At 50.6% G+C, this 286,222-nt stretch overlaps 2 protein-coding genes, 1 long non-coding RNA gene and 1 other non-coding gene across 17 annotated transcripts in view; 2 read left to right on the forward strand and 2 right to left on the reverse strand.

Moving 5' to 3' along the window:
* Window positions 1-22,832, forward strand: part of LOC138803173 (tubulin polyglutamylase TTLL11-like) — a 236,386-nt gene extending 213,554 nt beyond the window's left edge. For all 3 annotated transcript variants that reach the window (XM_069987004.1, XM_069987001.1, XM_069987003.1), the window contains one exon: window positions 19,807-22,832. In XM_069987004.1, coding sequence (XP_069843105.1) covers window positions 19,807-20,081 — 275 coding nt within the window. In that variant the 3' untranslated portion in view covers window positions 20,082-22,832. The remainder of the gene's footprint in view (window positions 1-19,806) is intronic.
* An 18,517-nt stretch (window positions 22,833-41,349) lies between these two features.
* On the reverse strand, window positions 41,350-221,445 carry LOC138803175 (disabled homolog 2-interacting protein). Of its 12 annotated transcripts, XM_069987008.1 has the most exons (17): window positions 157,357-157,534; window positions 133,157-133,260; window positions 114,578-114,726; window positions 65,706-65,859; window positions 64,012-64,110; window positions 62,618-63,172; window positions 60,070-60,214; window positions 59,839-59,983; window positions 57,197-57,433; window positions 55,487-55,688; window positions 53,442-53,620; window positions 50,764-51,652; window positions 49,957-50,109; window positions 48,362-48,555; window positions 45,045-45,132; window positions 44,276-44,346; window positions 41,350-43,201 (listed from the first exon to the last, which is right to left on the reverse strand). In XM_069987008.1, the coding sequence occupies exons 1-17, from the start codon at window positions 157,478-157,480 to the stop codon at window positions 43,192-43,194; spliced, it is 3,498 nt and encodes a 1,165-aa protein (XP_069843109.1). In that variant the 5' UTR covers window positions 157,481-157,534; the 3' UTR covers window positions 41,350-43,191. The 12 variants fall into 12 exon arrangements, with proteins under 12 accessions (XP_069843109.1, XP_069843108.1, XP_069843117.1 ...); XM_069987007.1 differs by lacking the exon at window positions 157,357-157,534 and adding an exon at window positions 221,177-221,445 and having other exon boundaries at window positions 41,350-44,346; XM_069987016.1 differs by lacking the exon at window positions 157,357-157,534 and adding an exon at window positions 199,135-199,352 and having other exon boundaries at window positions 41,350-44,346.
* Window positions 138,161-138,240, forward strand: Trnaa-ugc (transfer RNA alanine (anticodon UGC)). Its single transcript has one exon. It is a non-coding gene; the product is annotated as a tRNA-Ala (tRNA).
* A 47,497-nt stretch (window positions 221,446-268,942) lies between the features above and the next one.
* Window positions 268,943-283,592, reverse strand: LOC138803177 (uncharacterized). The gene is made up of 3 exons (XR_011364889.1): window positions 283,538-283,592; window positions 271,303-271,558; window positions 268,943-269,109 (listed from the first exon to the last, which is right to left on the reverse strand). It is a non-coding gene; the product is annotated as an uncharacterized lncRNA (long non-coding RNA).
* Between the last annotated feature and the right edge of the window lie 2,630 nt (window positions 283,593-286,222).

Raw genomic sequence — 286,222 nt, forward strand, 5'->3', positions numbered from 1 at the left:
GAGACTCCATCCCCACCAAGTGGCTGGGTGTGGAGGTGTGCACCTGTTACCTCAGCTACAGGGAAAACATGACAGCTTGGTCATTCCAGTGCCCATCAACCCTATGACACAAGGAAACATGAATAGGAGGATCCCAGTCCAGGCCAGCCCAGGCATGAAACATGACCCTAGTGAAAAAATAATCACCTTCAAAAAAGACTAGAGGCATGGCTCAAGTGATAGGGTGCCTGCCTACAGGCCTGAGGCCCTGAGTGCATCCCCTGTACCACCAGTAAACAAAAAAGAAAGAAGGGAGGATGAGAAAGCTGAGGGGGAATGGGGCACCACCCATGACAGGTTTTGGATCAGAACCAAGTATCCTAACTTCTCAAACACACCCTTGAACATGACTGCCAGTGATCAACACAAACTCAAACCACACTTTCAGACCAGGAGCTGTACACACACTTATTGAAATGAATAGGCTTTATTTGTTCAAGAACATAAAGCAGACAGTATAGAGAATTCTCACATATTCCCCCACCCCCATACACTAGTTCCCCTACAATGCCATCTTGTGTTTGGCAGTGTACATTGGTTCCAGTTAACGAACAAATTATTGCTATGTTATTATTGACTGAAATGTGGTTTTCATTACAACTTGTGTTGTACAAGTCAAGTTGTGTTGTTCTATGGGTTTTGACAAATGTATAATGATATTTATATCCACCGTGACCGCATCAAACAGAACAGTTCCACTCCACTCCCCCCTTCCCCCCAAAAAATCTCTGCTCAAGCTCAAAGACAGCACCCGGACCTCAAGTTCAAGCCCTAGGATACACACACACACACACCACACACACACACACACACACACACACATACCACACACACACACACCCCACACACACACACCCCCACACACACACATACACACACACCCCTCTCTGCTCTACATATTCAGCTCCTTGAGCCCAGGGCAACTTGTGATCTTTTTATTCTCTCTCATTTGTCTTTTCCAAAATGTCATGTTATTTCAAACTGACTTCTTTCACTTAGCTGTATACATTTAAGTTCCTCAATATTTTTTTGTGAGTTGATAGTTAAATTACAGCTGCTTGTTTTCTTGAAAGTACCTTGGGTTGAAGCTGGAGCCTTACCCTTTTTGTTTGCTTTGTTTATTTGGAGGTACTGGCGTTTGAACTCAAGACCTTGTACTTGCTAGGCAGGTGCTCTACCACTTGATCCACACCTCCACACTTGTTTTTGAATCTCTGAATGATCGTCTGTTGAATGGGGTGGGCCCAATTGTTAGTCTAGTCATTTATCCAAGGATATCTTGGTTGCTTCCAGGTTTGACGATCATGAATAAAACTGCTATAATTATCCATGTGCAGGTTTTATGTGGGCATAAGTTGTTAGCACGGTTAGGCACACACCCAGGAATATGATTATTGGATGGCATGCTGTTGTTACTAAAACCGGTGACACTCCAGCAGAGGATGTCTCCACAAAGAAGGAGGCCTCCCCTGGCCCTGGCGCGCCAAGTTCATGATGGTACAAAAAAAATGAATGTTAGCATATACCAAGGTAGACACCAAAAATGTTTATTATGAAAGCGAAAAAAAGAGAGAAAATCAGTCCTCAGCCCAGACATGGATGCGGGCACATCTGGTAGCGGGGACAATGTATGCTTTCACATCTGGAATTATGGTGAAAAAGTGGGCTGTGTTTGGGCCCCAAGTTCACTGACGAGGAGGGCTCCCCTCGGTTCTGCACCTGGGCAGCTTAGTCATTCTCGCCTTATGAATGGGGCCCAGAGCTTTTCAAGGCTGGCCAGCTCACTACATTTGGGGACATCATGTCATGGGTGTCCAAGCATCTCTCTACATCCCATGGGCCGAATCACTTGGTACATAAGGGGCCAGACACGAATGCTTCTCAGTGCTTCTTCTCAGCTGCCCATGGCCCCTCTACACCATTGTGTATGATGTTATTATTATGTTATTCATATGATGTTATTTGTGTTGGCAGGAAAAAAATCCCCACTCCTGAATGGGGAGCTCAGATGTTCCCTTCAGGACAAATAGGTGTTTTTGTTTTGTTTTTTACAATTTTTATGCCCATAGGAGTCGTCTTCCCAAAGGCTTTTTTTATTGCCTTCCTATTTCTTTTTCCAGCCTGTGCCATTCTCTTAGATACTCTTGCTCAGTTCTAGAAAATGCTAGTCATTTGGGCAAGCAGACAAGATCAAAGGGAGCTTGTCCCTCCCCCTAGTCTTTTTAAGAATAAATGTTAGCAAGTTACGGTGCTGGGGTTCAGGGGGTCTGGCTGTGAAAGCAATGAAATAATACCTACGAGCTTTTAATCAAGCTGTTCATTACTATAGTATTTGTCTCAGAATTCCTAGCTCCTGTTTCCCATGTGGCATTTTCCCAGATCTATCCTACCCCAGGAAGATGGTTAATTTCAGATGTCATCTGACTGGACAAAGGAATACTTAGTCTTTAGAACTGACGATGCATTGTCTCTGGGGCTGGCATGTAGTCAGTAGACTGAGTGGGAATAAAGGTGATATTCTCTCTCTCTCTCTCTCTCTCTCTCTCTCTCTCTCTCTCTCTCTCTCTCTCTCTCTCTCTCTCTCTCTCTCTCCCCTCCTGCCCTGAGTCCTCAGAATAACAATGCTTCCCTCAAAGAAGGTTATCAGGCCTTTGGCCTTGAACTGAGAGCTACATCACCATTGCCGTGGTTCTGAGGCTTTGAGATATAGACTTGTCCTGATGTGGGACTTCCCATTCTCTATAATTGCACAACCCATAGCCCTAATAAATCACCTCTCATCTATCTATCTATTTATCTGTCTATGTATCTATCTATATATCTATGTATGTATGTATGTATCTATCTATCTATCTATCTCCTAGTGATTCTGAAGAATCCTGACTAATGCATATGGTAATGTTATGGTTCGCTTTACAAGAGAATGTCAAACTGCCAAACTGTCCAAACTGTCCAAGCTGTCGGTGTCACTTGCATTCCCACAAGGAATGAATGAGTCTCTGATGCGCCACATCCTTGTCGTCACTTGGTCTAGGCAGTTATTTTTTTATGTAACCATTCTAATAGGAACATAGTGGTGCTTTTCATTTTAATTTGAATTCCCTAAAGCCATCCAACATTGAGCATCTTTCCATAGCTCCTTTACTACTTCTCTGGTGAGAAATCTGTTTAGCTCTTTGATCCATTTCTTAATTGGACTGTTTTCTTATTGTTCAGTTTTAAGAGTTTTGGTGTATATTTTGGAAATAAGTTCTCCATCAAGATTATTTTTTCAAATACTTTCCTCATCTATGGCTCATCCCTTCATTTTTCATTCCCCACCCCCATGGTACTGGGTTCAAAGCCAGGGCCTGTGCATGCTAGCCAAGTACTCTGCATTGAACTATACTTCAACCCCATTTTCTTAGTCATATCTTTCTCAGAGCAGAAGCTTTAAATTTTAATAAAGTACAACTTACCAGTTTTTTTCTTCACATACCTTGCTTTTGGTGATATATCTAAAATTTAATACTCAAACCCAAGGTCACCTAGATTAGATTTTCTTCATTCCTCTGGTGCAATGTTATTTGACAGTGGACTTATTAGCTAGATATGTATGTTCCAAACTAGAATACTAACTAATTTTAAAAAGAGGAAAAAGAAGTATGGGGGGCTGGGCATGCTGCATACACTTGTAGTCCCAGGACCTCAGGAGGAGTTCTTGAAAGCTCAGGAGTTTACTGCCAGCCTGGGCAACAGTTGTGAGGCCCCATCTCTTAAAAAGTGAGGTGAAGGTCGGAGGAGGAGGAATGGAGGAGGAGGAAAAGTATAATTGGTACACTGAAAAAGGAGAGAAAAATATAATTGTATGAAACGTCTATTGAATTGGATGCTGGTGGCTCATGGCTGTAATATTAGCTGCTCAGGGAGCTGAAATCCAGAGGATTTCAAGTCCAAGCTGGGCAGAAAAATCTTTGGGATTCCATCTCCAACATAACCACCAAAAAGCTTCCTGGCAGTGTGGTTCAAATGGAAGAGCACCAGCAGAGCAAGTGTAAGGCCCTGAGTTCAAACTCTGGTCCTGGCAAAAACAAAACAAAACAAAAAAAGTGTTCTATTAAAACCAGAGAAGGCAGAACAAGAGAACATTTTTAAAAAGAGAAAAAAAAGAACACATGTAATGAATAGAAACAAGTTGTAATCATGGTAGATATTAATCCAATTACATAAGCAATTACTTTAAATGTTAATGGTTTACATAAATCAGTTGAAATACAGAGCCTGTGGAGAGAATGAAAAACAAAGCCCAACTGTATGTTGTTTGCACAAAAGCCATTTTAAACATAAAAACATAGATAAAATGTAAACATCAATAGATATAAGCATAGATAAAGCAATGAAGAAAGAGACCATTTCCACACTAACCAAAACAAAGTAGGAGTAGCTGTATGTATTTCAGACAAAGCAGAATAAGGAAACACAGAATAAGGAAAATTACTGGAGATAGAGGTGGGTAGCAATGATAATGAGGTCAGTTCTTCAAGAAGACATAACAATCCTTAACATACATGCACCTAAGAACAGAGTGTCAAAATACATGTAGCAAAACAGTAGAACCACAAAGAGAAGTAGATACAGCTATCACTGTGGTTAAAGACTTCAACACCCCCATCAGTAATTGACAGATCCTGCAGGCAAAAAAAAAAAAAAAAATAGTAAGGATACTGAATGGTACCATCAATCAACTGGATCTAATTGACATGTTTAAAATATATTATCCAACAAGAAAAGAATATCCATTCTTCTCTGTTCATATGGAATGTTCACCAAGATGGAGTTTGTTCTAGGGCATAAAATATATTTTGACAGTTTTACAAGAGTAGAAATGATACAGAGCATGCTCTCAGACCACAATAGACTAAAGCTAAAAATAAATTACAGAAAGAAAGATATTTGGGAAATCCCAAAGTATTTGGAGATTAAGTAGCCCATTTCCAAACAATCTGTATTCCCTCTGCTGCTATATTCTGGAAGTGATTAAAGAGAATCAGTATTCTTTCTTTCTTGAAATGTTCGGTAGAATTCACCAGTAAAACTGTCTGGGCTTTTTGTTTATTTGGGGGGGGTGGGATAGTAACTCTTCATTCAATTTCTCTAATAAATAATGAACTTATTCAGGTTATCTGTTTATCCTGTTTTGGTAAATTGTGTCTTTCAAAAATTTGGTCTATTACATCTAAGTTACCAAATTCATGGACATAGTTTGTTCAGAATTTTTCTCTATTATCCTTTTAATGTCCCTGAGAAGAAGAGGGTTGATTCCTCTTTTATTTCTGATATTAGGGATTTGTTATTACTAACTAGTATAACAATAATCTTCTCTCTCTTTTTTTCCTTGATTAGCCTGGTAGAGGTTTCTCAATGTTATTGATTTTTACAAAGCATCAGCATTTGGTTTCATTGATTTTGCTCTATTGATTTCCTGTTTTTAATTTCATTTCCTTGTTTTCTAATTTTCATTACTTCTTTTACTTCTTTTGGATTTAATTTTCTCTTTTTTCCCTAGTTTTCCTAAAATGAGGCTTAGATTGTTGTCAATCTTGCTTCTTGTCTACTATATGCACCCAATTATGTACACTTCCCTCTAAGCATGGCTTTTTTATGTCCCACCCATTTCTTTCTTTTTGGGGGGGGGGTCCAGTTGTGGGGCCTGAACTCTGGGTCTGGGCGCTGTCCCTCAGCTCTTCAGCTCAAGGCTAGCGCTCTACCACTTGAGCCACAGCGCCACTTCCAGCTTTTTCTTTTTGCTTATGTGGTGCTGAGGAATCGAACCCAGGGCCTCATGCAGGCAAGGCAAGCGCTCTACCACTGAGCCACCTTCCCAGCCCTATGTTCCACCCATTTCTGTAAAATTATATTTTTATTTTCACTTAGTTCAAAGCATGTTTCACTTTCTCTTGAGACTCCTTTTTTGAGAACATTGTGTCTGTCTCACTATGAGCGGGAGTGCACTGGACAATTGCTGCAGCTGTAGGAGCCAGGGGCTTGGGTCGCCTCTAATTTTCTGTTTTCTTCATTCCTCTTCTTGCCTTCAGGTTTCCATAAAAACTCCTTCTTAGAGGGAGTCTCTATCTTGAATCTCAGTTCTAGTCCTCAGTGACTCAGGTGGAGCCTGGGGATGTGGTGTTCAGATGCTGAGGACAGAAAGCATTCTATAACCTCAAAGTGAAATCTCAGCTCCTCAGTGGGTTTGCACCGGTGCCCCAAGACTTTCCAAAATATTTCTTGCCTGATTTTCCTCCAGGAGGGACAGGAAGCCTGAGTGGAGATTCTGGACTTGTCTAATTGTCCTTCTCCCAGGCCAGTTGAGCCTCTGGCCAATTAGCCTCCTTTGAAGACAAGCCTTTGTTGTGGAGTAAAATTCTAGGAATTTTTAGGTTCTAGAATATTCCTAAATGGTCAGTCCCTACCCTCTTCCCTTTACCAACCACCACCCCTGCCAGAAGCCCTTCCAGAGACTTCCATGGAATCCTGGATAAAGCCTAGACTTTGTCCCATATCCAAGAATGCAGTGAGAAGAATCTCCATATTCAGTTCTCTATATTTAGGAAATGGCCTGAGCTAGCCAAGACAGAGCTTGTCCAGCCTAGAGCTCACCATCTTTGGTGGGGGGAGGGGGGAAGGCTGACCTCAGGGGCAGACACCAATGGGGGCACCTTCAGATCCTACCAGGCACATTCTACAAGGCGCCTGTCCTTTACTACAAAACCCCAGCAGTCAATACCAGTGCCCAGATCCCTGAGTGGTCATTTGGCCATGTCTGCAGTCCGGAATGGAGGTCGCTGCATAGTTATCTGGCCTCAAGCGTGATTATAAGCATGTTTTCTCTTGTGTTTCCCTCAAGAATGCTGCCAGCCAACTGAGGGCCAGCAGCAGTGGCCTGGGCCTGGGGCGCCCGGGTGGCATCCTGGGGGAGGTGCACGCATCTCCTTGGGGAGGCCTGATTACCGCTGAGGCGCTGTCTTCTCGCTCGTGGTGGGTGTCTCTGCCCACGCGTCCCATCGTGTCTGTAAGGGGAGGCGGAGGCCTTATGTAAGCGCATCCTCATACAACCTGTCGTGTTGGCACTCGGGGCTGGGGGACCCCCTCCCTCCAGAATCCCCATGGGGACCGTGATTCTGTGCTGAGCAGGCTCCCTCCAAGCTCCACGGCTTTTGAGATCAGCCTTGTGGGCCTCATTGACACTCGCTGCAGCCATGGGCCCTGCCCAGCACCTGTTCTTCTAGTTCAGTCTCCAAAGGGAATCTCTGGGCCAGACCCCTGGGCCTCCCTCTGGGCCTCTGCTGGGGTGTTCCTCCTTCCTAGAATGCCCTTGCCCACCTGGATGCCTGGAGCAAGCCCACCCTGGGCTCCTCCCTTGAAAGGCCTCCCAGACCCTTGCCCTGTCCCTCCTGCAAAACAGTCCTGCATTCTGCAGTGCTCTGTTGCTTCTTGGCATACTCTCCATCAGACCTTACTCTGTTATCTGTTTCCCGGCTCTACCTACCTCAGTGGGTACAGAGCACCTTTTTGCTGGTGCCTGGTTCCAATTTGGCACCCCAGGCCTAGAACAGTAGAAACTTATGATTAGTGAATGAACAAGTACATGGCATCTCCCTGGGCTCCTGATTCTTAGAGAAACTCCTGCAAGGAGACACAGGCAGGGCACCTCAGCTCTACCAGGCTGAAGAGAACTGATCTTGAGCAAGTCACGTGCCCGCTCCCCACTGTGTCCCCTTCAGCAGCCAACTAGAACAGTGCCAGGGTGAATACCACGAGCCCAAGGCGACATGGGTTCCACTAGCCGAGGTGACAGAATCCTAACCAAGTTAGGTTCCCCTAATTCTCCCCTCACAGAGGCCCAAACTCAGCCCAGCTCCCAAGCAGGAGTACAGTAAAAGAAACACTTTCGCACACTAATAAAATTACCTTCTCTAAAGAAGGCAATTTGCATGTTAATGTTTTAGGTAATTCTGTGCAGCTCCAATGCCCTCAGGGCTGCAATTTCTCTCTGACAAAGTGACGAAAATAAACTCCCCGCCTAAAGAGCATTACTCTTCTTTCTCATTTGGGCTTGAACATGACATTCTTAATGTGAATCAAATTGAAACCCACTGCTCTTCTTTTTGACACTGATCTGCCTCCTGTCACCTCTCTAAGTGACAGGCAGGCTGGCTCTGATTGGCACCTGAGGTGGTGTCTCCTTGAGGCCAGGGCTGGGGCCCTTGGTCAGTGGCCACCACGAACCACCTCCTGACCCCCTGTAAGGCTGAGGCCACAGTCTTCTGAAAATTCCAGAAGGCCCAGCCAGATGACTAGAGGATATGTCAAGGGGAGCAGAGTGGCCTTTGAGGGTGACTTCAACTTCCCCTAGACGGCCAGTTTACTGGAAAGGATGCAGAATTGCTGGTCTGCAGGATGAAGGGCGTTTATCCCACCAGGCGTGGCCCCACTAGTGACTTGAAGACAGGAAAGATCTCACAGCGCCCACACACGCTCCCCAAGAGCGTGGGGGAGGTGGGGACGAAGCTAGAGCTGCAGCTCAGAAGAGGCAGATTGCATTTGAACTTAGGCATGTCTGCTCTGCACCCTGATTCTTCAACCCCAAGTGAACCCACTAATGTTCCTTGGCTCTGCCACACACCAGGCCCTGGCAGCAAGGAGCAGGCGCAGGATGCACACAGTCGGGCCCTGCTGTCCCTAGTGTCTGGAGCAGAGGCAGAGCGTGAGCGTGGGACACACCTTGTCATTGGCGGTTATGAGTTCTGTGAACTAAAATACAGTGGTTTTGTTGTTATTATTATTGTTTTGGGTTTTGCCAGTACTAGGATTTGAACTCAGGGCCTAGAGTGCTGTCCCTTAGCTTTTATACTCAAGGCTGACGCTCCACCACTTGAGCCACAGCTCTACTGGCTTTTTGGTGGTTAGTAAGAGATAAGAGTCTCACAGACTGTCCTGCCTGGGCTGGCTTTAAGCCTCCATCTACAAAGCTCAGCTTCCTACGTAACTAGGCCTGAGCCCCTGGCTCCTGGTAAAATGAGTTTCAATGCAAACCACAGAAAGACACATTTATCTTGGGATAGAGATAGAGAGATGTGCCAGAAAAAGTAGCATTTGAGCTGAGATGCCAGGGTCACCCAAGGTAGGACCTAGGGAAGACTCCCCAGTAGCCAAGACCAGAAGCTGGGAAGATGCGCAACGGGTTCTGGGAGACAAGAGGTGGGGGAGCATCATAGAGGGACTGTAGCGTGCCATACAGGAGAAGCCGGAGGGGGCTGGTGCTTGCAGAATAAAAGAGTGCGGGTTCTTTTCTGAGTTTCAAGCATGGACACCCTGGCTGACCCGGGTCTGTTGGAGGAAGGAGGCTGGGGCAGGGCTGCTGGGGCAGGGCTGGCAGCGGACAGCTTGGGTTGAGCGTGGGGTGTGCAGAGGCCCTGAGGAGGCCTGTGGGAGAAGCTTCAGAAAATGACCAGGCTTCTGGCTCCAGCATGTAGAAGAAGGGTGGCAAAAAAGATGCCATTTCTGGGAATGGGTAGGACTCCAGGAAAGGCAGGATTGGAAAGCCAGGACCAAGACACTCATTTTTTAACAGACTCTTTGAGATGATAATGAGGTGTCCCAGTGGCCACAAGCCGTCTGGCCTGGAGATAAGACTTCAGATGATTCTCCCTGGCATTGATTCATTGTAGATATTTAAAGCCCAGGCAATGAGAGACTAGAAGAGGGCAGAGAAGCCAGGCGGGGGCCCTGCAGGACTCAACTCAAGGTAAAGCACATCAGAGACAGCAGAAGAGACCAGAGCTGGAGGCAGGAGGCAGGCAGAGGGAAGGGAAGGAGGAAGGGGGGGCGGGGAGGACAGAGGGGAAGAGGGGGAGAGGAGGAGGGGAGCATTTCTTGGAGGGAAATGCTGAGAGGGGAGAAGACAGAGGGGGTGCCCAATCATTTGGTGAGACAGGCTTGGGTAGAGACAAGAAGGGAAGTCCTCTGAGCTGGAGGGGCTCCCGTGTGTGTGTGTGTGTGTGTGTGTGTGTGTGTGTGTGTGTGTGTGTGTGTGTGTGTGTGTGTGTGTGTGTGTGTGTGTGTGTGTGTGTGTGTGTGTGTGTGTGTGTGTGTGTGGCCGAGCAGTGTGGCCGAGCATCTCCCAGGGGGAGTTTGGCTGAGCAGGGAGCAGAGAGGAAGAGGATGGTAGAAATACAACATCATGCCACCTCTTCCCTAATACAAGGGCCCAGACTGGGCAGTAGCCAGCAAGCTTACCTTCAGGAGCAGCAGAGAAACCATCCAGTGAGAACACTCAAGAGACAGGGCTTCAAACGATTCGTCTTTCTTTCCAACCCCCATGCTAGGCCAGCTCTCATCCTTTCATAGTACCAAGATTTTGCTCAGAGAGATCTTCCTTCCACCTCTGATCAGAAAACTCCTGCTAATCCTTAAGATACCAGCCCCTAGACAGTTTGACAGGAATGATCAAAACACACACGATGACCAGTGTGTTAATATACACCTGTAATCTCAGCCCTGAAGTAGGAGACTCTCAGAGTTAAAAAAAAGCCTGAGCTACATACTGAGACCCTGACTGGAAAAACAAATAGCTGGGTATCGGTGGCTCAAGCCTGTTAGTCTAGCTGACAGAATCTGGGATCTGAGGATTGAGATTCAAAGCCAGGCCAGGCAGACAAGTGGGAGAGACTCTTATCTCCAATTAAGCAGCAAAAGATAGGAAGTGGAGTTGTGGCTCAAATGGTGGAGCACCAGCTTTGAGTAAAAAGCTTGAGAGCACAAGGCCCTGAGTTCAAGCTCCAGTACTGATACAAAAATCATGGTCCAGGGCTGGGAAGGTGGCTCAGTGGTAGGGTGCTTGCCTTGCATGCCTGAGGCCCTGGGTTCGATTCCTCAGCACCACATAAGCAAAAAGAAAAAAGCCGGAAGTGGCGCTGTGGCTCAAGTGGTAGAGCGCTAGCCTTGAGCTGAAGAGCTGAGGGACAGAGCCCAGGCCCAGAGTTCAGGCCCCACGACCGGACCCAAAAAAAAAAAAAAAAAAAAATCATGGTCCATTCACACTATGAAATTCTATACAACCTACACAAACTGGAGTGGTTTTACATGCTGATAGAGAGAGGTGTCAAGACATATGACTTAAAAGCATGGTACAATATATATGATATGAGCCCAGAGATATATGTGTACAGATATTGACACACTGAGATGTGTGTGAGAGAATTGGAGCTCTCATACTGTACTGTGCACACACATCCTTGTTGTAGATTTTCACCTTTCATGCCTCTCCCAGGCAAGGCTTGGCTTCACCCTTGGTGTTGACCCCTGTCCACAACACCCCTCCCTCCTCCCTCCACTGTCTTACATTCGTCCATCCCCTGCACTAGGCCCAGAAGGCTGGCATCTCTGCTTCCACTTGGTGGCTGCCCTGTAAATGCGCTGCAGAGCAAGGCTGCTGTAGGAGGAGTGGGCTTTGCCATTAGAGTGGGATCATTGCAGCACAGCTTCCCGAGTCTCAGTGCACGAGCTGAGCCCAGAGAGAGGGGCAATACCCAGAGTGGACTGATGCTGTGCCAGAACCATCATTGGAGAAAACCAAGGGACTGGATGAATGCTGGGAGCAAGGTCAGGGAGTGCGACCCAGGCCAGGAATCTCCACCACCAAGCCCACTCTGCCGAACTCTGGCAAATGGCTTTGCTTCTGAGCCCAATAGTGAAAAACCCCAGACAACACCAAAACATTGCCATGTCATGAAACATAAGTGAGAGACCAAAGGGAAAGTGACCAAACACACCTCCCACTCTGATTCTGTCCTGTGTCCATCAAGTACTTAGCCACAGTACCCAACATACACCAGACACTTTGTTGTGTCCTCACATATCCTTAGTGATCCTTCTTAGTTTGACTTTGAAGGTGGTTTTACTGTGTAAGGCTGGAGATTTGTTTTGATCACTTGCTGAGGAATGAGCATTGGTTCTCAGAAGGTTCCACTGAAGCCATAAATCTCAAGAGAACCATGACAGGCTGCGGTCTCAGGAAGACATGATCAGTACTGTGGCCCTATCTTTCGGAACAGTGACTCAGGCCCTCGTGTCTATGTGGGGGATAATCGGGGGGTGACATTGGATGGGACTGGTCTGAGACCTCGCACCCCTCTCCACTGGCCAGTGGGTGACTTGTGATTCATGAAAGATGAGATTGTTGCTTTTGCCTTTGATTGTGTTTATTTTCTGGATGCTTCGGGCTTCTAGGGTAATGATTTTTCTGCAGGATCTATTTATGATTCCATCCTGACACTTATTCATTTCTCCATCCAGACAAGGACAAGGGTGATGGTGGCTTGCTGCTGGTATGGTGCTGATGTACAGTGCCCGTGTGTGCTACACGGACGTAGCAGGAATATAACTAGGCCTTGAAGGACTCCCTGTGGTTTAGTAGAGAACAGATACCAGTCACAGGTTGGGAATCTCTGCATCGACACTCTCTAAAGTGTGACCTTGGGCAAAAGGAATGTGACCTTGAACAACTGCTTTGGCCTCTTGCCATTCAGCACTTGTCACCTGCACAAGGCAAAGATGATCAGTACCAGCTTCTCGGGGCCGCCACAGGACATGAAGAGCGCCCGGGGAAAGTCATAGTGAGCTTATCACATGCCGCTCATGATTGTAGTTATTACCTTAAAAATTCAGAAGTAATAATCACTCCCAATACTGCCAGGATTCTGAGATGACCCTGTTAGCCCCTCATTTTCCAAAAGGGGGAGAGAGGAGGGGGAACTGAAGCCCATGGAGAAGACGTGACCAGCTCCAAGGCACAGACTGCATAGGGAAGACCAGAGACTAACAGCCATAAATGAAGAAACCAGAACCAGTACTTTGGTAGCACTCCAGGCAAGAGAAGTGAGTGCAGAAATGGAGAGCTGTCGGGTGCTAGTTTTTAAGTACTGTATTGGGCTTTTTTGTGGATGGTACCTTGTAAAAGCCACTCAGGGCCAATATTACTGTCTCTATAGATTAAAAACAAAACAAAACAAAAACACTTAAGAGCCAGAGCCATGAAATCCCTTACTAGCTAGTAGGTGGAAGAGCTGAGTTCTGGATCCCCATTCACGGGGCCCAATGCCACCGCATGGCAACTACTCTGGTCTGATCTACCGACCATATGTGGCCCAGGCCTGGAGAGCCAGTGGTCATGGCAGGGGTGGGGCTCATGCAGCAGCAGACCCGAAGGAATGGGGAGAAGTCAGAAGTGGCGATGAGCCACCTATGCGCCTGTGCAGCCTTCAACGATCGCTCTTCAGGGTGTTGTTTGCTGCACTGAGAGGAATCACAAAGCTAATTCCAGTGCAGATCAATCTGCCTCCCCACCCCCACCCCCAGCAATGATTCCAAACAGAAAACGTGAACATATATAAACATTTGGGATTTCATGGTGAGACAGAAGCATTTATTCTAGGTGAGTAATAAGAAAGAGATTTGAAGGTTGAGGAGAGGAAAGGAATTCACCCGGACTGCCCTCACTCACTGATGCCTTGGGTTAGAACAACTAGCAGGGAAGCTGAGACACTTGTGAAAGGGAGGGTGGGGGGAATCTTATATTCAGTCCTGGATAATATCCCTGGCTGTCAACAATGATTTGGATTTAATTATATCATATATGCAAATGTGCTCTGTAAACTGTAAAATCATATATAACTGTCAGATGTTAAGAAAGCCTAATAATGTTGGAAAAAGAGCATTGGGTTGGGATGCAAGATTAGCACGGGTTGAAACGCTACTCCTTCCACTTAGGGAGCGACCTCAACAAGCGACCTGTGTCCCCCGACTGTAAATGAGGAATATTTGTAATAATGTCTGCAAACTAGCCGAGAAGACAGATATTCCTTGTAAATTGGAAAGCACTAGGCACACGTAAGTTATTAATCTTGTCTCCATCCTTAAGCTCCAGAATAGATGATGGGATTAGTGAGAACAGCTACCATGCTCGCATTTGTGTGTGGGGTGTGTGTGTGTGTGTGTGTGTGTGTGTGTGTGTGTGGTGTGTGTGTGTGGTGTGTGTGTGTGTGTATGTGTGTGTGTGTGTGTGAACCAGGATGCCTCCCTGGGAGTGAGCTGAGGTAGCTGTGCACCAGGAGGAGCCAGTGGGCCCGCCCTCATCCTGTTGATTGACAGAATAAGGCTGGGGCTGTCAGGGGCCTCATCTCACGATCTCCAGTGAGAGGCATGTGTCTGGCTGCAACTGGAACAATTCTAAGGCTGCTTTCTCCAGCGACATCCGTCAACCCAAATGAAGCTGAACGAAAGAAAGAGGAAGGAAAGAAGGAAGGAAGGAAGGAAGGAAGGAAGGAAGGAAGGAAGGAAGGAAGGAAGGAAGGAAGGAAGGAAGGCAGGCAGGCAGACTCAACATCTTATCTTCGCATGTGGGAGCCAGGTGGGGAAAGCCCACTTGCAAACCTGTGGATCTGACTGCCTTCATAGGAGCATCCAGCAGACAGGGATGCGGCCCATCCCCTTTAACGCTGCAAGGCTGCCATTATTCCTAGAATTTTCTTTTCTTTTGGCAGTGTGGGGAAAACTCTGACATGGTCAGCTCTTTGAAGACTTAAAGCCCACAGTAAAGAAGTTAAGAGATTAGCAGGGCACCTGTGACTTAGTGCCTCCCATTCTACCTACTGAGGAGGCCGAGACCAGGAGGACTGTGGTTCAGGGCCAGCTGGAGAAGAAAATTCCATGAGAATCCATCTCCAAATAGCCAGTCAAAAAAAGCCAAGCTGGAGCCATGCCTCAAGTGGTAGAGTGACAGCCAAGAAAGCACCATATTCAGAATCTAACCAGCTCTCTCTCACCGTCTCCATCTTGAGTTCTTAAGAGAACAGGGCCCAGACCTCCCTTGTGCTTCGTGGTCCAGCAATGCTGCTGCAAGAAGACCCTGGTCTACAATGTGTGGTTTCTCAGAAATGAAGAGGGAGATTAATGCACAGTGAGAGAAACTTCGTGGTTTCTCCATCATTAGTCTTTTAAAAATAACCATCTGGGTTTTCTCTCAATCAATGTCTTAAAATAAATGTAGACGTTTTTAGACAAAAGTCAAGACTCTTTCCGTTGAGGGCAGGTCTTTTTGTAAACAAGAATCTTGGTTGCAGCTGGGGTTTTGAGAGTGAAGGACAGGCAGACTGGACCCTGCGGGCTGGGCAGTGGTCTCAAAGTGGGGTCCCTGGCCTGGGGCCTCACATCCCCTGGGAACCATCTCAGCTCTGGGGAGGGGCTGAATGGCCATTTCAACATCTGAGCATATGGTCTGGATCATCCTGCTTTCATTAGTCTGCAAATCTTCCTGGAGAAGAGTTTTCAGAGTTGCCTCTCAGCTTAGTTCAGCTATAAAGTGGAAATAACAACTGAGACGCACGTGTGATAAAGGTTCGTGTCAGCTCAAGTCTTCACTGGGTGCACAGGTGCCCAGATGTCCCCAGGTGCCCAAGGTTTTCCTGGGAACACAGCCATGGACCCCTAGATTTATCCCAGCAGATGGCTAGAAACAAGGAAGCACTCAGACAATTAACTCTATATGGGATGGCCAAAGGCAGGGTTGGAGGTATTTTTTAAATAATATGGTTGCTTTTTTCCCCCCTCTAATCTTTGTCAACCAGTGTGCATTATCTAGTTTGGAAAATACATTAAAGATAGAAGGATTTGTTTCAGTGCCTTTGAAATCTTAGCTCTGCTGTCTACCCACTTGTACTACAGATAAGTCAACAGTGAATATGACATTCACGTTGTTTATTTTTCAATTGCATATTCTGTTAGGGAACATTTTGAGGACTATGACCATGTGTTCAATAATATGAATACTTGAAAGACTCTCAGACTTTTGCAGAATTATTTTTTCCAAAGTTTACAGCAATTATGTGCTCACCTGACCACTGCCTTTATTCTGTACTTGGGTTGGCTTGGTGAGCAAGCAATCACCCCTGTAACTTGGAGGGTGCAATGGTTTTATCTCTCATTCCCTTGTTCCTGTGCTTTGCCCATGGGGGAACTCTAAAGATTGAAATATTTTGGGGATAAACTTGGGGGTTTGCCCTTTGATTTTTCTCTCACAGTTAGTACTCTTACCACTTGAGCCACATCTTCACTTTGGTTTTTTGCTGGTTAATTGGAAAAAAGAGTCTTTCAGTTTTGTTTACCTGGGCTGGCTTCAAACTGTAATTCTCAGCTCTCAGCCTCCTGAGTAGCTAGGATTACAGGTGTGCTCCATAGGTGCCTGGCTATTGAAGGATTTTTTTAACATGGAATTAATTTCCAAACCAATATAATGCTTTAAAAACAAAAGAAAACAACCCAGAATCATAGGGTTTCACTGTTAGAAAATAAATGAATCAAAAATAAAAACAGTGACATTCGCTATTGATTATACTATTCTCAAAAAAAGCGAGCAAATCTTAATATTTGGTGTTCAGACAGGGCAGAGGTAATGAAATGGTATCCAAGGCAAAAGTTTGATGGACTAATTTTGTTTGTTTAAGGTGGAGGAGAGTGTGGCTATGTTGCAAAGCTTGATCTCAAACTTCTATGCTCAACAGACCCTCAAACCTCATCCTCCAAGTGCTGAGACTATAGGTATCTACCAGGCAACCCAGTTGACGGAATATTGTGCAGCCTTTAAAATAATGGTTATAAGGACTACTTAGCTGTTAAGGATCTGCAGGAGTTGTTGGTACAACTGAGTGGGAAAATGCCTTTCTGCAGACAGGATGGGGGAAGATCAGTCGGCACACAGTTCTCAGAGAGGATAAGGCCTGAGCCTGGCCAACACCCTCTGTCAATATTCTCATTGCATTTTATAGTAAATAGTAATAAGGAAGGAGAAAGAGCCAGGTCCCCCGATCATACACATAGACTATTCAGGAAGTGTCTGGAAAAGGCTTCAACTTCCACTCTGGTAGGAGCTGCCCCTTTCCTATCTTGCGGTCTCGCCTTTCCACTGGAAATCCCAGCACCCTGATCCTGAATCTAAACCGATTTTAGCAGGCTGACTCTCTCCTCTTCTTCTCCTTCTCCTCCTCCTGCCCTTTCGAATTCTTAAAATGGTTTAGTTCTCACCAAATAATGGCATAGGTCAGTCCCCTTTGATAAGAAAAAAAGAAGATCAAAAGTAATCCCTTGTTAAATTCAGATGCTCAGTGGCCTTAGAATGGGCTGTTTGGGGCCAGAGAACCCTATGTTCAGGGTGTAGGTTAGGCTGTGCCTTCTCCAATCTATTGCCTCTGTGTTGGCTGGCTGAGCAAAGTCCACTTACCAGGCTGTGGTTAGAAGAGGTGGCCCTCTTTCCCAGGCCTTAATCTTGACATGTGTTTGGCCTTGATTGTCCTTTTCTTTCAGAGTTTGTCTGTGGGGAGGGTGTCATGCAGTTAGAAGGTGTTGTGAGCTCATCAGGAGCCCCGGAATCTGGTCCAGTTTTCATGGCTTCCTGTGACAGGATCTCATGTGCCACCTAGTCCCTTGGTAACATGAAGATGCTAAGCAAATTTTCTCAAAAAATGATTGTGGTCTCCCTGGTTGTAAAGATCTGAGGGTCCTAAGCTATAGGACTCTGAGTCCCACATGACTTAGCCTGTTAAATTGGGGTGGCTTATTCATAAGACTTGTATCTAAGAAATCAAACAAACCAAGGGCAGGGGGAACAAAAGTTTCCCTGACTATAAAAGAAATCATTTGGGAATCACTGGACTAGAAAACGTGGTGAAGGTGTTTCAGATGTGGGAATCCACAGCCCCAGAGTGGAGTGGGGTTGACACCAGGGGCTCTTGTGCCCCGCCCCCAGCCTCTGGCCAGCTGGCCCCTCCCTTAGCCCTGAGTAATCCACCAGTTGCCAGGGCCCCTTTTGCTTGCCTTGCTCCTCCCTGCTCCCAGCCCCACCCACCACCCCTGGCCTGTCAATCAAGGCCTTCTCCTTCTCTAGGGCCCAACTCTAAGTGTCCCTTCCCTTCCCCACAAGCCTCCTCTGACCCCTACCCCAGACCCTCCAAGTCTGGACTAGGAGGTGCCCTGCAAGTTCCATACATTTCCATCTCAGCCCTTGTGCCCTCTACAACTGTGTTCTCACCCCCAGACACGGGGGAAGGAGGTGCAGAATCATCAGTGCAGGAGGCCATGGGCAAATCCCATCACTGCTCCCTACAAATGTGGGCCCATCCCCTGGGCCTCAGTTTTCTCATCTGCACAATAGGAGTTCTAGTATGTCTGGCACATGTGAAAACTGATTCTCTTCCCCTCTTCACTGAATCCCTGTTATCTGAAATCTTGCTTTCTTTAGTTTCATAGCCCAATGTCAATCTGAATATATTCTATGGAAAATTCCAGAAATATCTAATCTGAATAACATCACAGAATCTCAGACTGCCCATCCTCTTCCCACTTGGACCATGAATCATTTCTCTGTCCAGCATATCTACTCTGTATAGGCTACCAACCATTCTTCACTTAGCAACTGTCCACTTACCAGATTGACTGTAATAGTAGCTCAGTGCTGATGTTTAAGTAACTCTGGTTTACTTAATAACGGCCCCAATGTGCATGATCAGTGATTTAAATTAGGTGCCAAGGCTTAAAACATGGAGAGAGAAATTAATTCTGTGCTATGTGCGAACACTGAGGGACAGATAAGAAAACACATGGCATACATACTTACATATAATGTATACTATTATAGATAACTAGATAACAGAATTCAATACTACCTGCGCTTTCAGACGGTTGTTGGTTGGGGAGGTCTTAAAATACATCCCTAGAATATAAGGCAAGACTGGGTTTTTTTCTTTTTGGATGCCAGTAGTGGGGCTTGAACTCAAGACCACGTTCTGTCACTCGGCTCTTTCACTCAAGGCTGGTGCTCTACCAATCAAGCCACATTCTCATTTCCAAAAGGTTGCTGAGTCGTGTAGATGAGAGCTACTCAAAGTTCCAACCCATGAATGGTTGGTTCCAGTCCAGGACACGAGGCCTGAGCCGAAGCATAAGCAGCACCTGCTTCCTTTAGAGCTGTGCCACAGTCAGTGCGAAGGATGAGGAGGGTGATTTGTGTTCTGGTGCAAGCTCCTCATCTGGTCTGGAGCAGGGATGCACACTGTTCATGGAGTTGCTACTGTCGGGGCCTCAGTCAGAGCAGCATTCTTTAGGAAGTAGGGAACTGGGTTTTGGTGGTGGTGTTTGTTTTTTGTTTGTTGCTGGTCCTGGGGCTTGAACTCAGCCCTGGCGCTGTCCTTGAGCTTCTTTTGCTCAAGGCTAGCGCTCTACCACTTGAGCTACAGCACCACCTCCCGCCTTTTCTGAGTAGTTTATTAGAGAGAAGAGTCTCACAGACTTTCCTGCCTGGGCTGGCTTCAAACCTGATCCTAGATCTCAGCCTCCTAAGTGTTAGCATTCCAGACATGAGCCATCAGCGCCCAGCTGGGAGCTAGGTTTTCAGGAAGACATTTCCGTGTGGTGTCCAAGAGCAAGTCTTTGTGTGCAGTTAAAATCCGAGCCCCATCACTTTCTACCCAGGTCTCCCCCGCTTCTCTGAGACTCAGCTTCGCTAGCTGTGAAAAGTACTGCACATGCTATTTAAGTTCCTGGTGCCCAGGCCTGGTGAGCCTCTGTGACTCGGCCTAGGCCCAGCTTTCAGAATGAAGCCCGGTAGGGAGAGGGGCTGGGTCTTGCCAGTCAGCCTTTCTCGCACATGGCAGCGCCCTGATGCCATCTCTCTGTCCACAGGGATGTGTCTGCAGGCATTTGTAGAAGCTTTCTTCTTCCTGGCCCAGAGGAAGTTCAAGATGATGCCGCTCCACGAGCAAGTGGCCTCGCTGATCGACCTGTGCGAGTACCACCTGTCCCTGCTGGACGAGAAGCGCCTGCTGTGCAGCGGGGTGGGACGGCGGGGGACAGTGCCTGACCACAGCCTTCCACAGGAGACAGTCCCCACTGCCCAGTCCACGGGCACCATCGTGGGGGCCAGTAAGCTCTCCTACTCCAAGCCTGCTCTGTCCTGAAAGCCACTCTGTCCCAGAAGTGTGAGCCCTTCGGGGCCAGAGACAGTCTAGGGCCCCTGCCTTGGAGAATCCTTAGCCACAGATGCTAAGGATTCTCTGCCCAGGACCCCCACCTGGCTGAGAGCCCTGTAAATTATTTTCGTATTCTGCAGCACCCCGATTTCTAATGCCAATTCTCACCCATCCCCCCACTTCCTCTCAGTTCCTCTTGCTGACCTGCCCTGTTTGCCAGTCATCAGCGGACATATGACATCTAAAACATGACAGGTGGCACCTGCTATTCTGGGCTCGCAGGAAGCACCCACTGGGAGAAACCTGCTGTGCTCAAACAGGGCGGGAGCGGGAGGGACAGCAGCCATCCCCAAGCCAAAGCTGCGACTTGGACCTCTGAGAGCCTGCTGGTCCAAGCCCCAGGACTCCATGTTTCCTTCCTTCCACCCATCCCCTCTGCAAATCAAGAAGGCAGCCTTGACCCTCCCACCTCAATCATGTGCTATGTGGATGTAGTTAACAAATTAGCCTCATTTATTTCCTTAATTTGCCTGTTGCCACAATGTTTGCTTTGTCACTAATTAAGACGTAATTAAGACGTAAGTTGGGTTCCTACAGCCTCAGTGGTAACCAGAGCCTCCGAGTTGGTTCAGTTTGGTTTAGTTTGGCCTTGATCTCAAAACAGTCTCCTTATCCAGGGGGCGTTGTGGCCTCAGAATGGACCCTTGAAGGGCTGGGGTGCTGACAAAATGGCCAAGGCCCCATGCTGGGAGTCCTGGGAGAAGAAAGGGGAGGGGAGAGGGTTCTGGGAGGAAGACACAAGACTCCGATAAGAGCCAGGCCACAGGAGCATGCACTTGAGCAGTGTGAGCAGGGATCCACCGTGTGAAACAGAGGTTGAAACCCTCAGGGCTGCTCTTCTGAGACCCCAAGGCCGCACAAACGGATGTCCCAGTACGGGCAGTTGCATCTGGACACACTTGTTTTCATCCAGGAGCTGCCAAGAGTCTGGTAATAGAAGTTCTAACCTGACACCATTTCCCAAAGTGGATCTGCAGCTAGTTCTCCCATGCCGGGCATTTCACCAAGCCCGCTGGACATGGGCAGGTGAAGAGCCAAGAAGTTGCGCTCTAGCCGTGTCCGGGGTGGTGGAGGAAGTTGGAATTCATGGTGATTAATGTCAGCTAGAGGCAGGTCTGAGACCAGCCCTGTCCTGATGGAGCCCAACGTCCAGAAGCAGCCTCTGCCCTGACGTGACTGGGAAAGGAGGTGGCCAGCTCACCAGAGGCCCCCAGGTGACTGACAGGGCTCTTTCCCCCTAATACTATTGGGCAGAAAGCATGCAGAGGTGCTCCATTGTAAGAGGGAGCGCTAGGAGCCTTTGGGAAGTCCCACTGTGTTTCCCGCCTTGGGTGACTCACCCCTCCTTTTTCAGGCTATTATGGTTCACATAAAAGCAAAAGCAGGTGGTTTCTTCTTCCTAGCAAGAAGACAATAGCTAGGGACCCCTCCGCATGCCTGTGCTTGGCTGTGGCATCACCCCGTTCCTTAGGCCTAGCCTGGGGGCTGGGGGACAGCTCAGCTTTTCTGCTATTAGAGGCAGGAAGAGCTCTGAGCCACCACCTAGCCACAAGAGAGCCTGCCATGGTGTCTGCCAAGCTGCTCCAGTCAGCAGGTGCCGCTCCTTGGGAACCGATTGAGGCCTCCCAGAGTCCAGAACCTCCATCCCCAAGACAAGCCGCCTCATGTTCCCCCTGTAGAACCGTGACCACTTTTTTTAACCCAGATCTCATCTTTTCCCTCTCCCAGCCTGGCCTGTGTCCTCACCTCCCCACCCCCAGCTGTGACTCCAGGCCTGAGCTGTTCCCTCGGGGCCCCTCCCAGGAGCCTGTCCATAGCCTTAAAAACCCTGGCTTTCTCACCCGTACTACACCAATTGGCTCAATATCTCCAGATGGTTCCTTGGCTGGTGCCTTCTCTTTCCGAAGGATAGTAGCCATCTCATGACACTGAAACCCCGAATAGATCATAATTATGTCCCCCATACTGGCCTTGATCTCAGAGCCTTGCACTTACTCTGCAGGTGCTCTACCATTTGAACCATACCCCTAGCCCTTTTTGCTTTAGTCCTGTTTGATAGGATCTCACAGTTATGCCTAGACAGTGATTCTCCTACCTACATCATCTGTATAGCTGGGATCATAGGTACATAGCACTAGGCCCAGCCATAATAGCTTTTCTAATTCAAGTCCAGTTCAGGTCATCTTCCCCAAGGACACCCCCCCCCACACTTGGCATCCAGCCTGACCTGTCCTCAGAAAAGAAGTCATCTTGCTATGAATGTAGACGTGTGTGGAATACGGACAGGCCTGGGGAGGAGTCCACCTTTCCTGTATGAATTTAACAACAACAACAAAAATAGTGCTTCTCAATGTACAACGTGGTTTTAAATCTTTTTCCGCATCTAATCCTCTCAGTGACCCAGCACTGAGATGAGGATTATCATCACTCTAATGATAGCCAGGAGGTCCTATGGCTTGTCTGAGGCCCTGGGTCTGCAAGCATCTGAGAACGCACGTGTCAGAAAAGTCATGTATATGCTCAGCGCATGCGTGGAAGCTCTGGGTCCCTGGGTCATTTCCCCTGCTCTTCTTTCATCGAGCACCCTGGGAAATTCTGCAGGCCACATAGACTGTTGGGCCTCCAGGCCTCTAGCCACCCCTGTGGGGGTCATATATTGCAACCTTCAGGTGCAGTCACAGAAAGCATAATAAATGTGCAAGTGTTTCATAAACCAAAGTGCTGTGGAGATGTCATGTTACTTCAGGCCGCTTTCTGGTTTCTTACGCAGTGTGGCGGGTCCACAAAGTGAGACGCTTTCTTGAATCATGTCCGTCAAGACAGATGATGCCAAACCGGTCAGCTCCACTCCCTCCACACTCCCCCTCATCCTCACCTCCTTGAAGACACTGGGGCTTGAAAAATGGCCCTTGCCACTCCTCGGACATATGGAATCTGCTTTGTGATTGGCAGACTGCTCCTCCAAAATAACTGCATCTCCCCCCTCCAGCCCCCTTTCCTCTCTTGATTAATATCCTAGACTCCCTTTCCTATGAGAGCCACACTTGCAGTGCTCTGCCTGTGTTGGAAGCTCAGGAATGATGATGATGCTCCCAGTGGCTGGGAGAGCTGTCCCCCCAGCGCAGCGAGAGAAATTCACCAGCGTGCAGTCCCCGAAAATCCTCCCACAGGCTCCTAGTTGATGGACATGACAGAAATTTCCCCACGTGGCACCATGAATTTCTCCCTCACAAAATAAGTCCAATTTTTTTTTCCTGTTCCCAGAGACAAAGGATTACTACAGACTATTCAATTGCTTTCATTGCTTGTAACCCAAAGTCTAGCTTTTCTACAGCTAAGAAAATCATGCTTATATAGACACACACACACACACACACACACACACACACACACACACACACACACACACACACACACACACGGGTAGGGGGAGCACATATTCTGATTAGTATTGAGCCTTGATATAAAATAGGTCACTGCTGTTCTCATTTCTAGTTATTTGCTCCTGAGTTTGATTTAGCAAGCAGAGGGAAATGAGTTTGTGTATGTGCGCATGTGCACATGTGTATGCATGCCAGTAAGAAGACAGAACTCAGCTGGGTGCCAGTGGCTTATGCCTGTAATCCTAGCTACTAAGGAGAGATCTGAGGATCACGGTTCAAAGCCAGCCCAGTCAGGAAAGTCTGTAAGACTTTTTTCTCCAATAAACCACCAGAAAACCAGAAGTGGTGCTGTGGCCCAAGTGGTAGAGCACTTGCCTTGAGCTGAGGAGTTCAGAGACAGCACCCAAGCCCAGAGTTCAAGCCCCACGACCGACAACAAAAGAAGAAGGAGGAGAAGGAGAAGGAAGAGGAAGAGGAGGAGGAGGAGGAGGAGGAGGAAGATGATGATGATGACGACAGAACTCAGGACCTCATGCTCTTTCTTATTTTGTTTTTTGGGTTTTTTGTTTGTTTGTTTGTTTGTTTTTGCTTAAGGCTGGTACTCTGCCACTTGAGCCACACCTCCACTTCTGGCTCTTCTTTTCTTTCTTTCTTTTTTTCTTTTCTTTCTTTCTTTCTTTCTTTCTTTCTTTCTTTCTTTCTTTCTTTCTATTTAATTGAAGGTAAGTCTCATGGATTTATCTGCCTGGACTAGCTTTGGACCATGATCTTTAGAGTTCAGCCCCCAGTAGCTAGGATTACAGCCATGGCACCTAACTAAAAGTGGGTTATTGAAAGCCCTAGCACAGCCTGACCTGCCTACCAGGATGCTCCTGGGGAACATTATCTTCCACACAAAGCGGGGAGGTGGGGGGTGAAGGGTTTGCTATGACTCCAATCAGGGCTGTAGTCCCGGGCCTCCATGGCCCCCAGGGCACCAATCAGCTGCAGGCATCAGAATGGGGAACCCCAAAGGGGGCCAGAATTTTCCTGGAAAGGCGGAGAGCTTTGGGTTTTGCCTTACCTGATATACTCTACGTGGCCACAGACCTCTCCTTGACTCTTGCTTTCTGTGTGTTGGGGCGGGGGAGGGGAGAGTGCTTGAACTCAAGGCCTAGGTGCTGTCCTTGAGGGGTTTTTTTTCCCTCAAGGCTAGTGCTCTACCATTTGAGCCACAACTCCACTTCTGGCTTTTTGCTGGTTAAGAGTCTCATGGACTTTTCTGTCCAGGCTGGCTTTGAGCCTCCATCTCATATCTCAGCCTTCTGAGGAGCTAGCGTTACAGGTGTGAGCCACCGGTGCCTGACTTGACTCTTGTTCTTTGTACAGTAGAGATCTTGTCATAATAGATGCGCAGAACCAGGCAGGCGCTTGGGAAGTGTCTGTGCCAATGTCTGCGGACACAACTCATGGTCTCCATATGCTCTGCCTGGAGCCCAGCTGCCAGCCCGTCAGCCCTGGTAGGTCGGGCTCCTCTAGATCTGGTGAAACCCCCATGGGCTCAACTCTCCCCTCTTCCGGGCCCAGCTCTGTCTTTAAGAAGCTGCAGTGCCTGCCTCTTAAAAGCCTTTAAAAACTCTTTATTAAACTTTCATGGCACATAAAGTTGAGGTTCTGTTACGTGGCCTCAGTTGTCTTGGTAACTTTGTAGAAGGCAATAAAACCGAGCTAAGTGTCACTAACCACAGGCTTGTTGTATAAACGGCTACTGAATATTGACAGTCTCTTCTACGTGATCATTTTTGACAGCAAACCTACCGAGGTAAACAATGCTTGTTCATTTGGAGTCCATTGGTGAGGCAGGGCACTTTAATTTCATCCTTTCTCCGTGGATAATGCCTGCCTCGAGAGCTAACTACTGAGTTCAAATGAGGAGTTTGGGGACCCCCGCCCTCCATCTGCTGGGGCCAGTCGGGGGGTGGGGGGGGGATGGAGGACATAGGCTGTCCCTTGGTCCCTGGTCAGATACTCTGTGGGAGTGTCACCTGCCCGGGAGAAGGGATGGGCCTTGGGTCCATGCTGTAGTCCCTGCCAGCAGCTCGGCTACGCAGGTGCACGCACGACACGATTCAGCCTCATGGGTCCGCCCAAAGGCAGGGCATCTCCCAGAGAACTAGACTTTGGGAATTGCACCCACAAAACCACTTCTGGTATCCCTGGAAACAGAGGCCCTCACCTCCTCCCCCTGCGCCTCCCCCGCCCTCGGCCCTCTGAGTGCGGCATATGTTCACTCTGAATATTTCCCAGACTCCGGACCACCCGGTGGAAAGTGGAAAGCAGATGGCCTTGAGTTAAAAATAAAGTGAGACCCCCCAGCTCCCTGGAAATCTTCACCCTCTGGTGGCATCGAAGAAGCATTTGATTTTTTTTTCTTCTTTACACAGCCACTGCCACTTAGGTAGGCTGTGCCTGCTGGCGGCTCCTTGGGTCCTTTGCCAGTTCGTGAAACATTCCGATCCCTTCCCTGGCTCACGCGTCTGCTCCGTGCCGGCCTTGATCCTAGCGCTGTGTGTCAGCCACACTCACGCAGTGCCGTAGTGGCTGTCACCACTGTCTGCTGGGGAAGGCCACAGGCATGTGAGCTTTCTGTATCTGGGCTGGATATATCTTTGGGGTGTTGAATGGGGACTGTTGAGGACAGTAGGACCCCCAGCTGCTTCCCCCAGGACCCTCGGGCAATGGATGGTGGCCCCTTAGGGATCAGGCCCCATCTCTGTCTTTAACCCAAGCAGCTCCAGTTTTACCTCCCCGGGGTAAAGACTATGCTGGAAATTCCCCCCACGGCTACTCCGGTCTAACCTTTCACGTTTATGAATGAGGCGAGGGAAACACGGAGCTGGAGACTCGCACCCTATGTCCAGCAAGCTAGGACACAGGGCAATCTGTTTTGTTCCGTTTCATCAGCAGAGTGGGACAGGAACCAGCGCCGGCTGAAGGTCTAACGCCTCGTCAGATGCGCACCACAGAGGGGCCCAGAGGGCTCTAGTGCAGGAGTTTTAATGCTGGTTCCATACAGAGCTTACAACTGCTTGGTAATGTCTGCATCAGATTGTGTTTTAGGGTCACATGCTCAAAAGCTATCATCATTCTTCCAACTCGTGTGTGTGTGTGTGTGTGTGTGTGTGTGTGTGTGTGTGTGTGTGTGTGTGTGTGTGTGTGTGTGGTGTGTGTGTTACTATGGCTTGACCTGGGGGGCCTGGATAGTGTCGCTGAGCTTTTTTACTCACAGCTGGAGTTCTACTACTTGAGCAACATCTCCACTTCTACCTTTTTGGAGATAGCCTCACAGACTTTCCTGTCCAGGCTGGCTTCAAACCCTGGTCCTCACATCACAAGTAGCTAGTATTAAAGGCATGCTCAAGCCACTGGCACCCAACCTCTGCGAATATTTTTATATACATGGACCATGTGTCCTGGGAATTAAATTATAAGGTCAAGGGGTATGCATATATTTTTTTTGGGGGGGGGTCCAGTCGTGGGGCCTGAACTCTGGGCCTGGGTGCTGTCCCTCAGTTCTTCAGCTCAAGGCTAGCGCTCTATCACTTGAGCCACAGCGCCACTTCTGGCTTTTTTTCTTTTTGCTTATGTGGTGCTGAGGAATCGAACCCAGGGCCTCTTGCATGCAAGGCAAGCGCTCTACCACTGAACCACCTTCCCAGCCCCGGTACATGTATTTTTTGGAATATTTTTGTTATCTTTAAGTAGTTGTACAGAAGAGTTGCCCAATTCACTGAAGCTGTTTATGAACATTGTATATCTTGATTAATGTCTCACCCGCCCCTCCCAACCCACCCCTTCCCTTATTTATCTTAATTTGAGGTTATGTATTGGAAATTTTTTTGCCACTTGGCACATGTATTTTAAATTGTAATTAATGTAGTTCAATTGCTCTCCAAGGAGGTTGGACTAGGGCTCAGCCCCACCAACAATTTGTGAGAGGGCCAGGCTCCTCTCCTCCATCCTCCCCAACACAGCCAGTTGTCAGAACACTAACTTTTTGCCAGATGATGGATGAAAAAAAAAAATCTTGCATCATCTCATTACATGCGGCCGGGATCTTGTGTGTATTTGAAAGCTATTAATGTTTCCTTTTCTATGCACTGGCTGCATGCACTTTGCTTGTTTTGCTACTGATCTTCTTGCTGATTGGCTACATCTCTTTGCAGTTGAAAAGAATCGACCTTCTTTCAGGCTTCTGAAAACTCTGTGTTCTATAATAGGCCATTTTCCCAACCAACTCTGTGGCCCACCCATTCTCTTCCAAAGCCTTCCTGACCTGCCTAGCCAATCAGGTGACAATCCGGATCCACAATGCCAGGGGCCAACCTAACTCTTTCGCACTGGGAGCCCAGCTCTCCCCAGCCCCCAGCACGAGTCCTCCCCCAGGGAACAGTGACCACCAGGGAGAGCCCAGCTCAGCTCCTGTAATTCCCACCTCTGACTCCCCCAACTCTCTGCTATCCTACGTGTCCCTCCCTCTAGCACTGGGCCCATGTGCTGCTTCCTTCAGGTCCCAGATGCCCCACGCCCCTCAGTTCAGTCTCTTTCTCTGCAAGCCAATCCTGATCTTCTAGGCCGGCTCCACCCACCCTGGGGCGCCCACCGCTCTGTGAGTCCCTGTACAACCCACTTCAGTACTGGTGATTTTCCCTACAACATGCGGTCCCTCCTCGGTGCTCCGCACCCTCGTGTCTAGTCCCTAGCCAAGAGGAGATGCTAGGAACTGTGTGTAGAATGAGTTAATGGATGAACGAATGACTGTACCTTCTGACTACAAAACCCAAAAAAGCTCTTCTTTCATATAAACATCCATTAAACACTAAGCAATTTTTTTTTTAGTGCAGCAGATTCGTGTTGGCGAGGTAATGGCATTGTGCCCTGCTGGGCCACAGTGTTCAGATGCAGTAAGGCTCATGCACTTGGCAGACTGCACACCAAGCCCTTGTCTCAGAGAAGCTTCCCTGCCCTCCCTGCCCCCGGGCATCATCGAAGGACACAGGTCCCTGGAGGGGACCCTGGAGATCTTTTCCTGTGTGCAGACCAGCTCCTTCTCCCCAAATACAGGCCTGCCACCCCCAATCCACCTCTCCAAACAGAGGATGTGTCTGTGCTCTTTCTTTCTGGCCCCAGCAGCCTCTGGGCACCTTCAGAGCCTCCTGCTGCTCCTCCCGGCTCTGCAGCAGGGTCCCACCGTCAATCCCCTCCCTGCAGTCTGGTCGTAAGTCATGCTGGGTGCTGGTGGTTCATGCCAGTAATCTTAGCTACTCAGGAGGCTAAGATAAGAGGATCGCGGTTCAAAGCTAGCCCTAACAGCAAAGTTCATGAGACTCTTTATTTCCATTTGACCACCAGAAAAGCAGAAGTGTAGCTGTGGTGCCTTAAAGTGGTAGAGTACTAGTCCTGAGAAAAAAAGAGCTCAGGGACAGAGTCCAGGCCCTGAGTTCAAGCCCCATGATCAACAACAACAAACAAGTATAGCTCAGATGAGTATCTTCTAGGCTTCCTGTGGGAAGACCTTTCAAAAGGAGGACTGTAGCTTCCCCTTGGGAGCAAGACCAGGTCCCCTCCTGGCCCCTGCTGGCCCCTCCAGCCTCACTCTGTGGTAGAGTCTGTGCCCCTGCCTAAGTCTAGGCCAGCACCTCCCCCAGGCGCTACAGCGCCCCCTCCTGGCTCTCCCCTGCTCTGCCACTGGGGGTCTTTTGCTCGCCAGCCCACTTTCCATTCAGTAACTGCTGAGAGCAGCACCTCTGCAGCACCTCCGTGTGCCGCGTGCCCACAGCCAGGCCCTGGTGAGACCTTTGTGCATTCAGGAAAATTGGTGCATGCGTGGACTGGGGCAGGCTGCAGGGGAAAGAAAGGCCAGGCCTCCCAATCCTGAGGGCAGATTTCCTCCTTGGCACAGGGAAGGTTCGGGGGGGAACAGAACTTAACATTTTGGGTGGCGTAAGAGTGGGCACAGGTGTGGCATACAGGGTCCAGGCTGGCTTCGATGCAGCTCTAACCTGGCTGTAGCCCCAGAGCTGAAGGGCAGAGACAGACTCTACAGGTATTTTCTTCTGGGGCTTGAACTCAGGGCCTGAGTATGCTGCCCTTTCACTTTTTTTCTTATGGCTGGTGCTCTACCACTTGAGCCACAGCTTTACTTTGTGGCTTTTGGGTGGTTTAATAAAAGTCTCACTGACTTTCCCACCCTGACTGAATTCAAACCACGATCCTCAGAATCTCAGTCTCCTGAGTAGCTAGGATTACAGGCAAGACTCCATAGGTTTTAAAAGGAAAACGGAGGCACTTTTGGCAGTTGCCTACCCTCTGGCCTGAAGCTCTGTGACTCAAAGGCTAGTCTGTTCCAGAACTTTTGACATCAACAGCAGGCCACAGCCCATCATAAGTGGAGGGTTCCGGGAGTGAATGAAAGCCGGTGAGACAGGGAACAATGAACACATGAATGGATTCTACAGATGAAGTTCATGGTGGGACAGGATGGTGGGGGGAGGGGAGGGAGGCCAGAGGCTTCAAACAGCCGCCCCCCTGCCCGGGGCAGCGTGAAATCCTGGTCTCTTCCCACCTGACTCACAAATACCTGTTTTCATAACTTGTCACCCCCACCCCGCCCCCACCCCCACAGGCAGGAACACACGCTGTCCCAATAAATAAATCAGGGCCACTTTTCAGCCTCGTTTCACGTCCCCAGGAAGGCTGGGTCACGTGGTATCCAGCAGCAGCCCATTAGGCTGAAGCATATCATATTGAATTCCACGGCCCGCGGAGCCCGCGAGACCCCGTGCTGCTCTGGAATCTGCGCTGATTTATTGGAATGCAATTGTGCTGTTTATTTCCTGTCATGGGCACATGGCCCCTCCTCTTGCCAGGACCATTTTGGCAGACATCCACCAGGGGAAACAGGAGTTCTATGGACTGTCCTCACGCCCTGCTTCAGGCTCTAAACAGAGAGATGAGGGCCCACGGTGAGATGGGAAGGGACTGGGACCAGGGGCTGAGCCGCAGTGTGATTGGCACAGATGGTCTCCAGGCCATTGCATTATCCTTCTGTCTCTGCTCCTGTCCCTTGCCCCCCACCTACTGCTGTCCATTCTGTCTTCTTGTCCCTACCTTGGGTTCCACACTGGTGTATATACCACACCTGGTCAGAAACACACGCAAAACACCCAGGGATGCTCACTTGCAGACCCAAATTTCAGCACATGATGTGTGTCTGTCAAAACTACAACTGTCATGTCCTGCAGATTCCCAAATCCAAGAACATGCAAGCGCCTTATAGAACAATTTGTATCTGCTTGTCACTCAGGTGATTCTCCTGTAAGCCTGAAATCTCTAGATGCTTAAAGTCACCGATACAACATAAATTCTCTGGAAATCCTTGTTACTCTGTTGGGGAATGATAACAAGAGAGGAAAAGTGTATATGTTTCATGTGGATGCAAGTTTTTCAGATATTTTTGATGGTTGATGATTGAATCTATGAACAAAGGATCTGAAAACACAGAGGATTAACTCAATATTCGATCCTTACACAAGCACACATACTCTTCCTCTTCCAACACACACACACACACACACACACACACACACACACACACACACACACACACACACACATACCACCTACTTCTACGTAAATGATGGGTGAGCTTTAGTTATCAATTCCTAATTGCACAGCTCTGTGGTTATTAAATATGCCTTTTCTATTGAACCTACCTTGAGCCTGAAGCATCATATGAGGTGCTATGTGCACCATGCTGAATAAACTTGGGTCCCTCTGCCTCATAATAGAGAAGAGAAATAAATCAACACTCGTGATCTGCTGTGACTTTGTTAGCAAGGGAAACCAGCACCTATATATTTCCCTTAATGGATCACATATGTTTTGCTCTAGGTAGGTTAATTTCTTTTTTGTTCCTATTGAGCAAACACTGCTGGCCAAAAAGAGAAAAGAAAGAAAGAAAGAAACTAAAAGAAAGAAAGAAACTAAAAGAAAGAAAGAAAGAAAGAAAGAAAGAAAGAAAGAAAGAAAGAAAGAAAGAAAGAAAGAGAAAGAAAGAAAGAGAGAGAGAGAAAGGAAGGAAGGAAGGAAGGAAGGAATTTGTTACATTTGCTTTTCTTGAATCATTAGCATAATCTTATTTATTGTTTTTGTCTTTCTTCTTCTTCACCATTTTTACATCTTTTTCTGCTGAGATAATTGCCTAGGTTTTTTTTTAATGCTCTGTAGTTTGCTTTATTCTTGGGTAATTCTTGAAGCTGCTGTTCTAGAATGGGCCCACAACTTTGCTTTTGCCCGTGTGGCTCTTCACCACCAGTGATGTGAGATGTTTGCACATGGCCGCTGTCCCTGTCAGGGCTTTCTGCATGGAAGGCTAGTCAAACCATGCCAACATTCATTCAAGACCCATGAGGAGGGCTGGGAAGCTGACTCAGTGGTAGAGTGCTTTTGCCTTGCATGCATGAGGCCCTGGGTTCGATTCCTCAGCACCACATAAGCAGAAAAACCTGGAAATGGAACTATGGCTCAAGTGGTAGAGCGCTAGCCTTGAGCTGAAGAGCTGAGGGACAGCGCCCAGGCCCAGAGTTCAGCCTTACGACCGACCAAAGGAAAAAAAAACCCATGCGGGGACCCACAGCCCCACCCGCTGTGACTGCACGCACAATGGAAGCAAAGGAAGACTCATCCCTGCGTTTTGTGAGGTGGAGGCGCTGGGATTTCTCTGGAAATTTTCATTTGCAGGCTGATGGATTCATGTCTTCCCATGGGGGACATTGAGGCAGGGAGCAGACTACTCTTTGTCTTCTACATTGCTGTCCTCCTGAGCCTGAGGGAGTCTGGGGGTGTCTGTTAGATCTCCAGCATATGGGGACAGAGGCAACGCCATAGGTGCTCACCACCCTAGCATGTGTGCATCCGTGCTGACCTGTCTTTTCTTTTTGATCTTTTCAGCACACAGGGCTAAGGGAATAAATGCCATCTATATCCCATATGTATGTACATACACACATACTATAGAGTGTGTATGCACATGTGCACGTATATACGTGCTGAAAAGATCAAAAAGAAAAGACATTCTAGATGCTCTCCGAGCTTTAAACCCAGGTAATGATCCTCAGGATGCTTCAGGAAAATAACCTAATTCTGCAGCTGGGGCAGGAAGGCTCAAGGTGAGTCTGGGATAAGGCACTGCCCCCAAATAATGTTAGGAGCTGTCAGTGGGACTCAGGTAGCCAAAAGGGCTCCCAGAGCCCAACAGAACAGGGACTGTTGGGTACCAAAATTGATCAAGTAATGAGCTAAGCCTTTGCCAATGGTGATTTTAGTTTATTTTATTATCAATTGTGGGGCGTGAGCTCAGGACCTGGACCACTTTGAGCCACAGCTTCACTTCCGCTTCTCTGGTGGTTAATTGGAGGTAAGAGTCTCACTGACTTTCCTGCCTGGGCTGGCATTAAACCACGGTCCTCAGATCTCAGCCTCCCGAGTACCTAGGATCACAGGCAGGAGCCACCAACACACCTGGCTGCCAAATAGGAAAATCAGCCCACGGGAGGAGGTCTGCGCTGACAGTAGTTACGTCAGAGGGGAAGTGGAGGGAGGTGAAGGCTGGGCAGTGGTACTTGGGTGCCGTTGTAGTAAAGATGAGACCAATTAAGAATCCGCGCTGGTGTCAGATGGGGGAGGGGGCGGATTTTGCTGAGGAACCCATGGAATTCACGGTCTCAAAGGGTCTCCCACAGACAGCAAGGAAAACAAAATAATTACGCAACGGATGAGCAAAATGACCGTCAGCAAGAAATGACAGGCGGGCGCCATACGCCTTTAAACGCGTTCCTGGGTGGAGACTTGATGTGCAGTGCTTTTGGCCAAGAACAGATAGCCAGAAACAAGTCCCTAGGAAATACCAGATAAATGGAAGGTTCTATTTTGGAAAAGGAGCTGGGGTAGGGAGGGGTGTCGTTGGTTGTCTCCTTCCCAAATGTCAATGCCAAAAAGGGACCAGAAAGGCTGTGGAAATTTCCCGAGCCAAGAAGCCCTACATGCAAACCTGACCCTCGATGGAATTTTCTACTCGTAAGAGAAGAAAATACTGTGGAAGGACAGCACTGGGTCAACTGAGAAAAGTGAGATATGAATGTTGGGTAGATAAAAGTGGCAACATTAAGTCGATGAATCATCCCGAGTCTCAAACATGACTGAAGTATGTAGGGGGAGAGAGCAATAATGTACATAACTGGTCTCCAAGAATTGTGTGCATGTGTATGTGTGTGTACGTGTGTAAGGAGGGAGGGAGGTGGGAAAGGAAATGGGATAAAAAACAATTTAAAAATGGGGTAAGAGGTCTCAGTAAAAGACATATTTATGGTGTTTCTTCTATTGTTACTTTTAGTGAATTAGCCGTAAGTTTGAAATCATTTCTAAAAGTTGGTTTTCTTTTCATCTCATTCAGATCCCAGGACTTAGAATTTTATATGTGCAAGTATAATCATTAAAAGGAAAAGTAACAAATGAACAGTGAAAAGAATGACCCCTGCAGTGACTCATGCCCACAATTACTGCCAAGGAGAAAAGCAAACTGTTTGCTGGCCCTGGTGGAGCAAACTTGTAAACATCAACTACTTGGGAGACTGAGGAAGGAGGTTCTTCAGTTCAACACTGGCCTGGGCAATGCAGTGAGACCTCATTTCATAAAACATAAAACAAGCTGGGCACTAGTAGCTTACATCTATAATCTTATTCAGGAGACTGAATCCAGAGGATCAGGGTTCAAAGCCATCCTGGACAAAAAAAGTCTGTGAGACAGCCATCTCCAAAAAACAAGCAGCAAAAAGCTAGGTTGAAGGTGTGGCTCAAGAGTACTGGCCAGGGGCTGGGAAGGTCGCTCAGTGGTAGAGCACTTGCCTTGCATGCATGAGGCCCTGGGTTCGATTCTCCAGCACCACATACACAAAAAGAAAAGCCAGAAGTGGCGCTGTGGCTTAAGTGGTAGAGAGCTAGCCTTGAGCTGAAGAGCTGAGGGACAGCACTCAGGGCCAGAGTTCAGGCCCCATGACCGGATCCAAAAAAAATAAAATAAAATAAATAAAAGTAACATTATCATTAGAAAAAAAAAAAAAGAGTACTAGCCAAAGGTGCCATTACAGGCTTATGCCTGTAATCCTAGCTACTCAGGAGGCTGAGATCAGAGGATCACAGTTCAAAGCAGCCCTTGCAGGAAAATCTGTGAAACTCTTATGTCCAATTAACCACCAGAAAACCGGAAGTGGCATTGTGGCTTAAGTGGTAGAACATGTGCCTTGAGCTGAAGAGCTTGAACACACACACACACACACACACACACACACACACACACACACACACACACACACACAGAGTACTGGTCAAGCAAGCCAAGCAAGCCAAACGTGAATAAGGCTCTGAGTTCAAATCCTAGTATTAACAAACAAGAACAAGAAAACATAACTTATTGATGTAGCACGGTTATATTTCTGTCTTAAAAATATAGGCTATTATGTTGAAATTTTAGTTTGTATGTGCAAGAATAAAGTCTGTCAGAGCCTTGATAAACTATGACCACAGGCATCTATAGAGAAGGGATTTGTTGGTAATAAAACCTATTAATAACCTTCCGCATTTCTGGTTTTTCTAATGAAAGATTTCAAAATAAGCAAGAAGGATTTCTGGGTCTGCTAAATTCATCATTTTCCTTTCCTTGGCCTTGAACTAGTTTAGAACTGAAGGAAAGCTGATCTTAGTGTTGGATGAAATGCACTTGATTATTGTTCTATAGAGAGTCTAATTTTACATCCATTTGTAATATTTTCCCCCAGTGTTTCTGATTTCTTCTTTGTGTGGCTCTTTGAGGTCTCTTTTGAATTGGTTGTGACAACTGACTGGTTTCCTCATTAATTTGTGAGTTAAAAAAATGCTAAACATATGTTCATTTTATACTTCTGTGTGAGTCTTGGTAGTACCATTTGTCAAAAAAAAAAATCTATCTTTCACAGGATCATCTGTTACTTTTTGTCATTAAAGATAAAACCTATAAACGTGTCTTTAGAGAAAAAAACATTTCTGAGACTGTATGGCGGCTTTCTGGATGAGCTTTCCACGGTGGCCCCCCTTCTTCCAGGATGTATCGTTTACATCCTTCCTCTGCCACGTCCCCATGAGCAACCCTGCCCCCGCCTGCTACGGGAACCTCGCCCCTTAGGTGAGAGGGGACACAGGCTCCTTGTAGCTACTGTACTGACGTTGAACGCATGCATGTCTTCATACAAAGTCAGTGAGAGGGTGGCAGAGGTGTGCTGGATCCTGGTGTATCGAAGACAGGCCATCTGTCCTGGCCGGTCTGGGTGACCATCCAGACAGTGTACCTTACCAGGTTGTCCAAGATCTCAGGTCCCTTTTACCAGCCTCTCCCAGTAGCAGCACACCCCTCCAATAATTACCTCACTAACTGATGTCCAGACCATTGATTGCTGTGTGGAAAGCAACCTCAATTGTGTGCCTGTGTGTGCACATGCACATGCATGCACACACGTGCCAGTACTGGGACTTGAACTCAGGACCTCACATTGTTGCTTAGCTTTTTTGCTCCAGGCCAGTGTGCTTGAGCCACACCTCTGCTTCTGAATTTTTGCTGGTTAGGAGATAAGGCTTCTTCCACCTAGACTGGCTTTGAGCCACTATCCTTAGCTCTCAGCCTCCCAAGGGGAATTACAGGAGCGAGTTTCTGGCACTTGGCCTAGCAACCTACAGTTTTTATATTTATTGTGTATTCAGCCACTTTACCAAACCAGGATCATGTTTTCAATGGGAAATTCCAAGCAAATAATCCTTTTTTTTTTTTTTTTTGGTTGGTCATGAGGCTTGAACTCTGTCCCTCAGCTCTTCAGCTCAAGGTAAGTGCTCTACCACTTGAGCCACAGCACCCCTCCGGGTTTTCTGTTGGTTTATTGGGGATTAGAGTCTTACAGACTTTCCTGCCCGGGCTGGCTTTGAACAGCGATCCTCAGATCTCAACCTCATGAGTAGCTAGGATTATAGGCACGAGCCACTGGCACCCAGCAAATAATCCTATCTTTTGTCTTTCTTTTCCTAGTAAGTGTAATTAATCTCCTGCCCAATTGCATTGAAACAGGACAGATTCTTGCAACTAAATCTTGCTTCTCGCCCATTGGGAAGGTTTCTTACATTTCACTCTTAAAAATATTTTTATTGTTATTATAAAGGTGTTGCATAAAGGGGTGACAGCTACATAGTCAGTAAGGAGTACATGTCTTTTTGGACAATGTCACCCCTTCCCTTGCTCTCTCCCAATTTTTCACTCTTAAGGGCAATGCTGGCTATTGGCCGGAGATCTGTTGTTGCTAGCTCTGCCACTTTCCCAGCTCTACATATTCTGTTGGATTTTCAAAGACTTTTTGATTATAAAGTACATTTTAAAAAATAGAAAATACAATCAAAGAGAGCAATCAACCCTTACCTCATTACTTCTAAAGGCAATGTTTTATTAACCCCCATATATGTTCTATATAACGCAAGTGATTACTGAAGATTTTCTTGGGAAATTATTAGTAGGTAACATTTATTTGCTTGCTAGTAGCTGTGGTAAGAAGAGTAGTGATAAGTACTATGTCAGGAAACCTATGCATAGAGATTTCTCTATAGTACAAATACTGTTTTCCTCAATTTCTAGTTGAGGAAATTGATACATGAGGGCTTTCCCATAATTCTCAGATCATACTGCTAATCAACAGAGACAGAATCAACCCTGAGTCTTTCTTGGACCTGAACTCCAAGCTCCTACCTAATCCTTTACCATCATAATCCACCTGTTTCTACAGAGTTTTAAAACTGAACTGGAACTCTCCTTGGACATATAATTCAGTTATCAACTTTTACATTTATTATTTACATCTTTTTTGAATGCCATTTATTATTATTATTCTACAATTTTAATGGTTGTACCGCATTTCATTATGTGGCTATGTTTTATTTATTCTTAAATGGCTCTGTCTCAGCACAAGAAATAAAAACTTGGTTGTAAAATATTCAGGCAACTCCTAAGAATGTAAAGAGAAAGTGAAAGCTGGCCTCCCCCATCCTGTGAGCCCTCCCCCCCAAGGGGAAATTGCCATTCACAGTAGGATGTGTTTGATTCAATGTCTGTTCTGTGTAATTTATTGTGTGCCATGGAATTTATTCATTCTTCTTCAAAGGAATGGGGGCACCCTGACTGACTGCTGGCTTTTGCTCATAATGTATCAAGAACATCATTCTAAATCTGTACATCCCTTTTAAAGCACAAGGATCCAGAAGTCACATTTAGCACTTGGCTTGAGCAACTGGGGGCGGGGAATGGTAGAACTGTTTGAGGGGGGGGGAGTTTTTGGAATTGCAAATGAGGAGAGAGACAAGTTTGGGGGATCGGAAATGTTAAGTCTGTTTCAGACACTCAGTTTGATGCCTGGGAAATACACAGGTGACAAAGGCCAGTGGCCACTTGGCTCTGAATGTGGAACGTGGGAGCAATGGCGCTGGGTATAGAACTACGGCATCAACCAGTGCCAGTGGTGCCTGTAATCCTAGCTACTCTAGAGGTTGACACCTGAAGATCACGGTTCAAAGCCAGTCCAGGCTAGAAAGTCGAGATCCTTATCTCCAATTATCCAGCTGAAAGTGGAGCTGTGATTCAAGAGGTAGAGTGTCAGCATTGAGCAAAAAAGCTAAGCAATAGTATGCAGAACCTAAGTTCAAGGCCCAAGACTGGAACAAAGAAAGAAGGAAGGAAGGAAGGAAGGAAGGAAGGAAGGAAGGAAGGAAGGAAGGAAGGGAGGGAGGGAGGGAGGGAGGGAGGGAGGGAGGGAGGGAGGGAGGGAAGGAAAGGAAAGAAGGAAGGAAGGGAGAAAGAGGAAGCAGGCAGACAGGCACAGGCCTGGACTGCATGGTCTGACAGGATGGTGCTGCTGTCATGAGGAGGGCATCTGTTCACCTGCTCACCTGTCTCTGCTCCTCCCTGTGTCCAGCACTGGGGTGCAGGCATCAGCAGTGTGTCTGAGGAAGTCACCCCTTTCCTGCCCTCTCCAAGGCTTTGGGCTTTATGATGGTGGAGAACTGTCACAATATAGGCAGAAAAATTACCCATGACCAAGGCAAAAGGTCAGCACCTTTCTCAAATAGTGTTTAGAGGACTGTCCAGGTGCATTGTCATGTGACCTGCCATTGGTAGTTACACGCCACACCCTGGAAAAGATGCCCAGCCATGACTGACGGCTTCTCCTGCCCTGCAGGGCTTTAACTGCTGTTGACTGGCCAGAGATGAGCACCTGAGTGTGCTCAGTGGACCTTTGAAATTTCTTACCAGGATGGCTTTGTGTGTGTGTGTGTGTGTGTGTGTGTGTGTGTGTGTGTGTGTGTGTGTGTGTGTGTGTGTGTGTGTGTGTGTGTGTGTGTGTGTGTAAGCATACACACACGCATACATACTGGAACCTGAACTCCAGGGCTCACCATCTTGCTTGGCTTTTTCTCTCTTGGCTGGCACTCTACCAGTTGAATCGTGTCTCCAACTTCTGATTTCTTTTTGCTGGCTAATTGAAGATAAGGGTCTCTCTTGAGGATGGCTTCCAACAGCCATCTTCAGGTCTCAGCCTCTTGAGTAGCTAGGATTACAGGCGTGAGCCACCTGTCCACCCCTTGGGTCACTGTTCTACAACCTCCCCAGTATTACCCCACCTGCCCGTCTGTTGTTCTTTCCACTCCCCTCCCTGTTTCTCCCTCTGTCCTTCCCCTTCCTCTCCCCTCTTCTCCCCTTACAGTCTCACTTCAGGTTTGCTAGGCAGGCACTCTATTACTTACTCAAGCCACACCTGTAGCCAGATTTGGGTTTTTTTTTTAAAGAAATTTGTACACGCACACGCCTGTACAAGGCCCCAAGTTCCACTTTTCTTTCTTGAAGCTGATTGACTGGGATAAATCATTTCACACAGCAGTATTTCTTGTCAGTCCTGGAGCTTGAACTCAGGGCCTGGGTGCTGTCCCTGACCTCTTTCCCTCAAGGTTAGTGCTCTTCCACTTCAAGCCACAAGGCCACTTTAGTTTTCTGGTGGTTAATTGGAGATGAGTCTCCTGGATTTTCCTGCCTGGGTTGGCTTTGAATGGGGATCCTCAGATCTCAGCCTCATGAGTTGCTACAATTACCATGAGCCACCAGCACCCAGCCATACAGTATTATTACTTTAGCCATCGAAGGTCTTTTCTTGAGAGGAAAGGGAGCACCACCGAGGGCAGGGACTTGCTTACCCCTCTCCAGCCTGCTTCCTGCCCAGTGCCACCCAGAGCCCCCTGCCCCATCTAGTGTGCCCTCATCTTAGTCTCCAGGTTGTGCAGAGCGGAGGAGGGGGTGTGCCCCGGAACTGCCTTACTAAGTACATGAGGGAGGGGAGGGGTCTCTCCCACCCTCATCCAGTCACCCCAGTTGCTGTCTCTTAATTTCTTCTACATCCCCTCATCGATTCCCAGCCGACAATGTTCCCAATGCTCTTACCTCCTCCCACATTAATTCTGTCCTTATTCACGATGACCCTTTTATTCCTTTCCTGTCAGTACAGTGTCTCTGAGAGAGGAAAGGAGATAATGCATGTGATCAATATTCCCTGCTCAATTCAAAGACTAATTTCTTTTAAAAATCTAATTTTAGCACCAGCAGTGATGGTACAGGCCTGTCAAACCAGCACTTGGGAGATTGAGGGAAGAAGGTCCTGAGTTCCAGGAATTACATAGTGAGATACTGTCTTACACGAACAAACAAAACCCAGGCCAGGAATTGGTGTCTCACTCCTGTAATCCTAGCTACATGTAGGAGGCTGAGATTTAGTGGATAAAGTTATTCAGCCAACCCAGATAGCAAAGCCTATGAGATTGTATTTCTAATCAGCAAGAAGCTAGACTAGAAGCATAGCTCAAGTGGTAGAGTGCCAGCCATGAGCAAGAGAGGCATGAGATCATGAATTTAAGCCGACACACACACACACACACACACACACACACACACACACACACACACACACACACACACACACACACGCTTGGAGAAGCAGCTACACTTGCATAATGCTTTTCAAGGCTGGAGGTGACAGCAGCCCACAGTGGATTCCGGGCTGGCTGTCATGGAGAGAGGGTCCTCACTGGAGCGCCCAGGGTGGCACAAGTAGCTGTAGTCACCCTAGCACAGAAGCAATCTGCCAGACACAGTCCAGCCTGTGGTTGTGCTCCCTTGCGTCCTTGGTTGGAGGGTGAAACGCTGAGAGATGCGGGCAGGGCCGGGCTGCCATCCCTTCCCGTACACACCCATGGACAGCACCAGTGGTCTCGGGGCTGGCTTCTTCCAGCTAGGCCTCTGGGTTCCATCTCCAGGGAGTTTCAACTCTTCCAGGTGTTGAAAGCTTGAGAACACTGTGGAGCTGAGACATGACCGGTGATGCTAGGCCAGCCCCATGTCCTGCCTGCACCGCCCCCCCCCCGGGACCAGGCCCCTTCACCCAGAGCCTGGCACAAGCTGGCATCTGCATGTGTGCAGGGGCCATTTTATCTCACTTGGTGGGCCAGGACCTCATGTGTAAGCTCCTGGGAGCCAGGGGTGGCAGCTCAGAGCCCACACTGCCCGTGAATCTACCAGGGGGAGCCAAGTGTGGGGCTCCACAGGAACGAGGACTGAGAGTCACCCCTAAAATGACCTTGGCACAGCTGAACGGAGAGGCGAACCAGACTTAAAATAGCTAAATAAATCTTTAATATTTCTAATTGCAAATGTACAGAAATTGCACAGCCACACAGTCTTAGAACACCAACACTTCTCTGTACATTATTACATGGTTAAAAGTCATGGCTGGAGTGAGGAGCTCCAGCCAAACTCCAACATTTGTATTTTTTTCCTTTTCACATACTTACAAAAAGAGGGGGCTGGGACGCGGTGGGATTGGGGGCAGCCTGTGGCCGAGTGTGTAGAAAAGAGGGGCTGGTTCCCTGGACAGTCGGGCTCCCGGACGGATGGGTGTGAGGGAGTAGCGCCTCCCCCCGCCCAGAGGTGCTGGGGGGCCCTGACCCTGGCCCCACTCCCTCCTGGGCAGTCAGGGAGTCTTCATTCGTGGGAAGTTTGGCAGTTTCTTCACCCTGAACACAGGATCTGAGCTTAAAGGTCAAGGTTCTGTGCTGGGGGTGGAGATTGGGGTCTTTTGGCCAGCAGACCTGAGGCTCAGTGGCCCGGAGGCCCATCCTGGATCAGAGACTGCCCTTCCCTGGGGGACCTCTGGCACCCACAGGCCTGGGTGAAACCCAGGACATGGGTTTTTCTGTGGCCTTGGGCAGGAGACCCCTTTACCAGCCCCACCAGGCCGTGGTCCCCAGCAGCCTCCACCCAGGTGGCACGGGGCAAAGCCAGCCAATGGATGCGGTGGGTGGGGCGGACAGCCAGACCCCAGGGCTCTTCGTCTTGCCCAGCGCTGTCCACCAGGTGCCAAGGTACAAGAGGAGCGGTGGTCCCGGCCAGCCACCACAGCACCAGGACTAGAGGACTATGTACAACCCGTGGGTGAAATAGTTACATTACAGTCAAACACCAAGCACATTTACAAAAATTGTCAGACTTGCAATAAGATAAAAATCTGTGAGGAGTCTGTACACTTTTACAGTTTTTGCACTAGGTAAATAAGGCTCTCGGCCTGAGAGCCCTCGACCCCTGCAAGGGCAGCCACAGCGCCCATGGCGGCTGGCCCTGGCGCCCTCCTGTCCAGCCCTGGGGACCCCCGTATTGCTAGGAGGTGCTGAGTCCGAGGCCACGTTAGGAGGCACGGGTGAGGGCCTGGTGGGGAGGGGAGCAGGGCCCGTGGACGGAGGAAGAGGACCGTACTGGGACCTGGCTCTGCCCGAGGCCACTCTGGCTGACACACGAGCGCAGGGGTCTGGGCAGGAGGGGCAGGACAGAGGGTGCAGCACGACCTCAGCCCCCATCTCCTTCCTTCCTGAGGTCTCTGACTTGAGGCCCGGCACGTCTCTAGCTAATGGCGCTGGAGTGCCATCTAAAAGCCCTGCCTGGAGCAGACAGATACCTGTCCACAGGCCTGAAGGCCGTGCTGTGTGGCTCTGGCTAGACTTCCACCCTTCCTGGTGGGGACTCTGGCACACTGCTGCCCCGCAGACAGCTTGCCCGGCCCTGGCTCTGCTGCCTGGGCAGAGGTCCACACTCCTGCCTAAGGGCCAGAGCTTGGACTCCACAGGGCGTGGGAACAAATGGGCAGAGGCAGAGTGGAGCGCCTGCCCGTGTCTGTCCCGCACAGTGGGGAGAGGCAGATATGCCACAGAACAGCCTAGAGCTGAGGAAAACCAGCCCCAGCAGTGGGTGTGCCCTCCCCTGGCTGCAGTGCCAGGGTCCGTGGCTGGGGCGGGAAGGGTGAGGAAGAGGCGGCCGCACACACGGGGCCTGGTGCAGGCGGCTGCTGTCTTGGTGAGGGAGCAAGGCTAACATCCTCCGGGGCCGCTATTTCCCATGCAGTGCGCACGCTCAATTTAAAAGGCCCCTGTGTTCCAGCAAGCGAGCAAGCGGGCTTTTGTTTCTAATGCATACTGTGAAAGGAAAAAGAATCACAGTTATCCACCTTCTCAGGGCCTGCGGGCCTCAGACTTTTTCTTTTCAGCCATCAGAGGAAAGATCACCTTTTCTGGGAGAGCACCAACTGGCTACATTCCAGGGGGCCACTGTACCCCAGGTGCCCCAGGCCTCTGGAGAAGGCGGCTACAGTGCGCTGTGCCCTGCGGCCAGCTCTGCCCAGCTCTCTGGCTTCCGGGAGCCCCAGAGCATCAGCCCAGCCCCACACAGTAGGTATGGCGGGCTCTGTAGACGCCCCACTAGTATGAGGGCCCAGAAGAAAAAGCCAGGATTCTCACTGATCTATTTGGCGATGCGTCTAAGGAAGGGAGGAGGTAGGGGAAGTGACTATGGGATGGGTGGGGGCAGGGCAAACCCTGGGTTCCTCACGGCAACCCGTGGGCTGCATGCAGTGCCACTTGCTCGGGGGGGGGGGGGGGGCCGCAGGATCCCTCCTCTGTCCAACCACCATCTCCCCGTCTGCACCCACCCGTGAGGTCCCAGCCCCCAAGGGCAGAGGTCTGGCGGCCAGGCCTGCAGCGGGAAGCTGCAGGGGGGTGGTCCCTAGCCCTTAACTTGGCCCTTCTCCAGGCAGTTCCCTACCTGAGGAGGGTGTGGGGTACATGCACTTGGCTAGTCATGGAGGAAAAGGTGACACACACCGAATTCGACAAGCAACCGACATGTGTTTGGCAGGCCCCTGCCCCTGCCCCCTCCGGGCTGTCCCCTCCCCAGCGTGCAGTCTCTCGTGCCCGCGCCCAGACCCACTTCCTCGTCACGCTGCGTCAGTCTCTGGCTCCCTCCGCGCCGCCTCCTGGACAGTGGGCGAGGGGAGGGGGCGCCTCAGCCTCCGCCAACCACGAGGGACTGTGACTGTGGGTGCTCCTGGCCGAGACCCTGCCCTGGGCCACCACAGTCCCCTCTCCTTGGGGAGGGTCCTCCCTCCTCGGGCTGGTTAACAATTGCTGCTGTTTCTGAACTCGCCGTTCTCGGTAATCTGCAATTTGGTGGGATTGGTGGGGGAGACGCCGTTACGGGCTTGCATGCTGTACCTCTCTTTCAGCTGCGTCAGGGCGCTCATGAGACGGGCGTTGGCAGCGTCCAGGGAGGCGATGCGCTTCTCCTGTGGGCAAGCAGGACGTTAGTGGGGCGCAGAACGGTCTCTGGGCTGCAGGACAGATCACGCTGGGCGAGGGGCCTCCTGGGTGTCTATGAAAGCGCTGCAGAGCAGGAAGACCCAGGGGCATGCGCGAAAACCGTGTGGGAAAGGCCCAAGACTTGGACAGCTGGCACCGTGGGAGAGGCTCTGTGCCGTCTCATCCCAGACAGAGCAGCTCTCATAGCTGCTGCTGGCGGCTGCCTTAGAGCGCGAGGGCGCGCATCCCCGGACCCATGTACACACGGGACACTGCTAATTCCTGAGCCTGCAAGAAGGGACGGGGCTGAGTCCCCTGCTCCTGCACCTCTCCAAGTCTGGAAGCCACAGCTCTGAACACCAGCCCCAATGCTCCCTCTGCCCAACGGGTTGTCCATCTCCAGCTCCGCCCATTTCCCTCCCCTCACGGTAGCTTCTACGCCCCGCCCGGCATCCATGTGACAAACACCCACCAAGCGCCCCACAGCAGGGCGGCCACCCTTCCCCCTCACAGCCCGCCCTGGTCAGATGTGGCCTGTGGAGACCACGAGACTGACATCCCCGAGCAGAGCTCCTCGTCTCCTGTCCCTCAGCTTCTGCCCCATGAGGTATGACTGAGAAGCCAGCGTCATCCCCGCCTCAGCTCCGGTCCTTCACACAGCCGGCCAAAGCCCCAGAGCCCCCACCTGGGCATCAATGATCTTCTGTTTGGAATCGACAGCTGCTTGCATCTCAGCATGGTCCTTCTTCAGCTCCTCCTCCACGGACATTAACCTGCAAGCGGAGACATGGACAGTCAGCACATCGCTGGACAGTGAGCTGAGGAGGGGGAGAGGCCTTTAGGAAAGCCCATCATGTGGGCAGAGGGGCACACGCGGACAGCCCCTCCTTGGGCCTTCCTCCCACACCTGTCGGGGAGGCTGTCCCCCAGCAGCTGACCAGTCTGGGCCTGGCCCATGATCCCCTCCCTTCTCTGCCCAGCACTTCCCAGAAGCCCCTGGGGCTGTGCCTTTCCTCCATTCCTCCAGGAATGAAGGTGGGATCTTCACAGACCCCAGCACAGGGCAGAAGCTGAACACGCTCCATGTTCACCAAGGCAGTAGCCCTGTGCCAGCTCTAGGGGAGGAAAATCCAGGCCTTTTCCTCCTGGAACTCAAGGCAGCAGGGCCGCCGTGAGCAGGTGAGCTGAGCGACTGCACTGCAGGGCTGCAGGGCTGCAGGGCTAGGGGAGTACAGGTCCAGAGAGGAGCATGAGGAGGCCATGTCTTCAGGTCAGCCCCCGAGAGACAGACACACAGACAGGGACACTGATGTGGCACTACTTGCTCTTTCCTCTTTCCATGGAGCTCTCTGGTCTCATCTTCCTCTCTGAGGTGCCTTCAGTACCAGGCCCTGCTGCCCTGGCCCCCAGGCATACAGTCACAGGGCTCCCTGTCTCCCAGGCCACTGCTCTGGAGATGTCTAGTTCCACCTGCCCCAGGCACCAGGGCTCCGTGGGCTCTGGGGTCAGCCTCCATCTGCCTGCTGGACACACGCCTTTCTCCATGCGCAGTGCTGAGCAGGCCCTGGAGCAGAGCGCTGACTAGAAGGAGTAGGGGAGTACTCCAAGGTGAGCTCCTTGCTTCCAGAAAAATGACACACTGAGGAAAGCCTGTCAAGGGTGGGCAAGGCTTACACAGTACCAAGTAAGGGAAACTACATTAAAAAGGAGGCTGGATATACACTCTAGCCTTAAAAACAAAGCTGAAGCTGGATCGTGTGTAAAACAAAGGTCATGAGACACAGAACAGGCCCTGTGGGAACAGAAACCCAACACACCAGCCCAGAGCCCAACTCGTGGCCTTCAAGTAGAGGGAGTGGAGAAAGTGGAGGGTGCGGGCGCCTTCCCTGAGCTGAGGAGACACGGGGGATTCTGGAAGGTCAAAGTGTAGGCTGTACAGGGCACAGTGGCAGGCAGAGATAAACTCCACTCATTTCCCTGGAGTCTGTGCACGAATCCTGAATACTGATCTGCATGCATGGAGCAAATCAGCAGGCAGCCAGGAGGCACTGAAAGGGACCCAGAATAATCCTAGGAGCCGTTTGCATTTCCAGCAGCTAGAATGGAAAGATGTACTCACACGGAGCCCCAAGGACCCCAGAAAACTACCTGGTCAGCGTGGCTAGATGAGGCCTTATGGCCCTGCAGCCCCATCCTAGAGAACCCAAAGTGAACCTCGAAGGACTGAGCTGACTCCAAGCAGCCTCAGCGAGTCCTAAGCACATCCCCGAGGCATTTCAACAACATGAGGACTCTGGACACCTAACTCTAAGAGTCAGTGTTGGCTAGCCAGCCAGAAGTACCAAGTGTGCTGAGAAGAAGGATAATAAAACCTACACCTGCGAGAATAATGAACAAGAACTCTGTTATGGTTTGCTTAGAATGTCCCCAGCTGCCTTAGGTGTTGAACTTGGTCCCCAGCTGGAGCCACTATTCCAGGAGACAAAACCAAGAAGGAGGGGGCTGGTCACTGGGACAAGTCCTTGGGAGTAAACTGTCCCTGGCTCCTTTCCGTGGTTCTCTCTCCTTCCTGTCAAAACAAGAGTTCTAATCTCCCCTGACACGTGCTCCCACAGCCATGGCTGCCCAAGCCCATGGCCAAGAAACATGGACCGAAAAGTCTGGGATTGTGGGACAAATAAATCCTCTCTTTCTTTCCTTGTTTCACTCAGGTAACTTGCTCAGACCAGAAGAGTAAGTAATGCAGACCAAAAAGTTGCAGATAGAATAGTAGGTACATTCGAGCAACTATTACTAAAATGAAATTCTAGAGGAAAGAAGGAAGGGAAGGGAAGTTAGTATAATTAGTTGGGGTGGCTACAGTTACAATAGACAGGGCATATTTCAAAGCAAAAAATATTATCAGGTAATAATGACTTTATAAAGAGATCAATTCTACTGACACAATATATAATAACCCTCAACACAGACACACTTAAGAAGAGATGTCAAGCTACTCAGGAGGCTGAGCATCTGAGAATCATAGTTCAAAGCCAACCCATGCAAGATAAATCCATGAGACTCTTCTATACAGAAGACCTGACTGTTCACCAGACTGACCAGCTCCTATTAGGGGAGAAAAGTGCCAGGATTGGTTAGCAGACACGTGAGGCCTGTCTCTGAATGCACAAGAGCAGGTGCCTCAGAGGACACGTGGGGAAGATGAGGTGGTCAGGCTGAAAATGTTTCCATCCCTAGACTCACAAATGCTTGCTAGTCACCTCTGCTCTGCTTCTAGTCATCATTTATAATGAATAAAATGGAAGGTAAATGACAAACCAGTGGAGGACAAGGCATGAGCAGGGGAGGATTCCCTGGGCTCTGCACATCTGCTCCGTCTGTCCAGAGCCAGATGACACAAAACAAACAAGCCCACCCCTTTCTCCAGCTATGCCTGCTGTTCCTGCTGTAAGGGGCTGGTGGAGACACTGCACCTAGACGGTACCTCCTATGGCAAACACTAAGGGACGTATGCCCACCCAACCCCTGGGTCGACATGGGACCCGACGGTCTTTAGCCACATAAAACAATCAAAACCACCTAACTCCAAAACCCTCTCCAGATAACCAAGGCACCTTGAAACTCGAGCACTGTCACCCTCGCTCCCTGCTCAAACAGCTCCTCATGGGCAGCAGGGGCCCTGACAGCCAGACACTCTTCCAAGAAATCTGAGGTTATCCTGTCTCCCCTCCCTCTCACTTCCCACCTGAGCAGAACTGACTGCCCCCCCATCCCAATGAATGGGGCCCTCAGTGGCACCTCAAATTCAGCTTCCAAACTCCCCTGAGAGCTCTGCCTTCTGCTTGGCCCTCTGGAGGCTGGTCTTGGCTGGTCCAGCCTCCCTCTGATTCTGTGCTTCAACTTCTCTTGTCTCTGCAGACCAGCAACTCCCCTGGGTGAGGCCAAGGCTTGTCACAGGCCCACGGCCTCGCCTCCTGAGGGCAATGGACCAGCTGCCCTCACCTGCTGATGATGCCCTTCATCTGGATGTCCTTGTCCTCCTGCTGCCGCCGAAGCCGCTCCTCGCCCTCCTCCAACCGTGCCTGGTACTCTAGCACCAGCTTCTGAGTCGTCTCTTCCTGGCATTTGAACAGGGTCTCATACTCCTCCAGCTTCTTGGTGGAGATCCGCAGCTTGTCCTGAAGTACTGCCAGGTCCTGCCAGTAGGGCAGCGTGCCACGAGCACAGCACCCGGGACAAGAGAATATAACTTGGTCAGCCTGGGCAGGGGTGAGGCAGGGAGGGACCCCGGCAGGGAATGGCCCATGGCTGTGATGAGACTCAAGCTTGCACAGCACTTAGGGATCTCTCCCAGCCTGACCTGGACAGTTGTAAAGAGTTAATTTGAACTCAAGGCTGCACCCTTGCAAGGCAGGCACTCTACCACCTGAGTCACATCCCCAGCCCACCTCAAGCTTTCCTTAAACAAAGGTTTAAAAACCCTAGGATATATAAAGGACACTGGGCGGTGCTTCGAGAGGCAGGGGCTCTGAGGGAGGAAAACGAAGGCCCAGACAGGTAACCAAGTCCCATGGACAGTGGCTGACAAGCAGGCGAGGTGCGAGTCTCCCAGCCTGACCCTAATGTTATGGAAGCAGGTGTGTGGGACAGAGGAGAGGACAGGAAGGAGACAAAGGCAGGGTGCTTCAAGCTCTCAGGTTCTACTAAGCCCTTGGGAGGAGAAGGGAGGTTGAGGGGACAAGAGGAGGCAGTGGCCTCCTCACAGGAGGGGCGGGGGCAGCCCTGGAAGTCAGAGGGGCCAGACTCAAGGATGCAGGACTAATGGAAGCAGAGTCGTCCCCTGCCTTCCCCCCAACCCCTGGGCTCTTGGAGCGTTGTGTCGAGTTCTGTGAAAGCAAGCAGAAGCAGTGGACTGAGGGCATGGCAGAGGGCAGCAAATGCAGCATGGTGATGGACCTCTCCTAAGGTGATGGAGTGGGGAACACAGCCACCCTAACCCCAGATTCTCTCAGGAGGAGAGATCAGGATTTGGGGGCACGAGACTGAGAGGAGGCTGCTTTCCTGGGGGCCTGGTCCCAATTCACCCACCTACTTGGGCTCTGACCATCCCGGGAAGGAGTAGCCACAGATCCAGGGCAACTGTCCCAACAACGGGGCAACCTGCGAGTGGGTAGGGATGAAGCCCCCCATGGCCCCACCAATGCTAGAGGTGAGGAAGGGGCAGACCTGGACTTTTCACAATCATCGCATCCCCCTAGTCCTCGTAACTGGGAAGGGCCAGGCCTCGGTGAGGCACAGAGCTCAAGGTGGCTGGCACTCACGGGCTTTCCCACCATCTCAGGGAGCCCCGTCTGCTTCCTTGTGCATGAGACTCCCTACAAGGGTATGAAGGTGCCGCTCTGGCACTGTCCTGGTCCCAGGTGTCCACTGTGCAGGCTGTCTAGAGACCTTAGGTCTACGCTAGGCCCCGCTGGCTGCTTTCCTTCAAGTTTCTCGAGGGGACTGCATGGCAGGAGCAGGCAGAGCCGCCTCACCGAGGGCTCTCAGGAGAGACTCCTGCAGCCCGCCCTGCCCGCCCAGCCCGGGTCCGGCGTTACCTTTTCTGCTTGGCTGAGCTCCTCCTTACTCCTGAGCCTATCCCTGTGGGGGGGATCTGGGCCCAGGCCCTCGTCTTCTAACAACTGCGCGTTCATGGTCAAGAGCCAAGCAGCCGTGCGGTCCAGGGCATTGGGGCTCACGGGTGAAGGGCCCTACAATGAAACACAGCTGTGAAGGGCTGCGGGGAGGTGCAGGGAGGGGGTGGGGCAGGGACCGACACTGAGTGAGCTACTGGACAAGTGCTTCAGAGGCCGGAAGTGGTCTCCAGGGCATGAGTGGCTCAGCAAGGGCTGTCTGTCTTCTAGCTGGCAGCCTGAGCCAGACCCCAGCACCACACGGCTGCCATAGGGGTGCCTACACCAGGGTTGGTCAGCACCGGGCTGGGTGTGCCACCTGCAGCCCGTCTATCCGTGTCCTGCCAAAGCCCTTGGGTGATGGAGACTGTCCAAGCTCCTGGCAGCTGTGGCCAGGGGCCAGCTCAGCCTATGGGAATGCTTTGGGGAGGAAGGAAGTGTGAGAGCCCGCGCAGGGCAGGGAGACCTGGGCTTAGGGCCAGGGCTGTCACAGGCATGGGCCTGGAGATGAACAGGTCCCTCTTTCTTGTTCCCAGACCCCAGCCTGACCTGGTGAGAACTGGTACAGAAACCTGGAGCTCCTAAGGCTGTGGCAGCCCCGGTTCCCAGGCTGGTGGATGGGCAAGCCATGGCACCGCTCCGCATGGGATGGTAGCTGGGTGCGGTGAGGTGGAATGACTGAGGAAGGTGCCATGTGGGACGGCTGAGAGCCCCCCGCCCCCCAGTGCTGACCTGCTTGTGCATGGCGCGTGGCTTCAGCTCCGGGCTGTCTCCTTTGGAGGAGGAGGACTGCTGCCGCAGCCGAGCACCAGGGCCAGCCCAGTCAGGCGAGGCGGACGCCAGGGTTCCACTCGAGGGCCGTGGGTACTGCAGGGTGCTTAAGAGGTTGGGGGGTGTCCGGCCTCGGGGGGCAGGAGGTGGTGGTGGTGGAGGGGGTGGCGGCTGGTCGATCCTTCGCTGGGGACCGGCGCTATTCTGTCTTGGCACCGCAGGCTGCCCACCCTTCTCAGTTAGTGACATCTGCCGCCGGGCCAGCTCGCCAGGCCGCCGGGCCAGCTCCTCTGTGGCAGCGCTGAAACTTCCCAACTTGGCTGCGGCCGCTAGCTCTTCACTGTTGCTGTGGGAGCTCAGCGAGCTGTGGCCCTCAGAGCCCGAGTCACCAAGGCCGCGAGGGGACAGTGGCAGGCCGGCTGCCATCTGGTACACAGGGTTCTGGAAGGAGAGTGGTGCCAACAGCTGGGGCCGGCCTGGCGCACCCTCAGAGGTGCCTGGTGTTGTGGGTGTCTGGCCCGCCCTCCGCACTGTGGCTAGCCCTGCCAGGCTCACGGGGGCTGCCCGGGCTGGCCACCCGGCGACCAACTGAGTTGCACAAGCCTGCCCGTCAGCAGGAAGGACGTCAGGGCCCGCTGGGGAGCCCGCCTCCCCATCCAGCGTGCGGGCATCTTGGAGATCCACCATAGACAGGCTCTTGCCACCATTGGCCATCTGGAGGTCGGGCTCGTTGGCTTCTGAGTAGCTTGAGCTACGGGCAGGTGAGGGCTGGACCCCGGAGGACCTTGTGACAAAAAACAAGTCCTTGTTTTCGGGGGTTGGAGACGGTAACCGGGTGAAATCTATCAGACTGCAGGGAGACAAGCACACACAGGGAAAGAAGGGGAAGAGAAGAACTGTAAGTGCAGCCACATGGGTCCAAAACAACAGCACTGCCAACCTGCCAGGGTCCGGAAGCCAAGCCAGGGCCGTGGAAGGGGATAGTTGGGTGGCAGAGGGGTGAGTCCCAGGACTGGTGGCAAGAGCTCCCCACACAGAACCTCTGCTCTAGGGACCGGCCCTACTGGCTGCCCTAAAGGCCGTTTCCCTGCTGCGCTGCATCCTGGGACATCAGGCACTGGTACCTGGTGTGCTCTGGGAAACCCCAAGACAACCCAGGTCCTCGGCTCCATGGCTCTCTCTCGGCCACTCCTGGGCCCTGCATTTCATAGTGGTTTCCAAGTCCCCGAGTCTCCTTCTGCCTTTCCTCTCTTGTTCCTCATCAGCTTGGTGAAACCTCCCTCTACCCAGCCTCCTACTGCCACTCTGTGAGTGGCAAGCGGAGGCTGGCATTTCTGATAAAAACAGAATCAGGGTGCAGGAGCGAGGCGGGGAGGGGGTCTGAACCTGTGCTGCAGGCTCTGCCCCACCTTGGCTGGCCACACCCTTGGCCTCCTTCTTATTCAACACCTGGCTGAAACCTCTCTCTGGACCTCCCTGGAGGCCAGTACTGCTGTGGTGGACCCAGGTTGGCCATGGGGAAGAATGTGGGGTGGCAAGGCTTTGAGTGGATAAGCAGCAGCAAAGACCTCAGCATCTTGACACAGGCTTATGATGGGGGGCTGATCAACAGGACCTCCAAGGGAACAGACAACTAAGCCCCAAGACAGGCAGCTAGCCACTTGGGGTCACCACGCTTAATGAACAAGGGCAAGAGACAGAGTGGGAATTAAACCACGACCAGCTGGAGGCCTGGGGTGCCATGCTGTAACACACAGATCAGGTCTCAGCACACATAGGCCTGGCTGCCTCACAGCCCCTCAGGTGACCCCACCTGAACTCTTGCTGGGATTGCTCTGCGCCCCCTTAGCAAGTTAAGTGAACAGACCCCCAAGCCAATGCTCAGAGGAACTGGGGACTGGCATGGCGGCCTCCTCCGGGTATTCTCCCTCCCAGACCTGGCTCAACACCCCCACCTGCTTCAAGGCCTGTGCTCCTGCCACTTTGTGGAGTGAGCACACACTGCCCACTCTGCTACTCTGGTCTCACCCTCACAAGTGGGCCCAAGAAGGCCCCTGGAGATGAGGGACTGGGAAAAGGAATAGAGTACACCAGAGAAGCCTGAACACTAGGCTTCTCAGGAAGGGCCCCATTTTGATGCAAATACCCAAAGCACCTGTCCCAACTCCTCCAGGGTTGACAGGCTGTGACCTGTGCTGCAGGCTCAGTGACGCTGGGCTCAGGACCTCTGTGTTCTCTGAGCTCCCAGCCTCAACTTGACAGGTCACCCCTGACTACTGAAGGCCTGGAAAATACTGAGGGGCGTGTTGAAGTGCAGGAAATCTCAAAGTCTAGAGATATTTGGGACCAATAATGGTTCCTGAGCACAGGTTGTCTTTCTCTAGGTCTTTGATCTAAAATGCCATGTCCACCAGTGGAAATATTACTTTTCCCAAAAGGCTCGGCCTCCTCCAGGAAAACTTCCCTGATTTTTCTCTAAACCGGCTTGTAACTTAGGTCTGCCAAATATACTGAGTCTCTTCAGGCTTGTTTCAAAGGTACTTGTGTGGGGGTCCTCTCCCCACATCTGAGACCACTGAGGGTCTATAACTAGTCTGCGCGCATGCTCCACTTCACTCAGCACACCTGGCAGCTCTTACCCAGAGAGGTCATTTTCAATCACCATCTTCTGCAGCCCCGCTGAGATGCTGCTGCTGCCCGAGCCTGGCGTGGAGGCCAGGTCATTGGTCCCAGGGAGCTGCCCGCTGCCTGGGGTGCTCAGTGCTGTGTGGACATCCCTCAGAATCCGAGGCAAGGGGCCCAGTTTGGACACAATGCTCTACAGAGATATAGCAAAAGACAGATGTCATCTACTGGGGACACTGGGGAGCTATGAATCCTGTACAGCTGCAGGAATTACTCAGTTGTTCAAAGCCCCCGGGGAATCCATCAAAAATGCTGATCCCCACCCCCACTGGTCAGTGGGTCTGGGAAGGAACAAGTCCAACAATTTCTAAGTCTTCCTTTGTGGACAGATATTCCTGGGACAGGAAACCCACTAATATGATAGTTCTCCCTGCCCTGATGCCCCGGCCAGAGAGGAAAGTCCATAGGGAAGCCACAATTCCCCACGTCTACATTTCCTCATCCAAGGACTTCTGTGGCAGCCCCTTCCTGCTCCCTAAACCACAAGGCGGGCAAGGTCATACTATTCTGACCCCTGAGCTCAAGGAAATGGTTCATGCACAGAGGAGGCATCATAGGATGCTGGCCAGACAAAGGGCAGAACTTGAGTCCATCTGACCCTCACTGCCACAGCTTAGACACAGTAGAGAGGGTTCTGGACAGAGGACTGAACTTACAGATGGCAACACTGCTTTGGTACAGTGGAAGTCCATGAGTTAGTGGGTGAAAGTGAAATGTAAAAACCTGTACCATTAACACAGATGTGTGGAAGCAAACAGCTTCAGTCTGAATCCTTGTTACACCCTATCTGTCATGCCAATCACGTGAAATCTGTGGGACAGTGCCTAGCAGTGCAGGCTCAGGACTAGAGTGAGGGGCCTGGCCTTCCTTTCCACACCTGACTCCTGGGTCTCTCACAGCCAAAGGTTAAGTAGATAACCACGAGCAAAATGACTTCGCTGCAAGGGCAACAGCAGCAGTTTCAGCAAAAAGCTGCGACTAACCCAAGTGCCCATCACTAGAGGATGGGTGAAATAAACCACATTCTCGTGACGCGATGGTGAGCGGCCGCTAAGAAACCTCAGCAGCAGCACAGGGCGCAGTGATATAGGAAGACGCCTGGAAAGACGGCAAAAACACACATGGCAGTGCACATGGAAAGTTCTCACTTGAAAACAAACTACGAAAGGGAACTTTTTGTGCTTGTGCCTGTGTGCAGACCGTATAAAAGTCTGAATTTTGGAATGCTTGGAGGGGTCACCTCTAGGGACAGGACCAATGGCAGCGGGATTTGTCTTTATGCAGGGGACCTCCAGAACCCTGGAAAGCGAGGTATTCAAGACATGGTTCTTGGCAGGTCTGGACATCAACAGCCTGTGGCGGCTTAGGTGGGTGAGGGAGTCTGTGGAACCCCAGGCTGGGGACAGCTCCGTGGAAGTCACTGAGGCAGTCAATGTTTAAGGAATCACCTTGTCAACTGATGGCTGAAGGCAATGATAGAAAGAGGCTTTTTTTTGTTTTGTTTTGAATGTTGCTTTGTGGTTCTGAGGACCAAATGTGGAACCATGTGCACACTAGGTAAGAGTGACACACCTCTAGCATCATCAATCTTTCCATGCTAAGTGGCCCCAAAACCCAGAGCCAGGACACCTACTTTGGTGAAGTTCTTAAGGCAAATCTCATTTTTCACATCACTTAGGAAGGAGGTGAGCCTTCCTATATGGAACTCGGCCACCACGTGTGCAGGGCCTGAGGCACAGCCCCCGGCCCCAGGACTCCAAGCTGCTGTGACTGGTGCTGGATGGTGAACACTGTACTCATCATCCACAAAGAAAATGGAGCCCAGAGACCCCTGGTGTGTTCTACAGGAGCTGAGCTACGAGCCAGAGCTGCAGGCACCTGGGGGCTGACCCAGGCTACACAGGCAGACCCTCTGACCTCAAGGCTACCCTGGAAGGAAGAACACAAGAAGCTTTGTAGTGGCCGCTGGCCCCACCCTCTGAGCCACAGCCACAGGCACCTGCTCCAACTGGCTGACGGCCTCCCAGAGCAGTGAGTGCAGACTGGAGAGCTCACGGCCTAGGTCGATGTAACCCTCGAAGCCTGCTGTGTTGGAGATGGTCTCAGGATTGGAGATCTCCAGCAGAAAGCGCTGCATGTTGGTCCACTCATGCTCCAGGAACTGGTTCATGAATGACATGTACTCTTCCTTGCTACCAAACCTGGAAAGAGGCAGCAGCGGGAGTGAGCAAACCTTCCCTGAGCCATCACTGTCCCTAAGTCCTCATCCCCTTACCAGCTTCCACCACAGCATCCCAAGCCAATGGAATTTACTGTGACCCACAACACCATGGCCTCCCTTCCTCAAACCCAAGCCTAACAGCCCATTTAGGGACCTTTAATCCCACAACTCCCACAGGACTTTGTTATGGTCTCTTCCTCCAAGTGTCAGTGCCCAGCGCAGATGACTCTCAGGTCCATACTGGGCCCAGGTCTCCCTGCTTAGTTTTCTCACCTCCCCTGGGAGCAACTCCTACTCAGCCTGAAGTCATCACACGCAAATCATGCCTCCTCTCAAGCTCCCTCTCCTAAGTGAAGAGAACAACATCCATCTAGATGCCCGAGCCAGAAGCTTGGCAGTAGCCTAGTCTTCCCTCTTCTACATCTCCAAATGGCAAGGCCTGCTGATTTCATCACCTGACCACATCCTATACCGCTCTTCCTCTCCAGGCTTTTTGACCTTTTGGCTAGACACATAGAGCTATGCTCTCCTCTTGGGTCTCTTGGCTGCCATTCACACTGCACTGCTAACTGGGTGATCTTTTCAGGATCCGAAGAGAGAAGGGCCAGCCTCCCACTTCTTTAAACCTCTCGGTGACTCCCCACGCCTCATGTGGCCTTCTGGTCCCTGCTGTGCCTTTGGCCTTATCTCTGGCTTCTCCTGGCCTAGCACTTGATGCTCCAGACTTTTTTTTTTAGCAGTACTACTGCCCTCCTCCGTGGCACACCAGCCTCTAAGCCTGATATCCTTCCAGGCATCAGATGAATGGGCTCTTAGTTTTCTCTTCCTGCAACCTCAGGTCCTCCAGAGACTCTGATGTGTGCCTTGGTCACTGCTCTGCTACACTGTTTACTGTGTATCACCCTGTCAGTGAGCTAAGCTTTTGAGGGCCCAGAGCTGACCCGATGTCAGGGCCCAGCACAGAGATAGTCCTGGTACAGGCCACAATTCACACTTTGTGAATGAACAAGAGGACCCAGCCTTGCAACTTATACCTACATGCTTTAAGAATTCAGTGAAAACACTTAGAAGTGTTTTTTATAAGCAAAGTTATCTTGACAACATTAACCCAGGGCAGTCTGAACCCACACAGGGAATGGTTAAGGAAACACAGCATATTAGTCATTTTGGTTTCAAAATAGAGCTTAGGAATGTTAAGGGACAGGGGTGTCCTTCTGATAATGTTAATTCAAAAAGGCAAAAGGGAAAAAAAAATCTTGTCTTCTTGACTTTGGAAATAAAGGAAACATACCAATGGCAAGTACTTTACTAGGAGAATGGGGTGTGGAGGAGGTTCTATTTGGAAATAGAGGCAGGGAGAAACTAAGAATGACAGGGATGAAAGCAGGGGCTCTGGCCTCGCCCAACTCAGGGTCAAAGCACCCCAGGGGCCTATCCCTGTGCACTCCAGCTTGTAGTTCTCTGTCTGTCAGGGAATGTGACACTTACTTGGCAAAGTTGGCCAGGTTCTGAGTAACCTTGGCTATGAGGGTGAGGGTGCGGGCGGTGCGGTCATCGGGGTACTCCTGCAGCAGGTTGAAGAGCGAGGGGGACATGATGGCTGGGCAGAGGAAGCGCAGGAAGAGGGAGGCACTGATGAGCCGCTCGCTGATGTCTGGCCGGCCACGGCTGCTGCACTCCTGCCGCCACGAGGCAAACACCTCTTTCAGCTCCCTTGGGAAGACGCTGTGTAGAGACAGACGAGGATAGCCCTGGTGGTCAGCAGGGGCCCAAGACAGGGGGGTTCAGGGCAGAATCTGGTGTGAAGACTGAGCTCCTTGTATCCATGACTCAGCCTGTTAGCCATCCATTGGTGAGGGCTGCCCACTGGGTGGGTAGTGCTGCTGGAGAGCTCAGACAATACAGTGGGAGAGTGCCCAGCACAGGCCTGGCAGACAGAGTGCTCAGCCAGCAGGAGACTGAAGCTCAAATCAGAGCATGGAAATGAGTAGGCCAGGAGACAAGGCCTGGAGAGCTGGCTCAGCATCCTAATGGAACAACAACCAAAGTAGTCCTGAACCTCCTTTCTACCTGCCCAGGGACAACACATCTTTCTACCCAACAGCAGGCACCTGGGTCTGGGGAAGAAAGAGAAGAAAATGCAGGCACAGATCACCTGTCCCTGGGCTGCCATCACTGCCTGTACACTCACTTATTTTGCCTGAAATATCTCATGGGGGTTTGAGGTTTTCAGACTAACTGAGTGATCAAGAAGAGGGAAGTAACCTTATTCACTGACTAAAAACACAGCTCCTTGTGCTCTACACGAGGAAGAAGACACTAGGAGCCAGGGTTCAAGGCTCCACTGGCCATCCTGACCTGCTCCTTAGGCCTTACCCGGCCCACTTTGAAGTGGCTCTGTTGTCTTACACCTTAGTATGCATACCCATCCTGGGCAAACCAGGTCCCGGTGCTCCCAGTTCATGCCTGGCTAATCCTTTAATCTGAGAGCAAGGTCTGCCCTGCCAGGCTCACAGAGCCAACTTCAGGCTGAGGTGACAAGGCCCTAAGAGGTCTTGATCTGTATAAACTCCACAGCCAGCCCAACAGGCTCTACCGAAGTGACTGTGGCTGGACCAATGGTGCTGCCAAAAGAGGAAGGAAGGGAGGGAAGTAGCCCTCAGCCCTGGACCTCATGGCGCCCAGCACAAAACTGGGCAGGGATAGGCACTGAGTGGTGATTATCTACCAATGGTATAAGCTAAAAACTTCTGATATATGCCAGAAAAAGGAAATGGAAAATTCTTGTCCAGTGTTTTCCCTGTGTCCCACACCCATCCGTCTTGGAACGGGGGCAGAGTTGGTGAAAGCCCAGCCTAGTGGGGGTGGGAAGGGAGAGCACTTACACAGAGTTCAAGGTTTTCTGACTGCTCCCCTAGGGCCTAAGAAAGTGGGAAGTTGTGCATATCTGGCTCAGCTCAAGGTGAGCTGCCCTAGGAGAGCACCTGTGTAACAACCTAAGGGACCTGGGCAGGTGGGCACACTCTCCCACACCTGGACCTTCTGTCTATCAAGACTGCCTCTGCTTGTCCCTTGAGAGCAACAAACACTTCCTGGGCTCTCCTGCATGCCCAGCCAAGAGCTGGCGGAGTTGAGAGCTGCCAGCCCCTAGGGCGCTGCAGTATATGTAGAGGAAAGAAACTTTCAGATGTAGATGCCATCCCACTCACACCCAATCCCACTCTAATGGAACACAACTCTAGATGGCTGCACAAAGCACATTTGGAAAGATGAAGGGCCAGAGGAGCAGATGGCAGACTGAGGATAGGAACACATGGGGGTCAAGGAGGGTGAATGAAAGAAATAATCAAAGTCAGGACATATGGCTATGAAGATGCTTGAGCACCCGAGTGGAGCAGACACACGGGCTGAAGTCTGGCTAGTTCCCCCAGTGTGAAAATAAACCCACTTGGGGCACCAACAAGGCCCTCTTAATCACAAAGCCCTTCCTCAAAGAGGGCAGATCAACTAGGCACCAAGTTGGCTGGCCATCACACACATACTTCGGGAGTTAATAAGCAGGTGCCTGGAGGCAAGCCTTACTGGAACTTCTCCAGGGAATGAGTCCTGCCCTGCTCATGGTCCATATGAGCATCCCACTCCTACAGGTCTTGCTCTGTTTAAAGGCACTCTTTTCTTCCTTGTTCTCATGGCTTATCAGGAGTCCCGTTTAAGCATTCACACATGCTGGGCCTGTGCTGGGAGTACCATGAGTCCCAGGAACTGACAGTGAAGAATCTTGGGAGTAAGAGCCCTTGAGGGCCCCATCCGTCCCACTCAGTGCTGCACCAGCCTCCTTCCACATGCACACAGCACTCACCAGTCACATGCAGACACACTGCCATGTCTGCTTCTTTCTAAGTAACACCATTAAAACTGCCCTGAAAACATTCTAGGGCAGTCTCCAATATTCAAGAGCCCCCAAAGGACCAGAACAGAAGCCTGGCAATCCATTCACTCAGCAGGGCCTGGCAGTGGGTAGATTCTGAGCCCAGTGCGTGGCATGCTGTTACACACTGATAGAGAACAGATGGACAGGTAAGTCAACAGTGCAGGACCGCCTGACTCCCAAGCCCGGGGCTTGCACTGACCAGTAGGAGTTGATGATCTTGCAGAAGGCCAGTTCACAGCACATCTTGAGGTTGCCCTGGTGCTCAGGGAGGTCAGCAGCAGAGCACTTGCTTGGGTCCACCTCACAGTTCTCGTCCGACTCATATAGCGCCTTGATGAACTCCCCTGTGGTCAGGTGAGCAGGGCAGGGAGTGAGCAGCAGGCGGGCACCACTCAGCCCTCTGCCCACCGCCAGCCTACACTTCCCCTACCTAGGGCATCCTGCAGGTACTTCTGGCCCACCAGCTTGAGGTACTCCTCGATGGCCTTGGTGGCCAGCGTGTTCTCCCGGAAGATGAGGTGCTCGTTGTCCCCGCAGCGGTCCACCTCTGACATCATCAGGTCTGTGAGAAAGTCCTGTGGAAGCAGGAGGTGAGCAGAGTGGGATCCGAGCTGGCCTGCTGGCAGGACCAGAGGACTCCAGAGGAGATGCCCCAGCTTCTCAAGGAGGCTCCCTCACCATACTGCTGAGGACCCTCTCTGGCCACTAGTGGGGAGCACAGCAAGACTGATGATGGAGGAGCCTCGAGGTGGTGACATCAGTGGTGGGTGTGAGGATGGGGAGGTAGGACTAGACATGAGTGTGTTACAGGGGGCCACCGCCTCATACCATCATGCTCAGACTGGCTGAACTCAACCCTTGTTCAGTCCTACTGGGTCTGATAGGCGGCCACAGAGAAGCGTGATCCTCTGAAGAGGACAGACAGGTCCACTCTGTGTCAGGGTACGGCCACCAGGACCACCTTAAGTCTGCTGGGGGCTTTCCACCTAACAGACTTATTCTCTGCAGCCCCACAGAGAAGGAGGGGAGGTCAGAGGTGACAGAGCTGCCAGCAAGCCTCAAGCTCATGCAAACAAGACTGATGTCTACCTTGCAGGGCTCTGGCTGGGGCCCCGCAGGGTTGTGGGCCCTAGACTGTCTCAAAAGTAAATTGGTGAATCGCTTACACAAAGGTCCTACCCAGTATTGTGGGAAGAGGCAAGTAGAGGAGCTCAGCTATGCTGTCCTTAACTATGGCACTGCCCAGAGAGCAGCTGCCTCACCCGGTGACCTGATGCTTCAAGTCCCCCAGACTACCTGTGTCCTGGAGCAGGGAGAAGAGGCAGGCAGGTAGGCAGTCTCGGGGCGGGGGGAGGGGAGTGGAAGAGGGCTAACCAACACAGAGCCTGCAACATGTCCAGCCTGAGCCAGCGTTTCTCATTCTAACGTGCCAACTTAGGGGCTCTTGGAAATACAGAATCAAGACCCAAACTCAGGAGAGCAGACTGCACAACACAACGATGGACCTAGGGAAAACTGTGGTTGGCTTCACTGGGTTTGTGCAACCCCAGGATCTCTTCCTGACTTTTACAAGACCTCGAAGGTCATCCTTGAAATCTTCTAAGCAAAGGTAAGAGCTCCACTGAGGCTTCTATCCAGTATCGGAGCAGGCTCAAGCCTCTGCTACTTCCCCACACCCTTTCTAGGTCACAGCTTTTCCCATTTGCTGTTTGTCAGGACCCTGGCCCATCACTGACAGTACCTCAGCAATGTGGCCAGAGGGGTCCCAGGTGGCCACCTGCAGCCAGCACATCTGAAGGCAGGGACCAGTAACCCAAGTACAGAGGAAGGCATATCCCTCCCCCTCCCCGCCCCCCCGCAATGATCATGTGAGGGAGTCCCTCTCCCAAGGGCTGTCCTGTGGCACAGTGCCACACAGCAGAGGTGCTGGGGGCTGCAGAGGCCAAGTGGTTTGCAACCCAGCCTCCCTGATAGGACCTCTGGGAAGAACGCAAGGGGCATCCATGGAGTCCTGCACCACTGCACTCTGCCTGCCTCATTCCCTCACCTGGGCTTCCTTGAATCTAGCTGAGGACTCAGGACCTTGACACCAACCATCCCCCAGCTCTTATCACATAAGCCACTGGTTCTCAAACCATTGGGCCAAGGCCAAGCTCCTCAGATAGACCATACCTTGGGGCCTATCCATGTTGCAAAAGGCCAGCCTAGCCCAGGCCAGGCCTTCTTCCTTCCGCCTGCTTTGGGCAGCTCCTCCAAGAGGGGAGGTATGGTAAAGAGGAGGTTCCAAAGCCATGTTCCCCTGAGCTGGACAGGTAGGATATGGTCTACTTCCTAGGGCTACCCCAGACCAAAAGTCTAGTCACCTCCAAAGCCAGGGAATGAAGCTGAGTCTTGGAGTAACTTGCTAGGCCCCCAGGATGTAAAAGGTAGGATAGCTGGATCTATCCAACATGGGACCTACCTACATGGCTTTCTAATCTCCATTTCTCTCGGGTTTTGATGCTGGGGCCAGCTGGCTGTGCATGCATGCATGTGTCTTTGTGTGTGCAGGTGAAATCTCTGTGTCTGGTGTGAGGATATAGGTGAGGCTAGGGCTGTGATGGTGGTTCACCTGTTGGAAATATTGGTTGAACCCAACATGCCAGCAGCAATGTGAGTTTAGGTGGCTGTGGTGGGTAGGTTGGGGGCCCATGTACATTAGGAGGGCTCAGCTATGTGTCTGCTGCTCAGACAAGTCTGAGGACAGTAGGGGAGGCACTTGAAGGCAACCCAACCCCACCCCCACTACTAGGGCTTCACATGTGTCTTGAGAATCAGCCCTAGTAGGAAGCCCTTCTCCTCGGGACAGCCCCTGCTTAGTGAGAGCATCTGTCTCTGATCCATGCCACCTCCACCAGCACTATGTGAGAGGCACCCAGCCAGGGCTGGGAGCCCAGTCCCTGTTACCAGGCCTTCCACTAGTGGCGGGCTACACGTACCTTAACTTTGCCTGTGCTCTGCAGGATGTGCACCAGGGCAGATGCCATCTCCTCCTTGGTCTTGGCACTGAGGATGGGCTCGAGGGCTGCACACAGCCCCAGGTAGTGGTTGGTAATATGCTCGGCAAACTCCTTGTACATCTCCATGGGCAGGATGGTGATAGTCTGGTAGCGTGCCTTGATGCGGATCATAGGCCCAGGGCCTTTGCCACCCTTGGGGTTGGGCGTCACCACTGGGTACCATTTCTCCACAAACTGCCGGCCAGCCACTGAAGCGGCAGGCAGGCTCACCAGGCCCAGGTAGCTGTTGCGCTCCTTCTTCTTCTTTTTGTCAGTCTCCCGGTATAGGTGGACAGTGACTGTGCGCAGAGGAGGCAGGTTGTGGAACTCAAAGTGCTCACCCCAGAAGACATTGTCCGTCTTGAGCTTGCCTGTGGTGCGGGCATAGAGCACATCATCCAGGCACAGCTCACACAGGTACTTCTTCTTGGCTGGTAGGTCCTTGGCCTCGATCACCCAAAGCTTCAGGATATGTTCCACACGCCGGCTGTTGTCCTGTATAAGCACAGGGGCCCAGGATGGTCAGCTATGACTGGTACCCACTCCCTAGCCATTACAGGAATCCACAGCATCTGAAAGGGACGCCTTGAGCCCCAGGGAAGGCTCAGGTCCTGACATGGGACGAGTCTGGTGAACATAGCTGGATATAGGGTACTTTGCTGAGTATGAGCTAGCTCACTGAACTTGGCAAGTGTCCTAACCTGGATCTCACTTTGCTTTTCTATACACTGCTTCAGAGAGGGAAACTGAGGAAGAAGGTCAGCACAATGCCTGCCCCATCACAAGGTATTGATGTCTTGTGCCTCAGTTTGCTGGTCTATATGGCAACTTAAAAGATCACTACTGCTAAGGTCCTTTCCTTAGTGATGTCATGGTAACCAAGACTCTCCCTAGCCCATACCCACAAGTCACCTAGGGAGACAGACACAGGAGCAGGGATTACAGTCAGGGTCCTAACCAGATAGGAGAGCCAGGGACAGTAGAAACTCAACTGGGCACCAAGCTGGGCAAGAGGTTGCCTACCTGGAGGAAGGGGCAGACGCCTAAGTTAGAACACGATAGATGAGCCAGTAAACTATGATTAATGTGGGTTACAGGAGTTCCAGACAAAAGGACACAGGGGCCCAAAGGCCCAATTAATACCCATCTCTGTGGCCCAGCCTAAATACATAGCTTTGGGAACAGGTTCGAGGTAGCTCAGGCATCTCAGCATGACCAATTCAAACTTTTACAGAGTTTGTTTGGGCCCTGCCTACACCCAGGGGTCATTCTTCCCATTTCCTCATGTCCCACCTCCATCTCTCATGCTCCAGTGGGAGAGGGTGCAGGCCTACCTTATTGGGGTGCACAGCTCGCCGCAGGTTCTCCATCCACTTATCACGCTCAGCTGCGGACCGGCAGGAAAAGCACTTACTTCCGGAAGATGTTGTCACCTGTCGGGGCATGCAGGACAGTGCTACAGTAGCAGGGACCACAGGGTGGACAGCAATGGAAGACCTCTGAGGACTAGGTCTGCCCACTGCAAGGAGGCGGACAAGGCTCACAATCACCCTGACATCTCCTGTGTCAGGTGGCATTCGCTGTCCCAGAGCAGGTCAGCAGCAGGAACAAGTCCTCCCTTCCCCCCACCTGCCCCATGGCACTCTTGTCCTAGTAGGAGAAAATCTTTCTGACTCTGACCTGAAACTGGAGGAGAAACAGAATAGGATGCCAAAGGAGAATAAGAACCTCGGTCCTTAGCTGATTACTTCCTGAGGATTCTTTTGCCCAACAACAGTGATGATGATAGTTATAGAAGCCTAACGGTGTGCCAGGCCTTAGGGTCCTCTGGCTATAATCTTTACCCTCCTGTTTTGCCTGATTCCTGCTCACCCTCTGGTTGCCACTTGGACATCTCCTCCAGAAAGAAACCTGGCCCAAGCTGCTCCCACTCTGTCCATGCTGCCCCTGACACCCAAGGCTTTATAGGGAAGCCGGACCCCATACCGCAGCCCGCACACTGAACACTGCCCCTGCTGTGAAAAAGCCATCAGGCACTGACTGTCTCAGCCCATCCCAGGACATCCCAAACATGTCCCCGTTCAAATCCAGCCCACTCAGCCAGGAGTCTTTTTTTTTTGGGGGGGGGGGGGAGCATCCGATCGTGGGGCCTGAACTCTGGGCCTGGGCGCTGTCCCTCAGCTCTTCAGATCAAGGCTAGCGCTCTACCACTTGAGCCACAGCGCCACTTCTGGCTTTTTTCTTATGTGGTGCTGAGGAATCGAACCCAGGGCCTCAGGCATGCAAGGCAAGGGCTCTACCACTGAGCCACCTTCCCAGCCCAGCCAGGAGTCTTGACCAGAGACAGCACAGACCGGGCACAGGGTATGGAAGATGTCAGAAGACCCCAAATGGTGGCTCATTCTTCTGATTATGATTACTGTTTGGGTAAGGTAGGAAGTTCCCCAGAAGCAAAGGTACAAAGACATATGAACAACAGAAAAGCAAGCAGCACCTCTCAGGACCATCTGCAGCACTTGTGACCCCGGGGCTGGCTTGTCTCAGCCTAGTTGTCATGACCTCTGACACCTTGCCTTCTCTGGGCCACAGATTCTCCATCATCTTCCATGAGGGACTGCACAGGTAATACCAGGTAATAACCCCCTAGGCTGGGCCGTTGGCCCTGTGCTCTCAAACCTGGGCTCACAGAATGCAGGGCAGGAAGGTTTAGACTCTCTGCAGACAGAGAAATAGGCCCAAAAAAGGGGAACTTTCTCCAGTTCCCTAGCTTACACTAGAGGTGAGCCGGCCCAGAGCACAGGCTCTGGAGTTTAAACCATTTTGTCCACTGGAGGCCCAGCAACTTCACATACTAGCACAGAGAACAGGTATGAAGGCTATCCCTACTCCCACCTCCACCTTGCCTCCCATCAAAGCCAGAAGCTATGAGCAGATTCTGGCCACTGTTCCTTGATCCCGGCTGAGGTCACCAAGCACTCCCAGGGGTCTGGAGTAGATCCGCCTGGCCAGAGACTGTGGTAGAACCTACCTCGAAGCAGTAGTCCTGGCCCAGGATGCTGCTGTGCACAGGCTTGATGACCACCTCCTCCTCCATGCTGAGGTCCAGCGCCTCCACTGCGCTGCTGGGGCTGAGCAGGGACTCGTGGGAGCGAGACTCCTTCAGTCTTGGCATCAGATGGGACCTGGGGAGGCAGGCAGAGTGTCAGGAGGGCCTTCCAGCGTCTGGACCAAGCTGGTACCAGTTGGCCAACTCCCCGCCTCCCTACCCCACACTCCTTTGTGTTTGTCTTTGGAAAAGTTTGGGGAAGGGTATCAGATCCATTAAAGTTTGTGAGCCAGGGTCTGCCTTGATTCTCCGACAGCCCCAAAGACCCCTGTCCCAAGGAGTCTTCTGGATCTTTCTAACCTTCCCTGGCCTCTGCCTTGGTCCCTATCTAAGACTAGTGTTAGTCACCCTCTCCTAACAATTGTCCAGACTGCTACAGCTAGCAGAGCCCTTAATTATGACTGTTCCACTCCACAGTCCCACACAAGGCAGAAGAGTCCCTCTACTTGACAAACAAGAACAAGGAGACTCAGAGTAGAAGGAGTGTGGCAATTTTTGCACAGTACTCCAAACACCAACACTGTGAGGGTCCACCACCTGGAACTCCTCCTGGGTCAGTGGATCAGACCCAGGCCTGGGCTGAAGCATTAAGCTGCCACTTGTTAACCAAATAAGAGCCCAGACATGCACTGGCTCTTAATAACTCAACCTTGGACCTGGGCCTGCTGCTCACCTGCTGTACAGTGTTAGGCACATTATACCCATCTGCACCTCAGTTCCTCTGTGCATCACACGGACATCTCACACTGCTCACCCCCAACACCCAGGAGACCAGTCAGCCTTTTCTTTGGCCTTGGCATGCCCAGTCTGAAGCTGGTCTCTGAGAACTCTGAGGAAACAGGTTCAACCAGAAGAGGCCTGTGGCGTAGGCCCAGCTTGGAGCCACATGACTCCACTATGGCTCCCCCAACGTTTGCCGGTATAGTCTGAACTCACTGGCACACATACACAGCTGTGTCTCTACTCCTCCAGGATCATTCTAGATGCCTAGATCCCACAGGTGCACTGTGGCCTACCTCATACAGCATACCATCCCTAGGGTGTTCAGACAGGTTTTTTTTCCCCACTCGACATTAATCCCTGCTCCAGTAGCCTGGCCCCCTCCCTGCCTTGGTACTAACACTATGGATTGGGGGTGGGGTGGGAGGGGGAATCTTCCTTTCCCTTGGCTAGGATCCAACCTGAGGCTGGGGCAAGGCAGCCTACCTTCCTGCCAGCTGGAGTAGCATACAGCAATGGAAAAGAAGTGACCTCCTCTAGGCAAAGCAGAGACCTCAGCCCCCTACACCTGGCAGTCAGATTTAAAAACAGTCTGTTGCCAGCCAGAATCAGCTACTTTCTGGCTCAGCCTGGAAAACTACCATTTGGATCCTAGGAGTTAGGGCAGGTACAGGCCCAGAAGTGAAAGGGGTAGGGCTGGCGAACAGGGGCCAACTCCGGCTTCAAGATCCAGGAGAGGATTGGCAGCAGCTTCAGTGCCCTGGCCATGTCTAAAAAGACCCAAAGACACAAATGGGTCCTAGCCCTGAAGTCCCAGGAGCCCAGTAGGTGCAAGCCTAACCCCAAACCCACAGGCCCAAAGCCTGTGGTGGTAGAAAGCTCCCCTTCCGTCTTTACCATGCTGTCCCACAAAGAAGTGGGGGAGGTCCCAGGCAATAGGGAGGGCCAAGGGAAGCTCAGGGCCCTTAAGATATCCTGGACTCACCCAGCCCAACTGGCTACAAGAGCTGGGCAGCCTTAACTCTCCTTCCTCCCCAGGGTTACTGGAGGAAGGGACTGGAGCAGAGAGAAGGTGGGGCGAAGGTGCATCAGTCTAACAGCCTGAGCTCATTGGAAGGAAGATGGGAATTCCAGGCACAGAGCACTAGCTGGTAGCAGGGCTTGTGTATCTGTAGCTCCTTCCTGCTCAACCTGGATTCTCTGCCAGCCACCCCCTCTTCTGGCCCTGACACACACACACACACACACACACACACACACACACACACACACACACACACACACACACACACACACACACACACACACACACACACACACACACACACCCAAGCTCCCATGTTGGCCTTGAGCAGGAAGTGCCCTGATAACACACACACACACACACACACACCCCAAGCTTCCATGTTGGCCTTGGGCAGGAAGTGCCCTGATAACACACACACACACACACACACACACACACACACACACACACCCCAAGCTCCCATGTTGGCCTACACACACACACACACACACACACACACACACACACCCCAAGCTCCCATGTTGGCAGGAAGTGCCCTGATAACACACACACACACACACACACACACCCCAAGCTCCCATGTTGGCCCACACACACACACACACACACACACACACACACACACACACACACACACACACACACACACACACACACACACACACACACACACACACACACACACACACACACACACACACACACACACACACACACCCCAAGCTCCCATGTTGGCCTTGAGCAGGAAGTGCCCTGATAACCCACCCTCGCATCTGCTCTGTCCTTTCTCCCAGGAAACAACTACACCAACAGAGTCTGGGCTCAGGGAGGCAGTCTGCACCCAGCACCAGTGCCCTGTCTTTCATGAAGCCTTCCTGGACCCCTGGGGCAGCCAACAATGCTCATTTACCAGCCTGTGCCAGGGAAGTCTTGTTAGTTGCCCCCCTTCCCAAGCAGGGGACTCCTCCCTGTAAGGCTGGGCCTGACTTAGCTTTGAGTTTTAGAGCCTCAAAGTTTGGGAATCAAATCCCCACTACTCTTACAGCCCAAGTTAGCTGGCTGGCTCCCTGGAGAGGAGGTAGGCTGGGACAGGACAGAACTCCCTGAGCCCAGGCTCTGTAAATGTAGCTGTTTCCTGGGACAAAGGAGAAAGAAGGCATGGGGGTGGTTATCAGGGCATTTCCTGCTCCGGTTGCTCCAAAAGCAACCCCTCAATGTTCATCCCAGAATCTCTGTGAAAAAGTCTTGAGGGTCTTCGCTTCTGTGGTAATACCATGTTCCCCCAAGCTCCAGCCCTCTCCAAGATCTTCCCCCATGTGGTAGGTCTTCTAGGCCCAACGACAGTCCACCCTCCAGAGATCTGAGGCCCTGTCTCTATCTCTTCCTCTGCATGGAAGCTTGTGCCTCCTGGGGAGGGGTAGCATGAGGATTCCCAGGTCACTCTCAGGCTAGTCAATAGAGGAGTGTTCTGCTGGCTTCCCAGTCTAGACTACACAACCACAGCAGCATCTTCCCCAACAGATGTGTCCCTCTATGCCCTGTACCTCACTCCTCTCCTCCTCTGTCCCCTCCCAACTTGTAAGAAAACTGAGTCCTAGAGTCTTCAAGCCCAGTACCCTGCTAGGATCTAGACACAAACTGCCCTCTGGGGGATTTGGCCCATGCTTTTTCTTCAGCCTCCTCCCTTTCTCTCCATCTCTGTAACTAATCAAACCTTTCCCATCTCAAGGTCCAACCTGGGGCCACCATGATGCTGTCCCTGTTCTTTCCCAACAACTTATGCCCATGCCACCTGCACTACCTCATACCACACAGCCTGCCTGTCCCCTCACTTTAATTCCCATCATGTCCAGACTGGCATACTGCAACCCAGAAAGGCGAAGTGAACTTGCTCAGGATCTCATGGGAGCAATTGACCATGTGGGATTTGACTCGGTGGGGGCCAAGGCTGGCTATAACAGCACCAGCCACGGCCTGAATCTTTCCATCACCACGCAGTGGCCCCAGGCAGTGTGGGGGGAAGGGGAGTCAGGCTGCCTGCTGGCTAGGCCAGGAAATGTGGGCACAAGCAAGGGGGAGCTGCTGCTAGGAGTTGGAGCCAGCCAACAGCAGTTTATTGTGAGGGTGGGGCAGCAGGAACAACAGGACATTGTCCCCAGGAGCACAGACTTATCTGATAGCCTTCCAGCCAGCCCACAAGCTGGTTTTCAATGCTGAACCTTTTTTTTTCTCCTAAAAGGTTAGAGACAGCTCAGCAAACTCTCCATTCTTTCAAGGAAAAGGGGAATAAAAACTCCAAACTCCTTAAATTAAAAAGCTCTTCTTAAAGTAAGAGTGCCCAGGAATAGGAGCCAGGGCTCAGATGGGAGAGCACCAGCCAATGAGTGAAAGCATCAGGTACCCAGCTCAAGTCTCAGTGTCGATCAAAAGAGAGGGGAAAAAAAAAAAAGGGCAGAGAGAAAAGTAAGCATGCTTTAAGCTATAGGTGAGAAGAATTGAGGGTAAGATTGCCTCCTCTGGAAATAAGAGGCCCAAGAATCTCAAAGGGAGAAAGGAGCTGCCTGAAGGCAGAGCAGAGACCAGTATAGGCCAATTCCAGCTCAGAGTCCTTCCCCCTCTCTGAAGGGCCAGGCTCATTATGTTTTAGAGGGAGTGGGTGTCCTGTTCCTTGAAGTACACAAGCAGAAGCCGGGAGAGCCTGTTAAGATACTTGCCTTGCTGGGGGTAGCAATGACAACAGGGCAGGCAGAACAGGCAGCAGAGGTGAGACTCGGAGCACATGTACTGTGTACACACATACTCACAAGCACGCACGTGTGCATACACAAACACACACACATACACCTGCATGCAAGAAAGAGCACATTGCAAAAATGCAAGGGTCTAGGACCCAGGGCTAAGAAGTGGTAGAAGCAAACCCAATCTCTTCCTGATAAAACATACAACTCTGATTCTTGTAAGTGGGGTAATGACACAATCTTTACAGAGTTGTTATACAGAGGCCCAGAAGGCAGTGAGCTCTGGAGGACAAGGGTCAGAGCCAGAGACTGCCACTGGTCACTCGTAACTGTGGCCCCTCTTTTCCCTCTCCTCATGGCCATACACTGGTGGCTCAGGAGCTCAGACAGCTGTGAGAAACAATGAGCAATGAACACATGGTTCATCAAGTTCCTAGGAGAGGTTATGTCTGACACTAGAGAAACAGGAAAAGGACTTCCTAACCTATTCTTGTTCCTTCCCCATGCACTTAAATTCCTTATTTCTACCACCTGCAAAATAAGAACCAACCTCAAATACCTTCCTTAAAAAAAAAAAAAAAAAAAAAAAAAAGCACCCTGTAGTGAAATACAAGGGAAAGAGAGTATGACTGGGAGTGGCCCCTCAGCCTGCATGACGCTCCCATGCCATTACCTTGTTCTGAACAGAGACCTGGACAAGTGGTGAGTCCACAGTCAGTGTCCACCCCAAGGTTGGTGAACTTGCTGATTTTGGAGTCAGAAACCAGCAAACTCTCTAAGCCCCATCAGGCCCAGACACGCTCACCAGGCTCCTCCCTGTGCACAGGCAGGCCCACGCAGCAGTGCTGGAATTCTCTGCCCACGGTGGAAGGAGAGCTCATCTGGTTGCAGTCCTGGAACATGTCAGGATTAGGGCAATCCAGCCCAAAATGTAAAAAGGGCCAGGCCCCACTGGGATCATCCAGCACAGCCATCTCCCCAGTGCATACTTGTCACACAGGCCTGGGAACTGGCTAAGACGGCTGATGCTGACTCCTGACCCAGCTGGGGGGGGGGGGGGGGGTAGCGGGAAGGGGGAGCGGAATGCAGTCACTAGAGCCTTAGGAAGACAGAGCCTGTCCTAAAAAGGCAGGGAGGCTGGATGCTTAGCTTGGGAAGCTTCCTGGTATGTCAGGCCTGGAGGCTCGGTCCTGGCAGAATCACTGGGAACCCATGTGATGGTGTGCACATTCGGACCAATGGTGAGGGACAGCCACACCCTGGCAACCAAAACAGAATAGGGAGACTCAGGGCCTGACATAAAATGCAGCCTGAGGCCTGGTACCAGTTGTGTCAGAAATGAATGACACTGTGGCAGCCTAGACCTAACAGCTGTTTACTGAGCACCTACTACATGGCCAGCTGTGTGACAAGTGTTCTTACCTCAAGTACAAAAAGGTGGCATCACACTAGTAAACAAAAGAGCAAAACCTCAAACTAGGCTTAGTGAGTCTGACTCAGGGGCAACTGTCACCCCTAACCCCCTCCCAAGTGAATCCAAAGGGTTCCATAAAGAAGATTTAGGACATGCCTACTTTGCTGAAGAGGAAACTTGAGGCTCAGAGGGAGGGAGTGGCCTGATGGATCAGAGACGACCCGACCTCCAGGCTTAGTGTCCCAGCAAGACCCTGTCTAGCCTTCTCACCTACGGGGAAGTGGGGAGAAGCTGGCCAGGAGGTCCTGGGCTCCTGTTCCTTTGGCCTCCCTTTCCCTTGGCCTCATAAACTCTGAACAAGTTCCCCACTGTCTCTAGGCTGCTGTTTCCTCACCTGCTGAAGCCCTTCAGAGAACCACCAAGCCCGAGTCAATCCCTGTAACAAGCATACTGTGCTGTTGCCACCTGCAACAATGCAAAAGCAATGCCTCACTGCTACCTGGTGGTGACCGGGGCTGCAGGCGTGGGGCAGGCGTGTGAGGGATGCTTGTCATTTAGTGCCTGAACAGGAGAGGCAGCAGTCAGCACCCCGGCCAAACCCCATCCCACCAGTGCAGTATAATCAGGCAGGCCTAATGGAGTTTGCAAACGACATCTGGGACCACATTTACCTTTCCACATCTCATTTCCTTTTTAGGGGGGCAAAGAGAGAAGAAACAAAAAAAAACTTTCCATCTAATCCCCCAAGTCACCCTGCAGCCTGAATAATTTCGGTTTTTAATCAATAGCTGTCAGACTTGTCAAATTACTTTGGGGACCGCAAAGCAGTTTTTAAACATTCATAAACCTCAGTAGAACAGTGAAGTGTCCTGAATTTTAAGAGAAGAGAAACCAAGAACACTCGTAGAATGGGATGAGGTTTGGGCAAATGGAAAGTAAGCTATTGGCCAAAGGCCCCTCCTATTGACAGCTCTCACCCCAATTCCAGGGAATGAGACATCCCTAGGCACTGTCTCAGCGCCCGGGGGAAGGAGCTCACCTACCCGGAAAAGCACTCAGAGTTCTGACCCCAGTCCCACTTGCCACACTGCTCAGCCTTCCCCACGTGGGTTGTCTAGATATTCCGATGCTTCCTCCTTGCAGGCAAGTTCAGTCGGTCAGGGTCCAGAACACACCCAGGAACTTGCCTGGTCTGACAGATCATACCATTGAGCATGGGGCTGGTTTCAGTCTCCCCAACCCCACCTGGGACCATAATCACCTCCAAGAGCACTCTTGGGGCCTTGAAGAAGAACCCATGTGGGGAATGATGATAAAATAAGAAATGAGCTAAAATGCAAATGCCTCCAACCCACAGGAGGCAGTTTCCCCTCTGCCTCCTCTAATCCCTCCCAGCTCTCCACCTCCTGGAGCCTTCCTTGGCCTATGCTGGCCCTCTAGACATAGGCACAGCATCTTCTCCCATCTCATCTCCACAAGAGCCAGACACATGCAGGCTGTTCACATTAGAGTGATGGGTAGCCCAAGGACGAGCCTCTTCCCCCACCCCAGAGAGCCAGGTTTCTGCTCAACCAAGGATGAGCTACTTGCCAACCAGTTTTGACACTATACTCTTTGATCACTGGTTCTACATGGAGAGACTTCCTTTTAAAAATACACAAAAACTAGGCTGTGGGACTTTGGTTAAATTAATTCTCAGTTTTCTCATCTGTAGAATGGAAATGACAGCTCCATAACTGTTGTGGGGGAGTTGCGTGACATGGACTGATTTCTTGATAAACGAACCCCTTGCTGGCTCCCACGCCCTACGCAGGCTGGGCTGGGCATTCTCTTCCCCCCAGCATCACATCTCTGATGATCCTGGCTTCTTCCCCATCTGTAGCAGCTTCAGGATGCCTCTCTCGCTCTCCCCAGCCAGCAGATCCTCCTGCCTGTCCTATCCCCACACCTGGGCTCTCAAAAAGCTTCTTGGCCAATTCACACCAGACATCCTCACCTGCTCCACTCCCCAGCCAAGAGCAGGTGCCAAAGGCCAGGCCATTTGGGGAAGGACCCATTTAAGGAGGGGCACATCTGAAAATAAGCTCTGACACAAAGCATATCCTCAGGTGGGGTGAATATCTCTTCAACCTCAGCCACCACTGGGCATGGAGGCACTTGGTGGCCGCAGGGCCCCCTCCTCCTTAGCAGCCTACCTCAGAGGCATCAAAAACACAAGCAGTTACAATGGAGAGCTCAAACACCATAATTCTTTAGAAAGACTAAGTCAAAGCCCAACAAAATAAGTACCAGGAAGTGAGTACTTGCCAGAAGGGGGTGGGGGCCTAGGGGAGAGGCGTAGATAAATGGAAGGGGGAGGAGGAGAGTGCAGTTAATAATTCATTGTATAGACCACAAAATTTAAAAAATAAGGGAAAGGATGGGGGGAATGAAAAGGCAAAAGGTGACACAGATCAAGATGCACTGTGTACATAAACTGCTAAATGGCCAACAAAGATGAATACATATCCTACAAAATTTAAAAAGTGAGGGAAAGGGTAGGTCGGGAGGGATAAGTGAGATGTTGGAAGGGGTGACATTGATCAAGACGCACCAAGTTCACCAAGTGTTTTGTTGAATGACAACTACTGTATACAACTACTTAAAGATAATGAAAATATTTCCACACACACCCCAAAAAACAAAAAACACAAGGGGAAAGTGTGAGCCAAGGAAGCAGAGATAGCTAAAGATTCACTGTGTTAACACCTGCACCCCTCCTGGGCAGGGCTAACCCAGCCATCAGTCTATGAAGTAACTGAGGATTGTCAGGCAAGAGAATGTCTGTCTCTCATACTGTGACCCTGGAGGCAGCAGTGCAGAGAGAGGGCAGTTATTGGTAGGCCAGAGCCTTCTAGGCCACCAGTAAGGGCAAAAACTCAGAAAAAAAAAACAAAACAAAACAAAACAACAATGGCCAATAAGCAAAAACAAAACAAAAACCCTAAAAACCAAGGGAGGGGAAGGGTGTTCTTACATACTTCTGCCAGCCAACATGCCTAGTGGCTCCATGTTTTTGTGAGCCCCAAACCTCTAGCTCTGATGCAGCTATAACTACTGTTAAGGGACCTGAGGCTTGGAGACAGCCTTCAGTCCTCTCTGGTTTCTCACGGTCCCCTATGGCTGACTCCACACTAAGATAGTATTATCTGCCATTTGTCACAAGGCCCAAGAGATTGTAGGCAATCCTTTAATATTGTAAAGTATAGCTTCTAAGGTATGTCCCGAAGTCTGCTCTGCAGGCCCTGCAGGCTGCCTTTGCTCACCAACCAACCCCCCTCTCCATCTGTGCCTGATGTGCAGAGCACCACCCATCAGGCATAATGGGACCCCAGTAATCCCAGCACTTAGGGACTGGAGGATGGCAGATTTCAGGCCCAGCCTGGGTTTTTATAGTGCTGTCTTATCTCAAAACAAAACAAAAAACCACCACAAGGAAGTGAGGCTCAGAGTCCCCAGGCGCGTTCACCAGGGCAGGGCAAGAGACCCGGACCTAGGCTCCACTCTAAATTCCTCTCTATGAATGCTTCCACTACACTCCAACTACACTCAAATGATAAAATGTGCCAACTTTCAACTCACCAGGAACTCTGGGTTGGAGGTTCTGCTTTGTCACTTCTTGGTGGAAAATGGTGAGAAGAACATCTCTGTGGATAGTCTACTAGCCCCCAGCATGGTAATGAGTGAGGGTAGTTAGACACTTGGCTGAAATAAGCCAAACTTCTCTGACTTTCCACAAGTGAGGTACTTCCCAATGAAGGCTCCCTTACCACAGCCACCTGACTCTGTCAACTGTTCCAATCACCTAAGCTGGAGTCACAACACATGTCAGGCCTACATACAACCTTCTCAGCCTGCCACCTGTGCCAGCCCATCTAGCAGGCCTGGGCTGGATGGATCGGGGAGCAGACATAGAAGGGAGACAGTGGGACGGAGTCCACTGGGACTGTTGAGTAGAGATGACAGCACCCCCAAGGCCCAGTGCAGCCCCACCCAGCAGAGGCTAGAGGGCGCCGAGCAAAAGGCCAAGCTCCTCAGCTTAGAAGACTCCACGCAGTTGCTGGCATTTCTCAGCATTTTTCCTAGGGCCCCCCGCTGGCGGAACAGCGGTGATTCTAGAATGGGAATCAGCGGCAGCATGCTTTTTGGATTCCCATTTCCAGACAAACCCATGTTCTGTGCTGACCGTGGCTATCTGGGCAGACACCATCACTGGCAACTTCAGAGTGTCTCCTCAGATTGGACACCTGTGACAACTACTCAGGTACCCATGGCCCATTCAGCAGCTTGAGGCTGGCAGCCTCGCTCCTTCCCAGCCTTCCTGATTGCCACCTCCACTCAGACAACTTACCATCCCTCAGCGCGGCCATCAGGCTGGGGACAGTGAGGCCAGGCCAGCGGCCTAACAGCTGGCTCTTTCTCACCGGCCCCAGCCAGTCCAACCCCGCTCTGGTCCCAAACACAAGCATTCCAGCCCTGTCCAGCTTGGTCCACTGGGACCAATCATGATTAGTTAAACAAAGGCCATGGTCCAACTCTGTAATGTGCTTTTAAAGGGCCAGTGTCCCACTTGGGCCTGCAGAGAACTTAAAGGTACAGATCACCCTTTTCTTTACAGGAAACAGGAAAACGAAACAACACCTCCAGAGTCATGATTATGATCAGGTTACATGTCTTGGACTCCAAAGGGAGCTTTCAAGTACAAGGAACAAAAGTAAAAATCCAACTTTTACTCAAAGGTCCCAAAGAACCCCAGAACAAAAACAAACAAAAGTCAAGACTAACTCAAGAGTAACGGTGGGAATCCAGTGCCAGTAGCTCACGCTTGCAATCCTAGCCACTCAGACCGGATCACAGCTTGATGTCAGAGGGGCAGGAAAAGTCCAGGAGACTACATCTCCAATTAATCAACAAAACACAGGGTTGGAGGTATGGCTCAAGTGGTAAGCGTGCCAGCTGAACAAGCAGAAGGCCCTAAGTTCAAACCTCAGTGGCCCCCAAAATAGAGAGTAGAACTGGCCATTTCTAAACACACTGCAGACTGGGCGCAGTGTTCAGCAGCTCTAGCACTATCTCTTTTATTCCTCACAACTCCCCAGTCAAGCAGCAACGTCCCCCCAATCTTCCAGAGGGGCAAGTTGAAATCAGTGGAAGGCTTTGCCTAGATTCCACCCTGAAAGTCAGCCAAAAGTGCGCTCTTCCTCCCTGTTCTTCCCAAAAGATCATGCTTACCCCTCTCGAACAGATCTGGCCTACGTCCCACCTGCCCCCATCCTTCAGCATCTTTCTCCAAGGAGAAAAGAGATCATTTGTTACACTTCCCAACTGCTGGGCTTTCGGGCTGAGCCTCCAAACCCTGTGAGTCCATTCTGCCATTTTCTCCATCTTCCAGATGAGAAAACTGGGAAACACGATCTGTGACAGCAGGAAATGAGACATAAATGTCATAAGAAGGTGAAGGCAGGAGGAGAAGAGGAAAAAAAATACAGATTTTCCAGCTTGCAGGAGTAGGGGCACTTAACATCCAGGCCCCCATGGGCAGCAGGTAAAGGAAAATGTCCTTCCAAACCCATGGCTGACACCTAAGGAGCCTGTTCACAGGAATGGAGGGGCAGGCATTGGAGAATGGAGGCTCTCCTAGCAGAGGGTGGACAAGGGAGAGGGAACTGCAGAGATTTGACTGGCTGGGCCTTACTATGAGGACCAAGAAGCAGGACAGGAAGAGGACTCTCTGGCGCTGGAGTGGGTGGACTCAGTGGGTGTTAGTGAGTGTAGAAGAGTTCCAGGTCAGGGGCTGGGAAGGTGGCTCAGTGGTAGAGCGCTTGTCTTGCATGACTGAGGCCCTGGGTTCCATTCCTCAGCACCACATAAGCAAACAGAAAAAACCCGGAAGTGGCGCTGTGGCTCAAGTTGTAGAGCGCTAGCCTTGAGCTGAAGAGCTGAGGGACAGTGCCCAGGCCCAGAGTTCAGGCCCCATGACCGGACCCAAAAAAATAAAAAAAGAAGAGTTCCAGGTCAGATGGCAGTTCAGATCCAACCAGTCAAGGATTGGGCACCTTCACTGTGTTTTCACAGAGCCTGGAAGTCAAATGAGCTTGAGGAGATATAGTCCTGAAGCCAGACTATCTGAGCTTGAATCTGGGCTCTGCTGCATCCCACCAGTGTGGTCAGATGAGCTACCTCTTAGGGCTTCCCTGTTTTCAGCTCTGTACTTGTGTCATGGTATTGCTGGGAAGCTACAGAACAAAGCCTGGATCTCAGGGAGCACTCAGCAAAGGTTAGTTTCCAGGCTAGACTGAGGGAGGTGGCCCAGGATGTTCTGGGAGGGAGGGAGGGAGGGAGGGAGGGAGGGATGCCAAGGAAGGTCACATTTTCTCTGGGCAAGAACCCTCACAGATTTTCTGGCAGGACCACTCTCTGCCACTTCCCAGATGGCTACCCTTTCCCAGGAGACAGGAAGACTAAGGCTGACCTGTGGACAAATCCTTTGAAGCTGCAAAGAGCCTGCCTCTGTGTCCTGCCTTGACTAATGAAGGTCTATGGGGTAAGTGGGAAGAAGGAGATCCAAAGCCCTATGAGCTTGCTAGAAGGCAGTAGAAGGTTTTTTCCTCCCAGGGTAGAGGCCCCTACCCTGGGCATTCTTTGGGTCTGTCTCCTACTCTGAGGGTCTTCCGTGGCACATGTCCCAAGGCAACTAGCTCTGCCCAGAAGTGCTACCTCAGCCGTAAAAATACAAGCCCCCACAGCTGTAGCACAAACAGCAACCCCGAAGCTGGGGCCCCCTTTGCCATAAGCACCCCAAGGCTGGACAAGGTTCAAGGCCTACCCTGGCTCATCCTCTCTGAACCAGATGCATGTGGTGCCTATGTACAGAAGGGGTGTTAAACATCAGGGTGGTCAGGGACAGGGGGGACTGCCAGGTAAGCCCTGGCAGATATGACTGCAATCCCTAAAATGTGGTAGGAGTCTGGGTATCTTAAAGCCCATCTTGATTTATGTGGTTAAGCAGGAAGGAGAGGTCTGGTTTGGGGAATGTGCATGCTTTGATTGTGGTACCTAGCAACTGCAGCAAATTGGACAAGTCCTTTCACTTTCCTGAACCTCAGTTTCCTCATGTATAAAATGAAGTCACATAATGTCCTCTGCAGATAACACATGTAAAAATACTGGTTAACCAGATGCAGAAAAAGCACTTTATAAACAAACCAAGAACCCTGAAGACTCAAAATCTCCAGTCACTCAACAATCAGTGGGAACACACCAGAGATCCATCAGACTTTAGGTCATCCCCAGCTCCTCACAGCAAATTAAATGTACTCTCAACTCTCACAAGAACCATCCAAGCCTGGGGGGAGGTAATGGTCCTGGCCACCACTAAAATATTCTATGAAAGTCTCCAAACATCTCCTGAAGCACACAAAAAAACCTTCCAGTGTAAAAAAAGTCTACCTGTACTCTAAGAAAGATCCTTGGCATAGATAAAGGGCCTAGGACCCGAGAGAGAGAGAGAGAGAGAGAGAGAGAGAGAGAGAGAGAGAGAGAGAGAGAGAGAGAGAGAGAGAGAGAGAGAGAGAGAGAGAGAGAGAGAAAGACTGGGCAAGGAAAGGAGATAGAAGGGACAAGACAGTCAGCAGTCTCAGCATGAGTACAAGAGTGAGATAAACACAAAGCAATTAGTGGGCCCACTACTGGGGGGGAGGGGTAGAAACATGTGTCCTTGAATTAGCATCTATGGGAATTCTGATAAGAGAATTTTAATGTAGGTCCAAGGTTAATATCCACAGGGTAAACCATGGTCACCAAAGATCACTGACCAGGAACACTTGAGACCCTCGCTTGGCCTCCCCCTCCCAGCTTCCCACTGCCCTTCCCTCCCTCCCACTGCTGCCCCCAACTCCTCTTGTTTGTTACGACCCACTCCTGCCTTCGTACTGCACAGGCCAGCTTGCTCCTTTGAGGCTGGCCTCACCGGCTTTCCTTCCTCCAAGTATGGGGGATTCTCAGGGCTCCAGTTCTGAAGGCATCTTTTTCAGCCACACACTTCCCTCTGGTGATCTCATCCTACAGCTTTAAATACCTCCCCCCTCCCTGAGTTCCCACAACTCCTCAATTTATATCACTAGCCTCCCGGCCTCTCAGTTTCAGACTCCTAACTGCCGACCCACAGCTCGTGGATCCTCAGGCCTGAAAAGTCTTACATGGAGCCTGTCTCATAAGCGGGCCAGGAGTCTCAGGACAAGAACACGCCCTCTTTGCCCTCACCTTCAGAGTCCCATCCATTATTAGCACATCCTACTGCTAGTGCTCTAAAACTACCAGGCCCTGGCAGCTCCTGCCCCTGGACACTGTACTCTACCAGGAAGTCAGGGGGACCCTTGAGAAACACAAAGCACACTGTTCGGCTCCTAGGGTAAACCTTCAGTGACGCCCCCTGCTTGGCAGGAGTGGCCTGCTTTCCCTCTGACTTTATCCAGCAAAACCTACTGAGGTCCCCACCTGCCCCTCCTCAGGGAGGTCACACTTGCTTCCAGGGCTAGTTCTACTCTACTCCCTTCTCTGAATAGCCGGGCAGCTATCTCCTGGAACTCCTCCTTCCCCCACAGCCAGCTCCACAACAGGCCCTGCCCCACCCCCATTACTCCTGGGGAAACATGTGGCTTGTTACCTTCATAGCATGGAGCTCATTCAGCCAGCAAACATTAAGTGCAAACGATGTGCCAGGCACTATTTTAGGCAGGGGAACTTCACCCAATGGGAATCACTCTGTTTCCCCCACCACAAGGTAAGATCTGTGTGGCTGTTGTGTATGTCTTTAGAGAGAGTACAGCATGGCATAACCTTAATATTTACAAACTGTATAAGCAACAACAAGGACCACAGCCTTCACTTGGTTCCCAGCCAAGGTACCAACATCAGAAAGACACAAAAAAATCAAGAATCACGGCTCCCCGGCTCCCACGAGGGCCTCGGGTGAGAAGGAAGTGACATGCCCCGATGGCAGCCTCGTCCCTCTAGGAGACAGATACACGACACAGGTCTGAGCAGTAGAGACAGCGCTTTCTGAAAGAGGTGAGGTCTCAGCAAGGCCAACCCTTGTCCCCTCCCCACATCTACAGAGGAGGAGGAAAACAAACGTATTTTAGAGCTCGGATGTTCTTTGCTCAAGCAGGAAAGAAAGATCTGCTCCAAAAACCCTTTACTTTTTATTAGTGTCTGGATCAATAAAAGTTTTAAGAGTAAAGCTTCTCTTCTTCAATACTAACTACAAGAGACAGACTCAGATTATTAAATCTGTCTGGGAGAGGCAGTGGCGGGCAAAGACAGAGGGCGCCAGGGCAGCCGGCGGCTTTACCTCTGTCCTTTCCTGGGCAAGGTGCCCCAGGATAAGAGTGCAGGACTTGGGGTAACCTTAGCTCAGCAAGCGTGCCCACCTTCCCAGCCCAGAAGTAAGTAAAGTTAACAGCGAATCCTAGGAGACCCACTTTATAGGGATCCCCGCTTCCTCTGTGCTGTGTTCTAGGGCTGCTCCCTAGTCCCTCAGAGGACAGGAAGGGGAATGTTTAGCTCTGTGGGTCAGGACACAGGCCAGCAACCCCCCTCCGCCCCCCCCCACAACTTCACTCTTCCTCACAAACCTGGGGGGGAGGGGGTCTGAGGAGGGATCTGGGTGAGCAGATGGCCGATGGAGGCAGGCACTGGCCACCCCTGCCCTCTAGAGCTGGCCAGCTCCTCACTGTCCAGTCCACCCCACTCCAATCAGAGGCCTGGGCCACTACACCCCAGGTTGAAGACTCAGGAGGCAGGGAGGGGAGGAAGTCTCCCCTGCCCCTTGTCTCCATCCCACAGAGCCCTCCACAGACCTGGGCAGTGGCTGGAGCACAGGCCCCTCTGCTGACCTGCGTGCGGGCAGCTGAGGCCCGGCAGCCAGGTCAGGCTTCCGAGGCTGGCCAGGTTTCCACAGAGCAGCCCCTCCAGCCCGGCCGAGGATCTTGCCAAGGCTGTCACCGAGAAGTCCCAGTCCACAAAGGCCCATTCCCAAGGGTGGCACACGTCCAGCTGACTCTCCAGGCCAGATGAGGGGACCGCTCAGCCAGGGCCTTCATGGACGAGGTGTGCCCCGAAGGCCTCCCGGTACCACAAAGCACGCAGAGTCTGTCTCCAAGTTGAAATTCCCCAAAGAACTTGAAAAAAACACAGTGGTGACAACATCCAGAGATTTCCGGGTACTTCAGGGAACAAGTGGAAAATTACAGTCTTCTGTACAGGTAACCAACCACAAATCAGAACCTCCAGGTCTAAAAAGCACAGACCAGCTCTGGAAAGTAAAAAAACTGCTCCTAGCCATGGGCAAGTTTCACTCGCAGGGCCTCTCGGCTTGGCAGAGTGCAGGCACAGCAGGAGCAACTCCAGGAAGCTGCAGGAGCGCAGTCCCACATAAGGCTGGCTCCGCCCAGGGCCAGCTCCTGCCCCCTGAGGTTCTGCCTCTGGGCCTTTGCACTTGCTATTCCCCAACCAGGCCTCTAATTAACGCAAAGCAAAGCTGGCTTCTTCTCATTCTGGTGTTGGATCAAAAGACCTAGCTTAGAAAAGCCGCTCCTGTGCTAACACAGCTAAAGACCTACCCATGCTTATCAGCCTGCTGCATTTTCTTCATAGCACCGACCTGAGGTCATCTGACTTGTCTGTCCCTTGTTCCCCACCAACAGAATCATGCTGGTTCACCCTGTCACACCCAGCGTACCTTGAACCAGTTCCCACACAAAGTGGATACAAACAGATGTATAGAAAGAATAAATGTATTTTCCTAGCTGGTCTGAGCCAGGTCAGCCAGAGTCATGTTAAAAAGGAGCTGACAGGGGACACAGCTCAGCAGCAGAGTGCTAACATGAGCAAAGGCCTGGGTTCAATCCCAGAACCACAAGAAAGTAAAAAGAAACTAAAGGGAGCTGGGGTAACCAAAGACCACGCACCCCAGCACACTCACCAGACATTCCAGACTTCCTTTGGCTTGCCACACCCTGAACCTAAGCAGAACTGTCCTCCAGCTCCGCCCCTGTCCTACTAGGCCCTCCTGACCCATTCAAGTCCCGCCCATCCTGCAGCAATGGGCCCTTCCCTTCCCAGGCTTGGTGGCCAGTGACATTCCAGGGCCAGCTGTCTCCAGCTGCAACCACTTCCCACTCAAGACCTGTCCCAGCTCCAGGGCATTCTGGGTATGGGGTGGGGTGGGAGGGTGGGACACGGTAATAAGGAGAGAAAATGCCTGGTATGACACTGATAAAGGGACTTGGGTCTGACCTTGCAACCCCCCTTTCCTACCCCAAAAGCTGCTCCCATAGCTCTCTGGCTGGGCTCCTGGATCTCCAGGATCAAAGGAGCACATCCAGAAGACCTGCCAGAGCTAAAGCCCCCGCCCCCAGTTCCATTCAAACACTTAAAATGCAACAGGAGCAAGGGGGTAAAGGAGGGTGGTAGATGGAGAAGGGGGGTCTGACCAGAATCTGTTGTATACATGTGTGTAAATGTCAGTGAAATCCCGCTTTGTACTTCCTTAACTCTGTATTCTAATAGCAATTAAAAAAAAAAAAGCAACACAAATCAAAATCCAGATAAGGCCTGGGTTTGCCTATCAGTCACAGGCAGAAGGGTGGAGGGGATGCTAGGCTGGACTTGGGCCTAGACAGAAGCTCCATAGATGGACATTACATTCCAAAGTACATGTGCTTCACCCCAGATAAGTCTACCCAGTGTCTGGGCCTCTTGTCTCATTCCCCAGTTCAAATACTCCTTCCTTCTGGAAGCCTTCCTAGGTTTCCTCTAGGCAGGAAACCATCTTGCAAGTTGATTTTGTTTGAGAAAGAGGAGAGGGGGGAGGGAGAGAGAGGGGAGAGAGAGAGAGAGAGAGAGGGAGAGGGAGAGGGAGAGAGAGAGAGAGAGAGAGAGAGAGAGAGAGAGAGAGAGAGAGAGAGAGAGAGAGAGAGGGAAGGAGATTTTCCTGCCTCGGGTGCTGGGTCACAGGCATGCACTATCACAACTGGCTCCCACCAGTTCTAATACCTTATTATAACAAAATGACAGGACTTCTTGCCCTGCCATTTGCTGTTAACTTTCGTGTGGCTTTATCACTACTAACCAACAACAAACTCATCCTGGTGCCTGCTCTGTACCAGGCTCCATGTGAGGTACTTTACATGCACTGTCTCCTTAAGCCCCCAGCAACAGCAAGGGTAGTCACACTACATCAGGCTGAAAATCAAGTGGAGCAGAGGGTGGGAAAGCCGCCCACCGTCACACAGCTAGTTCCTGGTCCCAGGGCCCTCCACAACCTGGTCCAGCCTGCCTCTCTCATCCAAGAGCCCCTGCTATCGGATCCTGCCTTTGCACCCCCACCACCTGGTGGAACTTGGTGGGGATGTATGTCCTCCCCCCCCTTCCTCCCCCCTCCTTCTGATAGGCCAGCCAGGCTCCCAGCCCTCTGGCTTCCTCTGTCCCATGCCCCGCTACCAGCTTGGCTGTGGCACCCGATCCACCAGGCCTCCAGCCAGTGTCTGGTGATGACCTCAGCTGACAGAAGAGCCTGGAACCTTTTCCCTATAGTGATATTGACACATGTTGGCTTCCAAAATGTCATGTTTCCATCAAAGCATCTAGCGGGAGTCAATTCCCACCACATGATGTTGCTTCTGAAGAAAACACTCCTGACGGGGTCAGCATCTTCATTGGGTATTACTGGGCAGCAATGTACAAGGTGGCAGGGCCTGGTATTATCAAGAGGCAAGGGGGGGGGGTGAGAGTGGCCACCCACCTCTGTGACTGCTGGCCCGAGTGTACTCCACACTGGGGTCCACCTGTGCCCAGTGCCCCCTCCCTGAAGTCTGCCCTCCAGAGACAGCCTTGTTTCTCTGTCTTGAGCTAGACCACTGCCCAGTCTCCAAGTCCTGTCCCCACGCCACCACTGTGTGGCCTATGTGTACATCAGCCCCATGCCAGAGTTCACACACAGGCTTCCTCAAAGGCCCAGGAAGTTCAAACCTCTCCAAACTGTGCTCTTACCTCCAACCCTGGCAATATCATGGGGGTGGCATGGGAGGTCTCGCTCTACTCCCAGAGGCCCTACCACAAGAAGTGAGCTAATACCAGACACTATTACCTAGATGCCCGGAGGTCAGCAGGTGCTAGTGAGTGCCCACATCGGCCCGGCCTCAGTTCTGGACAGTCACATAGCCAAGGCCAAAGCAGTCCCTGCTCCAACCTCACAGGGCACATGGCCAGGGAGGAACTGCGGACAAGGATGTCATATCATGCACAGCCCCTCCCCGACTCGCCAGTGTCTCACCTCCCTTGGACATTCCTGCTTCAGGAGGTGGAGAGGCAGCCTCTGACTTGATCTCTCTTCATGTTTCCCCAATCCATTCCACGCAGGCATGTTACACTAGGCTGCCACAGAAGACGCGCCTGGCCTCCCTGCCTAGTAGGTCAGAGGGAAGGAATGGGTAACTGCCCCTCCCTCCCAGATGAGGACCAGCCAGTACAAGGCTACCCATCAGGAAGGCAGAGCCACCAGGCTCCAAATAGCAGAGCCTGACACTGGTCTTTGCCCTCCCTCAGGAAGCTGACAGTTTAGTGGAGAGGGAAGAGCACCCCAGCATCAGGACTAAATGAAAATATATGCAACTGTGGGCCCGTAAGAAGCTGCTCGAGTGTCTGGTGCCGGGGAGGCCTGGAGGCACAACATGGTTTCACAGAGGAGAGCATCCTTTTTTTCTGAGACCTGCATCCCCCACCAAACTCTGTGCTTGACAGTCAAGGTCCTGGTCACCATCACGGAGTTAGCCCGAGGCTAGCCACTGAGATCCCGTATCTCGTTTACACCAGGCAGCCTAGCATGGCTAGCTATGTGCCCTTTACAGATGTGCAGCCAGATGTGCAGAACAGTGAGACTCTCTACTGCAAGCCACATGGCTAGTAAAGACGCTGTGCCTGACTCCAAACCTCGAACTCCAGCAAGCACTCAATTTCTCTGAGCCTTCGTCCATCTGCAGAGATTGCCAGAAGCACCATGTCTGCAGACTGCTGCCTCAAACCTAAAGCCTGGCCTGGGAAGTGGTGACCAAGGGTGCCCAAACCCCAGAGGCCAGGTCCTACAGCTTGTTGGAAGTGACAGGTTTCACTCCTAGCTCCTCTCTCCCATAATAGGGATGAGAAAAGGCCACAGATAAGGAGTTGTAATTGGTGAGCTTGGTGGCACAGAGCCAGAAACAGACCCGGTGGGTGATGGTGTAGCAGAGAAAACAGCTGAGCACAGCAAATATAGCCGCTGACCCAATTCAGTTCCATTCTGTCTTCAAGAAAATAATTGAGTTTAAATGAATAGGCTTCCCATGTCCCCTCCGGCCTCGGGAGGGGTGGAAGGGAGAAGAGAGGCTGGGATGATTCTTCTGGTTTATTTTTGAGTCATTAGGCCTAGGAAAGGTTTCTTTGCATGGCAAGCCAGAGGAGGTGGGACATGGTTGGGAGGCAGTGGCGCCGGGCACCATGGATGATAAGGATGGAAGTTTAGGCCAGCTTGGCGGAGTGGCCCAGCCCATTCCCTCAGGGCCCCAGGCTCCTTATCTGTAGAATGGGAACACTACAAACTCCACACCTCCTAGGTTCCAGCAGCAGCAGCTAAGAAAAGGTTTCTACACCACCTTCCCCCAGAGGAATCTAGAGTGAACTGGAGGCAGCACAGGAATAGAGTCCCAAAGTTACTGAGAGAATACAGCCCTTTCCATACTTTAGGTATATGTTCAGGGATGGTTAAGTGGTGACCAGTGTAAAAACAAAAACAAAAAACAAAAACAAAAAAACACAAGATAAATTAAAAACAAAAATCTTTCCACCCTGTCAGATAAACGCAACCTGTCCGTGGGCTACATCTGGCCACCAGCCACTGTGGGCAACCCCCGATTTAATGGTACAATATGTAGATTAATTATTATGGTGTGCTAGTGTCCTCCCACTTGTTTATTGCCTTACAATTTTCTTTGGCTGAGAGGCCAGGCCTGGTGTGTTTGGAGAAGAGGCAACCACTCATGCCTCTCAAGGTGGATTCCTGTAAGACTTCAGGGGAGCTGCTGCCCCAGCCACTACTGCAGGAAAGATTGGGGTATGACAAGCCAGAAGGGCGGGAATCTGGGCTCACCTCCTATCCAGATCTTAACTCCTTCATGGGGTCTTAGCTTCTTCTTCAGCAAATGGGGAGGTCTTGTGAGACTTGTCAAATGAGAATATGAGAATATGCACCAAGTGTCCCCAAGAAATAGTGCACGAAGCAGAAGGTGCCAGCGAACCTGTGGACCCTTAGCTGTGTGAGCCCAGAGGAGCCACCTAACCTAACCTCTGAGCCTCCAGCCTCATCCGGGAGACCCTGGGACCCACAGCTGTTGTGAAGGGACATGGATAGTGACTGCTAGGTATCAGGGAGGATGCCTGGCACACAGTGTGGGTCACATAGGATAGGTATTATTACCATTGTTATCTTTGGTGGAAAGCATGCCAGAGAATTCTGAGTGGGTGACTACAATAACGCAGCACAACCAGGCAAACTTGTTAACAGATGAGGCCACCTATAATTAGCAAAGTTATTACATATGCAAATCATGCTGCTTAGATGCTGCAGAAGGATGTGCTTTGAAGTGTTTAAATAACCCCTTTCCCCTGGCTACCCACCCTTTTCAGATCCTGTTTACACTATTAATTTCAACTATTAGCAAACGTTTTCTTTATAAAGCAAGGCAGTACTCCACACCGGTGCATTTGAAATCACATAGGTTTGAAGTGCTGGGGTGTGGTTCTGTGGTAGAGTGCTTCCCTAGCAAGTTCAAGCAAGGCCCTGGGTTCTATGCCCTACACAGCAGAAAATAAGTCCCCTCCCACAAGACCTGGAGTTGTTAATGAAGCTGGTTTGGGGGTTCTTTGGCCAGCCCCAGTTTGGCTAGCGGTTACTGCCACCCAACCCCTCCCTCACAGCAGGTATGCAGGTGACCTCTGCCAACTGTGCTCCTCCTTTACAAGGAAACACAGTCTTAAGGGGCTTAAGAATGTAACAGAGCCAGGGGCCGGTGGCTCACGCCTGTAATCCTAGCTACTCAGGAGGCTGAGATCTGAGGATCGTGGTTCAAAGCCAGCCCAGGCAGGAAAGTCTGTAAGACTCTTATCTCCAATAAACCACTAGAAAACTAGAAGTGGCGCTGTGGCTCAAGCGGTAGAACGCTCGCCTTGAGCTGAAGAGCGCAGAGACAGCAAACCAAGTCCAGAGTTCAAGCCCCACAACCAACCAAAAAAAAAAAAAAGGTAACAGACCCAAAGTCATACAACTATTAAGCTGCAATGGGGCCAGTTTCAAACTTGGGCCACCATGTCCTGTTTCTGGAATCTGCTCTCCTGGCTTATCAAGTTGATGGCCAGACAAGAATTAGAATTGGTTGGAATCAGACTGACTTGTCTTTAGAGCTGAAGAAATTGAGGCTGGGAGAACCCTACAATTTGCCACAGTTCCACAGGCAGATGGAGAAAAACGGCAACCTACAACCCCAGAGCTCGCACCCTGAGACCCTGCCTTCACATTTAGATCTTTAAAACAATTCAGATCTTCCTCTCCCTAGACAGCTGGACAGGTCTTCCCCTGGCCCTGTGTCCCCTGGTGTCTAGCACAGACCCAGGCAAGAAGGAATATTTGCTGATCTCATCTGTTCTCTTACCACTGCAGACAATGCTGAACAGTGCAAGTATGAAGGCATGAATACCAGGACAGGTGGTGTGGCTTAGGGAGAGGGGACAAGGGTGACAGAAAGTGAGGGAGCCTGGTTTGGGGAGAGCCTGTCAAAGCACTTCTCTGCTAGAGAGCTGCCCAAGAGGAGGTAGGTCACTGATTCTCAGCCTCAAGTCCAAAACTGAGGCTCCAAAGGATAAGAAACTCATCCAGACTAGAAGAATAAAGACTAGAACCCAGACATCTGTGCTCCCCACCCTACTTGGCAGCCTGGATAATTCGCCAGCACTCTTGCCCACCCCTACCATGACAGTCACTCTGCCAGATACCCCTTTTAAAAAAAAAATATCCCCACAAATATCCTAGACAGCAGGTACAATCACTGTACTCATTCCAGAGAGGGATACAAACCCAGACGGACACCTGAACTACCCATGGCCAGGCACTGAAAGGTGGTGGTGCTGGGACTCAGGCAATGCAACTCAAGGTGAACTGTCCAACTGGCTACACTCCAGTGGGTCCAGGGAATCCCTGACAGGGCTGGGTGGGGAAATGAAGTGTCTGGCCAAGATCAAGACACACTAACGACCATCTCTGGGCCAAAGTCGTAGATAAATGGGGAGAAGAGGATGTGTATTCTGGGATGGAGGCTCCCTGGCCTTCAGAGCTGCCAAGCCTCACAAAGTATTTTTAGAAACCCTAAATCCCCACCACCTCCTATCACCAGTCCACCAGCTTCTCAGGTACAGAGACTGGAGCTCCAGCAATTGACTAAGCTGAGATGGACATATTATCTGCTCCTGAAGTTCAGTTACAAGAGAAGTTATAAGGTCAGTTACAAGAGTTACAAGAGCTGGGTGCCTGTGGCTCATGCCTGTAATTCTAGCTACTCAGGAGGCTAAAATCTGTGGATCCTGGTTTGAAGCCAGCCAGGGCTGGAAAGTTCGTAAGACTCCTATCTTCAATCAACTACAAAAAGCCAGAAGACAAGCTGGGCTCAAGGGGTAGACCACTAACCCTGAGTAAAAAAGCTAGGAGATAGCACCCAGGCCTGGAACTCAAGCCCCAGTATTGCATCAAATAAGAGGGAGAGAGAAGGTGGGGGAAAGGGAAGGTGAGAGAGAGGGAGAAGGGGAGAAAAAGGGACAAAAGGAGAGAGAAGGGAGAGGGAGGGGGAGAAGTTGTTACCTCTTCATCTTTACCCTGGGCCCATCTCCAATCTCTACAACCTTCCTAAGCTCTGAGCTCTGAGCTCTGAGAGAGCATGTGACAGACCATCTCATTTAGGGCCGGAGGACCACCTGCCTTCTCCAGACAGTAGAAGCTCTTGACAACAGAGTAGAGGCGGCCTGACTTCCTGCTTCCCCTGGCAGACTGCACACCACAGGCCCACCGGAAACCCTGGCTGAACCTGCTGGCTGCACTGGGCTCCTCGGGCCAAGGAGGCCAGATCTAAGGGTGCCTCTACCTTGTGAAGGGAGAGTTTATTGTAAGCCCAAGACGGGTCAGACTGAGGCAGCCAACTGGCTGTCTCAGCCTGGCTCATTAGGGGAATGTGGATGGAGCCAGGCTCCACCTATCCACAGATGTATGACAAGGGCTGTGTTGAGAATCACAGGAGATGAAGTCATCGCTCCCAGAAATAGGCTGAGTAAGAAGATGTTCAGACAAGGCAAACAGCAAGGCTACACACACACACACACACTCACACACACACACACACACACACACTCACTCACTCACTTACCATGTGCTTCCCAAGCCTGGGAAACAGAGATGATGCCAGGAACCAGAGATGGCAAAAGCAGCCTGGAGGCAAGAGATATAACTGAAGGTACCCAGGTACCTTCAGAGACCACTGTACAGAACCGCCTCACTCTAATCCTCGAGTCCCCAACCTACGCCCCGGCCCTCTGACCTACAGGCTTCTGTTCTTACTTCCGCCTTGGCCCTACACTTCATCTCTCGTTGGTGAAACCTCACCTATCCCATGAGCCACCCTCACGCTCCTATTCTTTCTGCGAGGCAGGCCTGACTAGCGTGGGAAAGGAGACGGGCAGAAACCAGGTTCAAATCCTTTTCTGTCCTGTTGAAACGGTGTGACCCTGCGCTAGTCAATCCACTTCTCTGAGACTGGTTTCTGATTAGTGTCTTCACCTGTAAAATGCAGGAAACAATGTGCCTACCTCATAAGGAAAAATTAGTGAACTATGGCCATGTACTCATTCTCCGATCTGTGCCAGGCCCTATTCTAGGTAATGGAGACCCACGAGGGGATCAGGACCTAAAAGTTCTACTCTCACAAAGCTCAAGATGCAGGGTACAGGTAGGAAATGCAGAACACAGGGCTCTGACACAGTGCCGGGTACAATGTGAATCCTCCATAAAGCTTCCTTCCCACTGTCCCTGTGGCCGTCCTGTTGCCATCCCCACCCTGTCACCCCCACACTGGCCCTGGCTCCTCTAGTCCCAAAGCTGAGTCTGTCAGGCCTATCCCGGCAGAGATCCACTTTACCGAAGACACAAGGCACCTTGCTCAAGCTGTGCCATTGACAAGAGTCACAGTGCCTGGCTAGCACTCTGCCCGACCCAGGCCACTGAGCCCAAGCAAACAGGTCTTCCTAAGGACACCACCCCCACCAGTCCAAGGCTTGCCTCTATCCCCTCCACTGAGAGTCCTACTGTCCTCAGAGTGCCAGCATCTCACAGGTTTCAGAGTTGCTAGCCAGGCACTTTCTTTTCTGTTGAGAAGAAGGTGAAATGGGGAAGGGGAGCTGTGGGAATCTCAATTTAGGACCTTCTTCCTCCAAGGGCCACCATGCCCAGCACTGGCCAGGGCTAGGTCTCCCCAGGGCAGCAGGCACCGCCTCTCACCCCAGACTGCAGGCTGCTGCCATGCAGGCAAGGGACCACAGCTGACCCCTGTCCCTGGGGCAGGCACAGGTGAGCAAGAACAGAAATAACTCGGCCCCAAGAGTCCCATGGGGGAGCTCTGTCTATGCCAGAAACTGAGACAGCCAGCTTAACCCCTCCTCTGGAGACAGGCTGGGGTACTTTGGTGCTTCTGTGGCGGTGTGAAGCTGCCAGGTAACACAGTTGCTCCCCTCTACCTCCCCCACCCCCCGCAGGCATGACCATCTCGCCAAGCACCCCAGCCCTAGGCTGCAGGCAGGAGCAGAAGCCAGAAGGTATGAAACCCCCACCCCAGGTGGAGGAGAAAGCCCCACCCAGAGCCACAGTCCCCCTAATTGGGATGGTGGCAGTAGTAGGGTTATGAAAGTTGATTCTCCTTTTGCTTCACACAGACTAGAATCTGGCATTCTGAACTTGTATTTACTCTGAAAGAAGACTTATGTGAAAGATAAACAGTGAGAAGGTAGTGACGAAGAATGTGGTTAAGCGTTGCCTGCTGTCACTCCCATGATCCTGGGCCAGTGCTGCCAGACTTGGGCCAGCGTCCACTAGCCACCCTGTCTATACACAAGGACACAACAAAGGTGGAGAGAGAGCAGAGCTGGAAGGCTGCCATCAGGAGCCCCCACAGCCCAGTCAGAGGCCACTCACACCCCCTCTGTCTCACTCTCTGATGCAGACACTGAGGCTGGATCCCCTGGTTGTCTACTCCATCAGTGTGTGGGTGCCTTGGGCTTCAGTCACCTCTCTTAAGTCTGGACTCAAGGCTCTGCCTACAGCAGGGACACAAGGAAAATTTCTTAGACAAACCTCCAGGACAGTATGAAAGACCAGGTGTCAAATGATCATATAGAGAGAAAGTCAAATACAGATTATGGAGGGAGTGGCAGCTGGGAAAGAGAACTGAGAGAAAAGGGAAATTTTATGGCTGCAGGCCTGAACATGAAGACATCAGACAGGCTAAGGCCCAGACTGAAGCCATCCAAACCCTCTGAGAACACCGGACCCTGAAGGACAAGACCAAGGAGAGGGAGGTGTAGAGCCCTGTAATGCTGTCCCCAGCAGCTCTAGCCTGGCTGGCAGGGGAGGGCATGGGCAAGTGTGGACATAAACAAGGACGGACAGTCCCACCCCATAGCTGCGCTGTCTCCCCTGACAAAAGACCAGGATCAAGGTGCCACCGGGGATGCTACTACGCATTTAAACACTTGCCACCTTTCCTTCCTGAGATCTGGGCTGGCTAAAGTCTCCTGTTTGTATGCCAATGTGAAAGTAAAGCACTGGGCATGGAGACAGCCTAAGACTCTCAGAGTAGCTCGCAGGGTAGCTGCAGCTCAGCTGCTTGCCCAAGACAGCACACCAATTTAGACCAGGCCACCAGCGCTCAGCCAGGTAAGCAGGATGTTCACAAATGGGCATAGTACCCATGGGTCCTGCCCCGCTCTTCCCTCTACTCCTAGCCTCTGTGGTCCTAACAGTGCTCCCACAGATGCCTACCATCACACCTCTGCCCTGGGTGCCCTTCCCACAAAGGCCCTGCTTCCTCCTCTCTGGACAGCTGGGCTTTCTCTAACATTACTTTGGGAATATGGTCTGTGTTTGGTCAACATTCATGTTTTGTTTAGCCAACACAGCATTTGACATTTTTAAATTTTGAATCAATTGCCAACATTTAAAGATGTGAAATTTTCAAATGTCACAAAAACAACTCTACAGTTCTGCTTCTCTTCGAAAGCCGAAGGCCTGCCACCAAGCCCACTGGCTGTCCTGCCCCTTGCAGGACAAACTCCTCCAGATAACCACAGTTGTCACCATAGCTGTGAAGTGCCACAGCCAGGGTTCCTGTGACAAAGAGTATTGGCGGGACTCACGACACATCAAACCTCCTCCCAGGTCATGCCCGGCTCCTGGCATGCATTAGAGATTGCTTCATGTTTGTGTATATACACAACACTTCATTGTGCCAATCACTTCCTGATTGCTATACCGTTTCCTTGCAAGACTAATCTCACTCAGGGTCAGACTAATCCTCTTCCCTCTTGGGGTGCTCCTCCCGTGGCTAGGCACCCTCACAGCAGGACACATAGAGAAGTAAGCCTTCAGGCTGTGTCCAGATCTCTCCAAATGCTGTTTCATCTTTGCTTCAAAGGTAGGTCTTTTAGTGCCCCAAGTAAGAATAGTGATCCTGGCATTTCCATGCCTCCTAAAAGAGGTGGCAGGATTCCTGGTCAGCCCAGACAGAGATTCCCTGGGACTTTTGTTCAACTGAAAAGGAGAAATTGAGCAGCAAGAACTCACAAAGCCAAGGCTTCCTTGATGCGTGCGGGAGACCTGCCCTTCTTTGAAGCTGGTAACCAACTCTTCCCTCCTTCTTTCCAGTAAATGAAACCCCACAGGGTTTTCAAGGTCAGAGTCACACAGGCAGGAAGGGTTCTCTTTGTTCTTCAGCCTCGGACTTAGCCCAAACACAGACAATTGTCCCAACAGACAACCTGGTTCGGCTAGGGTGGAGCAGAGTGCCAGCCAGGTGCTTCCTGTGCCCACCCCCCACCTACCCCAGGAGACCAGTTTCCCTGGATACAATTCTCTGTTGGCCTGGCTTCCCTGTGGCCTTGGAGCCTCCGTGTCAGTGAGAGGTTTGGGTTAGAAATGGCCATCAGCCCCCCACCACCACCGTGTGTGCACACAGCCAGGGTACAGGCACTGCTCTAAGGACCAGCTTGCTCCTCTGCTGGCTGAGGAGCCACTTGACCTCAGGCCAGTCATCTCCTCTGTGTTTCCATTTCCTCATTTGGAAAATGGGGAAATAAATACCTGATCCTAGAAAATCATTCTCCTAATGAGACTCAGAGGAGCTGTGAGAATCAGAAAGTGCCATGCCAACGTTAATTATTCCATGCCTGGCAAGGCACATGGCATGCGGTAGGTGCTCGGTGTATCACTCACATTGTGAACATTTATGGGGTACCTGCACCGTATGAGGTTGTATGCTTGGTACCAGAGGCCAGCAGAGGCCGGAGGGCACACAGACAACTCTTATACCAAAAGCATGGCAAGAAAGTTAGGACCAAAATGCTGTGAGACTCAGAGGAGGGGCCTTCTGGCTGTTTCCAACTGGCCTGGTTAGGGAGTAGCCAGGTGTGATGAGGGAATGAGCTCACCATGTGCACATGAATGTCTATGCTATGTGTACCTGGGCATGTGTGCAAGGACCCAACAATACCATGACACTTGTGCACACCAGATACTGTACCACGCCTTTTATGGACGATCTCTTAGGGACCTCATGCTGTCTGGAGAATGGATGACAGGGCCCTCCTCCAAGAGAAAGTGTCCACCTGTTCTCAACAGGCTACAGCCACAGGCAGGCTAGAGAGCTGTGCTTTCTATAGCTCATCTGACTCTTCCCCTTAGTTCCCTCAGAGGCCTTGTCACAGTCACCAAACCTCTTTACCCACTTTACCTACTTTCCCCAGCTCTGCCTCAAGCCCAGCCCTTAGGTAACTGTGAGACCTATAAGACAACACCCCTGGCAGAGGGTACTTCATCCCTGGACCCATCCTCTGCTGCTGCCAACCTCTGTCTCTCTTTACTCCTGCTGATTCTGTTGTTTGGAATGCCTTCCTGTTCTCCCAAGGCTCTACACCTTCTCACTTCCCACAACTGGCAGGAAGGTTCTCAAACTGAGTCCTCAGTACCCAGCCATGGGTCTCCCTCTGCCTACTAGCTTTCTCCTCCTTTGGGTCCTGGTAAGCTCAACCTCCTTCAAGTCTGGACTATGGACCTTTCTTCTGTATAGCCTCTGTCCTTGAGAGCTGGCCAGTTCCTGCCCCAGCTGAGAGGTGCAGAAAGCAGCAGGCCAGGCTTGCAACCCATCTGTGCCTTGGCTACAATCTCTCCTCACTCAGCCCCAGTTTGCCTCTCCGCAGGATCTCTATGAATGAACTTGGCCATGCGCTCTGCTTGGGGGAAGGGAGACTATAACCAGGTTTCGGTAGACAGCTGTTTGCAGAGCTGGGAAGGAGCTGGACTCTGGTTTAAGATACCCCGGATAGTGTTCTAGAAAGCCCTGCTATTGAGGAGAGCAGACCTCTAATGAAGCCCAAAAAACAGGCAGAGAAAGCAGCAAAATGAAGAGCTGTGCTCTGGGACTGGACAGGGGGGTATGGATAGCTTCAGAAGCAACTGGGAGGAAGGGCAGGGGAGGAGCAGGAAGCACCCCAGGCGGGGAAGCACAGAGCAGGGAACACACGACTGCACAGGCTTCATGTGTCTGTATGGACCAGGCACTCTGTCTGCTTTGTTGTAATCTCACTTATTCCTTTCCACGCATGATTTCGCAGGTAAGCACCCCAGTCACACCCCAGCCACAGGGCTGAAGTTTGACACCAGGCACAGGTCTGCAGTGACTGTGAGTAAACAAAGGAGAGAGACACAGCATGGGACTCAGGGGAGTGGGACACAGGGCTCCAGGGAGCAGGGACACAGCAGGAAGAGAGCTGGAGGCTCCTCGGAGACTTGTTAAGACCTAGTAAGTGGGCTCTGTGTCCCCACAGACAGATGTGGAAAAGCACCGACCCAGCTAGTGCATGCAGATGAAACCTAGATGAAACTCATCCCTGAGGGTCGCTCATCACAGCTGGGGGCGTGCAGGCAGACACAGAGTCTGAGGACCCCAGCCCTGCCCCTGCTTCCATCCTCTGCTGGAAGAATGCAGGAGCCGCTGCTAAGGAGCAAGTGGGAAGCACTCTCCACGCAGCCGGAATGCAGCCAGTCAGGAGCTGCGCTGTCAGCGGCCACACCACAGGCTGACGCGGAGCTGTTGCCAGGGCGGCTGGAGTCTGCCTTCACAGCGAAGTGCTTTCTCGGGGCCCCCAGGACGGCTGCCTTGCTTGCCCACTGAGTGCCTCTCCCTTAGAAACCCGGAACACACACTGCCAGGGGCTGCACAGGGGAGTCGGCGGCAACAAAGCCTTGAAGACAGAAGGTCCTGGCACTGACCCAACCCACTGGAAGCAGCCCCGTGTCACAACAGATCCCAAATAGAGACCCCAAGGGAGGGCTTGAGACTTCTGGGCTAGGAGTTCCAATAACCCAGGCTCATCTCACCAGATGCCCACCACTCTCTGCCAAGGGAGGGACTGGGGAAGCCAGCAGCAGTTCAGGGATGAGGGGAGATGGAACTGAGAGTCTCAAGAATGGGAGGAGGAAGGCAGGTCCCAACTCTCCACCCTGCCAGGTCAGACTGGCCCTGGCCACCCCTGCAAGAGGCAGGGGTGCTTCTGGTGTAAATGCACAGGGTGCTGCTAAGGAGTACAAAGTCCAAACTGACACAGGAAGGTGATTCAAAACTGTGTCAAAACGTGCATGAGCCCAAAAGGAACCTACCCAAGGGGCAGTAAATCCACAGACTCCTAGTCAGAACCCAGGGCCAGAGGCAGCTACAAGAGGCCCATGGTTTTCTCTAAAACTATACCAGACAGGATGCAGTGCTTCATTTCACGTTGAGAGGAGTGTTTCCAAGAATGAATGCTGTCCAAACCCTAAGGTTCAGGCTAGCTCAGCAGGCCAACTCTTTGGATGCTGCTCAGGGTCCAGAATGCTGTTTGACCCAGAATCCCATCACTTATCAGAAGCTCCTTGGGCCCCTGAGGCTGAGAGGAAGCTCAAAGGTCCTGTCATTAAAACACTGTGGCATGCCAGAAGTGACCTGGCACAAGGTGCTTCTCAAAGGGCAAGAGAACAAAGCGGAGAGCTTCCTGCCTCCCGCAGACCCCTAAGCCTGTTAAAGAGTGCGCACTACAACATATGTGCTGCGTGAGATGCCTTCACTGAAACAGTCATCATGGAAGTCACTGGAGGCAGAGCAGGGTGAGTTACTACCCACTGTTTGTCATTACAGATTTAGTAAAGAATAGCTAAGTGGCCATCTTGACTTAGGACTGAGATTGTAGGGATGATAAGTCATCACACCTGTTCTTGAGTGGTTCAGGAGTGAGTGGTGGAGGAACCTGTTACCCAAATGGGCACCATGAACATAAGCTTCCACAGGCCACTGACAAGTCAGGCACCTGTGGCTTATGTCTGTAATCCCAGCTACCCAGGAGGCTGAGGTGTGAGGATAACTATTGGCAGCCAGTCCAAGAAGCAAAGTCCTCCATGAAACTTTTATCCGACTAATCAGCCAAAGGCTGGAAGGAAGGTATGGTTCAAGTGGTAGAGTACCACCCTTGAGGAAATAAAGCTAGGATAACACCCAGGTCCTGTGTTCAAGCACCAGTACTGGCACACATACCAAAAAAAAAAAGGAAGGGGGAGGTGGGAAGGACAGCCTACTATCTGTTTGGAAAGAACTAGGCCCCTGTACAAATAAGCACAGTCTCTCCATAGGCTCTGGAGAAGAAAAGCATGTGGGCAGGCCTTGATGCAGCCTTCCACTTCACAACTGCCTGGGCTCAGGCTGTCCCAAGTTTGTTACCAGAGAGGGCCAGGAGCCTCAAGGAAATTCAGGACTGGGTACCCAGAGGCCTAACAGCTACCACGGTGACCCTGAAATACCACCATAAGGGGCCAGCCTGAAATTCTCTCTGATGAAGAGGTTTGGCTCAAACTCGGCAGTAGCATGAGCAGTCGCCACTGCGTCTTCCTCTGGTAGCACACTAGGGTGCTGGGCCAGGGCTGGGTCACATCTGTGTCCTCAGGGGCAGGCCCAGGCTTGCCTAGAAGCCCACAGGAAATGCCCTGCTGAGTATTTACAGAACTAAGTATTCTATTCTTTTGGAAACAGAATCTGAACAGGACAAAAAGAAGCTGGCAAGGTTCTTCAGCCAGACCCTGTAGTAAACACTTAACCTCTACTGAGGGAGGCTGTAGTTTACGTTTGGCAAAGGGCAGAAGAGAGCCAATCAGACCTAAGTTTGGGCTTAAACTCAGCTTTCAGCCAGCAGCAGCAGCAGCAAAGACACCAGGCAGAGGTCCTGCCTCATTTGGGGCCCTGTAGTCCAGCTGGTACTGCTCTACCAGTGTCCACAGGGGATCACAGTGGGGCTTGGCTCCCAAGCCACAAGTAGGTACTGGTACATCCAGCCCCAAGGTTACTCTGCAGCCTGTCACCCAGCAGCCCAGGGAGATTAGACTACAGCCCTCCACCATCACCACTTCCTGGGAGGGAAGAATGCAGAGTACCAGCTGGGGTATCAATGTTTGAGGATGTCAAGATCCTCCAGGGCTTGTCAGGACTATAGATTCAAGGGCCAACCTTAGACTTTCAAATCTGTCACTTCTGGTGAAGCTCCAATCTTTTCAACTGGTTCCCCAGGACCTAACATACTTAGCTATCTCCAGAAAGCAAGGTGGGGTGACATCTGATGCCCCCATGTTTCCCTTCTAGTGCCCACAGAAAACATGTGGACTGACTCCACCCCATGGCAGTCTCTGACAAGTGATGGATTCCCCTGGACACCAGGCCATCGAGCTCCTGTCACAACCCTGGCACCTCATGTGACAACCTAGTAACTCATGGTTCCAGCCCCTGTAAAGAGTCAAATCAGTACCCTGCCCTAATAGACGCTCAGACCTGCTGGCACTTCCAGACCCTCACCACCCAATAACTTCCTGGGACTCAGCCTTGCATGACTCTCCAGATTTCTCATAGTAACACCTTTTCAGAGTTTCGGAAGCAAACCAAAGTCATTTGCCAACTATTTTCTCCCATTAATCTCACAATGCTTTTGCTATTTTCCTTCCATAGTGACTCATTTAGCAGCAACACAGCAATTAGGCAGACCACAGAATATTGATTTTCTAAGTGGGAGAAGTGTCAGCACAAACATCACTTCATGTTTGTCGTGAGCCACCTCTTGCTACAGTATGGTGTGGACTTTGTGAAGACTGGACTGGATTTGCTGTCAGGATTCTGAAGTTTCAAACAGAAGCTCAGAGCATAATGTATGTGAATTTGTGATGTAACGATGATAGAATTATCACATCACACACACACACACACACACACACACACACACACACACACACACACACACACACAATCCCATACACACACACAATCCCATGTTGACCTTAAGTGATGATAGGCTCCAAGATCATGAAGCAGGTTCAGAGATCAGATGACTTGTCTCAAACCTCTTGGGGCATCAGGTACAGATGCAGGTCCATGTCTCAGCAGAGTGGAGTTCTGCTCAAAAGGGAGCCTGGTGTGGCTTGCTCTAGATGGGACCAGGATGGAAATGCAATCCCATTGGCCAATGAAGTCCCTTTCGTGGCATATAGCTAGCCCGAGTCCTACAGTCAAATTTTATCAGCCTCAATACAGCTCTCAAGCCAAGCTAAGAATATGCTCATGTCAGGCTGACCCACCAACCCCTCCTTACAGCTGAGTCTTAGAAGGGCCTGGAGAAAGACAAGCCAGCTAGATATCCTATCATCCATTACTCTCTGCCCCTCCCCACATGACCACCACCACCCACCAAGATCAGTGCCAGCTAACTCCTGGATTCTTCAAACATCTGCACCCTACAAAAAGAAATGACAAAGAAGGAAAAGGGTATGAGAGTTTGGAATGATTTGATAGCAGGACACCTGGTTGTTTTATGTCCAGAAGGATGTGCAGTACCAAAGGACTTACAGCACCAAAGCCAACCCTATAGGGAAAACTAGTCAACAGGCCTTCTGCTTATCTCCCCTGGCCCCCCAGACACAGGGGAAGGGAGCTGCAGTAACAGGTCCCCAGAACTCCATGCTAGCAACACACTGACATTTTCCAAGGACAAATAGTTTCTTGGTGGCCAAGAGGAACTGTGCCTTTCAGTGAGCTTTAGTGAGTTCATCTGTAAAATAGGATAATCCATGTCCTGTCATGGCTCTGGCTGATGTGCGAGCAGAGTGGAGTGCATGCTACAGAAGCTAAGCAAGCCGGGCACTGGTGGCTCACACCTGTAATCCTAGCTACTCAGGAGGCTGAGATCTGAGGATCGCGGTTCAAAGCCAGCCCGGCAGGAAAGACTGTGAGACTCCTACCTCCAATAAACCATCAGAAAACCAGAAGTGGCACTCAAGTGGTAGAACCCTCGCCTTGAGTTGAAGAGCTGAGGGACAGCACCCAGGCCCAGAGTTCAAGCCCCATGACCGACCGAAGAAGAAGAAGAAGAAGAAAGAAGAAGAAAGAAGAAGAAAGAAGAAGAAGAAGAAAGAAGAAGAAGAAGAAGAAGAAGAAGAAGAAGAAGAAGAAGAAGAAGAAGCAGAAGCAGAAGCAGAAGCAGAAGCAGAAGCAGAAGAAGAAGAAGAAGAAGAAGAAGAAGAAGAAGAAGAAGAAGAAGAAGAAGAAGAAGAAGAAGAAGAAGAAGAAGAAGCAGCAGCAGCTAAGCGAGAGCTGGCACATCCAGTGTCAGAATAGGCCGGGTCCATATGGACTGCTCCAGGAAAGCGAGTTCCCCTCCCCTGGAGATGTGCAGACTGTGTACACCGTTAGGGTGGGCAGGAAGCAGAGCATCCTGCATCCCCTCTTTCTCAGACTCAGACATTTGCATACCAAAAGCCTCCAAGGAAGAAACTTTCTTTGATTCATAAGATGCCCTGACCTGTCAGGAGGACAGAATTCCTTCATTCCAAGCACCCATTTAACATCTGCAAGAATGTAGTGAGAATGTAGTGAGTTCATAGAACCCAGATTGAAAGAAACTCCTATGGGAGTTTTGCACAGCATGGAGGGTGTAAGGAAGAGCAAGAACTTTCAAAGGCAGCCTCCCTTACTCCAGCTTGGAGAAACCAAAGGACTTTCTACAAAATCAACTGAATGTCAGGGGAAGACCCATTCCTCAACCTCCCTTTCTAGCAAGAGAGGGGCAACACCATGTACCAGAGAAAATATTCACTTCAACAAAACACCATAAAGAGGAATGTGGGAATCTCCAACAGGAGTCACTCCCAAGCTACCTGAGCTTCAAAGCCCAGAAACCTGGAGGGACTGGATACAAACAAGGGCTCAAAGCAATACACCTCCCCTCCTCTGCTTTGCCTGAAATTCACCTTCGCTGCTTCTATTCCCAAGTAAGCATGGTCCTTTGCTTTGGGCTACCAGAGAAGGAGGCTAATTCCCCACAGCATTTGACCACACATCAGAGAAGAGTTTGTCAGAGCACAAAAAGCAGGGAGGACACAGAATCCCAACCCATCTATGAACTAAAGACCCCATCTGTGGATCCTGGAAGAAAGGAACATGACCACCAGTCCTGACCATCATCACATACCAGAGCCACGGGGACATACTAGTCCCTCCCACTTCATGTCCCAGTGTCCTTGCCTCTCCTCTACCCTCTGGGAGCTACTGGCTCCCACAAAAGGCTCTGGTAAGCCCATCTACGTATGGCAGAGCCATCCATAATGGTGCAGACGTTGCTCCCAGCAAGGACAGAGCTTTATTAATTATTCAGAGGATGGTGCAATTATGTAAATCTGTGGGTAGCCTCTGCCTTCTGCAGAGGGAGCCTAGGGGGGATGGGAAGGCCCAGAGCCCAAGCTGTTGGGTGTAAGAGACATCCAGCCTGCAAAAGGGGCAGTAAAGCCCCTATTCAATGGTCGGTCCCCACAAGACTACCTCCCCACGGAGGGCTCTCACCAGAGCCTGAGTCCTTCCATACACAGGACAACTGAAAGCAGCTCTGAGGAATGATTCTTGAAGTCCTGGGATACCTCTTTCCAAAAAAGCATACCCTTGCTACCTAAGCCAGCAATGCCATTATTCAAGGCTTCATCCCAAAGTTCTCTCTTGAAAACCTGCTTCTGGGAAGAACAACTCACTCTAATGCTTATCAAGTGATGCTCTGCACAATATTCCTGCTCCTGGCTCAGGGACAGGAAACCCTGGGTTAGACAGCAAAGCTGGCTGCTTTACCACAGGGCCTCTCAGGCTGTCCCCCTCCCTCCTGGAGCCAGGCTGCACAATGTTAACTGAGCACACAACCCCTTTGGAGTGTCCCTCTAGTCTCACCTCTAGGAAGCTTTGGATTCTCATTTTGAGAATCTCTGGATAGAATGCTTCCCTGGCCTATCTGGGCCATGGAAATCCCTCGTTCACATCTGTAAGAACATAGTACTCCGTGGAACTCAAGTTTGGGAGTCTCTGTAAAAGTACTGGAGGTAGAGCAAGGCAGCCCTAGATTAGGCAGACTCTACGTGACACCAACTTCTCTGCTGGCAGTTAGCCCTCGACTCTGAAATTCCTTGGAGTAAGTTTTGGCTACCCTCCTAAACAAGCATCATTAAAACCACTTCAGGAGCCTAGGGCAAGTGGACAAGACCACCTCAGGCAGGCAGGCTGTATTGGGCTTTGTCAAGACACCTGGCTGTGGTACTGTCATTGTCCAGACCATATCTAGTCATCTCATAAGCATGACCCATGGCCCAGCTAACTACCTCCTCAGCCCTGGATGACTAGATGTCTCAATGCCAGACTTACATACCTTCTCCTAGACTCGGCGTAAAGCTGCCAAGTAGCAATAAGTGAACCGTGATATAACAAGGGATGACTTTATAACTATATAATGCTACTTGGTGGATTTCTACCTATCACGGGGATCTCTGGAGTATAACTCCCGCTATAGGTGAGGGATCACTGTAACGGGGCAAGCACTATACAGAGGCTGAAGCACAGGCATGGGAGCTGAACTTCTGGAGTTCAGCTGCTCCTCCAGCAGCACTCGCATGCACAGCATGGGCTGTCATGGGAGTGAAATGAGGTCATGTGAGCCAAGTGCTCCGGGAGGAGCCAGCCATAGGATGTGCCCAACTGTGTGAGCTATTACACTAGAGGGCCCTGGCTTTGAATCCAAAGAGAACTAAATTCTAAATCTCCTCACCTGTCACATCTGTCACACAGGGGAAGATAAAGCAAAGGCAGGGCAGGGGATCAGAATAATGTGTGTGTATCACATAATGCCTGGTACACAGGTGCTTCACAGTGGTAGGCAGTTTATGGACGTTATTATTGGCAAAACATGGGACCTGTGGAACAGCAATGAGCAAAGACCACAGAGAAGAGTGGCTGATGGCAGGGACCTCACAGACAAAGCTAGACAGCCAGTGTTTCCATCTTAGCTCTACCACTTAGGAGCTGCCAGACTCCATTTGCTCCTCTGTAAAGTGGGGATACTCACCGCACCTGCCCACAGTACTTCATAAACGAGGAAATGCACATCTGGCACAGAGCCTTACCCGTTCTCTGTGGCCACTAGAGGGCAGTGGGTGGTGTCACTGCAGCACCAAGAGAAGCTTGCCATGAAGACAGCAAGATGGAAGACATCTTTGTCCCACTCCGCTACAATGGTCCACTTTACAACAGCTGGGGTGTTGGGGAGAGCTTCATGGTCAGAATGCACTGAACCACACCCCAGGTAAGACTTCACATGCCACCCTGTGCCAGCCTGCTTTCCTGTCAGGAAAAGCAGAAAATCTGAGGCTCAGGGAGATGCAGTTGGTAACAGGTCCATACAGCTAGGTCCCCCCATCCCTCCTATCCTCTGCCCACCCCAGCAGGTGTCTGGCCTCCTCATTGAGAACACAGCCATCTCATCTAGCCTGCCCTCTCCACAGAGAGCCACCCTCCTCCACGATATGGGCCATCCAGGCTATGCTAAAAATCTCCACCAGGTAAGAGCCAACGACACCTGCTCCAATCCTGAAACACTGGCTTGTTCTATCCTAGAGGCTTTGACTCATGGACCTGTGCTTGAATCACATTTTTTCCACTTAGTTGATCCTGGGTAAGTGACCTTGCCTCTTTCAAAGTCTACCCACCTATAACCAAGAGTCAGCAAGAGGAGTAGGCCGTGGTCCTGGAGCTAAAAGACAAGATCCAAATTCATCTCTGCCTCTAAGTCACACCCATCTGGGCAGAAGAGTCTTAATGCTCTGCCAGCCTCAAACACCCTCAGAATACTTTACAATATGGTGTGCAAAGCCTTGTGCAAGCACCTGAGAGGCTCTAGACTCTCACCTGCAAAAGGGGCAGTGCAACCTTAAAGCCAAGGGCATAAGCGGTGAATGACAGGACCTCAGACTCCAGCTGGGGAACAGGAGGCCAGACAAGAGATCTCCAAAAGGGCAACTTGGGGCCATTTACATATTAGATTTTAATTATTACATATGTGAGATGGGAAACAAACAAAAAAAATTGCTCATGCTGCCGGACACCAATGGCTCACACCTATCATCCTAGCTACTCAGGAGGCTGAGATTTGAGGATCACAGTTCAAAGCCAGCCTAGCAGGAAAGTCTCTGAGACTCTTATCTCCAATGAACCACTAGGAAACCAGAAATGGCACTGTAGCTCAAGTGGTAGAGCACTCGCCTTGAGCTGAAGAACTGAGGGACAATGCCCAGGCCCAGAGTTCAAGCCACAATACCGGGGTGTGGGGGGGGGAGAAAGTTCCTGATGTTATGTCCACAGAATCACAAATGCAGCATGGGAGGTACTTAGTGAAGTTACTGGCACACATCTACAACACAAGTTCTGCCCCTGTGATGGTTCTCAAACTCTGGGGAAATGCAGTGTTAATTTGGAAGATCTGGGATGGGGCCCAAGAATTTATTTTGGGTTTTTTGTTGTTGCTGTATTTGGTGTTTATGTAAATAATGTTCTAAAATTGCCTAAATATACCATTCTGAGCCATTTCATTCCACCAGGAAAAGAGTTTTCTTCCATCTCTTAAAAAAAATTAAGATCCAAAATAACTACATTTAAATAAATAATGTTATGATGATGACATTAAGGAACAAGAAAGCTCTCTGCTCTTCCTGGCCCACCTAGACCATCATCGCCTGTCTCCGTCCCTCTGGACTTCATGTCTTGTAGGAGGGAAGTGAGCCTCTGTGGGAGGCTGGTTCCGAGGCCAGGGGTGCCTCCTTCTGAACCAGCATACAGCCTAGAGGGCTCGAACAGGTATTGTAGGACACAAGTTTCTGGGACTCTCTTTCCCTGACAGCTTCTCCCCCACAGCTTGGTCCCTTGACAGGGGAAGCAATAGCACAACTGAGCAGACAAGGTGGAGAGATCTACAACCACTTCACTTCTACTCTGGAAACGCGTGGGTGTGTTCAGCCATGTGCACATGCATACACACACCCATGCTGGTCCTGGAACTTGAATACAGGGCATGGATGCTATTCCTAAGCTTTCTGGCTCAAGGCTAGCACTCTACCACTTGAGCCACAGCTCCACTTTGAGCTTTTCTTTGGCTGATTAATTTGGAGATGTCTCACAAAGTTTACTGCCCAGGCTAGCTTTGAACTGCAATCCTCAGATCTCAGCCTCCTGAGTAGCTAGAATTACAGGCGTGAGCCACCAGTGCCCAGCAGAACTTACATTTTATTATGTATCTTGGGAAACACCTCCTATGAAGGTCATCCTGTACCCTGGGCTTCTAAGACAAGAATAGTTGTCTGCCACAGACAATTCTTGGGCTGTTTCCCCTATGCATTCTGAGAAGTTTGGAAAGAAGGCAAAAAGCAAATCAACAGCAGGAGGCAGGGCTGCAAATAATCTATTAATCAATCTCCTCCCCAACCAGAAACAATAATTGTTGAGGTTCATACATTCTTCATGTGCTAACCATCTAGAGCTGCAATATAGTGCTCAAAAAGACAAGGCATGAAATTAACTTCCCTTTAGTCAGTGGACACAAGGAGATGTTACACTAATTCATTGTCCTCTGTATGAAAACTCCCCATGACGATGTCATATCAAATTAAAGCCAATGCTACCCTGATGTCATCTATATCTGCCCAATATGTCCTCTTATAATCAGGCTCATCTTAGGAACAAGGGTTTTGCTTGTTCAAGAAAGGTCAGGGCAATAGACAGAAGTGCATCCGGGGCCAATGGGGCTGTAAGGGGGAGGCCAGAGCCATCGGGGACAGGGGTGGCTGCCCACTGGAAAGGAGAAGTAGGAGATTACTGTGCTCAACCTGCAGAGTCTGGGATGCAGGTATATGCCCATTCCTGCCATTTCTGGCCCTGAGAGATGGGAAAGATGAACACGGCTATGGTGACTTTTCTAATACTCAGCTGGCTGTGGAGCCAGGCCTGTAATTCCTGCACCCTCCCCTGTCCCAGGCTAGCCTTGGCATTCAAAGTGCTTAGGAGGGGCAACAGAAGGAGTGGCAAAGGCCTACTCTGGCTACCTTTGGAGGAATGTGGAAGAACAGGACCTTGAGGCTGCCCATTGGCCCATCCCTCTCAGGAAACATAGATGCATCCAGTTATTCAGTCGCAAACCCTGACAACCTCTCTTCTGTGCAATGAGCACACCAAGTATTGTATGTATATTGTATATATATATATATATATATATATATATATATATATATATTACATACATGATCCTTTATGTGTGTATCTATGTATTTATCTTGTAGATCTAGCTTCCACATGAGAGAAAACATGCAACCTCTGTCTTTCTGAACCTGGCTTAGTTTAAGATGATGAATTACAGATCTAGTCATTTCTCTGCAAATGAAATAATTTCTTCTTATTCTTTTTTATGGCTGAATTATATGCATGCGTGGTGTGTGTGTGTGCACACGCGCGTGTGGTATGACATTTTCTTGATTTATTTCTCAGTTCTAGGGCATCTTGGCTGTGTACATAGCTTGATCAAAAGGCCCAATTCTTGCCATGCCCCCAGGATCAGACCTAGCCTCCATTTAGGTCCTAGCATTCCCCTCTAACATGTCCAGAAGTCTCAGGCACAGGGCCAGGAACCCTCTCGGCATGTCTGGACCCTGTCTCCTCACTCACCTCTTCCTGGCACAGACGGAATATCTGGTGCACAAGTGGTAGCTTCCACAAAGACTTGTTTTCCAAATGCCAGGAAACCATGTCCTGTGAGCATGCACAGTGGCATGTGGTGTGGACTGTGCAAACAAGGTGGACATGAATGACAGACACCTCTGATTCAGGAGAGGATGGTAAGGCAGGCCCACTAGCAGGGAGAGGAATCAGCATCAGCATCCCAACAGTCTCCTCTGAGCCTTTAGCAAATGTCCGAGGTAGGTGGCAGGCAGAACAGTGATGGGAAGGAAGGGGTGCAGAGATAAAGTATGACTTGCCTGGTCACACAGAATGGGAGAGCATGATCAGAGTCTCTGAGCACTGACAGGATAGGAGAGCAGAGAGCTAGACCTTGGTGAAGGTTTGGCACTGGCAGCTTCCTAAACTCTGCTCATGGGGAAAAGAGAGTATTCCCAAAACTGGAAGGGTAGGAGAGGACTTAATTTCAAAGCCAAGTGGCCAGAGAGAGAGTTAAGGACCAGCCTCAGCTCAGTCCCGGACAGCTGTCCAAATCTACTCCACACATACACCCCACCCTAGCCTGAGTTGTCCTGGCCCTCCTCCTAGAGACAGACAGACTAGACTACCAGAGCTTCTCTGCACAGAGGCTACCCCTTTACCCACAGCTAAACCCACAAGGGAGTGGGCTGACAGCTCAGAGCAGGGACAAGCTAAGCACATGCCGCACTTTAAGAAGGAGGCACCAAGCCAGCTGGGGGAGCTGTGTATCTTTCCTTCTTGTCTTTTTGGTATCCCTATGATCTCTAGTTTTCTTCTGTGGCCTTCTAAAATAGCCGTTAATTAAAGTCTGGTAATTAACTTTCTGGTTCAAATAATATTTTGCAAAGGAATTCCATTACAGAGCTGATTTGCATATCCTCAGATATGGGACCAGGAAATAGGCAGGGCCACCAAGGGAGAGAAGGAAGGTCTGAAATGAGGGGTTGGGTCAGAGAGTTGCTACCTGGGAAAGTCTCTCCAAATGGGATGCTTATTCACAAGACCAGCCAGCTCAGTATTCCACATACCCAGACAGAAAGTGCACATGTACACTCAGATATGCATGTGAGCACCCAAGTATAGAACACACTATACACCCAGCACCACAGGCCACATGTAAACACACACATATGTACACAAAGAAAACAGAAGAATAGTAATGGTATTCAACTTCTGAGTATTTAAATTTACTCATTTGCTTATATTTGACCTTACAGAAATAACTACTTCATATGGTCCAATCAACCCAACATGAGGTCCTATTGGTTTATTCCAAATGTTTTTCATATACTAACATCTAAAATGGACAGACAAACCAAGTACTAGTGGTTCATGCCTATAATCCTAGCTAATCAGGAGACTGAGATCTGAGGATCAAGGTTTGAAGCCAGCCCAGGCAGGAAAAGTCCATGAGACTTTTATCTCCAATTAACCATCACAGAGCCAGAAGTGGAGCTGTGGTTTACATGACAGAGTGCCAGCCTTGAGAAAAAAAAGGCAAGGGGCAGTGTCCAGTCTCTGAGTTCAAGCCCCAGTACTGGCAATCAATCAATCAATTGACAAACATATATACAAGGACATTTACATGCCACATACACCCACAAAGGCAGGCCTACTTGTAAAACATACAAAAGCATGTATACAGATGCACATATGCTTGTTCAAAGAAAGGCTTCTCCAGCCTTTGAAACCCCAGCTTAGAGATGATCACATTCTCACTAGCTAATTTCCACCGTTCCTAAAAATATTGCCCAGCTCAGATCTCTGGAAGGTACACGAGGGAGCCGCAGATATAAAAGGAGGGCAATAAAAATGAGAAAGCAAAAATAAATTGGCTCTTCAGTGCGCCCAGGTCATGTTCTGTGGCTTCCCCCCCCCCTTCAGAGATGAGGCTCAGAATCATGGTCAGCCCTGCTACCCCCAACCAAGGATACTCATGAGGCTTCTAGGAAAAAAGGCTGTAATTGAGAGGTGAGAGGATACCTTCATGCCTACAACCCCATGCCTCAGTTTCCCTGGATCTCACAGCCATACAACTGCCTACCTATTTTATAAGGTGAAAGGAAGGTCTTTGAAAATGCTATGTGAATATAGGCTCTCCTTATAATAATTGTTGCATTAAGAATTAAATTTGATTTCCTTACAGAGGGGAGGAAAAGAGATGGAAGAGCCAGGTGAGCCTTCCCTGCCAATAATTAAATTCCCTGAGATATTTCATGAAGACAGAGGCCTAAGTTAACATATAGGATCCACCTACATGGCAGCCTCCTGATGCTGTAGAAGGCCAGACAGCGCAACCAAGGGTCCTGCAAAGCATTTGTCAGAAAATTTAGGAGGCAAAGGACAGGACAAGTCTAAAAAGAAACACCACCAGCAGCCACTAAATTAAAGAAAGCAGTATATAGTCACTAACAAGCAAATAACAAAGAAATACCAAGTAACAGAGAAAGAAAGAAAGAGAGAGAGAGAGAGAGAGAGAGAGAGAGAGAGAGAGAGAGAGACTCTGTGTGAGAGAGAGCCTTTCTGCTCAAGGCTGGTGCACTACCATTTGAGCCATACCTCCACTTCTGGCTTTTTGATGGCTAACTGGAGATAGGAGTCTCATGAACATTCCTGCCCAGGCTGTTTGAACCATGATCCTCAGATCTCAGCTTCCTGACTAGTTAGGATTATAGGTGTGAGCCACCAACACCTGGCCAGAGACAGTTTTAATAATGACATCCATGTTTTCAAGGATGCAAGGAAGCAAGCAGGCACTCCCAATACTCCCTTCAATGATTATTGAGGCTTTAGGTAATGGATATTTTTGTCAAGAATCTCAAACACTTCACATTCTCTGAATTAATAATTCCATTCCTAACACATTATCTATCCTATGGGAAAATCAGAGATGTAGATAGAGATGAATATTCAAGGATTTAAATCCCTATATTATTTCTAATAAAAAGTAGACATAACCTAAATGCTTAAATGAGCAAAACTAAGGCTGGCCCAAACATAAGCTGGAACAATGAATCATATATATATATATATTTTTTTTTTAATGTAGAAGTGAGGTTGGCTTTCCCAAGTGTAGACAGGAACAAGGATCATTTGGTGCAGCTATTTCTTGTGTTCAAGGTTAATAATGATCTTCTTTATGATTTGATTTTCCTTACCAGGAGTAGCAATATCTATAATCTCTCCTGAGCTATAGAATGATGTCACAGGATTCATTGTTGTGATGTCCATACTGCAGATGGGAAAACTGAGGCTTGCAAAGATGAAGAACTGACTTGTTCCTACCAATACCAACATTTACTGAAATCTCATCTATTCGTCTAGTCTAAAATTAATCTTGGAAACATTGAAGAAACGTGTACAACTCAGGGTTAAATATGAATGCATTAGCAGGAATATCTCCAACCACATCATTATCACCACGCCCATTGTGCAGATTACAAACTAAGGCTCAGGAAGCTAAAGTGACTTGCTCCAGGAACGACTTCAAAGTCAAAGATCACATACTCCCATTATTCCTGGTGATTGTCTAAACTGTACTGCCATCTTGCCATCACCACACTTCACAGGCCTTTCTCCAAGGAAGGCAAGGAAGAGGTCTTTCTATAGTAAGCAAGGAAAGAGAGCAGAAACCCTAGCCTGGATGCCTATGTCTCCTTCACCCACCAAAGCAACCCAAACAGGACAAGAGCTCTACCTTCTATTTCCCCTGTTCTTCACCAAGCTTCCTCTCTTTCCTTCCTCCAAAGACTGCCTCACCCCAAGGGAAAGAATTAACTCCCACCTAGTAGGAATACAGATACTGGAATCCTCCACAGCCAGCTTCTAAGTATTTCCCCATGTTAGCCCCCATTCCTTCCCTAGATTGCTTCCATTACTAACTTTCAACAATACACACATTCTCTCAAAGGGGTGATGCATCTCATACTCCACACATACCAGACTTGCCTACACGTTCCTGGTAGCCTGCATGTACAAGCTAAGCTTTATAACCAGGCCAGTGGGAAGGAGGTACTGCACTAGAGCAGCAGAGACCAGGAGACATACTCTTACCACGTTGTGACACCCACAATCAGGATCTGGTGGGGGAAAAAAAAGGCAAGGGGAGATGAGGAAAGCATAACATTGCCAGCTGACCTCCTAGCTCATCAGTAACATCAATAAATAAGTGACTTGGAAATTATCTTCTGGGAAGAAGGCAGAAACACCGCATCCTGTATTGCTCTTACCAACGTTAAAACAGCCCTGCACATAAAGCGGCAGCATTTCCAGCCTTTGCCAGCACACCTTTCACCTGGACTACGCTGTGGGCAGCATTCACTTCTGCTACCCAGGAGAAATGATTACCTGTCCTTGGTGCTTATTGACAAAGATGCTAAAGGAGAAACGAGGGGCCCAGAGATTGTGGAGACCAGCTGGGAACCTCCCCCAAAGCCATTTCCAGAATAAGTACAAAGGCTCAAACCTGTCCTGGAGCCCTGGAGCCCACCAGACCCAGGCTGGATTGACCCCAGCCCCACAACTAGTCAGCAGACAGCCTTCTTTCCCAGGGAGCTGAAGGATCCCAGCATATAATCAACCTGTTTCCAATTTCCCGATGAAAGAATTCCAACCCCCCAAAAAAAGAAAGGCAAAGATCCTCCTCAACACAGCAGTTTGCAGAGCACACAGACAGCATGCAACAAAGCCCCACCAGCAGCCATGTAAGCCAGACAAACTCACCCAAAGCCACACTCAAGTGGGCTAATCGTCTACACGGAAGAGCCAATGGAGCCAGGGCTCACACTTAATACCCTAGAAAGGTCCTAGCCCTTATCCTATCTATCAGTTTCAATCTGCTCATTGAGGCTTGTGTCTCTGCACTTAAGCTCCAGAAAGTCATGGCAATCAGTGGGGCAGGGGAGAGGGCAGGGGAGAAAAGCCAAGTCAACAACCAACCCCTCCTTGTTCCGAAGCAAAGCCGGAGGCAGCTCATTCCCTCCACCAGGACCATCAGCAGCACAACCACCCACAAGATTAGAAGGCACGTCTCCCACTCACCCAGGTCTGACCATGATCTTGACGTAGGGGTCAACATAATTGATGTCACTCACTTAGCTCCAAACATGATGCCCCCAAGGGCTGCCCCAGAGAAATACCTGCCCATCCATTCAACAGCAGCCGGTGAATCTATTCCTGAGCCTTGCAACGAATCAGGAGACCTCCGATCCTGGCAAAGCCTATTTCAACTTCAAGCCTGGGTAGAAGGATTTCAAACCCAGTCTCACTGCCTATCCATGGGAAATCTGGCCTCCCTTCTGGTGCCAGAGAAGCCATCAATCCAGATTTTGTTTACAGAAAATTAACAAGACAATTCCACACCGTTGCCAGTGACATTCGACTCTGACTGCTACACCGTTTACCACGTTTCCAAAAACAGTCTTGCAGTTTCACTCCCAACCCCCATGCTGCACCCCCCTCTGCCGCCCCCCCCCTCAGGATGTAGCAAGGCTGACCTGAGGCCAGGCTGGAGAGGACCTGTTAAGAGGTCCCCTTGGCCATGCCTGGACCTCCGGCAAGGATCGCCAGCCTAGCCCTTGCTGGCTTCCCGGTGCCCGGCTTCCCATGCCGGAGGGAGGTAAACATGACATGCATGCTGCCTGCTTCCCGGGAGGGCAGACACACTCAGAGGCCAGACCTCCTGCTGTCTCTCTTGACCCCGGACAACCACCACATGCACACAAAATGGGGTACGTACACAAGCCCCCGCATGCGGGTGCAGAGGGACCGGACCCCCACCAAGGAAAGCGCGGAGAAGGGCATGTTCCTGGGGGAGAGAGCCGGAGGTGGGGGCCGGGCGGAGGGAAGAAGGCAGCAAAGCGGGTGGCCTGCCGCCCAGACAATAACAAAGATGGGAAGAGAGATTTTTCAAAGACGCAGTTGGCTGCACCCAGCACTGAGCTCTGGCCTGGCTGCATCTTCCTGCCAGGGCACGCCTGGTCTCCTGGGGCACCGTGGCCATCAGAGAAAGGGTCCTGCCTAGGGCTGGGCTTAGCAGCTGGGGCAGGAAGCCAGCTGCAGCCAGTGGTGAGGATGGGCTGGGGAGAGCATGGCTGGGCTGAGGAGAATGAAGGTCTAGCAATTGCACGGGGATGTGGGAGGGGCACTCTGGGGGAAGATGCTAGGGGTCAGTTAAACAGTCACTCCACCTTGGGCAGGAGTTAGGCTTAGAACTTGTACGCCTTTCCTGAGGGAGGAGGGAGGGGCATTGTGGTTCTACCTTATGCCACCTCTCCAGGGAGTACCAAACCCACCAATCCAACTTGGGGACACAGCCCTGGGAAGAAAGGCAAGCAGATGCCAGTGGCCTGAGGTACTGGGATTGAATTCTGAAAAAAGGTTCTTTAGTGCCTGCCCGTTCTTTCACCTCCACGACACGTTCTGACTGGCACAGGCATACATCACTGTGCCTCTGCCTAAGTAGGAAGGTGCTTATGGCTGGCACCAGTCAGGGAGAGAGAACCTGGGCCCCCAGAGGCTGCGCCCGCCCCGTGCCCCCGCACGGACAGGATGGCTTGCCCTTGCGAGCTGAAGCCTGCTCGCTCTTTGCCGGTGACTCCCTGGCAGGCTGAACCACCTCCTCCCTCTCCTCTCCGGCTCCACAAGCCGCCTCCCCCTGGAATTTCCACACCTGCTCCCGGCTGGCCCAGGAGAGGGAACGGAGGGCACGGGACACCCCTGGGAAGCCAGAGATGAGGGAAGGGCAGCAGCTGCCCAGGCCCTTCCGCTGGGGGGTGGGGGGTGGGCACGGGGGGCACTCGGCGGGGCCCCGGCCCCTCCGCGGAGCACGTGCCCTACTTAGAGCAGATGTGCCCCCGAGGCGGCCCGGCCCCCTGCTCCTCCCCTCCAGATGTCCACCCCCGTCCTCCCCGCGGGGGCACTGCTGGCAATGCCCGACCGAGAACGCCTTTTGTATGGGACATCCCAGGGACTCCCGAGGCCCCGGATCCTGGGGGGGTGGGGGGGTGGAGGCGCCACTTCCCGTCCCCACCTCCGGGCACGGCACAGCCCGGGAAACAATGCCCACCTCGGCCAGGCCAGGCAGGACTCTTGGACGAGGGGAGGGACGGAGGGAGGGAGGGAGGGACGGAGGGAGGGAGGGAGGACTTCCTGCCCGGCCACGCGCGGCCCGGGCACCCTCCTCCCCGCACCCCAGGGGGCGTGGGGGGGCGGCGCGGTCCTCCCCTCGGGACCGTGGCCCCGGGCGGCCCCGCGTGCAGCCCCGAGGGCGCGGGGGCCCCTCCCGGGGAAGGGCGCGCCCGGGCCGGCTTTGTCCCGCGCCCTCGGGGCGGCGGCGGCGGCGGGCTCACCTCTCATTGTCCGCGGCGGAGGCGGCGGCGGTGGCGGCGGCTGCGTTCCGGAACCCCGGCAGGATGTGGCGGAAGCTGTGGTTGCGGTCCAGCTTGGGCTGGCTCTTGGTGCGCTTGATGGAGCCCTTGAGGCGGCGGCTGAGGAAGCCCTGCGCGCGGGGCGACAAGAGGGGGAAGGGGAGGCGGGGTTAGCGCGGCGGCGGCGGCGGCGGCCCGGGACCCGCGCCGGACCCGCACCCTCGCTGGGCGGCCGCGCGGCCGAGGGCGGGCCGGGCTCGGGCTCCGGCTCGGCCCCAGCAGCTCGCAGCCCGCCCGCCCGCCGACCGAGCGCCGACGGCCCGGCCCACCCCGCGCCGCCCGCCCGCCCGCCGGCCGGCCCGGCCCGGCCCACTCCCCCCCCTCCCACGTCGCCCCCGCCCCCTAAGCCGCTGTTGCCAGGGCAACACCGAGCCGGGCCGACCGCGGCCGAGGCCGCCCGAGCGCCTGGAGGGCGGGGCTGGGGGCGTGGCCTCGAGGCGAGGGCTTAAAGGGGCGGGGACCCGGGAGGCCGGTCCGCCCTCTGCCCTAACCTCCCGGCCAGTTCTTTCCACCCCCCTCCCCTCCCCTCCCCCGCCACACACACACACACACACACACACACACACACACACACACACACACACACACACACACACACACACACACACACACACACACACACACACACACACACACACACACACACACACACACACACACACACACACACACACACACGTATCGGAGGAATCAACGCCCCGGCCCCGTCCGGGGTGGATGGGGCACCTCCCTCCGCTCAGCCTGCCAATGCACAGATTGGGGGAACTAAAGCTTGGAGAGCGGAGAGCAGGCGCGTGTTCCTCACACCTGCCCAGGCGGCCGGCGCCGAGTGGTACACGCTGACCACCCGCGAGGTGGACTTTGAAACTGCTGCACGCCAGCATAGACCATGATGATTCTCATCACCTAAGGCACTAACGTGCCCACCACCCTGAGGGGGAGGGGTTGGAGCTGAAGGGTTTGCTGAGCGTCCTCATTGGAAATTTGAGGCACCCCCACTCTGGCCATTCATAGATTCACAAGCTGCACTGGACTGTGAGGCTCAGGCCTAAAAACCCCACCCCACCCCCACCATGAGAGCTGCAGGTGGAACTGGAGGAGATGGGGTCAATGCCTACAGCACCAGACATAGAGGCCCAAGGGATCACAACTGGGTCCTGCTGGGTTTAGAACCTTACAGGCAGGCTGAGGAGGAAAATGGACGAAGGAGGACGACTCTGGGAGGGATTCCCTAGCCTCAAGTCCAAGTGGCCCAAGAACAGAAGAAAAGGGGACATTAACTAATTTTGAAGTTAGTGTTGGACATAATGTAAAGATCACATTTCATCCATCACACAATAGAAGATGGGCTTGGTATTCCTCTTTGTGTTCATGGGAAGGGGTGGACACTTGCTGCATGTATCCCCTATGCTGGACATATCTATCCCCTATGCTGGACATGTCCACCCCTGTGGCCCCAGTGCCCTAGACATGACAAGGTCAAACAATGGCCATAGGAGGAATTACTTATCATCCACACAAACAGAAAATAACAGAAAAACTTTATTTGCAAATGAAGAAGCCTTGCTCAGAGGTAGTAAGACTTGTTAGAGGATACCCAGTTTCCAGGATGGCCTAATGCCAGAGATTTTCCCACTGGACAGTCTCTTTCTTCAAAACCACCTCCTCCCTCACCCCCCACTTTCTCTTTCGGCAGTACTGGAGTTTGAGTCTTGTCTTCAACCCTCCTCTCTTTTTCTCTGTACCTTTCCTCCTCCTCCACTTGACACCTCCATAGAGGGTCTACTCTGTGGTTACTTGTCAGCATTCTGCATGGTGTCCAAGGCCCACCTGAAATGCCATCTCATCCATACCCAAAGGCTTTCCGAATGTCCAAATGCGTTTCACCTCCACGGCCCATAGGACCGGTCAAGAGCAAATCCAAGTTTTCTGCAGTTCAACAATTATCTCAGGGCATTAGAAGGTGACAGGTGCGAGCCTCCTCAGAGGGCTGACCCAGTGACGTTGCTATGCAGACTGAGGGAATCCCAAGCTTTCAGGATACAGAGTGCAAGCAGGGCCTTCATCCTCCATGTAAACTCTGGGCTCCCCTCAGATATGTGGGAGATCCACACAGTGCTAAATAAGCAAGTACACAACCCCTGCCCCCCCCACCAAACATAATTTGTCTTGATTTTCCATTTCTTTACTGATGACAATTCACCATTTTTACACTCAGAGAACAAAGAACTACAAAGTTCACAAAGCTCACTGGGTAGCAACCATGACAGCCTGATCCCATTTATAAGGTTTAAACCAAAGTCAACAAGGCTCAGGTGGCTCATACCTGTAATCCTAGCTACTCAAGAGGCTGAGATCAGAGGGTCCTAGTTCAAAGCCAGTCTGGGCAGGAAAGTCCATGAGATTCTTATCTCAGATAAACTACCAAAAAATAAATAAATAAAAGCTAGAAGTGGTGCTCTGGTTCAAGTGGTAGAGTGCTAGGCTTGAGCAGAAGCCCAAGGACAGCACCCAGGCCTGAATTCAAGCCCTAGGACACACACACACACACACACACACACACACACACACACACACACACACACACACACACACACACACACACACACACACACACACACACACACACCTTATTGAGGTATTGAGGGTGACTCAGGCTCAGAGAAGGGAGGGGACACACACACACACACACACACACACACCTACCTTATTGAGGTATTGAGGGTGACTCAGAGAAGGGAGGGGACACACACACACACACACACACACACACACACACACACCCCTACCTTATTGAGGTATTGAGGGTGACTCAGGCTCAGAGAAGGGAGGGGTCTTCCCTAAGGTCACACAGCCAACTTCATCAAAGATCCTGAACTGCCCAACATCACCATTATTTTCCTTTAATGAGCAGGAAAGCCTGGGCCGGGGGGGAGGGGTCCTAACCCAGCACAGGATGAAGGAAGACAAGCTTTTTCTCTTGTCCCTTTGCAGTCAGCAGCTATGGCCCTGACCTTGGAAAAAAAGTAAGCAGTAAATCTTATTCTAGACCCAAGTCTTGGGCTAGGGGTGCGGGCTTAGTGATAGAGTGCTTTCTTAGCACACGTGAGGTCCTGGGTCGATCTCCGGCTAGGGATTGGGGGGAGGGGGCTGTAAATGAGTGGCATCCGTTCTTTCAGGACAGCCTCTTTCTGGAGGTGCTGAGCCTGGGGTGCAGAGTCAGGCTTGCAGGGCTCTCACCCAGCTGCCTGGACCAACTGCATGGTCTCCTCAATCCCCTATGAAATGGTTGAGGATTAGGCCGAACAGATAAAGCAGCTCTAGCTCTAAGCTTAGGGTATATCACATAGTAACTGCTCAACAAAAATTAGTTCTCACTCCCAGTTTCTACACCAATACCCAGGCTTGTTGAAAAATAAACATTCAGGTTGCTGAGTGTCAGTGCTTTTCACCTTCCATCCTAGCCTACCTAGGAGGCTGAGATCTGAGGATCACAGTTCAAATCAGCCCAGGCAGAAAACCCTTGAGACTTTTAACTCCAATTAACCACCAAAAGGCCAGAAGTGGAGCTGTGGCTCAAGTGGGAGGGAGACCACCAGCCTTGTGCAAAAAAGCTCAGAGACAGCACCCAGGCCCTGAGTTCAAGTTCCAGTACAGGCACAGAAAACCATTGAGTTTACAATTACATATCTTGGGGCTAGCTCACATGTGAGGGTTAAGACAACAGACTTTCTACAATTATTCCCCTGCCTACCCCAGGCTCTGATAGCCCTCCCTTGGCCACACCCCCTCCCACTGGCTTTCTCCCACCCCATCCACTAGTGCAGAAGCTAGCCTCAAAACCAACCCCTGGAGAAGCTCAAGCTCTCTCACAGCTCCTGGGTTCAATTCCTTCGTTTTTTGTTTTTTTCAACACTTATTATATAGCAGTCTGGCCCCAAAAGTCAAGATCTTCCTCCCTCAGCCTTATAAGTGCTGGAATTACAGGTGTACACCACTCAGCCCAACTTCCTGGGTTCACATTTTAATTCAATCTGTGGGCAAAATTGTAAGACCTAAGCCTCCATAACCCCATCTATAAAACAGGCTCCAGATTGGGCTGGGAAGGTGGCTCAGTGGTAGAGCTCTTGCCTTCCATGCATGAGACCCTGGGTTCGATTCCTCAGTAGCATATAAGCAAAAAGAAAAAAGCCGGAAGTGGCACTGTGGCTCAAGTGGTAGAGCGCTAGCCTTGAGCTGAAGAGCTGAGGGACAGCGCCCAGGCCCAGAGTTCAGGCCCCATGCCCGGACCCCCCCCCAAAAAAAAAGAGTGAGAAAACAGGCTACAGATGACACCTACTTTTTGAGAAGAACTAAACAAGGTCAGGGATCATGGGTAACCCATAAATATTTCAGCACTCACACACAGTACTTGCTAGTCACCCTGTCACGGTGACAAGCTGGCTCTCGGACAGTCACCTCTTTTTGGTCCCAAGGGATGCGTGAGCACCACAGGCAGGAGTCCATCTCTCTGGCGGGCTCTCCAAGGTGCCTGAAGGTGGCCTGGGAGTGAGGCCAAGACATGAATGAGCATGCGTGCCAAATGACCCCTTAGAGGCGCAGTGTGACATCCAGATGGGAAGTTCTGAACTCTTTCTAACAAGCACTTTCTTCTAAAGCAAGCTCACAGAGACTCCCTGTGTGCACCGAGCAGGGGCGGGCAGGGCTGGTCAGGTGAGGCCTCCGCTTTCATTTCATCCATGGAAGCAGGGACTGAAGTCTAAAGCACAGCTAGCTGCCTCGGAGTCCCCAGGACCCAGCCTGCTCCCCCCCCAGAGAGGCACTCAGCCTCCAGCTGGGCTCACCAAAGGCCTCAGGGCTTTCCTGACAGCTGGGTGTGGCAGCTGTGTAGCTGTATAGACCCTGCCCCTCCCAGATGGGCTACAGACCCTCTGAGCGTGTCTATCACTGACCAGAGCACAGGGCAGACCCCATGGGAGGACAGAGGCCTGTGGGGTCTGGATTAAGTCCTCAAGCAGCCCCTTGGTCATTCCCCACCTCCCCACTCTGAGTTCCAGCCACATCTGCCATCCTTCCCTCCAGCTCCTTCTCCAGAGGGGTTCTCTCAGATACAGATACACTCAGAGGCCTCTCAGAATTCCAGACATGCTATTCCTTCACTCACCCATTCCGATCAATTCCAAGCCGTGATGATGATGATAAATGACCAGCTATTGAGCTCCTGTTCTACCAAGTCACTAGATCTGTGCATGCTCACTGTATACCTCCCACCCCAGGAAGGAAGCTGGGCCAGGAGGTCTGGTGAGTCCTTGTTGGAAGGACAAGAGCTTCAGCTTCAGAATATTTCAGGCTTTCAGGGCAGGAAGTAGAGGCTCAGAGAAATTAAGGCACTGGGACTCAGTGCCTGGTACTCAGGAGGCTGCCTGGGCAGGCTAGGGACCCCCCCACCCAAGCCATATATCAAACTGACAGCTCTTTCCCACACAGAACCCAGGCTGAAGAGAAGACACACTCTCTCCTTCAGTGGAAGACCTGTCCCCATGAGCAGCTAGCTGTGGACCCAGGGAACTAAGGGGAATCACTACAGAGCCCCAAGCTTGCATTCGGGCATCACAGTGGGAGACCTTTGTCACCCAAGTCCTCAGAGCTCCTGTTTCTCCCTCAGGGTGAAGCATGGAAGCCACGCCTGGCACATAGCAGGGCCTCCGTCAAAGGCAAGTTCCTTCCTCAACAGCTCCCACCTGTACAGCTGTGTGCTTTCCTTCCAGCCCTATCCTTATGGTATTCTGTCCTCCTACCACTGTACCTGCGGCACTCGGGGTGGGGGGTAGGTGGGCGTGGCATCCTTCTATCTCTCCTTAGGTCCCCAGTTCCCCACCCTGGGATCCCCAAGAAGTGCTGAGGATGAAGGCAGAACCCCAAGAGCCCTCCTCCAGCCCAGGACGGGCTCCTCCCATGGCAGTTTCCAAAGTCTAAACCCAAACAGAGAACCTGCGAAAAAGGAGGCTGTTTTGACAGACGTCTTTCTTAATATCTTTCTGGGGCTTTGTCCAAATGCCAAGAGAGCAGCTAAATAAACAGGAAAGCCAAGGGGGATGATCCCAGTAGCTAGATATTGCCACCTCTCAGTCTCCTAGAGGAGATGCTGGGCACACAGGCCGCCAGGCTGGCAGGGATAGGGGAAGGGGGCAGGAAGCAGGAGTTGTTCTGTCTCCTGGGTCCCCGAGTGAGGGTTACAAGGGCTCACAGAGAAGCTAGGCCAGTGCCTACATGGTACAAATGAGGCCTGGAAAACAGGCTGGGCAGCTGGACTTTCCTAGAGCAACCAAACAGAGCAGAGATAGGAGTGAGCACCCCTGTGCCTTGCAGCTCCAGCACCCATGCTTCTGGAATCTCTCAGGTTCACCACACCAGTGGGCTCATGCCTGTAATTCTAATGACTTAGGAGGTTGAGGTCTAAGGAAGGCAGGAAAGTCTGTGACACTCTTATCTCCAATTAAAGCCCAGAGTGGAACTGTGGCTCAAGTGGTAGAGCACAAGCCCAGAGCAAAAAAGCTAAAGGATAACCCAGATTCTCCCAGGCTCTCCACATGTCTTATCAGTCTATGATGGGAGGAGCTGAGCTGGGGAGAGAGGCAAGCTTTTTGCACACTGCTCCTTGATGAATCCATAATGTTGGAGCAGTTGCCTGGCCCAGGCTGCCTGGCACTCCGGCTTTACACATCCTTCATATGTGCCATTCCTTTTGCCTTCCTTCTCAGTTCCCGGGGCTCCACCTTCAGCAAGCTGCCTGTCTTTCCTGCCTGTCCGTCTGCCCTGGGCGGTAGGAACCATCAAAGGCAGCAGCTGAAGTTTATGCACTCCTGGTGGGATGCAGGCACTATGCCAGGGGAGGGGCGGGGAAGCACTCAAAGCCAGGATACCATTGGTGCCTTTCTGGTAAGCACCCACTCACAAGCCACTCTAAGTCCACAGATTCCCTTGCCAGTTTCTGTTGAACTTAGAAGACCTCAACATCCCTCTGGGCCAGGAAGAGGTAGCTAGCATTTGAGTCACATAGAGACCCAGTTCCTAAGCCATGAGGATCCAGGAAGGGGCTGGGACACTCAAAGTTGGCCCTGCCCTAAAATACTACCCAGAATCCCACATCTATACAAGGAAAAACCCACAGGACCAGAAACAGGGGAGATCAAGGACTGGCATGCATACAAATTAAAGGGTATGCCCATGGGCTGGGAAGGTGGCTCAGTGGTAGAGTGCTTGCTTTGCATGCATGAGGCCCTGGGTTCGATTCCTCAGCACCACATAAGCAGAAAAAGCCAGAAATAGCGCAAGCTGGAAGTGGCGCTGTGGCTCAAGTGGTAGAGTGCTTATCTTGAGCTGAAGAGCTGAGGGACAGCATCCAGGCCCAGAGTTCAGGTCCACAGTGACAAAAAAAAGGGTATGCCCACAAATAAAGACCCACAAGCAAGGCATACACATCTCCCCAACACCACCACTCCCACAGCGGGTGTGCACCCCCACATACCTATCAGTACATGCATGTACCACACATGCAAACATGTCCATTGATACGTATGTACATACGTGCACATTGATACACAATACCCAGTATGTATATGTAACATGCATACACACACCAATATGCACGTGACGCATGTGTATACAAAAGCACACATGTGCATTGATACTTGCATAATGTATGCATACACTGCACACCAATAGATGTGTAACACATGCACATGTACACATTGATACACACACATACACACTAATTAACCAATTACATTGAAATAAGCACACAGCTGTCTCTCAGCAGGCACCCATGAATCACTCAGGCCAGCCACACCAGAGCAGGAAGGGAAAATGGCCCAGAAGCTGAAAGAGAAAGCCAGGGCCCTAGAGCTAGAGGTCCAAGTAGAGCAAATCTTTCAATGCTGCTGCCAACACATAAGGGGCTCACTTTGGGGTGCCTCTGAGGACACCCTGTTTGCTTTGCTCACACACTGAAAGCTTTAGGGGTCCGTGAATGCGTGGCTTTCAGGTGGGAGACCTCTGTTCCCAACACACTACTCCCACCTCGAAAGTCAGCAGCCTCAGCAGACACCCCAGGAGAGTATGAATCTCTCTTCTCTACAAGAGAAGAGCAGAGCGGCCGCCACCACCATGCCAGTGATCAAATGTCTATGATAGTTTCTTCTCCTATCAAATGAGATGGGTGTTTGCAATGGCAGTATAATCAGTGCCCTTCCTTGCACACAGTGAATAATCACCTGCTATCGTTACATTTGTCAATATTTTCTCCCTCCCCACCCTCCGCCTCTCCGTCTTACCAATACCAGTGCCTGAACTCAGGACCTTGACATTCTCCCTTAGCTTTTTCACTCAGGGTTGGTGCTCTACCAACTTGAGTCTCTACCACTTGAGCCACACCTCTACACCCAGCTTTTTGCTGTTAATTGGGGATAAGATTCTCTTTGGGTTTGTCTTCCCTGGATGGCTTTGAACCTTGAACTTCAGATCTCAACCTTCTAAGTAGCCGAGATTACAGTCATGAGCCACACTAGTGCCTGATTTGTCAATGTTTGCCTTGCTCCCTTTGATCACCCGAGACTGGCCTGGCCATTATTAGTCAGAAGGGAAGTCCCCTGTGGCCCAGGAACCCTGCTCATCCTCCAGGTCCTCCCCTCATAGGCAGAGCCTCCACGATGCTCTCAGATAAAGCTAGACATAACAAATTTGTTTACACCTCCTACCTACAGTAGACTGTAATGCTCCAGGAAAGGGGAAATGGCAGCCTGGAATGTTTTCTGTAAATATTTCCTCTAAGAATTCATAAATATTGGTGATATAAAAGAAAAAGAAAATGTTTGGGGTGGCTTATTTGGCTTGTTTTTTGTTTGGTACTGGTCCTAGGGCTCTAACTCAGGGCCCAGATATTGTGTCCCTGAGCTTCTTTTGCTCAAGGCTAGTGCTCTATCACTTGAGCCACAGGTCCATTTTCAGCTTTTTTTGGTAGTTTAGTGGAGATAAGAATGTTACATCCAGGCACCAGTGGTTCACACCTGTAATCCTAGCTACTCGGGAGGATCTGAGGATCACCGTTCAAAGCCAGCCTGGGCGGGAAGGTCTGGAGACTCTTATCTCCAATTAATCATCCAAAAACCAGAAGTGACCAGAGTTCAAGCCCCATGACCGACCAAGAAAAAAAAAAAGTTGCAAACTTCCCTACCTGGGCTGATTTTAAACCACGATCCTCAGATCTCAGCCTTCTGAGTAGCTAGCGTGAACCACCAGTGTCCAGCTTCGGTGTGGCTTTCTAAAGGGCTACACGTGGCACACAGTCTGGGTGGGCTTGCTGGGGGAAATGGTCATCGAGGGCATCTTTCAGAAACAATGACCAGTGAACCAGAAAGAAGATGAGCTTGCTGAGATGAGCAGGGCAGAGCAATCGCAAAGAACAATCCAAGATCACTCACAGCCCAGACAAAGGTTTGGCATAGGGTGATGGTGAACCCTCCAATCTGGGAGTTATGGGAGGACCTTTGGGTTCCCCATGACCCCTCTCTCCAGAATGAGGGCATATAGGCAAGGGGCCCTCCGGGAGCCCTGTGACTCTACAGAAGGAAGGCAAGAGGAGGAGTAAAGGGAAAAGGGTGAGAATATCAAGGGCCTCTCGTACTTGTCAATGTCCAGGACTGAGCAGGGATCCACAGAGAATCCACTGTGCATGCTTTTTTGCTTTTTTCTTTTCTGTTTTTGCCAGTCCTGGGGCTTGAACCCTTGGCTTGCACTGTCCCTGAGCTTCTTTTGCTCAAGGCTAACACTCTACCACTTGAGCCACAGCACTACGTCCAGCTTTTACTGAGGAATTGAACCCAGGGCTTTATGCATGCTAGGCAAGCACCCTACCACTGAGCCACATCCCCAGCCCAGGATGTGCACTCTTAAGGCCTTAGCCTGGATATGACAACCCAGAGCAGGCAGGGTGTGACTCAATGCAGGCTAGCAACACTGGCCCAGAGGCTTGGAGACCACAAACAGCACCCTGGCTCTTCTAGTTCCAGGCTGGCTGAGGGCTGGGGGTGGTGTAACTTTAGGGAAACTATTCCATCAGGCTTCCTGGTGGAAGGAATCTCCTCTTCCTCCCTCTGCAGCCCTCCAGGCCCTGAGATGAGGTCCAACTATCTGGCCAGTCTCCCTGGGTGACTCTGACCTGAAATTTCCCCATCTTGTGCTCCAAGCATCTTGCTGCAGCTGCACAGCCCACACCATATTAGAGATTTCCAGAGCTTATTCATTGTATAACCAGGGACAGAAGAGGTTCAGACAGGGAAAACAACTTCCATGGGGCCACACAGCCCAGAAGTAGCCTAGCAGACTTCAACCCAGGGAGGCTGAAGCTATAGCTCTTACCTAATTCTACCACTGGGTAAGGAAGCACTGAGCAAGCACTTCGGCCTCTCTTGACTCAGTTTCCTCATCTGCACAATGAGGAAATGATCTACCTGGCTCATCTCCAAATCCTTCCCAGCTTGGGCATGCCTTCCCAATGATTCATTAGCAGGTGACAAGAATGCAGAGGGACCTTCCAGGCAGCCCAGCAGACAGGACCAGCCCCGGAAGACCAAGGCAGGAAAGAGGTATTATCCTGTTTTCTCTGGATCAAGAACCACCAGGGAACACCAGAATGCCAGGGAGCCCCCACCTGAGGATGAGTAAATCTGTATAGGAAGAGGGGTGGTGGCACTCTATAAATCCCTGAGTGAGCAGCGTTGTTAAACACAGTCTTCACTACGCAAAAACACAGTTAGGGAAGAGTTTATACACTACACTACGCTCCTCCCAGGCCATTGAGTGTGTGCAGGCCAGATTCACCCAGGAGTCCTGGAGTCAGGTTCTGACAGCCCATGGAGCAGAGTCAAAGTTAACATCCCTGACTCTGGTGTCATTGCTGGGGGGCTTTAGGAGGGGGTGGGGATCAGAGGCTCTTTGAGGGTATGGGTAGAGTGGGGGAGAGATGGAGGAGAATGCTGAAGATGCATTCATAAACCAGCCTGTTACATTGGAAACCCCTTGCTATAACTAGATAGATAGATAGATAGATAGATAGATAGATAGATAGATAGATAGATAGATAGATAGATAGATAGAGTCTTCCACTGAAGGCAAAAACAAACAAATAGCTCTTGCCCCTGGATAGGTCACCATAGGCTGGTGAGAGCATTAAGGGCAGTGTCTTTGGGAAAGGACATGCACACAGGCATTCTGTGCCCTGGGGAGGGGACACCTGCCAGGGGGCTTCCTGAGAGAGGGAGGAATCCCAGGATGACAGCAAAAAAGTTGCAGAGGCATACACACGGGGAATTCTGTGCAGAAGGACCAACCTCTCCCAAAGCTTTGGGGCTGGGTTACCCAGTCCCCAGCCCAGTAGGGCCATCTAAGGCCCTGGGAGGTAGGAGAATAACAATCCTAGTTCACTGGAGACGCCGTTGAAGTCCTTCCACAGGGAAAGTTACTCTCAGGAAAAGTTACTCATGGGCAATGTAGAGACTTGTGTGAGAAGCAGGTGGCACTGCCTCTCCCTCCACAGAGGACCTCCCACCCTGGAAACAATTCTCATCCCAGAACTCCCATATCAAGTCTGCAAGCCAACCCCAAGGCCACCCAATCACATGGTTTCCACAGCATAAGAAAGTGGGGCCTGGGGTTGGTAGTGCATGCCTATAGCCTAGCTACTCAGGAGGCTGAGATCTGAGGATCACGGTTCAAAGCCAGCCCAGGCAGCACCCTGAGACTCTTATCTCCAATTAATCACCAGAAAACCACAAGTAGAGCTGTAGCTCAAAGTGGCACAGCACTATCCTTGAGCAGAAGAGCTCAAGGATAGCACCCAGGCCCTGAGATCAAGCCCCACAACTGACATTAAATTTTAGAATGAATGAAAGAAAGAAAAAAGAAAGAAAGAAAGGAAGGAAGGAAAGAAGGAAGGAAGGAAGGAAGGAAGGAAGAAAGAAAGAAAGAAAGAAAGAAAGAAAGAAAGAAAGAAAGAAAGAAAGAAAGGAAGGAAGGAAGGAAGGAAGGAAGGAAGGAAGGAAGGAAGAAAGAAAGAAAGAAAGAAAGAAAGAAAGAAGAAAAGCAAAAGAAAGAGGGAAAAGAAAGGCATGTGCACCTTGCTCACCACATCCAGGATCCTGGTCCCCCTAAAGAGGGGAGGGACTACACTGGCCACAGGCCAGGATGCAAAGTGGGAAGAGGGAGGAGTCGTCTCCTAGTCTGGATGTCCTGCAGACACTTGACACTTGGGACTAGAAAGAAGGGGCTACAGAAGATAAGGCAGGGAGAGGGAAGCCCAGGGGCACGTGGCAGCCGTGGCCTCTATTGGCTGTGTGACCCATCCAAGCTCTCTACCTCCTTTTTCTAGGGGCTCAACACTCTTCTTTTTAAGGAAAAAACAATGCTGTCTAGGTGAGACTGGCTGCGTGCAAAGGGCCAGACTCTGTGGGGACTTCCTCAGCCACTTGGGGGCTAGAACAAGGGACCTGTAGGCCATCAAAGATGACAGTGATCGAGTGTGTGTTGGCCCCAGTTTGATGACCCCAGTGCAGCAACTCTGCCTGGTAGCTCACTTGCCAACCCCCACCCTTTGCCCCTCCTCCTGATGGAGTCTGTCCTGGCCCCAGACCTCTAATTCCTCCTATAAGTGTCCCCTTTAAGAGGTATAGCTCTCTGGTCAAGCCCAGCCCAGCCAGCTCAGCCATCCATGCTGGGCCCAGCTGTCACCAGCTTCCAGATGCTCGCTGATCTGGGTTGTTGTCATTGCCCAGTGGCAGGCTCCGGGCTTGTTTAGTTCAGCAGGTTTCCTATGGCACACAAACCCCTGGACCTCCCTCCCCCCAGGAGTAGCCACCGGGAGTCCACTCGCTGCCCTCTGCTGCCCCCAACTGGTGGGAAGCCATGCTGCACAGACACCTCAATCTCTGTTCATCTGTACGGTGTAACCAAGTCCCTCTCTACCTCCTGGAGCCAGAGCTGAGCCTCGTCCAGGGGTGATACTGCTCTGGGTGTGGAGTGCAGAGAAGAGGGGTTTATTCCCATTACCTAGGGCTTGAGACAAAGTGTGGGTAGGGAGTGCCCCCAATACAAGAATGAAGGGAAGGGGGCAGGGGTGTGGCGGGTATTGAGCCCCCCACCGCTGTCCTGGGCCATTTACAGATGGAGAAAAGGAGGTTCACGGCAAAGAAACTTGAGTGAGAAGGAAGCAGTGGCCAAGACTCAAGTCTGGCTCCTTCCCAAGTAGATTTCTGGGAAGAGCCAGCATGGTCCCCCCCTCCCCAGGACCCAGAACAGATAGGATGTAGTAAGAAGGTCGGGCAAGCCATCTGTGCTCATGTACCTGTGTTTGGGTTGGTGTGGAAGAAAGACAGCTTAAACATGGGAGGAGGCAGGAGTCAAGAGAGGGCTGAGCAGCTGGAAATTCCCAGTCTATACCCCAAAAGGCCTCCTTACCTGTCACCCCTTGGGGCTTCTACATCCCACAGGGGAAAATTCAAGGCTTTAGAGTCCCATACCCTCCCCCCCACCCCCGCGACTACCCACCCCCTGCAAAAAAAAATGTTATCAATTTTTTTCTCCTGCATGCCCCCAATCCATCTAAACTCCATTCACACTGGATCATTAGTTGATTCCTATTCATTGGGGTTTTCCTATCATTAAAATATTTTTCTCCTTTTGTTCCTGGAAAAAAAAAACACCCCGATGCATTCCTCGAAACTTGGCCACCTCCTAGCTACTCAGTTCAAAGCCAGCCTGGGCAGGAAAATCCATGAGACTCTTATCTCCAATTAGCTACCAGAAAACCAGAAGGGGCACTGTGACTCAATGTGGTAGAGTGCTAGCCTTGAGCAAAAGAGCTCAGGGACAGCGCTCAGACCCTGAGTTCAAGCCCCATGACCAAAAAAAAAAAAAAAAAAAAAAAAAGCCTGAGCCTGGTCCCAAAGGTCTCATCTGTAGAAGAAGTTCTCCTCCATCCTCCTAAACTAGTGATCTCGGTTTAGGGTTGTCAGTGGACCCAGGGCCTGTGTACTGGCTCAGGAGAACCACATAGGATGTGCCCAACCAAGCACCCAGAACTGAGCTGTCAGAAAGAAGCCAAGACCCACTTCTAGAAGTATCTGCAATCAACCTGGTGCTGAGTTTATCCACAGCTTTTGCCAGCCCCCTGAGCCTTCCCCTTTGACACCTCTCCTTCTCCATCTTGCAAAAAATAGCCCTGAGACCTAATTTCAGCTAAACCTTCAAACACCACTTTCCCCTTTCAGCTTTCTGAGGAAGAATCAATCGGCTGCCAAGTTTCACAGCGCCTTTGCCCATCTCCTGAACCCCTGGCCCTGCCAGCATTCTGCCAGGGCTCTTCAAGGTCAATGAGGGCAAAGGAAGGGAAGCAGACAGACTGAGCCCATCCCAGAGAGGCTGGACAAGGAGGCCTGGTAGAGCGAACATCTTCCCACAGACTAACTGCCTGGAGAGGGGTGGGCGTGGTCTAGCAAATAGTCTGAAGCCCCACCTGCTGCCCCCTCCTCCTAGGAGACACCAGGTCTGAGAACACAGACCTGGATGTGAATCCTCAAGTCTAAAAGCTGAGAAAGTAAGCTCCCAGCCCCTCATCCCAGGAACCCCTACTGCCTTTAGGGGTACATGCCAGTCTCTGGCACTGTTGTTGGTCCTAGGGAAACCAAGGCCTCCCTCCCACCCTGGTATGAAACCCTGCAAGGCTTCAATGCTTTTGCTTGACCTGGAAACTCTTTCTCTTAGCTTCCAAAGCAGACATTTAATCACCTGCTGAATACCCAAACCATATGTTGCCTTACAAGGCCCATTCCCTTGATTTTCTTGTTTTCTTTTTTCTCTTTTTGGTCAGTCATGGGGCTTGAACTTAGGGATGAGTTCTTTTGCTCAAGGCTAGCACTCTACCACTTGGAATCACAGCTTCACTTCCAGGTTTTCCGGTGGTTAACTGGAGACAAGAGTCTCAGACTTTCCTGCCCAGGCTGGCTTTGAAGTGGGATCCTTAGATCTCAGACTCTTGAGTAGCTAGGACTTTTCCAAAAAGATAAACTGAGGCCTATCTCATGGGCTTCAAAAGGCAGCATGGGGCCAGCCCTAAGTCACAGCTGCCCTATGGTCTGGCCTAGGTTGAAACCAACACAGCAGAGCTGAGGGCCCTGGGGTGCAGACAACACAGGCCCGGTAATTACCTCCAGCTGGATGTGGCCTCTGCCCACCCAGTCCCTCTCCCCGCTCCAGCCTCAGTTTCCATGGAGCTGGAAAACAGAAGGAGACCTCAAGGCAATGACATACAGTTGCCTGTGGGGCGTCTGTGTGAGCAGTGGTGACATCCCTGTTACCTGGGAACGCAATGGCGGAAACAGTGGTAAGTATTCTCAATTTCCTGTGCTGTCTTCTCTGCCTCCTCCAGGCAAAACCAAGTTCCCCGGGCCCCCTCCAGGTCTACACGGAGGAAGCAGCCATCAGCGGAGAACAAGGATGTGAGCACAAGCATAGGGCTGCCACAGCTCAGAGTCGGCTGTGGGCTGGGCAGGGCCCGGCGTGGGGAGAGAGGCTTTGAGCCCTGTACAGGGTCTGTGCGCCGAACCAGGCACGCTTGACTTTCCCCAAAAACATTGTCCTCTGATCTACACTCATCTCTCCTCAGATCTTTACTGGTCTGGAACCAGAAAATAGAACCCAAAGCCAGGCATTGGTGGCTCATGCCTATGATCCTAGCTACTCAGGAGGCTGAGATCTGAGGATCGTGGTTCCAAGCCAGCACAGGCAGGAAAATCCACGAGGCTCTTCTCTCCAATTAACCAGCAAAAAAGCCAGAAGTGGAACACTGCCTCAAGTAGTAGAGTGCCAGCCTTGTGAGAAAAAGGATCAGCACCTAGGTCCTGAGTTCAAGCCCCAGTACTGGCACCAAAATATCAACATAAAGCACCCCCCCACACCCCAAAACCAGGACACAGACAATTGTAGTGAATTTTATCTGTTAAGTACCTACTCTGGGACACGAGACCCAGAGAGGCTGAGTGACTAACACAGCCACGCAGCTCATGAAAGAACCAGGAGTTGAACCCAGATCCCACGACTGAGTGAAGGCCGGGACAGACTCTCTACTCATTTCCTTAACAACTACACACAGAGAAAGGACCAAAGTTCCCAGAGAAAGACAAAAAACTGATCATAGCTGAATGTCCTGTCTATGTGACACCAGGAAAATGGCTTTCCTTCTCTGGTCTGAACCTCGGTTTCCTCAGCTATAAAATGGAAGCACCTCAAGGTGGCCATGAAGAGTGGGGAGACTCCCTCTTCATCGTCATAGTTCCCCCCCCCATCCCCCAGCAGCAGTACCCCCTGTGAACAGGCTCGCTTCCCTACAGATTCTATCCAGACAGGTAGGCCTGAGTTGGACCTCAGGTGCGGAGGCTGGAGGATGACTCTGATCCACAGGTGGCTTCCGCCCCAGGAAAACAGAACGAAGACAGCCTGACAGGAAAGATGCCAAGCCCCGCTGACAATTACCAAGCTGCGAATTACAGAAGTTTTCGAGGTGTGATGGCACTCGCCTTAGAGCGGCATGGAAAGAAGCCAGTAGAGGAAGGGACGCTGCTGGAGACGCCCCTCTCCCCAAGCCCTCAGGAAGCTGCGATTCTGCCCTGGGGTCTAAGATACACCCTGCCACCCCCGGCACCTTCAGGTCCCAAGGATAGCCCCACCACACAGTGCAGCGTGGGTGAACGCATCCCCCGCCCTGCTACACGATTTATCTTGTCATCCTTCCCTGGGGCCCGGAACGCTGACCCTGCTTGAAGTAGTCCTGGAGCCCAGAGAAGACAAGAAGTAGCTTCTGCTCCATGAGACAGGAATGGGTTAACCCTGATGGCACATACAGAGGCAAGCAGGTTCACGCCTGCAATCCTAGCTTCTCAGGATGCTGAGATGGGAAGATCATGGTTCAAAGCCAACCTAGGCAGGAAAGTCCAGGGGACTCTAATCTCCGACTGACCACTAAAAAGCTAGAAGCATCACCATGGCTCAAGTGGTAGAGCACTAGCCTTGAGCACAAAAGTGTAGAGACAACACATGGGCCTTGAGTTCAAGCCCCAAGACTGCACAAAAAAGAAAAGAAAAATGCAGAGGTTCAGGCTCTGCCTGACAGAGCTCCAGACCTCATTTATGCCAAAGAGGACAATGCGCATCCCTGGTAGGGGAAGCCCTGGCCCCTTAGCCTGATGCCTGAGGCCCCACCCAGCCTCACCACCTACCCTGGCGCCAGGTTCAGACTGCACCTGCACAGCTCATACACCCCAATGCCAAGTGTGTAGCCACACCTGCGCAACCATAGCTCCCCTACCTGCACCCCCCCCACCCCTGCCTACTTCCACTGGCCCCTCTCTCACTCATTGGGGAAGTCACTCCCAGCTCCCCAGAAACCCTTGAGCCGCAGCACCCAGACCTAAGCTCTCCATCTCCTCTACCCTGTAGATGGCCTCTGCTAGCCCACCACAGGGCTGGCTCCTGTTCTCACTCTACATACATCGCTGCCAGGCCACACCACCTCGGAGAAGCCCTCCTGGATTTTTCCATCATAGCAGCCCTTTGCACCAACATAAAGGGAGCTCATAGGGGTTTCCTTGAACTTGTAAGGGCCTTGTCCACGCTGGGCTCTCTCTGCCAGCTCCTTCCGCTCAGCCCATGCCTAGAATGGTGCCAGGCATGCAGTAGGCTTGCGGTGAACTTCCTGAGTGAATGAAAGCCCTGGATGGAGGAAGACACAGTATTATTTGCCGAAGGAGAGAGAGGGAGAGAAAGAGAGGCAGACATTCTTGGTTACTAGGTTCTGTTTCCATAAAGTATGTAGATCTGTAATAAAATTTTTAAAAATAATATGTGCATGAGTTGCCCAAATTTAATAGCTACAACATATATGCTGTTTTGTCAATTCGAAGGCGTTGTTCAGTCGGAGAATACAGAATTATTTTCCTTTTCCAATTTCCCAACCAAGACAGAATTAAATTAGGACACGCCGGGGGCTGTTCAAGATGTGGATATACAGAAACAAAAGCTGAGTAGAAGGGTGGATAAAGCTCAGGGTGTGTGCGCATGTGTGCACACACACACACACACACACACACACACACACACACAGGGAAGTGCACCACACTGACCTAGCCTCTTTTCTTCCCAGGCCTGGCAGCTCTCAGGGCTGTCCTCCATCTGTTCCCCACCCCCTCCCTCAAAGGATGGGCCCCTCATGTGGACCCGGGGGTGGGGCTGAGCCCCAGAGAACAGTGGGCACAGCTAAGGGGTCTGATACCTAGAGTAAGAGAAGCTGGCTGGGCGCTCTCCCGGTCGGTGAGGCTCCAGGAAGGGGGGCCGCGGGGTCACAGAGCAGCACCCCGGGCCGAGTGATGGTGGCGATGGTGACGCAGAGATAGTTACCGTGACCCGGAACGGGGTAGCAGCCGAGGGCTCCATGCTGGGGCTCTTCTCTGAGAGGCTGCCGGGCAGGCTGCGCCGGGAGCCTGGCCTTTCTTGGGGTGACTCTGTTAAAAGAAGGACAAAGAGAGGGTGAACAAATTCAATCGCTCTGATAGAGGAACCCTTATCTTCCTGCCACCCCTCATCCACACTTGTAAGCCTAACTATTCAGAAGCTGATCAAGAGGATCGAGCCAGTTAGCAAGACTCCGTCTCTACAGAAAAAGCTGCATGTGGTGGCACGTGCCTGACATCCCAGAGACTACAGGAAGCAATAAACAGCAAGGTTGAGGTACAGGTGTACACGTGGGAGAAAAAAAAGTAAAGCCTTGCTGGGTGCCAGTAGCTCACACCTGTAATTCCAGCTATTCAGGAGTCAGAGATCTGAGGATCGGGGTTCAAAGCCAGGCAGGAAAGTCCATGAAACTCTTTTTTTTCTTCTATATTCATTCATTCATCCATCCATCCATTCATTGAGCGCCAGTCCTGAGTACTGTCCCTCAGTTTTTGTGCTCAAGACTATTGTTTTGCCACTTGGAGCTACAGCTCCACTTCCAGCTTTTTTTTGGAGATAAGTCTCACAAACTTTCCTGCCCAGGATGGCTTGAAACCACAATCCTCAGATCTCAGCCCCCTGAGTATCTAGGATTACAGGCATGAGCCATAGATAAGTGGCCAGTACATGAGACACTTATCTCCAATTTACCACAAAAAAAGCTGGAAGTAGAGCTATAGGTCAAGTGGTAGAGTGCTAGTCTTGACCAAAAAAACCTCAATGACAGCACCCATGCCCTGGGTTCAAATCCCCAGGACTAGCACCAAAAAAAAAAAAAAAAAAAAGTGAGGCTCAATCTCAATAAAGTGACATAAACTCAATACAGAAGGGGAACTATTCTAACAGTCCACCTATAAGAAATATCTAGAACAAGCCAAGCGCTGGTGGCTCATGCCTGTAATTCTAGCTACTCAAAAGGCTGAGATCTGAGGATCATAATGGTTCAAAGCCAGCCCAGGGAAGGAAAGTCAGTGAGATTCTCATCTCCCATAAACTACTCAGAAAAGGCTGGAAGAGGTGCTGTGGCTCAAGTGGGTAGAGTGCTAGCCTTGAGCAGAAGCAGCTCAAAGATAGCACTCAGGCCCTGAGTTCAAGCCCCAGGACCAGCAAAAAAGAAGTGTCTCAATGGATTTTTTCCCCAGGCTGAATTTGAACTGTGCTCCTCCATCTCAGTTGCCTAAGTAGCTAGGAATAAGTAGCTAGGAATAAGTAGCTAGGCGTGAGTCACCAGCACTGGACCACTGACTTTTAATCCATACCAAGTTGTCCAAAGGCTTTGAAGCCTGGGAAGCAAACAGACATAGCTCTGGTTGGTAACAAAGGTGGGGGAGGGGAGAGCAGCCATAGCTTCCCAGGAGTTTTCTTTTTATTTGTTTGTTTGTTTTTTGTTAGTCATGAGGCTTGAACTCAGGGCCTGGGCACTAGCCCTGACCTCTTTTGCTCAAGGCTAGCACTCTACCACTTTGAGCCACAGTTCTACTTCCAGTTTTTGAGTGGTTGGTTGGAGATGAGAGTCTCATGGAGACTTTTCTGCCCAGACTGGATGGAAGGGAGATCGTCAGATCTCAGCCTCCTGAATAGCTAGGATTATGGGTGTGAGCCACTGGGCCCTGGCTTCCCACAAGTGTTTAAAATAGGAAATATCCAGATTCATAAATGATGACAGCTTCTATGAAACAGCCAGGTCTGTGGATACCTACTTAAGAACTTGAGTCAGTCCAGCTCAGCCCAGCTCAGCCTCTGTGCTGGTCACCCTAGGCCACTCTGCTGCCTCTTTTCCTGCTCTGGGGGGGGGGGGGGGGGAGGAGGTAGTCCTTCTTCAAGGACACCCACTAACCTGACCACCAACATGCCCTGAAGGAGACACTTACTGGCTGCCCCCTCCCCCAAACTCTCAGAGAGGGGGGGGGGGAGAGGAAGACTGCAGAACTCCTGACGCCCACACCAGAGCGGAGTGGGCACTGCACACATTCACCTCCAGGCAGATGCTACAGTGTGCATGCAGCATGGAAATATAAGCATAACCACAGGAAAACAGACATGGCTGCTCACAGGAGCAGATTCGCAGAAGGCAGGACAGGCTCCTAGGGCCATATGGCCAGTTGGACGGGAGGGGAGAGAGGGTTCCCAGAAACATGAAAGAGCAGAGCTGAGCCCCTCTCCCAACCAGGACAGGCTCCATTCCTGAGCCTTGGCTGAGGCCCAGGCAGGCAAAGTCACCTATTCAATTCTAGCCCCCCTCCTCCACAAAAACCTCTAACTAGACACTCCCCACCCAGTAACAACTACCAATTGCGTGTGTGTGCGTGTATGTGTGCGTGCATGCCCCAGTACTGGGGCTTGAACCCAAGGGCTCATCCCTTTGTTTTTTTGTAGGTGTTGTTGGGTTTTTGGGGGCTTGGGGTTTTTTTTTTTGTTGGTCATGGGGCTTGAACTCGGCTTGGGCGCTGTCCCCGTGCTCTTCAGCTCAAGGCCAGCGCTCTACCACTTGAGCCACAGCGCCACTTCCAGTTTTCTAGTGGTTTATTGGAGATAAGAGCCTCATGGACTTTCCTGCCTGGGCTGGCTTTGAACCACGATCCTCAGATCTCAGCCTCCTAAGCAGTTAGGATTACAGGCATGAGCTACCAGTGCCCAACTATCCCTTAGCTTTGATGGCTCAAGGCTAGTGCTCTGTGACTTTAGCCAGAGCTCCATTTCCAGATTCATGGTCTTTGCTTTCCCAGGGCTGACTTTGAACTGCGATTCTCAGATCCCAGCTTCCGGAGGAGCTAGGATTACAGGCATGAGCCACTGGTACCCATCAGTCACCTGGCTTGCTTCCTTGCCAGATTTCTGCTTGGAACTTTCCCTCCCCTCCCCCACCATCTCTGCAGACGCCCACTGTGTGGGGAGGTTTCCCTAGGAAATCTCTTCCCACGCTTCCCTAGCTGCTGTCATCTCTTTCCCACACCCCCCAGCATCTACTGCGCACCTCCACCTGCTCTGTGACAGCACACATCATGCCCACCTCTGGGTCCTGCCTGTGTGCACAGCCCTGTACCCAGCCAAGTGGGTATTGGTAAATCTATTTTACCAGGTAGAAACTGAAGCTGGGGTAGCAGTCACTAGCTCAAAGACACACAGAGAGTGAGTGGTGGCAAAGGATTGGAGGACCAGATTGTGTTGGGACCCAGAATCCTTGGCTCCCCTGGGTCCTGATGCCCACCAAGTATTCAAGTATTCTCTCAGGTATATAGTAGGGTTGGGGAAGGGGACAAAGGGGGAGCCACATAGCATCAGGCATAGTCACAAGCTAGCCCACCTCTAAGCCCACTGGGACCCTTAGATGCAGGCCTCCCAATGGCACCCAGTCTAGGACTGCTTCCCTCAGTCTGCTTCCCTAGCCAATCAATTCCACGGTGCCCGCCACAAGGCAGGATGCCCCATCTTATTGTGTGTCTGTGTGCATGCACACCAGTACTGTGACTTGAACTCAGGACCTCTCAGTCTTGTTTCACTTTTTTTATTCCAGGCTGTCATTTTACCACTTGGGCCAGAGCTCTATTTCTGGCTTTTTGCTGATTAACTTGAGATAAGAGCCTCATGGATTTTTCTGCCCAGGCTGGCTTTAAACCTTAATCCTCAGATTTCAGCCTTCTGAGTACCTAGGTTTACAGCCAAGAGCCACCAGCTCCCAGCTCCCCCACCACCACCCCTCAGCAGACCACTCTTCCTAGCCCCGGGGCACTGTGGGCTCCTGCCTCATGACAGGAAGGTGAGTGTCTGCTCCACATCCCCATCCTGAGCCAAGCACCCAACAGGGCCGGGTCAAGGTTTGATACACTGAGCATCCAATTCCACTAACGCTGCAGCTGTGGAAGCTGATCAGCAGAATCAGGCCTCCAATGGAGCTCCTGGGATTTCCAGGACAACAGGGGCTGCTGACAAACTCCAAGGCACCATCCCCTCATCTCAAGATGTGCATGAGCACACCTGCACGCACGCACGTGCGCGCGTGCGCGCGCGCACACACACACACACACACACACACACACAGAGCCACAGTTTTACCTCCCCTACTGCACAGGTGGCTTCTCACAGCTCCAGGCAACAGACATGTGGGGTGACACGGCTGGACACAGGTCCCCGGGGAGGCTGCATGACACCCTCCCCCCAAAGACTGACAATCTCCAGGAACTGCTCCTGCCTCCTAGGTCTCAGCCAGGAGGTCCATCTACTATTTTACAGATGATAAAACTGAGGCCAAACAACTGACATGATCTGACACTGATCAAGAAGCATTGTGGGCGACATGCCTCTGATCATACAAAATAATAGTGATCAAAATGAACTCTGGGACATGGGAATAAGTTTTTTTCTTTATTATTGTGTTTGTTTTCTTTATGTCTTCTTTGTTCATTTATTGATCATGTGGGGGTGGGGGCAAGAAGGGACACAGAAATGGAGGGACAAAGGGTGAACATATGGCGTAATGGTGCTCACTAGGCACAATGTTGAAAAATGAACTATACACCTTGTGGGTAGGGATGGGAGGGAAAAACTGGGAGAGAAGGAGGGAAGCAGTGACACTGTCAAAAAAGAAGAAATACAGGCCAGGTACAGTGGCTCACACCTGTAATCCTAGCTACTCAGGAGGCTGAGATCTGAGGATCATGGGTAAAAGCCAGCCTGGGCAGGAAACTCCTTGAGACTCTTACCTCCAATAAACCACTAGAAAACCAGATGTGGCGCTGTGGCTCAAGTGGTAGAGCACTCACCTTGAACTGAAGAGCTTTCAAGCCCAGAGTTCAAGCCCCATGACTGACAAAACAAAAAGAGAGAGAGAGAGAGAGAGAGAGAGAGAGAGAGAGAGAGAGAGAGAGAGAGAGAGAGAGAGAGAGAGAGAGAGAGAGAGAGAGAGAGAGAGAAGCTGGAAAGGTAGCTCAGTGGTAGAGCACTTGCCTTGCATGCATGAGGCCCTGGGTTCAATTCCCAGCCTCACACAAGCAGAAAAAGCTGGATGTGGCACTGTGGTTCAAGTGGTAGAACACTAGCCTTGATCTGAAGAGCTGAGGGACAGCACCCAGGCCCCGAGTTCAGGCCCTACGACCAACAACAACAAAATAATAATAATAATAATAATAATAATAACATTCTAAAAAGAGAGAAATATACTCTTTACCTGACTTATGTAACTGTAACCCCTTTGTACATCACCTTTATAACAATTAAAAAAAGAAAAAAGTCACATTGTATGAATCAACTGGTTTGTTGGATTAAAACCCTTTTGTACCATTTCTTAAAGATAATTTATATATATATATATATATAAAACTGAGGCCAGAGAAAAAGGGAGCTTATCCAATCCTCCCCCAAGCCAACAGGTCAGCAGCCAAGTGTTTCTTGGGGCTTCCAGATCGTGTTCAACTTGTATTCAGAAGCTAAAATTGGCTGTGGTCCAATTTCAGGAGTCTGAGCTAGGAAGAGCTCAGGAGTTCTGAGCCAGCCTCAGCCAACAGTCTAAGACCTGCCTCACAAAGAAAGAAGCCTCTGGAATATGGGCAGCCAGCAAGGAAGCTGCAGGACAGGTGGGATCATAGACACTCTGCTGTGAAACACAGCCTCACAGCTCAGGCCCAGGTCAAAGCCCATTGCCTTTGTGGACCAGTACCAACCAAGCTTCTGGATTCTGTGCTTTCCTGGGGCTTAGCCATGGATAGGCCCTGGCAGGAGAGGAAGGAGAGGTGCTGGGGCTGACTGTCTTTCTCCATGGAAGGGGCCAGCCTCCGGGGCCCTCTCCTTGGCAGTACCACAGTCCTTTGCTCTTACCTCTTCCTCCCCTGCCCTCCCTCCCTCCCTCCCTCCCTCTCTCTCTCTCTCTCTCTCTCTCTCTCTCTCTCTCTTCTTGGTCTCTCTCTTTTTCTTGCGTGCTGTATCTGAGCTCTTTTGCTCAAGGCTAGCACTCTACCACTTGGAGCCACAGGGCCACTTCTGATTTTCTGGTGATTAGCTGGAGAAGAGTCTCATAGACTTTTCTGCCCAGGCTGGCTTTGACCCATGATCTTCACATCTCAGCCTCCTGAGTAGATAGGGTTAGAGACATGAGCCACCAGTGCCTGGCTTCTTTGCTCCTCTTAAGGGCCTCTACAGAAGAGCCCTGACTGTGCCCACTGCCTGTGCTGCCCAGCACCTTCCATAACTTTGTCCATAGTCCTTCTGTGACTCAAATCAGCCTGTTCTGGGCAATGTCTGCTCCCAGAGGGACCCCAGTATGTTCCAGCAAGACAGATCTCTGCTCCTGGTGACACCACTAACAGGGGTAACATGAATGGTCACATTAAAGCTATTGGGTCTCCTGACCCAATAGCTCAAAAGGCTCCCCAAGGAATTGATGGCTTGCTACAAGCTCTATCCATACTAATAACTGATTTTTGGGTTCTGGACTAATGTCTCCGATCTTCTTTTTTTTGCCGGTCATGGGGCCTGAACTCTGGGTCTGGGCGCTGTTCCTCAGCTCTTTAGCTCAAGGCTAGAGCTCTACCACTGGAGCCACAGCGCCATTTCCGCTTTTTCTGTTCATGTGGTGCTGAGGAATCGAACCCAGGGCCTCATGCATGCAAGGCAAGCGCTCTACCACTGAGCCACCTTCCCAGCCCAATCTTCTTTTTTTTTAAAGCACATATTAGCTATACAATGGGGAGAATCTCATTTATCAATCTTTTTTCCTGACAGGAATCTTCTTAGATTCTTTTTTGTCCTGGAACTCCTCATAAAATTTCAATACACACAATCTTTTATAGACTACTCATAAATTGGGTGTTATGCAAAAAATAAAGTAATAGTTTTTTTGTTTTTTGTTTTTTGTTTTTTTTTGTCAGTCGTGGGGCTTGAACTCTGGGCCTGAGCGCTGTCCCTCAGCTCTTCAGCTCAAGGCTAGCACTCTACCACTTGAGCTACAGCGCCACTTCCGGTTTTCTGGTGATTTATTGGAGATAGGAGTCTCACAGTCTCTCCTGCCCGGGCTGGCTTTGAACCGCAATCCTCAGATCTCAGCCTCCTGAGTAGCTAGGATTACAGGCGTGAGCCACCAGCGCCCAGCTTAAAGTAATAGTTTTTTCCAAGCCCTATTCCTGAAATCAAACTTTTGGCCAACTAGGGGCAATATAGCCCCCACTGAGAATGAAGAGCATGAAGATGGAGACTAGATTTAAACCTGACTCTGCTATGTAACTCCAGGGCAACGCCTGTCAGTCTCTGGTCTCCCGACTGATCAATCATCAAACCAGTGAGTCAGGGAATATGATGTCTCCGCACTTGACTCCTCCCTCAAAAAATATAATAAGTATGTAAATAAAAATAAACATCTATATTTTTCCCAGTAAAAAGAAGCAGGGAGCTACTGCCTCAATCTCCTACCCAGCCATCCTAACCCTTCCTCTGACTCTGGGGACTAACTCAGTGCCCTGAACCCAAGCCTCGGACCTAACAGAATAGCTTTCGCCCAGTCAGACAGGGAGACCCTGAGAGGTTTGAGCCACACAGATGTCACCAGCAGAGGTACCAGAGAGGTTGAGTGAATCTACCAAGATCGCACAGAGTGAAAATGGCACCTCTAGAAAATTCCAGGGGAAGGGAGACTCAATGACCCTATATGAGTCTCCCCTAGACCTATAAGTAAGGTTCAGGCTCACCCCCATTATGTGATATTTCCCCAATGCTAACAAAACCAGACCCTGGGGTCAGTTCTTTCCACCAGGAGATGGGAAGAATCTCCATTGTACCAGTAAGACCAGCCTGTCTTCCTTATTCTCAGAAGCCACCACCAGAGAAATGCATTTGAACCTTCATACGTCTGCAAAATAAATAAATAAAATAAAATAAAATCTGTTTCATTCAAATGCTGCTGGCTTGGTTGCCAGGGATACCACCTAATCATGAAGGATGACTGTTTCTTGTTCCCATGGAAACACGGTGGGCCTGAGGAACATCCTGTAATTTCAGACAAGACACCAAATTTCAGTTGTCAGGTTGCACTGCCCAGTTCTTCCTGTTTGAAGGAGGAGGGAGGGCAGTGATCTCACATGCAGACCGGCAAGGATGCAGAAGGAGCAAGTGCTGGGCCGGGAAAGGGGAAGGGACGTCACAGCAACCGGGAAAACCCAAACCCAAACTACCAGAGGCCATCACACACCTTTTGGATAGGTTTAAGACCAATCTGAAATTTAAAAATAAAATTTTAGCCGGGCGCTGGTGGCTCACGCCTGTAATCCTAGCTACTCAGGAGGCTGAGATATGAGGATCTCGGTTCAAAGCCAGCCCGGGCAGGAGAGACCGTGAGACTCCTATCTCCAATAAACCACCAGAAAACCGGAAGTGGCGCTGTAGCTCAAGTGGTAGAGCGCTCGCCTTGAGCTGAAGAGCTGAGGGACAGCGCCCAGGCCCAGAGTTCAAGCCCCACGACCGACAAAAAAATTAAAATAAAATAAAAATTTTAATAATTAAAAAGCTAGTGGTTCATTCCTATAAATCTAGCTACTCAGGAGGCTGAGATCTAAGGATCACAGTTCAAAAGCCAGCCCAGGCAGAAAAAGTCCATGATTCTAATCTCCAATTAACCACCAAAAAGTCCAAAGTGGAGCTGTGGCTCAAGTGGCAGAGTATTCACCTTGAATGAAAAAGCTCAGGGCCAGTGCCCAGACCTTGAGTTCAAGTTCTAGTATGGACGGACATACACACACACACACACACACACAGACACACACACACACACACACACACACACACACACACACACACACACACACACACACACACACGAAAAAAAACCAGTAACAACAAAAAGCAGAATGCATACCACTTGGAAAGATCCTAGCAGCAGCATCTTGAATGAAAAAAAAAAAAAGAAAAGCCCTTCACAACATTCTTATAGTGTATGACCCTGCTTGTGTGGCATTCTCAAAGTGGTAAGGCAACAGAGAAAGAGAGGGTTAGACAGAGAATACAGAAAGTAGGGGCAGGCAGGAGAGAGTAGCCATCAGGGGAAGCATAAGATACAAAGAATGTCTCAGCAGCTACAGGAGCATCGTTTGTGTGTGTGTGTGTGTGTGTGTGTGTGTGTGTGTGTGTGTGTGTACGTGTGTGTGTACGTGTGTGTGTGTCCGTGTACGTGTGTGTACGTGTGTGTGTACGTGTGTGTGTACGTGTGTGTACGTACGTACTGGTACTTGTAAGGTCCGCTCCTGGATGGCGAGCAGACTCCACCCTCCTTGCAGCAAAGTCTCTGCCCAGTACCTGCGTTACCTAGGCAACTGGCACACCTGGAAGAGGTTACATCTGCCTCCGCTGAGGTCACATCTGAATTTGATGTGGCCACACCTTTCTCCGCCCATACCCTAGATAAGGCCTAGCCCAGGCTCAGAGGCCCTCTTTTCTAGCTCTTTCTCAGCTCTCTCTCTCTTTCCCAGTTCTCCCAGCAATCTTTTCCAGGCTTTTCCCCACCGCGTGGAGGGCCAAGATGGCCTGGTGCCAGCCAGGTCTACTGAATAAACCTACCCCTTACCTGCATACCACATGCGTGGTGCTGTTCTTACACGGCTACCTCTTTTTAAAAACCTAACAGGCCGGGCGCTGGTGGCTCACGCCTGTAATCTCAGCTGGGAGATCTGAGGATCGCGGTTCAAAGCCAGCCTGGGCAGGAGAGACCGTGAGACTCCTATCTCCAATAAAACCACCAGAAAACCAGAAGTGGTGCTGTAGCTCAAGTGGTAGAGCACTAGCCTTGAGCTGAAGAGCTGAGGGACAGCGCCCAGGCCCAGAGTTCAAGTCCCACGACCGACCAAAAAAAAAAAAAAACCTAGCAGTACTGGAGTTTAAACTCAAAGCCTGTGTTCCTGCTTGGCTTTTTCACTCAAGACTGGTGTTCTACCGTTTAAGCCACACCTCCACTTCTGGATTTTTTTTCTTAGTATAATTTTATTGTTATCATTGAAGTATTGTACAGAGGAGTTGGTCGCCATTTCACAAACCACATCATAAGCACACACTTATTTTTCGGACACCATCACCCCTTTCTTTGCTTTCCCTGTTTCTTCCCCCCATCCCCACCTACAAATTGCATAGTTCAGTTTCCACATAGTGTCCACTGAGTACCATGGCTGCATTTGTTCATCCTCCCTCCCTCCATTTCTACACATCCCTATCCCCCCTCAAAAGACAAAAAGCAATGCCAATAACAAAGAAAATCCCAAGAGCAAAAATAAACAACAACAACAAAAAACATATTAAAGGTCTCTTAGATCTGTCTTCCTAGGCTGGTTTCTAACTATGATCCTCCACTCTCAGCCTTCTGAATAGCTGGGATTATAGGCATGTGCCTGACTGGCTAGCTCCATTTTGCAGAGGCTCCTGTGGGAATCTATATAGGTGATGAATCAAGAGGCAGAGACCACTGTCCCCTCAAGCAGAAAAGATGAGGACCAGAGAGGGTACCCCTGACATTTGGAGCCAGCACAGCCTTTACCACTGCATTCATGTTATTCTCCTTTTGGATATAAACCATCTCACAGGCCATCATCAACCTCAGACAAGGTGACTCAGAGACAGTGATAAACAAGACCAAATAAGGCCATTTCCTAACTCTGTCTGAACAACCCACAAATACAAGGTCACCGTGCCATCCACAAACACCAATCCTTCTCTCAGGAGCAGTTGCTGTCAACTTTAGTGACTGCATTAAGCAGTGGCAGCCTCCTCTCCCTAGAGACAAGATCCAGTATGTGATGATCGGACTCCCACTTTCTCATGGGGGCTGCCTCAGATCTCCCCCAAAACATCCTACCAGATCTTACACACACCCGTGCTATTACTAAGAAGCTCATCAGGCTCCTTGGGTGCACTCTCCCTCGCTGTCATGAGTCATAAATGCAACTTTAGAGCAGGACTTCCTTGCCCAGGCTGGTCTCAAACCATAATCTTCAGATGCTCAGCCTCCTGAGACGCTAGGATTACAGGTGGTTCCACCACAGCCCAGCCTCAGTAATAATTTTTTTTCCAGTTGGTCATAGGACTTGAACTCAGGGCTTAGGGACTGTCCCTGAGCTTCTATGCTCAAGGCTAACACTCTGAGCCACAACTCCACTTCCAGTTGTTTGGTGGTTAATTGGGAATAAGAATCTCACTGACCCTTCTGCCCAGACTGGATTTGAATCACAGTCCTCAGATCTCAGCCACAGGAGAAACTAGGATTACAGGTGTGAGCCGCCAGCGCCTGGCTTTCAGTAATACTTCTTGAGGGCATGGAAATTCTATTACAGCACTCCAGGATGAGCCCAGGTTATAAAAATAACCCTGAATATTCAGACTCATTACTATATTCGTTTTCCTGTTCATTTCCATTCATTATAAACTCCTTCTCTCCCCCACTCCCCCCCAAAAAATTCTTCCTCAACACTTTAAATGTTCTATGCTTTTGTTTTAAAATTGTCTTATTAAATTAGAACCATGTGGTTGGTTATATGATACAGGCAGCTTATCTTTTCTAACAAACTTAGGCATAGTTTTAAGCTTCTATTTATCTTGAGATATAATTTTTCAACTTTCTTTATTTTCTATAAATGACAACTTGGAATTTAATTTTAAATGACTCCCCAAACTCCTGACTCAGTGATGTAACTAACACTGAAGCAAAGCTGAGGTTCAGTTCTGTGGGTAATTTTTAGCCTAAGGACCAGTTGACTCGTGGATTGGGTTTCGTAAGGTACCTGAAGTTGTATTGGGAAAGAGCCAAGCATGTGAGTTTATTCTGTAATATATCACCATTTTATGTTCTAGAAGACAACATTTTATGCTCTAGAATAGCCCTAGGTACCGGGGAAGGGAGATCAAAGCAAAGGCGAAACTCAAACAGCCCGTCAGGACATAAGTCATTGGTCCCTTGTCTCTGACCCATAAGTCCTGTGCCTTCTGCCAACTCCCATTAATCTCTCAGGCCAACTTGTTAGTCTGGAAGCATGGTAAAGCCCCAGGCTCTTCATCATGATTTGCAAAGACAATGACAAAACTCTTAACACACGTGTAACACATACAAGATGAGCACCTCTCTCAAATGGACGTACACATGCAACACAATACCAATCAAAACCCTTGCAAACTTTTCAAAGACACTAAACAAGCTGAATTTTACAACAGCAAAGCAAAGAGCTTAGAAAAACCAGTCAAGCTTGAGGAGGAAGAAAAAGGTTGGGGTATTCATTATGTTAACTAATTTCAAGAAATTAGTTAATTCCAACAAATATAAACAAATTCCAACAAATATAAACAAGCAAATGTAGTATTCGCATAAGATGCACAGATCAATCAAGCAGAATAAAGTCCAGAAACAGGCCCACACTCATATGGCAGTTTTAGAAAGAAAAAAAAAAGGCCAAAGCACATTAATGGGGAACAAGTTATATTTGTTGTTGTTTTATTCAACAAATAGTACTAAAACAACTGGCTATCTGTGTGTAATAAATGTGCAGATCTAAGGCAAGTCTAAGTGATGAGTATCCATAATCCCAGCTACTCAGGTAGCAAAGAAAGGTTATGAGTTGAGGCCAGATGAGAAGGAAAGCTGGCAAGTCTGCATCTCAAGCAAAGGCTAAGCATGAGGACACATGTCTGTCATCCCAGTTATGCAGAAAGCATAAACAGGAGGATCAAGGTTGGGGACAGCCTGGGTATAAATATCCCCTAAGTAACTAAAGAAAACAGGGCTAAGGGAATTGCTCAAGTGATAAAGTGCTTAGAAAAGGCCCTGAGTTCATCCCTCAGTATTGGAGGGGAGAGGAGGGGTGGAAGGAGGGAGAAAGAAAAACAGATCTAAAGATAGTGCTATATAGTTCTATCTAAAAACGTACTCAGGAGTAGGAAATTTTAGCTCCAACTTTAATAGGAAGAAACTGAAGCTTTGCTCAAGTCCATATGGCTACAGGAGACAGAGGACAGGGTTCAAAGCCCAGGGGTCCCTGAATCTGAGGGATGTCTCAATTGAAGAAAGAAGCTACAGTGCAGAGATGGACGAGAGGGCAGATCCGGAGTTCCTCGGGATGCCAAGTCCCCTCCCTGCCCCAAGCTCCTCCCCACATTCCCAGGCTGTCCCAGCCCCAAGTGAAGACAAGGGATATCTCCTTGGAGGTCACATTTTTGTTTTTACACCATGGGTTGGGGGTCAGCAGGGACTATGAGGCCACAGAACTGTGATTTGTCTCTGGAACGGGTATGAGGTCATAGTTCAAGCTGCCATCAAGTTCAGAAGGGCGTTCAGGGTCAGAGGATATTGTCCAGGACTGCTGGGGGTGGGCAGTGAAGGGGGTAGGCATAGAGTCTGCTGGGCGAGCAACATGAGGATGAGGTGCTTAGGGTTCAAAGCAGCCCCAGGACCTTCAACACAGAACACTTGGTGAAGGGAGGGCACAGCAGCTCTTCCAAGAGAACAGAGGAGTCAGGCCCAGGGCTGATACTAAAGAGGAGCTAAACAGACTTTGTCTTCCCATTGCCAGCTCAGAATCCTGTGTAGGGCTGCTCCTAAAAGGTAGAGCAAGCCAGATGCTGGTGGCTCCTGCCTGTAATCCTAACTACTCAGGAGGCTGAGATCTGAGGATCAAGGTTCAAAGCCAGCCCGGGCAGGAAAAGTCTGTGAGACTCTTATCTCCTATGAACCACCAGGAAATCGGAAGTGGCGCTATGGTTCAAAGTGGTAGAGCACTAGCCTTGAGTGAAACAGCTCAGGGACAGCACCCAGGTCCAGTTCTTTCCCCACAACCAACCTCCTCTCTGCCCTCCCCAAAAAAGGCAGGGCAAGGGTCCATGCCATCCCTGACATCTGGTTGGCATCACAGATAACCCAGTATCAGTCCTACAAACATCTCAGCCTCCATATACTTTATCACCAGCCAGCTGTGTACATCCCTCCTCGCAAGCAACTTGACAACAGCTTTCTGACAACCCCAGGATTCCTACTCCTTATCCTGAGACACATCTGACTTCCAGAGAATTCCCAGTCTTCCAGAAAACCCAGGACGTCCTAGCCACTGGAGGATTAACTTACTTCCTCTCTGTCAGAAGACTTCTAGGCGTTCCTGCACAGCCACCCTCTCTTATTTCATTCCTGAATTTTCTCCAACACTTTTCTTTATAGCTTCAGGGTGTATCTGAGGCCAGAAGAGAGCTGTCATTCACTCTGTGTTGCTGGGACTGCGGACATAAGGGGTCCTTTAAATACACATTTGCGTCTCTCTGTTGTGTTTGGTTTTTTCAAAGCCCATTTTTAAAACACATAATGCACATATTTTAAAGCATATGCATATGTAGGAAAAGCATAAAGTGCAATCTGCAGGATATACATCACCTTATGTGGCCAGTTTTCCCTAAAGAGAATAAGCAAGCATGGCTGTATCTTGGGAGTTAGTAATTTTTTTTTCCCATAAAGGGCCAGCACCAAATATTTGAGGCTTATCAGACCATATGGCCTGGCTAAACCATCCAAGTCTGCTTTGCAACAGGAAAAGCTGTTATGGACAATTCGTAAAGGAATCAGCCTGGTTCTAATCAAGCTTTAATTGTAGACACTGGAATTCAAGTTGTATATCATTTTTACATGCTAAAAATATTTTGATCCAGACCTAGTGGTGTACAACTCTAATCCCAGCATTTGGAAGGCTGAGGCAAGAGGATTATGAGTTTGAGGCTAGCTTGAGCAGAAGAAGGAGGAGGAAAAGGAGGAAGAGGTGGAAAAGGAGAAGAAGGAGAAGGAGAAGAGGAGGAGGAGGAAGAAGAAGAAGAGGAGGAGGAGGAGGAAGAGGAGGAGGAGGAAGAGGAGGAAGAAGAAAAGGAGGAGGAAGAAGAGGAGGAGGAGGAAGAAGAAGAAGAAGAAGAAGAGGAGGAGGAGGAGGAAGAGGAGGAGGAGGAAGAGGAGGAAGAGGAGGAAGAAGAAAAGGAGGAGGAAGAAGAGGAGGAGGAGGAAGAAGAAGAAGAAGAAGAAGAGGAGGAGGAAGAGGAGGAGGAGGAGGAAGAGGAAGAGGAGGAAGAAGAAAAGGAGGAGGAAGAAGAGGAGGAGGAAGAAGAAGAAGAGGAAAAAGAAGAAGAGGAGGAGGAGGAGGAGGAGGAGGAGGAAGAGGAGGAGGAGGAGGAAGAGGAAGAGGAGGAAGAAGAAAAGGAGGAGGAGGAGGAGGAAGAGGAGGAAGAGGAGGAGGAGGAAGAGGAGGAGGAGGAAGAAGTCAGCCACCATTGGCTCACGCCTATAATTCTAGCTATTTACAAAGCTGAGCTCTGAGAATTGTGGTTTAGAACCAGCTAAGGTGGAAAGACCAAGAAATTCTTATCTCTGATTAACGAGTAAATACGCGCGCGCACACACACACACGCACACACAGGCACATGGGCAAGCAGGCACATATGGTGGTCTGTCTCCTGGGGAAGGTCCCCTAAATGTGGTCCCTCCCCCTGCCTCCCCCACCAACCACAGAGTAATGCTTCCCCCCTTCTCCTTTCAGGCATCACTGCCTGTGGGGGTGGGGCAGGTGGCAGTGATTGGCAGCTTGGACTCTCTAGGTCTGGATCCCAGAAGAGCTAGGAAGCACAGGGACCCTGCCCAGCATGCTCTGAACCCACGGCTCTGAGAGCAGGATCTCCGTTCCACGTGGAACCCTGACTCGGCTCACAGACAGCTTTGGGGAGACCCAAGCTTCTCCCTGTCTCCATCCCTGCCAAGCTTGTCTAGGACTGCCCAGTTTTGCATGTCACTGCTCCCCTGAGGACTGAAGCCCCTGCAGGCCCCAGCACCTGCGCATTCTCTCCTGTCCCCAAGGAACACCTTGCACATGCCACCCCTTGCAGCATCCATACCCAGCCTACAACTGCCACTAGGCCCCCCAACCCAACCCTCACTGCCCCTGCCGCCCACAGCCCTGTACCTTCCAAGGACCTGGTCCCTCTGTTAGGGCAAATCCAGGGCCCATTCTGAGTGGCAGGCTCCTAACCTTTGAGAAGTTTAGGAATCTTGTTCAACATTTCTAAATTAAAAAAAACAAAAAACAAAAAACTAAGGGGTAGCAAAACACGGGGGTGGGCAACATTGGGCCCTGATATCTTGTCTTGCCAAATTCCAGAGCTAAAATAACAGATCACCATCTCCTAGTTCATAAATGTGCTAACCCCCCCCAAAAAAGGAGCCTAAGACACCAGCACAGAATAAAAGAGAGGACTTTGAAAAGCATTAAGAGGCATGGTATGGCAGTATGGTGCATGAGACCCTGAGTTCAAACCTCACTACTGCCAAAAGAATGAAAGAAAGGAAGAAAGGGAGAAAGGAAGGAAGGAAGGAAGGAAGGAAGGAAGGAAGGAAGGAAGGAAGGAAGGAAGGAAGGAAGGAAGGCAGGCAGACAGGGAGAAAGAGAGGGAGAAAGAAAGGGAGGAAAGAAAGAAAGAAAGAAAGAAAGAAAGAAAGAAAGAAAGAAAGAAAGAAAGAAAGAAAGAAAGAAAGAAAGAAAAGAAAGAAAGAAAAGAAAGAAAGAAAGAAAGAAAGAAAGAAAGAAAGAAAGAAAGAAAGAAAGAAAGAAAGAAAGAAAAAGCAAGCATTATTGAAGTTAAAGGGATGTCATGGGAAACTTGCAACAGTTCCCTAACACTCCCTCTCAATGCACGCAGGCCCCAGGCAGGGGACTAAACAAACATTCCGGGACACAGACAGCAGAAAGCCAGCCTTGGTGAGCTGAGGTTCAGATGGCCTCTTCTCTGTGTCCCTTCTCCCACTGTGCCCACTGCCTCCCCACCCCCGCCTCCCAGAATCCTTGAGGACTCCTGCTTAGCCTCCAAGCCCACCTCCACAATCCCCCTGCAGAGGCCAGCGGCTGCCCTACTCCCCAAACTGCTCCCATCCTTCTCCCCCTGCATCCACTCAAACCCAGGGCCTCTGACACCTAAGACAAGCCCTCGGGGTGCCTGTGATCACTGAAAGGCAAACTCCCACCCTTCCCTCTGCTGCACAACAGTCTAGCTTGTGGCTGCCAAGTCATTGTTCTAAGTCACAGCTTTGGTTAGCACAGGGAAAGTTTGTCCATTCTGGTCTATCACTGGGCAGTGGGGAGGCGAGCCTGTTGGATTGGCCTGAATCTCAGCTGCTTCATTGGAGATAAGAGTCTCACAGACTTTATGTTCTCAAATAAAATAAAATAATATTAAAAAAAAAAAAAGAGTCTCACAGACTTCCTGCCCTGCCCCAAGATCCCCAGATCTCAGCCTTCTGCATAGCTAGGATTACAGGTGTGAGCCATCAGTACCTGGCTGAATCTGTTTTCTCATCTACAAACTGAGACTGATCATCATCCGTGAGAATAAGTGTTTGGTGCAGGAATGTAGGTGAAAGCCCCAGTACACCTGGCACTGTGTAAGTGCTCAGGAAATTGGGGTCACCATCAAAATTCTACCTCTGATTCCATATTCTACTAGGCGAAGAGAGTAGGAACATACTTACGGGCTTACCCTTCAAAGTCCTGCCCACCTGTCCAGCCAGAGCATCCACTAAGCTGCTCATCGGGCCTTCCTTCCCACTCAGCCCTCTCTCCCCTGCCCCCCACTTCCCGCAGAGGGCAGATCCTGGGCCTAGGGCTTGTACATTGCTCTAAACAGTACCATTTATACTTGTAGCCACTTCTGGATGGTTCTAGACCTCACAGAGATCTACAACTCCTCCATTAGCCTTCACAGATAGTGGATTAAGCCCCTCACACTTGGGATGGGTCAGTGACAGTTCACCCTGCTCAGTATATCCTACTTGGCATCCAATCTATTTGTTAAGCCTACCAGAGATCAGCAGTGACTTTTCTAAGGTCACATAGCATTTATGGCCCAGACAGGAATTGCCATTTTGGATACAGTATCCCCCAAATAGTACTCTATACCAAGCTGGACAGAAGGCATCGGACTGCCAGGGTGCCTGTGCCCTGTGTGTTCCTCCTCTCAAGCCAGAGGCTTCAGGGAGGGGCACAGAGCCTCACACCCCCATCTGCTAGTCTGTGCTCTGCCTTTCTCATTTCACATCTGTGTCTCTGTCCCCTCCAACAGCCCCGTCCCATCTGTCAGGAGCACAGAAGAGGGAAATACAAGCTAACAAGACTTCCGAAAGCCAAATTCCCAAACCACTGCTCAATACCCAGCAGCTTGTCAAAGCCAACACAGGACCTGGGAGAAGCAGGAGTGGAGAGGGGAGATGCAGGGTGGGGCGACCCCATCCTCAACGAAAGGCCCAGAAGCTGTGAAGTGGGAAGAGCACAGACGGAGGCCGGCTGCAGGGAGCCACGGCGTCTTTGTTTGCACTTGTCTAGACCTAGGAACCAAGCCTGCCAGTTCCAAGTACCAAGCCTACTTATTCTATTTCCATTATTATTATTCAGAGAGCTATTGAGATTCCTTATTTATGCAATCAGAGGAAATCACAGCACAGAGAACCGCTTCCAAACTCAAGGCCACGTGGGCCAATTTCAGATGGATAATTAAATATTGAACAAATGCTCAAATGCCTCTACTGGATGGGGCTGGCTAAAAATAACCACCAACACAGGGGCATCGGCTGCTCATTCTCAAAGCACCCCCTCACACTCCACACTGCTTCACAGGAAGGGGGGGCGGGGTGGCAGTTCCCCTCCCCACACACACACACACAAATACCTACCTCACGGAAAACAAAACTTCAGCTCCCAGCAAGCTCTGAATGTTCCTGACCAGGAAATACTCTCCCTTTCCTGACATTTAACCAAGTGGCCCCTAGAGGAAGGTGCTGGGGGAAATATCACAGTTACTTTTCTTTTAAAAATAGTCAAAAGGCTTCATGTCATGTCTAAAGCAAAATATGTATACAGTCCAGGATGTGAGCATTTGTGTGTGTGTGTGAGAAAGAGAAAGAGAGAGACAGGGAGACAGAGAGACAGAGAGACAGAGAGACAGAGAGAGAGGAGGAACTAGAGCTTGAACTCAGGGCCTCTGTGTTGTTCCTTCGCTTTTTTTGGTCAGTCATGGGGCTTGAACTCTGGGCCTGGGCACTGTCCCTGCACTCTTCAGCTCACGGCGAGCACTCTACCTCATGAGCCATAGCGCCATTTCCAGTTCTTCTAGTGGTTTTTATTGGAGATAAGAGCCTCACGGACTTTCCTGCCCGGACTGGCTTTAAACCACGATCCTCAGATCTCATCCTCCTGAGTAGCTAGGATTACAGGCGTGAGCCACTGGCGGCCGGCTTGTTCCTTCACTTTTTTGCTCAAGATTGCTGCTCTACTGAGCCACTGCTCCACTTTTGGCTTTTCTCTTAGATATAAGAGCCTCATAGACTTTCCTGCCTGACTAGCTTTGAACCACGATCCTCAGATCTCAGTCTCCTGAGTAGCTAGGATTACAGGCATGATCCACAAATGCCTGGTTTCAGGGCTAATGTTCTGAAAAGCAATAAACAAAACCAACTTGGAAATGGGGTAGATAAGATTCTGGGTTCTAGACTGTATCTCTTATTAGCAACTTTTGGTAACCTTAGGCAAGAGGCCTTGGCTCTGTGGCCTCAGTTTCCCCATCTGTCAATGGAAACAGTTGCCTCCTAGCCTTGGAGCTGTAAGAGTCCCCAAGTAGGAGACGCTCCCTCCTCCCAGCAGTGGCTGAACAAACCAAGATCTCCTTCCAGCTCTGAGCCACCAGGCATCAGAAGTCTAAACCTGACCCTCTGAGGTCAAGGGTGGAGGCATCCAGTGCTCTGAATTTCACAATCAAAGGAAGGCAACTTCCAAGCACTGTGGCCTCAACTCTAACTTTGCACTGTTCAGCTCACTGTTCAGCTCAGTTTCCCCAGCTACCAAGGTACATGCTGCTGCTGATGATGATGATGAAGATGACAATGGTCTTTATCTTCAGGGATAACTGGAATTAGAGCTGAAATATTCAGGTGAGGACCTCAACATAGGCCCACATGAAAGAAGCAATTATCTTATTAGTAAAGGTGACCAGGACCAGTCAGGAAAGCAAAGGAGGCTGAGGGACTGGCATGCAGCCGATTCATTAGCACCTCTGGCCTCAAGAACCCAGAGAGTGCAGGCTGGAGACTGTGGGCTGGAGAGTGGAGCATCAGAACCCTCTACACCAAAGGACCTGGAGGAAAAACAGAGGCTAAAGCCTTGAGTCCTGTGACCTGCCCAGGAGAAGGGTATGGTTGGCAGAATACAAGACAGCAAGGCCCAGGAGGAAGAGGTGGGAAATGGGGCCATACTTGGGACAGGGAGTCTCATCTGAGCTAATCCAGGCAGGCAGAGGAGCCAACCAGAAAGAACCATTTCCTACAGATGCCAGGACATTACTCTGCTTCCTTCCCCATTTTAGCCAGTACTGTTGGTGAGGATGTCCACGAACTCTTCATGGGGTCACTGTACAAATCAGATTGAAGGAAGCCTTATTAAAAACAAAGCCAGCTGGGCTCTAGTGGCCCATACCTGTAATCCTAGTTACTTGGAGGCTGAGATCTGAGGATCATGGTTCAAAGCCAGCCCAGGCAGAAAAGTCCATGAGACTCTTATCTCCAATTAATCTCCCCCCCCAAGAAAACAGAAATGGAGGTGTGGTTCAAGTAGTAAAGCACCAGCCCTGAGTTAAAAAAAAAAGCTAAGGGAGAGCATGAGGCCTTGAGTTCAATCACCAATAGCAGAAAAGAAAAAAAAAAAAAAAAGGAAAGAAAAAGGCCAAGTTTAGCATCAGTGATTCACACCTATAATCTGGGAGACTGATTGTTCAAGGATAGCCCGGGCAGAAAAAAAAGGTTCCTCAAGACTAGAAGAGCTGGATTCAAAGGCATGCACCTGTTATCCTAGCTACCATGAAGCCTAATATAGGAGGATCCCATCACCCCTGGGCAGAAAGTAAGAACTTATCTGAAAATTAACTAGTAAACATCAGGACAAGTGGTATGGCTCAGTAGTAAGAGCACTACTTAGGAAATATGAGGTCCATGGGCTGGGAAGGTGGCTCAGTGGTAGAGCGCTTGCCTTGCATGCCAGAGGCCCTGGGTTCGATTCCTCAGCACCACATAAGCAAAAAAGAATAAGGAAAAAAGAAAAAAAAGCAGGAAGTATGAGGTCCTAGTACTACCAAAAAGAAAAACAAGACACAACAAAACAAAACCAACCAAATCCAGGCGCTACCATTTCTGAGCTGTGTGAACTTGGGGGTGAGACTCTCCCATTGGGGCTACAGTTTTCACACCTGTAACATGAGATGAATCACAGAACCCACCTCACAGCACTGGCCTGAACATTAAATGAGATAAGGCAAGTTCAGAGTTAAAAGCCATGGTTCAGAGCCAAGCAGCCACTCAACAAACAGAAGCCAAAATAAACAGGTACCATTTTTACCCTTACTACACCTGATAAAAAGAGTGAGTGTCTACAGTATGGAAGAATCAGGAAGGTCAGAAGATACAGGGGGCAATCATAGCTCAGCAGGAACAGTGGAAAAGAGAGAGGTAACCTCAGGAGCCTTCTATGAGGCCCAGGGAGGGGAGTGATTCGAGCCCTTGGCAACCATTACTCCTAGATAAGAGACAATGTGTCAACCCAACCATGCCTGGCACCAGTGGCTCATGCCTGTAATCCTAGCTACTCAGGAGGCTGAGATCTCAGATTGTGGTTCAAAGCGCCAGGCTGGGCTGAGACGCTTATCTCCACTTCACTACCAAAATGCCAAACGTAGAGCTGTGGCTCGGGTGGTAAACTACCAACCCTGAGTGAAAAAACTAAGGGTCAGAGCTCAGGCTCCGAGTTCAAGCCCTGGTACTGATACACACAAACCAAGGACTCAGCTAACCCTCATCGGCACTTTCTCATCTCTGAATACACACAAAGCCGCCAGCTCATTTTTGCCTTCCTTGCTAGTGGCAGTGGCCAGAAATCCTCGAGGGTCTGCTGCCTCCACCAGGGGAACCAGCCCCTCTGATCATGGGGAAAATGACCCCCAACTGCTAGAAGGAAATGGCTGAAGACCAGAAAGTGGCTTTCCCCCCCCCCCCCCCCCCCCCCCCGAGCTGGAGGGGGCAGGGAAGGGGCGGAGTCAAGCTTCAGGGATAGGGGATATCTATAACTAAGCCAGCCACCTCCCACCAAGGGAGGGAATCTCCACCTCCTCAGCCCTAAGGCTCTGAGCCCACCTGACTTCATCCATGAGGGGGCTACCCCCATGGTCAGGCCTCAATGGCTGTTCCCTGCCCTCCCCTCCTCAGATGAACTCGTGGAATTTCCTGCTCCAGTTGGCTTGGAGCTTCAGTCCTCAGATCTCAGCCTCCTATGTGTAGCTAGGGTTATAGGCTCTGGCCACCAGCACCTGGTCCTAGATAAAAATTCTTCTACTGAGCTATTCTTTCCCCCCCCCCCACACACACACACAACACCCCACGCCATCTCCCCTTCCCTCCCCTCCCCCAGTGAGTTCTTTCAAGACTCCTCACAGCCTCACAAGGTGGGAGTTGCAAGTTCAAACTCAGTGTCCGCCTGACACATTGATGGTGCCCGGCCAGTCAGCTGAGCAGGAGGGCGAGTTCCTGTCCTCCCTGGGCCTCTACACTTGGGACTGGATTTGCAAGAGGCAGAAAGAGAAGAAGGTCATACAGGGTTTGGGGGCGGGGAGATGATCAAGAGAGGCCCCCCGAGGGCTAGAACATGATTGGGCATTTGTCCAACTCCCTCCCATTTCTCACCCAGCAATCTGTCTCTTCAATGAACCCTCATTTTCAGCAATTACTATTTGACAACTAAGAAAACAAGAGGTTCAGAGGGGAGGGGGGATGATTTGTTCAAAGTCACAAGACTTGTACTCCGATCTCTGATCTGGTAGGCCAAACGTGTAAAATGCTAGAGAGGCCATTTCAGGAAAGGCAGAGGAATAGGGAAATCACAGACCCTCCGGGACTCAGCTACACACACACACACACACACACACACACACACACACACACACACACACACCTGTGCACACACATGTCCTGAGTCTACTTGAACTCCTGTGCCTACATTTCTGCACACCAGGAACTCTGAACTTCCTGAGGAAGCCCTGGACATTGAGGCTCAGCCTCTGGATTGTGGGAAAAAGTCTTCCTCATTCTGGGGGAATGCTAGCCAAAATGGCCTGCCTCCCTTGTTGGCCCTTGCTGACAAGAGCAGTGACATTTAGGGGTAATACACACCAGCACCCTGAAGGGTGAGAATTTGACCCCTTGGGACCTGCTTGGATTCCATTCATGGCATTTGCTCAAATCTCTCTGTGGTCAGTCTTAGCACAGAGCCAGCCTTTGAGCTTCCAAGATAACCTGATCCTGTAACAGGGGGGTGGGAGCCCCTGGTTCCCCACGGAGCCCTACAGCACCCTCTTTCCTCCCACCCTACCAGGTATCCTCAGTGGGTGACACAAGCTTCCCCAGGGCCCTGGCCCAACCTAAGGCAGGCTTCCTGGGATGCCTGCCTTCCACCAGCCAGGGAAGGAAGTCCTGGCCCTCATCCTCACCCCCCACCCCCACCCCCAAGGCAATCCCCAGCATCAAGGAGTTCCCAGATGAGGGTTCTTTTACTGGAGGGTTGTTACTCCCTTCAATGAGCCCAGTCTCCTGCTCTGGAAGGGCAGAAACTCTTTCCCCAAAACCACTAGAGCTGTGGGCCTGGATATCTATCCCGGGCTGCAAACCCTGCTCGCCTCTTGCAAGTCCACCCATCTATCCCCTCTACCCAAGAGGTTGGGGGGGGGGGGGCGGGGGAGAGGAGGTGATGTCCCTGAAAGGGGAAAATGTGTTGGGGAGGCAGCCAAACAGTAGTAGCCAGGACAGAGAAAGACAAGGTTAAGACAAACCCAGGTTCCACTTAGACTATTTTATAACCAGGACACTGGGTAAACTGAGGCACGAGGATCGAAATCAGAGAACCCGGATTCCCTCTTGCCTGGCAGGAGGAAAGGGGTCTGAGGGAGCATCTGGGGCAATTGGGGGGGGGGGGGTGTCCAACGGACGGAGGCTCCTGGACCCCTGGTACCCAGGGTGGGCCCAGGGTGCGGGGGGGGGGGGGTCAGGAGGTGGTGCCTACCCCTGGCGGGCCGGGTCCGGCTGCGGGAGCGGCTCCTCTGGCGCTGCAGCCGGGGTCGCCTCAGCAGTCGGTAGTAGTAGGAGGACCTCCCGATGCTCTTCCTGGCGCTGCCGCCCGCGGACATGCTGCCGCCCGCCGGGCACCGGGGCCGGGCCTGGGCGCTCACTCGGGCCCCATCGGCCGCTCCGGACGACCCGGCGGGGGGCACCCCGACTCTGTCCCCGCGCTCCGGGGCAGCCGCCGCCGAGATGCACACTGCCCCACAAAGTCGCTCAAACTCCGCCTCCCCGCCCCGTCCCCGCCCCCGAGCGGAGCAGCCGGCTCCTCGGCTGGGGCCCTGGACCGGGAGGGCCAGGCTGGCACCGGCCCCCGGAAAGTCAGCGCGGGAGAAATCCCGGCCTGGAGTCCGCGAGGAGAGGTGGCCCGGACCCCCCATCTCCTTTCCCCGACGGGACCCCAAGAGGGTCGCAGCCCATGGCTCCCGGTGCCTGGCTGGAGGCTGCCAGGGACCCCCATCTCGCCTGCAGGTGGTGGATGGTGCGCCCTGGGCGCACGCCCTGAAGCCAGGTGGACACCAAGCCAGGAAACAGTTACTTCCAAACAGGGTCAGGAAAGAGGCTGCTACCCTGGACCTTTCTACCTTTCTCAAGCTGACAGCGCAAACACCCGGCCGGCCAGGCAAGCATTCTCTCGCGCCAGGATACTTGCTTAAAGTTGCCCTTTTACAGATTGTCCCATCTGATACAAATTGGATTTTTTTTAAATCTTTATTGAAAAGATGGTGAGAGGGGTTGGTGACAGGGGTTACTGTTATACCTAAGGTGATGAATACATTTTAATTTAGTTTTATTTTCAAAGTGATGTACAGAAGGGTTACAGTTACATTGCTAGAGTAGTGAATATATTGTCAAACATTGTTACCCTCCCTCATTTTTCTCCCACTTTCCCTCTGCCCCAATCCTCAACCCCCCCAAGTTGTAAAGTTCATTTCCAACATATGGTCTTGTGAGTGTCACTGCTGCATTGGTTCAACCTTTGTCCTTTGTCTCACCATTTTATTAGCTTTTATTTATTGGGGTTGGGGGGGGATTCTTTTGAATTTTTTATTATCTTTAAGTTGTACAAAGAAGTTCCCATTCTACAAAACTGTATATGCATACAAAGTGTCTGATAACATTGTCACCCATCCCTCCTGACCCACTCCTTCTCTCTTTTCTTTTCTTCTTTTTTAAATTGAGATTAGGTGATTACATAAATTTCACATATTTCACAGTATTGTGGAATAGTGATACTTAAAGTCACAAACACATTTTAACTTTCACAAGGCAAATTGTTTTTAAACTCACTTGATACTCACTATGTTGGAAATGAACTGGACAAGTTGTATTTTTATAGTGAAGATTATGGTACTTCTTTCAAGGGGGGAAAAAAACCAAAAATATAATTCACACCTGCGTATCCAACCCAACCATTTTGCCCCCTTTGGATGGGGACCTACTCCCTCCGAAAAAAACCACTGCAGATGTGGGAATGGTGCAGCCACTCTGGGAGACAAAAACAATGCCTAAGCCTAGAATCTGGGACTGCAAATGGAGGCAAGAAACAGGCTGGAGGGAAAGGAACTTGCCTCTGATGCATTCACAGAAAATGTTTCTCCAAGTCACTTACTCCCCTACTTCAGGAACCCTACTTCATGGCCCCCCCAGGGCAAAAGGGAAGCAAACCCAACCATTCTTTGGTGACTGAAGCTTCCATAATCTAACCCCAGCCAACCCATCCATCCCCCCTGCATCTCCCCTGCTCCTCTGATTTCTCACTGTTCTCAACTCAGGGACAATCTGCCTTCCCTTTTCTCCCTTGTCCTGGCCCTCACCATCCACCACCCACAATACTGAAATTGTTAAGACAATCCCTTATCTGACCTCAAGTACAGAAGGGGAAACTGAGGCCCTGAAGGAGATCTGACTTGCCTCCACCGCAAGATAGTGGCAGAGACCAGTGGTTGAGTCTGGGACTATCCACAAGCAACTTGGGATAATGGAGGTAGTAAGGGAGGCAGTCTTTGTCTTCTTTCAGAGCAATTGGGAAGGTGGGGCCTGGCGGGGGGGGGGGGGGGGGGGGTGGAGAGTCTGGGCAGGAATCCAGGCCATGTTTTACTCTTCACAGGGGCAGCCCCCTCCTGAGCTCTCAGTCAGGAGGGAGGGCCTCTTGGTCAGGAGGAGCCAGGATCACAGCTGGAAGCCAGGCACCATCCCAGGACCAAGCTGGGGGGGGGGGGGGGAGGCAGGATGGCTCGGGAGGGTATTGCTCTCCCAAACCCAGCTGTGGAGTCCAAAGCCACCCACTGCCCTTGCCCCTCTTTCCAGAACATGGCCAATCCCACAGGAAGATGGAAAACCACTATCCCCACCAGGATATCACAAACCTCCTGTGGATTAAGTCCTCCCTTCCCACTGCAGAAGTGACCCAGGAGCCTATTGGGAGATGCTGCGGGGAAGAGCTTGCACAAACCAGCGGTGAACCCACTCAGAGCTGGCCTGTTCTTCCAGCCAAGGCACTAGAACCTACCAGAGCAACACCGGCCAATGTGGAGCTCAGAGCCACCCAGCTACAACTTATTCGTCCAGGCCTGCCAATTAAGAGAGTACCTCACAGAGTGAGAACAAAAAATCCAACTCCAAGGAGGCTATTAGACTTCATATGATCCAGTTTGCTTCCCAAAGAAGGTACTCCCTGCTCAGCCAAGGAAGGAAGGCAAGCTCCCAGCTAGCTAACTTGGGGGAAGAGGTGGGGGTACCATGTTCTGGCCAGGTCCCCCAACAGCTTTAAGTTTATGTGGAGAAACAGCTGAGAACTCAGGACCTCATCTGTAAACAGCCGGACTCCAAAGATCTGGCCTGGTCTCTGCTTCAACTTTTCAAGTCCTCCTCCGTGCCTCAGTATCCCAACCTCCAAGGGGAGAGTCTGGGTGCCTGATCTACCTGCCGTACCAAAGGGCGATCAGTCTTCATTCCTGGCCTTAGGATGGCAGTAGCACTAAAGACCCCACTACCACCACCTCTCCCCCAAACACAGCATTTCTGCAAGCCTGGTGGGATACCAGGTAGATTTGGGGATTGGGGTGCTGAGAACAAAGGAGGCCAGACATTCCCTAAGAGAGAAGAGAAAGCAGGGGAGCTAGCCCCCACCTTCCCCCAGACCCCTGGGCAGGCAGGCAGGCAGGCAGGCAGGCAGCAGACAAAGGCTGTTCCCAGAGCCACAGCAGAGCATCTGGAATCAATCCTGCCTTGGAACTGGCGCCACCCCCACCTCCTCCCTGTGAAGAGGGACCCTTGAGGCCTCCCCTTCCTCTGAGCTGAAGAGGCCTTCATCCTCCAGAGCCTAGGCCGAGGTGGGAGGGGCCCTGAAAATGTCTCCAGCACCCACACTGTTACCACTGCTTTCTGGGGCTGACCCCAAAAATAATCCACTGAGGATGCCTCCTCACACACCAGGCAGCCCTCCATGATGGACTCCTACAAGAGAGGCTTTCCCAGGCCCTGCTGATCTGATCCAGGAGCCTTCCTTCAGGCGTAAGGGGCTGGAAGTCTGGTGTTAGCCTCCTACCCTGTCTCTTTTCCAGAGGGCTCCTGTGAAGGCCAGATCACCACCTCCCACGTACAACTCTGCACAGATGCCAACACGCAGCCCCCAGAAGCTACCCAGCTCCTCCAGTTGACATATTTCTGGGGTTTCCTCCCTATGCGTGATTCAATTGGGTTAGGAAGGGGCCTGGAAAGGTGTAACTTTAGGAAGTGGCAGGCAGAGAAGGGGGCTTGCCCAACTCACCATCATCTTCACCCCCTCCTTCAAAAGCCTCCAGAGGACCAAACTCTATCACCAAGCAGTACCCCCCTCCACACCCCCTTGTTAAGCCTCCCTCCCCCACTGGCTCCCCCTGAATCTGACCTTCTGAGGCTCTTTTTCATTTTGGTCTTTGCCCTGCTGGTAGAATGGCAACCACCAAGCTCTTGGAAATACCAAGGACTCACGGACCCAAAGAATTTCCTTATGGACAGAAAACAACAGAAAGTAGAGTTCTACACCAATGGGACGGAGGTGGTGGGTGGCATTAGAGCTGGGGTAATGTCCAGGGACAGGTCAGGAGGGGCCTTAGTCCTGGGCAGTCCAGAAACCTACAGTTTCTGTGGAAGAGAAAAGGAGGAAGAGGAGGAAGAGGAGGAGGAAAAGGAGGAAGAGGGAGAAGAAGCAGAGGAAGGAAGGAAGGAAGGAAGGAAGGAAGGAAGGAAGGAAGGAAGGGATAGAGGGAGGGAGGGAGGAAAAGCAGAGGAGGAGAAGGAGAAGCCTACAGCCACGCCCTGTGGCTCAAACCTGTTATCCTAGCTACTCTGGATGCTGAGATCTGAGGATCCCAGTTCAAAGCTAGCCTACACAGGAAATTCGGTGACTTTTTTTTTTTTTTTTGGTGGGTCGTGGGGCTTGAACTCAGGGCCTGAGCGCTGACCCTCAGCTCTTCAGCTCAAGGCTAGCATTCTACCACTTGAGCTACAGCACCACTTCCAGTTTTCTGGTGGTTTATTGGACATAAGAGTTTCATGGACTTTCTTGCCCGGGCTAGCTTTGAACCTCGATCCTCAGATCTCAGCCTCCTGGGTAGCTAGGATAACAGGCATGAGCCACCTGTGCCCATCCTGTGAGACTCTTTATCTCCAAAGTCTATGAGCTATGGCTCACGTGGTAGAGCTCTAGTCTTGAGCAGCGAGAGTGAAAGGACAGCGCCCAGGCCCCAAGTTTGAGCCCCAGCACACAGAGCCAAAATTGCCTTTGAAAAGCCTGCAATGGTCCATGTAGCACAGTTTTTGCGGGTGTTAAGATAGATCACCTTCTTCTTCCCCTGAGCGCAAGGCAGAAGGACCTGGCCTCCAGGAAAGGGAAGAGAAGTGCTCAAGAGTGAAGGGAACCCAGAAACCAGGACTTCCCAACAGAGCAGGGGCATTAACTTGACGTCAAAGGACCATGGGGAGGGGGAGTTGGATCTGATGCCAATAGCAGTAACAGAACTGCATTTCACCCACACCATATGCCAGCCCTGTCCCCAGAATTCCATGTACATTATCTCATCTAACTTCATGATGACCCTCAAAAGAACAGAGAATGGGGGAGAGGGAGGGAGGGATGGAGACAGGACAGGTTTCTAAGGTCACAGGGCTTGCACTAGGAGTCAGCATTTGAACCCAGGGCACTGGAAAGAACAAAAGTCTTAAAGTTGAGTAAGACTTAATGTCCAGATTTAGGGGGGGGAGGGGAGGGAACAAAAGAGTCTAGAACTTTCCCTAAGAGCCAGCTTTGTAAAGGGACAGAAGAAGACTATGAGGGTGGGGGGACTCCTGGCAAAGCAAACAGAGCCCATGAAGGGCCTACACAATGGATGTCTGGAGGGGAGGATTAAGACCTGTCAGGTTTCCTGTCTGGACCAGGGTGGGCCACAGTGTCCAGGGGAAGTTCCAGGCCCACAGCCCTGTACACATCCGCCTCCCAGGCTGGGCCTACACCTCAAGTCTGCAGAGCCCTGGGTTGATGGGGGCTGGGAAGCACACTCATGGTTGAGGTCACGGCCTCTGCCCTAGGAAGCAGCCTGTCTGGCAGGCAATGGCAACTTCCTGAATCCACCGCAGGTCATCCGGGAATGAAGCTGGACCAGGAGCTGAATCTTCACAGTGGGGGGGGGGGGGGGGGGAGAGGCTGGAGGCTGGAGCCTGGCTTACCCCACAAAGCATAGTGGGAAACCCAGACAAGCCTTCTCAGGTCACACCCAAGGACCAGAGGTCAGCTAGGCAACCGCTGCCTCTATCTCCATCCTGCCAAAGCCTCTGACAAATTGCATGACATCTCAGGCAGGGCCAGGGTAACCTTGGACTTGCCTGGCTCTGACCCTTTCATCACAGCCAAGAGCTGGAGGACCAGTCAAGCCTGGGCTGGAACACACGCAGAGAGCCTCGGGGAATGTGGATGCCGTTTGTTTAGAGTTTGTTGTTTTTTTTAAACAAATCAATGAATGGCACTGGGCTGGGGTGGAGCCTGGAGAAGAGCCAGGGGTCTTGCAAGGGTAGAAGGTGAAATCAGTGGCTGGGATGCCATGGAGACATTTTGTGATATCTCTGGGCCTCAGACTGAAGGGAATCCTTCACAATCATCCCAGGGGACCATGCGGAGGCAAACAGGCACAGAAGAAAGATTATTACAAAGTTTACTAAAGGAGCCATATTCCCCCCCCCTCCACCCCCCAGAGGGAACACATGACACTTGTCCCTATCCAGGTAGCAGGATGATCTGGGGGCAGGAAGTGAGGTAGGTGGGAGCTCAGGTGGGTCTGGGGGGAGAGAGGGAGGGGCCAGCTAGATGTCAGGAACTCCAGGGCTGGGAGGAGCTCAGGTCTAGGTAGCGCTGAGGACCAAAGGTGTGCATAATGCTTCCACAGACTTCCACATGCCAAATGGAAGTGAGACAGCACTGCCTGGCCCCCCTCCCCTCCCTGACTGCCCATCTGCAACGGGAACTTTCCTGTACGCCCCCAAACCATCACCCACATGTCCCCTAATACCCTCTAGGAGCCCAGAAGAGGATACAACTCCCTCGAAGGTACGTGCAGACTTTCACAAAACCCAGGAGCATCCAAGGGAGAAGGACCCTTGAAAGGAGCTGGGCAGATAGGCCAATGTCTTGCAGCAAGCAGCAGTCAGGGATCCTGTAGCAATTCTGGTCTTCAAGGAGCTCCAGGGCCCTTTGGCCAGGCACTGAATGGCCCCATCCCCTGAAGATGATGAAGCTAAGGCCAAGAGAGGCCATGGCCCACTACTCAAGGTCGCGCATGGGGTTGAAGGCTAGGCTGGGGCTCCACCTGAGGACCCTAGAACTACCCAGGCTGCCTCTCCTCTCCATGGCTTGCACCTGCCCTCTCCACATACCTGAAGATGCGCACCACAGTGCTCACTCCACACTGCCCCACTCTCCCCCTCCCACCCCCTTTCGCAAAGCTCAAGGCTCCAATCCTGTGGCCCAGGGGAGACTAGGATCCATTCTCCAGGCCCTGGCCCTGCCTCCTTGCTCCCTACTCCCCTCCCCTAGCAGTCTGCCTGTCAGCCCAGATGGCCAGGCCTGGAGCTACTCTCAGCCTGTACTTCCTCCCCCTGTCCTGACCCAGAAACACTGCCAAGCTCCAGGTGGGCCAGGGCCCCCAGCCAGGATGCCAGCCCCTCCCTTCTCCCCACAGCCTGGCCTGGAGTTGAAGCTCAAGGTCTCAGCTTCTTCCTCTCTGTCCAGGGATGGGCACAGATGGTGGCACACCCACTGGGCAGCCAGAGGGAGTGGCATATGGTCCTAGTATGAGGTCAGAGAGACCCCTTCCCTTCCGTGGGAGGCTCGCCTGGTTATCTGAGAGCCAGGTCGTGACTGGCTTTGGCCAGGGGTTCCGTGGGGGAGGGGCTCTGCTCCATCCCTGTGCGGCCCACAGGGAACATGGCTGGACAGGCCCGGTGGTCAGGCCCTAGGAAGCTGCATTAAGGTAGGGAGATGAAAGGAGGAGGGATTTGTAGGGAGAAGCCAATACTTAGTTGTGTGATCCCAGTCAGCAGAAGAAGAGGCCAGAGGAGGATATTCTTAGACAGGGGTGGGTGCCATGATGCATGTTTGGGACAATGGATAGTGCTGAGACCAGACCAAGGGATGAGGGGGGACTTGGAGGGGCGACAGTCTGCAAGGGGTATATGAGGGATGGGAGAAGAAATGGGGAGATACACCTAAATGAAAGTGAGGCCCAGGCCGCCCCTCCTAGGACTGAGGTGTCCGATCTGGGTTTGCAGCTTAGCTCTATCACTGTGTAGCTGGGTAACTTTGACTAGGCCACAATTCCTCTTGGACTTTTATTCGGCAACTTAGAAAAGACAGGTTCTATGAGATCCACCTACAGGTGGGGCGTTGAGTTGGGTGCAGGTGAACTGTGCAGAGTTTCAGAAGGAGATTCCAGGGTCCCACTCGCTACTCCCTGAATCCCAGATCTCGGGAGGTAGGTCCAAGAAATAAAGTTTTTTAAATGACCTAGCTAGCAGGATTTTTTTTATTGTTTCTTTGTTTTGGTTTTGGTTGGGGGGGGGGGGAATGAGCTAAAATAGCTCTAGACTCAGCTAAATACCTTTTCAATCTCTGACCACCCCAGAGCCTTTGCACCTCCTTCACACTAACCTTACAGGTGCAGCTGGTCAACAGATTCCTGTCACTCAAATGTCATGTACTCATAGGCCTTTTCTGACCACCTCTCAGCTACCTCTGACTGATTCCCCTTCCCCCTCCCATCACTTGTTTTCATTCTTTAACTTATCATGCTTCCTGAAATGATCTTAACCGTATATTCTGATATTCCCTGATTCTCTTCCTCCAGTGTTAAGGAAGATGGGGAGCTTTTAGGACTTTGGCAGCCCAATCTCCACAGCATAGATAATAATGTCTCTATAAATGTCTGCTATGTGTGATGAGAGAAATCCCCGTGCTTTTTGCCAGGCACAGTGACTAAATAGTATAATGAAATCCACCAAAAACTTACAAAGGAGAAGGAGAAGGAAGAGGAGAAGGAGGGGGAAGAGGAGAGAGAGAATTAATAAAGAGTAATAAAGAGAGGTTGAATTTGATCAAAGGACATTAAATGGAAGTTGTAAATAGCACAATGAGATCCTTTTGTACAATTCATTCATGCTAATATACAATCTTTTCAGTGAAGGAGAAATGCTGAAAGGAAAATGTTTATATTTTAAAAGGCTAACGAGGCAAATTACCAAATCACAACAAAAACTTATGGGGTAGAAATTGAGGGGGTTAGAAATTTCTGTAGAGCCAAAAGCAGGTGACTTTACATCTTTACATCTGTGGACCTGGGTTTCCTTCCATTTCACAGATGAGTGGGAGGTAGGTGGGCATGGCTTAACAGCAGAGCATCTGCCAAGCAAGCCTGAGTACCTGAGTTCAAACCCCAGTACACCCAAACAACAACCACCTCATGTGGGTGGTGGGTCAAGGGTTTGAGTGCCAGCCTGGGCTGGTCAGGATGCCAAAGGGTGCATGCCTGACTCTATGCAGGAACTAGGCCACATTGGCACTCCGTGAATAAATGAGTGAATGAATGAATGTCTTCTACATTGCGGCTTGCCCTGAAACAAAATCACCTCCCCTTTGTAGCCCTGACTTCCTCCTCCTCCATGGGAAGGTGGCTCAGTGGTAGAGCGCTTGCCTTGCATGCATGAGGCCCTGGGTTCGATTCCTCAGCACCACATAAGCAGGAAAAAAGCTGGAAGTGGCGCTGTGGCTCAAGTGGTAGAGTGCTAGCCTTGAGCTGAGGAGCTGAGGGACAGCGCCCAGGCCCAGAGTTCAGACCCCACAACTGACAAAGAAAAAAAAAAGAAAGAAAGAAAGAAAGAAAAATGAGGTTGGTGTGGGTAACTCTTCCAGAGTCCTAAACTCTGACATTCAGAACTTCTGGGCTAAGTCCAAAATGTAAGCAGAAGCCACTGAAGGTGTTAGGGCCACAATTGGTGGATATCCCGGGTCATCCCACCTAATGCACTGAGGATGGAAATTAAATGTAGCTTCTGCCTCCTCCTCCTCTGGGAAAAGAGAAGAACCCAGCCCTGCCCACCCCCCAACTCTCTCTCTCTCTCTCTCTCTCTCTCTCTCTCTCTCTCTCTCTCTCTCTCTCTCTCTCTCTCTCTCTCGACATTTTGTCTGGAAATTCAACCAGAGGGAGGAAGAAGGGCTGGGCCCCAAGAGTTGCTGTGCCTGCTCAAACAGGAAGTAGCCTGAACATTTGGGGCCAAGGAAAACAAGTTCAAGGTCATCCTGGAAATCTGCAGTCCCATGGCTACAGACTTACTCACTATCTGAAGGGGAGCAGAGGAGGTCCAAACCACTGATAAAGACATACCAGGAAGCCCTCCCCTGACATACCTTTGATGCTAGGGACCTCACTACACCACCAACTAGCCCCTGGCCCTGGCCCTTGGAAAAGTCTGAAAGTGGAGTTTGGTTTCATACCTAGAAATTGCAGTAGGCCTTGAGCCATCTAGGGGTCTGCCCCGAGACCTTGAACCAGGGTCTCAGGGCGCTTGGAACTTGCCCATAGTTCAGAAGACATAGACAAAGGTTCTGACAGGCAAGGCTGTGGTGCCCCTACAAACCCAGGAGAGGCAGCCTGGGGTCCGGCCTCCTGGACCCCACAACTTTCTCTTGCTTCCCATCCCAGGAAGCTGGAAGATACTTTGAGAACTTTCTAGACTTGCCCTCTTCCATAGGCTTCCATGCAAAAGCAAGCCTGTCTTCCCACTCAGACCCATACTGCCACTTCCCAATGGTGGGTTTGTTCCATACCCAGCCTGGAACTCTCAGCAGGTGTGCACCCCTGCCAGGCACTGAGTCCCTGCCCCAGCCATCGCCCATCAGGCCAGAGCCCCAACCCAGAACTCACAGGTGGGTAGCATGGCACAGTGTCCCAGTCTGCTAAGTGACTTGGATAAACACCCACCCAATCTGGGCCCCTGCTCCACTGATCCAAAGATGACAGCACAGAACCTCTGTCCTCAGACTCCAGACACTTCACGAGTGGGTTAAAATTAGATGCTCAGCCAGCTGCCAGGGGCTCACAATTGTAATCCTAGTTACTCAGGGGGCTGAGATCCGAAGATCACAGTTCAAAGCCAGCTTAGACAAGAAAGCCTATGAGGTTCTTATCTCCAATCATCAAAGAGCCAAAAGCAAGCCTAGCACTGGTGGCTCATGCCTACAATCCTAGCTACTCAGGAGGCTGCGATCTGAGGATGGTTTGAGGCGCACCCACACAGGAAAGTCTGTGAGACTCTAATCAACAATCACAGAAAAAGCTGGAAGTAGTGTGTAGCTCAAGTGTCAGAGTGCTAGCCTTGAGCAAAAAAGGAGCTTAGGGACAGCACCCAGGCGCTGAGTTCAAGCCTTTGTGCCTTTGTACGTATGCATGCACATGCATGCACGCACACGCGCGCACACACACACACACACACACACACACACACACACACACACACACACACGCTCATGCTTGCCAGAGCCCAAGAATCTGCATTTTTATACAGCAAGATATGGACCCACAATTGATTCTGACCCAAGCCATCTATGTGCCACACCAGCCTTCCTGGCCTACCTGTTGCTCTCTGAAGCGCTGTCCTAAATCCTGTGTGCCTCAGACAGGCAGGGTGGAAAATAATCCTACAGCACAAAAAGGCAAACTGAGGCCCACGATGCAGTTTGCCCAGTTCCTAAACCACAGAGAAGCCCTCACTTTCCCTACATGTGGTCTAGAGTCTGGGACCCAGCGGGTCAGCCCAGGCCAGGCCAGTCCTTGGGCAGCTTTTGTTCTGATCTCTGTGCCCTCTGACTTTGCCAGCTGATTAAAATATCCCCTTACAGCTCTGATAGGAATGGTGTCCCCTTACAGGACTGAGAGGGACACAGTAGGATCTGAAGCGGCACTGCCGGCTCAGCCACCCTCAGGAGCGGAATGCCGCTGGCACAAGGGAGGTTAGACAATCTTCACTTGCAGGGTTCAGACACAGAAACCAAAGCCTTGAGAAAGCAAAGCCCAGAAGGTCACCCAGTCAGTCACTCAAGGTCATCCACAATCCCAATATTTTTAACCCAATATGATGCTCAGACTGTGCCAGGCAGTATTAATTCAGTGTGTCCTTATAACGACCTCAGACTAGACACCAGGACTCTCCCTGTTTATGATAGGCCCAAGGGATTGCTGAGTGGCAGAGACTCAGATCCCACTGGCTCCCGCTGGTACCTGTGCTGCCCCAAATGGAGGCGCAGAACACAGAACCACTGGTAGGAAGGCATCCTGTATACGCAAGGCTAGGGCCCTGGCTTCTGTTTCTAGTGGTCAGTGGGGGTTGCCCAGTCCTACCTCACCCCCCTCTCCACTCCCTACCCACCCCTTTCCAGCCCTCCCCCTCCCCATGTCTCTCCACAGGCCTCTCTCCCAGTATAAGACCTGGGGCAGACATCCTGGACTTCCAGGTCTCTTTACAGATATCCCCAATCTCTTAGCTTTGGGGACTCCCAATGCTATGTACTTCATGTTCTCTCCCCCATCTACTCCATTCTTCATTCATGTCGACCAGAGTGGACATGGGAAAATGTCCCAACCCTCTCCACAATCCTGGGGGCTTGCCCGCTTTTCTGGCTCACCTCTCTCCTTCAGACTCCCTTCTTCCTTTCTAAAACAGCGGAACCTTCCCTTTAACAAACTCCCCCCCACTCACCCACCCACCTCCCGCCTCCCGCATCTTTTTTTTCTCCAGGTTCCCTGCGCTGCTATTTCTCTGGAGAGCTCATTGCAATGCTATGCAGTCTGTCTCTTGAGCACTCTCCTCTCCCTGGCAGGTCAGTCCCTGTCCTCCCTGGGGGCTCATCCCTGTAGCCCCGCCCCAGTCACATGGCATTGGCCAATCAGAGGAGGGGGGGTGTCTGGGTTGAGTAACCAGGAGTGTGCAGTTTGTAGGCTCATGAACGTTGAGATTCTCAGCCTTTCAGTACCAGGCAGCACACAAGTCCTGCAGTATCAGCATAAGGGGGAAGGGAGGGGGCAGACAGAGGCTCTCCTCTTCCTCCCAGCTAGTCATTGCTGGGGACCCCCTCATGCCCTTCTCACAGGCTCTACTGCTTCTCAATGAGTTATAAGCCCAATAAATACATTTTCCTCATTATCTTTCTCAGGCAGCATGCTGTCTTTCTGCCATTTAATAAAGCATTTGGCTCACGAGGCCTTTGCCCAGGAGAAATCTCAGGTTTGGCTCGGATGCCAAGCAGGCCACAAGCCGATGGGGAAGTGAGGAGCTCCTTTCAGCCCAAACCTTGAGCCAGGCCGGAGCCTCAGGCTGCTCCTGCGGCAGAGGACACAGGCTGAGGTGCGGAGGTGCCCAGGTACCCTTGTGGCCAATTTCAGATCAGGGGTGGAGACTCTACTAGTTCTTCTTCCCATTGGGGTACCACCCAGCCTTGTGTACGCCAGGGGTGCTTGCTAATTTCAGCTACAGTCATCCGGAGCCAGGCCTTATGCCCAGTGCTGGATTTGGCTTGTCTCAGTGTATCTTTACGACAACCTTAGAGGCCAAAGGTACTGTTTGCACCTGTTTTGCGGATGGGAAAATCAAGTCCGGGAGAAGGAGCTTGCTAGAGTTTGTATAGGAAGGAAATGGCAGTCCCTTAGGGGAAGTCATACTGGGGAACAAGGCCTTGAAGGGGAGAGGTCAGAGAGCAAGGGTTGGTTGGACCCTTGGTTGGTTGGGAGATAGGGCAAGTCTCCCAACTCACTAAGCCTGAACCAACGGTGAATCCCTTCTCCCCAGGACTATCATGTGACTTGAATGAGGCTGTGAGAAGCTGCCTTGTAAACTCTCCAGTCCAGGGATGCATCATTTTTGCAGGTTACAGCTGTGTAATCAAGACAGCAACGTGCAAAGACCTGCAGAGAAGTCCTGGCTGCTCCCGTAGAGGTGGAACAAGAGACCCCAGGGTCAGAGCCATGCAGGGACACCGGGCAGAAGATGAGGCCCCTCCTCAAATCACAAATGACTATGGAGAAGTCAGATGCCACCTCCCCTACCACCACTCCCGCCCACCCTACCCCCCTACCCCCTCCCCCCCATCCCCAGAGCCTAAAGATACTTGAGGTGTCCTGAGCCAGGTCTCCCCTTGTCTTCCAAGTCCACTCTCCTCCCCCATCCTGCTCCTGAAAGTTTCTGCTTCCACTTTCTCGTTTCCATAGCAACCACCTCTCCTCCTTCCCTTGTTTTCTTCTCAGTCACTTTGCCATCTTAAGCTACCGGAAGGATAAGAGTGGGTGAAGAGGGACATCTGGTCTGGAGAAAGAGAAGAGTGGGGAACAAGGCTCGGGGTGCAGTCAGGACATTGGTGCAGCTCCAGTCAGCACCCTTCAAAGATCAGGACCAGGGACCGTCTTTGAGAGGGCTGCAGGGATGAGCACGGCTGGGCAGGCCTGGCTTTGCAACCTGGCTGGGCTATAACAGCTTCCCACTAACTTGTCCTCGCCCATAGGACACGTGGCACTCTACATCCTTCTCTACATCCCAAGGCATGGCTCCAAAGTCCCCCCCCCCCAGCAAGTCCCCGCTGCCATCCCCATCCTCTCCTCTGAGACTGCAACCAGTATTTCTGCCTCTCCTGGTCCTGACTGCTCTTAGCAGCCCTCTTCCTCCCGATAGGCAAAGCCCCCTATATTCATTTCTATATGCCTACGGCTGGAACACAGTAGGTCCACAAGAGGGGGTCCCAAGATGGCCAGTCTAGGGCTCCAGTCTAGGTTCTACCACTAGCTAACCTCCAAGGTTTCCCACATTCACTGATTTACTCTGTTTGTGTCTGTGTGTGTGCACGCGCGCACATGTGCATGCACACGCATACCAGTTCTGGGGCTTAAACTCAGGGCCTGGGCACTATCCCTGAGCTTTTCCACTCAAGGCTGGCACTCTACCACTTGAGCCACACCTCCACTTCTGGCATTTTTTTGCTGGCTAATTGGAGTTAAGAGCCATATAGATTTTCCTGCCCAGGCTGGCTTTTAACTAAGATCCTCAGATCTCAGCCTCCTAAGTAGCTAGGATTAAAGGTATGAGCCACTGGTACCAACTCCACATTCACTCTAGAACTCGAGTTTCTGGTGGTGACATATCGACAGAAATCACTTCCTCAGAGACCACTGTAGACAAAAGTGAGTCTGAGAGAGCTTAGAAACTTCTAAGGTGTTGTACCCAGCCAAGGATTATTTTTAGGCCTTGAATTAGCATCATCCAGTGACCAGCCCAAGGGCCGCCGTGACCCACAGGTCTAGAGACTCTCCACCTGCTGACTGCCTGCATCCTCCAGCTCCACAGCCAGGCTTGCCTCTCAACCCCTCCCACACCAATCACCACCCTCTGCTTCCCCTTGCATGCACATGCATGCATGCATGCATGCACGCACACACATGCATGTGCAGGCTCACATACACAGCCACAGACATGCAAGGTCCCATGGCTCTGCTGGCACCTGACATGGCCAGTCTTGAAGGAAGGAGCAAGGACACCTCAAAGGCTCCACAGAGAACAAGCCAGGCCTGGGGTGAGGTCGCAGCAGAGGAGCTGTGTCTGCCCAGCCTCGCCGGGGCTGGGCAGACAGAACCTGGGGCTAGAAGCATCATCCACTTCCCCGGAGGCCTGCCTGGACCCTGCTCTTGGGCTCTGGGTGGTCTCAGAAGGTCAGGGCTTTCCTCCTTTCCTCATCAGTGCTGACCAGGAGCCAGGAGCTTCCTGCCCGCAGGCCCCACGCAGGCCCACGGCAGGCCCAGGCCAGACCTTGCAAATGGCTCACCCAGGCTCTGCTTGCCCAGGCCTGTGCTAGGATTCGGCGGGTCTCCACACCTAGGGAATGCCTGAAGGCCACCCCCCCCCCCATGCATACACAAGGACCATCTCTCTCTCCCCCTTCCATAGACTGGTAGAATCAAACAGCGTTGGCAGGTCCAGAGTGAAGATGTGAACTATTAGAACAGAGACAGGATGCTTCTGCCTGGAGACTTCTTCCATCCCTGCTCCGCTCCTGTTTCAAGAACCCAGGATTCCAGCTGTCACCCCAGAAGCAAGGCCCACTCTGGGCCCACTCTGGGAGACATGGGGAACCCTTACAGGAAACCCCACACGAGTCCTGGTCTGGATATGTGCACCTGAGAACGCCAACATGGTCCCTGTCCCCAGAGAATGGACAGTGAAGTGGGGCATACAGGCGCCCACAGAGAGGCTGAGACAAGTGTCCAACACAGAGAAAGCACAGGAGTGGCACTGACAGGGCAAAGAGAAACCAAGGAAGGCTTCCCAGAGGAGGTGGCACCTGGGCCAGGACTCTGACTATGATTCTGACAGACCAGTGGTATGAGGTATGAGGCAGCAGCCTGAGCCATGTGACTGGACCATGGTAAGGGTCTGGACCTGGAGGATACTGTCCTCTTCTGCCCATAGAACAGAATCTTCTAGAATGATGCAAATTGAAGCACTTTCCAGGCCAGTTCCTGAGGTCGGATCCTGGGGTCACATCTGGGCATTCCTGTCACAGGCAGGGTGTAACAAGAGTGCAGCAAGAACAGAGAGGGGATTGTTAGTGCCCACCTAGTCTTGAACAGCTAAAAGAGTTCCTGCTGGGTGCTGGTGGCTCACACCTGTCATCCTAGCTACTCAGGAGGCTGAGATCTGAGGATCAGGGTTCAAAGCCAGCCCAGGCAGGAAAATCCATGAGACTCTTATCGCCAATTAACCATCAGAAAACTGGAAGTGACATTGTGGCTTAAGCAGTAGAGCGTTCGCCTTGAGCTGAAAAGCTCAGGGACAGTGCCTAGGCCCAGAGTTCAAGCCCCATGACCAACTACCCCCCCCCAAAAAAAATAAATAAATAAATAAATAAAGAGTTCCCTGAGCCTCACATTCCAGGCTTTCACACAGTCCCCTGGTCAGCCAGGAAGTTCTTCCCCCTATCTAACCTACATCTCTCTTGCTGAAATGTACACCCACCTTGCTTTGGAAATACAGGAACAAGAAAGCACAGGAGCTGAAATGCCTCTCCGGGCCACTTGTTTATAGCCGAGGTGGGGGTGGGGGAGGAGGGGAGGAAGCAGTCGGCAAAGACACAACCCGGGCACTGACAAGAACAGACAAGGCCCTCTTTGTATGCGTGATTAATTTATAGGCCTGGGGAGGGCTAGGGGAATGGCCTCTCTCCCTGGGCCTGGGAGGTTTCCCTGACCCAATTTAGAAGCTGTGCGTTTATTGTGTTGCTTATGTCAAAGCCTCTCAGTGAGGTCTCTATTCCCCGCATGCTCATGAATTTTCTGGGGCTTTAATCGTACACAATCTGAGAACAATTTATTAAGAAGATTAACGCCCTCCAACCCCCCCCCAATCCCTCTCAAATACGTTCCTACCTGCTCTATAGCCCGTGGCAAATTCATTCTCCACCATCAGTCTCCCCCTGCCCAGAGTACACAATCACCAAGTGATATTAAGCAGGGACTAATGTATTTCAATGCATTTGTTTCAGCCTGGCTGGGGTGGGGATACTAGAGCAGACCTTTCGGAAGCCTAGCTGGGTAGAGGAGTTAAGATGGGGTAGCCAGGCCCTAACCACTGGGGTCAGTTTCTAAACACCTGATTTGTCCTCAGCTAGAGGACAGCTCCAGAGGTCCCTGCCGGGGTGCTGATCTGACAGCTCCCATCCGGCCTCTCTTCTCCCTGCATTCCCTGCTCTGGATCCATAGGCCACTCACTGGGCCCCACCTGTCTGTTTTATCCTAGGTAACAAGCACGCGCACACACACACACACACACACACACACACACACACACACACACACACACACACACACACACACACACACACACACACACACACACACACACACACACACACACACACACACACACACACACACACACACACACACTGTGAACTTCCTCTGCATCAGGCTGGGTTCTAAATATCAAGTCTTAGCTCATGTGCACATCCTTGCAGGCCCAGAGCTGCCATGGGTGTCTCAGATGAGGAAATGAAACCTTAGGCAAAGAATCGATATGCCTAAAGCCATGAAGCTAGAAACAGCAGGGCCATGATTCAGACCCACACAGTCCAGCCCAGAACTTGAGGTCAGGGTCTCCTGGTCTTCCATTTCATCTCTTGGCTAGAACTGCCCCCTCATCTGACCTTACAAAATACCCTCAATTTGGGTTCAAGTCACTGCTGGCCACCCAGCGTCCAGATCCAGTACCCCTCTCCCCTCTCTCTCTCCCTGTCTCTCTCCCTGTCTCTCTCCCTGTCTCTCTCCCTCTCTCTCTCCCTCTCTCTCTCCCTCTCTCTCTCCCTCTCTCTCTCTCTCTCTCTCTCTCTCTCTCTCTCTCTCTCTCTCTCTCTCTGCCTTTTTTTTTTCTTAGCAGTCCTGGGGCTTGAACTGAGCACCTGAGCACTGTCCCTGAGCTTCTTCTTGTTCAAGGCCATAGCACTTCCCGTTTTTTGTGATTGATTGGAGGTAAGAGTCTCACCAACTTTTCCTGTCTGGGCTGGTTTCAAATTGCGATCCTCAGGAAGTAGCACTGGGGCTCAAGTGGTAGAGTGCTAGCTTTGAGCTGAAGAGCTAAGAGACAGCTCCCAGGCCCAGAGTTCAAGCCCCACAACAGACACACAAAAAAAAAGTTTTCTGGGTGCCAGTGGCTCACGCCTGTAATCGTAGCCACTCTAAGCATAGCAGTTCAAAGCCAGCGCAGGCAGGAAAGTCAGTGAGACTCTTATCTCCAATAAACCAGTAGAAAACCGGAAGTGGCGTTGTGGCTAAGTGGTAGAGTACTTGCCTTGAGCTGAAGAACTGAGGGCCCAGAGTTCAAGCCCCAAGACTGACAAAAAACAAAAACAAAAACCTGCGATCCTCAGATCTCAGCCTCCTAAGTAGCTAGGATTTACAAGGGTGAGCCACCAGTGCCTGGCTAGTTGTGGGTATCTTAAAATAATGCTTTCGTTTGTCATACTTCAAAATGACAGTAGTTATTAGATCGAGATATTGTTATTTAAGGCTCTAATAAAGAAGCACACACATCGCTAGATCATTTTTTTTAAAGTATGTTGGTTACTGTATTTCACTGTAATTGGTTTCCTTCGTGATCCCTGGCATTTTATTTTATGCATTTAAGTAGTTTGGGGGGGGGGGCTTTTGGGGGAAGAGTTATTCTGAAAAATGGTACTCGGCGTGAAGAATGGTAGAGGAGTTTCTCCAGGGCTCAGGGAGGGGTTCTCACGGACTGGACACACAGACAGGAACGAGCGGCCAGATGAGCAGAAATGGATCTGTGCAGAGCTAATTCTGGGATTCAGGGCAGGGAGAAGTCCCTTACATTGCAGCCACCTGATGGGTGATCCTGGAAAGTCTTTATGGAGGAGGTGGCATTGGGTTTGGACCTTAAGAATTACAAAGGCTGGCGTGGGACCCAGCACGCCAGGCAAAGGGATCAGAGCAGAGATGGTGCGGATGAGTCCTGGGGACACCTGGCTGACAGGTGAGAAACTTTGAGGTGTGATGATGCAGGGCTTGTGCTAGAACTCAGGTCCTGTGTGCTGGCTGTGTGCTTATCCTGAAAGCTTATCTGTACGGCAGGCCTGGGCCTCAGCACCATGAACCACGCCCATGCCCGTAGACCTTGGAGCTACTGCGCCCAGAGACCCTCGACCACCTCCTAGGAAACTTATATTATGTCCTGAAAGAGCAGGGTTGACAGGGGATAAATTGTCCAGGAAGGCTGGAATGGGCTGTGGCTGTCTGCCAGGCGCCTGCCCAGCCACCTCACTGTCCCCAAAGCCACCCCCCACCCCTCCTCTGGAGAGAGGCGACATCATCAATTACCCGGGAAGAAAGGGCGCCAGGAGGACGAGACTGAGCTGCACCGGGAGAGTCGCCCTGGGCGCGTTTGGGCTCTCTGCCTGGCTGGTCAAGCCTGCCTCCCTGTGGTCAGCCTGCAGGCTTTCCTCTCCTACCCCTGGGTCGCCTTTGAACCCGGTGCAGGGAGAGCATCAGGTGATTCCTTGGGGGAAGATGGTGGGGAGCCTCCAAGAGGAAGGAGAGCCTCTGCTTGTCTGAGTCCGTGGCTGAATTCTAAGCACTTCACGTGGGATGTCTGCCCTCACCTCTCCATTTTAGTTTTCAGTCTTGGGAACTGATCCTAAGCCCTTGCATTTGTACTTTGTTTTTGAGATAGGGTCTCACTAAACTTTGCACCGGGTGGTCTCAAACCCACCATCCTCCTGCCTTTGCCTCCAAGTAGCTGGGACTACAGGTATGAACCATCATGCCCAACCCAACTTCCTTTTGCAGATCTGTCCTAAGCCCAGTCCAAGTGGGTGCCCAAGTAACCCTCCTACCAGCCCTGAGAGGGCGGAACTATTTTATCACATCTTACTGACAAGGTAAGAGGAGGGGCTTAGACTAGCCTGAGAGTCAGGGTTTGAGCCCAGTCCAAATCATCTTGGTTCTGAGTCGCCAGCCTGCCACACATGACAAGCAGACTCTCTAAAGAGCTTTGTGAGAGCCCTCTCTATTTGGTGGCCCCTTTCCTTCTCCCAGTCCTGCCTTGGGGGGTTCCCTCAGAGTTTAGAGACACCCCATCTCTTCATCACTAAATCCCCTGCTGTCCCTAGCCCACCTCCTCAAGGGAGCATGGCTGCCCGGTCTCTCTAATCACTGAAAAGTTAAAGGTCTTCCATGACTCTAGCCTTTGGAGAAGCAGACTGGATGCTAGCACTTCTTGAGGAATATGCACACATCCTCAGCCAGCCGCATCCTAACACCCTATGGGAGCTCTTGCTGTCACGTAAAGAGGTGAACTGTTCAACGCCAGCCTCCACCTTCTGCCAGAGGCCGACACATCTGGAAATCCATCTGGACCACAGGAGTGGAGTAGCTGGCAGGGTTAAGAATGACCCTGCAAGCTGGGAGCCGGTGGTTCACGCCTATAATCCTAGCTACTCAAGAGGCTGAGATCTGAGGATCGCAGTTCAAAGCTAGCTGGGTAGGAACATCCATGAGCCTCATATCTCCAATTAACCACCAGAAAACTGGAAGTGGAGCTGTGGCTCAAGTGGTAGAGTGTTTGCCTTGAGCTGAAGAGCTGAGGGACAGCGCCCAGGCCCAGAGTTCAAGCCCCATGACTGACCAGAGAGAGAGAGAGAGAATGACACTGTAGCCACTCACTGAGCCAGGAGGAACCAAGAGCCATCTAAGCATCTCCACTCGGCCAGAGAAGAGCACAGAGGAGGGCCAGACTCGAGTTCAAGGCCCAAGCCCCACTTCTACAGCTACACTCCAGGGATAATTGTAGCCTTTTTACCCAGCAATGACCTTTTCCTTAAGAACAGGCCTCTACCAGGCAGAGGGCACTGGCAGGGGAGCCCAGCAAGCCTGGCAGCGGGGCTTCAGAACACCACCTAGATGAACCCTAAACTATGGATGGCTCTCAGCAGAGAGAAAAACAGTGAGGTAAAGCCGCATGCTGGTGGCTCATGCCTGTAATCCCAGCTGGAATTAGGGATCTGAGGATCACAGTTCAAAGCCAGCCCAGCAAGTCTGAAATGTTTGTGAGACTCTTATCTCCAATAAGTAGGTAAAAGAAAGAAAGAAAGAAAGAAAGAAAGAAAGAAAGAAAGAAAGAAAGAAAGAAAGAAAGAAAGAAAGAAAGAAAGAAAGAAAGAAACCGCCAGACGTAGAGCTGTGGCTCAAATGGTAAACTGCTATCTAGCCTTGAGCAAAACAGCTCATGGACAGCAACCAGGCCCAGAGTTCAAGCCCCAGGACTGGCAAAAGATAACAATAATAACAATAACAATGAGTGAGATACAATTCCATGTCTATCTAGGAAAAGATCTCCAAGCCATCTCACTGACGGAAAGAAGCTGCAGAAGGATAATTTTAATTTTTGCCAGTCACGGGGCTTGAACTCAGGGCCTAGGCACTGTCCCTAAGCTTTTGTTATCAAGGCTAGCACTCTACCACTTGAACCACAGCACCACTTCTGGTTTTCTGGTTGTTAATTGGAGATAAGGGTCTCAAGGACTTTCCTGCCTGGGCTGGCTTTGAACCGTGATCGTAGATCTCAGCCTCCTGAGTAGCTAGGATTATAGGTGTGAGCCACCAGCACCTGTCTAGGATAAATAATTTTGAAAAGCATTTTAAACAGACTCATATATAGTCCATGGGTCAAAATGTGCATATGAAATCTCAAGATGGCACTAAGTAAAAGCACCCTGGAAATGCCTCCCTGCCCCCCTGTGGTCCTGCTCTAGAGACTAATTCAACACCCACCCGGCCTTCTATCAGACATGCTTAAGACCAGAGGAGACAGTGGATCGCCAGTTCTTACAGCCCTTGTGAAAAACAAGAAGGCAACCTACCAAAAGTTAAAAATCCATAAAAATGTCCACTTTAAATTCATAACATCTCCTTGTAAGTGCTATCCCTCAGTCAAACTCACAAGCCTGTAGGAATAGATATACCAGGATATTTTTATACCCCTGTGTTTAGCAAGGGGAAAATCTGAACAAAAGCCACATGCCTGAACAGGATGCTGATTGAATAAATTAAGAGCCAGTCTGTCTGGCTATTCTGAAGTGTGAGGTATAAGCACAGGATCCTGGTGCACCTGGAGGTGAAAATACATGTGGTTATTCTAGGATGTATGGGCTGCTCACCTGTCTCGGGAAAAGGAAAAAAGAAATGGAGACAGACTGAACTGAGTATAGTGACACACACCTGTAGTCCCAGCTACTCAGTTGGAGGATTTCCTGTTGGACACCAACCTGGGAAAAATTAGGGAGACCTTATCTCAAAAACAGAATAAGAACAAAAGGGCTTGGATGTATGGCTCAAGTGGTATATTGTGTATTGTCTAGCAACCATGAGACTCTGAGTTCAAATCCCAGGTCCACAAAAAACTAAAGGGGGGGGGAGGGGCAACTTCGTTTTTCAGCTTTCAGTCTGTAATGCTTAATTTATTTTTTGTACATGCCACTGAGCCACATCCCCAGTCCCAATCTGTAATGTCTGATTTTATTTTAAGTAAACAAATCATAGAATGCACTATATTTATGTATTTAAATACCAGATTGTAATGTAGGCTGCTGATAGTGGGGAAGGCTGTCGGAGGAAGGGAATATATAGGAACTGTCTGTGCATTCTCCTCAGCTTTCCTGGGAACCTAAAACGTGTTCTCTAAAAAAGTGAAGACTATTAAAAATAAAAATAAAATACAAGCTGGGCGCCAGTGGCTCATGCCTGTCATCCTAGCCACTCTTATCTGAGGATTGTGGTTCAAAGCCAACCCAGGTAGGAAATGCTGTGAGATTCTTATCTGAGGATTGAGGTTCAAAGCCAACCCAGGCAGGAAATGCTGTGAGATTCTTATTAACCACTAAAAAGCTAAAGTGGAACTGTGGCTCAAGTGGTAGCCCTGAATAAGAAAGCTGGTCGGCACTCAGGCCCAGAGTTCAAGTCCCAGAGCTAGCACACACACAAAGAAGTCTGAAAGAGCTTTAGAATAAACAAACAAACAAATGCAAGCCCAACCCCATCCCTCAGCAATCCACGTTCCTACATGTCTATCTCCTCAGACCTTCTATATTCTTGGGTAAAATCCTCAATTCCATCTGGTTCCCGTGGGAAGAGCAGGAAGGCAAAGCTACCCACCACCACCACCAACCCTCCCCCACCCCGCCCCGCACCACAAAGCTAGAACCTTCAAATAACACCTTCAAATAATGTCCCTTGCAACGTCCATTTATTTATTCCAGAAACCCACGCCCATAAAGTCCAGCTTTCAAGGACAAATCTGTGTCCTACTTATGGTTCTCTTTCTCGCCTCCAGGGTTGGCCAGTGCCTGGCAGAGACAAAAGGCTCATTACCATGTGTGGAGCCAATGGCTGCCCTTCAGATCACGTGAGCGTTTCTAAAAGCCTGAGGCACCATCTAGATATCTCTCTGGGGCCACTCACCTGGCCCTGAATTATAATCTCATCCACCTGTCTTTGTGAACAGCATCCGCTCCTCGGCAGGTGCTCCCGGGATCCACATCCTGACGTGTACCTCTAGTGTAGCAGCTCATACAGCTCCAGGACCACAGAGGCAGATATGCCTGTGTGAGCCAGGAAGGGGTAGAAATGAGAAGCAGGCCAGATCAGGGCAAAACCATGAAGTATGCAGGCCCAGCCCACTGGAGTTCTACTGACAGCCATTAGGACTACCAGATTTTAATGTCAAAGTCAATTATCTGTCCTGTGTAGGTAATAAATGCATTCATATGGGCTAGAAATGTAGCTTAGTGTTAGAGTGCTTGACTAGCATGCATGAAGCCCTGGGTTCAATTCCTCAGTACCACATTACACAGAAAAAGCCAGAAGTGGTGCTGTGGTTCAAGTGGTAGAGTGCTAGCCTTGAGCAAAAGAAGGTCAGGGACAGTTCCTGGGCCCTGAGTTCAAGCCCCAGGACGGGCAAAAAATAAACATAAATAAATTCATATGACTAAACACACAGCTGGGCAAGGATGTAGGTATATGCCTGTAATCCCAGCACTCAGAAGGCTAAGGTAGAAAGATCACAAGTTCAAGACCAGCCTGGGTGATACATCCATAGATGTGGTGGCTTTTTTGGGTTTGTTTTTTTTTTTTTTTTTTGTAAAGTGAAGCCACCTGTAACCCTAGCTACTCAGGAGGCTGAGATCTGAGGATCATGGTTCAAAGCCATCCCAGGAAGGAAAGTCCAGAAAACAGGAAGTAGTGCTGTGGCTCAAGTGGTAGAGCGCTTGTCTTGAGTGGCAGAGCTAAGGGACAGCACCCAGGCCCAGAGTTCAAGCCCCAAGATCAACAAACAAACAAAAAGAAAAAAAGAGAAAAAATGAGCCCAGTTATGATGGCTCAGGCCTGTAATCCTAGCTATTCAGGAGGCTGAGATCTGAGGATCTCAGTTAAAAGCCAGCCCAAGAATAAAGTCCGTGTAACTCTTATCTCCAGTTATTAACCACCAGAAAACCAGAAGTGATGTTTTGACTCAAAGTGGTAGAGCATTAACCTTGAGCAAAAGAGCTCAAGGACAGCATCCAGGCCCTGAGTTCAAGCCCCACAACCCTCTCCCCCCCAACCCCCCCACTTCCCCCCAACCCCCCACTCCCCCTCACCCCTGTGCACGTGCACGCGTGCGCGCACACACACACACACACGCACGCACGCACACACACACACACAGAGTGTGAAGGTAACACAAAGGCTCAAGGATTGAAATCTATACTTGGGGTGCCTCAAACCTCAAGGAACGGCTTCTAGACACGGAGGAAGCTCTCCTTGGCCTGCCAATGCCATCCCAGATGACAAGGCTAGAGGGCAGCCTGTCACTCAGCTCCAGGTGAGATGGCTGCGCAGTGTCACAGCAAAGCCCTGGCTTGGAAATCTGGAGCTGACCTCCACACAGCAAACAACTCCCAAAGGGGCCCTGAAATGATCTTTCTCAAGGAGTCACAAGTGACCATTTAACTTCTTCCCTCCTGGGGGAGAGGAGGATGGGGGGGGCAGGGCGGTGGCACTGGTTTTTCTAAGCCATTAACAATTGACATCTGTTAATCATTATTTGGCCATTTCTGTTTTGCTTTTCCCTGTCCCATTGCTCAATCCCCACACCCCCACCCCTCCCTCCCACCCTCACCCCCACACACACACACGAAAATTCCTCCAGGGACAGAGGTGATCTGGCCCAGAACAAACCCTGTGTGCAGGCAGCCATGAAGCCCAGACTCCCTGACACCATTTCCACATGGTGAGCACTGAGGAACAGAATTCACCCCTTCGCCAAGAGTGAGGGGTCCCCCTCCTAGCACCCCTCAGGCCCCACACTTGTGAATCCACACACTCTGCACCTGATTAGACCTGGCCCTTCATCTGCAAGGTTCAGAAACCTGCAGGCTGAACCTTAATCACTGAAGATAGAAGCAGATGGTTTCTGTGGAAAAGAGTGTGATGAGGGAAGGGGGTTTTGCAGACAGGGGCTCCACAGCATGGGGGTCCACAGCCCCGCTGGCTTGGTGAAGGCTGGCGGGGACCCTGAGAACAAGGACAGGGCCAGAAGGAGACAGTGACAGGTGCAGCTGGGCTCCAAGGCCCAGGGGCTTCTGTGTCCACTGGAAGGAGCTGTGATCAGAAGCACCTGACTGTGGGGCTGAGACATCAGTGACCTCCTTGAACAGGGGGTGTGTGGCCGGGGGCGGGGCAGGGGCGGGTATCTCAACCAATGGGAGAACTGCGGAGGGGAATGGGAACAGAGGGGGGTCAGTCAGGGTAAGCATGATAAGACTGGGAGTAGCCAGGGATGGGACCCCAGAGTAAGGACACATGGACAGATGCATTGGAGGCCCAGTGGGAGCAGTGGCTGGGAAGGCAAGCAGGGGCCTGGGGAGGTTGGCTAGGCCTGAACAATGATGTCATGGTGTCTTGAGCTCCTCCGTGTGCTAGGGCTTGAACTAGGGATCTGATGTGTATTGGTCATCTATCTACCCTCTGGGGTTGGTACTTCTCCCATTTTTCCAGATGGGAAAGTCAGCAAAAACCAGTTTAGTCATCTGGTCAAACCTAATTGTGAGACCCACCATGAAACATAGGCTGGCTAACACCAGCCACTCAGCAGCTGACTTTTTTTTTTTTTTGGTCACTTGTAGGGCTTGAACTCAGGGCCTGGGCACCATCCCTGAGATTTTCTGCCCAAGGCCAGTGCTCTATCACTTTAAGCCAGCTTTTGGATGGTTAATTGGAAATAATAGTCTCACAGACTTTCCTGCCTGGGCTGCCTTCCAACCTCAATCTTCAAATCTCAGCCTCCTGAGTAGCTGGGATTAGGTGTGAGCCACCCACCCCTGGCTTGGTTGCCATTTTTTAGTGGGGAAGGGTTCCTAGGAGCCTGAGACCACCAGGTAGAGACCTCTAACTACACCTCCAGAAGGAAGGGCGGGAGGGAAGGGAGTCTGGCCAGGCTCGAGGCCACTTCCTGTAGCAGCTGGCCCAGGCAACAGGAGTAGGAGCCGCCCATTTGGGCGGAAGGATCTAGAAGGCTGCAGCAGGGGGTCAAAGCCAGGAAGGACCTTTAGTTCTCATTCTGCCTTTAGGATCCAAACTTGGCAAACAATGACAAGCAAAAGAGATTGGATGAATACAAATTTTCACTGATGCTAAGTTTAGCACTCAGGGTGGGGTAGGTGCTGGACAGAGGACATGAAAACTTCAACTTCCAGCAGCCCTGTATCTTATTCTGGTCCTGGCTTTAAATTCTTCCTGCCTCCCCTCATGCCCTGAGCAGGCCCATCTCCAGCTGAGAGCCGATGGGAGCAGGGAGCCGGCTCCTTCACCTGAGTGCTCCCCACGAACACATCTGAGAAGCTCCCAACACCCACTCTGTCATCAGAGCAGAAACCTGGCTCACCACTCACTCCCTGCCAAAACAGTCACGGGGCCCCAGCTCCTCATTACTAAAATGGGGATGGGCATGCCACCTGATGCCCAGGCCGAAAGACATGGAAGAGAGCCACAAGGGCCAGGCCTCTGAGAAGGCAGTCATGTGACAATGAGCAGGACACCTCTGGTGCCCTATAGGCCTGGAGGTTCTTTTCCCTTGGTAAGGAAGAGTAGGGGGAGAAGGGAGAGGGACTCTGGTGGGAGCCACTCCCCCACAGCCACCCCCTACCAAGATGGAGGACGAAAGGGCTTCTAGGCCAGAGCTCTCATTGTTTGCAATTGGGGTCATTGGCTAGGAGACAGTTTCTAGAAAGGGTGTGCACGTGGGTGCACGCACACGAACACACACACACATACCTGGCTTTTGTGGGGGGCAGGTCAGCTGTGGGCTTGAACTCTGGGCCTAGGCTCTATCCCTCAGCTCTTCAGCTCAAGGCAAGCACTCTACCACTTGAACCACAATGCCACTTCTGGTTTTCTGGTGGTTTATTGGAGATAAGAGTCTCAAGGACTTTCTTGCCCGGGCTGGCTTTGAACCGAAATCCTCAGATCTCAGCCTCCTGAGTAGCTAGGATTACAGGCCTGAGCCACCCTGCTCTGCAGTCACAGGTGACCGCCCCACCCACCCTTCATGGCTTCTCCATTCCCAGGGGATAGCAGTGCCCTGGGTGACAGGCCCAAAGCCAGCACTTGAGCCTGCCCAGATGAAAACACCATGCTGACTTAAAGCAGCTGCTCCTCTTAAAGCTCTCCCAGAAGCTTCTGTTCCCAGTCCTGGGAGATAGCATGAGGGTCAAGGCCAGGGTCAGGCCCAAACCAATGCCCAGGACAGGACCTGTCAATAACAGACAACCTGGCTTTCCTCTCTTGGTGTCCCTATAGCAAACCTGCTCCCAGCTCCAGACAGGAGAGTGCCGTGCAACCCACGCACATTCATGCAAGAGAGAAAAATCCCCAGCAAAATGATGCATTATCTACAGTCACCGCCAGCCCCTACCACCCATCACCAATCATCACCGACAGGCAGCACTCACCGCCAGCCGCCAACGCCTTGGTGGGTACCCCCCTGCCTCAGTGCCAGCACCCTCTCCTAAGACGACATTCATGTGACTCTGAATTACCAAAATCAATTACTCCAAGGAGAAACTCAGACAGGCACTGGAGTAAAGAGGCAGCTAATTCCCTGTGGCAGGTAATTGCTCCCCTGAGGATTTCAGATAATAAAACAGGAATCCAAAAGAAGGCATCTCTCCGCCCCTCCACCCCTGAAAGGTGGGAGGAAGAATATACATGAATCAACAAGGGAAGTCTAGGCCCCCCTCCCAGCTTCCACAGTGGGACCACAGGAATCCCTGGGGCCTCAGGCTGGGTCCAGTCTGAATCTCTCAGGGAAAGAACAGGGCCTCGGGGCTCCGGTTGCTCAAGGTCTGGACACTTGCGTTCCAGGTGTGCTTCCCATCCCTCCACCAGCCCCAATTTCCTCCAAAGTGGGAGGGCTGTCTCCTGGCCACCTCACCCTGGCTACACCCATGAATGAAGGCCCTGCCTTCATGCGGCACACAAGTCACTGGTGCATCTGGAGCCATTTCAAAGGCCTTCAGGCCTTGGCCTCTTTAATTGTAACATGGGGAGATGACATCACTTTTTACATAGATAAAAGTGTTCTATAATAAATACCACATCTGCAAGAGTATGCCTGAGCCTGTCACCAAGAAGAAAGTGTTCATCCGGGTGCTGGTGGAACATGCCTGTGATCCTATTCAGGAGGCTGAGATATGAGGATCACATTTTGAAGCCAGCACAGGCAGAAAAGTCCATGAGACTCTTATCTCCAATCAACTACTCAGGAAGTGGCACTGAGGCTCAAGTGGTAGAGTACTAGCCTTGAGCACAAAAAGGCTTAGAGACAGCACCTAGGCAGAGATTAAGCCCAGGACTGGGAAGAAGACCGAGGAGGAGGAGCAGGAGGAGGAGCAGGAGCAGGAGGAAGAGGAAGAAAAGGAAAATGTCCTTATAGACAACTTATAGACAAAGGTTTAGAGTTCTAGGGTAAACAAAAAGCAAATTTCTTTTTTTTTTTTTTTTTTTTTTGGTCAGTCTTGGGCCCAAACTCTGGGCCTGGGCGCTGTCCCTCAGCTCTTCAACTCAAGGCCCATGCTCTACCACTTGAGCCACAGCGCCACTTCCAGCTTTTTTTGCTTATGTGGTGCTGAGGAATCAAACCCAGGGCCTCAGGCATGCAAGGCAAGCGCTCTACCACTGAGCCACCTTCCCAGCCCCCCACCCACCCACCCCCCCAAAAAAAGAAAATTTATTTACAGCAAGACTTCTCAGAGACTTTAACATCTCTAATGTGAAGCTGGACACTGGTGGCTCATGTCTATAATCCTAGCTACTCAGGAGGCTAAGATCTGGGTATCAAGATTGAAAGGCAGGGGAGTGGGGAGGGAAGGGATAGTAGGAAAAAAACAAAGGAGGGGGTAACAATGCTCAACAAGAAATGTATTCCTTGGGATGGGAAAGAGAAACAAAGGAGGAGGCTACAATGCTTGATAAGAAATGTACTCATTATCTTGCCCATGTAATTGTAACCCCTCTGTACAGTATTTTCACAATAAAAAATAAATAAAAATTTTAAAAAAACAAAACACCCAATTAAAAAAATGTATTCCTTACTCACATAACTGTAACCCCTCTTTATAGCATCTTTACAACAAAATACAATTAAAAAAAAAATAAAAAGATTCAAAGGCAGCCCAGGCAGGAAAGTCATTGAGACTCTTAAAAAAAAAAATGCTGGGCACAGTAGCTCATGCTTGTAATCCTAGTTACTCAGAAGGCTGAGATGTGAGGATCACGGTTCAAAGCTAGCCTGGGCAGGAAAATCCCTGAGATTCTTTTTTTTTTTTTTTTTTGGTTGGTCATGGGGAATGAACTCTGGGCCTGGGCGCTGTCCCTCAGCTCTTCAGCTCAAGGCTAGTGCCCTACCACTTGAGCCACAGCACCACTTCTGGCTTTTTTCTGCTGATGTGGAATCGAACCCAGGTCCTCATGTATGCGAGGGAAGCACTCTAGCACTGAGCCACCTTCCCAGCCCCATTCCTGAGACTCTTATCTCCAATAAACCACCAGAAAACCAGAAGTGATGCTGTGGCTCAAGTGGTAGAGGGCTCACCTTGAGCTGAAGAGCTCAAGGACAGCGCGTAGGCCCTGAATTCAAGCCTCAGGATCAGCACACCCACAATCTCTAATGTGGGTGGGTATTCTAAAACATAGTCAACAAGTAAAGTATGAGGTCTCTTCCCAGCCTCTTTTCTACAAAGCACTTTCCAGCCTTCCATCCATGCGACACACCTGGGCTGACAAAGGTTGTGGCTACTGAGCATACCAAGGGACCTGGGTAAGGAATCTAAGGGGAGTTGGGTTGAAAGGCAAGAGGAAATTTTTACAGAGGACATGGTGCCTGGGCTATGTGCTGAGGGGGAGGCACTCTGTGGGCAGAGACAGGGTAGGGGACATTCTAAGTAGCAGTCACTGCCCAACAGGAATGCAGAAGTAGGAGAGCCTGGGCATCGTGGGTGCTGCAGTCATCTTTTGAGAAGGAGGAGGGGGCTGGAAAGACAGGATGGGGAGGGTCTTGGAGTCAAGAATATGAGGAGGACTTTTTAACATCCTTGGGATGTTAAACAGAACAGCTTACTTATCACTGTTAATAAACCGGGTACCAGGCATTGTGGGAAGTAAAGTTCCTAACCACCACCATCACTCCCTCCTCCCCTGCCCCCCAGTACCCAGGAAGCAGCTTCTCTTGGGTCCTTTGCTTGGGAGCCACGCTAAGTGGCTATTTCAATTCACTCTGATACTTGGTAGCAGGGCAGGCATAGACAGGCCTGGCACATCCATTTCAGACCCATGCTCTGAGCCACCAGGCTATCCTAGAGTCACCCACACCATCAAAGCTTTCTCCCTGCACCTTGATTTTTAATTTATATTCTACTGGACAGCACACTTCCCAAATATGTACATAGATGATTCTTGTTAAATATTTCAAAGTCCATTCGTGAGTGGGCAAGAAGATGCCCAAACAGCAAATTGGCACTGGAAGAGACAGGTGGTCAAAGCCATCAGTACTATTTGCAAGCATAGGCTACCAAGCATGCTTGATTGATTTGGGGGGGGGGGGGCGGGTAAAGGGAGCAGGACTGTTCCAGGAAAAGCATCTCTCAGGAGAAGGAGGTCCCTTTATCATCACCAAATAATATGTCAATACCCATCTCCATCCCAATGAAGAAGGCCCCAGTCACCTTCCTGTCCCCAGGCTGGAAAGGAAGTGAACTTGTTTGCCTTACTTCAATTAGGTAATGAACTAGACAATCTGAGAAGAAATTCCAGCAAGGATATAAATACTTAAAAGAGGATGTCAGCCATAAACAGGAACTCAGGTGGAGGGGGAGGGTGGAGGAGGCAGGGGCAGGGAGGTATGTCCCTGAGCCAGGGTGGTTTATAATTACCCTGTGCCAGCTCAGTGATAAGCACTTTGCAAGCATTACCTCACATCAGGCTCAAAACAACTCGCTGATAGAGATGGCACGATTATCTCCACTGGATGGAAACTGAGGCCAGGTAGTGAAATTACCTGCCTGAGGGAACGCAACAGGAATGACAATTCCAGCCTGAGTCCCTCAGTTTCTCCCCCTGGAAAAAAAAAAAAAGCATACCCCAGATAGATAGACATAAGGGGCTCAAAGATCAGCTGGGCCAAACGGAAAAAGAAGAGAGGACTGGCATCCTGCATCTTCCAGTGTCTTGCCTGCCAGGCCCGGGGGGGCACTTGGCAGGCTTGGCTGTTTGCCTTTGGTGGGGAAAAGTCTTTTTACCATTCTATTGTTAGCAACCTGGGCAGCTGTCCTAGAGCTGACTCTAGCTCCACTTCCTCTGGGAAGCCCCACATGACCTGTGCCCCCTTCTCATGCTGTCTAAACCAATGCAGCCTGTCCAAGGGCTAAGAGCTTGGGTGGACCCTGTGAGGGGGGGAAAAAAAGGGTGGGAGGAGAAGAACCTCATCCAATCACCTCCCCTAGCATGATCTCAGCACACACCCATGACACCCCAGCAACTAGCTCCTCAGGAAGGAGGAAGGTGGACAAGGCCTGGTGAAGACACACTTAGGAATCTTTGTCTCTACCAACTCCTGTTTCCACCCATCATAGTCACTCCACTAAGAGCCCACTTTAAAGGCATAACTTCTCTGAACATTTATCCAAAAGTATTCCAGGAAATGGGAACATGGGGTTTTTGTTGTTGCTGTTATTGTTATTGTTAGTGGTGGTGTTTGTTTTTGCTTTGGGTTTTTTTTTTGGGGGGGGGCAAAGGGAAGTGTAGAAATGGAAGGAGGGTGAACAAATACAGGCATGGTATTTAGTATATACTTTGTAGAAAATGAACTATGTAGGTTGTGGGCAGGGATGGAAAGAGGAAGCAGGCAGAGCAAAAGGAAGGGGTAACATTGTCCAAGAAAAGAATCTACTCATTACCTGGCTTATGAAACAGTAACCTCTGTACAATACCTTAATAATAACAACAAAATTATATTTTAAAAAAAGAAGAAGAAGAAGCCAGGTGCCAGTGGCTCACACCTCTAATCCTAGTTACTCAGCAGGCTAAGACCTTAGGATCACAGTTCAAAGCCAGCCCAGGAAGGAAAGTCTATGAGACTCTTAATCTCTGATTAACAACCAAAAAGCTAGAAATGGCACTGGGGCTCAAAATGGTAGAGCACTAACCTAGAGCACCAAAGCTCAGGGATAGCACCCAGGCCCTGGGTTCAAGCCCCAGGGCCAGCACCAAGAAGCGAGGGAGAGGGAGAGAGAGAGAATAAAATGGCAAGATGCATACAAAAAGGACACATACTGATTTTTCAAAAACCCACATTTGGATACCTTCTTTACTTATTCATTTTTTAGGTCCAAGATAGGATCTCAAACTTGGTACCTGCCACTTTCGCTCATTGGCTAGTGCTCTACCAACAGTCGTGCCTCCAACCCCTAGACCACTTCTTGTATGGAAGATTTGGGGTCCCTGTGTAGTTTTGCAAGAAAAGTATGTCAATTCTTAGACCACTTAAGTCAGACCTTTTCCTCCCCAGAAGTGCCTTCATTGGAGGTAGAAATTTCTAGGAAAAGGAACTTTGGCCAGAGAAGACCACTGCCAAATGATCTTCCTAAAGGCCCTGGAAAGCGGAGTATACATCCTATGTAAGGACCAAGTGCTGGCATCTAGTACATGTCCCTAATGTGCAGTCCCGAATGGAGCTCTCTCCAGGTTTAATTTTAAACGAACAGACTCCCTATGGGGTAGGAACGGTTATCTCCAAATTACAGATGAGAACACTGAAGCTCAGAAATGAGGCCTGTACCTATGATCACCTGGCAGGTGCAGCAGTCAGGGCTCAAATCCAGGGGTGTGGGATGGACCACAGATGTGCACACAGGCACACAAGTGTGCGCACACATATACATGCACACACTGACCTCTCTGCTCTTCAGGCCTCCTCGCAGCAGAAATAGGCTACTTATTTTTCCTATCCCCCATGCCAAACTTAGAATTCAGTGACTACCAAGAAATACTAGATCTAAATCAACTCATTACCACCAGTCACTGTTCCTCTCAAGGTAAATGCAACACACACACACACACACACACACACACACACACACACACACACACAAACACACACACACACACACTAAAGGTACCTGCTGGAGAAGGTTGGAAAGTGACGAGATCAAGACAGACCGTGAAACCCTGTTTTCATGTGTGCCTGGATACCACTGAACCTGGACTCTTCTTTCCCTCATCTCTAGCCGCTCAAGAACATGGTTGGGGTATAGAAAAGGGCCTCTCATTCATCCTTTTCCCACCCTAGCCTGCTTGGTCACACCTGGTTTGTCTATATTGAGCCCTTCATAATCCCCAGGGAAGAATGGAGCAAGTTGGGGGCAGGGAGGACACAGAACAGAGTTGCCTGATCTCATCTTCAAACTTGACACTCAAACTCTCGCTCACTTAGAAAATAAGAGCCGTTCGTATTTTTGTATGTGTCTGTGCTGGTACTGGGGCTTGAACTCAGGGCCTGGGCACAGTCCCTTAGCTTTATTTACTCAAGGTGGGCACTCTATCACTTGAGCCACAGCTCCACTTCCAACTTTTTTGATGGTTCACTGAAGATAAGAGTCTCATAGGCTTTCCTTTCCAGCATGGCTTTGAACCATAATCCTCAACTCTCAGCCTCCTGAGTAGCTAGGAATACAGGCATGAACCATAGGAGCTTTGCATGAGCCGCTAGTATTTTGGTGACAGCCTGGAGAGGTTATGTGTTTTGCTCAGGCTCACACAGGCAGCGTGAGGTATGGCAAAGGCTGACATCAGGTTCTGGCCCACATCCAAGCTCTTTCTTGACATGGACCCCTCTCCCTCCTGAGAAGCTCTGAGCAGGCAAAGCCCACGTGCTTATCATACCCCAGTAGCTTCCCCGGGCCTGCAGTTCATGGTCAAGTACAAAGTCCCAGCCCACAGATTTGTTTTTCTTACATATACACACTCACAGATCAACAAGTGGCTCTGAGAGAAAGTTCCCAAACCTTGGCATCTTCACCCATCCAGAGGTGAGCGGTGACCTCACCGCGGTGACTAAGCCAGGGCTGACGCCGTGAGTCCGCGCTGTGAGCCCTTAGGCTTGGTGCTGTTGGCTCCCAGCCCAGGGAAAAGCCATGTCCAAAACCACTCGGTTCTCACAGAGCTGGGGATCCCCATCTTTGGGGGTGCCAAGAAGCAAAGTGGCTCTTCAAAGCATGGGGGGGGGGTGTTGCAGCCCAAGATAAGGAGGAGACTGGAGGTCCAGGTTTAAAAAAAAAACTGTGCCATGAACCTGTCACAAAGCTACAAGCAGGATGGGTGCTGGTGGCTCATGCCTGTAATCCTAGCTACTCAGGAAGCGATTCTGAGGACTGCGGTTCAAAGCCAGCCCAAGCAGGAAAGTCCATGAAATTCTTTTTTTTTTTTTTTTAGCCAATTAACCACCAAAAAGTCAGAAGTGGAACTGTGTGGCTCAAGTGCTATAGTGTCAGGCTTGAGCAAAAATAAGTCAAGGGAGGCTGGCAAGGTGGCTCAGTGGTAGAATGCTTGCCTTGCATGCATGAGGCCCTGGGTTCAATTCCTCAGCACTACAGCAGAAAAAGCCAGAAGTGGCACTGTGACTCAAGTGGTAGAATGCTAGCCTTGAACTGAAGAGCTGAAGGACAGCGCCCAGGCCCAGAGTTCAGGCCCCATGACCAATCATAAATAAATAAATTAATAAATAATAAGTTAAGGGACAGGTTCAAGCCCCAGTGCACGTGTGTGTGTGTGTGTGTGTGTGTGTGTGTGTGTGTGCATGCGTGCACACAAGTCTACCAAAGAGCAAACAAATACCTGCACGAAAGCTGTACCACACTGTGCCACATTACCCATAGTATCACGTCCCCCATACTTTTTGCAGAATGTGTGGCTCCTCAATTTTGGACCCCAATGGTCCTTTTCTGATCCACTCTCATTACTAACCTTCCCCCCCTCCCTGCTACGACTGGTTGCAGCCTTCTGAGGCTCCCTACCCCACCATGATCAATTCTTCCTGGAGCCATCCTTGGCCTTGTACCCATCTGGGATGCTTTGCTTAAAAGTCCATGCCAACAGCCTGGGAATTCCAACTGAGCTCTTCCTAAGAGTAAAGAACCCAGATGCCTATGGCTGGGGGACTGACTGGGTCCTGTCACTAAATCAGCAAGGGCCTGGCTACATGCCTCCCTATATTCAGTTTTAGATGTGGACAGCCCGACTTCCAAGGCCCATGGCAGCCAAGCCACTCAAGAGAGATAATGGAGCCCAAGGACTCCACACAACATCCAGTGTGACTTGAACCCAAGGGATTACGAAGGCTATTTTTAACTTCCCACATCCTGGCCAAAAAAAAAAAAAATCACACACCCTATCAGGGGCCTGAGGGAGGGGGGCATCCTTTGGGGAATTCTCTCCTCCGGGAAGCTTTGCCGGCCTGTCCCTCTTTGCCGGGAAAGCTGCCTCCCTCCCCTCCCCCTCCTTTTCCCTGCTCCCCTAGACCAGGGTCTGGCTAGGTCTGGCTGGGTTCTCACTACCCTCCAAGGAATGGCCTTTCTTGGGGGACTCAGTTGTCACCTCCTTTCCCAGCCTGGGACAACAAGCCAGGGTCACAACAGATGTTGAGAAAGATCACAGTCCTTGCTTCATTCACCACTGGCCATCTCCTCTCTCTCCCCTCCTCTCATAAGAAGGGTCCTGTTCCAGGGTCACCTAGAGGGTTCAACCATGTGCCACCTGTGCATTTTGGATGCTCCGTAAGTTGACAAGACAATGTTCAGGGACATCATAAGGACAGGAAGACACCCATTTGAGCCAGGAACTGGGGTAGGGGGAAATCTGGACACAAAGCCAAGCCATCATCATCTCTCTACTCTTACCCAGAATCCCTCACACCATGAGTCTATGATGGGTCTTCCTGGGCCCTAGATTTCATGACCAACAAGGAGATGGGAGCTTCCTATGAAAGACCAGACATCTAACTGCTTATCTCGCCCACCTGGACAGGTTGATAACTACACTCTTCTCTCTTTTTAGTTACTGATATGTATTAGATACTTGGTGATGCTGGGGGTCAAATCCAAGGCCTCACAGATGCCAAGCCAGGGCTCTATCCCTGAGCCACACCCCCAGTCCTGAATTCAGTCATAGCGACCTCATTACCACTGCCTCCCTCCTCACACGGCAGCCCTCCTGTAAGAAGTTCACTCTCATCAAAAGACAGAAGTCAGGAAGATGACCCTGACACTAGGGACTCAAGGGGGAAAGCTCCCTCTCTTCTCCATGCCCCCAGAACTGGTACTACCATGATCTGGCATTCTGCCATCTGCCAGGAGCACCCCAGAGAAGGCAGCTGAGACAATCTCCAGCAGCCTCTCTCTCTCTCTCTCTCTCTCTCTCTCTCTCTCTCTGTCTGTCTCTGTCTCTCTCTGTGTCTCTGTCTCTCTGTCTCTGTCTCTCTCTCTGTCTCTCTGTCTCTCTCTGTCTCTCTGTCTCTGTCTCTCTGTCTCTCTCTCTGTGTCTCTCTCTCTGTCTCTCTCTGTCTCTCTGTCTCTCTGTCTCTCTCTCTCTGTCTCTCTCTGTCTCTCTCTCTCTCTCGGCTTGGTTCAAGTGATCTCTATGTCCCAGAGCCTCGGTTTGCTGAGCACAGATCACAGGGAGACTGAGAGAGGAACTAGTTTATCTTCATTTGGGGGCTTTGGTCCTGTGGCTCCCCTTCTCATGGAGCCTAGAAGAGCCATGTGACCTCACGGTACCCCAGAGTCCCATCTGTGAGTTCTAGCACAATTGAATCAGCCTCTGCTGACCCTCCTTGAGCACCTCCCAAATGTTCTCTTGAATTCTAGACCTCACCAGGTCTAGAATTCAAGGTCTGGGCAAGGTTTGAAATGTGGAGTTCAGGCGGTAAGAAAGGCTGACAAGGTAGTTTGCCTCTTTCATCGGCTTCTAGACCTGTCCATCCTTAACATCATAAAGCCAGGAGAGTTTTTTTGTTTTGTTTTGTTTTTTTTAAGAAGAATCAGAACTGAACTCAGCTTCCCAGTCGCAGGTGGAATGCTTGCCCAGCATACACAACCACCTGGGTTTGAGCCCCAGCATGGTCAAAAACAAATAGTGGGTAACACATCTGTAATCTTAGCTACTCAGAAGGTTGAGATACAGAGGATATTAGTTCAAGCCCAGACTAGGCTGTCTCCAAAATCACCAACACAAATCAGGACTGGCAGCGTGGCTCACGTGGTAGATCACCAGTCACATAAACAAGCGGATTGAGCTCATGACCCTGAGTCCAAACCCCAGCACCAACAAAACAACAAACAAAACAGAAACACCACCACCAAAATCAGATCAAGAACAATCCACTGGAAGTAATCCACAGGAAGTCTGTGGGTGGGAATAAGAAAACCTTTATCAGGGAGGGAAGGAGAGGCCAGAGTTAGGGAAGGCTGAGGAAGTCTGGGGTTCAAAGAGACCCCTGACCTCCTCTCAGTCCAGCTCCTCCCGCTTCCAGTTGAAGGTCCTGCTAAAGCCAGCAGCAGGTGAACAGAAAGTCAACTGAGTTTGAGGCACAACGCATAGAAGGCCTGTGCATATTGTCAGGGGATCGGGGTTCAAGCACAACCCCACACCTTCCCACAGGTACATTTAGGGCTTTGGGCATGTCCCTGCAGCTTTCCAGACTCCAGTGGCCTGTGCCAGAAAAGGAATATTTAATAATTCTGTCCCTTCCTTGGGATCAAAGGAGGTAAATGCTCTCAGAGTCAGCAGCAGAGTTGAGAAGCTGGAAATGGGATACTTCTGAGACGCATGAAGAGGAGTCATTCACCCCAAAGCCCTCCAGCCCAGCTCCACCCAGCCGGGTCCCCCCCCCCGCCCCCAGAGCTGCCCTCCAGTGGAATGGGGAGCTGGTACCCATCTCTCTAGAATCTCCACTCTGGAGAAACCCAAGTACAAAGGCTTCAGCCAAGGTGCACCAGACCTTGTAGAAAGCAGAGGCCAGAGCCGTGGGGGGCACCTGGCTCCACCACATATGCACCTACGTGTGATCTCTTCACCAGGCTCCTCTGTTCCCCACGGCCGAAAGGGGGCTCCCACAGAGCAGCCACCGGCAGTTGTGGCCCCTATTGGTGGGTACATAGTAGGCCCATGGGAGGAAGGCCTAGTTCAGAAGTAAAGCCAAAACTCAAATTCCGACCTTTTGGGAAGCTGACTCTAGATTTCTTCCTGAGAGTACCTTAGGACTACAGCTCTCAATCTGTCTCTGGCAGGAGATTTTTCAAATCCACTTCACTAGGTCTGGAGTAGAGGCCAGGAGGATCTTGCATTTTAGCAGGTGCCCAGGGGCTTATGATAAAAGCATCCCAGAACATACCACAGGCTCAGCACTCCAGCATGTGCATGCTTGCACACTCTCACCCCACATCGGGGAACATGCAAGCAAGCATGGGGCAAGAGTAACAATTAGAAGCTGGGTGTCCACGGCTCACACCTCTAATCTAAGCTACTTGGGAGGCTGAGAATGGGGAGGATCAAGATTGGAGGCCAGGCCAGGCCAGAAAAAAAAGTTCACAAGTGCCCTTTCTCAACCCAGAGCTGGGGTCTGTGGTACAGCCCTGTTATCCCAGCTTCAATGAAAAGCTTAACATAAGTAGATCATGCTCAGACTTGCCCAGGCAAGAAGTGAGACTGGATCTCAGAATACTATGAATGAAAAACAGTGCTGGAGGTAAGAGGGCCTGGGTAAACCCCGAGTTCAAAACCCAGTACCACCAAAAGGCAAACCAAAAGTGATGGTTAGGGCTTTACAGACAGAAACTGGGCTTGGGGTACACCCCAGCCTCTAGCTATAGGAAATTGGGTATATCTAAACCTGTTGCTCTATTTTCTTCCTTCCTTTCTATACAAGAGATTGAATTCAGGGCCTCAAGCTTGCTGAGCAGGCACTCTACCACCTGAGCCATGCCCCCAGTCCCTTTTTTGCATTGATTCCTTTCATTGATTACTTCCAGAGTCTCATTTTATGCCCAAGGCAAGACTGTGCTGTGATCCTCTCACTTTTGCTTCCTTGTGTCACTGGAGAAGCCATCTCCTGCCACTGTACCCAGCCACAGCGTTTCCCTCCTAACCAGAATAACAGGTGAATGCCACCATGCCACACATGAGTTAAAATGAAATCTCACCAACTTTTATGCCCAAGCTGACCTGGAATCATGATCCATCTCCTCCTAGTTTTCTTTATTCCTTTTCTTTCCTTTCCCTTCCTCTCTCTTTCCTCTTTGTGATATTGGAGAGTAAACTCAGCATTCTGCCACTTGAGCCACACCTCCAGTTTGCAAACCTGTTTCTTTAGATGCCACATGAAGATAAGAAAAGGGTTGACCTCATGGGGTTGTCTTCAGGAAACCCCAGCACAGGACACAGCATAAACTCAGTAAGTGGTGCTCTGATCATTGCCAAACTCAGTTTCTGTGTGTGTGCACGTGTGTGTGTGTGTGTGTGTGTGTTGGATGCCTGAGGGAAGGAACAGAATGCCAGGCCCCTGGGGACCACAGTGAATACCTGAGCCAGAAAGAGATGCCTGGAGGGTTGAGCTAGGATCTCTGGGTAGATGTAACAGGGACACAGATTTCTGCTTTCAACAGGAAGAATGCTTTTTAAAAAACCAACTGGAGATGCCCGATCATGAAAGTAGCAGCTCTATGCAGTTCACAGTCACAAGAAGATTCTAGCCAGAAAGACTAGGGGATGCAGCCTGAGCGAGGGCTAGACGATTCCCTCTCCTCTCCTCATCATGCTGGTTAATTCGTTCCTTTGAGAAGGGAATGGGTGAGACCATGTTAAATCAGAGGCCTGCAAACCCACTAAAGGCACATGTCCCCCACAGGTGTGGGCAACGAACTGTGGCTTGTAAGCCTTAATCAATCCCCCTGCTGTTTTTTTTTTTTCCTTTTTTCTTTTCTTTTCTTTCTTTTTACAGAGCCCAGAGAAGTTAGAAAAGTTGCCCTAGGGCACACAGCTAGTGAACAGAGGTGTGTGTTGGGGGATGGAGGGGATTTGAACTCAGATTCTCTGGGCTCCAGAACTAGGTGTTTGCTTTTTAATTCTCAAATGGATGGTCTTAGTTTAAAAAGAAGAAAGAAAAAGGAAGGAGTGAATCTTGTTAAAGGTTACTTACAACGCTTTCTAGTGGTGAGCAAACTAAGAAGTTTGGAACGATCTCAATCTTCTCCTAGCAGGTATTTCCCCCCCCACACCCACCATAAATAAACCCACCCATAAATAAAATCCAGGAGCTTGAGGTGGGGGGGGGGGGGGGGAGGGCGGCAGAGGAGTGTCAGGCACTGCCCAGATAACTCAGAAGAGTAGAAACCAGAAAAATCTCCCAATCCTGCCCATCAGACTGGGAACTGGAAGCTGCGGGGGGGGGGGGGGGGGTGCTCAGAGCCTCTTCTCTATAGTTCAGGGGGTTCTCCTGGCGGGTGGGGCCTCCAGCAGGCCAAGAATGAGGGAAAAAAAAAAAAACAGACGTCAGTCACCTGCCTTCCGAATAACGGAGGGCGCCCGGCCCTAGGCAACAACTTGGGGGTGAGGCGATCAGGTGTGAAGTTGTAGGAGCTCACTGGAGACAAACCCCACCACACACACACACACACACACACACACACACACACACACACACACACACACACACACACACACACACACACACACACACACCAACTCCTGCCAGCTACCGCCCCAGCTCTGCCCGGTGTGGCCAGAGACAGAGGCCAAAGGCACAGCAAAGTTTAAAGGGTCAACGCATGGCGCAGGACGGGGGGGAGGGGGGGAGCCCCGACCCAGTCCTGTCCCCCCCCCGCTCCCCAGTACTTCGCATCAGAACCCCAGATCCGTTCGAGCCCCAGGATCCCCGCAAACTGCCAGGGCCCTCCTCAACCTGGCCAGAGATCACTATTTTCTTTTTGAATCCGGTTTTTTTCATTTATTTTTACCTTTACGCGCCGGCCTGGCCGCGGGGCTCTGCCATCCCAAAGGCGCCCGGGCGTCCCCAGGCCAGGGTCGCCAGGTCTGCGAGTCGCCGTGTCTCGGGGTCCCGGGCCCCCAGGGCGGCGGCGGCGGGAAAGTTTCCGTGGCGCCGGCCGTGGTGTGAGCGGAGCGGGGAGGCCGGGCAGGAGCGCGCACGCTCCGGCGGGGCTCCGCGCCTTCCGCGGCCGTCCCCCGGCCTCCCCCGGCCTCCCGGCTCCCCCGGCCCGCTCGGCCCGCTCGGCCAGCCCAGCCCCGCCAATCGCAGGCCCCCGCCGCCCCGCGGCTCCGCCCGCCGCCCCGCGGCCCCAGCCCAGCCCCGGCCCGGTGGGGGCGGAGGGGGAGAGGAGGGCAGGGGCGGGGCGCACCTGTTGGGTCAATCGGCCCCCATCTCCACCCTCCCGCCCGCCCACGGGGATCCAGGCCGGGCCGGACACGGGCCCCCCCACCTCCGCCCGTCCCAGAAGGTCAAAGATAAAGACACACACACACACACACACACACACACACACACACACACACACACACACACACACACACACACACACACACACACACACCCCCGCAGCTTCACCCCGCGGCCACCCCACCGCCCCGCGGCGCCCCTCCTCAACTTCCCCGTGCGTCCAGCCTGGGTCGCCCACCAGACTCCAGAAACTCGGGAAGAGGAAGGTACCCCCGCACCCCACCCACGGGAAGCCCCCGCGGACTCCCCCCCGCGCAGCGGTGCGCCCCAGAAGGCCCCCCTCCCCACTTCTCTGCAAATGCTAAAGCTTTCCCACTTTATGGTCCCATTCTCCAGACAGGCACACTGAGGCCACAAAGGGCGCGGGGAGTGGAGACCGCTTTGGGGCGCGGGGGGGAGGCGGGGGGTACCTGGTGGGAGAGGATAGCGATCTTCCCAAACTTCTTCATTTGCTACGTTCGCCAGGAGCCTCGGTCCCTGCAGCCCGGGCTCCCTCGGGCCCCCTCCCGAGTCCCGGAGTGGAGGGGAGAGGAGGGGAAGGAGGATCGGGAAGGAACACGAGCCCACCCTCTCCGCGCCCCCCCCAGCTCCTCCGGGGCGCGGGGAAGGGGCGCGGGCACGCCCGCCGTGCGCCCCGCTTACCTCGGCAGAGCGCGCCGGCCGGAGGCCCCAGCAGGGGCAGCGAGGCCCAGGCCAGGGCGCGGGAGGCCGCGCCGCCGCCGGCTCCCATCCCGGCCGGCCCGGGCCGGGCCTCGGCTCGCGGGCCTTCCACCCTCCGCGGCACCTGCGGGGCCAGTGCTTGTTCTCGGGGGGGAAGGGGGACCCCGGCCTTGTGGGGGGGGTGGGGAGGGAGTTTGAGGGGGTGTCGATCCCCAGCCGGGCCCGGGGCGGGCGTGGTGTGCCGGGCCCTCCTGGGATCCTCGGGCCGTCCCGGGCTCGGACTCCCACGGGTGTCTGCCTGCCCCGGCTCCGGGGCTCCGGGGCTCCGGCGGGCTCGGGTCGCCCAGGGCAGGGCGCTATTTTTAGCGAAGAGCTGCTCTCCCAGTCGGACAGACAGAACCAGTTAATTCGGCCACTTGGGCAGGGCCTGGCCGGGCAGGGGAGCTCCCCGGAAAGGCGGCCGCGGCTCGGCTGAAAGCTGATCCTTCGCATTCCTGCCGGGCGAGGCGGGAGGGCGGGCGCCCGGGAGACCGCCTCTGATTCCGGGGGGAAGCCGGCGTCCTTGGGGGGCCAGCGCCTGGGCCCAAGTGCGGGCCCGGAGACGCACCCCTTGAAACCGGCTCCGATTCCTCTCGCTGACCTCGAGCCTCTGACAGTGCCCCAGAACACGGAGCACCCCCACTTCTTACGGGTCTCCAGCACTTCCCGACCTGAGCCCTCCAGCCTCGACACGAAAGTGGCGGAGCAGCGGTTTTGAGAAAAGATCAGATACGGGGAGCAATAAACGCCTTCGGGATTTGGACACTACAGCGAGTACCTTTTGCAGTCTGGAAGAACCCTAAAGCCAGCGCTTTCTGGCCCTCGGCAAACCTTTTCACCCTTTCTACAAAATGAAGCATCAGACCCCCCCCATCCCCGCCCCCAAGAAGGAATAGTGGAGAGACCCCTTTGTAAACCAAAGCACTACACCCACATTCCAGGAATGAATGAACATGCAAAGGAGAATTAAGATGTGACTGACTCCCAGGAAGCCCCTGGCTCTTTTGAATTAAGGGAGGAGCCTAAGGAGGTACAGTGGGAATGTGAGGTGTTGGACCAAGGTTAGTAGACTAAAATAGATGTGTTAAAGATAGACCCACACATGTATGGAAACAATATTAGACAGAGGTGGCACTTGTAGGTCAGTGGGGGAAAGGGGGGACTCATCTATAAATGGCTTTGGAGCAATTGGATATCCGTGCTAGGAAAAAAAAAAAGATGAGATGGAATTCACACCTCACACCATGTGCAGAAGATCAATTTCAGACGTATTGACAACTTAAAACACCAAAAATAAATTATAAGAGGGAGGATTTCTGGAAGAAGACTCAGGAAGTGCAATCTATCAAGAAAAAGATGGGAGTTTAACTGAAATGCAAAAATCCTGTTAGCAAAAGGAGATCTGGGCAAAGCAATAGTCAAAGACACAAAGGCCTTTTACAAATCAGTATTCAAAAGAAACAGTAGTAGCCCTAGTAGCCCGCCCAGCACCAGTGGCTCAGGCCTGTAATCCTAGCTACATGAGAGGCTGAGATCTGAGGATCAGGGTTTGAAGCCATCCCAGGCAGGAAAGTTCATGAGACACTTTCTCTCCAGTTAGCCACCAAAAGTTTGTTAAAAGCCAGAAATGAGAGCACACACACAAGAGAAGGAAAGGGCTTTTACCCTTTTACACACACACACACACACACACACACACACACACACACACACACACACACACACACAGCACTGTGCCACTAAGTTATACCACCAGCCTCCAAGTTTCCAAAGCTTTATTACAAGGCACAGAGCAAATCTGATGTGGGCCCACCTAAGGTCCAACCCTGCTCCAAACTTCACTTGCCTTATTTTAATAACATTCATCACGTCTAACTGCTCCACGCAAAGCCTGGCTGGGGGTGGAGTGCAAGTCATCCTGAAGAACATGAATAGCTCCCTCCCCAGACTCCACTGGGGTTTTTCACACCCTAGTTGCACCTGGCTGATCCCTGCTCCCACACAGCCAGGCCTCCAAGCCCCCAGCTCTCTGTTGCCCTTGAATTTGCACAAACTCTCCCCTAGGTCTCCTAGTGCTGTCTAGCAGACATTCCAGCCCAGGAGAGCCCTCTGGCACTTTCCACCCTCTCTCCGGGCAGAATACCTCCACCCTTGGTTGTGGGGCTGTGTCTTGGAGTGCACTGAGTTATTCCAGGTCACAAACCTTGTGTGAGCCCCTGCACAGGGCCTGGACTTCAGAGGGTTTGTTAAACAAATGGAAGAGTTGAGTGCTTCTGTACCCAGGAACCGAAAGGGCTCAAGCCAAACTAGCCAAAGGAGAGCCAGCCCTCTACCAGTGTTCATGGAATGTTCTCAGCTTGGGGGTGGGAGAGAGTTGTGCCGCACCTAGGTTGAGCCACTGGCCAACTGTGTAACCTAAGGCACCATGACATGTAACTGAGCCTTGGTACCAGAGTTTGAAACAACCAGAAAGGGACTAGAGTTTAGGGCAAGGAAGTTAGGATGGGGACTCAACCTGATCACAGATACAGAATGCACGGCCCTGTTCTCAGCCAGGGGACAGTTATGTAAACATTAGCCAAGAGGAAGATCACTGCAGGAAAGGGTCAAAGGAACCCAGTTGGGTTATTGTGTATGCTAATAGCGAAATACAAGGGTGTTTACCAGTTCTGAACCAAGGCAAGTGGCCCAGAGGCTGGCTGGAAGCTGGGAGGGTAAGAGGCATGCTCCAAGTCGGTCTCCTAGGGTCCTTCCCCCTCTCCCCTCTCCCTGCTCCCACTCTGTCTCCCCACAGCCCAATCTGTTCTCACACATATCAGAGGGACCCCAATCTGGGTCTGTCTTTTTCCTTGCCAGCTTCCATCTGTAGGGGTGACAGAGCCTGTGGCATTTTCCCCAGGGATATGTCTGGAATGATTTGCCAAATGCACTGGCTGCGCTGTGTCTGTCTAGCTGATACATGCATATGATAATAATAATAGCACACACACATATATGTATGTGTCCACTTGTGGGCGGCTCCCGCTGAGACAGTGCCCCGGCCCCGGGCCTGCGGATGGGTGGCCCAGACTAGCTGATGTCACACATGTGGCATGTTCAAATAAACCCACAATGTGGACAGGGCTGTGTGGTTTTCTCCTGCCTCCAAGGTCCTGATAGCACATTCTGAGCTAATGAGACAATCCCCTTTGAAGTAGAGTATGATCCTGATGACATCTGAGCCACCCCTGCAGATGGTCATGCAGGGCTAGAAACCCACCCGGCTTATGGTCTGCCATCTTTCTTCATGACTTTCAGGAACGCCAATGGCTTCCTGTCAGTAGCAGGGATGTTCTTCCCTCTTATCGATGGCTCTGGATAACCTTCCCTCATGGAAACTTCTGCTCCTGGCATCTCCCCTTCCCGTCCCTCAGGCTCTCTACAAGTCCTCTGGTCACGTCTTCCCCTTAGCTACCTTATCTTACTCCCCTGAGGCTGTAAGTCGCGGAAGTTTCTTTATGTCTGAGGATATGGACAAGCCAGTTTGTGTGCTTTGCCAAATGACTTGGATGTACTCTCTTTTCATTTCTCCCAGCTACCTCTAAGTAAGTTCTCGTCCCAGCTCTTTCCACTGGAAGAAACAGAGGCTCCAAGAGTGCAAGCAACCTGCAGGAGTTTACACAGCATGTCAATGGCAGAGCCTGTCCTCAAACCCATGTCTGTTTGATTCTGGGCTTTGCACTACCCTAGTTGTGCTTCTGGTGTGTTATCATAGTACATAAACTAACCAGTAACCTCATCTCTCACCAGGCTGGTGGGCCTTTCCTTCATGATGGAAGTGAGGTGCAAACCCTGCTTCTGCTCTGAGATGCTTGAGAGTAAGGAAGTACCTGACAGCATGAGGCTGGAATGGGCCACTAGGTGTGTGGGAAGGATGAGGTGCTACTCAACAGGAGAATGGTTTCCGTTCCCAGGGCGGGCCTGCACAGAGGGGTGCAGCCCTGTTGGAGTCTAACCAGGCCTGGAGCTTTGTTCTGCCTCTGCAATTTCTCTCACACCTACCCCTGCTGTTTATGGATTCTCCAACCGCCTAAGTCAAGGGCCTGGGCTGGGGTCACAGGTAACTAGAGCAGGCACAAGGGAAAGACACAGGCCACCGTGCCACCAGGGTACCTGGAGCAATCCTGGGTGCTGACCAAATGGCCTGCATGGGAAATGATCCTACTAGCTGCCAAACATGATGGCTAGGACAGAGGTGTAGCCAGCCTGGGAGGGAGAAGGGGCTCCAAGAAAGGTTTCCAAGGAGATGACTTGGTGTGGTCTTAACGGAGCAGTTGGGGGGGGGGGGGGGAGGAGACAGCTAGGCAAAGAGGAAATTGCAAAAAAAAAAAACCATGTAATAGCCAGGTGCTAGTGGCTCACGCCTGTAATTATAGTTATTCAGCAGGCTGAAATCTGAGGATCAAGGTTCAAAGCCAGTCCAGGCAGGAAAGTATGTGAGACTCTTATCTCCAATTAACCAGAAAAAAAAAAAAAAGCCAGAAGTGGAGCTGTGGCTCGAGTGGTAAAGCCTTAGCCTTGAACCCTTGAACAGAAAAGCTAAGAGACATCTAAGGCCCTGAGTTCAAGCCCCAGAACTGGCACACACACACACACACATACACACACACACACACACACACACACCAAACAAACAAACAAAATGGTCCAGTGTGCTCTGGGAATTACAAACAATGGTCACTAGGCTCAAGTTAAAGGGCAGCCATGAGAAAACTAGGTGGAGGGGGGACGGGGGGGGGGGGCAGGCAGAGCAGTTACAAAAAGCAGGGCCAGGGGCTAGGAAGGTGGCTCAGTGGTAGAGCGCTTGCCTTGCATGCCTGAGGCCCTGGGTTCAATTCCTCAGCACCACATAAGCAAAAAAGAAAAAAGCCAGAAGTGGCACTGTGGCTCAAGTGGTAGAGCGCTAACCTTGAGCTGAAGAGCTGAGGGACAGTGCTCAGGCCCAGAGTTCATGCCCCATGACCGGACCCAAAAAAAAAAAAAAAAAAAAAAGCAGGACCAGGTTACCAGGGCCCTGAGTTCCAGGCCCAGGAGCTAGGACTTTGGAGAGGTTAGTCTAAGAGATTCTAGGCAGGGAAATAGAGTAACTTGTCAATCAATGTGTGTGTGTGTGTGTGTGTGTGTGTGTGTGTGTGTGTGTGTGTGTGTGTGTGTGTGTGTGTGTGTGTGTGTGTGTGTGTGTGTGCCAGTCCTGGGGCTTGAACTCAGGGCCTAGGCACTATCTCTGAGCTTTTGTGTTCAAGGCTAGCACTCTACTACTTGGAGCCATGCTCAGCATTTTTTTTGTGGAGTTTTATTTTTGCTTTTGTTTTTTGGTGGTTTATTGGAGATAAGAGTCTCGCAGACTTTCCTGCCTGGGCTGGCTTTGAACTGTGATCCTCAGATCTTAGCCTCCTGAGTAGTCGTCAGATTTTATTCAGACCTCTGAATCTGGAGGAGGGGCGTAGAGTTACAGGTACCAGATTAGAAGCCCATTAGAGATGAACAGGATCGCGGTTCAGAAGGTGGCCACAACACACAGAGAGCTGGGAAGCCTGGGAGGGTGGTGTCTGGGGCTGGAAGATGCTATGACAGACAACTTCTAGAATAAAGAACTTCCTCTTCCTGTGGAAGGCTGCTGGGTGGCACCCTTCAGTGTCAGTGATTTGGGATTGCTCTGTGACAGACAGTCACCTCATCAGAGGTGACAGTCCCTTTTCTGGAATGTTCTACATCCAGTGGCTGGTCAACCCAGGAAAAGAATATTCTGGATAACTCTGAAGGGTCTTCCCTAGGCCACCTTTGGTGCCTGGTGATGAGACGGCAGGACAGGTCAGCCATCAGACGCTGAGCCCAGTAAATCTCCTCACGAACTTCCCATGTAGAGCCCCCTCCTGCAGCCCCACAGGGCACCAGAAGGACCCCACACACTTGCTAGGTACTCTGGCCTGCATACATGTCCCCAAGGAGTCAGTGACATTGAAACCAACAGTGACGGAGGCTAAGTCATCCTCAAGGGGACAAGCCAGGTCCCAGGAGAGGCAGAGAAGCTGGCACAGGCTAAGACAAAGCAGATACTGGAGCCCATTTGGGGTTCAGATGGGATCAGGAAGTAGAGGGAGTAGAGGTCTTAATGTGTTTCCCCTCTGCAGCCAGAAGGAAGATTGTCTTCAGAAACAACAAAAAATAAGGGTAAGTAGTAAAATGGTTGTATAAGAAAATATGCAGGGGCTGGGGAGGTGGCTCAGTGGTAGAGTGCTTGCCTTGCATGCATGAAGCCCTGGGTTCGAGTCCTCAGCACCACATAAACAGAAAAAGCCAGAAGTGGCACTGTGGCTCAAGTGCTAGAGTGCTAACCTTGAGCTGAAGAGCTGAGGGACAGTGCCCAGGCCCAGAGTTCAGGCCCCATGACCGGCAAAAAAAGAGAAAAAGAAAATATGCAGGGCTGGAAAGTTGGCTCAGTGGTAAAGTGCTTGCCTTGCATGCATGAGGCCCTGGGTTCCATTCCTCAGCACCACATAAACAGAAAAAGCCAGAAGTGGCGCTGTAGCTCAAGTGGTAGAGCGCTATCCTTGAGCTAAAGAGCTAAGGGATGGCACCCAGGCCCTACAACCAACAAAAAAAATGCAGGGTGTGGTAGTTCACACCTGCAGTCACAGCCACCAGGAGGCCCAGGAAAGAGGATCTCAATTTTGGGGCTGGGCTGGGCTACACAGTGAGACCTTGTTGTTATTGTTTTTTGTTGTTTTTGTTTTTTTATTTTTGTCTGTTGTGGGGCTTGGTCTCTGGGCTAGTCACTGTTCCTGAACCACATGAGCCACAGCACTACTTCTGGCTTTTTGGTGGTTAATTGGAGATAAGAGTCTCATGGACTTTCCTGCCCAGGCTGGCTTTGATCCACGATCCTCAGATCTCAGCCTCCTGAGTAGCTAGGATTACAGACATGAGCCACTGGCACCTGGCTGTTATTGTTTTTTTTTAATGAATAAACAAACAAAAAAAGAAACACAAGAGAAAGAAGCTGGAGGAAGGGAAAGATGAGAAAGAAGAGGAAGGGAAGAAGTAGATGGAGGAGGAGAAATATACATGTATTTATATAACAATGAATAACTTGTGTTGTAGTACATCTAATGCAATATTTGGGACATACTTATGCTAAAAAGCTGTTTCCTTCCTCCCATCCGGCCGACTCGCTCCTTCCCACCATTGTCCAACCCTCAGGTCCTCCTGAGTCCTTCGGTGTTCTGATCTTCAGCCTCCCTGTCAACCTGGCCCTCCCCATCTGTAGAAGCTATTGGCTCTGACCCTTTTCCCACTGGCTGGGCAGAAGTGGCCACGTCCATTGCAGTCTCACCAAGTCCCGGGGCAAGTCCTTTCCTCTGAGAATCCATTTCCCTGTCACCAAAACGGACACAATTCTGTCTCTGCCTCACTGGATCTAGACAATATCCAGAAAGCATATATATTTTCCTCCTCTTTCTCAGCCTACTAAGTGCTGGGATTACAGGCATGCACAACCACACCCCACGCCTGGTTCAGACACACTCTTAAATGTTGGTGCTCACCCTGCCAGTGGCCATAGCCCTGCCTAGCACACACAGGACACACTCACAGATGTTTGCTCAATTGATGGACCCAAAAGTACAGAGCTTCTACAGTTTAACTTACTTCGCAGAACTTTGACAAATTCAATTTCCCCTACTAAGATGATCTGAAGAATGATGTCTATCACAGTAGTTCTGATTGCTTAAAGATTTCTTCCTAATTGACAAACGGGCCATACCAGCACCCTCCAGAAGGTCTCCTTTGGAGTCCAGCATGGCTCTCAGCCTCTTGATCTCTCTCTGTTTCAAGCCCTCCCCCTCCCACACTACCAAAGGTGATTTCTTAGAGCCATTAGCATAATTACCTAAATACAATGCTATAGCGAAACGATTAAATGAGCCTGTGATTTCTGCACAGTTATTTGTCTCAGGTAAGTCACCTGAAGTTCAATCTGCCATCAGGATTCACGGCTGCCTTCTCTAATCATAGGGAATTATTTTGCTAATAACACAGGTACCTTGATCTAATTTAGTTTTAATGCCAGGAGGTACCCTCTCCGAATAATCAGCTTCGGGGCAATTCTAATTTCCAGGTTTGTTACACATTCTGGAGAGCAGATTCAATTCAAAGCAGCTAAAGTTACTTCTTTATCACCCCAAATCATCTAGGGGCGAAATGGATCCCACCTCTGCATGTTTATTGCAAATGCAGAGAGAAGCCCAGCACAGTGGGCCCACAGCGACCCAGGGCAGGCTCCAAGCCCAGGGAAAGGACCAGGTCAACTTCAGTCCATCAAACATTCCTTCCAAGCATCCCTAATTTTTCTTAAATTTATCCATTATCTCACTCATTCTGTGTGTGTGTGCACACGTGTGCATGCATGCATGCGTGTGTGCATATGCACGCATGCGCATGTTGATACTAGGGCTTGAATTCAGGGCACTGTCTCAGCGTTTTTGCTCAAGATTGGCACTCTTCCATTTCAGCCACAGCTCTACTTCTAGTCTTGTGGTGGTCACTTGGAAAGAAGAATCTCACAGACTTTCCTGCCCAGGCTGGCTTCCAACTATGATCCTCAGATCTCAGCCTTTTGAATAGCTAGGATTACAGGTGTGAACCACCAGCACTGAGCTGTTAGAAAAAAAAAAAAAAAAATCTGCCCTACCGGGAAGAGTCCAGCTCTTTCTCTCTGTCCTATTTATCCCTTTCACCGCAAGATAGGGGTGGTGTTTGCTAAATTTTATTAACTAAGAAACAGAGTCCCCAAGATCAATATTTAGCCAATGTCAACGAAGTAAAGGGAGAAGGAGTCAGGACTATAATCTCCCAGATCCTGATTCTCAAGCTTGGTGCTGCCTTGGCCAAAATTGGGGAATCTGGGAAAAGTGTTTAGCCAGCTTTGGCAGAAGCTGGGAACAAAGTAATTAACGAAGTGCACGGTGACCGCTCAGCCGTGTTCTCTGTTCCCAGCTTCGGGCTAAAGCCTTTCCCCCAGCCCCCACCCTTTGCCCCAGAAACCAAGTGTCCTTTGTTGTCATTTCGTGTTACCAAACAAAACCTACTTTCAGATTCCTATTCATGCACTCATATGTTTATGCTTTCAACAGAGAGCGGCCTGGCTGGGCAGGAAGGGCGAGGAGGTGGGCGGGTCCCATCCTCCCGGGACATGGGTGGGCACCCTTGGGCCTCTCTAGGCCTTTTCTACCCGTCTGTACAAGAAGGGAGGGGCTAGGACCAGTGCTTCTTCAACCAAGGGAGCCACAAGCTCCTTGTTTCAAAGGGCAGAAACTGTCAAGTAGAAGTAAGCTGTCAGTTTAGGGAAAGGAAGGGGTTCTCCTACCCAGCTCCCCCCAACCTCTCTCTCTCTCTCTCTCTCTCTCTCTCTTTTTTTTTTTGATCAGTCATGGTTCTTGAACTCTGGGCCTGGGTGCTGTCCCTCAGCTCTTCAGCTCAAGGTGAGTGCTCTACCACTTGAGCCACAGCGCCACTTCCAGCTTTCTGGTGTTTAATTAGAGAAAAGAGTCTCGTGAACTTTCCTGCCTGGGCTGGCTTTGCGCCATGATGCTCGGATCTCAGCCTCCTGAGTAAGCTAAGATTATAGGTGTGAACCACTGGCGGCATCCCCTGTGTCACTGATGTTGGTGGCATCAGGGCCCCAGCTTAGAGGATTCTGTCAGCATGCTGTCATTACAGGGGACTGAGTCCTGTAGACACTGTGTCTTGTGTCCATGTTCAGCCCTGGCATGTTTCCTAGTGGCCAGGACAGGGCCCGCCTACACTTCCATGTCTGCTTTCTTCCCTTTTTATTTTTTTATTTTTTTTTTATTTTTTTATTTTTTTTTTTTTTTGTCGGTCGTGGGGCTTGAACTCTGGGCCTGGGCGCTGTCCCTCAGCTCTTCAGCTCAAGGCGAGCGCTCTACCACTTGAGCTACAGCGCCACTTCCGGTTTTCTGGTGGTTTATTGGAGATAGGAGTCTCACAGTCTCTCCTGCCCGGGCTGGCTTTGAACCGCGATCCTCAGATCTCAGCCTCCTGAGTAGCTAGGATTACAGGCGTGAGCCACCAGCGCCCGGCTTCTTCCCTTTTTAAAAGCACGTTTTTATCTTCCCGCTCTCCCTCCTCAACCAGCACTCAGGTCACTAGTTTCTAGGGAAGCCTGTGGCTGGAGAGACCAGACAGACCCGGTGTGCCTCAGGTCAGGGCCTACACAGCAGACTGTTAAGGTGCACATTCCTGGTGTTGTCACTGTTGCTAAATCACAGAAGGCTTCCTGGAGGCAGTAGGACCAAAGGTATAAGTAGGAATTGGCAAATTGGGGAAGAGGGGGGACTGCAAGTGGGGAAGAGGCAGGCACTGGGGGCCCAGGAGAGGACAAAGGCTTAATGAGTCTGGGTATTTGAGGGGCTGCCAGCCTCTCTGCCAGGCATTAGCCATTGGAGATCAAGGGGAGCTCTGTAGCATGTCACAGGCTTTTGGGAGACTGCTCAAGACACTCTGGGCTTCCAGAGAAGAAAGTATATGTGGGGAGGGAGGGAGGATTGCCTGCTCTCCAGCCCCCCTGTGCTGGCCTTCGCCTGAAAGACTGACCCCTGACCTCTGATCCTGCCCTTGGATGAGTTTCAGGGCCCTCCGCAGGCAAAGGGCCTGTTTGTGGACAGATGCATAGGCAGAGGGCAGCTCCCAACGCCCTTCCAGCCCTTTCCATCTCACAAGCCCCTTCCCCAGCCTGTGCCCCGCCCCCTGGCCCTGCACACCCCTACTGCCCCCTCCATGGGTCCCACATAGCTCTCCAGCTATGGGGTGGAAAGGGGGGAGAGGTGGGAGGGGGGAGTTCCTCTCCTCAAACACAAGCGCTCTTGTTCTCCAGCAGCTTGGCCTGAGTGCTGGGATTCTCCTCAAATTTAGGGATCCCAGGTTAGCTGGGGGATGAGGCACTGCCATCCACAGCAGAGACACTGGAGCTCAGCAGGCTCCTGCTACAGCTTGAGCTTGAACCCATCCCCCTCTGCAGCTCCTGCCCGCTCCCCAACACATTTTTTTTGGGGGGGATAGGTCTTGGGGCTTGAACTCAGGGCCTGGGCTTTTCAGCTCGAGGCTGGTGCTCTGGCTAGCTGGAACCACAGCGCCACTTCTGGTTTTCTGAGGGTTATTTGGAGATAAGAGTCTCCTGGACTTTCCGTCTCTGGCTGGCTTTGAACTGCAATCCTCAGATCTCAGCTAGGATTACAGGCGTGAGCCACCAGTGTCTGGCCTCCCAGCATTTTTTGGTGGTTAGTTGGCAATAAGAGTCACACACTTTCCTGCCCAGGCAGGCTTCAAACCTCCATCATCAGATCTCAGTCTCCTAAATAGACAGACAGGAGTCACTGGCACTGTTGACTTTCTATGCAAGGAATGGAGAGGTCACTGGAGATCTCTGGCCCCTTGTGGCTCTGACATAGTCCTTCCTGCCTCTCCCTGTAACAGGCCAAGGAACAGGGCCCTCCATGAGGACTTTGAACAACCAGCACCCGGTGGGTAGCACGTAGGCTTCAGAAGCAGGAGTGCCAAGGTTCAAATCCCAACATTGTCTCTTCCTAGCCATGTGACAGTTGACCTGGGCTCCAGCCTGCTTGGACTCTTCCTTCCTGCGGGGACTGGGACCTCCCACAGGTGGAAAGCTAGCTCAGGTGGGGAGCTGGGTGCTCTATTTGGGGTGAATCACAAGTTTAGAGCTCTTGGGAGTTCTGGGGGAAAACTCAGCACAAGCAAATCCCTCTCTTGGTCGGAACTATGCGTGCGTTTCAAGGGGCAGGAGAAAGTTCACAGTCTGGGTCTGGGAGGCAAGGCCTATCACTAGATCCTGCTCACCTCGCTGGGATCTGAATTCCTCCCCGAGGCCCAGCCCCAGCCCAGTGCCTGCCTGGGTCTCTAGCAACCAGCAGGAGTCATTGTGGAGGAGTTAAACGTTCAACATGGGCCCTGGCACCTGCCCAAAGTTCAAAGCCTCATGGGAAGGAAAGGAATCCCTCTGCCCCACCTCTAGGATGAGGGTCCTGACCACCTCTGCTTCTGGGCCAGGCCCTCCCTCTCCATCTCTCTAGTTTCCTTCTAGAATAGCCTTCCACTGCCTTGGCCAATGGCTCTATCCTCTGTTCTCAGGGCCCAGCCTTCCACCATTAGTCAAGTAGGGAAAAGGTGCTGGACAGGAAGTCAGGTGAGGAAGTGAACACCCCCCACCTAGGAACCACGGTCTCCAAGCTCTGGCTCTTTTGAAATTCCAGCCTCACATGGAGCCTGACCCTCCCCCAGGCTCCCTGTCCACACACTCCTCTACCTGGAGGAATGCAGTCACCTGGGTGCGTGCTTCTGATTGGAGGGGAACTTACCCTCCCCCCCCACCTCTGCTACTGACCCAGGCCGCTCTGTTCTGGCAAGAGGACTGGCCTTTTCTGTATGTTTGCCCTTCTGCTAGACAACGGGGCTCCTTCCCCACTGAAGCATTCAAAGGTCTAGGCCAGGACACAGAGGGGAGGAATAGCAGCAAGTATGGGCAAGGAGAGGAGAGAATGGCCTTGGGCGACTAGTCTAGGAGGGCTTCCTGGGGGAGGCAGACAAACCTGAATGACTGGGTGAACGAGCAGTCTCCTCAGACATGACCTGAGGCCTCTCTCCCTGTCACATCTAGAAGCACCACCACAGACTACAGAAAGCCCTCACATAGCTCCACAAGCCAGGAAACCATCTTCGTCCCTCCCATCCAGAATCTTCTCTGCCATGGATGTCTCCCTCTCAGTACAGACGCCCACCTCTTTTGCCATTCTGCCTGGTGGTCTGGAGACCAGGGATCATCCTGCCCCTTTCCTCACCCTATCTAGCTCAGCCTCTCCAGTTCTCAGTCTGGTTCAGCAGGAATCACACACACACAAGGAGGGCAAGTGGAAAACAAGAGGGCTTCCTGGAGGAGGTGAGTGGCGCCTTGGCCTCAGGATGGACCAGCGTCAAGGGTCAGCAGGCAAAGCTGAGACGGGAGAGCAGTCCAGGCAGGGTGATCCTCAAGGGCAAAGGTGACAGAGAATGGCAAGTGCCAGCGGAGATTAATTCAGGATGGTGGGAATAGATGGAGAAGGTTGTGGCAGAGACCAGGGCAGGGTGTCTGAGCGGTCAGACTGTGGCTTGCCTTGAGCCCTCTCAGTGAGTTCAGTTTTTTGTTTGGTTTTGGTTTTGGTCACGGGGCTTGAACTCAGGGCCTGAGCACTGTCCCTGAGCTCTTTTGCTCAAGGATAGCGCTCTACTGCCTTGAACCACAGGGCCACTTCTGGTTTCTTGGTGGTTAATTGGAGATAAGAGTCTCATGGATCTTCCTTTCTAGGCTGGCTTTGAACTGTGATCCTCAGATCTCAGCCTCCTGAGTAGCTAGGATTAGAGGCGTGAGCCACCGCCGCCTGGCTGTGAGTTCAGTTTTTGATACACTGGTGGATGTGGATGTTTTAGGAGGCAGGATGGACCTTGGGTGCATCTGGTTCTTCCTTTGGCCTCCATCTTGCAAGAAGATTCCAGTGGACCTTTCCCCCTTGGTGTCCACATGCCTCGGGCTGTTTCCTACTCACTCCAGCTTTGCTGGGCTCCAGGAGCTGACTTTTGGGGGAGGCTTTCCAGAGTTCGGAAGGCCTCGAATGGGGTCAGCAGCCCACAGCATAGCTAAGGCAATGGTCCCCACTTGTGGGATGAAGGCTAGACTTGGGGCATCCATTGGTCCGGCAACCTGGGTGCCAGGTCCCCATCATTACAGGAAAGATGGTGGCCAGTGCTCATCTACAAAGTGGGAATTTAATGAGTGCCAGGAAAGCCATTAGGTGGAGGAGAGCTGCAGATGGGTTTAGCAAAGATCTTCACCAGGCCTCACAAGGAGGCAGCTGCTGGCCAGATCAATAGAAGACACCATTTATCCACCCCCCTTTACCCCTCCCCTACCCCCCCCCCCCCTTGCTCCAAAGGAGAAAGTCCCTGGCTGGCTTCCGATCAAGGCTAATTCCATGTGGAGGTGCCATGAGAAACTGCTCTCAGCAAAGCTTTGTCCTGGCCCAGCCCTGCCCGGTCCAGACACAATGCCCTTCCCTCCTCCCCTCACCCCTGGCCTTCAGCCCCCGCTTTCCTGTGCAGCTTGTGGCCCCAGGCTCAGGTGCATCACTGATTCAAGCCTCTCCCTTTCTGGCCTCATTGTTTCTTACTGGCCATTCTTCCTGATTTTAGCCTCTTCCCTAAGTTCCCCCACTTCTCCACCTGCTAGGATGTCCAGAGGCCCAGGCATCATCCAGCCAGCAGATCGGAGGCACAAGAAAGCCCCTTGTACCAGGGGCCAGGCGGGAGCACAGTGTGGAAGAAAACAGCTTCTGGGAGTCCTGAGTTCAAACCACACGTGTCTTCCTCACTGGCGTAGTGGCCTAGGGCCCTCCGAGCCTTGGTGGGCTTGCAAGGACTGTAATGATCCCATTCATGCAGAACTTTGGGTGCATATGTTTCATACCTGTAATCCTAGTGACTCAGGAGGCTGAGATCTGAGGATTGACCAGGCAATCCAACCAGGCAGGAAAGTCTATCAGACTCATCTCCAATTTACCAACACACACACACACACACACACACACACACACACACACACACACACACACACACACACACACACACACAGAGCTGTGGTTCAAGTGGTAGAGCACCAGCCTTGAGCAAAAAAAGCTAAGGGACAGCACCTAGGCCCTAATTACCAGCACACAAACAAAGCAAAACAAACACCAAAAGCAGTAACAACAAAAGAAAGCATTCAGCATAGAGTTGATCACATTGTAAGTGCTCAATAAAAAGGACCCCAGCTGGGCCTCATCTCCCCCCAGGGAAGGGCTTAAGGTGGAAGAAGGCTTCTCTGACTTCAATTCCCATGAAGCCCCTACCAGCCTGAGCCGGAGAGGGACCCAGAGCAAGATGGATTTAGATTCTCGCAACCCTTCTTCACCCCAAGTAGGCCAGGCTAGTATCATTTCACAGAGGGGGAAACTGAGGCTTGGGAGTCACAGGTCTTTGGTCAGGACCTGTTGAGTTAGTAGGGCCAGAAGGAGGCCTGAGATACCACCAGGGGGCATGTTCCTTAGATACCATCCCCGGCTGTGTGGCTTAATTTAGTCACTCTGCCTCTCTGAGCTTCACAGAGCTCATTGGGTCGGTGGGAAGGTGACAGAACGAGGCTGGTAGCTGGCACGTCACCATCCCAGAGGAGTCGAAGCCCCTAGATGGCATGTTGGCCTTCTCCTCTTCTGGGAAGGGCCACAGCTGGAGACATCAGCCCCCTGAGGGCTTCCAGCCTGAAATAGCTCTTTCATTAGACCAAGCCCATCCATTACAGCTGCTTCTGCCTTTGGCTGTCCCCCGCTGAGCCCCTGGGGTTCCTGTCCTGCCAGTAGTCCGCTCTTCATTGAACTGCTTTCCTCACATTCTCTGAAAAAGGTAGAATTTTCCATCAGCCAGCTCAGGGAGCCTGCACCCGTGGCAGCTCTGACTCTAATGACTCAGAGCCAGTGCCTCAGAACCCAAATCTCACGCTTTGCAGCCCGGCGGTCTGGGCTCAGATCATGGCTGTGGGCAGCCAATCATTCAGCTCCCTGAGCCTCAGTGTCCTCCTCGGGTTGCCTCATGCAAAGGCCCAGCCTGGCTGTGAGGACCCGAGTAGACAACCCACAATGCACCAGAGAGGTGCCCGCAGCCTGGCACAGGGCAGCTGCTCAGGTCAGTGTACGGGCAGTAAAATGGCACCCATCTATGGGCCTGCCAGTGGCCCGGCCTCCACCTGGCCCTGGGGACAGATGTCCTTGCTGGTAAGGGTCAGGAAGAGCCAAGGCACTGAGCTCCTGAGCGCCACATTCGCAGGATTGCCAATCCCCACTGGCCTCTTCCAGGTCCTCCCCCAGTCTGTCTGACCCCCAGCCAGAGTCCAGTGCATGACCCCGGCTCCCCTGGGGTATAGGGAGCAGGGCACTGCAGGCAGGGCAGGCCTGGGTGGGCCCACTCATCAGAGGGGTGGCTGAGTCTGGGGAAGGAGCAGGGACCTGCTCCAGGCCACCCAGCAACGGCGGGGGGGGGGGTGTTGGCAGGAGGGATGGGGGGGTGAGGCGCGGGCCACAGGGGAGACCAGTGCCAAGGGCTGAGGCTTGGGAGCTGAAATGGCCAGCACTGGAACATTATGGACAAAGAGTCCAGTGCCCCAAAATGACAGTCACTTTTTGGGGGGAGGGTCTGTCGTGGGGCTAGAACTCTGAGCCTGGGCGCTGTCCCTCAGCTCTTCAGTTCCAGGCAAAGCACTCTACCACTTGAGCCACTGCTCCACTTCCAGTTTTCTGGTGGTTTATTGGAGATCAGAGTCTCATGGAGTTTCCTGCCTGGGCTGGCTTTGAACCACGAGCCTCAGATCTCAGCCTCCTGAGCAGCTAGGATGACAGGCGTGAGCCACCGGTGCCCGGCTGCCAGCCACTTTTTTTTGTAGCTCTCATTCCAGGAAGGATGAGGGGAGGGGCGACTGAAGGGTGGGTGGTCCCATTCACTCCTTCACTCAGTACTCAGCCACTCTGCTTTTAACTCATTCATTCATTCTCTCACTCATTTACTCATTCGTTCACTCATTCACTTACCCACTCATTCATTTGCTACTCTTTTAACTCACTCAAGCACTCAATTACTCATGCACCCACCCACTCACTCCTTCACTCATTCATTCATTCACTCCTCATTCATCTACTCACTAATTCACTTATTTATTCACTCTTTTACTTATTCACACATTCACTCATCATTCACTCATTCATTCACTGAGTCACTCAACCACCCATTTACTCATTCATTCACTGGTCCATTCACTCAGTCACTTGCCCATACATTCATTTACTACTCTTTCAACTCATTCATTCATTCACTTGTCCATTCACTTGTTCACTCATCCATTCACTCAATGGCTGTGTGCAGCCCCTCCTCAGGCCCAGGCGAGGTGTGAGGTCCTGAGGATACAGTGGTAGTAAAGACACGGCCCTGCCTGCCCCCCTCCCCCCAACATCCTTACTCTTAAGCATCAGTCAGGCGAGAGTGTCAACCTATATGCTTGGAGTGTGGCAACCAAAACCACAGGCCTCGTGAGCACTGGAGAGAGAGCATTTGGCAGAGCGGGGTCTTCCATTAGGGTTGGCCTGCTGTCAGGCCCTCTTTCTTCCCCTTCTCTGCCAATCTTAAGACAGATGGAAGAATGTGCTTTTCTGAAGGACAGATTTTTTTGCAGGTGGGGGGTTGGGGGGTGGGGGGGTAAGGGAGGCTCTGGATTTGAGGCCGGATTTCACATCCCTAGCCCAGGATGGCCTCACGCTTGAGCTCTTCCTCCTCAGACTCTTTTTTTTTTTTTTTTTTTTGGTCAGTCGTGGGGCTTGAACTCTGGGCCTGGGCACTGTCCCTCAGCTCTTCAGCTCAAGGCTAGTGCTCTACCACTTGAGCCACAGTGCCACTTCCAGTTTTCTGGTGGTTAACTGGAGATAAGAGTCTCATGGAGTTTCCTGCCTGGGCTGGCTTTGAACCAGATCCTCAGAGCTCAGCCTCCTGAGCAGCTAGGATGACAGTTGTGAGCCACCGGCGCCCGGCTTGCCTCAGCCTCTTGAGTGCTGGGATTACAGGCATGCATCACCATGCCTAGTAAAGGAACAGATCTTGTCTGACCCTCACATCATGTCTGTATAGGGAAACTGAGGCCTGCCCATGAGGAGCTCTGCAGCGGGGTCACCACACAGCCTCTCTGCTCTCTCCTGCGCATCTTCCCACATTGGCTTGGAGCTCCCCCTGTGGCTGCGACCTGAGTCTCCCTCTAGGCCACTTCTGGTCCTCTGTGGGGGGGGCCCTGTCTGTATTGCAGTACCGGTGGCTGCCGCCCCATGCACCCCACAGGCCCAGCCCCTGCATCCTGGGGAAGAGTGAGCTCAGGACAGGTGTGAATCAAGGGACGCAGCCCAGAGCTCACCCCAGCTCCACCACACCCGACGCTGGCCCGCCCAGACCCCACCAAGAACCTTAGTCTGCCAGCCCCCAACCGAAAGCACCCCATACCTGTCAGCACCAGAGAAGCTTCTAGATCCTGCCAAACCCTTCATCTGTGCCATTCTCCCCCCTCCCCACCTGCTGCACCTCTATTAGGGATCCCTTCCCTCCCTTCCTCATCCATCAAGTATTTGCTGGGTGCTTACTGCATACCAGGAGACAGCCAGAGGCAGGGCAGACTGGGAACTGGCAGATTGGGGGGGGGCACCCAGATTAAACACGTGACAAAGCCATGCAAACAAAAACTCTCTAAGACAAGAGAGACTATGAGAGTTGGGCCTAAACTTCATTATTTCATGGCTTGGGGACAGGGTAATACATGACCTAGGGGAAGGCTTTTTGAGGAGGTGACTTTTCAGTGGATTTGGGGAATGAGAAAAAAAGGAGTTGGTTTAGTGTAGACTGAGAGGACAATCCTCTCCCTCCCCCCCCACCGCCCCAAGCAGAGGCATGTGCAAAGGCCCTGGGGTGAGATGGACTTGGAAGCCTATGATTATGGCAGAAGCTGGGAGAGAAAAGGAAAAACCAATGGTGCCAGGTGAAGAGAGGGTTTTGAAAAGAGGGTGAGGTGGGAGGAGGAGAAGGTCAGGGAGGGAAGGTTTCTGGGTCCTCAACCAGACTTACATGGAGGAGCTGTAACCAGAGGCCTGCAAGGCTGCATTTGGATAGAGGCTCTATGAGCCAGTTCCCTGAGCCCAGAGGATTAGTGTCCCCATGGGAACACAGCAGCGTGCCCCTTGTTCGCCCTCTCCACTTGCACACTTGCTCCCTGAGCCATGGGAAGACTGAGCTGAACGTAGCCACCTGCAAGCCGGGAAGCAAGCCTCACGGACACTCGGTCTCAACCCGCTGGACTGTGGGCCTTGGAACACCTCACTTCCAGAACATGGAACTGTTGTTGTTCCTGAAACTTCCATCGTGTAAGCCTCCCTGTCTCTAATACATCAACACCACAAGCAGCTGACAAAGACAGTCCTTGATTTACTCAGGGGAGGAGTCGCCTCCTCCAGGCAGCCTTCTAAGACTGCAAGTGTGGGCTTAGAGCCTTGGCTTACTCAGCTCAGAGTAGGTGTGTCTCCCAGACTAACCTGGGGGTGTCATGAAGGCTCATTTTTAGACCCCACAGCCCAGTCCAAGACTTGAAATGAATGAATGAATGAATGAATGAATGAATGAATGAATGTAGACCAGAGTCCAGACAGAAGGAGGGACCTGCTTCCCTTGCTGCTCTGGCCCAACATGGTCCCTTCAGCTTTGCATCTCGGAGGCTAGCTGTGTGGGAGGCCCGGGCTGTGAGGCCAGCCTCCACCAGCTACGCCTGGGACCTCCCACCCGGCCTGCCTCCTTGCCAGGCCTTCCTCTGTCTCTGTGCCTCTTCCTCGAGTCCCAGACCCCTCTCTGCCCGAGGCGCACCTACGGATGCCAGCAGCAGGCTCCCCAACGGGCCGAGTCAAGGGGGCCCAGTGTGCCCAGTGCCCAACAGGGAGGGAAAAACAAGCCTCAGTTTCCAGCTTGGCCATGGCTGCCCCTCCCGCTCTCCCTGGAGGCACCAGAACCCCCCTCCCAGCCCTGGTAGGTTGGGGTGAGGGGGGGAGCTCTTCCAGACCAGGAGCTGTTCTTTCTCCTTGATTCCCTCCCCCCCTCTCTCCCTTGTCCCCCCTCCCCCCGCTCCCCACTCCGCCAGCCACTAAACCCCATCTTTTCTCTTAGGATGAAATACCCCCAGCCCTCACACCCAGCCTGGCACCCGGCACTCCGAGGTCAGCCACAGGCCACCCGATCGATGGCCAACGTGCCAAGACCTGGGCTGGGCCTGGCCACACTCCCCTGGGGCCTGCAGCTCCAAACGTGGCACAGCCGTGTCCCCAAGGCACTGGCCACGGGGGAGGGGGAGGTAGGAGGGAGAGGGAGGGTTAGGTCCAGGAATGGGGTTTTGACACTGGACCAGGCTGGGGTTGGGGGGAGGAGAGCGGACGTTCTATTTTTAGTGGAGACCATGGTCCTAAGAGGAAATGGAACCCCTAAAAGGCAGCCTCTTCACATCTCATCTTTGAGGTGAACAGAGCCTTCCTCCCCCACGAGCCCCTCCCAACCTGCTCTTCCCTCCCCCCACCCCTGCCCCGTGCTACCCAGAGATGGACACTGTGTGGCCAACAGCCCGACCCCATGGGGCAGTGCCAGGAGCCCCATGCTGGTCCCTAGGGAGCCCCAAGCTAGCAGAAACTCCCCCCTAGAGGGGCCTCGGCCTCTGTCCCAGACAACTTCGCCCAGGACTCACTCTGTGGAGGAGCACTTGGAGCTTGCGTCCTGCCTTTTAGTCATAAGACAGCCCCGCTGCGGGCTCTGTGTCTGCGCACAGTACGGGAAGATGTCACACTCATTCAATTAGCCGCTGAGTCTGAGGGCCAGCCGGGGACCTGCAAACTTCCTTCCCTCTCTTCTTAGCCAAGAGCCAAACACAAACAAACCAAAAAACTCTCTCCCTTCCCCAGCCCCTAGCCCAGTGCCCGAGGCCCACAGGGGACCCCCCCCCAGCCTCCCCTTCCCACCATTCCCCCCTTTGCCTGGTGATCTGGGCACCCATGCACCCCCAGAGCCCTGAGACACGCAGTTGCCCGGCTGTTGACTTCGATTCCTGAAGCAGAGCAAAGTCTGCCGCAGCTGAAATGCCCAACTCCACCACCTACCGTAAGAGCCGCCTGGGTCCAGGAGGGAGTCGGGCTCCATGGTGCGCGGGCCCCTGGGCCGTGGCCCCGCCTGATTTATGAACTGAGGCTGTCTCCATGAGCGCCGGCCTTTCTGCTTTTGTATTCCATCTGGCGGCTTTTCCAACTAGATGACTGGGTCTTGCTGGGCGCAGGCCGCTCTCCACCCCCCCCTGCATCCAGCACATTTAAAGTAGCAGTCACCTCTTTCTCCTCTCCCCCCGCAGCCTGGGCTGGAAACATTAGAAGGGACCGAGGCGGCGAGATGTCTAAAATAGGAAGACGCTGGGCCCCGGCTGCCCGCGATGCTGGGGGAGCCGGCCAGCCTGTGCAGATGGGAAGAAGACAGAGAGACAGGACCACATCTGGAGGCTGGCTGGGGGTTGGGGGGTGGCTGTGGGAAGAGGGGGAGGCTGACCCACTTGTAGGAGGGGGTGGGGGGCTGTGTTAGGTGTCTAAGCCCACAGGGACTTCTCCCAGGCCCTGCTGGAACCTCCCACTCAAATCTGTTCCCAGACATTTCCTGCAGTGGGGGGGGAGGGGGGCAGAGATTGACTCATCCATCCATTCAGTTAGTGGCTCTTTTTTTTTTCTTTTTTCTTTTGGAGGGGGAGCATCTCTCCCTCCAGGGGAAGCAGCTGACAGGTAAACAGGGCATTGCAATGTGCGCCGGGCACAGGGAAGGGTCTTGTGTGGACCTGGGGAGGTGGTCAGGGCAGGCTTCCCAGAAGAAGGGGCACCTGCACTGGGGCTTCGAGCTTGTCTAGGAGTTAACCCAATAAAGGAGGAGGATTGGGAATGCAGTAGCTAAAGACTGCAGGAGACATTGGCTGCCCGCACCCCCCCCCAGCCCTCCAGATACATCCAGGTGGGTGGGGGAGGGTGGACAGAGGCAGGGATGGGCCCGGTTGCGCCTGTGGGCGCAGGCCTCAGTTGGTCCAGGGAATCCTAGCTGTCCTGAGCCATGGCCTCACTGCTCACTGTTTAAGAGAGGGTGGGTCACAGGGCAGGGCTGGACCAGGTGTCTACAATCCAAACAAGAATAATTAAGGGAACCGGGTGCCAGTGGCTCACGCCTGTCATCCCAGCTACTCAGGAGCCTGAGATCTGAAGAGCTCAATTGGAAGCCAGCCCACGCAGACAAATTCAAGACTCTTCTCTCCAATACACCAGCAAAAAGGCCTGAAGTAGAGGTGTGGTTCAAGTGGTAGAACACCAGCCTACAGTGCACAACAACAACAAAAAACTAAGCAAGAGGAGCAAGGTCCTGAGTTTAAGCCCCAGAACTAGCAAAAGCAAAAACAAAAAAACTATGGCACTGGGCTTGGTGGTGATGCCTGTAATCCCAGCACTTCGGAGTCTAAGGTAGGAAGATCTTAACTTGGAGGCCACAGAAACAATGACCATCTGAAAGAACAGCAAACGCCAGCCACACTCAAGTCACACAGTGAAAGGGGGCACAGGTTGGGGGCATTTACCCCCCAGGTCCCCCTCGAGGGGATACCCTTTCTAGTAGAATCAGCTCACCCAGGTCACAGGTGGAGACAGTGCTCTTTGGACGGTGAATGGCTTGTCCAGGGGAGGGAGAGAGTCAGGGACGGATGACGGAGGGACAACGATGCACTCATTCCTGCCCAGCTGGTGGGGGCAGGAGGGCCGCCTGGAGGAGGCAGCGTCTGACCTGGCAGGGAGAGAGGACGGATATGGATGGACTGCCAGGACAATAGAAGGCATCAAGGCAGGGGGTTGGTGGAAACTGGGGCCTGAGGCCTATCTGGAAGAAAGGGTCAGGGGTCAGGGGTCAGAGGCCAGGGCCAGGGAGGGCTGCCCACCAGCCTGGGGGGGAGGACGGGGAGGGGGCCTTGCTCGAGGTGGAAGGGCACGTGTACAGCCCAGAGGCATCAGGCAGAGATGACCTCCTTTCAGTTCCCACCCGGATGTCCCTGCGCTGGGCACTGGAGAAACCCCACTGCCCCCCCCAACACCAGAAGCCCGGCCTCAGTGACCTGCTTTTGGGAGAGATGGCTCAGGAAAGGGGGTGGAGGAGCGGGGAGGCAGGGATGGAGGCAGGAGGGGCCAGGCGAGGGGCCAAGCCATGGGTGGCAGGGTCCTGACAGCTGTCCGCTGCTGGACAGCTGTTCACAGAGAACCAGTGACTGTTGACGTGGCCAGGCCACAGAGGCTCCTCCTGTCCCCTCCCCCTTCCTGTCCATCTTGGATGACAGCTCTCACCATCGGCTGTCTTAATTACAGGCAGATCAGGCCCACCCAGGCCAGCTGCAGGTCCCAACTCCTCCTCCTGCCTAATCCTGGGGCAGGCTGTGTGGGGGTGGACAAGGATGCCCCAGCCAATAGGCAAGTTCAATAGGTTGATCCCCGCCCCCCACCGGGTGAAGAGAGCACCAGGGTCTATTTGTACACAGACGCATGGAGTCTGCTTGTGTTGTCTGTGCCAGTCAGTAGCAGGGCTCGACCTCGGGGCCTGGATGCTGTCCCTGAGCTTTACCACTCAAGGCTGGCGCTCTACCATCTGAGCCACAGCCCTACTTCTGGGTTTTTGGTGGTTCACTGGAGCTAAGGCTCTCCTGGCCTTTCCTCTCCTGGCTGGCTTTGAACTGTGATCCTGAGATCTCCTGAGTAGCTAGGATTACAGGCGTGAGCCACTGACCTTGGACATCAGAGTCATTCAGACAGAAACCCTAGTTTGCTTCAGCCTGGTAAGGAGAATGGGAGCGACCCCAGGCTCGGTTTACATTGGACCAAGCTGAGGCTCAAAAGAAGAGACTTGATTTTAGCCTCTCAGGGTGCACTCCTCACTCCAGTCCCCCCACCCCAGAGCAGGAAAGAAGGGCTAGGAGAGAGACAGGGAGACAGGGTGGTACCCACAGGCAGGGGTGTGGCCCGTGTGTGTCGGGGGGTGTCTACTGGGAAGGGAGTTGGGTTAAGCTGGCAGCCTTCCCACACTGGGCCCTCATTTTATGAATGAGCTATATTTAGCTATTCCAGCAGCGGCTTCCCTCCCCTCCTAGGGTTCGCTCACATCTACATGGTCGCCAGGCTCCTGATGTAGCCGCAGGGTGGCCTCACAGTGGCCGCACGACCGTCCCCACTAGCTGTTCATGAAGGCCAACGTGGCTTCCGGGAAGATCATGCGCACATCTGTCCAGTACTGTCTGTAGCTCTGCAGCTCTGTAGCTCTAAGGTCTAGGTAGTTGCTGCGTTTCTACCTTCCCAGTCTGGCACAAAGGGCCGGCACGCCCCACCTGACTTTTCCACTCCTTCCAGAAACAACTCTCAGTGCTGATTTTCTGTCTGCCCCTTCTAGGACCTGGAGTGGCTAATATTCCTGTCATCTAAGATCTCATAGGCTCTCAGTGGGAAAGGGGGGAGGCATTCAGAGCCTTATATCAGGGTTCAATTTAGTTTTAGTGTGTGTGTGTGTGTGTGTGTGTGTGTGTGTGTGTGTGTGTGTGCGTGTGTGTGTGTGTGTGTGTGTGTGTGGTCAGTTGTGGGGTTTGAACTCAGGGCCTGGGCACTGTCCCTGAGCTTTTTGGCTGAAGGCTAATGCTCTACCACTGGAGCCACAGCACCACTTCTGGTTTTCTGGTGTTTAACCAGACTAAGAGTCTCACAGACTTTCCTGCCTGGGCTGGTTTTGAATCATGATCCTCAGATCCCAGTCTCCTGAGTAGCTAGGATTACAGGTGTGAGCCACCTGCACCTGGATTACAAGTTTGCTTTTGAACAGTGACTCGGCCAGAAAGTGGAGACTTCTGTGCCAAGACCAGGGGCTGAGCATCCAGGAGTAGACTGAGCCTGGACAGGCTGTGTAGGAATGAACTCGGTGGGCAGGAGAGTCAGATGGAGGGCCAGTATGGCTGGATGGGTGGATGGGCAGAAGAACGGACCAAGAGAAGACAAAGAAGACCAAGAGGTTTCAGAGGCCACATCACAGAGGGCCAGCCAGGGGGCGTGGGGGACCCAAGGCCGGAGCAGGAAAGTGACTCAAGGAGCTGTGTGGCGGCTGTGTAGAACGTGGCCTGAGGGGGGAAGCCAGGTGGAACACTGCGGTGGCCTTTACAAGTGAAGGATGCAGAGACCTGTGCCAGGAAGTGGTCGTGGAAGGGGTGTGTATGTGGTGGTGATGGTGGGGGGGGACACACAGATTTGGACCTAGGTGCTGCTGAATGGTGAGACAGAGAAGAAGAGGTAAGTAGAGTTTGGCCGGGAGGCTTAGGGCCTGGGCTATCAGACTGCTGGCAGAGCTGCGAGCAGCTGGAAAGCTGAAGGAGGGGGAGCTCTCCTGGGGCTCTGCTTTGGTGAAGTAGACAATGAGGACATCAAGGGACAGCGCCAGCTGCGGCCTCAGACCCGCAGAGAGCACAGCACCAGTCACCCAGCCTGGCCTCCAGGGGGCGCTGTCCTTCCCCATGCAGAAGGGAAGCCAGCCCCACATCTGGCTGAGCGGAGGGGACAGCAGCTAGGATGGTGGAGGGGACAGGAGCCGGCTTTTTCCTGATGGTCAGCTTGCTCCTGGACTTCCCGCCAGGCAGGCCACAGCCAGCTGGCCAGCTCCTAAGTGCTCTGCCTCTGCCTAGCTCTAGGCTGGGCCCAGCAGAGGGAGGCAGACCCCGAACAGAGCCGGTAAGTACAGGGTGGAAGGGGAGGGTGAGGGCAGAAGGCTCAGCTCAGCAGAAACAAGAAAAGCTTTGAAGCCGGTGCCAGCGCTTGCCTGTAATCCTATCTGCTCCAGAGGCAGAAACCTGGAGAGCTGCAGTTGGAGGTCAGCCTAGGTAGAGAAGTCTGTGAGGGATTCCATCTCCAATGAACTGGCAAAAAGCCTGGCCAGAGGCATGGCTCAAGTGGAAGAGCGCCAGCCAGGAGCAACAGAGCTGAGTGAGCATGAGGCTCTGAGTTTAAGCCCTGGTGGAAGGAAGGAAGGAGGGAGGGAAGGAGGGAAGTGAGGGAGGTGAGAGGGATGATCAGCTGATGGAGGGTACCTGTGGCATGTGGGATGGTGGCCCAGGCAGCTGGACCACAGAGCTGCCCCGTGTGCTGGGTCAATCGTGCTACAGATCAGGGTTGGAAACTTTCTGGAAGCTTCCAGACAGTAACTATTTTAGGCTGTCTGAGTCTGTGGCTCACATAAACGAACAAGTGTGGCTGAGTTCCAGTAAAACATGGTTTTAGCTGGGCTCCAGTGGCTCTCGTCTGTAATCCTAGCTGCCCAGGAGACTGAGATTGGAGGATTGCCGTTCGAAGCCGGCCCGGACAGGAAATTCTGAGAGACTCTTCATCGCCAATTGACCACCAGAAACCCAGAAGTGATGCAGTGGCTCAAGCAGAGTGTTAGCCTTGAGTAAAAGAGCTCAGAGACAGTGCACAGGGCACTGAGTTCAAGCCCCATGACAAACAAAAAAAAATTAAAAACAAACAACAACAAAAACCCCTGGTTGTGCTGAGACCCTGATCAGCCTTTCCTACTGTTTTCTGAAATAGTATTGTCTTTTGATCCCTGCCCCCCCCCACCCCCAACCATTTGAAATTATAAAAAACAACCAACCAATTCTTATCCCACAGGCTGCATAAAAACAGGTGCTGGTGGGGTTTGCCCATCCCTACTTCCTGTGAGATGGGGCACTTGAAGCCCAACTGAGGCCAGGCAGGAAAGGGACCCCAGGGCCCTGGCAAAGCTTTCCGGGTGATACGGTCAGAGGCTAGCAACTGATTTCCTCACGCACTGCTGAATTGATTTTAGAGTATTCACCTGCCCCTCTTCCCACCAGCCTCTCATCAAACCACTGCCTACAATGAAGCAACTAGAAAAATGTGTGCTGAGATCAAGTGCTCTTTAAACATGTGAGTCCGGCCAGGTGCTGGTGGTTCATGCCTGTAATCCCAGATACATAGGAGGTGGAAGATAGGAGGTTTGAAGTTCAAGGTCAGCCCCGGCAGGAAAAAAGTGAGCAAGATCCCTCTCTCAAAGAAGAACCAGGCATAGAAGGGTATCTTTTGTAATCCTAGCTACTCAGGAGGCAGAGATAGGTGATCATGGTCAAGGCTGGCTCAGGGAAAATAAAAGCAGGAGACCCTATCTGAAAAGAAATAACTAAAGCATAAAGGGCAAGGGGCGTGGCTTAAGTGGGAGAGCAGCTCTGAGTTCAAAATCCCAGTGCTGCCAAGATGAAATATGGGTGGTAGGGCTGGGAAGGTGGCTCTGTGGTAGAGTGCTTGCCTCACATACACGAGGCCCTGGGTTCGATTCCTCAACACCACATAAACAGAAAAATCCAGAAGTGGCACTACAGCTCAAGTGGTAGAGTGCTAGCCTTGAGCTGAATTGTTCAGCGACAGTGCCCAGGCCCAGAGTTCAAGCCCTATGGCCAACAAAAGAAAAGAAAAGAAAAGAAATATGGGTGGCTAGTCACAGAACTTAGAGAGGCCTATGAGTGTATTGTTAAGTCAAAAAGGTGTATAGAGGAATCCATGGAGTCCTTTTCTTTTTCTTTTTTTTTGTGCTGGTACTAGTGCTTGAATTCAGGTCATTCTCTCACTGGGCTTTTTCGCTCAAGGCTGGTGCTCTACGACTTGAGCCATGCCTCCACTTCCAGATTTTTATTGGTTAATTGGAGATAAGAGTCATGTGGACTTTCTTGCCTGGGCTGGCTTTGAACCAAGATCCTCACATCTCAGCCTCCTGATTAATTAGGATTATAGGCATGGACCACCATGCCCAGCTCAGTGGAGTTTGTCCAAATTTGAGTCTGCATTCTGGGGTGACCAAGATGAGGGGCGCCAAGTCCTGACCCCTCCCAGTGCACACAGAGGTGCAGAGGCTCTGTGGTTCTCCCCATCCCCCACAGCCCAGCCCAGCCGGCTCCTCCTTGGTCTGGCACCCCTACTTTGGCCCTGATCACGTGACCACCTCCCCCCTCCCCCCATCCAGCTCTGTTCTGGGAGAAGCAGATTCCTTGTGTCAGAGGTTGTGAGAACAAGACTCTGGATCGATGGCACAGCGAGCTTTCTCATGCTGCTAGGAAGAAGCATCGAGAAATTTCCAGAGCCTGGAGAAGTCCCAGCTGTCCTGGAAGGGGGTGGGGCTCTGGCATCTCCCCAGTGAACAGATCTACTTCTTCCTGCAGGTGCAGGCCACCCTGCCCTTGGGGATAGACCCTGTCTGGGTCTGTTTATCCAGCCATGCACCTAATAGATATTTATTGATCTCCCATTATGGCTCCAGCCCGGGGCCATGGCAGTAGGCAGCTTCACGCCCCTTTATCCCGCCATTGTTTGCTGAGTGGATACTACGGGCCAGATGCTCCTCCAGCCACCTAGACTACAGCAGAGAAAGGACGATCCCAGCCCTCCCTGGCATCCTAGCCCAGGAGACAGATCGTGAACACATAAACAAATTGCTGTGTGTCACCAGTGATCAATGAGCTAGCAAGGGAAAGGAGGCGTGGTGGGGATTCGCTGAGATGACTCAGGGGAGGCCTCGGGGAGCAGAGCTCTGAGAGCAGGGAGGAGGAAACTGTGTGGCTGAAGGAATTGGGAGGCTGTGGGGTGAGGGGGAGAATCAGAGGCAGAGGGAACAGACAGTGCAAAGGCCCTGAGGTCATCCATAGAGAGGGGATGAGCAAGTCAGCCCCACCAGAGGGGGGCGGGGGGCGGGAAAGGCTTAGTTTAGTTGTACTCTTGTGGGGAGGCAGACAGTTGGAAAGTCTGGGGTAGCTGAGGCCCAGGACTCACAGATTGGCTTCTAGCTGGGGAATAGACTGCAGGGGGCTAGGGCTGGTGCTGGGGACAGGAAGGAGGACCCCACAGGAGATGCAGGGAGGAGGTGTAGAGAAGAGGAGTGGGCTGGGGGGTGGTGCAGGTTGGGTGCCAGGTTGGAGAGGGCAGGTTGGAGGCCCACAGCCGGCAGAAGTAGAAAGAGGCTGGAGAGGGGCCTGAAAGGGGGAGGGGAGGACAGGTTGATGCTGGGGGCAGGAACTTAGGCTTCTAGCGCGCCCCTGGGGTGAGGCCAGCGCTGAAGGACAGAGGGATGGGGGTGGGTAGTCTGACCCAGGGATGGGGGATTGAGGCCGGGCCGGTGTAAGGGCATTGGAGCGGGAAGATTGGCCAAGACAGCTGGGCAGGGGCAGGAGCGGAGCTCAGGGGACACCAACCGGGAGGTGTGCAGGGTCAGGACTGGTCTCATCCCTGACCCCTGGGTTTGCAATGAGAAGACAGATCAAAACAATGGCAGGGACAGGGGCAAGCGCCCAGTGGGGCCCTGGGAGTCCCAAGGAAGGGCAGGGAACCGTGGAGGGCTGCAAGACCATGGAGGTCAGCAAAAGAGGTGGCGGAAGTAGCCTGGGTTAGACAGGCAGCAGGCTGTGGTGGGCGTGGCCTGGATTAGACGGGCAGCAGGCTGTGGTGGGCCGGGCCTGGATTAGACGGGCAGCAGGCTGTGGTGGGCGGGGCCTGGATTAGACGGGCAGCAGGCTGTGGTGGGCCGGGCCTGGATTAGACGGGCAGCAGGCTGTGGTGGGCGGGGCCTGGATTAGACGGGCAGCAGGCTGTGGTGGGCGGGGCCTGGATTAGATAGGCAGCAGGCTGTGGTGGGCGTGGCCCGGGTTAGACCGGCAGCAGACTGTGGTAGGCAGGGCCTGGATTAGACAGGCAGCAGGCTGTGGTGGGCAGGGCCTGGGTTAGACGGGCAGCAGGCTGTAGTGGGCGTGGCCTGGATTAGACCGGCAGCAGGCTGTGGTGGGCGGGGCCTGGGTTAGAAGGGCAGCAGGCTGTGGTGGGCGGGGCCTGGATTAGACGGGCAGCAGGCTGTAGTGGGCGGGACCTGGATTAGATAGGCAGCAGGCTGTGGTGGGCGTGGCCCGGGTTAGACAGGCAGCAGGCTGTGGCGGGCAGGGCCTGGATTAGACAGGCAGCAGGCTGTGGTAGGCGTGGCCTGGGTTAGACAAGCAGCAGGCTGTGGTAGGCAGGGCCTGGATTAGACGGGCAGCAGGCTGTGGTGGGCGGGGCCTGGGTTAGACGGGCAGCAGGCTGTGGTGGGCGGGGCCTGGGTTAGACGGGCAGCAGGCTGTGGTGGGCGGGGCCTGGATTAGACAGGCAGCAGGCTGTGGTGGGCGGGGCCTGGGTTAGACGGGCAGCAGGCTGTGGTGGGCGGGGCCTGGGTTAGACCGTAAACTGGTTGCAGGGTTATTATGAGATGGACATGAAGGAGCAGCTAGTGGAGACGACAGATGTGGGGAGGGCACTGGTTGGGGAATGTCCCCAATTAGCTGGGCACATGGGCTGGACACTGAGGGCCCGAAGGCGACCGTGTGTGTAGGGAAGAGGCTGAGCACTGTGGGTGGGCTGACCTGCGGCTCCAGCCATGCCAGAGGATCTGTCCCTGTGGCAGGGCCAGGCAGGTCCCGGGCTTCCTCCTGACGGGCTCCCTTGGTCCCAGCTCTCCCGCCCGCACCCCACCCGCAGCAGTGCCTTTTCATCCTCTCGTGCTCCCCGAAAGCAAAGGCCCCCTCCCTGCAAGGGGTCTGCCGGGCCCAGCGACCGTGCCGCACCTGCGCGGTGCCCGGGCCCCGGCACGCAGGCCCCGGCTTCCGTGCCAGCCCTGCCCAACGCCCAGCCCGGTGGCGGGGTGGCGCTGGGAGCGGGACGCCCGGGGGCGCCTTCGGAGCTACGGAGAGGCTCCGCACCGAAGCGGGATTCGAACTCTAGGATCGGAAGGAGGAATCCGAGTTAGCCGAGGGCCCAAGGCTCACCTCGCCCAGGCCAGGCCCCGGGTCCCGCTCCGCCGACCCGCCTCCTGACAGCCCAAGGGGACCACGGGGACCCGCCGGGGAACTCCAGACCTTGCGAGATGGCTGGAACAAGCCACAGAAGCACCCTCCAGGGACGCACCCGGACCCCGCCAGCAGCGCCACCGCGTGGGTAGGCTCGGAGGCTTCTCCCCCCCCCCCCCCCCCCCCAGGGAACGATTGACTGGGTGCCACCTGGAAAGGATGCGAGCCGGGCGCCGCGGAAATCAATCTTTGCCTGCGGACGCACCTAGCTGCCTCCCCCGCGTAACCCCGCCCCCCGCGGCCGGGCTGCCCCGCAGCGCCGCCGTGCGGCCACACCGGGGCACGGCAAGGACGACCCCATCCCAGATCTTCACGGTGTCGTTTTTCACTTATTGTTCAACACGTAAATCGATTTTTGGCTTGCTGGCCAAGTGCAATTATTAAGTCATGCATATTTAATGGAAAAATGCTCAAATTTCATAGACTGTACGCAAGGCAGAAATTGGCAGTTTTCTCTAGGATTCCCACTCCCTTATCTTCCTCGCTACCCCCATCAGGCAGGACAGACATTGACAGAATTTTGGCAAATAGGCTTCAGATTCTTTTTTTTTTTTTCTACAGAAAGGGCTCGTGTGTGTGTGTGTGTGTGTGTGTGTGTGTGTGTGTGTACGTGCATGCACACACATACACTATGTGTGCCTAATGCCCTGCAGTTGGCTTTGATTTTTAGGTTTATTTTTTTATTATCTGTGGATTAGAGACTGAAGGACATTTGTTATATGTAAGGCAGACTTCACAATTCAAGCAATGATCATCAATGCTTCTTATGTTTTACTTTTTAAAAAGCTGAAAGAGGTCAGATTTACTCCCCCCTTTCTTGCCTTCTTTGGGATTAATTTGGCATATTTATTAATCCACACTACCCTCTTGCTAATTTGCTAGTTTTCCTTTTTCCTAGTGGTTATCTTGAATATGCTAATGTGCATCCTGGACTTATTAAAGCCTGATGTGAATGAATCTGTTCATCATTCTAGCAAAAATGCAGGCATCTTAAGCCACTTAAAACTCCATTTACACCCCATGCTGGTGGTTTATGCCTGTATTCCTAGCTAACTCAGGAGACTGAGACCTGAGAACCCAAGTTCAAAGTGGAGGTGGGAAATAGAGGAGCAGGAAAGTTCCTTGTTTGAGCCAGAAGTGGCGCTGTAGCTCAAGTGCTAGAGCGCTAGCCTTGAGATGAAGAGCTCAGGGACAGCGCCCAGGCCGAATTCAAGCCCCACAACTGACAAAAACAAAAACAAAAACAACCAAACAAACAAAAACAACCAAAAATCTACTTGAGAGTAGAGATGAGATGGGGAAAATGGGGTAGAGGGGGAACAAAGGAAGGGGTGACACCGATCAAGGGGCACTGTACTCAGAACCTGACTTGTGGAGTTTTGAAACTCCTTTGTACAACTACTTAATAAAAATAAAACAACAAGAAGAAGAGAAGTCCATTTACCCCCTCCTGACTTATCTGCATTGTCATCTGGTACCATCTGGCATTTGAGTCGTTTCTCTATTTCAAACTCCGTGAGACATTATTATTATTGTTTGGCACAGGCAATATTTGTTTAGATTAGGTAAATATTTTCTCTGCACTGGCCTTCCTTGCCTCTGCATTTCCAGGTTTCCATCTGGGATTCATTTTATCCTGCCTGAAAAAAAAATCACCCACTGCTAGTCTGTTCCCCAGGCCTGTGCTGCTGGTACGTGCGTTGTTCAGTTTTTCTTTGTGGACAATGTCTTCATTTCATCTTCATTTCTGAGGGTCATTTTCTGCTGTGTGGACAATTGCAGGTGGGTGGGACGAAGCAAGAAAGGAGAAAAAAAAAGAGACCCAATAGGAGAAATACAAAGCAAATAATAATAATACAATAAGAGATTGAAGCCAAGCATACAAGCTCCACTTCCATTTTTTTTTTCTTTGCTAGTGAACTGGAGCTGAGAGTCTTTCAGACCCTTAGACTTCTGCTCTCAGAGCTCAGCCCCTGCATAGCTGCATTTACAGGTGTGAATCATGGGAAGAGCCTGGCTATGTTGGTTATTTATTATGTAGGGTCTTACTTGATGCCAGGACTGGCCTAGACTATGATCCTCCTATTGTGCTTTCGTCAGTCACTGGGATGACAGGCATATGCCACCGTACCCAGTCACTGTGCTTCCCCTGCAGCTTGGGATGGAAGGGTATGTGCCACTGTGTTCAGCCATGAGTTGAGATGGGGTCTCATAAACTTTTCTGCCCAGGGGCTGGCCTTGTGCCACAATCCCCTGAACTATGCCTCCTAAATAACCTTACAGGCTTAAGCACTACTGCTCTAGCTATTTTTGAATTAAGGTCACGCTTTATCACTGGGCTACCCTGGATTGCAGTCCTCCGATTTATACCTTCTACTGTTGCTGGGATGACAGGTATACATCACCATACCCGGCTTTATCTGTTAAATGAAGTCTCACAAACTCTTCTGCTCAGGCTAGTTTAGAACCACAGTCCCCCGATCTCCACGTTCAGAGGAGCTAGGATTACAGGTGTAGGATACTGACCATGCTTGGAGCAAGTACACAATCCTTTCTGTAACCTTTAGAACAAGCAGACTAAAGAGTTAACAGAAGTTCATCTGTCTGTAGAGACACCACAGAAGTATGCTACATTCTGGTTTCTGGTTTGTATTTTGTTACAGTATTCGCCTTTCCCCGCCCCCTGCAGGGGATATCCATATTAGGGAAGCATAGTTTTGTTGTTCAAGTGTCTCCAGATTTCTCCAACTCCTTTTGATCTGCCTCCTTTGTATACTTCCGCAACACCTAGCACAACACAACAGGTTTGGGGCTCCTCTTGCATTGTTCTGCCCCCGGAAGCAGCCGTTTCCCTAAGTAGTCCCGGTTATTATTGTTAATTATTATTCTTAGTTTTGTTGTGATTTGCTTGTTTTTGAGTTGGGGACTTTGCTCTGTACCCCAGGCTGGCCTCAGGCTCAAGATCCTCCTCTTATTACCTCTGCTGAGACCACAGGCAGGTGCCACATTCCTCATACCCATTTTTTTCTTCTTTCACTACTGGGGTTTGAACTCAGGGATTTATACTTGCCTAGTGGATATTCCATCACTTACGCCACACTTTTAGCACTGTTGCTCTGATTATTTTTGAGATATGATATTGCTTTTAAGCCTAGCTAGCCTGAACCATGATCCTTTTATTTAAACTATCCATCATGGCTAGTTTTGCATCCATGAACCACCATACCCTGGTTACTGACTCACTTATTTATTTATTCATTGTCGGTTGTGGGGCTTGAACTCTCGGCCTGGGTGCTGTCCCCTCAGCTCTTCAGCTCAAGGCGAGTGCTCTACAGCGCCACAGGGCCACTTCTGGTTTTCTGATGGTTAATTGGATTTAAGAGTCTTATGGGCCGGGCGCTGGTGGCTCACGCCTGTAATCCTAGCTACTCAGGAGGCTGAGATCGGAGGATCGCGGTTCAAAGCCAGCCCGGGCAGGAGAGACCGTGAGACTCCTATCTCCAATAAACCACCAGAAAACTGGAAGTGGCGCTGTAGCTCAAGTAGTAGAGTGCTCGCCTTGAGCTGAAGAGCTGAGGGACAGCGCCCAGGCCCAGAGTTCAAGCCCCACGACCGACAAAAAAAAAAGAGTCGTGGATTTTCCTGCCTGGGCTGGCTGTGAACCATGATCCTCAGATCTCAACCTCCTGAGTAGCTAGGATGAGAGGCGTAAGCCAACAGTGCCCAGCGTATTATTTATTTTAAAACATCTTTCTTTTTCCTTGTGTGTTTCCATAATCCTTGTGTCACTAGATTTCCTAACAAATGACTCCCAAAATTCTGGTTTCAAACAACCGAAAACAATAACAGTAACTAAAGGCCAGTTCTTCTTCTCTTTCTGGGGATCGGGATTGTGAAAGCGTCTTCGTTGAGGGATTCTGGCCTGAGATCTCATCAGTCATGTGTTTGCCATCCAGTGTCTGCCGGGCTGTGGTCATCTGAGTGGAGCTGGAGGATTTGCTTCCAAACAAGCTCCCGCACCCCACAGGGCTGTTTTTAGTAATGGATAGAACAGCCGGCAGACATTCATGAGAGCTCCAGTTTGTGTAGGAGGCTGGCAGGAGAGCCAGCCCGCCTTCCCAGAGGCAGTGGGTGGGGCGGCCCTCCGGGCCTTCTCAGATCTGCCTCCGGGCCTTCTCAGATCTGGTCTGGAAGTCGCACATGGGGGCAGGCACTGCACAAGGGCACACGTGCCAGGAACCAGGAAAGCCAGAGACAATCTTGGAGGGCGCCCAGGACAATGACCATGTAGTCCTGCTGTGCTCCCTCTAGGCCTGTGTGTGTGTGTGTGTGTGTGCGCGCGCGCGCGTGTGTGCTGCTACTGAGGCTTGAACTCAGGGCCTGGATGTTGTCTCTTAGCTTTTTTGCTCAAGGCTAGTGCTCTACCACTTGACTCATACCTCTACTTCCAGCTTTTTGCTGGTTAATAGGAGATGACTCTCTTGGATTTGTCTGCCATGGCTGGCTCTGAATACTGGATCCTCAGATCTCAGCCTCCTGAGTAGCTAAGATTATAAATATGAGCTACCAGTGCCCAGCACAAATGATTTAAAATCAGGCTATGCCCCCAAGGGTGCCCTCCTTATTCTGTTAGGGCTCACATGCTCCATAATGATTAATATTTAAGAATTATGCTGGGGCTGGGGAGGTGGCTCAGTGGTAGAGCGCTTGCCTTGCATGCATGAGTCTCTGGGTTCGATTCCTCAGCACCACATAAGCAGAAAAAAAGCCAGAAGTGGCGCTGTGGCTCAAGTGGTAGAGTGCTAGCCTTGAGCGGAAGAGCTGAGGGACAGTGCCCAGGCCCAGAGTTCAGGCCCTATGACTGGCAAAAAAAAAAAAAAGAATTCTGCTCATCAAGATGGAGTCATTCTCTCTGTCCTTTCAGAGACTGGTCCTCATTGAGCTAAGAAGAGAGCTGAGATAGAGCCAGAAGAAGCCAGGTGCCAGGTGCTCACACTTATAATCCTAGCTACTTAGGGGGCTGAGATCTGAGGATTGTGGTTCAAAGCCAGCCTGGGCAGGAAAGTCTGTGTGACTCTTTATCTCCAATTAACCACCAGCAAACCAAAAATGGAGCTGTGGCTTAAAGTGGTAGAGTTAGCCTTGGGTGATAAAGCTTAGGGCCAATGCTTGGCCCTGAGTTCAAGCCCCATGACAGACTAAATAAATAAGTAAATAAAGGCTAGGAAATGAGAGCACAGCCCTGCCAAGCCAAGTGGAGATGGCCACCCCTTCCCTCCTACTGCTGGGGGGAAGGACACAAGAAAGGGAAGGAAGCACTGAAAATGCTCAGTGGAACTCAAGCCACTCGGCAGGCTCCCTGCCCCGCATTCTTCTCCAGCCCATCTCCCCAGTGGGCCGGGGACAGAGGGGGCCCATTGCTACACCCAGACTGAAACTAGGAAGGGTCTCCTGCAAAGAGAGACCCTCAGTCCCGCAGTGGTTCCTGGAAGGAAAACGGGGTGTGCCTCCCGTGTCTCCAGGTAGCAACCTGATTCAGCCAAGTCCAGGAAAAAGATGGAGGGCTGGAAGTCAGCCTGGGGGCTAGCTTAGCCCAGGGCCCCTCCCACCCCAAGTGGCCGGACGTGGCCACATTCAGTGGGGCGTGGCATTCGGTGGGGCATGGCGTTCAGTGGGCGTGGCGTTAGGTGGGGCGTGGCTTTCAGTGGGCGTGGCGTTCTGTGGGGCGTGGCTTTCGGTGGGCGTGGCGTTCTGTGGGGCGTGGCTTTCTTTGGGGCCTGTGCGAATGTCCATCTAAGCTTCAGATGCTTCCATAGCCAGGTCGGCCTTCCAAGGTTGTGATGGGCAGCGAGGGGCGAAGGAGGGGAAAGCGCAGGTTTGGGGTTCCTGCCTCCTGTCCTCCTCTGCTCTCCCGGGGGTGGTATGTATTGGTGGCCCCTCTCACTGCAAAATTGTCCTCCCTCCCTGGCCTAGCTCCCTCACCTCTCCTGGGGGGGGGGAGAGGGGGAAGGGCAGCCATGCACCCCGCCCCCAGCTCACCTTGCCCTCAGGGCTGGGTGGGGAAGTCTCCTTTTTGAGGGGGCTTTCCTGGCTCTCCTGTCCATGAAAGAAGGAATGAGGGGGTCACTACTTATGTCTGCAGGTCTGGGGAATTCTCTAGCTTGCTTTACTCCACTCAGAAATCCCAATTCTAGCCTGGCACCAGTGGCTCACCCCTGTCATCCTAGCTACTCAGGAGGCTGAGATCTGAGGATCGCGGTTCAAAGCCAGCCTGGGCAGAAAAGCCTGTGAGACTCTTATCTCCAATGAACCACCAGAAAACCAGAAGTGGCGCTGTGGCTCAAGTGGTAGAGCGCTCGCCTTGAGCTGAAAAGCTGAGGGACAGCGCCCAGGCCCAGAGATCCCAATTCTGTCAGGGCTGGCAGATCCCTCGGGAAAATCCCAGAGCCAGCACCTCAGAGCTGGCAGGAGACTTGGGGCAGCTCCAGAAGATTCCGGGGAGAGGCTCTGCTCCCAATTTCATAGATAAGGAAACCGAGGCCTTCCCAGGGGAAGGGCCTTTGCAAGGTAGGACCGAGATACCAAACCAAGTGGCTTCCTCCCAGGCTCAGGCTTCTGTTCCTCCACGACCACCGGCCCCCCACCCCAGACCATATTCTTTTTAATTAAAAATATATTTTATTGAAATGATGATGAGCAGGGGGTTACAGTTACATAAGTAAGGCAATGAGTACGTTTGTTTTTAATCATTGCTGCCCCATCCCTCATTATCTCCCCCCTCCCCCTCCCTTTTCCTCTCCCATCCCCAAGTTGTAAGGTTCACAGCCAACATAGTATCAAGTGAGTATCGATGTTGCTTGGTCCATCCGTTGTCCTCCTGTTTCTGTGATACCCTGTCCCTTCCTCCGATTGCATTGTCTATTTTGCAAAACACGTAGTACCAAAGACTAAGAGAAACGAAGAAAGAAAAAAAAAAGAAGGAAAAAAATCAAACTACACACAGGGTCTAATGAGAACCTCTTGTTTCCATAGGTTGGAGTTCATGTGGCCGGTCTCTGATTCTAGACCCTCCTCGCCCAGCCTCCTCCTCGTCCAGCCTCCCGAGGTCTTTGCAAGGGTCTTGCACGCCCCCTGGTGGGAGCAGGAGGAGGCGCCCTGGCCTGAGTCTGGCCAAGGAAGAGAGACATGGTTTGCTGGTTTAACGTTAAGGAATGGGGCAGAGGGTGGAGGACATTGGGGAGCATGAAAGTGGGGGAGGGAGAAGAGGAGCACAGGATAAGCAAAGGGGGGGCAGGGAGGTGGGGTTCTTAGCCTTGCCTTGGAGAATGCTGGCTTGGGTTCTCATTGATTCTGCATATGAGATCCCAGATGGGTGACCATCTCTGAGTCTCCATTTCTCCTGAGAGATGGAGAGGGAGAATGGCACTCACGTCCCTAGCCTCAGCCCAGCCCCCTGTGGAAACCTCCACCGCCTCCACCCTCCCACTCTGCAGAAGGCTCTTGGTGGTAGAGGGCAGAGGCAAAGCTGCAGAAATGCCCAGAGGCAGGTACAGCTGAGTGGTCCATTGTCCCAGCCTAGCTTTGACCACTGATCCCAGCAGCTGTATGAAGCCATGGGCTCTGCCCTCCTGGCTCTGTTGGAAGCATTTGCTAAGATTATATTTACTTGGGTGGGGGTTGGTGGTTCATGCCTATAATCCTAGCTATTCAGGAGGCTGAGATCTAAAGATCTCACAGAAACGTCTGTGAGACTCTTAGCTCTAATTAACCAGGAAAAATAAATCCAGAAATAGATGTATGGATCAAGTGGTACAGCGCAGCCTTGATTAAAAAAAAATTCAAATGAGAACGAGAGACCCTGAGTTCAAGCCCCAGCGCCAGCACTCATAGACGCATGCCCATGTGCACACACACACAAACACGATGGTTTTTACTTATCCTTTCTATCTTCTTAAAAATGCAACTACTCTAGGTACTTCACAGAAAAGGAATTACGTATTAGTTTTCTGTCTGTGTCTGGCTTATTCTCAAGGCTCATCCACAGTTAATAAGCCTGCATCTGAATAATATTTCAATGTGTATGTTGCAGGGAAAGAAAAATATATTCAAGTACATTTTATTTTAACCTTCTAAGCTCTCAATCTGGACATACACCCTCCCCCCCCCGCCCCCCTGCTCCAAACCCCAGAAGACATGAACCCTTACTTCATTCAATTCTATGTGGCATGGGAGCCTTTATAAGGAGTAAAAGCTGGAAGGGGCAGTCACTCCTGAGTGGTTTTGTGCCAGGCTTACTGTAAGTGGAAGGAAGGGACAGAGAGGGGGAAGAGCTAAGTGTCATGAACAGGGCCAGAGAATCTATTTAAGTTCTTCTCAGTGTCCCTTTGTTTTTCAAGATAACAAGGCTCAATTCCTACAAGAACAGGGAGAAGTCTCTCATATGAGGGTAGTTTGTGTGTGTGCAAATGTGTGTGTGTGCAAATGTATGTGTGTGTGTACGCACATACCTGTCCTGATGCTTGAACTCAGAGCCTGGGTACTGTTCCTTAGCTTTTCCCACTCAAAGCTGGAGCCACATCTCCACTTCTGGCTTTTTGCTGGCTAATCAGAGAGAGAAAAGTCTCATGGACTCTTCTGCCCAAGTTGATTTTGAACCATGATCCTCAGATCTCAGCCTCCTGAGTAGCTGGGATTACAGGTGTGAGCCACCAGCTTCTGGCACATGAGGGTTGTGTAACCTGCTTCCGTGGAAGGTATGAAAGTCTTCCTGCTAGTCCTCAAGTTCTTCCAGCTTAAAATATTCATAGAGCCGTCCTTGGGGTGGCAGGCCCAGCAGCGCGGAGGACATTGTGTTTGCTTGCTTATCTGTGAGGGGTACTCCAGCCTTTCCCACCTTTTGTCTGTGAACACAGGTGGACGGATATCTAGAGAATTCCAGCCAGTTGTTTTGAGAAAGCACCTGGAGTGGAATGGCTGGCTCCTGTGGTAATTCTGTGTTTGACTTTCTGAGGAGCTGCCAAGCTGTTTTCCACAGTGACTTGTGCTGAGCATTCTCGATGCCGTATCTCCTGCCACTGGCAGCCTACGCCACCCAGGAGGCGAGGCCCTGCCACGGACTGGCCCTGCTTTCTGGGAGAGCAGTGTGATTCAGAAAGTGAAGTGTTGAGCATCTCTTAGCTAAGAAACTTAGGGTCCATATTCAAACCCACATGGACCAGCTCCATGAGCCCAGGACACTTGATCTGGGATGATCCACAGCTGCCGACCAAGGCTGTGAGGGGACAGGAACTAGGAGAAGAAAGTTGAAGCATTACCAAAGAAAGGCAAGGGATAATATCGCGGGGCATAGGGCCCCCCATCTCCAGCCAGAGCTCCCTTGAGGCCAGCATATGACTCTTCCTGATTAGAGGGGACGTCCCTCTCTCTGCCTGGCACTTTCTTTACCAGCCACACACTAGTTTCCTTAAAGACTCATGGAAATCTCAGTTTAGATGACTGGGTTGTCTAGAAAGGCATTGAAATCCAGCCCTAGCCAATCAGTGTAATTTTTTTTCTTGACCACTGTGATTGGTGCTGAGAACTAGTCATGTGACCTAAGCCGGCCCAATGGGAGTCGAGCTTGGTTGGGAACCTTCGTGGGGAATGGATGGGACGGGAGCTGCCCTTCTTTCCTGGTACAGGGGAGAGTTTGGGATTGAGCCAGGGGTGCTGGCGTGCGTCTCGTTCCCTCGTAGGGCTCTGCCTGAGGGCTGAGCAAGCAAGAGGAAACAGATGAGGGAAGCAGATGGCATGCAAGATTGGGTACTTGTGGCAGTGTTTGTGCCCCTAGATCCAGATGTTTCTGAAGCCAGCACGGAGCCAAGACCTTCTCATCTTCCTTCTTCTTGCTGAAACGAACTTGGGGATTTCTTTCTTTCTTTCTTTCTTTCTTTTTTTTCCATTTTCATAGCAAGGAGTGCTCGTTGGAGAACCCTGGCTGTCTAGAGAGTCTGAACGTCTAGGCGTCTCCCTGGGTCTGCACCATGCCCTTCTTTGGGAGTGGTATGAGCAGGGCTCTGCCCATCTAACCAGTTCAGCCAGCCCAGAGCAGAGGGAGTATCCTCGGGAAGGAAGCCAAGACCTGAGACAGGGAGTCCGTGCTGGAGGGCTGAAGCCCCTCAGGAAAAATGGCCCACTCCCAGTGTCATCTTGCAGGGAGGAGCCCTGGCATCAGCTGAGTTGAGACTGCCATTCCCAGCAAGTCAGAGCTTAGAAGAGCAGGCGTTGAAGGGAGGGGAGGACCTGGGGAGGTACCAGGCGTCCACAGGATGCACAGCTCCCTTCTTTCACCATCCTCTGCAATGTAAATCAAACCCCACCGTGAGGCGCCAACCTCCTCCACAGCACAGCCAGGCCAGCAGAGAATGGGTAGTCTGTAGGATCTGAACCCCATCAGGAGATCTGTCTTTGGGTCAACAAGATGTCCATAGAGTTTTCACACTGAGAGCCTCATCCATCTTCTCCCATGGTGGATTTGTCCCCCTGCCAACCTCTGCTCATCCTGGGAGTGGTATCAAAGCCCGGCTTCTATGGAGCAGTTGGCCAGTCCTCATTCATAGCCAGAGGATTATGTCCATGGCTATGGCTTATTTATTTTTGTGTGCCACCTGCTAGGAAGTCCAGAGCCATGTGTGGCCTCCATGGGCAAAGTATAGTGAGAAGGAGAGCCGGCCCCTCGCATCAAAAGAACTTTGGCTCACAAATTCCAACAGTTACCAACTCAACAGAAATTCCTATAGTGTGTTACTCCTTCCAAGTGTTCTGTACCCTTTGTTAGTTGGAAAGAATGCTGTCTTTTCAGATGTGCATTTGAACTTTATTTTCTTCACACGAACTCACCTTGTTTACTGCATGCTGAGATCTGGATGTCGTTTGAGGGTGTTGGTGTGCTGCAAATCAGTCTTCATCGTGAGGTACGAAGAGGGTGGAAACTCAATCTAACTGTGATGGTTAGAAGTGGGACCTACAGTGTGGAAAATGACGTATGTAACTGGTGGGCAGGGATGTGGGGAGAAACTGGGGGAAAGTGGAGGAAGGGGTAATGTTGTCCAAAAAGAGACACTCATTACCTGGCTTAGGTGGAGACCCCATGACAAAAGGAAATGCAAGGCTGGTATGGGAGGAGTGAGGGAGACCTGAACATTTAGGGACATATATCTGTGCCTCTCATCTCTCTCCATGTGATACTGCCTTGAGAGTCTGTCAGTAAAAGAATCTCAACTTTGCAATTCCAGAACCAGTAGTCCAAATAGCATTCTTTGCTTCATAAAATAACCAGCCACAGTAGTTCATCATAGCAATGGAAAACAGTCCGTCCTCGTGTGCAGAATCACAGTTGAAGGTGAGCCTGTAGAACAGATGAGGTGAGAACAAAGAAGAGTTATCATCTTGCCAGTGCTGGCGGGTGCTCTGCTTATTCCTCTGTTCATTGAGTCGATGGGAAAAGTCCTCTTTGAAATATTTCTGATCTGTGGTTTCATCTCCCCCGTTGTATTTTAACATTAGTCCTGGCTCCTTCGCAGCCCATCCTGCACACCCCTCTCTTTTTCCTTACTCTCTCTCAGGAGTACATTATACATCTTGGGGAGACCCTTCTGCCAGGGGGCAGTGAGTAAACCAACCAGCCAAACAACCTACACCTGAGTTGCTGGACTCTCTGGCCTGGGTCAGGCATGCTGAGACCATGACTTGGGCCCTTGTTCTTCTAGCAATGGCCATATGGTGGCACTAGAGCAGCTCCCAAATGTACCACGGTCAAGGCCACGAAGACTTCAGTGATGGAGTGGGAACGGCACTGAAGAAAGACCTGGGAACTGTGGAGAGGGGCAGGGGTGGAAAATGAGAAACAGCGCCATCTGCTGGCTGGAGCTGACCTCAGGCCTGGGGTGCTCATTCACAAGTGAACTTGGTAAGTCAGACATGAGTGGGAGATTAGATCTAATGTGCTCAGTGTCTAACATATTGGCCCACGTTGGGACCCTCCTACCCTGGGTGGGTGGTAATGCCTCTTCCAAGATCCATGGCTTCTCTCCCTTGGTGTGCTGAGCCTGTCTCTGAGGACAGAGATCAGGGATGAACTGTACTGGACAGGCCACTCATTCCCCATTGCTGCTGCTTCTGCGAATGATGAAAGTCAGGGCCTGGGAAGAGATGGTAGGAATAGCTGAAGCAGGGCCCGCTTCCTCTTGTCCTTCTGGCTCTTCTTCCCAGAAAGAAAGCCAGTTGGGAGGGCTACCTACCAGGGGCTGCACTGACCCCACAGTGAGCCTCACTGGCAAGAACAGCAGATAGAACCTGAACCCCTGAGTCTGCTGCTCCTGTTAAAAGCCTAGACTTTAGTGTCATGCAGACATCAGGCTGCATCAGCATGGGCTGAGAAGGTGGCTCAGTGGTAGAGTTCCTGGGTTTGATTCCTCAGCACCACATAAGCAGAAAAAGCCGGAAGTGGCACTGCGGCTCAAGTGGTAGAGCGGTAGAGCGCTAGCCTTGAGCTGAAGAGCGCAGGGACAGCGCCCAGGCCCAGAGTTCAGGCCCCATGACTGACCAAAAAAAAAAAAAAAAGAATGACCGACTGCGTCAGCATCAGCACAGCTGGACACCGCTGCTTACTGCCTTTCTTACTGTGGGCAAACTACTTAATCTCTCCAAGTCCCAGTTTCCTCGTCTGCATCATGAGAAAAGTGATATGTGCTTCGGAATAGTGGCAAGGAGGGCATGAATTAACATGAATAAGGTGTTAGGTCTGGCACAGGACTGCATCTGGGGTCAGGGCCATCTGTCACTACAGTTGTGGCAGAGGAAGGCAAGTGAGTTGGTCTGGTAGAGCCGCTGGGTGTGGCTCTTGGACCAACCCTTTATATGACAGTCTTCCTAGGGGTGTGCACAGAGGGGGCTTACCACCCCCAAGAGTCCCTTCCATTCTTATCTGCCCTCCTCTCCCCCCTCTTCTTCCTTCTCTTCCTCCTCCTCTTCTTCCTTTTCTTTCTCCTCTTCTTTTCATTTTCTTCCTCTCCTCTCCCCCTTCTTCCTCCTCCTCTTCTTCCTTCTCCTCTTCCTCTTCCTCTTCCTCCTTCTATTCCTCTTCTACCTCCTCCATCTTTTCTTCTTGTTTAGTACTAGGGGCTGAATTTAGGACCTTGGCTTTCTAGGCAGGTACTCTACCACTGGAACAGCACTTTTAGCCCCTGTTGCTTTATTTTTCCAAAAGGTACTTTATTTATTTATTTATTTTTGGTCCGGTCGTGGGACCTGAACTCTGGGCCTGGGCGCTGCCCCTCAGCTCTTCAGCTCAAGGCTAGCGCTCTACCACTTGAGCCACAGCGCCACTTCCGGCTTTTTTCTTTTTGCTTATGTGGTGCTGAGGAATTGAACCCAGGGCCTCAGGAATGCAAGGCAAGCGCTCTACCACTGAGCCACCTTCCCAGCCCCGGTACTTTATTTTTTGCCTGGGGATGACCTGGACATGATCCTTCTACTATGTCTCCCCATGCCAGGATTACAGACATGTATTGCTCTACCACATCCAACAATCTCCCCTCCCCATTTTTTGTTGGTCATGGGGGTTGAATTCAAGGCCTGAGTGTTCTCCCTGAGCTTTTTCATTCAAGGTTAGCATTCTACCACTTTGCGACACAGCAACACTCTGGTTTTCTGGTGGTTAGTTGGAGATAAGAGTCTCACAGACCTTCCTGCCAGGCTGGCTTTGAACCACAATCCTCAGATCTCAGCCGCCTGAGTTAGCTAGGATTACAGGTATTACAGTGCCCAGCCAATGCCCTTCTTTAGGTGAGGCCAAGACTCATCTTTCAGTAGTTTTCCATCTGGGAGTTGAATATCTTCCAGCCTTTTATCTCCCAGGAGCCACTGCTAACTCCCCCACTTCCCCCTGCATGAAAAGGAGCCTCGGCTAGATGGATGAATCCCGTGGCCTTTGCAAAATTAGATTCTGGATCTGGCAAGCAGTCAAGAGGGAAGGGTGCAGCTGAAGTCCTCTTAATTTACCAGGGCCGTTAACTACTTCCATCCCAGCCCTGGGTTTTGCTGTGTAGGGGGAGGTCAGTGCTGGAGGCTGCTTCTGCTGGGACTGGAGGTGTGTCCACGCTGCACGCACCTCCACAGCAGGTTGTATCACATCTGCAACTCAGAGGCACAGATGGGCAAACAGGCTCAGGGGCAAGGGGCCAACTTGGAGCTCTGCCTTTAGATGAGCTGATTTGTCCATTTAGATGTTCTCAGAGCGTTCGTCTATACCAGGCTCTGTGCTGGGTGCTGGGCCAAAGCTCTGATTCTGTGCTAATTTAGTGTTAGAGTAAATACAGGAGGACAGACAGCAGGAAAGAATTTTATTCTCCCAGGAGCTACAAAGATGGCCTTGTCCATCCATCATCTCTCCATCCATCCACCCATTCATCTTTCTGTCCATCTGTCCATTCATTCATGCAGCCACCATTCATCCACCCACTTATTCATCTGTTTACCCATCTATCCATCTATCCACCCACCTATTCACCTGTCCATCCATCCATCTGTCTATCCATCCACCTATCCATAAATGTATCCATCCATCCACCACCTATCTACCCCAACCACCTGATCATCCACCTATCATCAATCAATCCATCCATCCCACAAACATATATTAAACACCAGAACCAGAGGTCCCAGATCAGGACCTGGTGACAGTTATAGACATTTGTTGCTTTTATGACTCTTCTTGGGGCAAGGGTACCCTGCTCCTGCTCTAGTCCATGTGTCTCTGAAGTAACAAACCGCATCTCCCACCATCAGGATGGAGCACTAGATCAGGCTAAACCAATCAGAGCTTTCATCATTCTAGCCATAGTGATCCATTCAGGAACAGGCATGTGAGCCGTCAGACTCATCAGGCCCAATAAGTCTCCATCCCAGGATTCTGGCTGAAGGCATGGGGGAAGAGGACCAACCTTTCCACCATACTCGGTGCTTGTGAGGGCTGCTGAGGGTCTGTCCAGGGAGAGAGAGGATGGAGCCAACTAGGTGCAGCAGGCAGCTCCAGTGACCCTGGTGTCATTGTTTTGTGGTCATAATCCATTTATGTCTGAGACCAGATCTCTCCATTTTGTGAGTCCCCTTGGCTTACATTAGGGTGGGTTCAAGCCATTGGTCACAGAGGCTGCCAGATTCAGGCATGATCACTTTCCGAGCTGACCCTGGCCAATGGCAGGGTCCTTAGTTTCTGCTACCATACCCACTTCCTACCTTTGCTGCAGCTCTGGACCCTCTCTCCCTCCTTCCCTCCCTTCCTCCCTCCGTACTTCCCTCCCTTCTTTCCGCTCTTCCTCAGCCAACCTCAGGTTCACTTCTCAGTCCAGATCATCTCTTCCAGGGAACCTTTGTCACAGCTATCTCCTTCCCTGGTTTCTTCTTCCCTAGAACTTAGAAGGAGCCCTCTGTTACTGGAGGCCCTTCCCTGGGCAGCTCGCTGTGCTTTCTTCCCATTGCATATGCTTCTTGTGTTGAGAGATGTCCCATATCCCCACCCCACACTCACAACCCACAAAATCAGCCATCACCCCATCTCTTCACAGACGTAATCAGAATCTACCTCTTCTCTGAAGCTGAGCTGGCTCTGACCCATCATCCTCTGTCTCCTTGCCTGTTTCCTCAGAGTCTGGCTCCCCCTTCCCTGCCCTCTGCCTCTGGCAATCTCTTCTCTTCTTTGTTTCTGAGAGTTGGGCAGCTTCAAATCACTCCATATAAGTGCCATCATGCAGTATTTGCTTGGGCAGCTCTTATTCTTTCTAATCCTCATCTCTACTGATACTTTTCTCTTCTTGTCTCTGCTGATGCTTTTCTCATCCTTTCCTCAGAGGAAGATGCAGAGACTGAGGATAATTCATGGAATCATCTCAACCACTCATTTCCATGTTTGGAGCTGAGGGTGGGAGGGTGAGGAGGCATTCCTGGTTAGTGTCTGGAATCTGAGATGGGCTGTTTCCTCATAGTGAATTGAGCTTCCTTACAACATGGCTGAATGTGAACCATTTAAAGGTGGCTGGAAGCAGGATGCTAATGTTTGAGCTCCAGAGAAGGGAGATTGAAAAGGTGAGCAGAATCTTCATAATCATCATCATCATCATCAGCAGCAGCAGCAGCAGCCAAAAGCAGCAGTAGCTGTGAGGCCCAGTCTTTGGGACTTAGTTCTCCAATCTCTTGTGTGGGGATGGTTTAGAAGTTGTACTTCTGGCTGTGTGCATTCTGGAAGCAAGACAGGGAAAGAGGGCCAGAAGTCCTGTCATTTAAGATGCTTACTACTTCAACCTTGTGGACAGTTCTTGTCTCTGTCAGTGCAGCCTGGGGTTTCAGAACTCAATGTTCTTAGGTCTGTGTGTATATAGTCAGCTGGCATCACAGGAGCTGGAGAAGGCCCAGAGCCACTTCTAACCACACCTGGTCCCTTCTGCAGCACCTGGCCCTCTAAGGAAAATTTCAGGATATCTTGGTATCCATTTCTTCTCTCTAGCTTGATTTCTGTGTTAGCATCCCATCTCCCAGGGTTTGTTGAAACCTTTTTCAAATGATGTGTTCTCTCCTAGCTTCTGAGCTGTTAATTATACAGTTGGTTTCTATCTCCTCTTTTTCTTTCTTCCAGTTTAGTGAGGGGTCTGGGAAGGTGATCCTCTTACCGACTTCTCCCAAGTAGCAGGGATTAAAGACATGTACAACCATACATAGCCTTATTTTTGTACTCCTTTCCTTTCTTTTCCTTCCTTTTTATTTCCTTCCTCCCTTCTTTCTCTCTCCCCTTCCTGCCTTCCTGCCTTCCTGCCTTGTTTGCTTGTGCTAGTACTGGGGTACTGTTCCTTAGCTCTTTCACTCAAGGTTATTCAGTTAATTGGAAGTAAGAGTCTCTGGGATTTGTCTGCCCCAGCTGTTCTAGCTTTGAACTGTGATTCTCAGATGTCAGCCTCCTAAGTAGCTAAGATCATTGGTATGAACAACTGTCACCCAATGTCTTTGTATTTATTCATGTCTTGGTAGCCTTGACACTGTCAAACTCACTTTCCTTCCCAGCCTCCTATTTTATCTTCCAGGGGGAGCCTGTCATACCAAGTCCTTCCACATATTTCTCCTACGTCTCTGGTTTCTGCCTGTGGGTTGGATTTGCTAGTTTCTCTTTGTCCACTTTCACAAGGCTATACTTACTTCTCAGGAGTGCATTCTTAGTCCCTGCCTTTCTCACAATGCATGTTCTTCATGCATAGCCCATCCATTCCCATGGTTTCCATTTTGCTCAGAAGGCTGATCCATTCTAAATGTCGCCCTCCAGTGCTGGCCTGGAGCCTGCATTCCAGGCCCACATCTCCAGCTGTCTCCTACATCTCTCTTTGGCTGGGGTTTAGTTACTGGGCTCTATCATGGCAAAAGCTGGCCTCTGCTTCTCCCTCCTCTACACCTGCCTTTCTCCTTCATTCTCTAGCTCAGAAAAGGTCACTACCAAATATCTAGCTGCCCAGAAATTAGGATGTCATCCTTGACTGCCTTACTTTATCCATTTCCATACTCAATTAATGGCCAAGGTCCACTGATTTGACTTCTGCTGATAAATTCCCACATGCCCATCCATTCATTGTTCCTACAACTCTAGCTTCAGTCTTCCAGCTAACACTTGCCTTTGGTCCAGAAATACTGTCCTCTGTCCCTATGCTCCACATAATGGCCTTTGGCACAGCTGAATCTCAATTGCCCCCAAGGCTGGAGTTATTTACTTGCCAGATTTAGCAAATAAAAGTGCAGGATGTCCCGTTATGTTTGAATTTCAATAAACAATGATTTTTTTGGAAGTATGAGCAGTGTCTGAAATCAGGATCCTCAGGGGTCTGGATACTTCCCATATCCCCAACTTCATTTCTTGTTATGCTGGATTTCATATTGGAAAATTGGGGCAGACACTGAATTACTTGAATCTCCCCCCAGTGGGCCAGACATGTCCTCATCCACATGCCCTTCTTCTCTCTTCTCAACTACCAAGGCGAGTCCCCCTCCTTGCCCTGACCCATTTCTGGATTATTTCCTTCCAGAAGCCCCTCTGCTTTTTTTGTGGTGGATCCATGCCTTTGCTGGGTGACCAGAGACTCCCCAGTATGGCTGGTGGGCAGTGTTTCACCCTCCAGATTTGTCATGGCTTTTTTTTTTTAACCTCGTCTTTCTGTCTCCCACAGATCACGCATTACCAGTTAACTCTGTTCTCTCACTCCCCAGTCCTGCATGGGGCCCAGCCTGCAGGGCCCCATGCAGCTGGGTGCTCCCAAAGGCCCAGTGTCTTGGCCAAGCCCCAGCTGTCTTCTTACTTTCCTGGCCTAGGTCCCAGTCTGAGGGTTCACACTCCCCTCTCGCCTGAGTTCCCATGAAAAGCAGCCTCCACCCCAGCCCCCTACCCAGGACCAGATTACAGAATGCTGAGACAATGGAGGCTCCCGGCCAACTTCCCAGTAGGCCTGCTGCCAAATCTCCCACAGCATCTGTTTGTACATCTGGAGATAGGCTCCGACAGCTGAGGCCGTGGAGAACATCGCTTTGTCATGCTGGGTCAACCTGAGCATTGATGAGACAGAGCTGGGACCTAAAATTAGGGCATGGGCTTGAACCCCAGCCCTGCCCTGTACCAGGCAAATAAGCATCCTTCCCTTTGAGCTTCAGCATACAGAGTGTGCTGTCAAAGGTGAATCCCTTTCACTTACCAAGGGACACAAAGTCACTGGTGGCTCACTGTGACCTTCACGTACCCTTCCAAAGCTGGTGGTAGCAGGCCCCCCAGCACCAGAGCTCTCCCGTGGGGTTCCTCTCCCAGATGTAACCAGTGAAGCCTCCGGCTGCACACAGCACTCGTGTGGGGAAAATAGTCTATTTTCTCCAAATTCACTGTCCAGGTAGACACAGAGCTGTCAATCAAGAGGGAGAATGACTGAAAAGGAACGAAACAAAGAGGGGGGATGTTTGGGATTGGAGTTGGAAAAGCTGGGGTCCTCCTGCTTCCCAAAGTTGTCTCCTTCCTCCCTTCTTCTCTGCCTGAGCTCCCTAAAGACCCCATGGCCAACACTTGTGGCTCCTCTTGTAATCCCTCTTAGTCTTCTCTCCATTGATAACATTTATCTATTGGCCCCAACATCATCTAATTCTTTATTTTGCCCTTTAAACTATAGACACTTTGCTAGGCAGCAGTGTCCTGTAATCCTAGCTACCCAAGATTGAAGTTCCAAGGTTGGAAAGTTCATGAGACTCCCCCCGCCCCCCCATCGGTCATGGGGCCAGAACTCTGGTCTTGGGCACTGTCCCTCAGCTCTTCAGCTCAAGGCTAATGCTCTACCACCTGAGCCATAGTACCACTTCTGGCTTTTTCTGCTTATGTGGTGCTGAGGAATTGAACCCAGGGCTTTATGCATGTGAGGCAAGCACTCTACCACTGAGCCACCTTCCCAGCCCCTTCATAAGACACTTATCTCCAATTAACCAGTAAAAAGCCAGAAGTAGAAATATGGTTCATGTGGCAGGGCATCAGCCATGAGTGAAAAAGCCAGACAAGTGCATAGAAGACTCAAGTTCAAGCTCCAGTTCTGGCACAACAACAATAATAGAAAAAATCCCTGAAAAGTTACAGGTACCTCAAGGGCAGAATTTACAAATAAAAGCCAAATAAAAGCCCCAAAACTTATCTGTACGTAGACTGTCATCCCATAATCACTGGGGAGTGGTCCAGGCCTCTATGCAGAGGCTAAAATCTTCTGACCCTAGCTATAGCTTTGTATAAAATGGTAGAGAATTTACATACTGTCTGTGTTTGTCTTCCTGTGTACTATAAACCCTCTCTAGATTACTTGTAATGCTTAATATAACATATATGCAAGGGATCCTTATTATAGTATGTAAATGGTATTATGAAACTGGAGTGTGAGACCCAGGCCCAAATTCCATGAGTTTCACATAGCAAATCCGGCCACTCACCCATATATGCCAAATAAAGAGTTATGGCTACCTAGTACTGGTGTTCATGCCTGTAATCCTAGATAATTAGGAGGCTGAAATCTGAGGACCACAGTTTGAAGCCAACCCTAGGCCAAAAAAAAAAAAAATCCTTGAGACTCTTATCTCCAGTTGATCAGCAGAAAAAGCCAGAACAAGAGGTGTGGCTTAGGGGGTACAGCACCATCCATGAACAAAAAAGCTGGGTGTGAGTGAGAGGACCTGAGTTCTAGCTCTACTAGTAGCTCGCGTGTGCATGTGCGCGCGCGCGCACACACACACACACACACACACACACATGATAAAGGACAGACAAGGAGATTTATTACATGTCATCTATCTTGAGCTATCATCAAGGGTAGAAATCTGAGTTTTAGGTTTCATAGACAAAGAACTGGGAGGGATGCAGGGGTACAGTAAGTTTAAGTATTAAAGACAAAAAAAATTGGTGAGGAAGGGGATATTAACATGCATAATGGCTGAATAGACCCCCAGTCACAGGCATGGCCTTATTATCACTTCATGGGGAACAGGCCAGTCACTATTGCCTGCTCACTGTGGTCTGGTGAATGTTCTGTCCTGAGCTATGGCTTTCTCTTTCTTTGGCGTCATTTCACCTTTTGCTTCAAGATGATAAGAAGGAGTCATTGCCTGTCTAAGGAGTATCCTGCCTTGGGTCACAAGACTCATATCAGCAAGTTCTGCTTTCTAGAGCTTAAGGTGATTTGCAAAAGGACCAGAGAAGAGAATGGCTCAGCTCTCAGGACACAGAAGCAAAGTGAAGGGGTCTGGGTACCTAGCTTTTCTCCTGCTCCTAGTGAATGTATGGGCCCAGGTAAGGAGCCATGGGTCTTCCATCTGAAATAGTGTAAGCACTTCTTACAGGTTGAGAATTAGAACTGTATGCAGCCCCCATAATTTGGTGGATTTTATCTCTAAGAGTAAGCCTACCTCCCTACAGGAGAAGTGGTGAAAAATGCTATACCCTTGTGGTCCTGGAGGGCAGAGTAAATGGCCATCTGAAACCCTGGAAAATCTCATCCTTAACAAAGGTCTGCTCTGGGGGAAAGCTACTTTGCTAGAGTCTTATCTGATCTGGGGAAAGGGTCACCAGACAACCCTACCTCTTTTAGCCTTCCTGTCTCCTCTGAGGAAAGAGGGGACAATTAAAAAAAGCTAAGAAATGCTTCTAAAGGTCACAGCTCAGGGACTCCAGTCTAATGAAAAAAAATTGGTCAAGGATAGTCTACATATGTATGAAGATGTTACAATAAAACCTGCTAACTTTTACAATTAACACATTAAAAGCAAATAATCAGCCAGGCACCAGTAGCTCACTCCTGTAATACTAGCTACTCAAGAGGCTGAGATATGAGAATTGAGGTTCAAATCCAGACCAAGCAAGAACGTCTGTGAGACTCATCTCAAACACCAAAAAATGGGAAGTAAAGCTGTGTCTCAAGGGGAAGAGCACACTAGTGCCTTGATCACAAAATTCAAAGACAGTGCTCAGGCCCTGAGTATGAGCTCCATGACTGACACACAAAAAGTTATAAATAAATGAACAGGATTGCGTCATAAGATAATAGAAAGTTATCTCTCCCTAACTCTTGACCACCACATCAACAGATAGACTGTAACTTAGAAAACTGCAAAACAAAGACTTTATTTTAGAAGTCTTGGGAAAACCAAAAGGAACAGGGGGAAAAAAAGCCAAAAAAAAAAAAAAAACCCAAAAAACAAAAAAGAAAATAAGCTGGGTGCTGGTGGTATCTCACGCCTGTAATCCTAGCTACTCAGGAGGCTGAGATCTGCAGTTGCGGTTCAAAGCCAGCCAGGACAGGAAAGTCCGTGAAACTCTTATCTCCAATTAACCACTAGAAAACCAGACGTGGCTCTGTGGCTCAAGGGGTAGAGTGCTTGCCTTGAGCTGAAGAGCTCAGGGACAGCACCCAGGCCCAGAGTTCAAGCCCTACAACTGACCAAAAAGAAAGAAAGAAAACAAAGCCCAACCACCATAGGCATGGTAGGAGTTTGATGTTTAAAACTACAAAAAGTAATAAAGGCAGCCAGTGTCCCACCCAAATAAACACAAACACCTCACACTAGTTGCTGGATGCCATTCCTAGTATCAGATATGTCACAGATGACTTTTAACAAAATCATACAAGATGTATGAGAAGTCGTGATAGAATACAATGTGAAGAGAGAAAGCAAGCCTAGGAACTAGAGCTGATCTGACCTAATAAGAAGCTGATCTGACCTATGAGAAGTTGTGATAGAACACAATGTGAAGAGAGAAAGCAAGCAGAGGAACTAGAGCTGATCTGACCTAATAAGATGAATATATGGACAGAGTCTTTCCTTGGGCCAAAATTTTAATCAGAGTCCTCCGTCCTTTGGTTGCTCAGGTATGGCCGTGGGTGTCCCCTTCTGATTTTATAGACTCCATTTAGGCAAGAAAACCATGCTGAATGGCAATTCCTTACCCCTGGGATCTGCCCGTCGTCAATAGCTTATCACCCTGGCTTGCCTCCAACCATCACCCCATCAAGCAAGCTTGACCTATAAACCCTTGTTTTTGAGGTTTCTGCTCAATTTCCTACTCACTGGCTTCTTCTGCCCTTTTGTTACTTGGTATAAATTTTCCCTTGTTCTTGGAGTTTAATCTGTATCCCACTGTAATACCCTATTACACTATTTTCCCACATGTATGTCCATGGTAACCCTTGAACAAAATATACCTTAACTTTTCTTTGGTTGGGGGAGGGCCTTCAACTCAGGGCTGGGGTGCTATCTTTGAGCAGTTTTTTGCTCAAGGCCAGTGCTCTATCCCTCTGAGCCAACGCTGTATTTCCAGTTTTTTGGTGGTTAATTGGAGAAAAGAATCTTAAAAACTTTCCTGCCTAGGCCAGCTTTGAACCACCATCTTCAGATCTCAGCCTCCTGAGTAGTTAGGATTACAGTCATGAGCTACTAGTGCTTGGTTCACCTTAACATCGTGTGTGTGTGTGTGTGTGTGTGTGTGTGTGTGTGTGTGTGTGTGTGTGTGTGTGTTATTAAGAATCAAACCCAGGACCTTGCACAACATGCAAGGCAAGTACTCCACTATAAACTGTAATCCCAGCCCTTACCGTACCATGTTTAAATTTTTTTATTGTTATTATAAAGGTGATGTTACTGTTTCATGACCTTATCATCTTAAAAAAGTGATTGGATAAATGTTTTCTTTAGCAGTATTTAGGGTTTGAAATAGTAGAGAACATGTAAGAACCTATGGATTATGCAGAGACAAGAACTCTAGAACCAAATAAAAAAGACATGCTGGAAATAAAAAGCATCATAATAGAAATGAAGAATGTCTTTGAAGGGCTTGCTAGTAGACTAGACATGGCTGAAGATAAAATTAATGAGTCTATAAAAAAAAAATCCCAGGTGGGCACTGGTGGCTCTTGCCTATATTCTTAGTTATTTAGGAGGCTGAGTTCAGCCAGTCTGGTTCAAAACCAGCTCAGGCAGGAACATCCTTGAGGCTCTTTATCTCCAATTAACCACCGGAAAACCAAAGTGATGCTGTGGCTCAAGTGGCAGAGCACTAGCTGAAGAGCTCAGGGACAGTGCCCAGGCCCAGAGTTCAAGCCTCATGACTGACAAAAAATAAAATAAATCCCAAATTGAAATGCAAAGGGAAAAAGGAACATTTTTTTTTTAAGAACAGAATATAGAAGGCTGGGAAGGTGGCTCAGTAGTAGTGTGCTTGCCTTGAATGCATGAGGCTCTGCGTTCGATTCCTCAGCTCTACATAAGCAGAAAAAGCCAGAAGTGGTGCTGTGGCTCAAGTGGTATAACACTAGCCTTGATCTGAATAGCTGAGGGACAGTGTCCAGGCCCAGAGTTCAGGCCCCACGACTGACGGTGGGAAAAAAAACAGAATGTAGAAAAACTGTAGAACAATTTGCAAAAGATATATTATGTGAGTATTATGTGTTATCTCTATTATGAGAGTAACCAAGGTGAAAAAAGTGAGGAAAAAGAAATAATGGCAGAGAATGTCACACAAAATTCATGGCCGACACCAAAACCACAGATCCACAGAGACACCAAGCAGGACAAAAACAGAAATGAAAAACACAAAACAACAAACCTAAGCCAGGCATCAATGGCTCACATCTGTAATCTTAGCTACTCGGGAGGGTGAGATCTGAAGATCAAAGTTTGAAACCAGCCTCCGCAGAAAAGTCTGTGAGACTCCAATCAACCAACAAAAAGCTGGAAGTGAAGCCATGGTTCAAGTGGTAGAACACAATTCTTGAAAAAAAAGCTAAGGGAGAGTGCCCTTGGCACCAAATTCAAGCCCAGTATTATTATTATTACTTTTTTTTTTTTTTTGGATCCGGTCGTGGGGCCTGAACTCTGGCCTGGGCGCTGTCCCTCAGCTCTTCAGCTCAAGGCTAGTGCTCTACCACTTGAGCCACAGCGCCACTTCTGGCTTTTTTTCTTTTTGCTTATGTGGTGCTGAGGAATCGAACCCAGGGCCTCATGCATGCAAGGCAAGCGCTCTACCACTGAGCCATCTTCCCAGCCCCATCAAGCCCAGTATTATCACACACACACACACACACACACACACACACACACACACACACACACACACACACACACACACACACAATGATGATAATAATAATAATAGAAAGGAGGAGCAGAAATAGGAAGAGGAGGAGAAGAAGGATCTGAGTATAGTGAATTACACCTGTGATCCTTAACAGGTAAGTTAAAAACTGCTCTGCTGGGCCCATGAGTTAACTATAAGCAGGATAAAAACTAGGCACCCAGACCTCCCCCCCCACCCATTTTGCAGCTGTATCCTGAGATCTGAGCCATTCTCCCTAACATGATTTTGCAAATCACTTTAAGCGAAGGTGGCTCAGTGGTAGAGTGCTTGCCTTGCATGCATGAGGCCCTGGATTCGATTCCTCAGCCCCACATAAGCAGAAAAAGCCAGAAGTGGCGCTGTGGCTCAAGTGGTAGAGTGCTAGCCTTGAGCTGAAGAGCTGAGGGACAGTGCCCAGGCCCAGAGTTCAGGCCCTACCAACAACAACAACAAAAAAAAGAAAGCAGAGTTTACAATAAGCTTCTTATGACACAAGGTAAACTGGCTGTCAGGCAGGCAAGGCCTTATCATCTTGAGGCAAAAGATGAAACTGCTCCAAAGGAAGAAAGCAGCCAGAAACTCAGGACAGATCACTCATCAGACACCAATAACCAAGGCAAAAGTGAAAACTACTGAAGTGATAACAACTTCTCTAGAGCCCCTCCAGAGACAAGACTGAAATAATGGCCATCCAGGCCACAACTGTAACGGGGAATGTTTAATCACTACACATATCTTTCTCACTCTGACTCCCAGTTCTTTTCATTCAACCTAGGACAAACATCTGTACCCCTAGAGACACCTGAAGATGGCTGAGAGATACACAGAAGTGCTCTCTTCCTGTGGCGGCCATGTAATATATCGCTCTATCTTCTTCATGTCTCTTTCTTTGGCATATATGGGTGGGTGGCTAGGCTTGATGTGTGGGGCTCCTAGGATTGGGGCCTGGGATCAAGCACTCTGGTTTCTATTCTAGCTTCGTGGAGTTAGAGATAGGGAAGAATGCAGATCCAGGCCAGTCTAGGTATAAAAACTCATGAGACTCTCTCAATCAGTTAAAAGCTGGGCGCCTTTGCATGCAGCTTTCATTGTAGATCTAGGGGAGTGTAAATAGGATTGGGGTCCAGGATAGCCTGGATATAATGAGACCCAATTTTTAAACATAACTAAAGAAAAAAAAAGTGTTGGGGATGTAGCTCAAGTAGTAGAGCAAATGTCCTAAAAAATGAGCCAGGAATAAGGGCATCAACTTGAAAGGAACTCAGCAAGGCAAGATTTCACTTCTGCAAGAGGGCATGCTACTAAAATGAAGACAAGCAATTGGTCTGGGCAAGAAGTCTGTTCAGACTTTATTCCTAGCAGTTCGCTTTTTGTTCACCATCTTGCTTGCTTGGCTAGTTTGACAAGATGTTGCTTAATTAAAATGTAACAGGAACTGGTAACAAGATATCTTAATTAAAGTACTACTGTGGCCAAGCCACCTGGCCAAAGCAGGAACTTGTCAAAAAACAATTCTTATTCAGCTGACACTCTACACTTGAGCCATGCCCTCGGTTCAAAAACAATGCTGTGTATACATGTAAGCATGCATGCGTGCATGCATGCATGCGTGTGTGGCTTTGAACCCAGGGCCTGGACCCTGTCCCTTAACTTTTTTCTCTCAAGGCTAGCAATCTACCACTTGAGCCACAGCTCCACTTGCTGCTTAATAGTTAACTGGAGATATGAGTTTCATAGACTTTCCTTCTGGGGCTGGTTTTGAACTGCAATATTTAGATCTCAATCTCCTGGATTATAAGCATGAGCCACTGACATCTGGTTAAAAAAATAACAGTATGTGGATTGTCTAAAATAGCCTCTTGTAAGATGGCAGCTACCCTTAAAAGAATGGTGTTTATATCAAGCAACAACTTTGACAGAAACGATTCTCCTAATGTCTATAATCCTAACTACTCAGGAAGCTGAGATCTGAGAATTGAGGTTCAGAGTCAGACTGGATAGACAAATCTGAGAGACTCTTCTCCAATTAACCAGCAAAAAACCCCTGGGACTAGAGGCATAGCTCAAGTAATAGAGCACCTGCCATGAGCTAAAAAGCCAAGTACCTCAACAACAACAATAAACAACAACAAAAAACAAAGAAATGAAGAAAGAAAGTCTCCCCCCATTCATAGGTGATGCCAGACTTGTGGATCAAACTCACAGGCAATGTCTACTACCCAGCCCCTAAAGGCCATGCTGAAGATCTCATCCTGGCCATATTGCACTTTTTGCCTATTGGAAGTGTATATCACTTACACTGTTTTTGCTGCCATCAATTAATGAAAATCAGGAGAAAAGTCTGGTGTCTGTGCTCCCGCTTTGTGTCTGATTGTTCTAAAGCTGTTCTCTCCACAATCATTTCACAATCACCTTGTGTTCCAGGCAAGTCAAGATAACATCTTTATGACAGAGTACTAAAACATGCCTAAGAAACAGCAAGGCCTTACAGGACAATCATCCCCAAATGAAAATAATTATCAGTGATGATCAGGTTGCACCCTGGAGTTGGAAAACCAGATTGCTCCCCACAGTGATGACAGTGATAATTTCTCCAGAGCCAGAGCCAGAACTGAGATCAGTCAGACCACACCTGTGACTCGGGACTCCTAAGTCCTACATATCTTTGCTTCCTGCCCCTAATTCTTTCTCTATTCAAACCTAATGCTCATGTCTGTATTCAAATATAGCTGAAGAGGAGCTGACTATTGTCTGTCTTCTGGAAGCATCATGCCACATAAAAATCTCTTTTCTTTCCTAATAGATGTGCCTATCACTTGTCATGCCTGAATCCTCAGGCTAGAAACAAAAATGAGGTTCATTAGCTGCACTAAATTTGCAGTTAATGGCTAGGACATCCTGATAGAGAAATACTTTTGGTGGCTGCTATTTGTAATGATGGATTCCTGCTTTTGTGGCACTTACTGTCTAGAAGGAGAGGAAGAAAGTTACTATAATCCCAGCAGCAAAAAAAAAAAAAAAAGGTGTTGATAAAATAAGGATAAACCAAGAACTAAGAAATCAAGCAATGCTCAGTCAAAAGAACTTTGTTTAAAGTTGTTATTTTCTTTCTGGATATCTTTAGTGTGGTGATGTTCATTTGTAATACTATTAGGTTCATTCAGCTAATCTCGTTTTGGGTCTCTTCTATAACTTAGCCCATTGATTGGCAGAATGTCTGACTTGTTTCATTCATTCACTCATTAATTCATTCTCCCATTCTAGGGATACATGAAAGCCATCATGCTTAAAGAATTAGAGCTGTACAAAAAGCATACTCCGAAAGCTGGGCAGTGGTGGCTCACATCTATAATCTTAGCTACTCAGGAGGCTGAGCTTTGAGGATCATGGTTTGAAGCCAGCCCCGGCAGACAAATCTGAGAAACTCGTAATCACCAATTAGCCAGCAAAACTCCAGAAGTAGAAGTATGGCTCAAATGGTAGAGTACAAGCCTTAAGTGAAAAAGCCAAGCAAGAAGGTAAGGTCCTGAGTTCAAGCCCCAGAACCAGCAAAACAAACACCTCCTCCCCCCGAAATCCCAAAAGTATAAATGCCACCCCTTCTATTTCTTCTCCTTTACTTCCCCAGCCTCTTCTTCAGCCTCCCCCTCACCTAACAGCAGTAGATAACTGATCTACTTTGGTTCTGGTTTATCCTTCCTGGGTTACTTCTGCTCAGGTGCATTTTCTTGTGCCCCTTTAAGGAATACAGTCATAGTGAAACCTTTCTTGTAAGAGTTTCTGTGAGGTCAGTTCTAGGAATGAGCTGTCTGCTGCAGGCTGGATATGTTTCTCAGGTTGTGCAACTTGCTTCCACATCACGGAGTGGGTGCTCAGGAAATGGGGGTGGATGAATGAATGAATTCTCACCTTGAGACTGAGTCGCAGTGGGGTGTGGGAAATGGTTCTTCATCTATCAGGACGTCAGTTGTTGTAGCATCATAGCAGGGAAACAGTCCTCAACCCCAAGAGTAGGGTGCTTGACCTGTACTCTCCTGCTTCTTCACCATACCTCCCTTTCTTAGCTATAAGCCTTCTCCAAAATCAACCTTAAAATAATAATAAAAAAAAAACAAGAGCATCAACAAGTTCAACTATAGTCATCCCTTGGTATCCCAGGGGGATTGATTGGGGTCCTTGGTGGGTGTTCAAATCCCTTGCATAAAATGCATATTTGCATATAACTTAGTCATCCTCCCATATACTTTCATTTGGCTTTTATGATAGCTAATAGTGTGCATGCTAAGCAAATAGTTCTTTTGTTTTGGTTTCCTGGGCCAATATTGAAGCTTGAACTCAGCCTCGCCTTCTTGCTTAGCTTTTTGTGCTCCAGGTTGGAGTTTTCCCTCTTGAGACATGCCTCCACTCCTGGCTTTTTGCTAGTTGCTTGGAGATAATAGTCTCTTTGGTCTTGTCTGCCACCTGAGCCCAGCTTTAAATACTTGTTAACTGTATGACTTTGGGAAAAAATGATGAGAAAAGGTCTATATAGGCCCAGTACAGATGCAACTATCTTAGAGTAACTACACAGCACAGGCCAGCTACAATGTAATTTTCTCCCCTCATATTTATGACCCAAGGTTGGCTGAATCCATGGATATAGAAACCATGGATGCAGAGCTCACAGACAGAGAGCTGGCTGGGTTACTGAATGTTTTCCAAGTGCATTATCTCATTTAGTCCTTACCAAAACCACATGGTGGGAACTGTTGTCATTCTTTTACAGATGGTAGATTTGAAATCAGGGAGATTTAGTAACTTGTCCTTCTTCTAAATCATGGTGACAACTCAGCTGGGGACTGGTAGCTCACACCTGTAATCCCATCTGCTCAGGAAGCTGAGACCTAGGGATCATGGTTTGAAGCCAACCTAGGTATGAAAATCTAAGAGACTTTTTATCTCCAATTAATCAGCAAACAGCCCGAAGTGGAGGTGTGGCTCAAGTGGTAGTGTGCCAGCCTTGAGTGAAAAAGCTCAGGAACAGCACCCAGGCCTTGAGGTCAAGCCCCAGGACTGGCACAAAAAGAAATAAAAAAGACTTGAACTCAAGATTGTCTGACTCCTGAGTCCTCATAGTTACATTCTTTGCCCATCATTTTCCCTGCCCCATGTGCCATTTCTGCAAGCCTGGTTTTTAGGGGGTTGTTGGAAAATCTCTCATGGCTAGCATTTCCCATGCCTGATGGGTATAAATAGCTGTTCTGTGCTTGAACAAGTCAAAGCCTCTATCCCTGAGGATGTGTTTCCTTTGCTCAGTCCTGTGATTCTCCACAGAGACCTGCTGGATGCAGAGCTGCCTAAACTTACGTGAGCACAGACTTGATTTAGCTTACATTTGCTAACATCCCATGCATTTTTTTTTTGGCTATGCCTTAAACTAATGTCACCCTTGGGTTTTTTAGGAACCATGTGATCCAAGACTATCTTTCTTTGGAATGTGTTATTTTCTGAGAGAGCTTCCAGCCTAGAAACCCCTCCTCAGGCTGACACACACCCCGGAGAGCTGGTAAGAGGATAAGTCTGAACATCACAGCCAGCCTGGACCCCTGCATGTCAAACTTGGTCAGCTTCCTTGGTTCCTTCAGGATAGTTCTAGAAAAAAGATGATGCTCTTTGTCCTTTTTCATGGGGCGAGGCCGGGCTTGCCTCAGCTGCCTTTCCTCCCACTTTTAAGACAAGTGATAAAGAAATATCACTTTTTCTGTTGCCTACCATTAGTAAGTTTCAACTGGGAAATAGGCAAAAGGCCTGAGAGGCAGCAGGCTTTCCTGGAACAGAACAGCTGTTTTGGGTGAAGATTGTTGCTCAGGGTGACCTGGACAGCATCATTCTTACGGAATTCACAGAATAGTAGGATTGGGGTTCTACCAGGTCCCTGTTAGTGGTGGCCTCCACAACTGAGTATCCTGAGCTCCAAATCAAGCTTCAATCTGTTGCAAAGAAGGAAAAGAGAAAGTCAAGAAACAGTATGCCTCTAAATTCCTGTAATACCATCATTTTCTAGAATGTCGTATGAAACAAAATAAAAATCATTGAGAGAAGGCTATTGGTCAGATACCTTCAAGAACTTCCAGGTTAAGCCAGAAGTGTATGGCTCAAAGTGGTAGAGTGCTGGCTTTGAGCAAAAGAAGCTCAGGGACAGTGCCTAGGCCCTGAATTTAGACCCTAGGACTGGCAAAAAAAAAAAAAAAAAAAAAGAAAGAAATTCCAAGTTAACGTGGAGCTGGGGGCTCATGCCTATAATCCTAGATAGTTAGGAGGGTAAGATCTGAGGATCGGGGTTCAAAGCCAGTTGAGGGGAGAAAAGTCCATGAGACTATTATCTCTAACTAACCAGCAAAAAGCCAGAAATGGAGGTGTGGCTCAAGTTACAGAGCAAAAGCCAAGCTAGAAAGTAAGGTCCTGAGTTCAATTCTCAGTACTGGTGCGTGTGCACAGACATACACAGACACACAGAAGTTTCAGATTAAATAAAGCTCAACAGGTCACTTTGCTACAGGACTTGTCAGAACTTTTTATATATGAAAGGCTAAATCTAAGGCAAAGATGAGCAACTGAACTTCTCAAACTTATTAGACTCTAAAATTTCTTCTCCCCTTTTGTAATGAACATTTCAGGGAACTTACTTTGGGAAACTCTGGTATAAAAGAGTATTTTCCCAATATAGTCAACTTTCTCCAAGGATATACAGAAAAACATCGTGATTCTCCTTCTGTTCCTCCTGATGGAAGCCAATGTTCCCTTCCTGAGCTTGTTGGGACCCTGGGGCAGCTCAGCCAAATCCAGTGGGCCTGGAATGAACTATAGTTTGTGCTGAAGTCCTAGGACTCAGGATTGCTGAGCCAATCTAATCTATAGGGCTGAACTACCCATGTAACCCCACCCAGGCTACAATCTCCACCTCTGGGGTGGGACATCTGGTCGACCTTGGGCCTATTTGGTCAGTTTAGGGTCTGTTGTAATGGCTCCGGGGACTTGCACATTCCTTTGTTTTCCAGTCTATTGGCTGGGGAATAGTTATAAAGGCTGACCAGAATACTGCTTCTATTGGACCCTTCCTCATCTCTTACTATTTTTGTTCAGTCTCTGACAGCAAAAGTAAGCGAATTCTCCTTCTGATTCTGCTACATTCAAGAGCTTTGTGACTGGGTGTGTTATATGATCCCTCTGGGACTGATTGTGCCCATATCATAAAGAAGTTTTAAGACTTTTACTAGATGAAGGATATGAGGTGCTACCCAGCTCTAGGCACGCTACCAATCTCAGAAAGTACCCTGTGGTTAAGTGACTCCCTGCTGGGACACTTAACTGGCTGGACATCCTTGTGTGAAGCAATTCTTATCCCTGAACTTCAGTTCTAATTCTTGAAGTAAGAATAATCATCTGTAGTTCAGCAAGTCATCAGAACACTGAATGAAATAATGCCCCCCAAAAGGCTTTGGATAGAAGCTCTGGAACCCCATGCAGTTACAGTAACCATGGTAACAGGGAGGTGGTAGGGAGATGGAAAAGTGCTAACCACCAGTAGCACATTCAAATTCCCCCAGGAATCCTGTGTTCTTGGCAGAAGTTCCTACAGATTGACAACCATTCATCCCACAGATATCAGTGGCTGCCAGGTCTATGCCAAGTTCCAAGCTTAGGCTGAGTATACTCATAAAAAATTGCAATCAGTATGAAGTTTTATCCTACTTAGAAATGAAGATGCTGGCAGAAGACACAAGCCTCCTGGGTCGGAGATAAAGGGCTTTATTATTATTAGCATCTTTGCTCAGGCTCTTCTTATCCTCAGATCCCAGAGAGGTATGGATTGCCAGATTAATAAAACAAAAATATAGGGTCCCTAGTTGAATTTGAGTCTCTCGGTAACAGCGAATATTGCATAATACATCCATATGCTAAACCATTTTTATTGTTTATCTGAAATTCAAATTTAACTGGGAATCTTGTATTTTAACAGGAAATACAACTGCACAGGAGTGACATTTATTGGTCCAGGCATATGACTGTACAAGTAGTGGGTTGTATTATAGGAAATAAGCTTTCAGCTTTGAGATTATTATTATTATTATTATATTGGGGCTTGAATGCAGGGCTAATTCCCTTCGCTTTTTGCTCAAGGCTAGTACTCTACCACTTGAGCCACACCTCTACTCCTCGCTTTTTGCTGCTTAATTGGAGATAAGAGGCTCTCAGATTGGCTTCTAACCATGATCCTCAGATCTTAGCCTCCTGAGTAGCTATTATTATAGGCGTGAGTCACTGATGCCTGGTTCCATTTATTTTATTTTATTTTTAAAAAAATGGAATCCTGCTTATTGGACTCCTGAACTCAAATGACCCTCCCATCTCAGCCAATCCCAAGTGCTAGGATTGAAGATGTGCATCACAATGCCTATCCTGTGTGTGTGTGTGTGTGTGTGTGTGTGTGTGTGAGAGAGAGAGAGAGAGAGAGAGAGAGAGAGAGAGAGAGAGAGAGAGAGAGAGAGAGAGAGAGAGAGAGAGAGAGAGAGAGAGAGAGAGAGAGGAAGACTAGTTTACTTTCCAAGGATGTTTGCTATACAAGTGTCCCGGAAAAAATTGTTCACAGGGCAGTCAGCGGCTCTGCTTGCAAGACTTGGAGTACCTTTGAATAATTGTCTCCCTGCAGCAACCCAGAGCACAGATGTAGGGAAGAAAAGGCCAGGGCCTCTCACCCCAGTAGTCTGTAGCCTAAGATAGATGCCTATAGGAGGGCTGAGTTTCTTCCATAACCCTTGCCTAGCCTCCAACACCATCAGTCTTCCCCACTTGGAGGAGAAAGGAGGTTGTGTGATAATACAGCAAGGTATAACCTGCTGAGAGGGAGAGAGAGAGAGAGAGAGAGAGAGAGAGAGAGAGAGAGAGAGAGAGAGAGAGAGAGAGAGAGAGGATATCAGGTATCCTAACTACTCAGGAGGCTTAGATCTGAGGATTGTGATTAAAAGTCAGCCCAGGTAGAAAAGTCCGTAAGACTCTCATCTCCAATTAACCACCAAAAAGCCAGAAATGGGGATGGGGTTCAAGTGATAATCTGCCAATCTTGAGCAAAGAAGCCTAGCAAGAGCTGAAGGCCCTGAGTGCAAGCTGTAGTACCAGCACAAAACCAAACCAAACCAAACCAAAAAGAGATGGATGAGAAATGGTACCCCCAGCTTCCATTCATGCCTACATCTCCCATGATGTAAGCTGACACTTAGGTGGCAGCAGAGAACCCCCCTGCTCCTTGCCCCTATGGACTTGCATAGACTGAGTTGTTAAGCAATGGGGAAGCTCCTTTTTGTCAGCAAATAGCTCCAGCTATGAAGCTCCTCTCAGATGTCGGCCCTAGAAATGTTCGTGATACCCACCTGGCTCACCTGATGCTCAGCTCTCCACCTGCTTCTCCTGTCTCCTCTTCTCTATCTTGCTAGGTCTACAGCTGCTGCTTGGCCAGGCCTTCCCATCTCCCTTTCAGCCTATTCCTTCCTGATGACAGTTTGCTTTTCTTTTTTTTTTCTTTTTGTCAGTCATGAGGCCTGAATACTGGGCCTGGGCGCTGTCCCTCAGCTCTTTGGCTCAAAGCTAGTGCTCTACCACTTGAGTCACAGCACCACTTCTGGCTTTTTCTGCTTATGTGGTGCTGAAGAATCAAGCCCAGGGCTGCATGCATGCAAGGCAAGTACTCTACCACTGAGCCACCTTCCAGCCCCAACAGTTTGTTTTTCCTTGGAAAATTTCAGGTCAAACTCTGTCCCCATCTGAGAACCTGTCCTAGAACGACACTTTGGGTCTGTGCATTTCTACCTAGACTGTATTCACCTAGACTGCCCAGGGCAGCCTGCTTCCAATGGGAAGCACTGGAATGGGGGCCCTTATCTGGATACTGGGATCTGTCTGTTGGCCCTTTGGGAAGGGTTCTGTCGCTTAAATGCTGAACAAACCTTCTGCCAGGTACTCCAGTGAGGACTGAAGAAGCTCATGCAGGAAAAGGATCAACACAAAGCCAACACCTACTCAATTAAGCTAGAGAGGAAGATTATGACAAGTTGATTTCAGGTTTTATTCCTTTCAATTGCTCCCAATCCTGCCCAGATGAGGAAATCTAGGTGCATCTAAAGTGATTTGTCAAAGCTGTGCTAGTAAATGATGTAAACCCTGACTGGTAGTCCCCAGCCTCCATGATCTTCTAATAACGAGAAGACCTGATTGCTGAGATCTCCAGTGTAAGCTGTGACTTCTGAAAGTTTGGAGACCATAAACCCACAGGGGCAACTTTCCACTCCAAGTTGCTCTGTGCAGACTCTGGTGGGCCTGCTCACATCTTCCCTTGCTGTTTCTCCTCTTCCATGTGAGCTTGTCTACAAGATAGGAAGAATTGGGGGCTGGGAAGGTGGCTCAGTGGTAGAGTGCTTGCCTGGCATGCATGAGGCCCTGGGTTCAATTCCTCAGCACCACATAAGCAGAAAAAGCTGGAAGTGGCGCTGTGGCTCCAGTGGGAGAGCACTAGCTTTGAGCTGAAGAGCTGAGGGACAGCGCCCAGACCCAGAGTTCAGGCCCACAACCGACCAAAATAATTTTAAAAAATAAAAATAAAAAGATAGGTAGAATTGATGGGCACCGGAGTTTCTAGTACTTTGGGCAATGAGCTCCTCTCTCTTTTTTTTTAATCTCCCTTGTCCCACTAACTCTCTGAACAAATCATTCTGAGGCTTTGCAAACACGTGCTGCTGGCTTCCTCCCACTACTGCTGGGGCTCATCCTTCTCTCCCCCTTCTGACAACCTAGCTTCAGAGGCAGGGCAGGGGCTTGGGGGGGGGGGGCGGGACTGAGGCTTCATGGAGGATTTCCATTCATCTAGGTCTGGTGGGCTCTTGGAAAGGCCTGTGGAAATGTACTGACAATGAGGCTTGAGTGCCCTGTTAGCAGACATGGCTGGCTCCTGATCACTGAAGCATCCATCAGGGAACTCGTAACCCTCTCTTCTAAGCTCTGGTGACATATAGGGACTCTTGCACTTCGGACAACCAATCCTATCCCAGCTCTAGCCTTCAAGCTATATGTGTACCAGTAGCAGCAAGTTCTTTAAGGGAGTTTGGGAGCAGGAGGCTCTGAGGAGTACAGGCTTCTCACCCCAGTTGCCATTACTGCTTTCTGCCGTGTGATCCTGCTTATGTAGGTGATCATTCTCTGCTGTAGCTGATCCATGATGCCCAGTTTCTGGTTCAGGTCACTGTGACCCTTCCAAGGAGGGAGAATGCTGGCATTTTCCTCCTCTCTGTGCCAAACTCAGTTACCAGTGCCCCAGGACCTTACAATGCCCGTAGCCCAAAAGGTATCAATGGGGGGAGGGCTTCTAAGATTCTTATGTCCTACCCCATGGCCATTCCCCAGCCCCAGGAGCCCCCAACGAGAGGACATTCTCCTCTTTGGTAGATGTGTCCATGTGGTGCCACTTTTTCTGATGTGAGCTTTAGGGTTATTTCAGGAAGAACAGGAACTTAGGAATACAAAGAGCTTGTATTCTATTCTTGGTAGGGCAAATGTCCTGGCCTCCCTGAGACTGGTGATGCCTTTTGTTCCTTCCTGAGTCAGCTCAGCCCAACCCAGCCCAGCCCAGCCCAACCTACCCCAGCCCAGCCCAGCTCAGCAATGGCAGCTTCTTTCCCAATGGCAAGAAAATCACATTCACGGTGAGGTCTGCAAGGCTGGCTCCTCACCCTGATGACAACGCCCCCAGCAAGTCCGGTCCTCACCATCCCAAGAGAGTTGGGGTGTAAAGAGTTTGTGAATCCCTTTTAGAGGCCAGCAGGCTCTTCTCTACTGAACATCATAATCAGGATGACTATTGCTTGCTGAATGCCCACACAAAGCTTCACAGGTGTGACCCCAATGTCAGATGGCACTCCTGGCCCCGCAGATCTGCTGATGGGGTCCATGCCCACCTCCCACCCTGATTTCAAGTCCAAGCCCTCCCTAAGTTTATTGTTTGTGTAGCTATGCGTCTTTAACATAAGGTCTATGCCAGAGAGCCTTGTTTTCCTCTGGTGCAGGGATTCCAGGGTGATGGGGAGGGGTGGTGGTAGTAGATCTGCTGCCATCAGCACTTGGCTCTCAGGCTATGCCAGGTGCAGGGAGGGTCTGCTGGAGGCTTCTGGGCCCCAGAGTGGCACGCATCATGTCCATGCAGGTCCTGCTGGCACCAACCCTGTCACTTGGCTGCATCAACCTGCAAGGGCCATTTTGGGGTGTGGAACAGGCTAGGGGCCCAGGAAGAGAGAGAGATTGGATTGCCACATATGCCAAGTGCTGTGCCAAAATAAGCTTTCTCAAGTTCCTGGGCTTTTCCTTCTTATGAGTAGTCTCTGGTTCATACTGCCCTGCTCAAATAGAAAACAGTCCCGAGTCTCAAAATAGGAAACAGTTCTCATTCCCTTCCCTCCCCCCCCCTTCCCTTGTACAAAATAGCAGATGTCACTCAATAAATGATGATTTGTGAGTAAATAAGGAACAGAGGCACTGTCACAAACAACTGGGGAAGACTGTTTTTTTCCCTAGAACTTTCCTTCAGTTAAACTACAGCTTTTAGGGGAGTCTGGTTTTCTTTTCTCCTTAGTGCTCCTCCCCTCCAGTCCCCGTCCCTCCTCATCCCTCTTCTCCCTATTTCCCCTCCCCTCCCTCGCTGACCTACAGCTTTTAGAAGAGTCTAGGTTTCCTCCCTCTGCCTCTCCTTCTCCCCCTGCCCTCCCCCTCCTTCCCTCTCTCTTGCTCCCTCTTGCTTTCCTGCCTGCCCCTTCTTTTGCCTCCCCTGCCTCATCTCCTACTCTCTTTCTAGACTCTGGTCCCTAGTAGAGCCTTCCTTCTGCTTGTTCACCAGACCACATCCATCCACCCCTGGGAAGGGGGTTCTCACCAAGAAGCCTATTAAAGCTCTGAATAAGACAGTTGCCAGCTGCTGAAATAGGAAGTGTCTACTGTTAAGCCGACTTTATCTGTTCCTTTGTTCACATTGGGGGTGCCTCAGGGGAAGGCATTGATACTGCACTTTACACAGGAGAAACCTGACCCTGGGAGAAGGAATGAGTGAACTGTGGCTAGTAAAACAGCTGTCAAACACGGGGCCTGGCAGTGGGGGAAGGGCATGAGACTTCCGAGGTGTGATTGGCTGGCTTCCAAAGTTTCACATTTATTTTTGCCTGAGGGTAATGTTTTAGGGCACGGTGTACATCAGAGACAGAGGGGATGGTTTACTCGAAGTTGGCAGTGTGCCTGCCACTCTCCTCTGCCCAGCCAGCCTTCTGTCTGTTCAGAGCCTGGTTTTCACCATCACTTGACTTGTGAATCTGCTTAGAGAAGACAGGCATCATTTTGTCATTTGGGACCTTGGACAAGTCCCTTTCTAGGACTGACCAGGCCAAGCTGGAATTCTCCTTCCATTGATCCTGCCCAAGTTTTCCAATAAGGTCCTGCTGTGTGGGGCAGGGCTGGGAGAAGACCCTTCTCCCCTGTAGGATCTGTGGGTCTCGGCTTTGACCCTTGGTCCCCAGGCTCCTTGTGGACTTTGAAGGAAGGGAGCCTGTAGTCCCTGCCTTTTCTCCTCCCTCTCTTCCTTCCCCAGAGTCTCCAGTAACTGGAGCTGTGATTGCTCAAAATTGTTTTCTAAATAACAGAGCAAGGTGCCTCATTCACAGAAAAGAAAATGAGAAAACAAAGCCCATTATAAACCTCCTCTCAGGTACAAGTTGAATGCCCCCAGGCTCTACCCTGGCTTGCAAGAACTTTCTACCTGTCAACCTTCAGAGCACTTTCTTTTGGGGTGTCCAACTTGTTCCAAGATGCCTGTTACTGTCCCCATTTTAAAACGGAAGCTCCCTTTCCCAGGAACACTCTCAGTCCTAGGCAAGCCAGGAGGTTTCATCTTCTTTCACCATGTTTTTTGTTTATTTGTTTTTAGCATTTTCTCTATCTTAAGAATTGCTGGATAAGGGCTGGGAATGTGGCTTAGTGGTAGAGTGATTGTCTAGAGTGCATGAAGCCCTGGGTTTGATTCCTCAGTACCACATAAACATAAAAAGCCAGAAGTATTATTGTGGCTCAATGGATAGAATATTAGCCTTGAGTAAAAAAATCTCAGGGAGAGTGTCCAGACCCTGTGTTCAAGCCCTAGGACTAGGAAAAAAAAAAAAGAATTAGGAGCTGAGTGTGGTAGTACAAGCCTTATAATCCAAGCTTCTTAGGAGGTGAAACTAGGAGGATCTAGTTCCAAGAATGGTGTGGTCAAAACCGCGAGACCCTATCTGAAAGATAAACTACAAAACAAAAGGACTAGGGACATGGCTTAAGGTTAGCAGAATGCTTGTCTAGAAATTGTGAGGCCCTGAATTCAAATTCTGAGTTCAGAAATCTGCCTCTGGACACAAAAGCTGAACAGCATTAGGTAAATTATCTTCCCTCCTTAGATTCTTAAGCCATAAAATGAGGAAACTAAAAACACTGAGCCTCCAAGGGTTAGTGTGAAGTCTGAGATGTTCAGTCTCTTCAGGACAGAAGGAAGACTCAGCCTCAATCCCCACATCTGAAAACGAGAGACAGGTACTAGTTAGATATCTGTAAGGACAGACTATCCTGGGAACACAGGCAGGACAGGAGAGACTAGAGGGGTGAGGAGCTAGTGGGTGGTGCCTTGTTGGATGAGCAGGAGGTGAATGGAGAAGAATATTCTAGGCAAAGGAAGCAGGCTGAGGAAGCATGTGTCTGGTCAAATTTAGCTGAGCTGCAATTATGTTTTCTGGAATTTCCTTTGGGGTAGGATTGGCCAAAAAAAAAGATCTTCATGAGATTCGGAAAGGGGAAGCGAACACAAGCTATCTATATTCTGAATTGAGACAGGCAATTGCATGGCCGTTTGCACATGTCATGATCTAACGGGTTACGTGTTGGGATAGTGTAGCATCTGCATCTGTTTCGTCCTCACTGGCTACTTCAATTTCTTTATTGCCTGAGCCAATCACTCTCTTGGACAACAACTTTAGTTTCTTCTGAAGAGCAACTGGGATGGGAACTGCAGGCTTGGATACAATGGGAGACTCATGTGAGGTTGTAGCTAGTTCTCGTGGATTCCAGCTTGCCCTTGCTCTCCCACTCTGATGGCTTCAGGTGGAACACTAGGTGCAGAAGCTACAGCTGTGCACCACTCTGAGAGCTCCCAAAAGCCAAGCTGTGAGACCAGAAAGGATTGGGAGAATGGAATGCCTCCTCCCACCATGAACTCTCAGAACGATGAGAGTTTCCTGAAATCGTCAATCAGTCCTGGCTTGATGGGAATTCAGATTTCTACCCTAGGTGTAGGCTAATTCCACACCAAACTTTCTGGGAACTTGGGGATAGATAAAACTCTAAGCTACCTATAAGTCATTTAGGGCTTACACTTGTTTCTTAAGATAAAGAAGTTATTTATCACTTGAGTAAGATTATACGACATGATTGGTGCTTGTGACTTCAAGGACATATGCCCCTGTATCATACTTAACAAATACCTTGTAAAATGGACCCGGGGCATCTGAAGGTATTGGCAGACTTCAGGCCTCTGGTGCCACAAACCTCAATTCCATGGTCAGGTGTCTGCTATTGTCCTGTCCCCAGTCACCGCAGGTTGTGACACACAATAGAGCATGCAGCTGTGTAAACTGCAATTGCATAAGGTCTGATCCCAGGAACATTCTTCATTCTTCATCGTGGCTCTGCTTCTTCAGATGAAGCTGGCTTATATACTGCATCCCATGTAACTGTGAACTGGAGAAATGGGGATAGGGTAGAGCAGGATAGGAATGAGGATTGAGAATGAGGCTAGGGCTGGGCTTCATAAATCACTAAGGGGCTTGCAATGTATCCTGTAGTTAAGGGGGAGCTGTGATGGTTGTTAATTCTGGTTGTGGGGCAGTGATGTAGTCAGGTCCCAGATATTGCATTCTCTCCAATATTCTTGATTCCTATGCATTCGGTATGAGCTGTACATTGTACTGGGTTCCAGGAGCGATATAAAAAAAGTTGAGATATGGATTTTTATCCCCAGGAGATTCATAGGAGCATATGAGTTATGACTCTTATACAAAGAAACTCCAAGGCTGACAATGGTCCCAGCCACAGAACACAGTGAATTTCCTCAGCTAGATAGATGATCACTTTTCTGGACGTCCACTCTCAAGGCTGAGTACACGGAGGCACTCCCCAAGTTGAGGGGAAAATTCCACCCCCTTCATCAGGTGAGGATAAAAACTTTTGAGGGCTGATAGGAAAGGTTTCAAAAACACTTTTTCTTTTCTTCAATTGCATACAGGTACAGGTGGATTTGAGAATTAACAGAAGCCACGAACCAAGAAGTCATTGTCCCTGAATCCTGAGGTCCTGGTGAATCTAATTGGGATTCAAGCATCTTTGTCACAAGTCCAGTTAGTGCTGTCTGTGCCTGTAGATTCACCTGGGAATAGGAGCTAGCTGGAGGGAGACCCATGTCTACAATCACAGTTCTGATGTATATAGTTGTAAATAGCCCAGTAAGGTAGACCAGTTGTCTGTCTTCTAGAAGGACAAGAATTGTGCTTGGCAGAATAGATCTAGCCACTGGCTGAAGGAGGCCCAGAGGTGGCTACTGTTGGAGCCCTGGTTGGAACTGTGGGAACTACCTCCTTGGACTTAACTGGTTGGGGTTTGTCTGGCTCTGGAGCTCAGGAGATAGACACCAGCATTCTCCAAGAAGAGGTAGCTTCTGCTGTGGCCAGTCTGTGAGTGCTGGTGACAGTATCACAGACTGAATCTGGATGGCAGAACCTCAGAGGGCCACTGATTATGGCTGTATCAGATGATACATCTGCTCGGTTGGCAGTAATGTTAGCATTTACGTTGGTCACTTCCTCTCTGTGAAAGCCCTGATCGTGTCTGACACATGAACATGAGCCAAGAATGGCTCACCAGTCACTCTCACAAGAACCAGAGTCCCCATGTGAATGGGTGTAAGCTTTCATGGAGCTGAGTTTGAACTACTAGAGTGACCTGCTATGGGGGTAGCTGGTTATGCCTCAGGATGACAGAGCTGGTAGGAACATGATACTTGCATTGGAGAACTGCAAATGTGTCCTAATGTGGGTCTGGGTAGAGGCAAGGAGGCTGGGCTGGATGCACAGAAAGGATCTAGTGCTTTATTCTCCAGTGCCATCATGCTGCAGACATATTCCACAGTACAGGAGGAACAAGTCCAGACCTATGGAGACAGCCAGAGGAAAACTATCTCCCCCAACTCAAAGGAAGAATTTTCTAGAAGCCAGCGCCCTCCAGGAAATTGTGAGCACCTGGTCCCGCAAGACAGCTAGAGGAAATGAGAATGACTAACTTGTATGATTGTTAAGACAGCAGACCAGGAGTTTCAGGGACTGAAAACAAACAAACAGAAGTTATTCTGGATATAAACACAAGTTTAACACCAAACAAAAGATGGTGAACTCATTGCCCTTCCCCAAGAAAGGAAAAATCCCAGAGGTATTTGTCAATTGTTACCAAGAAGAGAAAGACAAAACAAGTGACTACTTTGAAGGTTTAGGAGCCCAGTTCTGATTCACACAAATGACTTCTATACAACAGTGAACACAAAGGAACTGAAATCAGAAGGAAGAACAGAGTAGAACTTTAGTAACACAATGTCGAAGGGAAAAGATAGGTCAGGGGGGATTTACAACACCATACATTTGTATACAAGTGTCAGCACTAAGCAGAAACAAATAACAGGATTCAGGGATTTTCACTGATGTATGTAGCACAATAACCTTAGAAAACCATGCCGATCAAGAATATGCTCAGGTTACAGGGAGCAGCTAGGCAACAGGATGCAGGGCATGAACAGTGGCTTTGACTGTCTTGATCATGTTCCAGGACCAAAAGGAGGTGGTGAGTGTATAGGTGTTGGGTTGTAATGCCTCCTGACTTCATTCAGTGACAAAGATTTTTCTACTTAGGTCTTTCAGTGCCCTTCCAAGCATCCAGTGAACTAAGAGGTTGCTGTCATCACTAGCTCTGTTCCAGCTCCATCCAGAAGGACTTTCAGGAGTAACTATTGCATGGCTGTGAAAGATGGCCTACAACTATCCCCTATCCTACCTATCCTCTCACATCATCTCTCTTCCTCAGAGTGAATTGAAACCAACGACTTGCTCCTAATGAATGGGATATGGGCAGAGTGACGAATGCTACTTCTGAGATTCTGTTACAAAGACCCCAGCCCCCAACCCTCAAACCTTGTCACTTGCTAACTCTGTGAAGCCAGTGGCCTCACTGAGAGCTGTTCTAAGAGGAGGACCTTAAATATGGAACCAGGTGAGACCAAGTGAAACACCAACTAATCAGTTCCAGTCTCCTCCCAAGACCTTGAGCAGAGGTCCCCACTAGGCTGTAACAGCTTTCTGACCTCGTGAATGTTTGTGGCTTCAAGCCATATGGCTATGAAGTAATTTGTTACACAGCATGGGATTATTCATAGGACTGCTTTGTTCTTTCATTTACTGACTCTTGACACACTCAGAGAATGGCGGAATTCTCCCTGACTTCTGTTTCTGGCCTCATTTGTGGTCATAAGGCTTCTTTTCTGGACCATTCTGAGATGGGGACAGAGCTTGTCTCTCCCCCAGGATCTCTTTGGCTTCTCTCTGTACCATCCTCTGACTCTGGGACATCCTTTCTGGCTAGAGGGTGACTGCCCAGGCAGAAGTAGGTCCCAAGGGCACTAATTCTGCAAACTGTGGCAGATCTGTTGGGTAAGCTTGGGTGGTCATTGACCTCTCTTGTGCTTCCTCATTCTGGGTAGCAGGATGCCAGAGATCTCTCTAGTGACCGTTGCCATAAACAGAGAGCAGATGAGTGTCTACAGCTTCTTCTCCCTGGACTGCTGGTCTCCTAGGCCAGCTACTTCCAACGGCATCATGGACTGTCAAGGGAAACTGAGGGAAGCAGCCAAGTGGTGGGGGTAGAGGGTGAGATGACCAGTTCATCGCTGACCCTGTTTGTGACATCTAAGCCTAGTTCACAGCTTTTTAGAAGGGCTCTCCTGACACCTGCCTGTCATTTCTCTGTCACTTCCTCCACTGTGTCTGAAGGGAAGACAAAGAGAAAAGGACCCTGGATTTAGAATCAACCCTGAATTCAAATGCTAACTCTACTGCTCTTTGCTCTACGATGCTGGTCACATTGATTCCTTTCTCTGAGCCTCAGTTTTCCCATCTGTAAAAGGGACTGGCACACTTCTGATTTTCGGATGCTTAGAATCTGTTCTGTTGCTGGGTACCAGTGGGTCACACTTATAATCCTAGCTACTCAGCTGCCTGAGATTTGAAAATGTGGTTTGAAGTCAGCTTGGGCAGAAAAAGCCCACGAGACTCAACTCCAATTAATCGCCAAAAAGCCTGAAGTGGAGCTATGGCTCAAATGGTAGAGTGCTAGCCTCAAGAGGAAAGCTAAGGGTCAGCACCCAGGCCGAGTTAAAGCTCCAGTACAGGAACAGAGAAAAAATAGTTTTGTTTTCCTATAATAAAATATACCTAACATACTTTTCCATTTTTGCTGGTTTTCAGTGTCTAATTCAACAGCATTGACTCCATTCACATTGTCACAAAACGGTCGCTACCATCCATCTTCAGAACTTTCAGTCATCCCAAGCAGAAACTTGGCACCTATTCAACATTAATTTCACCAAGCCCTGGTGGCTCATGCCTGTAATTCTAGCTACTCAGGGGGCTGAGATCTGAGGATTGAAGTTCAAAGTCAGCCTGGGCAGGAAAGTCCGAGAGACTCTTATCTCCAATTAATCACCAGAAAACCGGAAGTAACTCAAAGTGGAAGAGCTCTAACCTTGAGTGAAAGAGCTCAGGGACAACGCCCAGGCCCTGAGTTCAAGCCCCACTGATAAAAACAAACAAAATCCCTCAATAATTTCTTATATTCTCTTTCCCTCTCCCTACAACTACCATACTACTTCCTGTCTATGTATGCTATTCTGGGCACCTCCTAGGAGGGAAATTGTAAAATATCTGTCCCCTGTGTCTGGCTTCTTGCATTAAATGGTTTTAGGGTGTTCTGAGGACTCATTGGAAAGTATCACATAGCAACTCTGGTCAAGGCCAGCATGTAGTAGGTGCTCAGAGACAGGTGAGTTTGCTTACCTGCTGCCTGTGTCTTAAGGGCTTCCTGGCAGATGAAGAATTGCAAGAGGGAGGCACCCGTTCTCCACAGAGGGCTAGAAGGGCCTCAGGAAGGAAGCAGTTGTTTGGTTCACATAGCCGCAGGGATCAGGTCATCCTGTCCTGGGGGCAGGCCATGTGGCTCGTGATAAAACAGGAAGGTTTCCTGTGCAGCCTGTGTCACCAGCTCAAGTTCCACCGTAAGGGCTGAGCTGTGATGGCTTTAGATTCTCCACTTGTCCCCATAGCCACTGCTTCTCCAGCCCATAACAAACTCAGAAGCCAGGGTCCTGACTTGGCTGGTCCTGTGTCTCTGGAGACTTGAGGGCTACACAGCAATCAGCATCTTCAGCATCAGTGGTGTGGACAGCCCCCATAGAAGGCCTGATGCAATCCCAGGAAGTGTCTATACCCTGGGGGTATAGGCCCCTGGGGGGTGTCCTCATAACCAGAGGCTCTTATTCTAGCTGGGGCCCCCAGTGGTTCCCAGACCACTACACCTATATATTTGCTTCCTGTTGTGGCTTTAATAATCACCAAACCTGTCATGCACAACACACCTGCTTTCTCTCTTCTCATTCTGAGATCAGAGGAGTGATCACTGGGCTATTATTGGGATGTTGGTGTGAGTGTGCTCCTTCCAGAGGATTTAGGGGAGAAAACAGCTCCTCACTTGTTTTTTCCCCCACAGGCATCCCTGACTTGCAGTCTCCTTCCATCCTTAGAGCCTAAGGCTGAGGCCTTGCTTTACCTCCCTCCCATCCCTGCTTCCTTCTCAAGGTCTACCAGTTAAGCCACAGCTCCATTTGGCATTTGCTGACTAATTGGAGATGAGTCTCACAGATTTTTCTGTGAGACAGGCTGGCTTTGAACCACAATCCTCAGATCTCAGTCTCTTGAGTAGCTAGGATTATGTATGTCTGGCTTCTAATGGTTCTTATTTTGAGCTTGCCCCAGCATCTTGGTCCATTTGGGATGCTACAATAGGTGCTACAGAATGCAGATGCTTATAAATGGCAGACAGTATTCCCCCATGTTCTGGAGGCTGGAATTCCAAGATCAGAGTACCATGGGGTTGGTTCTGTGAGAATCCTTCTTTGGGTTGCTGCCATCTTCTTCTTGTAGTTTCACAGGGTGGACAGCCATTGAGACAGCTCTCTGGGATCATTTTTATATAAGGATTTTTCTGCCTGGGCTGTCTTCAAACTATAATTCAGGTTCCTCAGATCTCAGAGGACTGAATAGCTAGGATTATAGGCATGAGCCATTAGTGTGAGGCTTAAAGTTAGCTACTTTGCAATCTTAATTTCATCTATTACTTCAGTTCTTCTTTGGCATGTAACATGATATATTCACAGTTTCTGGGAATTATGATGTGACACTTTTGGGGTGCAGTTAATCTACCTTGTCACAAGATAAATCCCCAGTCTCACTGCAGACATGGATTACTATCTGTGGCCTAGAAGCTTGCATCATACAAACTATAATCCTAAGAGAGTCAGAGAGACAGAAAGTATATATATGTGCACAAGTGTGTTTATGGTACGGTCTGTTTAAATGCAAATACCTCTGGTGTCTGTGTGTGTGTGTGTGTGTGTGTGTGTGTGTGTGTGTGTGTGTGTGTGTGTGTGTGTGTGTGTGTGTGTGTGTGTGTGTGTGTGTGTGTGTTTGGGTCCACAAAGTGTTTGAAATAGACCTTATAGTTCACTATGTTAGCATGCCTGAATCATCAGTCAAAATCTCATTGTCCAGCAGGTTTGCTTGCAAGGCATGCTGGGAGCTCAGGGGCCCAGGGCAGGAAGTGGGGGGTTGTGGAGAGGAGGCAGGGTAGGTGTTGCTGAAGCAGGGGTTTGCCTGGCCATCTCTCCACAGGCCTATTTGCCTCTAAAGAGCCTCCTTCCCCCCTTAGCCTCAGCAGCTGCATCCTCTTCCCCCTCCTTCTGCTCAGAGAAACCCCAAACCCCAGAGCAGGCCACACTGCTGGTCTGTTTCCACTCACCAGAGTCTGATGTGTGGGCACATATGTGAAGGTAGAGGAGGGCCTTGGACAGCAAGGAACACCTGGCTTTTCAGATTGGTTCTTCTGACTATAGGGGGCTATGCCTTTGTCCCCTGGGCCCTGGGTCATGCCTTCACCTTCCGGCTCTGGAAGAGATCCTATGGATTGACGCAGTTTGTGGAGGCAGCAGTTACCTCTAGGTATGTCCCTCTGAGATCTTTGAATGACTGCACTCTTGAGTCATGGGTGGGTGGAGCTGGCCAAGGGTCCTGCCTGGGCCAGCATGGGAGTCCTGGGGGGCGGAGGGGGGGGGCGGGAAAAGAATATCAAAAGAGGTGGAGAGGGCTGGGAATGTGGCCTAGTGGTAGAGTGCTTTCCTAGCATGCATAAAGCCTTGGGTTTGATTCCTCAGTACCACATAAACAGAAAAAGCAGGAAGTGGCACTGGGGCTCAAGTGGTAGAGTGCTAGCCCTGAACAAATGAAGCTCAGGGACAGTTCCCAGGCCCTGAGTTCAAGCCTCAGGACTGGCAAAGAAAAAAATAAAAAGAGAGGTGGAGAGGAGCTTTTCATTTTCTTGGCATCAAATGGAGTCATAACTGATACTTCTACTCCAGCTCCCGGAGTTCTGTGAGTCAAAAATGGAGACAAAGCTAGAAAGTGCTTCCTGGAGTCAAAGGCTTGGGGCCCTGGAGGCAGGACTTGAGAGCTGGTGGGGGGTGAAAGTGACTTGTCGTGTTTTCCTGATCAGTGGTTATAGGGGTAAGGGTTGGAGTAAGGAGAGAAAGCTGGGGAAGGGTCTGGTGGTGGCTGGTATTTACCCACTCTGACCCCATTGGGTCTTTGATCTTGGGAAAACAGGACTAACTTTCTAAAGTCCAAGGCAATCGACTTTTGCTGGGTTCCCGGGAGGTGGATGTGTCCTTCCAGGCAAAGCAACTTCCAGTCTGGTTAGAACATTTCCCCTAAGGGTGAAGATTGCTGGAGCGCATGCCTGTAATCCTTGTACTTGGAGGGTAGGCAAAAGAGTCAAGAATTCTAGGCCAAGAGCTGGGCATTGATGACTCACACCTGTAATCCTAGCTGCTCAGGAGGCTGAGATCTGAAGATTGCGGTTCAAAGCCAGCTTGGGTAGGGAAGTCATAGAAACTCTTTATCTTCATGTAAGCACCAAAAAAGCTGGAAGTGGAGCTGTGGCTCAAGTGGTTGAGCACAAAAGCTCTAGGCTGGAGCACGAAAGTTCAGGGACAGTGCCCAGTCTCTGAGTTCAAGCTCCAGGACCAGCACCAAAAAAAAGAAGGAGGAAGAGGAGGAGAACTCAAGGCCAGATTGGGCTGCACAGAAAACCTTGAAGCAACAAAAGAGTAAAAGAGCAGAATAACTGAGACCTTAGAAAACAATGCTCAAGCTCACCGACATTGGCAACCGGATACAAACCTAAGTCCCCTCTTTCCTCAGCATCTACTACCATGTCATGGATATTTAGAGCTTGTGGTCTCAGGCTGGTAAAAGAACTTACCAACACATAAGAATAGGAGAAGCAAAGGTTTATTAGGATGCAAGTATAAGAAAGACACAGCAGGCAGTTAGCCAGCAAAGAGACATACATGCATGCATGCACACAGGGTCAGGAGAGGAGTTTATGTCTTTGGTTAGGCAATCAATTGATTGGCTGTCTCTTTCTTGTACCATGCTTTAAACTTTACCAGCATGAGACTGGCTTGAGATCTTGGTTTTCATGTTTTGTCTCACATCTAGCCCATTCCGCAGCCTCAACTTGATTTTCCATTCCGTCTGGCTCCTGGTATTTCTCTGTCTGTGATGTCACCTTTAACGGGGCCTCCTCCACATACTGTGCATGTTCAAGGAGTTGGTTCCAGCTCAATTGGAATCAAGAGGGACCCACTTGAATGTCTGGGGTCCCATTTGTTCATTGAAGAAGCAGGACCTGAATCCAGATGTTTGCCTCACAATCTTCCTCCCAGGCTATTCCTCCTGCAGGTACTACTGCTCACCTGGCTGGGGTAGGGGCAAGAGGATACAGAATTGGGCCTCCCTCCTTAGAGTGACAGCCATGGGCTTTACTCCAGATCCTCAGCATAGTGTAAGGTCCTGGGAGAAGCTCCAGGTGGTTCTTTGGACAGGGTCCCTCTGGTTCCCACAAGGGTATTGGAGATGATTAAGCAGGCGATAATAGCTGTGAGGCTGCCAGGGGCAGCCCCCTGGAGGAAAGGGGAACTGATGGATCATACAAACCACAGGCCCTTCCTGACTTGGGGCAGGGAAGTAAAACCCAGGGCCAGTGGGTGCTCTGCACACACAGGTTCTCACAAGGCCTCAGAGCACATGTGTGTGGAAACACCTTACAGTGACAACCCTGAAAGATAGCTCAGAGCTAGCTGTGTTTACAGACAAGCCTGCAACTGCATAAAGCATCCATTCCCGCACATCAGCCAGGCAACTGCACATCCCCAAACATGCTGCCATCCCAACTAAAACGCACAACACATAACACACAGCTGTCCATGCCCAACCTCACTTCCACAAGGCACAAGCAGATACATCCAGGTGAACATAGGGGAATACACACTGTCATATGTGTGCTTATGCAGATCCTCTCAAGTCAGTAGTACACACCTGTGAACTTCCATTCTGTTACTAAACATTAACTACCTAATATATGTGAGGCACTGTGAAAGCACACTAACACACCAACCTACTGAGACACACCAAGCAGCCACACGCATACACACTGGGACAGACCTGAGTGCACATGAACAGTCACATGTACTCACACATAGACAGCAAGCAGGATGACTGTCCTCCTGGGACAGGTACACACCCAATGTGATTTCTTAGGAATCAGAGGTGATGGAGAAACATTGTTCTAGAGGGTCTTGGATGCAGGTAATGTAGCAGAGTGGTTTAGCACTTTCCTTGCATGCTCAAAGCAATGGAGAGACAGTCAGACAGACAATGAGAGAAAGAGAGAGAGAGAGCGAGAGAGAGAGAGAGACAGGCAGACAGACAGACAGACAGACAGACAGACAGACAGAGACACACACAGAGATTTTGCCTTAGAGGACTCTTTCTACAACTTCCTCTCCTCTTCTTGCCTCTCTATTCTAACTGCCCCATTTTTCTCCTTCCTTTCCCTCCCCTCCTCTTTTTTCCCCTCTTCTTTCCTGTCTGTCTCTGATCTGTCTCAGGAGATGGGTGGCTACCATGTGATGCTATATTTATTATAATAAATTCAACATGGAACTCTGGTGGGCCTGGATTTCTTTCTTGGTTTACTTTCAACCTTTTTCCTTTTGTTCAGATCATTTGGCTGCCTCTGACTGAAGGCAGAAGCAGGCACTAATGAGTTCCTGGGAAAAGAGAGGGGGGGGAAAGAGAGAGAGAGAGAAAGAAAGAAATCAATCAATCAATCAATCAATCCATCCATCCATCCACTGGAGCCAGAAGGTATCATCTGTACCCAGGAAAGGGTCTAGCCTCTGGCCATGGGATTCGCTCCTTGTCACAATGATCAGGCTCAGTCTTTTCATCTCAGGAAGAAAGGGTGGAGGCTAAGGGAAGGGGTAGAAACATGCTGGAGGAAAGGCATATATCCAGGTTCACTCTCCTGTTCTAGGCAATGTTCACGTCAGTCACATCCACTGACAATTTAATGGGGCTAGATGATGAGGATGGTAGTGGTATATATGAAGAGACAGGGAAACGAAATATCCTGAATATTAAAAGGACCAGACTCGGAAATTAGAAACAGGATGTAAAAACTGGAATATCAGAGCAGCAAGCTCCTGTCTCTACTGTGTACGTGTGTGTGTGTGTGTGTGTGTGTGTGTGTGTGTGTGTGTGTGTGTGTGTGTGAAAATACCATACAGAGGGGTTACAATTACATGGGCAAGGTAATGAGTACATCTCTTATCAAGCATTGTTGCCTCCTCCTTTGTTTCCCCTTCCCATCCCTTGCCCCCCACCCGTGCCAAAGTTGTAAAGTTCATTTTCAATGTAATGTCTTGTACATCTCATTGTTGCAATGGGTTCACCTGTATCCTTATTTAAACTGTTTGTTTTTTTCCCTTCCCCTCCACAAATTATACCAATATCAAATAAAGTGAAAGCAGAGGTTATACCGTGGGGGAGGGGCATACAAAGCAACAAAGAAATATCTTATAAATATGTTAGAAACAATAGCAAGAAAGAAAAACCATTTAAGTCCTCATTTCAGGGTTCATTTCACCTAACATCAACTTATCTGACCGTTTCTGCTTGTCTCAGACATATACTAGTTGTTGTAAATAAGGGAAACCATGGGACTTGTGTTTCTTTGGGCCTGGCTTACTTCACTTAATTTAATTTTTTCTAAGTCTTTCCATTTCCTAACAAATGAGGCAATGTCATTCTTTCTGATGGAGGCATAGAATTCCATTGTTCTACCTTTAAATTTTTTTAATTGTCCAGGTGATGTACAGAGCGGTTACGATGTACAGAGCGGTTACAGTTATATAAGATTACATTTCTTGTTTTTTGTTTTTTTTTTGTTTTTTGTTTTTTTTTTTGGGTCCAGTCGTGGGCCTGAACTCTGGGCCTGGGCACTGTCCCTCAGCTCTTCAGCTCAAGGCTAGCGCTCTACCATTTGAGCCACAGCGCCACTTCCGGCTTTTTTCTTTTTGCTTATGTGGTGCTGAGGAATCGAACCCAGGGCCTCATGCATGCAAGGCAAGCACTCTACCACTGAGCCACCTTCCCAGCCCAAGATTACATTTCTTGTCTAACTTGTTATCCCTTCCCTCATTTTTCTCTCTCTTTCCCTTCCCCCTCCTCTTCAAAAAAAAATTATCCTATAAGAATAGAAGAAGCCGGGTGCTGGTGGCTCACGCCTGTAATCCTACCTACTCAGGAGGTTGAGATCTGAGGATCATAGTTCAAGGCCAACCTGGGCAGGAAAGCCTCTGAGATCTTATCTCCAATAAACCATTCAGAAAACTGGAAGTGGCGCTGTGGCTCAAGTGGTAGAGCACTAGCCTTGAGCTGAAGAGCTCAGGGACAGCCCCCAGGCCCAGAGTTCAAGCCCCACAACCAACCAAAAAAACAAACAAAGAATAGGAAGATATAGAGGAGGTGTGCTGACTGAGATGATGGTGGTGGTGGTGATGATGGTGGTAGTGATGGTGACTATGATTATATAGTGGTAGCATGCCAGCTATGAGCAAAAAAGCAAGCAAGCAAACAAACAAGCAGAAAAGGCAAGTCAGGTAGTGGTGGCTCACTTCTGTAATCCTAGCTACTCAGGAGGCTGAGATCTGACGATCACAGTTTGAAATTAGCTTAAGCTTTTGCCCAATGAACTGGCAAAAAAAGAGACAGAACTGGAGCTGTGGCTCAAGTGATAGAGCACCAGCTTTGAGCAAATAAGCTAAGGGACAGTGCCCAGGTCCTAGGTTCAAGCCTCAATATCAGCATTTACACACACACACACACACACACACACACACACAAATTTGACTAAGTTAGTAAGAGTGTGTGACACTAAGGAAGGACTTACCAGTCAGAGCTGCTTGAGACACTCCAAGGGAAGTAGAAGTAAGAATGAAAACTTATGTAAACAGCTACAAAGTACCACTTTCTGAAATGCTATATAAAGGATTTACATAATGTGGTGAATCACTTTATGTTGGGCACACATTCCAGTAAATGCATTGTTGAGTAGTTCTGTTGTGCAAATACCATAAAGCATACTGTTGTGAAGCCTGCTATTGTCTCGGTGACTTGTCTACATGGTCCTTGTTTGAGAAAACTGTTGTTTTGTGGCACTTAACTTACCAGAGTTGGGAGAAAACACTAAGGTTTCCTTCAACCCTGCAAGTGATTTGTAAAAGAATATGGATCACATTTACCCAGGGAGTTAAAATTTACAATATGAGGGCCCTATCCCAGGAGGTTCTGGCTCAGCAGAATTGAGGTAATTCACAGCATGGTGATATCCTTGAAATAGGTAGTACTTCACTAGGTTTTATTTTAGAATCGTTTCTTAGGATGGGAGTCTTACTATGCAGCCCAGGATAGTCTCAAACTTGCAGTCTCTTGTTTTAGTTGCCTTCACCCAGATGCTGGGATTACTATACCTAAGTGGCCCCAGACACAGAGTCAATACCATAGTAGAAGGTTCTCCAACACTCACTTTTTTTTTTTTTTTGGTCGGTCGTGGGGGTTGAACTCTGGGCTTGGACGCTGTCCCTCAGCTCTTCAGCTCAAGGTGAGTGCTCTACCACTTGAGCCACAGTGCCACTTCCGGTTTTCTAGCGGGGTTATTGGAGATAAGAGTCTCATGGACTCTGCCTGGGCTGGCTTTGAACCTTGATCCTCAGATCTCAGCCTCCTGAGTAGCTAGAATTACAGTTGTGAGCCACTGGCACCCGGCTCACTCACTTTTTTTTTTCCTGGTCATGAGGCTTGGGTGCTGTCCTTGACCTTTTGTGCTCAAGGCTGGCACTCTACCACTTGAGCCACAGTTCCACTTCTGGCTTTTTGGTAGTTAATTGGAGATAAGAGCCTCAAACTTTCTAGCCTGGATTGACTTCCAACTGAGATCCTCAGGTCCCAGCCTCCTGGGTAGCTAGGATGACAGGCCTGAGCTGCCAGTGCCTGGCCTGCTGTACACTTTTTTGTGGTAGCTTGAGGACATCCCCTCTACTGTGGCTTTTAGGTCCAGCAGACCTGGACAAAACCAAGGCTGCACTTTTGGCTGTACAAGTTCAGGAAATCACTTTCCTTTGAGCCTCAGTCTCCTGCTCTATAAAACCAAGAGTTATACCCTTGTCCCAGGGTGTGTCTTGAGTCCAGTGAATATACTTGATGGGAATGTTTACTCTAAGATGCAAGAACCATTGCATTGCTGTGTTTGAACATAAAAAGGAACCTATCCCACCCCGGTTGAGTACTGCTTAAGTGAACTAATAGGATTTCAGCTCCACCCAAATCCTGGTGGGCAAGACCAAACTAAGTGGATCTAAGCTGTTGCCAGAGTCACTACCATATAGTCTAACTTCCACGGTAATTCCAGTCATATGAGAAATGACACTGGCCAGCTGTGGGATAGTGACCAGACAGAATCATAAAAGGATTAAAAAGAAGGGCTCAGCTGGTGCCAGTGGCTTGTGCCTATAATCCTACTCAGAAACTGAAACCTGAGGGCTGAGGTTCAAAGCCAGCCCCGGCAGGAAAGTGAGACTCTTATCTCCAATTAAACTGTGGTTCAAGTGAAAGAGGGCTAGTCTTGAGGGGTAAGAGCTAAAGGACAGTGCCCAGGCTTTGAGTTCAAGTGCCAATACCTGCACAAAGAAAGAAAAAGAAAAAAGGTGGTGCCCAAATTCCTGGAAATGTTCTGCCCATTCCCAGTGGTGGAGGCATTGACTCGCATGACCTCATCTGAGTTCCTGTGTGCTGTGAGGGTGCATGCTGGTGTGCATTCCCTCGGGGGTGGGGGGGAGAGGCGGACTCCCCTTCTTCCAAGTCAGGGCAAAGGTCCGATGCCTGGCACCAGACTCAGGTGAAGGCGTGCAGGAAGTGCCAGTCATGCTCCTCCTAGTTAGTGGTGTACAACTAGGCCTCAAGATTCCTTTTGTGTTTTCTTAATGGAGCCCCACCAGCACCTCGCTTCCTCTTTATTATCTTTGATCACAAGGAACTGCTCCACTTTTGTTGACAACTCTTCCAGCTCCCTGGTTGAAGGTTGCTAACTTTTATTGTTTATAGTCCTCCAAAATTGTTTAAGGTCAACTTTCTGTCCTGTACATTTACCTTCTATTTAATAAACTTTGTCTATACTCACATAGTATGGTCCCTTTCTGCCTGCCAGACACTGTGTTCCTGGGTCTCGCTGTGTGAACAGCAACACCCAGTAGATATATTACAGCCCCCTTTTGATTAGCTTCTTTCTCCCTAGAATTTCTTTTACACAGTATCTATACTCTCTAGACTATTACAAGTTAAGAAGTTGATTTGTGAGTTTATCTCTCACTTCTCCGATTTTATTTTCCTGCCAGTACTGGGACTTAAACATAGGGCCAAGGTATACTGTCTTTTAGTTTTTTTCTCCTCAAGACTGGTGCTCCACTACTTGAACAAAACCTCTACTTCCTGCTTTTTTTCCCTTGGATATTTGGAGATTAAGAGTCTTAAAGAGCCCAGCGCCGACAGCCCATGCCTGTAATCCTAGCTACTCAGGAGG

The sequence above is a fragment of the Dipodomys merriami genome, unplaced genomic scaffold (assembly GCF_024711535.1).
Source record: "Dipodomys merriami isolate MVZ:Mamm:240054 unplaced genomic scaffold, mDipMer1.0.p SCAF_336, whole genome shotgun sequence".
NCBI classification, from domain to species: Eukaryota; Metazoa; Chordata; class Mammalia; order Rodentia; family Heteromyidae; genus Dipodomys; species Dipodomys merriami.

Coding starts and splice junctions, on each gene's coding strand:
- LOC138803175 (XM_069987005.1), bottom strand. CDS start 157,480: ATGTCCGCGGGCGGCAGCGCCAGGAAGAGCATCGGGAGGTCCTCCTAC. Junction 64,111..65,705: donor GCCAGGACTACTGCTTCGAG/GTAGGTTCTACC, acceptor ATGCCCCGACAG/GTGACAACATCTTCCGGAAG. Junction 55,689..57,196: donor AACCTGGCCAACTTTGCCAA/GTAAGTGTCACA, acceptor GCCTCTTTCCAG/GTTTGGTAGCAAGGAAGAGT.